Source organism: Sorex fumeus, unplaced genomic scaffold (assembly GCF_029834395.1).
Source record: "Sorex fumeus unplaced genomic scaffold, SorFum_2.1 ptg000061l, whole genome shotgun sequence".
In the NCBI taxonomy this organism is placed as follows: Eukaryota; Metazoa; Chordata; class Mammalia; order Eulipotyphla; family Soricidae; genus Sorex; species Sorex fumeus.
In genome coordinates this window covers 22,650,627-22,915,000 of record NW_026606118.1, presented here as the reverse complement: position 1 = coordinate 22,915,000, position 264,374 = coordinate 22,650,627, and the positions used below count along the sequence as shown (strand labels likewise).

Sequence of the window (264,374 nt, the reverse complement as noted above, 5' to 3'; positions counted from 1 at the left end):
GGGAATTGTGAAATAGTACAGTAGTTGGGGCACATGTTCCTGATTTAGATAAGATACCTGGCACCATATAGTCCTCCCAGCATCACTGATTGCTAACGTCCCAGAGTATCAACAGGTGACCAAAGTAACCTCAGTATCACAGGGCCTGAGTAGTGCTACATTCTCTGGCATTTGAGTTGACTAAAAGATCCTGTTGGCCAAGAATCACAGTGGGTCTCCAGGTCTCCTGTGTGTCATGTGGGAGGCCTATTCTCCCAAACTAAAATTTTCTTCTCTGCATAAAACTGTCACTGTATCAGTGTCAATCTGTTGTTCATCGATTTCCTAGAGCAGGTACCAGTAACATCTCCTTCATCCTAGCCCTGAGATTTTAGAAAGTGCCTCTATGGGTCAGGAGAATGAGACCCATCATTGTTACTGTTTTTTGGCATATTTAATACACCACGGGGAGTTTGTAGACTCTGCCGTGCGGACAGGATACTTTCAGTAGCTTGCCAGGTTCTCCAGATTAAGAACTAGATAATAAGATGTCGAGCAGCCGCAAATACGGCTGCACTCTTCCAGGAGCTGGGTTTTATAGTCTCTGGGTCTTGTCTGTTGATGGGATTACATGGTACCGGGGGCAGTTGGTGGGTGTAACGCCTACATACTGGAAGATGGGGAATCTGGGTGGAGGAGGCCCAGTCCTCATCCGAGCAGGCTTGAAGATCTCAGTCCCGGGTCCCGCACATTTGGGTTCCTCTGCCAGTTCCCTCATGCATGAGGCTCGTCTGAACATGTGGAAAGTAGTCTTAAGTATTAAGCTAGAACCGGAGGTCTTCAGCGGCTGGGGCTCTGCTCGGGGCGGGAAGGGAAACTCAACCCGCCTCCTCCAAGGGGCCCCAGTGAGGACAGCATCAAACATGTAAAGAAAACAGAAGACAAGCTACAGAAGAGAGAATTTTACAAAATATTTACAAAACATTTACAAAAGACAGATATGCTACATCTGTTAAAATACTTGTGCTCCAGAATATACAAAGAACTCTTAAAATTCAACAATACCTTCTAAAAAAATTTACCAGAGACCTTAAGAGTCACTTCATCATGGAAAATATAAAAAAAAAATCAAATAAACATATGAAAAGCTGTTCCTTACATTTAATCAAGGAAATGTACTTGAAAACAATAAGATACTATTGCATACCTTTTAGATGGCCAAAAGTAACACAGACTACCAAAAGCTGATGAGGCAGGGACAAACTCAGCTCTCATTTATGATATTGGGTATGCAAAGTGGTATAGTCACTTCTGAAGAGAATTTGGTGGTGGTTTCTTTCTTTCTTTCTTTCTTTCTTTCTTTCTTTCTTTCTTTGTTTTTTTTGCTTTTTGGGTCACACGCGGCAATGCACAGGGGTTACTCCTGACTCATGCATTCAGGAATTACTCCTGGCGGTGCTCAGGGGACCATATGGGATGCTGGGAATGAAACCCGGGTCAGCCACGTGCAAGGCAAACACCCTGCCCACTGTGCTATTGCTCCAGCTCCGTAGTGGTGGTTTCTTACAAAAGTAAGCATGCTCAACATATGATACAGCAATCAAGTCTTTAATATTTATCCAAACAAGTGGAAAATTCAAAAAATAAACAAACACACACACAATGATGTTTATTGTGGTTTTATCATTGCAAAATGTGGAAGCAACCAAGATGTTCTTCAGTTGGTGTGTAGACAAACTATGGTACTTCCAAACAATGGAATATTACTCAGTGCTAGATAGAATGAGCATTTAATTTCCAAAGTGGGGACTGTCCAGCCTTAAGGTCTTAAAGGGCCAGTGAAATTATTTGGTTTGGCAGGTGGGGTTCAGAACTCAAAACTCAATGAATTTAGGATCTCTTTTCATAGCAACACAAATTTAATGTTATATAAATCATAAGAGTAATGGAAATTTTGAGAGATATCTTACAGGATAGATAGGATTTTGCAAGAATATGTCACGACAGACACAGATGTTTTGTTCCCACTGCTTGCAGCCCATCTGCCTGTATTGTGCTGATTTAGTGGACAGAGGTGCCAGGCAAGCTGGAAATGCTAATATAGTGTAAAGCTATAGCTATCCCTGATGATGAGCTGACATGTGATGAGATAATTCTTCTTAAGATACATGACAATGTTGTCAACTTCTTTGTCAACACAGATAAAAACTCCAATTCAAGCTTCAATCACATGTCATGTTCAAAAATCCTTCCCAGAACTGAATTTCGAATGATGGTTAAAGGAAATTACAGTAGACCTCAAGATTCCATGGTATTAACATTGGTTATGTTACAAATCCAAGATGTTAGATCAAAGAATATAATCATGTCACTGATAACACTGGATAATTATGAAAACTTAAGTGGTATAAAAACCTATAAATGGAGAAAACAAAAATCAATGATGCAGAGTATCAATCTTTCCAAGAGAAATTGACAAAGCATTGTGTATTTTGTTGTTGTTGCTGTTGAAGTCAAAGTGAAGCCTGTGTGCTTAGTTTGTGGTGATACCTTAACAATCATGAAAAAAATGGCAATGTGGGGTATCATCACAGGTTCAAACATGCCAAACTCAATGAATTGGAAGGTCAAATGTCCACATAGAATCAAAGTTTATCAGCAAAGTTTAAAATCACAAAGCACTTTCACTACACCACTAGGCCTAGTTCTTCTATAAAAGTATAATATTATTCGGACAAATCAAGTAGTGTGCAAGCTAGTTACAAAGAATCTGAGTTCCCCATGCAGAGAAAGAGAGTTTATAAAAGAGTACATACATGGTGGTTAAAGCAGAGTTTGTTACCACGAGACAAATTAAAATTGTTTCAGAATATTTGTCTCAGAGAACTGTCTTTCATGGGGATATTGAAGTAACAAAACATATTTAAAAGTATTAAAGAATTCTTCACATTTCCAATTTTATCTCTGCTTTGTGATGAGACAGCAAACATAACACATATTGCCCAACTTGCCATTTTCATTCATGGGGTAACTGTAGGGTTTGACATGCAAGAAAAGCTGCTATCTCTGTGATAGGATGACCCTCCAAGAGGTGACGGCTGTTTGATTTACTTTATCAATAAAGAAATGGGTTAACATTAAAAAGTTAAGTGGCCTTAATATAAAGAGCTTTAGCCAAGGCTGGCTTGCAAAGGGAATTAATTGCATTTGTTAAGAAAGAACTGAATTGTCCATCTTGATTTCAAGTTTCCATGCACAGTCATTGTGGTTCAACAATGTCAAGTGAACAGTGGTGCCATGCATAAATTTTGTGAAAAGCAGAGAGTTTAACAGCTGCCAGTTTAAGGAATTAGTGCATGCTCTTGACTTTGAATATGATGCTCTTGTTTATTATTGCAAAGTGTGGTGGCTGAGTCACAGGAACAAAGTCCTGAGGTTTTAGGAGCATGAGTTTGAGGTTTACTGTGGGATAAAGCTAAGTAATTCTGGTAATGAAGGGAAAATCCATCAGGGAACTCAAAGAGAGCAAGTGACTGTGTGATCTAGTGTTTATGGTGGACATTACCAAGTACCTCTCAGAACTGAAGACCAATCTGCAGAGCTTCAATCAGCTTCTCAGGGTCTTGCTTTCAAATGTTACATCATTTGAAGTTAAGGCACTGGAAAAATGTCTTGCATTTTCTCTACCCAAGAAGGCCAGAAGCCATCTTTCACAACTTGAATATGCTGGTGAATATGTGAAATGAATTGAGGCATTTAATGAAAGATTTAAAATGTGTAAACTAAATTGAACATCTTTACTGCATGATTCAATGTGGAATCAGCTGATGGCATGATAACCTACAACACAGTCATTTAACCTCAACTGCTTTCATGCTAGGAATGTTCCATAAGTAATGAGGAATTTCCCACGTTGTGGAGACATGCATTGAAATATGCACCTGTGTGTTCTGGACAACTTCCTGTTGTGAGCAGTTCTTTTCAAAACTCACCTTTTCAGAGCCGCAACTGGACTGTAAACTGATCTACACAGATCTATAAAGGTAGTTTGCAAGTAGCAAGGTGATACTATGATACCAAGAAGATACCAACATGATACATCACCTGCTTCACCAATAGGGGTGAGTTAATTAAATGTTTGACCAAACATAGTAGGCTAATTCTTAAGTTGATAATTTTGGAAAAACTCACAAGTGATTTTTATATGTACTCAATGATTCTTGGCGGAAGAAAAGGTCCCTGATCCCTTGAACTAACCGAGAAAAAAGGCATGACAGATTCTTAATTCTTATTAGTAAGTGAAAGAAGTCATGAAGAGGAGGGCTATTATATGGTTCTAACTACCTGACACTATGGTAAAAGCAAAACTATGCAAACAATAAAAAAGATCAGTGATTGTCAGCGATTGTCGGAGGGGTGAGATGGTTAGCTGGAGAACAGTTTGTAGGACAGTGAAACACTCTGTATGGTAATGTACTTGGGATGCATCATCTCCTTATACAAACCCATGAAATGTACAGTGCCAAGGATGATCCCTAACATGAACTATAGACTTTGGATGATTATTATATGTCAGAGTAGGTTCATCAATTATAACAGATAAAGCATTTTGGTGGGGAGGGGGAGGCTGTGCATGTGTAGATGTTGATGATTTATGGGACATCTCTTTCTCTTAATTTTGTCTTGAGTATAAAACTTCTCTTTCCAAAACTCTACTTAAAAATGTAAGGGTGGGGGGCTGGAGCAATAGCACGTTGGATAGGGCGTTTGCCTTGCATGCAGCCAACATGACCAACACAGGTTCGATTCCCAGCATCCCATATGGTCCCCCGAGCACCGCCAGGAGCAATTCCTGAGTGCATGAGCCAGGAGTAACCCCTGAGCATCGCTGGGTGCGACCCAAAAAGCAAAAAAAATAAAAGTAAGGGTGGGGCAGATCACTTGGAGTGCATGCGTTTTATTCTGTTTAAGCCCCTGGAGTCCCTCCCCTCTCAGAAAAGACAATGTCTGAATTATGACTTTGGAAGTAAACAAAAAAAAGTAACAATACCGTACAAAGTTATGAGATTCTGGTACATGTTTCAGTGTAGCTGAAACATGAAGACATATATTAAGTGAAATAAGCCAGATACAAAATGAAAACTATGAGGTAAGTAGAATAGTCAAAATGAGAGAGAGAGAGAGGAGAGAGAGAGAGAGAGAGAGAGAGAGAGAGTAAAAACTAGCATAGACAGGGGAGGGTGGGTAGTTGTGCATTGTTGGGGAGAGAGTTATTTAATATACATAGAATTTCAGCTTGGAAAGACATAAAAGGCCTGAAGTTGAACAGTGATGTCAATAGACAACAATGTGAATGTACTTAAAGTTACACTGAAAACGCAGCTAAATCTGTAAATCCATGTATACATATTTTACTGTAATAAAAACTGATATAACAATATACTTTGACTATGATTTGAAAAGCCACATTAGAATTTTCAAAAATTATGAAGTTACAAAAATTATGTGTAACATAGCAGATACACAAATGCATAACTACACAGCCAGAGAAATTATGAGAAATAGTGTCCTAACTTCTTGACAATAAAAATTGGGATTGGCCTATAGAAAACTAAGAGAAGGTAGTTTCTTATGATGATATTTCACAAAATTAATGTGCTTAAATGGTGTCCAATTAAATGAATTGAACAGATTCAATTCAGATCAGTTTACCTGGTTTGTATATTTTTCTTATAAATATGCAAACGACAACTCTGGGGATCACATCACACCCTTAATATTCAAGATCAGTGCCTCTACCCCTCCTGCTGGATTGGTTAGACCATGAATATTTGAGATTGCATTATAATAAATCTGTTATAATGCAATCTAAAGAACTCTGGCTACAAACTCTAGGATAGGAACCAAATGGTATCACAGGATACAACTTGGTAGGAATTGACAACAGATTTTGGCTGTTTATTCTACTAGTGAATCATGTCTTTCTCATAGAAGGGAATTTTTTCCCATAGAAATTTATCATTTTATTTTGAAATTAGAACAATAATGAAAGTAGCTCCATTGACTTTTTTTAAGGTTCTTTTTGTGTGGGGAGAAACCTGCTCAGGGCTTACTCCTGGCTCTGTGCTCAGAGATCACTCCTGCCACAGATGGAGGATCATATAGGATACTGAGGATTGAACTAGCATCACCCACATGGTGATACAAAGGCCCTGCCTGCTGTACCATCTCTCCAAATGCTCCATTAAAAATATTTTGTACTGTTATTGTTGGAGAGCCCGGCAAGCTACCGAGAGTATTCGATATGCCAAACACAGTAACAACAAAGTCTCCAATGGAGACGTTACTGGGCCCGCTCGAGCAAATCGACGATCAACGGGAGGGCCTTTACCTTTACCTTTACCTTTATTGTTGGAAGTGTAATAATAATAATAGCAACAATAACAACAATAATACTGTTAATATTCCAAGTGATCCTTGGGAGTTTGGAATTCTCAGCTTGGCTTGCAGGCCACTCAATACAAGAGTCAGAGAATACGGTACTGCTCAGACCAAGCAGTAGTGTCAATTATCCAGGCCACCCTGGGGTTACTCTGGGGGTTCCAAGTCTGTATCCAGAGATCCTCTTGGAACCACTCGCTTGGGATCAAACTCATGTTTGTGCATGTGCCTTCACTGATGTTCTACCTTCCAGTTCTGCTCCCATTATCTTTATTTCCCAATCTGTCAGATATTTAGCAATGAGTCAGGATCATTGATTCCCACTACAGATGTGGAATCAGCTCAGAGATGGCAATCTTTACATCCGGCCTCTTTTCTAAGCAGTAAGTGATAGAGCTTGAATTTGCCTCTCTGTTTCTGTTATTTTCAACGGGCTCTGTTTTTCTACTGGATTCCCAAATTCTTGCTCATTCATCAACATCCAGAATCTAGAACCCTTTGATTTCTTGCTTCCTAAAGCTTCTGTCCCAAGGTTGATTTTCATGAGTAGTGAAGTCTCTGTACCTTGTCAGACTAATTAGATTCTGTATGTCTTTTTTCTAACAGCTACTACCTGTATTATAATAGGCATATTTTACTTCCGGTTCAAGTTATTTATCTTGAGATTGTGGTTTTCTTCATTTCCAAATCAGCTGATTTCGCCAGTCAATTCTAGAAACAAGAGTAGCTCTACAAGCCTAGCAAAGAGAAGATATGGTCTGGGAACTTTGAACTTCATACTTAAAATGATTATTTAAGAAAGAAGTTTAAACTCTGACATTTTATTCTCGTAAGCAGATCAAATATCAAATAATCAATGATCTAGTTGAAAATTGAATATGTATAAAATTGTAGTATACTTTACTACATATTTATAAAATATGTGTAAAATTTGTATATTTTATACAAAAGTTTAGAAAATTGTTAAATTGTTAAATTTATATATGTCAAAAGAAAAACAGATACAGATATAGTGAAAACAGCAAAAGTTGATTTTATTCAGAACTATTTATAATAGGTGCAAAGAGAATAGTATAGAAATAAGCTCAGTCATGAATACAATAAAATAAATTTGGGGACTTATTTCCAAGAAAAGTTGTTGGAGAGGAAGTGTGAAAAGTTACTAAGAGAAAATATTAGTAGGAAAAGATATTATTAAACTGACTTGATAGCACAGTTGCCTAAAGAAAGTCAGGATGATCTGAAAGGACTCATTTCAGTTAACCAAGAGTAGAAATTCTGACTAAACTTATTTGCAAGTGGACTTCTTGCTGAAACTAATCTAATGAGGGCATGCCCACAATTAGGCTGTAGTCAGACCCAGAGATTCATGTCCTGAGTTTCAGAAAGAAAGTTCTTGTCAGTTTTAATATATCTGAAATATAAAACTGGCTGTACATTTTCATAAATGTTTCTAAGCCACAGAGATTTCAATGAGGTGGAATTATATATTGTATTTATCGTTTTTAATTGATAAGTCTTTTAACCAATTTTTATCCAGTTATAGAAATATAACAGATATTATGAGATGTTAGACATTAGTATTGATGTCAGTATAATACCAATGAAAAATATTAGTATTGCTGTCACAAAGTGTTTATTTCACCAGCACTGACATTTACCAGGAGAAATCTGATCCTCAATTCCCTAATATAGAAACACTTGTATAAGAACAGTCAGGATCTGCTAGATTTACCCTAGAAACAAATAAATCTCAATCTAAATATGAATGTTTTAAACGAGCCAAAACATACCATTTATCAGTCACACTCAGCTCTGCAGGAAACTGGAATTGTTCCTCTGTGTCATCCTCACTCAGGAATCCAGACTGATGAAACCTTTAGCATGTAAAAAAAAACAATATTGCCAGTTGCTGTGTCATGAAGAAAGGACAATAATAATTGCACTCTGCTTTTTAAAAACATATATCTTAAAATGATACATATCTTTTATACTCACATCCTACTTGCCAAAACAAATTGTATTACCAAGTTTAACATCCAAAGAAAAGAGAGGAGAAGGCCTACCATATGCTTAAAAAAGAGACCCATCACCCTGGTGAATACCCTTTCTGACTCCCATACATTTATTATAAAAATATAATAGCAAAGAATTGTAAATTGTTGTATAAGTTAAGAGTCCAGACAATCATACTCTACATAGTATGAAGCATCAACAAATGTAGGTGTCTGTTCTATGGGCTTAGACCAGCTAAGTATTATTTCTCCATGACTTCCTAAGTCTTGAAATTATTGCTTCCTGACCATTTCCAATGTTTCCACACTATTTTTTTTCACCCAGGGCTACTTTTCCCCTCCTTGTTTTAATATTTTCTACCACCATCCATCTTAATTAATTTTCAACAAACATTGCTTTCATCATGGGGTTCTCCTGCCAAGAAGGCTAACCAAATCAGCAAGCAGTAATATTCAGTTAATTCCTTAGCCTGCTCTTGTAAGCCTCCCCTAATATACCATCAGTTAACTTTGTAGCCACATTAGCCTCTAGAATTTCCAAGTGCAGATTGCTTGTTCACTTACTTTAAGTATTAATCAACTTTGTTTCTAAGATGGTTTCACTGCTTCAAAATCCTCACCTTTTCTCTCCTTTCTCTCACATTATCAAGTCTATGCTTCACGATTTAATTTCTAATTTTTAATGAAAGGAGGTTCTATGAAAAAAAGAAAATTTGCCAAAAATTGTCATTGAACTTGAACCTTACAAGGTAATACTTAAGTAACATTTGCTTAGTACTTATATGGTCTAAAATAGTGTGGCAGATCATGCATTTTACTGTTTTGTGACTAAACCCCAACTCTTTTTATTGCCCATAAAGAAGAAGAGTTTGGCTTTTGTCACATCTAAAATCTTATTAGTTTTTCCCCTTAGGGATAGGTAAGGATTCACAGGAATCAGCAGTATTGTAACGGACAGTAATAATGGGTGAATACAGTGCCAGGTATCCAACTCAGGGCTTTGTCTATGCAAGTAGAACTTTGCCTATGCTAAAAGTATGCTAGGCTTGTGCTTTGCCACTTGAGATGTATCTTCACTGTGAAAACCTCTCTCCTTCAATATAGTATTGGAAGTACTTGCAGTAGCAATTAGGCAAGAAAAAGACATTAAAGGCATCCAGATAGGTAAGGAAGAAGCAAAGCTCTCACTGTTCGCAGATGATATGCTACTATATCTCGAGAATCCTAAATTCTCTACCAAGAAACTCCTAGAAACAATAGACTTGTACAGTAAAGTCGCAGGTATAAAATTAATGCCCAAAAATCCATGGCCTTCCTATATGCAAATAATGAGACAGAAGAAAGTGACATGAAAAATAAAATCCCTTTCACAATTATGCCCCAGAAAATCAAATACCTCGGAATCAGCCTAACTAAAGAGGTAAAGGACTTCTACAATGAAAACTACAAAACGCTAGTCCATGAAATAAAAGAGGACATGAGGAAATGGAAACATATCCCCTGCTCATGGATAGGAAGAATTAACATTGTCAAAATGGCTATACTCCCCAGAGCATTATACAGATTCAATACATTCCCTATAAGTATACCCATGAAATTCTACAAAGGAATAGATTAAGCACTCCTGAAATTCATATGGAACAACAAACGCCCATGAACAGCCAAAGCAATTCTTGGGAAAAAGACGTGGGGAGGCATTACCCTCCCCAACCTCAAACCCTACTACAAAGCGGTAATAATTAAAAGAGCATGGTACTGGAACAAAGGCAGGGCCGCAGACCAATGGAACAGGGTGGATTATCCCTACACACAGCCCCAAATGTATGAACATCTAATCTTTGATAAGGGAGCAAGAAATGTAAAGTGGAACAAGGAAAGCCTCTTCAACAAATGGTGCAGGCATGACCGGACAACTACATGCAAAAAAATGGGCTTAGACCTCGACCTAACACAATGCACAAAAGTCAGATCAAAATGGATTAAAGATCTCAACATCAGATCAAAATACATAAGGTACATTGAAGAAAAGGTTGGCAAAACCCTCCACGATATTGAGGTTAATGGTATCTTCAAAGATGACACTCCACTAACCAACCAAGTGGAAACAGAGATAAACACATGGTACTATATTAAAAGGGGGTTGATATCAAGGATATACAAAACACTGGTTGAACTCCACAAGAAGAAAACATCCAACCCCATCAAAAATGGAATGATGAAATGAACAGAAACTTTTTCAAAGAAGAAATCGAAAAGGCTAGATGGCACTTGAAAAAATGCTCTACATCATTAATCATCAGGAAGATGCAGATCAAAACAATGAGATATCATCTCACACCACAGAGGCTGGCTCACATCCAAAAGAACAAAAGCAAGCAGTGCTGGCACGGATGTGCGGATGTGGGGAGAAAGGGACTCTCCTTCACTGCTGGTAGTAATGCCGACTGATTCAGCCCTTTTGGAAAATAGTATAAATGATTCTCAAAAAATTATAAATTGAGCTCCCATTTGACCCAGCAATACCACTCCTGGGAATATATCCTGGAGAGACAAAAAAGTACAGTCAAAATGACATCTGGGTATTTGATCATTGTATAATTGAAACCCAAGCACAAAATTTGTAAGTCTACAACTGTACCTCATAGTGTCTCACGAATAAAAATAAATAAATAAATAAGTCTGAAAAAAAAATGACATCTGCATTTCTATGTTCATTGCTGCACTGTTCACAACAACTAAAATCTGGAAAAAAACCCTAGATCCCGAGAACAGATGACTGGTTAAAGAAACTTTGGTACATCTACACAATGGAGTACTATTCAGCTGTTAGAAAAGACAAAGTCATGAAATGTACATACAAATGGTACTACCTGGAAAGTATCTTACTAAGTGAAATGAGTCAGAAAGAGAGGGACAAACATAGAAAAATTGCATTCATCTACAGAATATCACAATCATGATCACGATCATCCTGTTGTTCATTGATTGTCTCGAGCAGGCCCCAGTAACATCTCCTTCATCCTAGCCCTGAGATTTTAAAGTGCCATATTCAAGGCTCTTTCAGGGTTAGGAAAATGAGACCCATCATTGTTACTGGTATTTGGCATATTGGGTACGCCACGGGGAGTTTGCCAGACTCTACCGTGTGGGCAAGTTACATTCAGTAGCCTGCCAGGTTTGTCCAAAGTAAGAATGAGATAATAAGATGTTGTGCGGCTGCAAATGCGGCCACATGCTGGGTTTTATAGTCTCTGGGTCTTACCGTTGATGGGATTACACGGCGCTGGGGGAGGGAGGGCAGTTGGTGGGTGTGACCCCTGCCTACTGGAAGGTGGAGGATCTGGGTGGAGGATGCTCAGCCCCGATCCGAGCAGGCTTGGAGATCTCAGCCCCGGGACCCACATGCCTTTGTTCCTCTGCTGGTACCTTCATGTGTGTGGAGAGAGGTCTCAGCATGGTTGTGGCTGGTTCTGGAGGTCTTTAGCTGCTGGAGCTCTGTTCAAGATGGGGAGGGAAACTCAACCCGCCCCCTCCAAGGGGCCCCGGCAAAAACAGCCAGGCACGGGGCCAGGAGACTCTGCACTGTTCTCTTCCAGGAGCTGGGTTTTATAGTCTCTGGGTCTTGGCCGTTGATGGGACTACACAGAGCCAGGGGGTCAGTTGGTGGGTGTGACCCCTGCCTAATGGAAAGTGGAGGATCTGGGTGGAGGATGCTCAGTCCCGATCTGAGCAGGCTTGGAGATCTCAGCCCAGGGACTCACATACCTTTGTTCCCCTGCGTGTACCTTCATGCGTGTGGAGAGTGGTCTCAGCATGGTTGTGGCTGGGTCTGGAGGTCTTCGGCTGCTGGAGCTCTGTTCGGGGTGGGGAGGGAAACTCAACCCGCCCCCCTCCAAGGGACCCTGGCGAGGACAGCCAGGCGCGGGGGCACAAGACTCTACGGAATATAAAGTAACAAAATAGGAGACTAATATCCAAGAATAGTCAAAATAAGTACCAGGAGGTTCATGCCATGGCTTGAAGGCCAGCCATACATGCTAGGGGAAATGTCAGCTCAGATAGAGGATGAAGCACAAGTAATGCGTGTCGGGAGGATCCTCCCAGGATGGGAGATCCATGCTGAAAGTAGACTATAGATCGAACATGATTGCCACCCAATGCCTCTTTTGCAAACCACAGCACCCAAAATGATAGGGAGAACAAAATGGAACACACTCTGCACAGAGGTAGGGTGGGATGAGGTAGATGGGGGAGTCGGATTGATACTGGGATCATTGGTGGTAGAGAATGAGCACTGGCGGAGGGATGCATACTGGATAATTGTATAACTGAAACCCAAGCACAAAAAGTTGTAAGTCTACAACTGTACCTCATGGTGTTTGACTGATAATAATTTAAAAAAATAAAATAAAATTTCTCTCTTGAGGACAGCCTTGGTATGAAGAACAAACCCATATGGATACAGAACATTGGACATTTAAAATTTGCTTGGCTTTTTTTTTATGGATGGGGCATTCTTTATACTCACTGGTTTTATTGCCCACTTAATTCCAAAAGGACCTTTTATCTGACAGGTTTTCCCTGACCACATTAGAAAACAATATCTATCATCTCTGTTTCTTTAATCTCTTTAATCTACTCTGCCTTTGTTTTATTACTTTTTACAGCCTATATATCTTCTCTTATTTCTTTACTATCTACCTCCTCTCTATCCCAAAAGAAATATGACCTTGATTACTAATAACAACAAAAATCAAATTACTGTTGTAATATTTCATTTTCTTAGAGAATTAAGGAGTGTTTGAAAGGGAAAGCGTTACAAAATCAATATATTTTAAAAACATTTTTAGGGAAGAGACTCATGATGAGGAAGAAACTAGGGTTGATCCCTTGCAAGGTATAGACCTTAGCTCTAATACTATCACTCCAGCCCTTCTCAAAAGCATTAACTAACAACCTCAGTAATGAAAACTAGTTTGAGGACACTTGAAAGCACTTAAAAGTCACATAGCTGAGAATTATTAAACTTTTGTTTCTTAGAGCTATATGTCTCTTTCTTTACATTTCTTCTGATTAGAATGAACACTAGATCTTCTGTATAAAATTTCCAGACAACTGTGTTATCTAGGCCCATGTTGGTTGTTCAAGAGTAGAGATGTTTATTGCTGTCAGAAAAGTTTTGGCTGAACAAGTTTCTGTGTTTGTAGAGTTAGTATGAAGATTAAAGGAGATACTTAATGAAGTTTCATGGACATATGTAACATGGAGGAAAAGGGTGATAGTTGTACACATAAATCATTATGCACAACAGATTAGAGGCTCCAGTATCTGAAAGAACTTCTAGTACATGAAGTTCACAAAAGCCTGCATTTATCACCAAACTAGAATCATAATGCAAGTCATGTCAGCTTTAAAGTAATGTGTAATATGTTCTGATTATCCACAGAATGTAGGGCCTAACAAATAATGCCTTTCTTCATGATATCAAAAATTGGTTATACAAAAGGTGAGTTTGGAGCGCTTCAAAGGTATGAAAAATTAGGTTGACTATCAAGAGTTCATCCAGACCAAGTAAGTCAGCTCTTCCAAATTCATCTGCGTTATAATTAGAATTTCTAAATTACCAAGTAGATCAGGAAACTAGAAAACCCACATGAATGTCCTGATATGTATTAATACCAACTGGGAGGTCCAGTGGGAGAAAGTGTGTGGCTTGAGAATAAGGCAAGACAGGCAAACAATTGTTTGAATATGTGTACCTCCCAATATTGATTATCAGCGATCAGTATCACCAGGAAGCAAGCATCTCATGGAGTTCCACAGGTGCTCAGTGTGGACAAATATTGGCATAGAGAAGAAATCATTCTTGTTTTTGCATATCAAAAACTTGGAAAATGCAGTTAATGAAATGAATTGGAGACTCAAATATCAAATGGAATTTACAAACTGATACACCAAATAGAATACAGAAAAACATAACAAACAAACAAAAAAAAAAACGCCTAAGTTCCCTGGTCATGGACTCAGATTGCTTCATTAGATCAAGACAGACTTACTGATGTGGGGACAGATGAAATGAAAAGATTTTAGAGCTAGAATGAGGAGAGACACCAAGAGACAAACACAGTTCTGGAAGATTTCAGACGTTGGTATGGGCATAGTTTTCTGCTGTGTGTTGCATGGTTGCATGTTATTGGGGAAGTTGCTTAATCATTTTGAACTTCAGTTTCCTATGTTGAAAATAGAAACAGTAAACATTTGAGGAAAAATTGAATTTGTGAAAGCATGACATTTTTGTGAGATTAATGTTTGTTTCCTTCTTGCCCTCTGTTTCATTGCCCTTGTTCTTCTCCCCAGTCAAGACTCTAGCCGGTGTATTTTTGTAGCTGCTTGAAATGATGGGGCAGAGGAAAGAAAAAAAATGAAAGCATTCAGGATATTTGAATTCACTTTTCATAACCCAATGCACCAAGAGAATGGGGCAAAAATGGAAGCACTGAGAACATGACGAGATGTAGCAGAGAGAGAGAGAGAGAGAGAGAGAGAGAGAGAAAGAGAGAGAGAGAAAGAGAGAGAGAGGCTGCTGCTTCTCTTCCCTAATCTAAGAGAGGGTAGTGCTTCACTGTGGCACTGTTGTCCCGTTGTTCATTGATTTGCTCAAGTGGGCACCAGTAACGTCTCCATTGTAAGACTTTTTACTGTTTTTGGCATATCGAATATGCCACGGGGAGTTTAATTTGAGAGGGTAGGTAGTATTTTGAGAATTTAAAACTTGATGCTGCACTCTGCTTCCTAGTCAGAGACCCAGAGAGAGACAAGGCACTTGAGAAAGGACAACTTGAAGAACAGAGAAACAGGGACTCATCAGAAGTTCAGAGTGTCATGAACTAGGATGAAACTCAGTGATAAGATGAAGAATTTGTCTGGACTAATGGCCCACACAGTTATATTCTGCTGCAGAAAGATCCTCTGTCTCTTTCTCCTTCTTCTCCTTCTCCTTCTTCTCCTCCTCCTTCTCCCTCTTTCTCTCCCTCTTCACCTCCCCTCCCCTTCCTTCCTCAGTCCTCCTTCCTCAGCCTTCCTTCCTTCCTTCCTTCCTTCCTTCCTTCCTTCCTTCCTTCCTTCCTTCCTTCCTTCCTTCCTTTCCTTTTTCCTTTTCTTTCCCTCCTCCCTCCTTCCCTCTCTCCTTTCCTTCCTTCTTACTTTTCTCCCCTCCCTCTTATTCCTCCCTTCCTCCCTCCCACCTTCCTTCCTTCTTTTCTTCCTTCATTTCTCTTTCCTTCCCTCCCTCAATCCTTCCTTATTTTCCTTCCTTCTCTCCATCCTTCCATCTCTCCCTCCTTCCTTCTCTTCTTTCCCTCCATCATTCCCTTCCTTGCTTTCTTCTCTTCCTTCCCTTCCGCCCTCTCTTCCTTTCCTTCCTCCCTTTCCTCCCTTTCCTCCCTTTCTTCCTCCCTCTCTTCCTTCCTTCCTTCCTTCCTTCCTTCCTTCCTTCCTTCCTTCCTTCCTTCTGACCCTTCCCTCCCTTCCTTCATCCTTCCTTCATAGGAACACAACTGCTGGCTCTCAGGAGTTATTTCTATCTCTGTGCTCAGGAGTGACTTCCCATGGTGCTCAGAGCACCTTATGAGGTGCAGGAGATCAAACCAAGGTCAGCTGCATGTCAGACAAATGAGTACCTTCACTACTGTACTATCTCTCTGGCCCAAATGCCATTTGCCATTTTCCTTTTCCCCTTCCTGAGGAAGAATGCCACAAGTCTGGTGACAAGGGAGGAATTGATTAAGGCAGAATAAGAGATAGGGAAATCCATTGAGTTGATTTACAAGTCAAATTATTTACAAGATATATGACTCGAAGCATTTGATTTAGAAAGTTTATATATGCCCTGGCACAAAGCAGAAGATCAATAGAATGAAAACTGTACTTAATCCTACTGAAAGTATTTTTTGAGGCCTTTTAAAAAGCAATATCAATTTTTATTTAAGAAGAATAACGTCCAGTTCAGGAGAGGATCCCACGGTTCTGAAGGGCAAGGTGGAGAGCGCTCTTTGAGTCCATTGTCAGAGGTCTGGCGGTGACTCAGAGGCAAATAGGCAAGGAGTGAGTCACATGTGCACTGGGACACCAGGCTCTGAAGGGTTAAAATAACCAGAGCTGTGAAAACTCCGAGAAGGCCAAACAGAGAGCTGGGAGCTGCCTTCAGACAGTTGAAAGACTTTTTTGTGGAAGATAGAATGTCCTTGTTCTGAATGGAAGTTGAGGGCATGACTATTGGAGTCAGTGGACAGAAAGCAGTGTTTTTTTTTTTTCCAGAGTTGAGTGTACACCAGTGTAAAGGATTCGAAGACATGTGCAATGTTCATTTTGTTTGGAATGTTGTCAGAAGATTCCTGTATGCAGAGGAATGTGGTCTTGGCACTTTCAGTTTTAGAATGATGTATGGGGCAGGTGGAGACAACCAATACTGCTAAATTCCGAGAAATGTGCTGAGTGTTTGCTCAGTATCATTCGTTCACCTATTCTGCCCAATATACCTTATCAGTTAAACATCATATGTACTTTTACAAATCAATTTATATGGCAAATTGCCAGCACTCATGTATTTGTGTAATGCAGGAACTAATTTAAAACCTACGTTTTAGGCATTTACATGCTGTCTTCTACACCCTTTATTTCCCTAATATATACGTGTGTGTATGTGTATTTTTTAATGGAACTTTTTTTTTCTTTTTGGGTCACACCCAGCGAAGCACAGGGGTCACTCCTGGCTCTGCACTCAGGAATCACTCCTGGCCGTGCTCAGGGGACCATATGGGATCCTGGGAATTGAACCCAGGTTGGCCGTGTGCAAGGCAGATGGCCTACACACTGTGCTATTGCTCCAGCCCCCTTTAATGGAACTTTTAAATAAAGATTTTTAAATATCCTTAGTTGGAGGACTGAAGCATCAGAAATATACAGAATTTACTAATATACTGACCTGGGATAGACACTATCCTCCTAAAATATTTTAGTTATGATTCATGTAATTGTATAGAAATCCCAGTAGATAAACTTTCAAGCATTTAAACAAACTATTCCTATAAATATCCCACGCCTATCTTTAAGGCTTATCAACATTTATTTAATTTCCCTCGACAGTTCATTTTGTGTATCCTTTCTATTACACCATAGCATGCAGGCATTTGGTTAAATATTATTCCGAATGTTTCAGCAAAGGTGTGCTAATTAATTTAGTTTATATTTTCAGATGAGACGAACATTGAAATTTTTGGCCTTTGCTTAGTGTTTTCTTGGTTTCCTGAGAAGTCCTCATCAATCAGTGGAAGACCTTCACAGAACAAAGACTTCCCCCAAGCCTAGCAGGAAGAAATCCTGTGAAGAGACTGCCTTTGGTTATTCACTGAACTCTTTAAGTCTCCTGCCTACTGGTTCACTCTAGATTTTGAACTTGCATTCTTATAATTATGTGAAACAATTCCTACAATCTTTCTCTTTTGCACCTCTTTCTCTTCGTTTTCTCTATTGGTTCTGTTTCTTTGACAAACTTTGGTCAAAAGTCATTTACATCAATATGTCTATCTGCCTATGTTTTCTTCTTTTTTTCCCCTTTTGAATTAGATTCCTAAGAGTTTTATGAGTTTGGAAGCAGATTATTTCCTAGTGAAGTCTTTGGATAAATCTACAGTTTTAGCCAATACCTTTACTGCAGTTGTTTTATTTTTTTACTTATTTATTTGTTCATGTCTTTTTTTTAAAAATTGAGTCACCATGAGATACAGCTACAGAACTTCCATGTTTAAGTTTCAGCCATCCCTCCACCAGTGCATATTCTCCACCATCAATGTCCCCAGTATACCCCCCCACCCCACCTTTCCACCCTTCCACCGCCTCTATGACAGACAATTTCCTCCATACTCTCTATTTTTGGGCATTATGGTTTTTTTTTTCCTTTTTGGGTCACACCCAGCAATGCACAGGGGTTATTCCTGGCTTTGCACTCAGGAATTACTCTCGGTAGTGCTCTGGGGACCATATGTGATGCTGGGAATTGAACCTGGGTTGGCCCTGTGCAAGGCAAATGCCCTAGCCGCTGTGCTATCGCTCCAGCCCCTGGGCATAATGGGGCTTTTCCAAAATATAGTTGCTTTAAGAGTCACTCGGCTTTTCTCCAGATTCTTCAACCTCAGAACTCTGAAGTAATATATGCTGTTGGTTTTTTTTAAAAAAGTTTTATTTTTACGAGTGAAACTTAAACTCCCTTGGGATGTTCTGGTGTAACGCAGACTGATTTAAATTATAAGACCTGAATCCTAGTCCTGGGCCTCTTGAATTCACAGACCTGGGTCCTTGCTCTTGACTACCTTTTGCTAACTGGTGCAGATCTACATCCCTGGGTCTCATAGAATTAATATCTGTAACACAAGAGGACTCGCCAGAGGACCTTTAGTTTCCCTTAAGTGCTACAATTCAATGTCTCTATTAATCATAGTGTTTATTCATCAAAATAAATACTGATAAGTTATAAGAACACACCCTGGATTTTCAGGCCTGTGGATTTACTGGCCGAGTGCCAGCTTTCTTTCTGGCTGAAACTATCTGTGCTTGAAGCCTTCTCTACCTCTTTTTTTTTTTTTCCACTCCAGCAGTTCTCTTTTGCTAACCAATCAATGTTAAATACATTTTTGGAGCACTTCTATGTGGGGCCTAAGCCTGCATACATACCCTGAGGTCCACACTGGCCTGATCTGGCTCTAGAAGTGTTTAGAGCTTTAGAATTTTAAGATTTGCCCCTAGAGTTTTGTGGACTGACTCTGGCAGTACACAAAGGAAAGGGAATTTCTTTCCAAATGTGAGTTCTTTTTCTCTCTTCTCATCTCCAAGGAGTTGTGTCTGATTTCCTTTGCCAGGCAGGACTTTATAGGAGCACTGGAGACCAGGAAGGGGACTTTTCTCCAATGAGTAACAGGATTTGCATTTGCAGATTAATCCTGCCAAATAAAATGTTAACATTTTCCCAGACCCTGTTAAAATCCTTTTTCCCTTTCCCATTTCTTTTCTTTTCTTCTCTCTCCCTTCCTTCCTTCCTTCCTTCCTTCCTTCCTTCCTTCCTTCCTTCCTTCCTTCCTTCCTTTCTTTCTTTCCTCTCTTTCTTTCCTCTCTTTCTTTCCTTCTTTCTCTTTCTGTTTCTTCCTCTTTCTCTCCCTTCCTTCCTTCCTTCCTTCCTTCCTTCCTTCCTTCCTTCCTTCCTTCCTTCCTTCCTTCCTTCCTTCCTCCTTTTCTTTCATTCTTTTTGTGGTACACATTTTAAAAGAAGTTACAATTTATCCAGTCCCATCTAAGTCTCAATGAAGCCTGTGGAGCTCAGTTTCTCCCAGGTCTCGGCAAGTTTTCTTCCATCAAATCTCTGAGATTGTCTCCATCCCATATCTAAGACCCACTCCCCTGACCCCTCCACCAACCATTCTTACCAGGAGGGATTTAAATTCAAATCAAGGACACTGACAAAGGTTTAAAGGCAGAGGTTTAAAGAGTAGCCATTCCCCAGAGCTATTTAGACATTTTTAAAGGGACACCCCGGGGAAGAATGTTTCCTTATTCGTGGGGCGGACTACAGACTCCGCAGAGGCTGGGCGCCGAGGATGTGTTTCTGGGATGGGTGGGTGCGGGCACAAAGCAACTGGCCTGCCTCAGCCACAGCTTGTTCTTCTTCTTCTTCTTCTTCTTTTTTTTTTCTTTTTGGGTCACACCTGGCGATGCACAGAGGTTACTCCTGGCGGTGCTCAGAGGACCATATGGGATGCTGGGAATGGAACCCGGGTCGACTAGCGTGCAAGGCAAACGCCCTGCCCTACTCGCTGTGCTATCTCTCCAGCCCCCACAGCCTCTTCTTAACCGGGGTCTTTCCTCTCTGTTGGTGGTGGAGAGTATGTTGGAGGAACTCGAGTCCCTTGAGTCGCACAGAGATGTGGCATGAAATGATTCTGTGTACTCCCAAAAATAGATGGTGCGCTCCCCTAACTGTATCAGAAGAAAAAAAAATGGGGAAGAGAGGGAAGAGAGAGATAGGGGGCGAAAGGCACTAGGAAGAAGAGAGAGAGAGGGAAGGGGAGACGGAGAAAGAGGGGGAAGGCTGGGAGGGAGTGAAGGTTAGAGAAAAAGAGCAAGAGAGGGAAGAGAGAGGAGAAGGAGAGAGGGAGAGAGAAGCAGAGAGAAGAGGAAAGAGTCCAGCAGTGGGGCTGCCGCGAGCTGGGCGGCGAGCGCCCGGGGTGCGCAGGGAGGGGTGCGCGCATCACCGCCCAGTTCCCCAGCTTCTCCTTTTTTTTTCTCTCTCTCTTTCTCGCTCTCTTTCAGCGTCCGGGGATCGGTGCTGAGATTTCCCAGCTTTTGGGGTGATCTTGGGCTCCACCCGCTCCGCGCCTCCGCCCGGGGGCGCCTTGCGGGGCCGCGCGGGGCTGCAGCCGCTCCCTCCCCATCGCCCACCCCCATCCCGCGCGGGCCCCCCGCAACTTGATCGGGGAGGGCGCTGCCCCGGGGCTGGTCATCGCGGGCGCGGCGGGACCCCTAGGATCTGCCAGACGACGCCGCGAGCCGGACTCGGCCTCACCTGAGCCCCAGACGCGTGCCAAGTCCAAGTCAGAGGGCCGGAAGAAACCGCTGGAGCCACGCGCCCCGCGAGCCGGGACGGGCCGGGAGGGAGCGGAGCCGCCCCGGGGGTGGGGGGGGGGGCGCGCCACGTGCCGCCCCACTCCACCGGGGGTGCCCCCCAGATGCACCCCGAGCGCCCCGCGCACCCAGCGCCCGCTCGCCGGCAGCGCCCCGACTTCTCCTAAACTTCTGGGCGAGCTGGAACTCTGCCGCGGGGCCGCCGCCGGGCACCGCCTGGACACCCCGCGCCCACCTTGCACCTGGCGCCGTCGGCGGGGATCAGTCGGGACCCTCGGAAGCTCGGCAGCGGGGGCGTGCAGAGGTGCAGAGGGGTTCGGGGGTCTCCTCCGGGAGCCGCAGAGCAGCGGAGGGAGCGACCCCTGGGACTGGAGGCGCAGTGATGCCAACATGTAAGTGTCACCTTGCAGCGCGTCCGCTTAGAGGTGCCCCCCGCCGCCCGCGACCCCTAGAGTAAGAAATTTGGGGAGAATTTGCCGATTGCGGGGACAGAATAAACCGGTTTGTCTCCACTTGGCCCCAGGGGGGCTCTGGAGGGCAGGGGGCTGGGATCTCTCTTCTCTCTCTCTCTCTCTCTCTCTCTCTCTCTCTCTCTCTCTCTCTCTCTCTCTCTCTCTCTCTCTCTCTCTCTCCCCCCCCCCCCCCAGTCCCCCTCCCCCAGAGAGAGGTAAACCTCACTTTGGGGCGGTGTAAAGCAGAATAAAAAGGGCCGGGCTTCTAGAAGGGGGTTGGGGGTGGTGGGGTGGAATGTGTTTTTGAGTCTAATTAAAGCAGGACTCAGCTCAGCCCTGGCTGCTCCATCCAGGGCCCCGGCCCTGCCAAGGACGATCCGCACCTGGGGCCTTGGAAGGTAACTGGTAGGCTGAGAAAATGTTGACTTTCTCATTGTCACCTTAGGCTATAGGAGTTGTTCTTGGATGTCTGGCTTATTTGGTTAAAAAAAAAAAAGTAGTTCAGGCCATGTGGCATTTTTCCGTGGTGGGGAATCTGCGCGCGGACTCCTGGAGGGTTGGGGTTTTTGTGTGTGTGGTTGGGGGAAGTTGGGGGGTTGCAGGCAGGTCGAGGGCTGGGAAACAGCTGGTTTGGGAGACCCTCCTAGGTCCTGCTACGGGGGGAAATTGCTCTCCAAGTGGTGGGTTTCTCAGAGCGACCCCGCGAGAAGGCCACCGCAGGGCACCCCCCTGGCCCTCCAAATTGGAAAAAGGAGAAGGCTGTCTGTCTTTCCAAGGGCCAAGCTTAATTTTGTGGCCAATTCAGAAGTTACTTTTTCTTGCAATATGTAATTTTCCCTCTGGCGTTTTATTTAGTCTTTGGACAGACACACGGGCAAACCTTTTAACTGCCTCCCACTAACTAATATACAAGAGTTTCTAGAAATTGACACCCTCCCTCAATGACTGGGTCCCTGGTCGTTTCCACTTAACTTGGCTCCGTCAGTTTAATATGGGGCCGGTGCCTTTGGAGAAACGGGGAGACGGACCTTCCTGAAACAAATCCCATTCTCTCCCTAACCCCAACCCCACAACCTACAACTCTTGCCCCTCTGCACACTTTTTTTTTTTTAAACAGGAAAAGTAGTGTCCAAGGCCTAGCTCTGCACTTGTGTTCCTGGTACTTAGAAGTTTAATTAGCATGGAGTCACTTATTTTTACTTTTTTACCAAACTGTGAAGTAATTCCACACCTGTGAATTTTAATATTTTGTTTCTGCCAGTGGACGCAGCAAGGTATAACTCCAAGGAATTTATTTTGGGATACAGCCAAAAGTCTCATTTAAGACTTAGTCTCAAACACAGAGGACATATTTTGAATGAATGTGAATTTGTTTTCAATTTTAATTTTTCCAAAAATATGGTAGGTTTTTAAACAACAGATACTTATGGAACTTCCTTTAGTCTTTGTAGGCAATTTAAATGTTATGGGAGAGAAACTATGATACATGTTAAAAGGAAATATGAGCATGAATATTTTTAAATAAAAGATATGAAGCTGATCAGTAAGAAATCTAAAAATTCCTAGTTAAATTGTTTTGTAGTCCAGTTAAATTCAAACATAATTAAAAAATCTCATCAGCATAAAATCTTAAATCATATAAAGTACAGATTTTAATAGCCTACACTTACTTCCTTAGTTGAACTATTTTGACTAAAAGTGTTCTCTATCTCTCCAGGTTACAATTGTTTCATTTTTCATTATGGTATTGTCAACTAATATGGGACGGTTTAAGATGGTCTGATTCTTTTTGGATATGAATGTGTTAGAATGTCTATACTAAGGAAATAATACCAACTCTTTTCATCATAAATTTTCCTTGTATCTTATTGAACAATGTTAAAATAGAGGACATAAACCATATTAGCTTTTAATATTTTAGATTTTCATAGATTTGGGTACAGAGAATAAATATATTTTCGGTCTTCTTCTGGAGAGAGAGTATTGATGTGTTAAAAAAAGATATTGATGTATTGAAAAATCTTGAGGTATTCAAATTTAAAAATTGCAGACTTCGTAAATATATTTTGTAGTAGCAGTGGCTGCATATTTTTTATCCCTTAATTTTTTTTTTACTAATTTAGCAAAACTTGCATTAATTAGTCAAGCATGAAGCTACTGTTCCATTTATGGCTTATATAAATTACATGACATTGTGCTTTTCCAGTGTGAATGGTGAATGAGACTATTGTCTTTGGCTTATTGGGAAATATTAGAAGCTTTTCAGTTTTACTGCCTAACTGGACATGTCACTCTGATTTCTGGAAATACAGATTTGAAAGAGAAGCAGTTTATATGTTAAAAAGTAAACTAATAATCGCTTCCTTAAACCTGACTAACCATTTTTTCAACTGCCCATCGCTTACTGAGTTTATGTTCTTACAGAGTGATTTAAAGTTTCTGGATACTATATAGACTCTAGACTAAATAGAAAACAACTTTGTTCCGTGTGTGTGGCATGCTTCAACAAAAGTGTATCTTTCTGCTTTATTTCTAATTGGCTGCTACTATTCTTTTATCTCTTTTGAATGACTTGAAGATGCACAGTGATCATATTTAAGGGCATATTTAAACTATAACTATTAATAAAAAATCATTGAACAGCTATCAGATTTGAGTTTAGGTCTCTGAGTATCATATTACTCTTTTTTGTAAGCATTACTCAGGGTCAAATTATTTGCAATATATTAAGGAAGAATTTAAGGTTATTGAATTTAAAATAGAGTAAAACATGACCAGTTCCTACTGTATTAATGTGAAATTTGGGGAGCACGTCAATCAGTAATAAATTTTACAGAAACTTTATGAATGACCAATTCAAGGAAAAGGAGTTCAAATGAAACACTGTATCAAAATGGGTACTATTAAAACAAAAGTCCCCAATAGTGATGCCATGAAATAAGCATTTGTTTGCTAGTGTAAGTAAACATATGTGAGTTTAACTTTATTAAGAATTAATTTTAAACCTACAAAATATGACAGTAGTAATGCAAAGTACACCTGTATGCTGTGTGTTGGAAGTATTTCTTATGAATATCCCATTTGTGTTTTCTTTTTCCTCTTCCCTCCACTCTATTACTTTTTTTTTTTTTGGCTTTTTGGTTAACACCTGGCGATGCGCAGGGGTTACTCCTGGCTCTGCAGTCAGGAATTACTTCTGGCGGTAGCTCAGGGGACCATATGGGATGCTGGGAATTGAACCCAGGTCGGCCGTGTGCAAGGCAAATGCCCTACCCGCTGAGCTATTACTCCAGCCCCAACACTCTATTACTTTTTACACACGCGCACACACACACACACACACACACACACACACACACGCACACCACCATCCCGACCACTACCACAGACACACATACTGTTTTAAAAATCCTGAACCATTTTAGTGTGTTACAAACATCAAAATTTAAGATTTTACTTATTGTTAATTTTATTGAGGTATATTTACTCTCATGCAGTTGTAAGAAATAAATCCTTTCATGGCACAGTATTGCAACCAGGACATTGATACAGTATACTTTTTATTTTTTCAGCATTCCTCAGTTTAGATGCTTGATTATGTATGTTTCTCGTGCTTCTAAATTTCATTTTCTTACAAGTCAATTATGCCTGTGATAGCTCAAACACTCCCCAAGGTTTGTGCAAATTTAAAGAATTACATTTCTGCCATTTGGAAGTAGGGGTGAATACAACTTAATAAAAGAACTTAAATAGGTTAATCCAGTAGCTCCTTTTCTTTTTATTCATTGTTTAGTCTTAGGAACGTGGTCTTCGTTTGTTTTTTATTTATTTATTGCCATTCTTTTTGCTCTGGACGAATATAGTATTCTTCATGTCATTCCCTCATGAGCATTTACGAAAAGATTTACCATAGAAATATAAATTGGAAGTAGGAAGGGTTTTAATTCTGACAAGTGTTAGTAGAATTGGAACCCTGGTAACTTCCCCACTAATTTCTCTTTAAATTGTGATTTCTTGTGGATCCAGTACAATGAAAGAAGTGGAAGATAGTATGTTATGTTTTTTAGATAACTTTAAGGCTGCATTTGGATAGAATCATATCTAAAGGGGATTTGGGGTCTTACCCAGTTTTAAAATAAATCCTTTAGCGGGGTTAAGTTCTCAATCTTCCTAAAACAGAATGCAAGAATATTGTATTTTGTAAACTATGCAGATTTAAAATGGGAACAACTTTGCAATAAAGGTTCACAAAAAGAACAGGTGAGTTTTTCAGCCAGGTGACACTGAAAGTCTTTTGGCTCTGCTGCTTCTGGTTATGAGGTCTTCAGAACAGAATTTTGTATCAGAGTTTTTTAAACTTTTTATATGACAAGTTTTATTGCAGATTTTTTAGATTCTTTTCATGTTAGACTATCACCCTCTTCTAATTAAGAATATCTTTCTTGAGGGCCAGAAAGATAGTATAATGTGTAGGGCATTTGCCTTATGCTGCCAATGTGGGTTCGATCCCCTTAAGGTCCTCAAGCACCTCCAGGAGTAATCCCTGAGCATCTTTGGGTGTGACCTAAAGCCAAAGAGAGAGAGAGAGAGAGAGAGAGAGAGAGAGAGAGAGAGAGAGAGAGAGAGAGAGAGAGAGAGATAAGAGAATACCTTTTTTGGGGCCAGAGAGGTAGTACAGGGGTTAAGGCTTTTACTTTGCATGCAGTTACATCCCCAGGAACAGCCTGAGGGAGCACAGAGCTGAGAGTTGCCCTTAAGTACCACTGGGTGTGTCCTGACCTGCTCCCTCCCAGCTAATATTCTTTTTTTCTTCAAATGAACTTTGAGGTCACAAGCCAAGTGACACAAGATTGTACTGTTTATTTATTTATTTATTTATTTATTTATTTTTGCAGTTCCTATTTAAAAATTAAGTATCTCTGTTCAGGATTTTCCATTCTAGTGACAAAGTTGTTTAAATCTCAGGGATGTGTCTCTGCTAAGTGATCCCCTGAGAAGACACACAGTACTTTCCTTCCTCTGTTCTATTCTTAATTTATTTGTTTCTGTTCTTCAGTAAACAGAAAAGTGGATGAAAGTTGGCATGTCATCTGGTTTGCGTTTGGTTGCAAATGCTTGCCCTTTTCTGTGTGAAGGGATGGAGTCTTAAGAATTGCAACTCATCAAGCCTATTGGTCTTCCTTTGCCATTATTGTCTGATAGGATTGCCTTGCAGGCTGCTTTGGTCAAGCAGCTTCAGTATAGAGTATGGAATTCCTAAAGTCAGAAACTTTTCTAGCAACACAATTGTTGTAGGAAATAAATAGTATTGAGTGTTGCCAAGCTAATGGACATGATTCCCTAAGGACCATTTAGAAAGTGTGTGAATTGCAGTGGGTCCTAGTCACAAGTTGACAAAGCAGAACTGTCAGTCCCATAAAGATGAAGAAACTGGATATTTCTGGGGATAGATATCCTCTTCTTTTAATATTTGTAATGTGGCAGCTAGCCTCATCTTCCCTCTTATTTCTCTGAGCATAAGTTTCTTCCTGTGTGAAATCAGAAGCGTAGAACCAAGTCCTCTTGGCTCTTAATTTTTAGGGTTATATTGTTCTTTTGTTTTAGGAGTCTGCTCATTCATCCTCCACTCAGTCAGCCAACAGCAATGGGAAACAGACTCATTCTTTCAAATGAGTGAACTTCCTAAATGACAGTCTATCATTATATCCTTTTAAGGACCTTAAGAAGTGCAAGGTAGTGTTCTTTTGTTGAACAGTATACTATTTTACACATGAAGAGCTAGACTTAAAGTTCAAATGATGTCCCTCTCTCCTCCACTAACCACATGGTGAGATACTAGGATATGATGGTGTTAGTTCAGATTTGACACCCACAATAGCATCATTATCATTGGACATTACTGTAATAGTGTATCCTATAAGCAGTAACATTTAATTTCAAATATTGTAGATGGATGTATTTGAAAACACACCTTCCATATGAAAATGCTTTTCGGATCCTAATCTTTTCCTCCACAATTTTCACTAAGAGCTAACTGATGCTAGAACTTCTAGTTTGGTGACTATGAAAATATGATATGGGTCTCAGATGCTAATGATCATTTCTGTATTCCTTAGGGACACGAGTAATAAATTTTGTTTTTGTTCCCAGGTAATCCCAGATGTTGCCACATAGTCACCTTGTGGGCATTGGCTTAAGACGAACCCTGATTCATTTTGTTAAGACATTTTTGTTTCATGGTAGACATATTAACCATGCTCTAATGGAATGTTCAGGAGGAAAGGAGAGCTGATGTCTGTTGAGGGTTTGCTGAGTATCAGGCACTGTTCTTAAAAAGACATCTTCTGCTATCATTGTCTAGCATTCTATGGATTAGGGTCTATTACTGTTCATTTATTTATATTTTAATTTGGGTGCTATACCCTATGATGCTCAGGACTTAGTCCTAGCTCTGTGCTCAAGAATAACTCTTGAGGGGGGGAGTTATGTCAGGGGACATATTGTGTGATGGAGCTCAAACTAGAGTCAGCTGCATACTAGGTTAACACCCTGCCTGGTGTCCTCTCTCTAGCCCCTTTTGTTCTTATTTAATAGATGAGAATGGAAGTGGTTAAGTCAGTTTCCTAAGAGTTGCATAGTTGCATGACTCTTGGGAAATTGAGATTTAGGATACTTTCTAAAATAGAGGGAAAATGTAGGCTTATGGCAAGTATGGTATTATTTTAATGTCTATTATTTTTGATTATTCAAGTATTTTTCTTCCCAATTTTGTATTTTGTATTTATACATCTTACTCCATAAAGCTTCAAAAAAAGTATTACCGTGACTTTGTACTACCTTATTAATTTCCTCACTTTTTAGAAATAAATTGAATCTCAATGACCTCTTCTAAAAATCAATGAACTTCTTGGGAAATGTTTTAGGAACACAGTGTGACCAGACAACTCCCATGACCAAAATGCCAATATCCCCTCTCTTTGTCTATCGGAGCTCATTCCCCCTTTGGCAAAGTTAACTCACTTTGAGGATTTTAAGATTTCTAGATTCCTTGCTCCCTTTTAACTATTCTGGACTCATGACTCTCCTACTCACAAGTCCCTTTACAGTACCTTTCTGCGATTGTCTTTTATCCTGACTGCTCCTGTCACTGACCTGCCCCTTCTGGTGAGATTCATTCCATGAGAGGCTCATTTTATTTAAGTCAGGGCAATATGGATGTGCTTGTCTAAACCATTATTAAGGTTAAAGATGAGATCATTGTACTAGAGTTTCCCAAACAGGACACCTTTGTATTGAATATTTCCATGTATTGAGTATTCCATGTCCTGACATTTCCATGTCTTATTTAACAGAGCTTAAATAAGACCCCTCTGTTAGACTCTGAATTTCAGAGAGATTACAGGGATGCCTGATAGAAACCTTCTCTCCCTACCCACTGTGGATAGTGAAGCTGAAATAAAAATATGTTCATTTTTAACATATTTTTGACTCCAAATACATCTCCATCTTCATGCAGAACTCACCTATTAATATATTCCTTGATCAGGAAGGTGCCATCAAGTGGCAAGTAAAATTCATGGATTGCTTGTTTTGTTTCCTCTGTTGCCTAATTTGCTTAAGGACCATGATTAATTTTTGCATCTTAAAAGTACTGTCCTTATTTGGAAGCAGGAGTGAAAAAGCTTGCTTCTTTGGCTGTTCCTCTTGCATACATTCACCTGGACTCTGATGGTCAGTTGAGGATGTTTTACTGAGCACTGAACTTCCTGATGGTGCTTTTCTTCCCTTGCAGGATGTTTCACTCAGGTCCAATGTGGAGCTGGCATTGGAAATGGAAGCCAAGTTCTCTTCTCTTCCTTCTGGCTTTACATGTTGTGTATGGTCCTCACTCAGGTCAGTAAGACTTTGTTCTTTCCACCCCCAATGTCATAATAACTGTTATATTGCCCTTAATATAAGTGTGCCAGTTGTTCAATGATATTATTATTATTATTATTATTATTATTATTATTATTATTATTATTTGGGTAGGTGGGAACAACCAGATGTGCTCAGAGCTTACTCCTGGCTCTACATGCAGGGATCACTCCTGGCTGTACTGGGGAACGCTCTAAGTTTCTGAGGATTGAACCCAGGTCAGGGCTTACAAGATAAGAACCCTACCTGCTATGCTGTCTCTGTCCCCATCAATGATTTTAACTTTGTTGTCACTTTATTTGTCCCGCGTCAGTCTTGCCAGTCTTTTTCTGTCCGTAGTCTAGTATTTTTCCCTGAAATTTCTATAAATATTCCTACTTTAAAGGTTGTATCTTCTTATGAGGATATTATTGAATCTTGACTGCATTTTTTTAGTTCATTTATTTCCCTAGGTTATATGGAATGATGAGAAAATTATATGTATGATATTGAAATTGTGCTGTTCTTTTAATTGCTGAGTAGATGTATGATGCTTAATTTTCTAAGTTTTCATATAGTTATTTGTGGAAAATAATATTTTTCTATTTTATTTCTATTGATTTTTATGATGACTTGCAGTTTGAGGTAAGAATTTTAAATTAAGCTTCCAAAACATGAAATTTATTTCATTGATTTAAAATTATATTAAATAATTGCTTTTTATTACAACATTTTTGGAAACAGAATCTTAGTTTCTGATTATATTGTTATATGCCTTGACAATTATTTTCAGCTGTTTTTGCAAAGTAATTTTCTCATGTGTTTTGGGGCAATATTCAGTGGTGCTGAGGGCTTACTCCTGGTTCTCAATTTGAGGATTACTTCTGATGGACTCTGGAGATCATATAGGGTGCCAGGAATTCAACCTGGGTCAGCAGCATGCAAGACAAACACCCTGTCCGTTGTATTATCTCTTTGGACCCCCATCAAGTATCTTAAGATTTTTTTTTATTTACTTCTTGGAAAATCCCTGGCACCTATTTAAGGATTCAAACAAAAGTGATCTCTTAAGTTCTTGTGTATTTGCTTTCATTTCATTTTAGAGTCATGCTTTCTATTACTTTAATGCCAGGAAAAGAAAGCATACCAGAAACAAGATCTGATAATAAGCGTATATTTAAGTGTCATATAGCATTGAAGCATATTTTTAACTTTGAAAAATGATCTTCAAAGAACCAATTACATGATGTAAGATAAATTAAGAGATTAAAATTAGTTGGAGTCTACTTAGTTTCATTCTTGTTAGGTCATAGATTTGTAAAGTTTGGAGACTTTTAACTTAATATGTCAACATTTTAATTGTTACATGTATGTGAACTATCTTAATTATTTGAATAAATAAAGTTAAACCCATATATTTGGGCTCATTAAAAGGAGTCAAATGCGTTGAGACCCAATGGCAAGCAATTCGGGTGCAAAGTTTAGAGGAGGTATTCTTTCTTCAGGTCATTGAGTCAAAATACCTAAATTTGTTTTAAGACTTTAAGTTATTGTCTCACACAAGAATTCCTTTTGAAAGATTTCTTTATTATCCAGTATTTCCTGGGCATCTCATAGACTTTGTGATGTATAGTTTTCATCTTTACTCATTAAACCATAATATTTGTATTTCTATATCTATAACCTTGATTTACTAAATATGCCACCACCTTTCCCATGAATATTTGAACCCCCAAATACTTTAGGGTTATTATTGGAATGTTAATATAACAAGTTATATTAATAAGATATTTATAAGATATTAACAAGATATTTATAAGATAATCCAGTGTAGAGTTCCTTAGATTTTTTTTAACATTTTAATCTTTAATAATAGTGCTATGCCATATATATTTTGGGGGGCATAAAGAGGTGCTTAGGGCTTTCTCCTGGCTTTGTACAGGAATAACTCCTGACGAGACCCAGTGGACCACATATAGTGTCGGGGATCCAACTTCGGGCATCTGAGTGCAAAAAAAAGAGCCCTAGACCCAGTATCCAGTACTATTGCTCTGGCCCCAATCCCACTATATTGTAAAAGAATATTTAGTGCTTAACTACAGTGGTAGGGTGCTTGCCTTGCACGCGGCCTACCCGAGCTCAATTCCTCCACCCCTCTCAGAGAGCCCAGCAAGCTACCGAGAGTATCTCGACTGCACAGCAAAGCCTGGCAAGCTACCTGTGACGTATTTGATATGCCGAACACAGTAACAACAAGACTCACAATGGAGACATTACTGGGCCCACTCGAGCAAATTGATGAACAACGGGAGGACAGTGACAGTGGCAGTAACTTTGACTGATATATATATACACACACACATATATATACCTACATATATGTGTATATATGCATATATGTGTGTGTATATATATGTATATATATAGTGAGAGAGAGATTATATCTCTCTCTATACTAAACTTTTTCATGTTTTTGAAAGACCTTAAGATACCTTAATGAGTCTAGGGGCATTAAATGGTTATGTTGATATTAGTGTTTCCCACATCTATATTATCATCATTGGACCCACCCTTAACCCTGAGGTCACATCCTGTGTTATTACCTTTCTCTATATTTATCTACAGAATAGCCTCATACTTCACATCTGCCAACAATATTCTTGACTTCTATCTTCAACTTCAAAACTGCTTTATTTTCAATCATTCTATTTCAACGGGCTATCATGCTAGATTTTCCTACTGTCACTGTTTTCTAGACACATGATCTTTTTCTGTTTCTTCACCATAACTTTCTAGTACCATAATTACACATGCTGGTTCTATTTTGACACTCAGATATTGGTTACTACACCTCAGAGGGGCATTCCTAATTCTAGGTCAATGTAGCCTCAGTCTCCCTATCATTTCCCCTTTAACGGTAATCTAGATTGATTTCACTTGCTCTCTTAATTGTTAATATTTTGTAAATTTGACTATGATATCTAGGGTTGGACTATTGGCAAAGCCTTTTTTGCATATTAGATGGAAATTGTACAGATGGTTAAAATTTTCTCTAGCTTAACTCAAGTAGTATCTGTAGTTAAATTCATATAATAAAATTACAGGATGAAGTCTTTTCATAGGTAAATTAACATTTTAACTTTCTCAATATGGTTTGCATTTACAACTCAAGTAGTATACACAGTTTTTCCCCTTTAGGATTTTGAAAGTAATGTACAAAAATAATCCACTATCTCTTAACAAATGATGAAGTTAACTTTTAGTAAATGCTACCATAAAATAATAGCTGAATGTTCAAACTATCCTAGAGAAGTGCCAATCAAAGCAACAGAATATTATTGTTTTTATATATGAGATTGACAATATTTTAAAAAGTTGTTACTGTCTAGTATTATTGAAGTTGTTGGAAAAAGGGAATATATTGACAATAGTTGTTGTGATCTTTGGGGAGAATAATTAGACAATTATTGATCAACATTGAAAAAAGTTTAAGTGTGAGTATGACATATCATTCCTACATGGAGACATAGAGCCTATAGGAGTGAAACATAATAAACATAGAGAAATCTGTTTACACTATTGCAATAGCAATTGGTAATTTTGCTAATTATTTCACAGGAGAATAGCTATATAAATTATTTACAATTCATGGGGCAGAGAGATAGTACAGAGGTTAAGGTGCATATTTTGCAGAAGCTCACCCTGTCACCTCATACTCCTTTGAGCTCTGCTGGGAGTGGCCCTAGAGCACAGAGGACTGCCAGGTGTTACCCCCACGTCTCCCCAAACTAGTGAATTATAAATAAAATGCATATCATGGAATACTGCACAGTCATTCAAAACAATGTAGTAAAATTGTGTGCATTGGTTTAGAAACATGCCCAGGATAATATTAGTAAGTACTAAATTACTGTTTATTTGAGGTTTATAATATGTTGAATTTCAAAACTAGAATGTATTATGTAGATGTTTATTTGTAAAAGAATGCATACATAAATTAACAAAATAGAGAATGATAAGCTCTTCACTTTAAAGTGAGTCATCTCAGGGCCATAAACTTGAGTGAGAAAGGGATGTAATGGTGAAAATTTGCTTATTGTTAAGCATTTTAAATTTATTTGGGTTTCGGGCCACATTGGAGGTGCTCAAGAATTACTTCTGGCTCTGCACTCAAATCTTTCCTGGTGGTTCTTGGGGTACCATATACATTACCAGGAATCAAGCTACAGTTGGGCGCATGCAAAACTAGTGCCTTACCCTGTGTACTCTCTATCCAGCCTCAACAGTAGAATTTTATATTAAGTTTGAATTACTTTTTTTTATTACAATTAGCAGGTGTTTGAAAAAAATAAATGTTTTTTTTCAAGATTACATTTTAGATATGGTCAGAGAGACTGTAAAAGTCTATAAATATTAATAATTTTATGACTCCCTCATAAGACTTTAGTTCATCTTATCACTTTGTATATATTATATATTTTACCCAGTGGCTGTTCAAATATATGAAAACTAATACTCTTATAAGTCTTCCAGGTTTGTAAAACCATGTTAGTAGTTTTTAGGGGGGAAGGGACCACACCTTGTGGTGCTCACGACTTATTCCTAGCTGTGCACTCAAGGATCACTCGTGGCTGGGTTCAGGAAACCATCCTGAATGCTGGGGATTAAATCTGTTAACTGTGTGCAAGGCAATTGCCCTGCCTACTGTACTATCTCTTTGATCCTGAGCCATGTTATTATTAGATCCTTAAAATTAGTAAATGTGCCTGAAAGTCAAAACTAAGATGTTATTCAAGCTATTCTTCTCAAGGGAATATAAAACCAGTATAATGATACAAGGCTATAAGAAAACCATAATCTTTATTTATTTATTTTTGATTTTGGGGTCACAATCAGCATTGCTCAGGGCCTCCTCCTGGCTCTGCACTCAGGAATTACTCCTGGCAGTGCTCAGGGAACCATATGAAATGCCGGTTGAACTCAGGTTAATCGTGTGCAACACAAATTCCTTACCTGCTATACTATTGCTCCAGCATATTGAAAGTGAAATAATTATATCCCTTTTCCCCAGCAAGGGTTAAGTATTCCAGATTATTGATGGACTTTATTTCTCCTCAGTACATCAGATTAATAGAATGGAAAGTTATCAAATAAACAAACTGTAGAAGGTTAGATGCAGGTGTTTCTCTGAGGCATCTTCCCAGATACTGTTCTTCCTCTACCTCTATGATTACTTGAAGTTGATGTTGCTAAGTAGGAAATGCAGCTTTGGCTAAGGATAGTTGATTACGTAAATGTGGAATGGTGGTGATGTTTCTCAACACAGATATTTCAGGTGACTAAGCAGTGTGATGGATTGCTAACCAAAGTGTCTCCTTTAGGGGAATTTAGGGGCAGAGGAGATCAGCTAAGAGACCTATGCTCTAGGGTCAGATCACATTTGTCTTCAAGCATGTAACTTGTTGTCCTTCCACAGAATTTCACACCAGACTAGCAACATGAAAGAGAGTCTTAAGTCATCTGAGGGATGTCTCTGAGCATCTCGAGTCTTCACTTTAAATATGAAACCTTGATTGGGGTAGGGGATAGCTGAGGTCTGTGTCCTTTGTTGCAGCTAAAACACTGTTACTTTTGTGTCATAAGTTATCTTTCTGAAGACTAAAAGTTCTGCTGATTGTAATTTAAAACATTAAGCAGTACACTGACTTTGCAGAAGCAGAGTGAATTGGAATAAGATAGAGGTCTTTGAATATTGAAAAAGTTGTTGTGCGGAAGTGATAACAGATTTTTAAGTGTTGCAGAGAATGTAATATATAATAGAGTTAATGCTCTAAGTAGTGAATGACTTTCTAGTAACTGGTTGCCAGAGAATGAATTAATTGTCCTTTAAATTCATCATCAGCACATTAAAAAGGAATCTTCATATTGAGACCACCAAGCTCAATGAGCCTAAACAATAACACAGAAGGCTGAGGTAGCACTAAACAGCACAGTAGATCCTCAGTAACTTTCGTAATGTAATTGTGAGGAATAACAGTGATCACAGCTTGACTCTTAGCGAGTCTAACTTTTGATGATTCCATTTTCCTCTGTGTTGTAACAAACAATAAGGTAAAGGTAAAGGACCTCCCGTTGATCGTCGATTTGCTCGAGCGGGCCCAGTAATGTCTCCATTGGAGACTTTGTTGTTACTGTGTTTGGCATATCGAATACGTCACGTCACGGGTAACTTGCCAGGCTTTGCCATGTGGGCGAGATACTCTCGATAGCTTGCCGGGCTCTCCGAGAGGGGCGGAGGAATTGAACTCGGGTCGGCCATGTTGACTGCGTGTAAGGCGAACGCCCTACCCGCTGTGTGGGCTGGAGCGATAGCACAGCGGGTAGGGCATTTGCCTTACAAGCGGCCAACATGGCTGACCCGAGTTCGATTCCTCTGCCCTTCTCGGAGAGCCCGGCAAGCTACCGAGAGTATTTGATATGCCAGACACAGTAACAAACAATAGGAAGTTAAATTTATTTGTGCTTTGCAGGGGAGACATGCTGTTGACATTGGTGAAGGGAAGGTTACACTGATGGTGTTGGAACATATGATACCTGAAATATGTGATTTATGAACATTTTGGTAAATCATTTTGTTATAATAATAAAAAGGACTCTATATTGAAAAGAAATTTTATATTAATTTTTGTCTCTTTAGCCTACACTTTAATAAGTGTGTATGTGTGTGAGATAAGGAAGAGAGAGAGAGGAGAGAAGGATAGAAAGAGAGAGGGGAGGGAGAGATGCAATTTTAATTTTTTTTGGTCCCCACCTGACAATGCTTAGGGTTTACTCTCAGGGGACCACCATATGGGGTACTGGAGATCAAACCATGTGCAAGAAAATACCCTACCTGTACTATTTCTCCAATTCCACAGCTTTTTAAAATGTACATATAGTTTTAATGGTCTTATTTTAAAAACCACTTCTCTGTTTATTTCCTTTTTAACTCTGGCAATAACTTTAGTCCTGAACTAGAAATTGGGCAGGTGACTTTCTCTAATAAAGTAAATCTGGGTGACTCCAGACTTTGGCAGGTCCCCCATTTTCTGCCATTTTAAAATGACTAATCCTTCAAGGAGTTTTCTTCTCTGAGCAAATAGAATTTGCAAGTTTTGGCACCATTCTTACTAAGATTGCAATAGCGTATTTAGTAAGTAAAGAATGTGGAAAAGAACACATTGGGAAAGAACCAAAGGGAGAGAGGAAAAATGTATTCAAGACCTAGTAAGTGAATAATATTTTACTGGGTGAAGCAGTAGAAAGAAAGTATGGAGGTGAGGTGAGAAAATAAATTAATCCTACAATGAGCATGAAGTCAATCTTATAAACATACTCTCCCCTTCACTGAACTAAGGTGATTAAACACCTGAAAAGAAACAACATCTCTTGCCAGCACATGAGTTGTGGCTATCACCAGTTCAGATTAACCTTTGAAACATTTTCTAAAATAACTCTCAGACAGGAGGAAAATGATCTAATGTTAGCTATGATATTTCTATGGCTAAAACAATGATCTCATTTTTTTTCCCCAAAAGCTTAATAAGAATATTTGTAAGCAAGTAGTCTTGTTAGATGATATCCTTTCTCAGGAAAATAGTTTGAATGATGATGCATTCTTTGTCACCATATCTTGGTTTATGGTCATTTCTAAGTCAGCTTCATTATAAACATGTGGTTTAAGAGGCTGGCCTTAAAAAACAGTGATAAAGGTATCTTCCAGAAGTAAGCTGTTAGCAGTGAAAAGCTACCTGTCTCTACTACAGTGTACTCCAAGCTTGATGCTTCTTGTTCAAATACTTAGAAAAAATACCTAGAAAACTTAGGTTGTAGTGTTTTAGTGATGTTTTGCTTTGTTGTGGAGTTTTAGACAAAAGGAGTTCCCAGTACTCAGGCGTTATAAACTTAGCTCCCACCTGTTCCTGAATTTTCTTAATCAGATGTGTACACAGTAATCTCACTGGATGCTAAACTAACTAAGCATATCTTTATTATTTTAAGCTGTTTCATAAACCAAACTTAGGCTGCTAATTTCGTCTTTTTTTAGAATGGTAACCTTATAATCTGTTATCAGACACTCATGACCACAAAATATCTGCTACATCGCTAAAGTACTAATTTCAATATGGTTTTGTGGTTATCTCAGAGCCTTTGAGAATCGGATATAGGGCATTTTCCTTCTGGTTTATCGGTCTGGATGCTTTGGTGTTTAGTTACAATGTTCATCGGTTCTCATCAGTTATCTCGTTCTCATCAACTGTCTCGTTTACACACCTTTCATCCTTAGTGGATTCTTCTTTTTTATTTCTCAGAATAAAGTTCTCTCTAAATTTTCAACCAATTCTTATATTTCAGATGGCTATCACAAATCTGTGATTACGGTGCCATAGAAAAGAGAATTTTAGTAAATATGTAGTGAATTTATCAAGTATTTCCCCCCAAGGTTCCCCTTTGCAATTTTGGATATCCATTGAAAATTGAGTCCAGCAGATCATTGAATTAGACATTTTGAGTTAATCTCTTTTAAAATATTACTATGAAGATGCTTAGAGGAGTTATAGAGAACATACAGCTAATATTGCTACTCCTAGACTTATTTAAGTGTTTAAGGGTATGTTTTATTAGTAATATTCAACAAGTCATGTCTGTCTGCTTACTATTTATCCATCCATTATCTAAATTTATATCTATCAGACTTCATTTAAAGTCTTGGTTATGCAGAAGGAAGCCATGCTACTTAATGTCATGGAGTTTTAGTGTTGAGGAGGAGACTAATGTGGAGTGAATTAGAAGCACTGCAATATGTGCTGTAATGGAATTGCAAATGTGACAACAAGCAAAAACCAGAAGATAGGTCAGAATTTTTTTCATGGTTGAGGTAATGTCAGAACTCTGTTTTCTAGCAGGGGTGATGAGTATTTACGAACTGTTATGGCTTTGTGTTTAACAATTTGATAAGATTTCCCTGCAGTAAGATTGGATAGCTGGCTGTAAGCACTGCTCTTTCAGGAGAATGTTTTAATTCCATTTGGCATCTGCCTTGAGGATAATAGAAAGTCAGATGGAGGTGGTATGAGAACAGAGAAGGGAGATCACAAAGAAAATGGAACAAGGGCAGAGTCAAATGCGTAAATTCATTGAAATGATTTTGTAGAAGGGTACGTGCTTCTTGTTAGAATAAAGGATCTCTATAGAAGAGAGTAAGAAATGAAATAAAGGGGAGGCCAGACCCAGGAAAATGTCACTTGAGATTATGCTGGCAAAATGGAATGAGACCGTCAGCATCAGCGTAGTAGGTGAGATAGCTACCTGCTGTCACTTACCACCTCTAGCTAAGTTGTGCTAAGGCGTGTGATCAGAAATGCATGTTGAAGGGAATAGAGGGCATGGATTTCCAAGGATCCTAGGCTACTCAGTGGCATGCTATTTTTTTGTCTACAGAGTCTATAATTTTTACTATTTCATTCTTGGAACTTTTCCTTCATAAATGGCAATCCTACTTTTCTCTTGGTGAGCACGAAGTGAACATTAGATGTGTTGAGCATTCAATAACCTTGATAACTTCTTGCTAATACTCATATGTAATAAGGACCCAGAATTGCTGTGTCTGTAGCAGGAATGTCTTTATTATTTTGCTACATTGATTTTTTTTATCAACATAAGATTTGTTCACAGCAGTATAGATATTTTACTCTTCAGGGGTATACCATACCCAGCAACAAGCTGTTAATCAATCTTTCCACCCAACTCCATTGGATTCCTTCTTCCCACTTCCCACTTGCCTTGATAATCTCAGTTTAGTGGTCAGTGTAAAGTTTTAGCTTCCTTGGACATTGATCCCTTGCTTTGTTTTGTGTTTTAGTATCACTTTTGAGTGAGATCATCTGCTAGTTTTTCTTCTTCCTTTGCTTAGCTTGAACATCCTTTAGTTATAATCGTCCTATCGTAAAAGTCAAGATGTGATGTTTTGTTTTGCTTTGTTTTTGTTTGGGGGCCACAACCCATGGTGCTCAGGATTTATTCTTGGCTCAGTGTTCAGGGATCTTTTCTGGTGAGGGATGGGGGACCATATGCAATATACCAGGAATCGAATCTATGTCTGCCCTGAGCAATAAAAATGGATTATTTTGACAGAAATGGGTTATCTTAGCACTGAGAAGGCTCAAGCCTACATGGACTGTATGACACAAATTTGTATGCTACATTTTTAGGATCTGAATTCTTTTTAAGTGTGAACTCGAACTCATGCTAAAGATCTGAGCATTAATTTTTTTCCTTTAAATTATTACTTTAGAGTTGATTTCATCCAATTTGGGATTTGATTGATTAAAAATGATAAAGCTCTTGCTTGGCATATAGGAGGTACTGGAATCTATTCCTGGTACCAAAAAAAAATTTTAAAGCGAGCTTTTATTATTCTGTTGTATGCTAAAGTGACTCCATGAATTGTTTTTTAAAGAAAGAGGAAATAAGTGGATGATTAGATAGGTGGGTGAGAGAATTTGTTGTATCTGCATAGAACAGCATCTTAATTTCCTCTAAGGAGTGGCAGTCTACCTGATGAAAGAAATTACTTCTCTAACAGGTAGGCCTATAACCGAGTCAAGAAAAAGGGAACATGACAGAGTGATGTTATCTCTTCATAGAGCTGAGTAATATTCTACTTTGTATTAAATCACATCATTACTCATTGATTGTGGGGCGCTTGGGTTTTTTTTTTCAGATCTTGGCTATTATAAAAGGGCTGGAGTCACTCATCGTTGCTGGATGTGTTTACGCATGAGTGCCTAAATCCTATACTTGTATCCAGTATTTCTGTAAACCCACAACTGGAATGATGCCATTGACAAAATTAAGTTCCTTTAAAAATTCTTACTGCCCATAGGATAGAATCCATAGTCTTTAATATATGTCATTTTATGGCTTGTTCGCTTTATAAAATCCTTCTTGGTGCCTGCTAATAGTTGGACATCAATGAAATATTGAATGAAAACAAAAGTGATGATTCATATATTTGGCTAAGAAAAATTTAATAGAAATATATGGCGATTTATATATTTATGTATTTGTCTAAGCAAAATGTAACAGATTCAGATAACAAATTATTTAAAATAAGAAATTTGTACTCAGCACAATTACAATGTTGAGTTTGAAAACGAGTATAACATTTTACCAGTTTTTGAGAAAGGAAATTTCATAAAACTGCCTAATCATTATCTGAGCCAAAGAAGAAAGTGGTCATTCTAAATGACTACAATAACCAGAAGAGTCTATTTGTTTTTTCTTGTTCCAAGGGCTGATCTTCTCCTGGAAACACATTTTTTCGTGCCAAACTAATCTCATCACTATACAGATATACACTTAAAAATACTTCTACTGGAAATAGAAAAAACTTATGACTTTCTTAAAATTATCTGTTATTCCCCATTCCATTTAGTGATGTTTCGAGTCACCACTATCTGACACTTTCACATGTCCAAGTTTTGTCTTCAAAAACCAATACAAATTCCCGCATTCTCTCAATCCTTTTGTTCTTTTTCGGCTATCTTTTTAATTTGCCATTTTCTTCATTTGTGAATGTCCTAAAAGAGTATACATGTTGACTTTATTGATTCTTCACTTTTAAAATATTGATTATTCTGCTTTAGAAAACCATTGACAAGTAATAGGGCCAAATATGTCTAAATGTTGTCAGAGATTTCTTATCATTATTTTTGATTAAGTGGATAGAATTTATTCGTTGCATTGTTATTAATAGAACAAGAAAAATTTTTTTTCATAGAAAGTCTATTTCAGGATGAAGTTGTATCTTTAATGAGATTATCAATGACCCAAAATTTACCCAGTTTATATTTAACCTTTAGAATATGGCTTCTGCATAATGTTTTATTGTACTTTTCCAGTTGTTCCTTTGGTCTTTCTGACTTCCCTAATACTTTATATCACTTCTTTTTATTTTCTTATTTACATATGATTTTCCTTCTTCCTTGTGTTTATCAGTCTTCTTTCTTCCCTTTCAAACACTTTTCAGTATTCTCATCACATCTTAAAGTGTCCTTGAGTCAGTTATTAAGAGATCATTGCTATGTGGTTGGTTCAAATGAAGCTTAAAAACTTGCCTTTATTTCCTGTGTACTATGTCTGCCTGGATATACTTGATAGCATTCTTGATCTTCACCAAAATTTTATCGAAAACATTTGAACCAAAAATTATTTACCAAATTAGGCATAAAACTCACATTTTGAGTGGTGATAGTTATGTGCATATAGCAGTATGAAGCTAATCCCTAAATTCTATAATATTGTAAACCAAGGATTAGTTTATGAAATAACAAAACTTAATAAAAAGACAATTTATAAAAAAATAAAATTTCCGGGGCTGGAGCAATAGCACAGCGGGTAAGGCGTTTGCCTTGCACGCAGCCAACATGGCAGACACAGGTTCGATTCCCAGCATTCCATATGGTCCCCCAAGCACCGACAGAAGTGATTCCTGAGTGCATGAGCCAGGAGTAATTCCTGAGCATCGCCGTGTGTAACCCAAAAAGCAAAAAAAAAAAAAAAAAATCATTGTGGGAAGCAGAGATAAAGGATACAAAGTTTAATGCTGTAAGTCACAATCATTTTGGTCAGGAAAGTAGCTCTTTAGGCTTTGTTAAAATAGATTTTACATTTTTAGGTTTGAGATCAGAATACACATACTAAACCAGGATAAAACAATTAAACCATATTGCTATGGATGCATAGCATTAGCTTAAAATCCAGTAAAATTTGGGCAGATGTAATTTAGTTTTCCTGATGTTAAAGAGATTTTTCTTCTTTGTCTTTATTCCTTTTTCTGTTTTGCTTTTGGGACTCCCTCTACCTTGCTAAGAGCTTACTGCTGGCCCTGACATTGAGGGTCTCCCCTTGCAATGTTTAGGAAACACAGGTTGTACAGGGGAATGAACCAGGCAGGGCCAACTGGGTACAAGGCAAGTGCTTTAATGCCTCTATTATCTCTCCATGCCTTAGTAAAGAAATTTTAATTTTTATAGACCAGAGTACTTTCAGAATGTTTAAAAATTTAATAATCCTTTTTAAATAATGAAAAACAAAATTATAAAATCTATTATGAAATATTTTGGTTAAAATGCAAATAAACATTGGATAAGAGATAATATGCCTTTGAGAACTTATTTTTAAAAATCTAAGGGACAAGTGTTAACTCACTAGGATGACTGGATGCTTTGCATGTAGTTCTGGGCTTGATCCTCAGCGCACTACTGCTGGAGCCTTGGAACACTCATGGTCCTCTGAGCACCACTGGGTGTGAACAAACATGGACTTCAGATACAGATTCTGAACACTGTGGGCATACCACGCCCCTACCCCTGAAGCCAAACTAAACCAAAAGTCCCCCAAATAAAATTAAAGATTAAGTCTATAAAATTCTATTTAAATTTGAACTGTACTTTCCAAGGTATCAAGATTTTTTTTGTTTGTTTGTTTGTTTGTTTGTTTTTGGATCAAACCCACTTGTGCTCAGAGTTTACTCCTGACTCTGAGCTCAGAGTTCAGGGGACCAGAAGGGAGCCAGGAATCGAACCTGGGTCAGGTATAAGCAAGGCAAGCGCCCTACAGACTGTATAATTATCTGGTCCCAGCATCAGGATTTTTTCAGGACATCAAGGTTATTGATGAAAGTGAAACAGTTTGATATCAGTGAGTGGCATTACTAATTCAACTCTCTGTACTTAACTTGAGATTAAATCTTGACTTTGATATAAAATTTTGTAACTACTTCCTTCGTTTTTACAGTCAGTGTGTGGGGGGGTGGGGTGGGGGAGGGGGATAGTTCCTTCTGGGTTTCGTGTCGGAGGTACATGTTGTGAAACCTGAGGTTTTACATTTGGTTTCTAGGAATTCAGACAGAGATTCAGTAGATGTTGCTATACTGGATTGTTGATTTCTGTTTTTCTGACCCTAATGTCACTTGATTAATAATTAGCTATTGCCTATCAGTAGATGAATAGGACACTTACCTACTTGAAATGTTTCAATCAGTTGAGAAAGGATCCTGTGAGAAAAGTTCTTCTCTTTTGTAAGTTTAATATGTATTAAAATAGTAGGATATTTTTTGAAAGATAGTGTTTTGTAGTATATTTTAAGTTTTTTAAAATTATTTGTCTAAAAGGATCCTGTGGTAAACAATAGACATGGATTTTCACATGTTGAAAATATACTAATAAAATAATAAAGAAAGTCAAAATATCCAATGATAGGGGATTTGGTAAACTATGGTGTATTTAAATAGTGAAATGATACATAGATCCCTAATTTTACATTTTCAAATTCTTAGTGCAGTGAAATAAAAGTTAAAATAGAATTGAATTGAAAAGAATAGGATATCAAATTATCTGTTGTGTGGTTTTAGAACATTGGTATAGGCTTGTGGAAGAAATGAATATAGATAGAAATCTCTGTATTATTAATATTATTTCCTTTGTACGCTATCTTTACGTTGCCAACAATGACCATAAATTTGATTTAATAATGGTTTCAAATTAATGACATAATCTACACATAGTATTATGTAAAGCAATTGTTGTAGAATCCCTTGATTATATATATGCATATAAGCGTATACAACACATACATATAGTACTCTTTGGTTATATGAGTTAAGTCACAGTCTTCAAATGTTAATTCTGAGGCTCTATTTTTATACAAGATGAATTCTTTTTTAAGATATAAGAAAAATTAAAATCTTGCCCTGAATACTGAAAATAGCACTGTAGCACTGTCCTGTTGTTCATCGATTTGCTCAAGCGGGCACCAGTAACGCCTCCATTGTGAGACTTGTTACTGTTTTTGGCATATCAAATACGCAACGAGGAGCTTGCCAGGCTCTGCCATGTGGTGGGATACTCTTGGTAGCTTGCCAGGCTCTCCAAGAGGGATGGAGGAATCGAACCTGGGTCAGCTGTGTGCTAGGCAGACACAATACCTGCTGTGCTATCGCTCCAGCCCGAATACTAAAAGTACCACTTCAATTTCACTAAGATTGACTGAAAAAGACAGTACTAGTAAAATATCAGAGTTAGTGATGTTGAACAGCTGGAAACTTCATACTTTGCTGCAGCAGGTATAGAATCATACGCCCTGTTTGAAAATAACTCTGTAGTTCAAAAAAGAGTTATATACACAATAGTTACAAAAATATATTTTAGTAACTTTTTTATAGCTATATCTACCCTCTGACTTAACTACGTTGCTGGATGTTTATCCCAATAAAATGTCGACAAAAAAACTAGAAGAATTTTGTATCATTATTCATAATAATCCCAAATGGAGAAGAACAAAATGTTTACCAACATGTAAGTATGTAAATATATTTTTATCTATTCATAAAATACAATTTAACTCTGCCTCCCCAAAAGAGGAATGGATTACTGGCACCTGCAACAATATGAATAGTGAATCTCAAAAACCTGTTGAACAAGGAAGGGACAGAGAGCATATACTCTGTGATTTTAATTTTATAGGAAAGTCTGGAATAGACATACCGAGCTACAGTGATAGAAACCATTAAAGTTATTGTCTCCAGGGAGCAAGTGTGAAGCTACACTTGGTTGATGAGAATGTTCCCCAATTCGTTTGGGATATAGTTTCATGACAAGACATCTCTCCGAATCCATCAAACAACACTCAAAATATGTGCAAATTGTTATGTCAGTTATTTCTCCTTTCTTAAGTTCCTAGCTAATTGGAAAAAAAATACTGGTAGTAGTTCTAGGATACAGATATAATAACACCAGGAACTATCAGGATTTTACTTAACTGTTTCAAGAATTAAATAATAGCTTTTGGAAGCACAACTTCTTTGTCATATTTTCAGAGCTTTTTGCATTATTTTGGTCATAAGCAAAGGAATATTTAGTTTTACTATGTATATGGATTATTCTTTTTATATGCACTCAGGAGTATTCTCTGTGTATAAAGACATTTTTAGAAGGGATATGTAAAAAATATTTTTAGAAGGGATATAAACTTCACTTAGTTCAAGCATAAGTTTTTAATAGAAATGAATGCGATCAGCAGTATATCATTTTTTCTTATTAGTTAATTTTTCATGCTTATATTAGACTTTACTTTCTAATTAGGACCTTACATGACACTTATTGATTTTTGAGGCTTGTTACCATTAATAAAATTGAAAGAAAAAAGGGAAGTATTAAAAAAATTCCATTTGTTATCCTTATGATAAGCATGCTTTTTTCCCCTTTTTACTTTTATCTTAACAGAGCTGTTTATCATTTAAAGCAAAGTGATTTGTATTTACTTCAAAACTCTTATTTGTGAAAAATTGCCCAGGTATTTGATTGCTCAGCAAATACAAAGCATGAAGCAGAAAGTAAATTTCAATTAAACAGTTGAAAATTCCTACCAAGAGTAGACCCAGCACCTGTGGAGTAGTTTCTGAGGGCCTATTTGTTCTGACCTCCTTACTGATTTGAAGCTTTACATGGGTAAATAGTGAGTTGAAAGCATCAGTCAAGATAGTCTCATTTCTGAAGAAGCACCTGCTACAGTTATCCCCCTGATAAAGGTTGCTGTTTGTCTAGGAAGGGTATAATGAGAATGTGGCCATTGATTGATACAAAATAATGGGATCCATAATCATCAACTGTTAATATCAAAGATCCTAAATTATGAGCAGATCATAGAAACAAAATCACATGGAAACAAGGCTATTTCCATATTGGGTGAATGATTTGGTGAAGCTGTATATAATTCAGTTACTTCAAAGTCTCTCAATTAAATATGATATAAATAAATATTACAGGATGAAGTTCAACTTTCACATTTTAAAGTTTAATCTCCTTTCTGAATTTCATAGATTTTGAAATTAAGCTGATTTATCAACTTTTGCTATTCAGCATGGGGTGTTTATAGTTATAGTACCATTGACTATAATAACCATTAAGGCGGTGAACACTTAATTTTCCTATAAATCCGGTATGTACAAATGGAGTAGGGGAAATTTTTATAAATCTTCTTCATTGTGAATCCACTGTTTTCTCTTTGGGTTACAGCTACCTGAGTAGTATCTAAGAAACTGCCTTCAGAAAAAAATATGGGGCTCACCTGATATGTTACTTTTTTTTCTAAGAATCAAAGTTATATTCTTTTATTTTTTCATGTTTGGAGAGAAGTGCTTTATGTATTTATTCAGATATACTGAAGTAAATTTCTAATATTTAATTGTTGTGGCTGAAGCCATGAGTTTCTACTTTGTTGTTGCTGTTTTTGGGGGGCTCAAACCAGCTGTACTCAGGGCTTGCCTCTGGCTCTGTGCTCAGGGATCATTACTGGCTTTGCTTTGAGAACCATGTCTTCAACTTCTAGTTGTCCATCTTCTCACCTTAATATCTAGTCCCCGCATTTAGTCTTCAGCATCTAGTCCTCAACATCCTCAACATCTCCTCAGCATCTCATCCTCAGTCTAGCCCCCAACGTCTTTAACATATGAGGTACCAGAGATTGAATCCGGATTTGCTGTGAGCAAGGCAAGCTTCCTACATGTTATTATACTGATATCTCAGACCTCATTTTGTTTGAGCTTAAAATATAAACCTTATCATTTTCACAAAGCAATCTTTTTCGAGCGGTGTTTTGTGCACACTTTTCTGTATTGTGGCCTCCTTTTGACCTTGTTTCCTTCCTGAGTGACCCTCCTTCTCAACCCACAGGTTGGTCCCTTTGTGTCATGAGACCCTGTTGATGTTTTTCACCTTTGGGTCCCTTAAACTATCCTGTACTCCAGATAGGGCCAAATATCCCCAATTGAGAAGTGATGAGAGAAGATCTGATTGGAACTCAGGGTTTCATCTTGTGTAAATGATGCCCATAATGTCTCATCAGAAAGTCTTATTTTGATTCCACTACAGAGGAGCAGGTTTGCTTGTAAAGTGATCTGAACTAAAACTCCTTGGTTTTAGGTTGAGCAAATGTCATTCAAAGTTGCCTTACCCATTTCTAACTAAATAGCTATTTTTATTTTCCTTTAGCTAGCAATGTAGCACTGTCCTCCCATTGTTCATCGATTTGATCAAGTGGGCACCGGTAACATCGGTAACATATCCATTGAGACTTGTTGTTACTGTTTTTTGGCATATCGAATATGCCATGGGGAGCTTGGCAGGCTCTGCAAAGTTTCTTTTATGTAAACTTTCCTAAATCATTTAACTAAGTTTTCTACATTTTCATAAACTTATATTATCCTTCTCCTTTCATGAATTAATTGGATCCTAAAATATGTAAGTTTTCTAATTTCACTATGAAATTAAATTAGAAAAAAAATAGGTTGAGAACAAACAAATAAGTATGACTCGGTCAGTGGGGAAAATGATAAGACTATTCATTTTGAATTTGTAGCTTGCTGTGAGCATCATTACATATTACAGAGAAAACCATGAGCGTCAGCTAGCCTGGGGCATTAGTTAAGTGCAGGTAGGGCAACATAACCTGTGCTGCGTGGTCTAAAGTCTTGATTTTCTGTCTTCAGTGTGTCATCAATAACATTTTTCACTACTCTCCCGAACCAAAATTTGCAAGGCATTGTTGACCTCTTCTTAGCAACCAGTTTCTGAGGTCTCTTAAATATTAAGTCTAGGACATATCCTTCTTTATAACTCTTTAGACTCTTCATTGAAGTCAGACCTTTATTGCCACTTGCCCCAACTTTTGTCTTCCTCTTTAATCAAGTAATAAGCCTTTTTTCCTGTAAACATTTCTTTTTTTAAAAAATTTATTTATTTATTTATTGAATCACTGTGGGAAAGGTTACAAAGCTTTCAGGTTTAGGTCTCAGTCATGCAAATATCAAACACATTTCCCTTTACCAATACTTATTTTTTACCATGAAAAACCCCAATAAAACCCCACCCCCCACCCCTCCCAGTCCCTGTGAGGCAGATGAATTCTAGTTAACACTCTATCTGCTTTGATTAGATTCATTGTTTCAATAAAAGATTCACCACTATTATTTAGAGTTTACCCCCCCCCCCCCCAAATCAGACATGCTGAAAAAGCATTGTGAAGTGATTTGTTTTCTACAGCTGGGTTCAAGAATTAAATGTTGGTTTTGGATTTCTGCTATTTTACTTATTGACCCTGGAAGTATTTCTACTGAAAGTCAGATAGTTAAGAAATTGGTTTCTGTGCTCTGGAGTCGTGGCTGTGCTGGAGAGCCGCTCATGGGGGGCAACTGGTGGCCTCAGTAGGGCGTACCGAAACGCCCCCTTCCCATGAGGTTTTAGTCGCCCCCACACCCCCGGCTCATACCTGCTATCCACAAGGCTCCCATGCGGCCATCATCTTTCTTTCCAGAAAGGAGAGGGTGAATGGGGCAACACCCTTTTCCCTCCGGACAGACATGATGGTCTGGATTAACGCATAGTCCGTTCACTTTTCTGCTCCAAGCTGCCGGGTTCTGCATTAAGTCCTTGTGCTTCTGGTGCCGTGGCTGTGCTGGAGAGCCGCTCATGGGGGGCAACTGGTGACCTCGGTAGGGCGTGAAGGACGGACCGGAACTCCCCCCTTCCCATGAGGTTTTAGTCGCCCCCACACCCCCGGCTCATACCTGCTGTCCACAAGGCTCCCATGTGGCCGCCATCCTTCTTTCCAGAGAAGAGAGGGCGAAACATTTCTTAATATGTAATTTTCTCTGGAATCCTGAAGAACGTTTCAGTGTTGAATCAAGTGATGTCTTTACAGATTGACATTCAAGAACCTTTATCGTTTATTCTCAAATAACATTTGCTAAGCTATTTTCTTATACATAATCTAAAAATAAACAAATTGAAAAACACTTTTCTCTGATTTTCCATGTACTTCCTTGCTTTCAAGTCTTTTACATACCATTTCCTTCCACCTAAAATTCTTTTCTGCATCTTAGCTATCCGATGTTAAGTGAACCTCCTGGTACTTACCTTGGCTATTCTTGGGGTTAGTCTCTTATTCTGTGACTTTATGTTCCCCAGATGAATGCAACCTTTCTATGTCTGTCCCTCTCTTTCTGACTCATTTTGCTTAGCATGATACTTTCTATGTAGTACCACTTTTATGTAAATTTCATGAGTACATCTTTTCTAACAGCTACATAGTACTCCACAGAATAATTACCTTTCACTAAGTATTTATTAAGAAGAATAGAACTTTTCCTAATTATATATTTGCTTATTGTACATAGAACTCATAGAGAAAAGGGTAGAGACAAAACTAAAAATTGCCCATTATTTTTTATCAGTAGTTAGATATATTTCCTTGCAATAGTTTTTCTGTATATTTATACACTGTACTAGTAATCATAGCACAGTGGGTAGGGTGTTTGACTTGTCCGTGGCTGACCCGGGTTCAATTCCTCAGCCCCTTTCGGAATGCCCAGCAAGCTACCAAGAGTATCTCTCCCACATGGCAAGCTACCCGTGATGTATTTTATATGCCAAACACAGTGATTGTTAGTCTCACAATGGAGATGTTACTGGGCCTGCTCGAGCAAATCTATGAAAAATGGGAGGACAGTGCTACAGTGCTACAGCTATCCGAAAGTTATAGAAGAAGGTTCTTCACAGTGTTAAAGCCCGTTATTTGCCTTGAAATAGAAAATATTAAAACGAGGTTGGCATAATCAGTAGTTTTCTCTTTTTGGTTTCAGATACATATGCATAAATTACCCACTGGATAGCATTCTAAAGGTATAAATGGGCAGGAAATTATTTTTGAAATCCCCAACATTTTCCGTATCTTTTTTTGAATATTATAAAATTTCATGCTGCTATAGGTTGCTACCATATTATATTTTATAGTTATCAATATATTATTATTTTTATTATTATTAGTCCATACATGTTGGAACTATGGATTTTATATTTTTGTATTCTTCACAAAATTGAGAAACTATAGATACTACAACAAATTGGTGTACATTTATTTAAATAATTTTGAAATTATTTAAAGGGGAAGCCATAGGGATAGGGTAAACCATCTCTTTTTTACAGGTTTGATGTGATGGGTGTAGAGCCTATTCTGTATAAAAGTAGGACAAGGCACAGTCTGCATCTTAGTCATACACTGGAACAAATCTACTGTTGTTATTCATAGTGCCATGAACACTACTGGCTCATTATTCACTCATTTTGGCATTGTTTTAGCTTCAGAAGTAGTAGCATAAAAACTCAACTTCACCCAAACTGTCTGAAGACTATGATATCATGAAATTTACCACTTCTGTTTTTTATTTTTGCTTGAATGCTTTCTTTGTGATAGGTTTCTGCTCATGCTTGTACTGTAACATGTCTTCTTACCTCTTTCCATAGAAGTGCCTTCCATCTTCATAGTCTTTATTACATCTCTCATGAGGCTATTAGTATAGCAAAATATTGGGTCAAAGCAATAGGGTAGTAAGCAGGTGTGAGACGTTAAAAAACTGATCATTCAAGCAATCATTTTAAATAATCTAGGAAAAAATCAGGGTAACTTAGATCAGTTTTAACTACTCCACAGATAGGTGCTAATCTGCAGGTATAAATTAGTAGAGAATTATTGCTTTTAAGAACAAACGTCATCTTAATGGATGATCTGGTTTAAGTAGCATAGAGTTGGGTATTATCCTGTCTGGAACTCCTGAATGTACTTAATTCACTGAGCTCTGAACACTTGTTTTCTCATCTGTAAAAGAGTGAGGGGGTTGAATTCAATGCCATCTGAAAAACTGCTCTTAATTTTTGTTGAAATTACATTATGAGTTGGCTTGGGATTTAATCTTAATTTTATACTAGTATTTCCATTGGAAAATTATTCTAATATTCAAATATAAATCTAGAATTAATTTTTTCTCAGTATAAAGAATTTAGTGGGTTTTAGATTTGGAGTTTTAGAATGTTTAAGATCAAAATTTCAAAATTGGTTATATCTATGTCCCATTCTTTTAAATCAAATTAAAATATACTTCTTATGACTTGAATAGAAATTTGATACAGGGTCTTTAGTGATAACATGACAGCACATAAGGTGCTCGCCTTATATGGGCAAGCACACGTAAGGTGTGCACACGTAAGGGGTGGACATGTAAGGTGCTCACCTTACATGTGGCAGACCCAGGTTCGATCTATAGCATCCCATATGTTTCCGAAGCACCCCTAGGAGGGATTCCTGAGTGCAGAGCCAGGAGTAACCACTGAGCATCGCTGAGTCAGTTCCAAACACCAACCCCCTCCAAAAATATATGCTACAATCAATGGAATATTTGTCAGTTTGTATGATAGATTTCTAACTTAAATGCATATTTACTGACTAAAAATGGGTTTATCTAATAATTAGTAGGTTTTTTTACACTGGAATTAAATGTAAATTTATTTAAAATGGCTCATGATTATTTTATCCAGAAAGATAATGATAATGGTATACCTTATGACTAATGACATATTTACCAAAGAAAATGATTTATTTATATGTCATGGTTTTAAACATTAAGCTGTTTATTTAATGCATTGATGATACTTGAACTGCAAAGTGCTAATATTCCAATAATACAAAATAGCTTTATGAATTATATAGAATTTTGAATAATAGACTACGTAAACTATATACAAACACATAAGGCTTAAAACAAAATATTTATACTGAATATTAATAATATTACTAGTAAAATTCACTACAAAATATTACTACTAAATATCGTACTAGCAAAACATAAACATAGATGAGAAGAAATTTGTACGTAAACATAAAAATAGGCATATAAGTTATGAATACCATCTTTTGAGAAACATGTCATCAAAATAGTTATCCTTGATTTTATTTTATTTTATTTTATTTTTTTTGGTACAAAACAGATTTTTATTTTTTTATTTTTTAAAATTAATTAATTTATTTTTTAATAGTGAGACACCATGAGGTACAGTTGTAGACTTACACATTTTTGTGCTTGGGTTTCGATTATACAATGATCAAACACCAATCCCTCCACCAGTGCGCATTTCCCACCACCACGGATCCCAGCATCCCCTCCCCCCCCACCCAGTATCCTTGATTTTAAACAAGCTGCATCTGCAATAATCATGCAATTTGATTTAAAGCAGTATACATTAAAAGAAAATTAAGAAGTATTTCTTTTGTTTTTCTTTACTCGTACCTAGCAAGAAAAGTTATTTTTAATAAATGGATTCCCAGTGTATTTCCCTTTCTTTACATTGCTGCAAAGTTGGTGACTTTTCAAAATTCTCATACAAAAATAAATGGCAATTAAAAATCGACAACATTTTAGAAATACAATTGGCAGACCTCAAAGCCCAGTTATTTATATTACTATATTATCATATTTGTTCAGATTCTCAGCCAAATTCTTTTCTCGGTTTGGTCTTAAATGTGGTTCAAATTGAGTATCACACTGAATGCTGACTCCTTGTCTAGAACAGAGTTGTTTTGTTCTTATGTACCCCTTGTTCACTGTTCTTTTAAATTAATGGTGCAGAGACAGACTCATTCTATGAGACTGAGATCATCTGTTATCAAAACTCTGTTATTAGGTGGAGACAGAGACCTCATGGCTAAAGCGATCCCAGAAGTGTCTGTGGAAAGACCCACAGGATGAAATGTGTGAGTGTGAAGGGAGTGTGCATTTGTGTGTGTGGGGAGTGAGCGATCAGCTGGCTATGAATGCTTTTTTTGTACACTTATGGAATTTATATCTGTATTTACTTGCTTTATATTTTAAAATTTTCTCAAAGAATTCTTTAAGATCAACACAGATCATTCTTTCAGCTATAAATTCCCAGAAAAAAATCTCAGCACAATTATTTAATGATTTAATGCCAGATTATGGGTATCCTAAAAGCATAATTTCTCATTTTGGTGTTATTAAGAAAGACTAGTAGCTGTATGTTTTAGTACTTTGAGTATACTTTATTAATTAAGTTGTTTTCAGTTGTAATGTAACTGTCATGAGGTACTATCACTTTTACAAGAATATTTTCATTTTTAAATCATCAGCAAATAATGTATGAGGCTAATGAGCCATAGAATCAACTAAAAGAATTATAAGCCATATGAGGAAAGAGGAATTCAGTTGTTTCTTTTTGAGAAGTGTCTGAGAATTTGGAGGAACTGGAAATACCATCAAGCAACTTTTCTGTATCAACTTAAAATCCCCTAAATCAAATTTAACAATTGAAGTTCACTTTTCTGTTAAGAAATACCATTTCTGAATATAGTATGAAAATTAATGCAAGTAAGAAACAAATTTGTAACTAGAAACTTCTAAAGCTAGACATCCTTACTCAGTTTGGTTTAAAAATAAATTTATAGCTGACAGATATTGATAGGAAAATTCCATAACACCAGATTTTTTTTTACCTGTTCCTGATGGTCCGTGGGAAGGACTATTTACCTACTAACCAGAAAGGATTTCTTACAGATCAACCACCCTCAATTTCTATTCTTTGCTAGAATAGAAACAAATTAGTATTTATTTATTATTCAGAAGTCACTTGTTTAAAGGGTCAATTCTTTATAAATCTTTCTGCTGAGTTCTCTTCCATCATGTTCTCTAACTCTTGAGGAAATTTTTGGGTTAGATAGCCACTAACCATGACTTATTATAATGATCAATCATCAAAATGTTATTTTTTTAATTAAAATAGCAGTCCTACATTGTAAAATTAAATCAAAGTTGAAATCAGTCACAGCAATGCAGCCTAATTTTGTTGTTTTTATTTTGTGTAAAAAAAATATTATCATTGTTTTGCTTGATAGTTTTGTGGGGCCCAGTGCTGGCACTGCTCAGGGCTTTCTCCTGATTCTGCACTCAGGGGTGACTCCTGATGGGGCTCAGAAAATCCTATGAGGTGCCAGGGATTGAACCTGGGTTGGCCACGTAAAAGGCAAGTGCCTTACTCATTGTACTATCCTTTGACCCTTAATTGGATTCATATAGTTAAGTCTTCTTTTTTAAGTGCCATTTCTGTGTTGCAGATGAGTAGAGTGTATTTAAGTATAGTGACCCACAGTCAGAACAAGAACCAGCTAAAAATTTATATTTTATTCAGTAGTAGTATCTAAGAATACTAGAAGGAACTCCTAACGAAATGAATTGAATGGACAACTCTGACAACTTTTTCCTGTTAGATGAACCCTTATTTCTAGAGGAGATTTCCATCACTGTGTTCTTACTCTAGTGATTTCACTATCCATAAGTGATAGATAGTTGTTTGTTACACTGTAGGCTTTCCACATAAACAGCGGTGCTCAGCATTTGGGTCGCTGACACATCCCCCATTCACTACTTGAGATTTCAGTTCCTTCCTGGAATATGTGAAGTCATGAGCCTTCCACTAATCTGCCACCTGTGTCAGGAACAGTGTGGAAGACAAAAGCCGGGGAAAGGGCAGCGTGTGTGTAAAGGTTGGGTGGTGATGCTCTTCACTCTTCACAGCAACCCAGAGCCAGCTGCTGGGGACTTCTCTGTCTTGTCCTGAATAGGTTCTGGAAAGCAATGAAAATGTTCTGCTGGAAGAGATTTATTATTATCATTTTTTAATTTGCCACTACTTGGTTTTTTAGAAGCACAAACACAGTGTCGGGAAGAGGTTATGAACTACATGGTGAAATATTTTTTTTCTTGATGATATTCTCAACCATCAGGGGCTTATGCAAGCCGGAAAGATGTGGGAGTAAATTTGGTAATAGCATTCATTAATCATGAAAATCATATTAAGTAAAGGGCTTCCCCTAACCCTCAGTGTCATATGTGAGGTCACCAGATTTATTGTTGAACTCAACAGTTTTCTATCTTGGTTCAGAATCAAAAAAATAGATGGTATATTAGAGTTTTGGTAAGTTGCCTTTCACATCAGTTCACTGAAAGAAAGTTCAGAAAGATGTGGGAGTAAATACGGCAATAGCATAGGAAATAAGCAGATTCAATTTACTATAGCTTTGTAATATTGAAAGCATTCAATGGACTAAACATTGGAATTAGTTTATATTCCTTTTTTCCTCCCTTATGTCCATTCATTTTGAGCAGGAGAATTCACAATTTACTATTTATTTCTGTGTTCTTTGCTGGAGCAGAAAAATGCCCTATCTTTAACAATCATTTAAAAATATTGTTGCAAGTAGCTATTACATGGTATTTTTATAGCATAGACTTTCTCATGTGAAACATTATAGCATCATTTTAACAGGGTTTTCTTAAAACCATTTAATTTAGATAACTGGGCTTGAGCAACAGTTTTGTGGGCGCTCCAGAAAGGAACTGGCTTTTGTCTGGAAATCATTGATGGAATTACTTTTAGGGAAAGACAGTGTATTTTGCAGTTGAGATGGCACATGGCTGTTAAGTGGAATGCATAGTCCATAGAATATAGCAGGGAAAGAATTAGGTGTGTCACAGAGGGGGACGCCTGAAACCTGACCTAGCAAATCTGTGTTTTCAATTGTCCAGATTTTTCTTTTGTGGGGTGGGGTTGGTTTTCTCCAACCTTTCCCATATGTACAGTGCTGTAACCTGGGCATCCTTGTACCTCTGTACCTCTTCTCCCCTCTGGTATTGCCCTTCCCTCTCCTTTCCCCCACGTATCTGTGAAGCTGTGGCTTCTTTTAAAGGGTGTAGTTCAAAGACAAGCCACAGTGAAAAGGGCTGTGTCTTTTTAGGCTCAGCAGAAACGAGTCCTGCAGCCCATGAGCTTTGTGTGAGGCTTTCTGTGATCTCATCTTGCATGGTCAGAAATAAAAAGGGATTCTTCTGTCCTGGGTCTGCCTGTACAATCATAACGCTGTATGACGAACACGCACTGGGGACCTCATAATGACCGGCCCTCTGACAAGGAGACTCAACACTTCTTAGAAGTATCATTAAGTGATATTTGTTTTATATCACCTGTGAAGCTTGTTTTATTTTATTTTAATTTTATTTATTCAGGACTAGTGAATGAACAGTAGTCCTAAAATGCACTGTTATTAACTGCTGAAAATTTATGTCAAATATATATATATATGAGATTACCATTTGCTGATTACTTTAAAATTTATACTTTAATATTTCAGATAGATATCCTAAAGTTCTTAATAGGAGGTATTAGTCTGATTTCAAAAGGTTAAATACAGTTAACTTTTCTGTAATGACAGTATTTTTTCACATCTCATTGAAAGACAGCCTAAGATTTTCGACCAAAAAATTTTTGTATAAATTTATGTGTAAATTTATGTATGTCTTCAAGGTGGGTATATTTAAATTTTTTTAAAGTAATGATCTTGTTCACTTTTGTCAGGATTAATGACACATAATTGTTGATGGAAATGATTGCCCTCTGTTGCTTTCAAACAGCTCCCCCCTTTTCTTAAAGAGTGTACTTATGACTAAGGAGAAAACTATGTCACTGGTTCCCTGCCCCCGCAACATTAACTAATCAACTTTATTCACAATTTGTGGAATTTGGCATGGTTTCATGTTACTTTCAATGAGTTGTGAAAAAACACTGTCATTACAGAAAAGTTAACTGTATTTAACCTTTTGGAAATACACTGATACCTCTGATTAAGAACTTTAGGATGGTACAATTAAATAGAGTTTTAGATCTTTAGAAGGAAATACTGTCATATCTGAAATATTACTATTTCAGAAAAAAGAGAAAGCATCTGTAAATCCAGTTATAATGCATGGTTGTTCTAAAGTTGACATGACAGCATTTAACATCAAAATAGGAGAAGGTTCTATTGATTACTTAAAATGACTCCGTTACTGTAGCTGATCATAGGTTTCCATCTTTGCCAAATAATTAATTAGGTATTAGATTCTTGTAGCAGACAGTACATTCTAGCATAGTGATAAATCAGTAAAATGTTCTGGAATATCAGTGATAATCTCTTCTAATTCAATCACAAAGAAATTAAAAGATATGTATGCATTGAGTGACATTTTATAGAAATGAAGCATTTTAAAATTTTTAATAAAAGTTTATTATGTAAATTATTGTCTTGATGACCTTTCTGTGTTCTCCACTAAACTAGAATGTTTTTATCAGGATGTTTTTTTTGCCTCATTTGTGAAGGAAGTCTGGGTTAAGCAGAGTTGACATTCTGCTGGCCCAGATAATGAGCCACCTCATTCCACAGCAGCTTCTCTAGGAAATGATTTCCTTTCCTTATGAATCTTGCTGTGAGGCTTGGATCTTGTCTGGACATAAAACATTATTATTTAGAAAGCAAGAAATAAATGATGGCTTTTGCAAGAGAGATAACAATACATTATATATGTTTTTATATACATCCATTTTGCTCATCTTTGAACTTTTATCCTTAACTTCCTCCTCTGTGAATTAGTCTATATAAATTAGTGAGAATCCCCTTCTCCTTCTCATTCCAGAGAAAGAGTCAGAATGTATATTGGAGGGTCACCTGCAGGAGGAATAGGACAATAGGTGTTCTGGAAGCTTCCAGAGAGGGCTTTTGTCCAGATGCCTGGAAAGTTAAGCATATGGTAGTGTCAGTGTGCTAGCTCATTATCTCCCTTAGTAGAGCGACCCTGAAAAATCCACCAAGCATAAAAATAACCTAGCACCTATGTAACTACTTGGAGGCCTTGAACTGTTTCAAAAGTCAGAGAGTTGTGATTGGTATAAACTTCACCACCCAATAGCCTAATGGTAATGATATTAAAAAAATATGGTACAGTTATACTTTTGCTTAAAATTCCACAGAAACACTGAAATACAGTTAGAAATTTAACTGAGACAATATTTACTTGTATGATTTTTACCCTTAAGCACTGTCTCCTGATCAGACCAATCCAGACTTTGGATAGAGTATGAGACCCACATAGTTAGTAAAAGAGTAAGACAGACTGAATCATTTGTTTTAATTATCTCTAACATATTTAATTTTTTTAGAGTTTATCCTCCAAACCAATTTATTCTTTTATAAAGTATTTGCACATGTCATTAGAATCATGACATGGTGACCTTGAGTATCAGTAAGTTCTTCCTCTTTTGAGTCGATAATACTGATGAATGAGCATTGGAGTGAGAACAATTTCAGTAATTAACTCACCGTTATCACCTTTAAAGTACTGGCTCCAGAATCTTGGAAACAGAAAGTAATTTTCTGACATTTTGAGGATGATTTTAAAAATAACCTGTGGCACATTTGGTTATGTCAAAACCATATATGATAGATTATCTGATGTGCTGTAGTTTATTACTATTTAGGAAGATGTAAATGGAGTGCAGAGATGTTAATTAATTGTCACATAATCACTTTAGGAATTAGTGGTATGGGAATAGATTCAGCTCTTTCATCTCAAGTCCTTTGTTCTTTCTATCTTATCATTCCACATAGTTCAAATGGATATTGGCGCAAAAGATCTTTTCCTAGAGACTGTATATCTAGTTAAGCTAATAGGTGTTTCCTGGAGAAGAGCTGATAAAAATTACTGCCCATAGTGGATATCTGACCTATATTGATTGGGGGAGAGAGATGGGTCTTTCAATAATTCTCAATGAAGTGGTCTTCCATAGTCTATAGTTTCATGATGTTTCAAATGTGAGTCACAGAATTTTAAGACTCAGCTTAAAAATTCATCAAAGGAAGTAAAAAATTCCTGGACAAAAGGTAGATGAAATCAGTCAGTGGGAAAGCTAGAAAAAAAATTAACTAAGAAGCAAGGAATGAAAACAGTGAGTTTGGCTAAGGGAAGAAAGGAAATCCAAGCACAAAAATTTGCAAGTCTACAACTGAACCTCATGGTGTTTCATTTATAAAAATGAAAAACAAAAAAAGAAAGATAAAGCTGCTGCCTAAGACTTGACAGAGCTGATGAGTGGCTACGGATCCAGCCTGTCCCATCCTCTGTCCTGTACAGTTAGGGTGAGTTCACAAACATGCTCAGAGTGCAGGATCCCATTACCTGCCTCCAGAAAGAAAAGAAGTTCCAGTATTTGTGGCACTAGAGGTGGGAGTGAAAACTACCAGGAAGTATTTCTTGGCCCAGAATAAGGAAGAACTTTCTAACAAAGAGAGCCACCAACAATAGAACATCCTATTCCCCTAAATAATGAGCTTCCTCTCACTGGCCAGTGAGGCAGCAGCCAGACGTTGTTTGACAGTGGTGCCATCAGGAGTTCCTGCACTGGGTCACAGTTGGAATCAGGTGAACCTAATGGTTCTTTGCCAAGATTTTGTGATTCTCTGACTGTTTGGGTTACACCTTATTTCTTTCATATTCAGTCTTTCATTGTTTTTCACAAATAGCGTCTATATATAGGGAGAGGCTTGGGTTTATGAAACAAGATTAGTTGTGATTATCCTTTAAAAAGAAGTAATTAAATGAAGTTCAAAATAATGCATGCTAGAGGAAAATAACAAGATTATGAGTCTTTGCAAACTCATATTTTATAAAGGCTCTAAGAGTGATTATAAATTTTAATAGAATGAATAAAGGTAATTTGCACTGGATACAAACACATCTGGGAAAGAAATTATTAGTGGCATTTGGTTTTGTGTGGCAGAAGAAAGAGGTTAAACAGAAAAAGCAAAAATCCTTTCTAAGGAGCTCAGATGAGCTTTTTCCAAAAGCATTACAGATGGATGGTCAGCATTGGGGGAAAATAGTGTGTGAGGCCTTTCAGGTACAAATGTTTGGCTTTTGGTGGACATCTGATTTCTACAGAAGGTCTTTGTTACTTGGGTAGATATGCAAATATTGTGAACTCTGTTTCACAAATACATATTTGGTAGTGGTGGAAAGGAGGTTTAGAGAAGAAAAGGATAGGAAGGGAAGGAACAAAAGTCTAGGTGAGATACATTGAAGATCAGAACAGCTCTTGGGAGGACAGAGTTACCTTCAGTGAAACGGGAAACCCATGGGAAAGAGGTTTCAGAGAGTATTAGTGTAAAAGGTCACTTTCTCCTGGCAGCCACTGTGCAGAACTGGTGGGTCCCAGCTCAGAAGCTGAGACACAAAGATAAAGAGAACTGAATCATGAAATCAGGTGAAATTCTAAAAGGAGAAACTCTCCAGGGAAAAGAGAAGAGACTCCTGAGCTCCTCTTTAGAAAATAGTTAAAGTAAGTGGAAGAGAAGGAATACTAATCAAAGAAAGCAGTAATCAAAGAATATATAGAGGATGAGAAGAAACACCAAATGAGTATTTTGGGGGAAACTGTGAAAGAAGAGTGTGCAGGAAAATATAGTCGAGAACCCCCTGAGAAACCACAAAGTTGGTGAGCAAGGGTAGTCCTGGTTGGGATGCTTCATGGAGGATTCAAATGGTGACCTGGTTGAACTGTCTAATTTTGTAAATGTGTAAGGGCTGCAATCAACCAGACTTTCAGCTCATCTAAGTTCTGTTAGTTGAGGCACCCTGATTTCTTTGACCCCCCTTTTACATGCTAGTGGTGCCTCTGTCTGCCCCAAGCATGGAGTGTTCTTCCGCCACACATGGCAGTATGGACTTCTCTTCTGGAGCCAGCCTGCTGGGAGACTTCCTCCATGTGTAACTTGGCATCAAACACTGTTGTAACTCCATGTTGTTTCTGTTTTTGCTTTTTTCATGGGGAGCTAGACAGTTGGGACCTATGTGTCATAACTATGCTTGTAGTTATTTCTGAAATAATGTTTTGGTAGCAATAATCTTATTGCAAGACTGACTCTAGTCTAAATATTAAGTTGAAAAGGCACATTTTATTAACTTACAGAGAGGATGACTGTTGGGAATACTTAAAAATATGTATCAAAATGACTGTTGACTGATATCATAAAATGAAAACTGTTTGAGTGAAACTAGTTCTTGAGGTGAATAGTTCATCTGTTACCTGGTGTCAACTATGCAGTTGATACTGAAATGCACAATCAATATAATAGCTATCAATTGCATATTGAGGTATATTTTAAAGTTCTGTGCTAGATATTTATAATTAGAAATCTCTCCCAAGACATACACATATATCACTATTACCTTCCTTGATGACAACCTTTTTAGAGGAGAGGTATTATTGTCATTCTCTAGTTATCTTCCTCATTTTGACTCTTGCTATATTTCCTGAATCTGGTGAGGTGCCTAAGAAATTCAACGGAACAAGCAAGTTAGGCACCAGTGGGCGGGTGTGTTGTGTCTGCCTTTTCCCGGAGAGTAACTATTCCTTCCCTCACAGGCTGAATATACCAGGGCTCCTTCTTCCTTCCTTTGTTCTTATTTTCAGGGTGCAGGGTGCTGTTCAATGCAGTGCTCAGGATCTCTGGGTCCCCACTGGAAATTCTCAGCCCGAGTGGCTGACAGGTCAATGTAAGGGCCTGAGGATGTAATGCTGTTTGAGTCCTATGGTGCCAGGGCTTATCAGGGTCACCCTGATGGTGCCGGGGATCTCTAGGGCAGTGTCTGGCAATGTTTATGGGACCATATTGTGCTGAGAATTAAACCTGTGTTGGGAGTTTGCAAGGCATGTACCCTAACCACTGGACTATCTCCTGGCACTTTTTTTTTCCTGTTCTGGATATTTTTCTGACTCCATTTAATAAATTTTTATTTTTGAAATTTCTCACCATCAGCATTTTTAACATAATTTTCTGGCATTCTTTTATAACGTTATGTGTCTTCAAGTACTTCTTGTGACCCCATATTTGGTGAGTTGTGAGCCTTGCAAAAATAGCAAAGTCAGTCGCTCTTTGGGTGAGCTTTTCAGGTAAGCACCCGTGGAATTGCAGTTTAGGAGGAATTTTGCATGTTGCCTTTTGATACTGTTTTAGTCTTGTATGGGCTGTTTGAATAACCCCGACAATATGACTCAAGTAATGAGATTCCAATAAGCCAGACAAACACGCCCAGGGTATGTTAAGGTTTAAAGAATTCCCTACCTATTTATCTGTCTTTTCTTCAGATGGTTCCTCCCTATGAAGGGAGTTCTTTTTCAGGGGGCTTCCATGATCAATTAATTTGTGTTATTCATAACTTCCATGCCCAGTCTGACTGACTCCTTTTTTCTGGGGCAGTTCCCTGGACTTTTAGATGCCTCCTCTGGAGCATGCCAGAGAAATCTAAGCCTTCCCAACATACATATAGTCAACATGAGCAAAAGGTTAATACCCGTTCATTTTATCTGCATGGCAGACACTGAATTTATATGTATGTATTGCATTGAAAATGGGTAAGCATTCTGACAATAAATTTGTATCTACATTTTATTTGCTATTGAGGAGCTAAATCTTTTGTTTAAGTGATGTTAAAGGTATTTGCATTTTGTTGTTGTTGTTGTTGTTGTTGTTGTTCACTTTTAGTTCCAACCTGATGGTGCTCAGGGATCATTTCTAGCTCTGTGCTCAGGAGTGACCCTTGGTGGTGCTTGGGGAGCTATAGTGGTGCTGGGGATTCGAACCTGTGTTGACTGCATGCTAGGCCAGTGCCTTACCCCTTACACTGTCTATTCAACCCTACTGTTGTTTCTTTCTTTCTTTCTTTCTTTCTTTCTTTCTTTCTTTCTTTCTTTCTTTCTTTCTTTCTTTCTTTCCTTCCTTCCTTCCTTCCTTCCTTCCTTCCTTCCTTCCTTCCTTCCTTCCCTCCCTCCCTCCCTCCCTCCCTCCCTCCCTCCCTCTTTCTTTCTTTCTTTCTTTCTTTCTTTCTTTCTTTCTTTCTTTCTTTCTTTCTTTCTTTCTCTCTCTCTCTTTCTCTCTTTCTCCCTCCCTCCCTCCCTTCCTTCCTTCCTTCCTTCCTTCCTTCCTTCCTTCGTGTGGGGGGGGCACACCTGGCTGTGCCCAAGACTAACTTCTGACTCTATGCTCAGAGATCATTCGTGGCAAGGCTCAGGGAGACAGTATTCTGTGCTGGGGATTGAACCTGGGTTGACTACGGTAAGGCAAGTGCCTTAACCCCTGTACAAGGTCTCCAGTTTCCCTGAAGGTGTTTCTTAAACAGTGTTGAGAATATCCTACTAACTTTGCTTATGGTTTGAGAATCCAATTGTTATCAAAGGCACTAAATTAAAAGTATTTGTTATATGTCATAAATTGAAACATTAAAAGTACTTGGCATATAAATAATGGTTAAAATTTACACTGATAAATGTATCACCAAATTCATCTTATCAGTGACATTCTCATATATCCAAATGTATTTTCTTTGACATCATCTTGTTTTAAGTTTTATTTTTATTTGTTTATTTAATGAATCATCAGGAGCTATAGTTACAAAGCTTTTGTGATTGAGTTTTAGTCATCCAATGATTGAACACCCACCCCTCCACCACTGTACATTTTCTACTACCAAGGTCCCCAGTATTCCTCCCATTACCTCTATCCCCTATCCTTCCCCACTCCCAGCCCCACCTCTATGGCAGACAATATCCTTCTTATTCTCTTTATACTTTTGGGGCTATCATGTTTGGCCATCTCCCATCTAGAGCAATCCCTCCAACCATCATTGACTTTGTGATCCTTTCTCTATCCCAGCTGCCTTCTCCCCCAGCCCGTGAGGCAGGCTTCCAACCATGGAGCAATCTCCCTAGCCCTTGTCTCCACTATCCTTGGGTGTTAGTCTCATATTATCTTATTTTATACTCCACAAATGAGTGCAGTCATTCTATGTCTTTGACATCATCTTAATACAAAGACTTCTCAGCAAAAAGACTCAGTAAGGTAAATAACTTACTTAAATAAATAGACCCATGTATCAAATTCTAGAAATAATCTAAAAGAAGCTTAGTGGAGCTCTTAATTTTTCTTATATGTAATTGAATTATTTTAATTGCTTTTTCTAATGCAGATACTTTTGTTTATCATCCACCAATCTATAAACCCACCCACCTACACTCACAAACTTAGAAGCTACTCTGTGACAAATATGCATTTAGTTAAATGGCTAACCAAATATTCCAGAAAATTTTCAGATTTGCTTCTCTGTCGTACCCTCAACACAAACACAGATTATATCCCATTGTCATTATTTTAACTCTCTTAACTTATTTAAGAATTCTATGACTCTATTCTTAGATCTGTATTTCCATGATAGTTATTCATTTGTAACATATTGTACAAATTTAAGATATTAATCAAAATATTATTTTAATTTTTAAAAAAATATCAAAACAGCTTCTTGCATTTTTTTCAAGTCGAGGATTCTGGTCAGAATATACTGCACAAGCTTTCATAATCACTTGCAGAAGAGCAATGTCCTATTTGCACTCATGCAAGGATCAGCCAAGCAGAGAACCCTTTCTTTTTCTACTGTCAACTGCCCATTGGCATTCTAGGCATAACAGCAATCTGAATGCCTCCAAAGAAACTGGAGACCAGCAAACAGTAAGAATTGGCAGGAGGCACTGAAACTAAGGACTTGAATTAGGATCTTGTAAGCATGGTTAGAAGAGTTCTGATCTCAGTGTTTTCTAGAAGCCACGCTAATTTTAGAACCCCTCCTTTCCCTTTGCAGTGCCAAGAATGAGTACTGATACAAGTTTTGCCTGTTTCTTTTTCTTCTCTTCTCCTTCGCTTATGTGTTCAGATTTGTCTCTGCTGTTACTGATATGGTGTTCTGTTGAAACATATTCCTTTGGTGATATCAAGGGCTAGTTTATGCAATTCTGGGTCATACTTGGCAATCTTGAGCAGGCCTTCCTCAAGACTGTCTTATGCTCCTGGGATATTCTTATTTTAAGGATTATTATGTGCTTTACTAGAAGCACAGAATAAAAGCCACTAAGAAATTGTCCACTTAATCATTTCATTGAAACTCTATGTTTAATACCAGATAATTGTTTCTGGATTGCCTTACATCACTGAAACCTTAAAAACCAGGGGATTTTTTGGGTACTTTTATTTTAGTGAATTACTCTTCCACATAAAAGAGTAAGTATTCCCTTCTGTGTCATATTGTTATTTTTGCATGTGTTTTGCAGGTGTGGTAGGCATTGAAAATTCTGGGTTCAAATTATCACAGAAACCCTCCAAATTATTTGAAAATAGGTAGTGTAAAGTCACTCTTCATTAATCAAACTCTCATCTTATCTTTTTTTCTTATTAAGGATGATTTTGCATATTGACAGTAATTTAAGTACATGGTGGGCTAGGCTGTCTGCCCTGTAAGTAATAACACATCTGTGCAATGTGGAACATTAGAAGTGGGAGTTAGGTTACCAAGTGTTATACTGACGTACCAACAACTGCTGCAAGTTATTTTGCAAAGAAGACAGCAGGGAATGCACACGTATTCATAATAATAAATGCCATTTGTACATTATTTACCAAATACACATTGATTATATCTATGATGTACAACTTTCCCTGTTCATGAATAAACCTGTATTTATTCATTTCCTAGTGTATGCATTAAACTTGCTATAGGAGTTATTGTGAAGTAAAATTTCTTTCAAGAATTTATAAGTGTATCTATAAGAATTTATAGATACAGGCTATTAAGTGTTATAATCTAAGTGTGGGGTGATAGTATGCCAGGCTGTTTACTTTCCACATTGCTGACCCAGGTTTGATCTCTAGAATCCCATATTGTCCCCTGAGCACTTCCGGGAGTCATTCTTGAGAGATAGCCAAGAGTAACTTTTGAGAAGCACCAGGCGTGGCTAAGAAACAAACAAACAAACAAAACAAAACAAAAACAAAAACAAAAAGCAACCAAGCAAAAATGTGTAGTCCTCAATAAGTGTTGATATACCTATCTATGTAAATTGAAAATTAGAATTTACAAAGAAAAAATTTAAAGGAATATATCTCTATCCTTAAGAATAAAGTAAAAGTGTAGAGTTTACTTTATGGTTCAACTCTCAGGCTCTGAATCAGGCAGTCCCAGGGAGAGAAATGCCTTTTTCCTTCCATCATTCCCAATAGCCGGAGAGACCTTCACCTTTCAATCAATCCAGTTGCTGAACTGCAACAAGTAGGTAATATTTTAAAATCTTAGAGTTTTTACTTAAAGTATAGATAGTGTGTTTCTTTTACTATCAGGTTTCTGGTATACTTTCATTGTTTTTCTTGTTAAAGTAAGATATTTAAGTGAGTATTTCCTTGGCCGTCATTTTCTCTGGTCATCATAATCTTTGATGCACATATAAGAATAGGCTTTATTATTTATTCTATGAGAGTGTTAATAGCATCTGCCTATCTTATATTATAAAAATGTAAAAGTGTTTTAAAAGAGAAACCAAAATACTTACTGCTTGAGTAGAAATAAAGAGGGAAGGCCAGGTGAAGGCTGCGTTCCAATTACAGTACTGCCAGGGGTTAATTCTATGGTCTTGGACCAGTTGCACGTTCTTATTCCTTTTTTTTCTCTTCCTCCTTGTAATTTATAAAATTATTTTCTTGTCTAATTCTGTTCTGATTAGAATTATATAACTGCAATGGATTTTCAAGAAGAGGGAAAGACAGAGAATGATCACACTCATTTGCAAAATACACAGAAACATCATAGAAAATTCAAATCCAAAGACAATTGAAATGAAGGCCAGGAGAACAGATCCTTAGTGGGTAGCTTGCCACAGTGAGGGTGGGGAAGTGAGGACAGGGAAGGGACCACTAAGACAATGACAGGGGTAAGTGATGACTCTAGACAAGAACTGGGTCTGAAAGGAGGTAAAGTGATATGCATGATACCCTTTCAGTAATCGCATTGCTAACCATAGTGCTAAAAAGGGAAAAAGAAATAAGGAAAAGAGTCTGCTATAGAGTGCCAGAGATTAGCAATACAGATTGCTATAGCAGACTCTGCTATAGTCCGCTATAGATTCTCTCCAGGTTGAAAGAGAACCTGGGGACATTGGTGGGGGGTAATGGACACTGGTGAAAGGATTGATACTCAACATTGTACAACTCAAATTCAATCATGAGTTATTTTGTGTCTTTGCATTTCACAATGATTCCGTATAGCAAAAACCAAGCAAGCAAACGAAAAAGTCTCACTCACTGGAACTTGAGTAAGTGTGGTCTGCCAGTAGCTCCAGATTGTTTTGTGAACGTCAAAAGTAGAATCTAGAGTGACATCTGGGAACTAGAGGTTTGCCATCAAGGTTTAATCTAGAGAACATTTGTTTTAAGAGAGGTGGGTGCAGTTCAGTTTTTAAGAAGCCCCTCGTTCCACAGCTTGGTGACTCAACTGGCTATCAATGCCTGCTGTTCTAAGAACTTGTATACAGAGGGAATTAAACAAGTGCAAAGCATGGAGTGGGAGTTTTGGAGAGATGTAGCAAGAGGTAAAGTGGCAAAGTATAACTGAGTGGAAAAACAATTCCCCACAGGCTAGAGAAAATTGCTGAAAGGAAAAACGTTTAGGGAACTAAGTTTATCTCAGAGATTTATTCCAAAAATAAAACTCCAGAAGAGTTCCACTTCCCCACAGTGCTTTCCCAATTCACATTTACGACGGACAGGCATGTTTATTATTCAAAATGAGAAATGCTGATGTCTCACATAATCAAGAAAATGAGGAATGCTTTACATTATTGTATGGCATGCTGTATATTTAAAAACAAAAATGTGAAAATATTTGCTATGATCTCCCCTAATTTTTGAATTATTATTTTTTATTTCTGGTGCTGAAGCCACTCCTAGCTGTGAGCAGGGCTTTCTCCTGGCTCTGCACTCGGACGTCACTCCTGATAGTGCTCAGGGAGCCATATGGGGTGCTTGGAATCAGACATGGGTCATCCATGTGAAAAATAAGAGCTTTACTCACTGCACTAGATTTCCAGCCCTTTTTCTAAGCTTTTTATTTTCTTTTTGGGTCACACCTGGCGATGCACAGGGGGTTACTCCTGGCTCTGCACTCAGGAGTTACTCCTGGCGGTGCTCAGGGGACCATATGGGATACTGGGAATCGAACCAGGGTCGGCAGCGTGCAAGGCAAACACCCTATCTGCTTTGCTATCTCTCCAGCCCCTTCTCTAAGCATTTTAAATAATATTTATACCTAACAAAAGAACATAGATGTTTTCATAATCAATTGTTCATTTCAGTTATTTGATCAAGGCTAAAATTAATAAGTGCTTACGCAAAGTAGATGCTCTGTTTTTGTTTTCTGAGTTGGAGAGAGGTTGGGGCTATACCTGGTGATGCTCAGGGTATACTCCTGGCTCTGTGCTCAGGGACCACTTCTGCTAGTAATGGGGAGAACAATATGTGGTACCAGGGAGTCATCCAGGGTCAGCTGCACCCACGATGTGCCTTAACCTGTGCACTACTATTTTTTAAAATTTTTTTTACCACCTAGATGTTGTGTGGTTTTACATTTTTATCTTCTGGGGTTTTAAATGTTTACAATCTTATAACCTTTTTTTTAAAAAAAAAATTGTTGATCTTCCAGGGCTGGAGAGATAACACAATAGATAAGGCACTTGGCTTGCATGGAGCTGACTTCGGTTTGATTCTCGGCATCCCATATGGTCCCCCAAACCCTTCCAGGGATGATCACTGAGTGCAGACCCAGGATTAAGCCCAGAGCACCACAGGATATGACCCCCAAACCAAGTGTAAATCTTCCTCAAAAAGTCTACCGCATAATAGAAAAATGAAAGAAATTTTTTTTATTTTTACTGATCTGACATGTTTTTATCTCCTCATTGAAATATACATTACATTATTGTATGGCATTTTGTAACAAAAGAGAAAGTACCCGGGTCAAGGCACTTGGCTTGCATTGGCTAACCCCAGTTGGATGGATCCCTGGTGTGAGATAGTCTCTGAAGCATTGCCAGAGGCCCCTAACCACAGGGCTATAGCCCCTGCAGTCATTGAATGGGGCTCCGAAGCCCTCCAAATTAAAACAAACTACACACTTAGCTATCAAAAAGAAGAAACATCAGGAAAAATGTATTTATTAATTTTAACTTACTCTGAGTGAACTAACTTTTCTGACAAGAATATAAAGTTCTGACTTATTTGCATGTACTTTTTTTTTTTTTTGGCTTTTTGGGTCACACCTGGCAATGCACAGGGGTTACTCCTGGCTTTGCACTCAGGAATTAGTCCTGGTGGTAGCTCAGGGGACCATATGGGATGCTGGGAATCGAACCCGGGTCGGTCACGTGCAAGGCAAATGCCCTACCCGCTGTACTATCACACTCCAGGCCCTATTTGCACGTACTTTTTTTATGTTCCCCAAACATGGTTTCTAGATATGTATGAATTAGTTTTTTATACCAAACTGAGATATAAATATTCATAAATATTCTCTGTGAAATGAGATTTAATTTGACAGTTTTACCCAATTCATTGCTTTTTCTCTTTCTAATTAATAATTTTGATATCTCAGTAAATAATGTGCATTGTGAAGAACTTAACCAAAATTATCCTTGTTATTTGGAGTAAAATTAATATTTACAAATGAGAAGAGAAATATTGCTTTAGAAATTCAGTGATCAGAGATAGCATATCATCTTTTTTGTTTCTTTTATTTTGTTTTGGGGGGGCCCAAACCTGTCAGTGCTCAGGGCTTACTCCTGACTCTGATCAGGGATTATACATGACAGTGCTCAGGAGACCACCTGGGTGCTGGATATCAAATGTGGATCAACCACGGGCAAGGCAATATCTAACCCACTGTACTATCTGTCTGTAGTGAGCCATCCTTAAGTAAGTGAACGATAAATTATTCTTTTAATAATAAATTCAAGAAAAATTATGCTGTTTACTTTTTCAAAATGAGAAGAGGAATCCAAGTCCATATTCTTGACTCAAACATTTTTATTTACTCTTTATTTCATTTACGACATTTTCTTTCCATCTCATTTGCTGATTTTTTTTTTTAAATGGGAACAGGGACTGTGCTCAGGGATCACTTCATGTGAGACCCTGGGGAGCATATATGCTGCCAGGGATCAAACCTGGGTTCACTGTATGCAAATCAAGTGCCCTGTGTGCTAAACTATTTCTCTGAACCCATTCATTGAAATCTTTTATGAAAAAACCTTCAGGAACACATAGGATTTTTATATACAAATTCAGGTTTTCTTAAAACTCTAAAATTATAAATTTTAAGGAATTGATTTTTTAATTCAAACAAGGAACTTTAATATTTTCATTATCATTAAAGTGCTAGAATCAGAAATTTTGGAAAATTTTTTTTGTTTGCAATGATGAAAATATTTAATCCTGGAGCTGGAGCGATAGCACAGCAGGTAGGGCATTTGCCTTGCACGCAGCCAACATGGCCGACCCTGGTTTGATTCCCAGCATCCCATATGGTCCCCTGAGCGCCAGCAGTAATTCCTGAGTGCATGAGCCAGGAGTAACCCCTGAGCATCGCCGGGTGTGACCCAAAAAGCCAAAAAAAAAAAAATTAATCCTATAACTTTTATATTGACAAATTTAAAATAAAAAAAAATTTGTAGTTCACTTTTCCATTTTAGTGTTGTGCAAAATTTGTAGTTCACTTTTCCATTTTAATGTTGTGCATGGACTTTCCCTTACAAATTATTTGTAATAGAAAATAATTCAATAAGAAAAGAGTTGTCAGTTTATAGTCTTCTGTTTGAAACATTAAGATTTATAATATCTGATAGTATTTTATCTGATATATTTAACAATTGCATAATACTTATAGCACTGAATTCCTGTTCCTAAAGTTTATCTAAATGCTAAAAAATGTCTGAAAGTGATCTTTGTTGAACAATAGCTACAATTTCTACTGGATTTTTTTTCTTTTTTGTTGGAAGACTTAAAGGGTTTTTATAGAAAAGTCAGAAGGATGGAACTTACATGCTAGTATGTTATTTATTGTTCTGAATTTACGACTCTGTGAAATGCGAAAGCAAAGCCTTCTCTAGATAGTGTCACTGATTGTTTTGTTTCCAAAGTATTAGTGATAAGAAAAACATTACATAAGCTCAAAACAGTAAAAGAAATACATACTGAGGAAAATCTAGTGATGTAATACTTAGTATAAACAAGATTTTTTTGCATCGCATACCTTAGTTATAGAGTGTTTGAAATAATTTATTAACACAGGACACTGAGATTTTGCATAACAAGCCATACTCTTTAGTTGTCTGTAGTACATGTAAAATTTGGAATATTTTTTTAAAGTGTGACTTGATTTGTTCTTTAGTTAAGCTTAAAATTAATTTGGCAGGGTTGGAGCGATAGCACAGCGGGTAGGGCGTTTACCTTGCATGCAGCCGACCCGGGTTTAATTCCCAGCACCCCATATGGTCCCCCGAGCACTGCCAGGAGTGATTACTGAGTGCAGAGCCAGGAGTAACCCCCGTGCATCGCCAGATGTGACCCAAAAAACAAAAACAAAAATTAATTTGGCATTTAGTTGCAACCGGGTTAAAAAGAAAAGAGTATGGACACTATTTTGAAGGAACTTCACTTATGGAAAGGGAATTTTGTGACTACATAGATTTATAATTAACTATTCACATTGTATTTTATTTAGCTTTTTGATGCTGTGTGGTATATAAAAGTTCTTCCAACTCAAAAAATTGGTGTTGAAGTAGGTAGGTACTGTAAAATTATAAATAAGCTTATTTCCATTTAATGTTTGGTAATAGTTGACTGGCAAGATTTAAGGGAAAAGATACACAGAGAATATGGACATACTAGCTTTAACTTCTCTAATATCATATTATGTAAATGAATCTAGGATTATAGATATTAAATTACCTTTGTGATGAAATAGGATGCTAACTATAGAGTGCAGAGCCCATTAAAAACTCCCATTAGGTATTGGGGATATTAGGAAATGAGCTGATTTTACTATTTTAGGTGACTCAAGGCTAGCCTAGTGAAAGAGTAAGGGTGGGGGATCAGGAGAATGAGAGTCAGACTGACCCAAATAAAGGTCAGAATTATGGGTCATTTAATAACGGGACTTGAAACATTGAGTATGAAGTCAGAAAAGAGTTGAGAAATATTATTTTACATTTTTAAAGCTTTGCATCACCGAAAGCTTCCTACAGAGGGACAAAGAGTATGAAAAAAAAAGTGCTACTTGTGATGAGTTTAAGAATATTTTGGAATTAAATTGACTGATAATTCAGTTGGTTATCGACCTAGGGGAAAACTTACTTAAATTGAAGAAAAATATTAGTGGTTCCAGAGAGATAGAATAAAGATCAAGGTGCTTGTCCTGAGCATACAATCAGGTGTGACCCCCGAGTGCAGAGCCAGGCATGACCCCTGAGCACTGAGCCAAGTGTGACCCCTGAGCACTGCCAGTTATGCACCTCCTCCTCCTCCTCCTCCTCCTCCTCCTCCTCCTCCTCCTTCTCATCCTCCCCGATTTGGCTGTCAGTGAAAGCTATTCCCCTAATAGGTACAAACATTATGAACATTGTATATGCGATGAAAACATTCAACAAAAGTTTGTAAATATAAAGGTAATAGTATACTTTTATGGACTGGAGCGATAGCACAGTGGGTAAGGTGTTTGCCTTGCACGCGGTCTACCCGGGTTCTATTCCTCCGCCCCTCTCAGAGAGCCCTGCAAGCTACAGAGAGTATCTCGCCCACACGGCAAAACCTGACAAGCTTTCTGTGATGTATTCGATATGTCAAACACAGTAACAACAAGTCTCACAATTTGTTGTGAGACGTTACTGGTGCCCGCTAGAGTAAATCAATGAACAAGGGGACAGTGCTATGCAATATTTTTATATCTTTTCTGATTAGAAACCTTTTCACAACATGAGCTGCTTTGAATTCACAATAACCTTTCTGGTTTACATGTTTAATTTATGAATTTTCAGTGGGTATCTCTGACATGCAGAAAGGAAACAAAATGTCATAATTTAGATATTCCTCAATCCCAGTACATTCTGCTTAAACCCTCTGCAATGCTTTATTTTGTTTCATGTAAATTAATAATCAAATACTTTTCTAATGTCAACATCACTATTAGCCTGAGCTAAAGTATAACAAAGTGGAAAGGGAAGTTTTATTATTATATTGTTAAAATTACTGTTTCAGTAATCAAATCTTAACTACTAGCAGACTGTAATTTGCAGCAAAATTGACTTTTTACATTAATCAAATTAGTTTTTGTTATGTATTAGATATGCATAAGAAGACTAAAAAAAATCCCTAAAGGTTAATTTTAGGAAAAGACTCTAGAAGAACTTTTGTTTTGAAGAGTTGGATTCTTAGGGATTACTTTAAGCTTATTCCTTATGTTGGTTTCATTGCAAGTTCTGTGGAGTCGAATTCCCATGATGTCTTGTCAAGATTGTCGGCAAACTGCAGAAAGATTGACAAAACTTTCTGAGACCTGTCACTGAGGGCTATTCATTACCTTGATGCAGTGACCTTCCATTCAGTATTGGAGATTCATCAGTGTGATTTTGAATCACTCTAAGAGAGGATCTATCTCTTAAAGGTGTAGTCATTGAAATGAATACAAATGATTTACTTACTTGTTTATTCAGTCATCATTTATTTTCTTCTCAGGACTAAGATCAGGGCCAGAAATGATTGTAGGCTTTGGAGATAGGGTGCTAAATAAGGTCTGTGTGTTCATGTGTCTCACAATGTAAGAGGAAGAGAAAAATGTTAAATAATGAAATGAAAAGTTTACAGTCAAGGAAAGGGACGTACAAATGTAAGAGATCTTACAGCCAGAATGGATGTTCCACTGACTTTAATGACTCACCTTTCCTGGAAAGCATCTACTCCTATTGGTCAGGGCCCAAGTCTTAATTGCTCTGGGCTCTTAAAACAGCTTTAATATTACCTTCGTTTACGTTGCTCTCATGGAGATCTTTCTCTATTTGAGAAACCAGATTTTAATGAGTCAGCTAGCTGATACTGTCAATAATGATAGTATCAGTGAGTAAATGAGTAATTGCAGAGGAGCTAATTGATGGTCTACCTGTGTAGATTAATGAATGATCTAAACATTAAGGAGAAGATGGTGTGGTTACAATTTCCAAGTTTATCTATCCAAATTAATTTTGTGTATTTCATGAAAGGAATGATCTGTCAATGGCATGATAGCTCTGGGTCATTTCCTAAGATTTTCTTGCTGGCTCTGAATAATACTTAGTTACTGCCATTGAGGTCTGATTAGATTTTCCTTTTAGCACACTCCTTGTCTCTACATTCATTTTGACAAGTCTGCTTACTCTCTTCAGGAAAATTATCTTTTCTAAGATGACTATTGTTATCAATGAAAAGAGAGTAAATTTATAATCACTTAAAGATATTCTGATCTTCAATTTCATGAAAAACTTTTTTTTTATAAATCCCCCAAACTGACAAAATTTATATTTGAGTAAAGTAGTTAAATATTCTTCTGTACTTCTGTGTTAGTTTTTTTAAAAAAAATATTTTGGACCAAACTACCATGTTTTTTCTGGCCAACAGATTTAAAATCTAAACATAAAGGTTTATTTTTCATAAATATATTTTGAATTTGACCTTCACAGGGAACATTTTAAGTGTCGTAATCAATGAGGTTTCAGGTACCACTTTACAGAGAACTACTGTGATTATGTTTTTTGTGGTTGGATTTTTCTGAGCCCATCAGCTACATGGTAATGGAGTGGTGGAATTAAGGTTTTGAGAATCATCCCACCACCCATTTACCAGAAATTCAATAAAAAACAAACATGAGTGATAGGTTAATGTTCTAGTACAGTATATTTTTAAAATGGTGTTTGTTAAGCCCTCTAGAGGATACTTCAAAGGAAATATGAAAATCCAGCTTTGATCAGCTAAGTCTTCTTAAAATTGGACTCTGTACGAAATGTTAAGAGATCAAATGGAAGAAACAAATTTAGATATAAACATGAGATAGATCATTTTCCCCAGGAGGAACAATGTGTATCTTGGGTTTGGTAAAAAAAAAAAAGGATAATAGGAAAAAGTCATTTTTTAACTCTCCACAGTTATTTCAAATGAACCCTTCCTCCGTTCATTCCTAAGATCACTTGAAAGCATTTGCTACTCTCTGTGAATACAAAATACACTTCAGTCTGTGACAAATAACTTCCTGTCTGCTTCAAAACAATTCATGGGACATGAGCAAAGCAATATCCACATTCAAATCTTTATGTTTAGATATTTAGTCTTCACAGAAAAAATAACCAGTTTCTGAAAATTACTATAGACCTTGATAGAAATATCAGAAATTTCATTTAGCAACAATAACTTTTTGTTCCACAATAAATTAACGAATTTTATGTGATTCAATTCAAAAATTCAATCATTGTTATTTTATTTCTGTAAAATGATCAGGATTTAATGAAAACATGATTACTGATCATTTTTCCCCAATACAGATTTTCACCTAGTTAAAATGCAAGGGTCTAAACTGAATAAAGATCTTAGAATCTAATATTTGAGTACAAGTTGTAAGGTTGTCACATTTTAACACTTACAAAAAGATATAAAAAGAATGGTTTGGCATTTTCTGGTAATCACGGGAACCTGATTGCATTCTTATTTAATCAGTTAATTAATTAATTATTTTTTTTGCTTTTGGGGTCACACCCGGCGATACTCAGGGGTTACTTCTGGCTTTGCATTCAGGAATCACTCCTGGCGGTGCTCGGGGGACCATATGGGATGCTGGGAATCGAACTTGGGTCGGCCATGTGCAAGGCAAACGCCCTACCCACTGTGCTATTGCTCCAGCCCCTGATTGCATTTTTAATTTAACCTTCAATTTAGTTTCTGATGTCACTGCAGTGTGAATGGAATTTTTTTTATTGAGCATTTTTATTGAGCATTTTCAGTCTCTGTTTTCATCCTTCTCCTTTTATTATTTGGTGGGATATTTGGACCACACCTCTGTTCTCAGTGCTTTTTTCGATTCCTGTCTCTGCTCAGGAGTGATGCTGGCAGTGCTCAGAGGAACTAGTTATTGAAATAACCACATGTTGCAGGTCAAGTTCTTGGCACTCTAAAATGGAGAGTAGCGGCTTGGAAATTTTATAGTTGTCCACACTTGTGGAGGAAGTGAAGGGAGAATGACAAAGAAGAATGTGGATAGCAAGATAGTTGTAACAAAAGTCTCAGCAAACACTGCAGGCAGCTTTGGAACCAATCTGTCCTTTGCAGTTGTATATTGGGTTGAATCACCTCGGTCTTGTAGTGTTATTTTAACAGAGAATGGGGGCTAGCCTATAAATGGGGCATAACTTTGAGTGAGGTGTCTGTATTCAATTGACTGTTCTATGGCCATCATGGCATAGGATATTTTATAATTTTACTTATTATATAATCCTGTGCTATCTCTCGGGCACCTTACATTGCTACCTAATAGATAGCATTTCGCTAACCCAATAGCATTCCATAGGACACCTTAGTAGCAACACAAAAGTGGTCATGTCCTTCATTTATGAAAAGAGACAAAATAAAGAAGTTGAGTTACTTTCTTTGGGACCACACACAAATGACAGATATAACTGATCCTAAAATGTAGTCTTTTTGTATTTCATTTTAGGGTAAGAGAGAGGGTCACACAGATTATCTAAATTCTAAAGTCATTTACCCTTTGATTCTAAAGTAAAATTGAAGATCAAATAATCACCATTAATACTATGAGCAACAATGCTACCACCATAAGAGATAGAATGTGAAGTCTGGGTAGAGCTTCTATTTTCAGAAATGTTAAGACACAAGAAAAGTAATGAACTAAAACTGAATATGGAACTAATCAATTTTTCATCAATGAAAGGATGAAAACCCTAGCTACTATGGAAGCATGTTGTAAGAATTAAATTTATGGGTCCAGAGAGATAGTATAAGAAGGGAACTTGCCTTGCACATGGGTGTCCCAGGTTCATTCAATTTCTAATATGTCATATCATCCCCAAGTCCATCAGGAGTGATGCCTGAGTGCGGAGCCATGAGTTAACAGTGAATACAATAGGTGTGTCCCAAAAACAAACAAAAAATTCAGTTTTAGAATTTGTTCAAATAAAGATAATAAAAAGTATATAGCTTGAGATATCTAAGGCACACTAAAATTTATTTCTGTGCTTAAATTTGGTATTAGCATGTACATAATAGATAATATTTTTATTGATCATTGGGAGGCAGACATGATTTATTATACTTTTATTACCTTTTATTGTATTTTATAAGGAATTAAAATTATTTAGAACTATGATAAAATTTCTGTAATTGTACTTCTATATGTGTATGTTTTATATGTTCAGTGCTATCCTAACATCAAAAGGCCTCATTTCTCTATCCCCCTTTCTCTCTGGTACCCAATTTTCACCAAGTCTAGGAGTTAATTTTCTTCATTCTCCTTTTATTTTTGGTTCCAGTTTGTTTGCTTTAGTGATTCATGTCCTATTTGTGAGTGTCACCATTCACAGCTTAGATATACTCTACTGTTAGTATATGTATCTTATCTATCTATATGAGTTTTTTCAATCCAGTCATTTGTAAATGAATATTTTGTCAATTGTGAATAATGCTTGTATGACCATAGGAGTGTAGGAGTATAAATATCTTTTCAAAATAGTATTTTTACATGCTTAAGATAAATTCCAAGTAGTATGGAGCATCTGGTATTTCCATTTTACTTTGTGAGGGTATCTTTAAACTGATTTTTCGCTGAAGCTGCACTAAATATTCTTGCCACCAACAGTGTACAAGAGTTCCTTTTATCCATATACTCACCAACACATTGTCACTAATCATTTTTATATAATTTCCCCAAAAATAAATGGTAGTTGAGCACTTTTTGTACCTCTGGATCATATACCTGTATTCTTTGGAGAAAATCTATTCAGGTCTTTTGCCCATTTTTGGGGGGATAATATTTCTTTATGGAGTTGGCATGATTTCTTTATATATTTTGGATATTAATCCATTGTCATGGGCTGGAGCAATAGCACAGCGGGTAGGACATTTGCCTTGCACACGGCCGACCGGACCTACCTGAGTTCGATTCCTCCTCCTTCGATTCCTCCTCCCCTCTCGGAGAGCCCGGCAAGCTACCGAGAGTATCGCACCTGCACTGCAAAGCCTGGCAAGCTACCTGTGACGTATTCGATATGCCAAACACAGTAAAAACAAGTCTCACAATGGAGATGTTACTGGGCCTGCTTGGGCAAATTGATGAACAAAGAGAGGACAGTGACAGTGACAGTGACAATCCATTGTCATATGTATGAGGTAGATTCTTTCAAGAAATCAGTTTTTTCGTAAGTTTTCTCAGTAAGACTTCTAAAACTATGTCATAGTGTGCAAGTTGTTATCTTTGTCTTGTTCCAGATTTTAGGGAGAATGCTTTTAGTTTTTCACTTTTGACTATTGTGAACTGTTTTTCATATTTCACCTCTTTTATATTGAGAGATTTTTATTCCATTTCTGATTTATTATTTATATTATGAAAATATGTGAAATGTTTTTTCTGAATCTTTTTAATCTGTACATGTGATTATGATTTTGTTGATATGATGTGTTATAATAATTAGATTAAATATGTTAAATTAGATTAAATATGTTAAACTACCTTAAATTTCTTGACTGAATCCTACTAACCCATTATTAATGATTTTTTTCAGTCATATATTGCTATGTTTGATTTGCCAAGATTTTATTGAAAAGCTTTTCATCTATATCCATTAATGATATTGGTCTGTAGTTTCGGTTTTTTGTGCTTTCCTTTTCTGATCTGGAATCAGAGTGATACTGATTTTGTAAACGTGTTTGGGAGTGTTCTGCTTCTCTCAATTTTTTTAGAGTTTGAGCCAGATGAATATTATTTCTTCTTGGAAAGTTTTGCAGAATTCACTAGTGAAGGATTGAAGACAGTATAAGCGTTTAAGTGCTTTCTGTGCACGTATCTATTCCCAGTTCCGTCCTTGATAACACATAGTTCCAGAGCACTTCTGGTTGTGGTTCCCAAGCACAGAGTGAGGGGTAAGCATTGAGCATGTGACTGTCACGTGCATGTCCCCAAACAAAAACAGTCAAACAAGATTCACTACTGAAGTTATCTATCCCTGGTATCAGGAAATTTGCTACTGAGGCTAGCAGACTCATGAGCTACAAAATTCACTAGTGATGGTTTTGATTCATAAGGAGACTTCTGATTACTTTTTAAAAATTTCAGCATTTGTGATTTGTCTAGTCAAGCTATTTTGTCCTTCTCAGTCTTGGAAGTTGTAGAATTTTAAAACTTTACTTTTGACTATCCTGTTTGTTTAGATATAGGTGCTTTTAGTCATCTCTTCTAATTATTGTAATTTAAGTTTTAACAATAATCACTTCATATCTTTAATTTTTCATTTTTTAATCAAGAGTTTGTTTCTTTGGGGTCAGGGAAATAGTGTAGAGGTCGGCCTTGCATGCAGCTGAGCCAGTTCGATCCCCGACATGCCATATGGTTCCTGAGTGCTGCCAGGAGTAACTCCTGAGCATTGCCTGGTGTGTCCCCAAAATAAGAACAACAACAACAACAAAATAATTTGTTTCTTTGTTTCTCAGTAAACCTTGATAAGCGTTTATCAATTTCATCAGTCCTTTTAAAGAAACAGCTCTCTCTGTGTCTTTTGTTGGGTGAAATAAGACTGTTTACACTTAGGTCACTTTTGATATATGAAGTTGATTTACTACCATTCTTTCTTTTGGTTTTGCTTGATTATGCTTTCTCATTTGCTCCAGCCTTTTCATTTGAATGGGTTTCCCTCGTGATTCTCTAATTTTTTTTCATTTTGCTCTTTTAAGTTACTTTGCTCCAGATTTTGTCTTGCAGTTACCATAAGAATTATGCCAGACTTCCTTTATTTAAATAAATCTTTTGTTTCACCCTGGCTTTCACTTATTGTCATTCAACATATAAACTCTGTCCAGTTCTTCCTTTTTTTCTATTTTGATATTTTCTCGTAAAATTGTTGCTTATTTTTGTGCCACTATAGTAATACTTATAAATTTTTCCTAGATTTTATGTACTTTTTGTTTTTTCTCTTTATGTTCCTTTTCAAGAACTCAGTATATGTATGTGTTGGTGTGTGTGTGTTTGTGTGTGTGTGTGTGTGTGTGTGTGTGTGTGTGTGTGTGCTCGCGCTTGCGTGCACACAAGCTGGTGTGGTGGTAGTAAACCCTATTAGTATATTATTCTCTGAGTCCCTTTATTTCTTTATCATATTTAAGTTTTACAAGTTTCTTTTGGCTGGTCATTTTTAGTCTTTAAGTATGTATATACATCATTCTATTTTCTCAAACACTGCTGGCCGTCTGCTGAGAATTTTGTTGAAAGACTGAGACATGCTTTTAATGTGTTATTCCCCGTTCCCAGCCTCTTCAGTTTTTTCCCCTATATCATGGACTTATGGTAATTTGACAATTATATGTCTTGAATTCAGAATTCTGGACGTCCCAACCTCTCAACATCTTAGACTCCTATAATTAGTTATTTTCTTCTACTAAAAATTTCTCAGCCCTTTTTTTTTCACTATGGTCTCTGCTCCCATATTTTTGCTTTCAACTTCTGGAATGTCCATTATTCTGATATTTACTTGTCTAATGGAACCTGCCATTTCTCATGAACGCTATTACTTTTTCTTAAGACTTATTTATTTATTTGTTTGTTTTGCTTTTTGAGTCGCACCTGGTGATACACAGGGGTGTATCCTGGCTCTGCACTCGGAAATTACTCCTGGCAGTGCTCGGGGGACTATATGAGATGCTGTGAATCAAACCCAGGTCGGCTGCATGCAAGGCAAATGCCCTACCTGCTGTGCTACTGCTCCAGCCACGTACATCTTATTTTTAATCTCCATTTTCATTTGAGTCTTTATTTTGTCTTCAAATTCTGATGTTCTTTCATCTGCTAAATTGAGCCCACTGGTTAGAGTTTTCATGTTATAATGGAACTTTATTCAGTGTATTCTTTATCTACTGCATATCTGTTTGTAATTTTAAAAATTCTATTTTCATTATTTATGTGATATAGTTTTTGTGTTCTTTTTGTTCCTTTTTTATCTTGGGCCTAGTTTTCTGTGTTTGAGATTCTCTAATATTGTTTTGTTATGACTCTTCTAAATTCTTGCTGTTATATTTTTCCAACCTGTGTTGCTATGTTTGCTCCCAGAGTTTTGTCATTTTCTTAAAAAACTTGACCCTATTTTCACAGTGATTGCTTGTTGAATTTGTATGGTCATGTAGTTTTTCATTTGTTTTCCTCAGGTGGTATTGGGTGGACTTTAATTTGTCTCTAGGACTTTGATGAGGAAGGGGATTGCAATCAGAATATAAAAAGGAAAATTGATTAGTGTTGATAGTAGTGGGCAGAAGGAAAACAACTCAGAGAATAAGTTATGCCTTGCTCCTCCACCTCCGTGGCTATTACTGCTTTCTGCCTGTGCCAAAACTGTGTGCTATAGTTTTCCAAGTCTGTACTACAGCCAGATCTCTGAGTGAGTCAATTTCCTAAAGTTGGGGGCAGAAACTCGGATCATCCAGTTGCTGCTGATCTGAAACACTATTTTTTTTGGTCCAAAAGCTTAGTTTTTTCCATCAGTATAGTTTTTCCCCCTTGTTTTCTGATATTTTGGTCTTTAACTTCAACACTTTCTGTCTTCCCCAGTGGGGTTTGGTCTTCGAAACACATGGGTGGAAGACTTGTACCACATCACAATGCCTATCTTGATCACTTCCTTCCCTCCTGATTCCATGACTTCAGTCACTAAAGTAGGTGTGTGTGTGTGTGTGTGTGTGTAATGTGTCTCTGAAGAACCAGACTGGGAGCCAGTGAGGTTTTCCTGTGATTTGTGTGATTTCTTTATGCATTAGAGAGGAGTTTGCTGCTTGCCTTTGTTTCACATTTGTTTCATCTTGAACCACCTGGATTGGTCACGGTCACTGTCCTCCCATTGTTCATCGATTTGCTTGAGTGGGCCCAGTAACGTCTCCATTGTGACACTTGTTACTGTGTTTGGCATATTGAATATGTCACGGGTAGCTTGCCAGGCTTTGCCATGCGGGAAAGATATTCTCAGATAGCTTTCCGGGCTCTCTGAGGGGGCGGAGGAATCGAACGTGGATCCGCCGGGTCCGCCGTGTGCAAGGCAAATGTCCTGCTCACTGTACTATCACTCTAGCCCGCCTGGATTGATACTATAAATTACATTTTGTAGAAAATCTAGCTTGCCTTCATTATTCTAATTTTATGGATCGGGAAAGTGAGACCCAGAAATAACAAGAGACTTTCCTTAACAGAAATTAAATTGAAGAAAAATGTAAATGAGACTTGCATAGAAATGAAATTCACATCCCTGCCCCTAGATCAAACATTCTTTTTTTTTTTCTTTATTTTTCAGTCACACCCGGCGATGCACAGGGGTTACTCCTGGCTCTGCACTAAGGAGTTACTCCTGGCGGTGGTCAGGGGACCATTTGGGATGCTGGGAATCGAATCTGGGTCGGCCACGTGCAAGGCAAATGCCCTACCCGCTGTGCTATTGCTCCATCCCAAATCAAACATTCTTATGTGAATTATTCCCACTCATCTTTTCCCTAAAGTTCTTAATCAGATAAGCCTATCATTGTCATTATATTTTTATTTATTTTTTTAATCATGTTTTTTGGGAGTTCTTCATTTGGTGGGTGGTGGGTGGAGGCACTCTCAGCTCTATGCTTGGAGGTTGCTCACAATTCTGTTGTGTGGACCACATGCAGTGGCAGGGCACACACCAGGACCTACTGCTTACATGTCAAAAATCCTAATCCCTGTTCTCTCTCTCTCTCTGGTCTTGTCATCAGAAATCTTGATTTCCTTTTTATTAGTCTACCAAAGACAGCAAAAGGACCACCGTATTGCTACTTGAGGGTTAGACAAAGTGGAATACAACTTGATTTTTTTTCCGTAAAAAATTTTTGGCATTTGAAATTTGCCTTGTTAGTGACTTTGCTGAAAAATTTGTTTTAAATCAAGAAATCTTGTAGCAAAAGCCATTGTTGTTAAAGATTATGATAAAACTGTGCCCCAGGAGTACATTGTTTTACATGGCTTCTACATCATTGCAAATCATGTAAAAAAAATCAAACTGTGAATTGAAAGTCTGTACCTAAAAGTGATGTCATGGGGCACTGATGGAGCTAGACAGGATATAGTGCTGTCTTTGTCTTGTGCTCTGCAGGCCAAATCTGATTGTTGAATAATGTGCTTCAGAGGACAGTAGTGCCTTTCACTGGGATACTGTGTAAAAAGTTCCAACCAGGCAATGTGCTATTTCCAGTCAAGTATATGGAGGGTTTACATACTGAGAGCAACTGGAAAGATGTTGGCATTGGAGCAACTCTAAAGCCAGTTCAAATAGAAAGTTAGATTTGTGTCCAAAAGAACTTCTGTGAACTATAGGTGTTCGATGTTCAGCTCCCCTGGTGAGAAGATGATTAAACCGGATAAACAGAAATGACAGAATATCAGTCTCCTTTAAGGCTTGGCTCATATTTTCTGTGAAGATTGGCTTTGCTGTGTCAGAGTTAATAATAACCATAGATGATTCTGAGCGGTTTGCAATACTAATCTTACATCATAATCATCAACTAGAGCATTTGCTTTTATGTCTTGGTTAAGAATATTGATTTGCAATTTTCCTTCTTTGCTTTTTGGGTCACACCCAGTGCTGCATAGGGGTTACTCCTGGTTCATGCACTCAGGAATTATTCCTGGTGGTGCTCAGGGGACCATATGGGATGCTGGAAATTGAACCTGGGCCGGCAACGTGCAAGGCAAATGCCCTACCCGCTGTGCTGTTGCTCCAGCCCCTTGATTTGCTTTTTAATTTCAACAATATATTCATTTATTATTGCTTATGTTAGTTATAAGACCAATACTGATCAAAGAACTTCAGCTAAATTGCTCATTTTGAATCATGACCTAGATACATAGAAAAGACTATAAGACACTATAGAAAAATTTTAATAATGAGTTATATTAAGAAGCTATTTTTGATAACTCAAAAATATTTTCAACAAGAATAACATATATAAACAAGTAACATCACTTTAAAAACTAATACTAAATTTTATTAACATTCTAGTTAACTTTATTTTTTGACCCCTTTTGTATACTGAACTAGATGTCCTTCTACTAACAACACCATGTTAGCTATTGATCCTTTAGTAAAATACCTAATGTCTTAGTCATCTTAAAATCAGGACGTCAACTGATTATATTGGAGAGATAAAATAGCTTTGATTTCCTTAAGCAGTGACTCAACACAAATTCAGTAAACATTTATGAATAGCTGTTATCTATATATCTCCTGTTTATTATAATTTATTATTAAGTCATACAAAAAGCTAAACTTCTCATCTTTGGGGATGTTGAGATTTGATGCCAAAATGACACATAATATTCCATTGTATACCTTAACCTCTGACAACAATATGTACCCACAGTTTTGTATTTAAGGTGGGATTTTAAATTGCTATTGTTTGAAATTCCCTCTTCAGTTTTTCTGTAACACAGACTTTCCTGTGTAATTTCAGCCATCATGGGAATTCAGTCTGCCCAGAGATGAATGTAATTTTGATGAAGAGTGGGATGACTAAATCTTACAGCCTGTGCTGAGGCAGTGTGGATCCATTCCTCTTTATTATTTCAAATGACTTCCTTAGATCATACACTATACAACTTCAGTTCTCAGTGGGCTCATGAGAGGAATCTGCATATTAAAATAATATTTCTCTTACTCTCAATACTGCAAAGCTGAATGGCAAGCAAAGCACAGAAATCACTTTATAGAAACTTGGGTGACCCTTTCTCCCCTACTAATGAAACAGATGTGAGTCCTCCAGCATCCGCACCTCTGGCAGAGACAGTGAGCTTTGCCCCTGTCCTGGACTCTCCACACTGACAAGCTTCAGTTCTTAGGCCTGTGCCTGCAATTGGAAACATGTGGCCCTGTTTGCTGGGTAGACCACCTTCCCCACCCACTTTCAGTGGTTTGGCCTTCTCTGTGGCTTGCCTGCAGGTGTGACCTTACTCACCCACATATAACAAGTCCCTCTTCCATTTTCTGAAGTTTAAAAATACAACTGGCCGAGGGAAGACAGCAAGCTGACTTTTTTTATTCTCCTAGAAACCTGTAATTATAAAGTTTGGTGAACTTCGTGAACTCCAGACCTGTGTTTGCTGCAGATTGTGACTGATGGTGGAAGTCCCTGGGGCAGAGGTGCCACCGTTTACATGTTGGGGAGTTGAGTGAGTTGCCTGGATGACCACAACCTGCCAAAGCCTCTCCGAGGTTAACACCTACCTCACCTCATCCCCAGCCAGGCGCATTTTGAAATTAGATAAACATTTTGGCAATGGTGTGTCAAACCAAAATTCGGCCTTGATTCTCAATAGGTATATTAACTTTGTAAAAGCAATGTTTGCGTAGTACAGTAAGCCGATGGGCATCCAGAGCACAAGAAAGCAGCTATATTAAGTAGAAAGAAGGTGATTTTTTTTTCTGATGTAACCACACTCTAAATCTTCACAATCTGTCATAGCTTGCTCTATAATTCTAAGCCAGCAGTATTCAAAATAGCACAATAAATACTGTTAGAAAGATGTGGAAATTTTCTTGAGCACTGGGAATATATCCCAGAAGCCAGGATGTTTGCTGACCATTAGCTATACTTGCATTCAACCTGCACTGGCCGACTTATGGTTCCAAAGTAGACCAATGAACACAAATAGACTGAGACTCATGCATAAACATATTCTCTTGCTTCATAATCTTATAAATTATACTATACTCATTAGTATATAGTAATATTCTTTTTCTTAGGGAAACATGAAACAGTTTCATGACTCTTCTGGAAATTTCTTCCTAGGAAGGGAAACAATTGAAGTTCTATTGAATGTGAGACCTGAATGACACATAATGGTTTTAAAACCAGAGGAAAGAATGTGGAAACCTAGACCTCAATGTTTAGTGACCAGTTCAAGGTCTCATGGTAGATTAATGTACCAGAACGCAATATGGTCCAAATTGTAATATGGCCAGATCGTGCTTGTACAATAGATTATTGCAAGAGAAACATGATTTAGTCTTTCTTTTCTCTCTGGTGCAAAGTATTATCTTACTGAATGCTAGATGTTATGATCATTATTATTATTACTGTTATTATTGTCATCATCATTATTATTGTTTTGGGAATCACACCTGATGGTGCTCAGGACTTACTTATGGCTCTCGTTCAGGGCTTACTCCTGGTTCTGAACTCGGGGATCACTCCTGGTGGGGTTGGGGGACCATATGGGATTCTGGGGATCAAATCTGGGTCACCTTCTTGCAAGGCTAGTGCCCCATCTGTTGTGCTACCACTCTGGCTCCTAGTTATTATTTTTATTTCTCTTCCTTTCCACACAATGTTGTAAAACCACACTATGTTTTGTGAGTATGTCTTACATCTAAATCTTAACAAAAATAACATGAAAAGTGTACTTTTAGATTTATTAAGAATCTTGAGCTTCTAGCTTAACTTATAATTATATTGTCCTTCCCATAATTATTTTTTCACAATAGCAGGAACTTTTTAGTAACTAGAGCTGTGCCTTGACTAATAGTTAAATATTGTTAAAGTTCAATTTTAGTTTGCTCAAAACTAAAATAACCCCACAAAAGTAACTATTTCTCTTTCTCTCAAAGTCCTCTATTATAATTGAGATCTTTGTACAAAGTTTATATTATGTACATATTTTGAAAAGTAGTTAATTCTAGTGATGGATTAACTTAAAAGACTCTGTGTATTTATATAAGCTATTTATCAATAAATTTGAAAGTTTTCCTTAAAGTTTATTTTAAAATATCGGTAGTAAGAAATTTTTACATCAGCAATTTCTTTTTTAAAATTTAATTTTATTTTTATAAAGTAGTTAACAGCATTTTATTACATTTAATGTTCAAACACCAATCCCACCACCATTACACCTTCCCACCACTATATTTCAAATGTTTCCAGTTTCCATCCTAAACCCCAACCTCTGCCTTAAAGCAGAACTGAAATACTTTATTTTATATTTTGTCTTATGATCAGTCCACTGAAAATGAGACAAAAAAGGTTTCTTAGAGAAAAATGTGTGAGGATTGTTTTATTTCACCCAGGAGCCATTAAACTCTTCTATAAGAGATTAGTAATATGTTGTTAGAGGTTTAGCCTTGTATGTGTGTATATATATACATTATATAAATATATGTGTGTGCATATATGTGTGTATATATATAGATAGGGCTGGAGTGATAGCACAGCGGGTAGGGCGTTCGCCTTACAAGCGGCCAACATGGCCGACCCGAGTTCGATTCCTCCGCCCCTCTCGGAGAGCCCGGCAAGCTACCGAGAGTATTCGATATGCCAGACACAGTAACAACAAAGTCTCCAATGGAGACGTTACTGGGCCCGCTCGAGCAAATCGACGATCAACGGGAGGGCCTTTACCTTTACCTTTTTTATATATAGATATATATATACCTAAAAATATATTTCCTCCTTAGATTGGTTTCTTCTACTTTAAACCCCATCAAATGTGGTGTTACACTTGATATATATGTTGGTATAGTAAAGTATGAGATGTTCAGGTATAGATTCACTCATGGGTGAGGCCCATTGGAGCTTGTGGAGAACAGCCATGATTGTGGTGGTGGTTGAGTTCTGGAGATTTTTGGCTCCGAGGCTGGGTCCCTTGGAGTATGGAGGGGAACTCACCCACCCCCTCCAGGTCTCTTCGAATGAGACAGCCTGGCGCAGGTTCTGGAGGCATGGCTATGGCATCTCTGACATCAGCAATTTCTTATTTGTAACATGTTTACATTAAAGGTGTTTCACTTTTCCCAGTTATTTATATTTCAGATAGTTGAAGGAAGAAAGTTGCTCTTTTATTATTCTTAATATTTGGTCAATACATGTATTAAAAATCATTGGAGTTAGTTTTCTCATCATTTATTGCATAGTTCTCTCTTTTTTTAATTTTTCAATTTTTATTTAAGGACTGTGATTTATAGTACTGTTAATAACTGTCCTCCCATTGTTCATCGATTTGCTCAAGCGGGCCCAGTAAAGTCTCCATCGTGAGACTTATTGCTGTGTTTGGCATATTGAATACGTCACCGGTAGCTTGCCAGGCTTTGCTGTGCAGGCGAGATACTCTCAGTAGCTTGCTGGGCTCTCCAAGAGGGGCAGAGGAATTGAACCCGGCTCAGCTGGGCCAGCTGCGTGCAAGGCAAACGTCCTACTGCTGTGCTATCGCTCCAGCCCATAGTACTGTTAATAATAGAGTTTAATGTATATATATCCCCCCTCCCCCAGTGAAGTTTCAGTATCCTCGACCTGTGTCTCAAGGTCCTTGGTAAACTTAGTTTTGTAGGTTGCTTCTCAGGATCTACTGAGATTGCCATTGATATTCCCTACTGTGTTTCTGTATATTACACTTACAAGGGAGAAAATTCTGTATATGCCTTTTTTTCTGATTGACTCAAGTTATCAGAATGGCTTCTAGTTCTATCCATATAGTGGCAAATTGCATGATTTCATTTTATTAAGGGTGAATAGCACTCCATTTTGTGTGTGTGTGGAAGTGTGTATATCTTTGTGTATATGCTAGTTTCTTTATTTATTCATCTGTTCTTGAGTACTTAGATTGATTACAAATCTTGGTTATCGTGCGAATATAAAAATGCAAACATCTTTTCAAAATACCATTTTTAGATTCATGGGGTACTTTTCAAAAAGTGAAATTTTTGGATCATATGGAGGCATAATTTTTTTTGAGAAGTCTCCATACTGTTTTCCATAGAGAATGAACCAGCAGACATGCCCATTAATAGTGAATAATCATTTCTCTTTTCCCACATCCCTGCCAGACTGTTCACTTTTACTTTCTTTCTCAAATTTTTTTAAATGCTAAACTTAAGCAAAGTGTTGTTTGTAAAGGGACAAAAGTATTTCTCTTGCATCTATAATTTGCTTTGCTCCAAACCTTGACTATTTAAAGCACTTCAGTTTTTGTGTGCAAGCCTGAGTGATTTTTATATGTTTCAAATTCAAAGTTCATTTGGAAAATTTTGAGATAAGATGGACCCTTCACCTACTCCTGCTATCTCTTCCCAGTATATTCTCCTAATGTACAGGAAGGTCAGTTTTATAAAACCAGAACTTGTGCTAGCTATTAATTCCAAGTTCAGTTACCTGAACCACCTAACATGGAATAATTGGGTTCCATAATCAACATAAAATTTTGTTTTTTTTTTTACCTCTGTATTCCCCCTCTGATAGCCATATGCAGAAACATATAAAAGAAAACTGAAAAAGGATACACATCCACGCCTTTGTTTAAGGGAAGCTGAATACAGAATGAATGAGTGAACTGAGATACGATTAATATATGCTGCTATTAAATAACAATAAAATCCTGAAATATAACACTGAAAAAGATTATTATTTAAGCATCTTACTATGAGTCAAGTGAAGTCCTCATTCTTTATATGGATATTTCATTAGCTGCATTTAGGTGCTCAAGATGTTAGTAATGCACTATTTAGCCAGTAATGACATCATTGCCTGGATGGGTATTAGAAGTATAATTAGCTTTTATTAGGTTAAGAATTCTCCATTTATGTTGGTAATGTTTAGTGATATTTTTCTGGTTAATGCCAACATAAACGAGATTTGCTCCACAAAGCTGCCTAAATAATCCATATGGAAAGATTTTTCTGTGACATGCTCAAGTAAAATGAACACTAGGTGAGTGTTTGTTTTCTGTAGCTCCCTTGGGTTTTGTTTTTTAATAGGAGTAGTAAAACATGTAAGATCAAAGTAAGACAGATATTTTCTGAACACTAGATTGGTGACTTTTCTGGCAATCGTGAGGCTCTGCTTGAGCAAGCCCTTGTAAAGTTCATGTCCCCTACCCCTTTAACTGTTACTCTCGTTCCACAAACAAGCTGTCAGGGTAGCTTGCTGTCTTTTGTCTTTGTTCTTGTCATCTGTCAAATGTGTTGGGTTCGGCGAAATGAAGTGTCTCACTCGTTGTTATTTTTGACTTTTTGTTTTATTTTGTTTTGTGGGGACCACATCTGACTGTGATTGAAGACCACTTGCAGCTTGGTGCTTTGGGGTTGCCACCAGTGGTGCTTGGGGGACTATGTGTTGTGGGGATCAAACCTTGTCCTCCTTCATTCAAGGCCTGTGTGCCAGCACATTGTATCATCTCCGCAGCCTCTGCCAACAATTCTTATAAGCATCTTTGTTCTCTATTAGTTTTGTGTTTCTTGTGTTTAAAAGGGTATGGCTTTTTTTGTTTTGTTTTGTTTTGTTTTTTGCTATTTGGTTCACACCCGGCGATGCTCAGGGGTTACTCCTGGCTCATGCACTCAGGAATTACTCCTGGTGGTGCTCGGGGGACCATATGGGATGCTGGGAATCGAACTCGTTTTAGCCATGTTGGCTGCGTGCAAGGCAAACGTCCTATCCGCTGTGCTATCACTACAGCCCCCAAACGGGTATGGTTTAAAGACTTTTTCTTCTTTTTAGTTTTAAAATTTTTAAATTTTATTCAGTCACCGTGAGATAGGGTATTACAAAGTTGTTCATGATTGGGTTTCAGCCATACCATGTTCCAACACCCATCTCTCCACCAATGTAATTTCCCAGCACTAATGTCTCCAGTTTCCCTCCTGCCCTCCAGACTACCCCTAACTCCCGCCTGCCTCTATGGAAGGCACCATTTTTCTCTCTTTCTCTTTTTCTCTCTCATTTTAGGCATTATTACTTGCAATTCAGATGTTGAAAGGTTAACATGTATATCCCTTTACTTACTTTCAACACTCAGTTCTTGTCCAGAGTGATCATTTCCAACTCATGTTGTCATAATGGACTGTCCCTCTATCTTATACCCCCCATATCCTTGTGATAATTTCCAAACATTGTCCTGCCCTAGATATTAGTTTCATACTTTTTTGTATCCTGAAAATGAATAAAGTCATTCTATATCTGCCCCTCTCCTTCTGACTCATTTCACTTAGCATGATACTCTCTAACTCCATCTATTTATAGGCAAATTTTATGACCTATCAAATTTATAACAGCTGTGTAGTATTTTATTGTGTAGGTGTACCATAGTTTCTTTATCTGGTTGTCTGTTCTCGGGCACTCAGGTGAATAGTGCTACAATAAACATAGAAGTGCAGATGGTGTTTCTGCTGTGTGTTTTTGGACCCCCAAAGTATATTCCCAGAAGTGGTATTGCTGCATCAAATGGGAACTCAATTCTAGTTTTTTGAGGAATGTTTATATTGTTTCCCAAAATGGCTGCACCAGTTGGCATTACTACCAGCAATAGTGGTAGTTTTCTACCCTCATCCATGCCAGAACTGGTTGCTCTTGTTCATTTGGATGTATACCCGTCTCTGTGGTGTGAGATGATCTCGTTCTTATCTTGACTTGCATCTCCCTGATGATCAGTGGTGTAGAGCATTTATTCCTGTGCCTTTTGACCACTCACATTTCTTTTTTGAGAAAGTTTCTGTTCACTTCTTAGTTTTTGATGGGGGTTGGATATTTTTTTCTTGTAAAATTCTACCAATGCCTTATATATTTTTGATATTAGCTCCTTATCAGGAGGGTATTTGGCGAATAGTGTTTTCCATTCCATGGGCTATCTTTGTACCTTGGTCACTGTTTCTTTTGAGATTCAGGAGCTTCTTAGTTTAATGTAGTCCCAATTGTTAATCTTTTCTTCCACTTGCTTGGTCAGTGGTGTTTCATCTTTGAAGATGCCTTTAGCTTCAATGTCATGGAGAGTTTTGCCTGCATTTTCTTTCATGTAACTTGTGGATTCATGTTGAAGTTGTTGAAGATGTTGAAGTCTATAATTTTGATCTGACTTTTGTGTATTGTGTTACAGAGAGATCAGAGTTCATATTTTTACATGTCGTTGTCTGGTTTTCCCAGCACCACTTGCTAAGGAGACTTTCCTTGCTCCACTTCATATTTCTTTCTCCCTTATCAAATATTAGGTAATCATATATTTGAAGATCTGTGTTACAATATTTAACTCTATTCCATTGGTCTGTGTGTCTTACTTTATTCCAAATAGTGAGTGCTTGACTTCTTACTTTCCTACCTGGATTCCCTAAATCTTTTTCTTCCCTAACTGTTATGGCAAGTACTTTCAGTACTATATTGAATAGAAGTGGTGAGAGTAAGCAACCTTGTCTTGTACCTGATCTTAGAGGGAAGGCTTTTAGTTTTTCCCCATTGAGAATAATAATTACCATGGGCTTGTGGGAGATGGCTTTGACTATATTCAGAAAGTTCCTTCAATTCCTATTTTGTTAAAAGTTTTCATCACGAATGATGTTGCATCTTGTCATATGCTTTCTCTGCATCTACTGATATGATCTTATGGTTTTTATATTTTCTTTTATTGATATAGTGTATTATGTAGATTCACTTGCGAATGTTAAACCATTCTTGCATCCTTGGGATGAATCCTACTTGGTCAAGGTGTATGATCTTTTTGATGAGTCATTAGATTCTATTTGCTAGTATTTTGTTAAGGATTTTTGTGTCTGTGTTCAGCAGGTAAATCAGTGTGTAATTTTCTTTCTCTGTGGTTTCTCTGTCTTTTGCCTCATAGAAACTGTTTGGGAGTGTTTATCTTCAATTTCCTGGAAAAACTTGAAAAGGATTGGCAGTAGGTCCTCTTTAAAGACTTGAAAGAATTCACTAGTGAATCCATCTGGGCCTGGGCTTTTGTAAAAAATATATTTTCACAAAACAAATTTGATTAATTTACCTTTTTATAATGTAAGCCTTTTTGTGTGTTCTGCTGCTCTTATTATAATGCTCCATTTGCTTTAGGATGGTTTGTAGGCCCTGCAGAATTGAATCTTTACCATTTCCAGCTTTTTTCCCTCCTCATTGCTCACATTGCACTTCAGCTAAGTGTGTCAGTGACTTAAATAATCCACGCTCTCTCACTTTCCTCTTTTTCCACTTGCTGTGCCTGATCCCCAGACACTTTCTTTCTTGCATTCTGTCATCCGTCTTTACTTCCCTCACTTTTGTGCTATATATATAGGGTTTAGTTTTTTCCTCACCTATTAGACATGCTAGTATTTCTGCAACATCTACACTTAAATTGATTAGTGCTCTATCAGAAGTATTTTGACATTATAACTGTTCATGGACTTTATCTGCATGATCAGTATTCTGAGAACACCATTAAATTTTATCTTATATTTGTCCATGACTGTATTCCCAGCATTCAGTACAAGTCAGGCATGTCATTACTTAAGTATTTCTCAAGTCCATAGATGTGGGAATGAAGTAAGGGATCAGTTAAAAAATGAGAATGGATGATTTCTATCTCCTTCAAAGAATGTTATTGAATCTCAGATTTGCAACAAATATATGATTTTATGCTTATATTTTCATTTAAGTTGCATCAAATTTGAGTTTAAGTTCAAATTTTAAAGTCCGAGTTGCATCAAATGTGATTTTATGCTTGCATTTACATTTTTATAGATATTTGTCATAGTGACATGGAGCATAAGTGGGAGGTAACAAGACTTGGTAAGATCTGACAGTATACTAAACAAGGTAAAAGAGAAAAAGATAAGAATCTTTATTCACAGTGTTACAGGAATTGAACCTCAGCCTCACACATGGGAAGCATTTCATTCTCTTTTGGGGTTTAGATGTGGCTCTGTAACACACTCTTAAAAGCAGTATCAAAAGATAATCTGAAACTACATGTCCATGTACTTGACATGGGAACTGCATGTCCATGTATTTGAAATGGAGCAGACAAATGAAGAGAGAAGGGATATTCAGTCCTTCTTGGATGATTCTCTTACTTCTTACTATGATAAATTAAATAATAAATATTATTTGAGTAATGGTATTTGGATTGAATAATTTATGAGATATATGGAGCTATAGCACAGCGGTAGGGCGTTTGCCTTGCACGCAGCCAACATGGCCAACCCGAGTTCGATTCCTCCGCCCCTCTCAGAGAGCCCGGCAAGCTACCGAGAGTATCGAGCCCACATGGCAGAGCCTGGCAAGCTACCCGTGATGTATTCCATATGCCAAAACACAGTAACAACAAAGTTTCCAATGGAAACGTTACTGGGCCCGCTTGAGCAAATCGATGAACAACGGGAGGACACACAGGACACACAGGATGTCAACTACACATTTGCAAGGGGATATTGCACTTAACAGAACACCTGTGTTCTTAGAGAATTTGAATGTAATGAAGGCATGTGTGCAGATGAGAACACCCAGTGAGAATGAATAGAGAGATGGGCCAGAGAGAGGAAACCGTGTGTAAAACACCGACTCTAGGCACATTTGGTTAGGAAAAATAAAAATCCTCTAAAGCTGGGTCAGATGAAGGATGATTATCATAAGAACCAAAAGCACACACAGAGAACATCTCCCACTGATTAATGAACATAGGATGTCTAAAATTAAAACACCCTGGATTCCTTTAATGTTGCTCTCCTTTACATTTTCTCTCTTTCTCTTTTCTCTGCCTGCCGCTCAGCATTCTTTGAAAGTGGTTAACCTAGGTTCAATCCCTGGCACTCTATATGGTCCTCTGAACCCACCCAGAGTGATTCTTGAGCACAGGGCTATGATTAAGTGCTGAGCACTTCCAGGTGTTCCCCCAAGACCAAAATAAATAAGAGTGGATATGGCAGCTGCTGACATCAAGTTTTAATGATTACTTCATTCTGTTGGTCATAACAGTTTTAATAAAGTGTATGTAGTTTTAGCTTCATATTCTGAGAGAAAACAAATCTAAGTAGCCAAGTCCATCATTTGCTTTCCTTCAGGTAACCCCCCAGGAAATAGGGGTTCTGGACAAATATAACAACGAGATTGGAGAACGACAGATGCTCTTGGGAGTAGCTACCCACAGGGTGATTGTGATTAACCCCTGGATTAGATTTTAATCTTAGAACCCCTTCTAAGATTTTAATAGTGAATTTTATCTCTAGAGAATTTTATTTATTTATTTAAAAAATCACTATTCTTATATCCCAGAGAGGCAAAAAAGTATAGTTGAAGTGACATCTGCACTTGTTTGTTCATTGCAGCACTCTTTACAATAGCTAGAATCTGGAAAAAAAAAAACTGAGTGCCAGAGAACAGATGACTAAATGATCTACAGATTTTCAGATGATTTCTGACAATGTTCAAAAGCCAATATTTATTGTTTATTGGAATAGGAAGTTTCAGATCTGGTAGTTTTCAGTTAAGAATATGGAAGAAGATAAGAAACTTAAATGTATTGATCAGAGGCAGGTTAAGTGATAAACCACATAAGTTGTTTCAAACAATGCTTTGCATTTAATTTATGTTTTTCAGCAGCTAAAGAAAGATTCAACCAGTACTTCAGATAGAACAAAAAATGTATGTAGGTGAGTGTGCATATGCAGACATGGCACTTTTGCATCTAATTTTCTTGCAAAGGACATATATCTATATAATAAACTGACTATATATCTATATAATAAACTAAAAGGATATACAACAGTTTAGTTCAGTGTCTGAATTTTTATAAAGTACTACAGCCAGCACGGCAAGCTGGGTTCGATTTCTCTGTCCCTCTCGGACAGCCCGTTAAGCTATTGAGAGTATCTCGCCTGCATGGCAAAGCCTAGCAAGCTATCTGTGATGTATTCAATATGCCAAACACAGTAACAACAAGTCTCAAAATGGAGACGTTACTGGGCCCGCTCAAGCTAATCGATGAACAATGGGAGGACAGTGCCAGTGATTACTATTTGTAGTTAGTGTTTGCCTGTCCAAGTGATTATAGAAGAGTTACACTTATAGTTTAAATATTAACAATACTAAAAAAAGACAGGAATGTATAGGAAGGTTTGATGCACAGTGTGATTTCTATGAAGGTTCCCAAATTGTCAAGATCAGTGGTGCTGTGTTAGCTTTGTCAAACTAAATGGAACTGATTCAACTGGAGTGGTACTTTGTTGTACTTCTTTTTAAGTCATTGTGTTAGTATCATCATAGACATTGTACCAAAGAATATGTCAAAAGGATTAGTATGTAACCTTAGGAGGAATTTGGAAGCAAACTAAAACCCTTGCTTGATCTCTGATATTTTATTAGGAGATTGGAATTAGGAGATAGGTTTAAGGGCAATTCTTTTTTTTTTTTAATTTTATTGAATCACCTTGAGATAGTTACAAGCTTTCATATTTGGGTTGCAATCATACAATGATCAAATACCCATCCGTCTACCAGTGCAAATTCCCTACCACCAATCTTCCCTCAGTGTACTCCTGAAGGGCAATTCTTTTTTTCTTTTTTTTTTTAAATAGTGAAACACCATGAGGTAAAGTTGTAGACTTACAAATGTTTGTTCTTGGGTTTCAGTTATACAGTGATCAAGTACTCATCCCTCCACCAGTGCCCATTTTCCACCACCATGGGTCCCAGTATCCCTCCCACCCCCCATCCCCCCATCCCACCCCGCCTCTGTGGCAGGGCATTCCCTTTTGTTCTCTCTCTCCTTTTGGGTGTGGTGGTTTGTAAGAGAGGCATTGAGTGGCAATCATGTTTGGTCTATAGTCTACTTTCAGCATGCTTCTCCCATCCTGGGAGGATCCTCCCAACACCCTTTACTTGGTGCTCCCTTCTCTATCTGAGCTCTGAAGGGCAATTCTTAACCTACATAGAAATGCTGATTTTGAGTATTGAACTTTAAAAAGTAGTAGTGAGGAAGCAGGGGAAGCTCGCCAGGGCTGTCATATTGGCTCAGTCACAGATGTTACAGCCAAATTGTCTTCAGATTCCTTGCCATCCTAAGAATCTTCCTAGAGCTCTGAGATAACTTAAGTAAAATGCTTACTTTGACCGAACCTGTATGTTCTGTCATTAAGTACATATCAGCATCCACTGTCTGTAGCACTGTCCTCCCATTGTTCATCCATTTGCTCGAACAGGCCCAGTAACGTCTCCATTGTGAGACTTGTTGTTACTGTGTTTGGCATGTTGAATATGTCATGGAGCGCTTGCCAGGCTTTGCTGTGTGGGCAGAATACTCTCAATAGCTTGCTGGGCTTTCCGAGAGGGGAGGAGGAATCGAACCTGGGTCGACTGATCGGCCGCGTGAAAGGCAAACGCCTTACCTGTTTTGCTATCGCTCCAGCATCCAAAGTATTATTTATATTTTACATACCAGTGATGTATATTTGGCAGCATTTTACCTGATCAGAAGAAATAGCATTTGGTTGTCATGGTTTTGTAATGCTTTAGACTCTAGAACTGGCCCTAGAACTCTCAGTTGCTAGCATTTAAATGTAATCTTCAGAAATTATCTAGTTGGCTCAATATTTTAAACCCTTTAAAGCAACAAATAAACTTCTCTTTCATTAGAATTCAGCATATTAGCACAAGGAAGTAAAACAATGACTTTGAGAAGAGGCAGGCTGAGCAGGTAACTGAAGATAGCTATTCTAAAGATGACTTTCACCTTCTTGATTTCACAACAGATTTATTAGTAACATTTTTACAAATAAAAAACAAGATTTTAATGAATTTTGTTTATGACTCTACACAATGCATAATAAAAGAGTCATGCCCAGGGCAATTATCTTTCAAAAGTAACCAAGTTGATCTTATTCATTTACTTATTAAGACTGGTAAAACCCCCTTTTTGAGAGTTTTTTTTTTTTAAAGAACATAGTACTTATCAACAGAGAAGTAAGTATAGATTTAAGGTAAGAACTCCTGGTACCTCAATAGGGAACTCAGTGACTAGAAGTACCTTCCTCCCTATAGAAGTATCTTCCTTCCTTCCAGCACTTAGTTTGATCTTTGGTGCTGCCTGAGTAGAATTACTGGAAGCCCTGGGACCACAATGGAGTATGTGATCTTCACTACATGGGTGTGTGGGGGGCGGGGGAGGGAACATGTATGGCACTTAAAGGTGTGATTTCCAGCAGGTACCCTGACTAAGGAGACAGCCAGGTATTTGTCTTAGTGAAGTGCCACAACTGAATGCTACACCGCAACCACAACCAAGTGTGTGAGGTCTCCTGGTCATCACGACAATAATAGCACAAAGTGAAGTGAAAGGAAAATGCATTTTCTCTGAAAAGAAAAATTTACTTAGGTCAAATTTACATACGTTGCATTTTTTGCAGTTTTTGTGTTATGAATTACTATTAACTACAACAAGGGGAAGGAAATTGGTGTGTGTGTGTGTGTGTGTGTGCAAAATAATTCAAGTCTCTGAAATGACAAACCAATAAAATAACATTTATTTAATCTATACCTGAGGGTTGTGTCTAAATTGAGACATACTTTTATATATAATGGTAAGGTTTTCCATTTCATATTTAGGAAGTTTTCCAAACTAAGATTTTACAAATCTGATTTCCTTCAGAGTAAATATTTTTATGAACATAAACAGGAGTCATTTACTGCTAGGCATTTATAAGACTAAGCAAGAGCAGAGCAGGCGGTGGAATTTGGTTTATCAGATGTTTAGGATACCAGAATATTTTACTGTTACTGTTACTGTCCTCCCGTTGTTCATCGATTTGCTCCAGCAGGCCCAGTAACATATCCATTATGACACTTGCTGTTACAAATAATAGATATGAGTATGTTACTATGTTTGTTTTTGAGACCATTTCCGGACAGATAGCTGAAGTTGGATAGCCTTTAGAAGATCTGTCACTCTGATTTTACTGAAGTTCCAATTAGTGGCTACATTAGTAAACATCTTTTAAAAGTTGTCTTTTCTTTATGAGAGACCATATTAATTTTTTTAGTGACCTTTCGCATCCTGTAAAATTAGCCATTAGTTTTCATTGCCTCAAGTGGGCAGATCCAGCACATGAAATTTTATCCTTTATTTCTTTACTGAAATATTTAAAAACCGGTTTCTCAGAGTATATTCATTTTAGGGTGAGTGAAATATATTTAAAACTCTCTCATGGTATTGGAGAGTAGAGCAGGGAAGGAGCTTACCTTGCATAGGACTGACCCTGATTTGATTCATGAAAGCACATAGGGTCCCCTGAATGCTTCCAGGAGTGATCCCTGAAAACAGAGTAAGGATTAGGCCCAGAGCACTGCCAGGCTTGGCCCCTGAAATCAAATAAATATAAATGAACTGTCACCGTCACTGTCACTGTTCTCCCATTGTTCATCGATTTGCTTGAGCGGGCCCAGTAACGTCTTTGTTGTGACACTTGTTACTGTGTTTGGCATATCGAATACGTCATAGGTAGCTTGCCAGGCTTTGCCTTGTGGGCGAGATTCTCTTGGTAGCTTGCTGGGCTCTCTGAGAGTGGGGGAGGAATCGAACCCAGGTCGGCCAGGTCAGCCACGTGCAAGGCAAACGCCCTACCTGCTGTGCTATTGCTCCAGCCCAAATAAATAAACAAATAACTAAATTAAAGTTTCCCATTATAATATTGCACATTTGTTTATTTTTTGGTTTGGGGACCATAAGAAATTGTGCGCAAAGCCTAGTATGCTAGGGAATTCTCCATGGTACTGGCAATCGAACCAGGATCTGCTGCATGCAGGGCAAGCATCATACCTCCTTACCACCTTATGGACCCCCAACATGGTATTTTTTTTTATTTCTTTCTAAAACATTGGGACTTGTGCTTCCCAAGAGGGTGTAGGATTGTTGGCCAACCGGACTGGATGTTCAGGGTAAGTGTGTGTATGGGGGGTGCTCTGGTTTTGCACTGCCCGACACACTGTGTGGAGGTGCTCAGGTACCTCCAGGGCTGCACCCGGCCATGCCGGTGACTGGTGCTGTGCCTGGAATCAAATGTGCTTGTGTACAGACTTGGCTGTATGACTCTAACCACAGTATAACTCCCCTAGAGCCTACAAGAGTACATCACTTTGCTCTTTTAATTCTAGTGACTTATTTCACTCGAAACATACTTAAATTCAGAGAACCTAGTTTAAATCTAGTTCTGCTTTTATGTATACTATAATATATACATAATAATATTATAACTGTGGATGGGCTGGAGTGATAGCACAGTGGTAGGGCGTTTGCCTTGTGAGCAGTCAGCCTGGCCGAGCTGGGTTCTTTTCCTTTGTCCCTTTCAGAGAGCCCAGCAAGCTACTGAGAATATCTTGCCTGCAGGGCAAAGCCTGGCAAGCTACCTGTGACATATTCAGTATGCCAAACACAGTAACAAGTCTCACAATGGAGACGTTACTGGACCCGCTTGAGCAAATCGATGAACAACGGGAGGACCGTGACTGTGGGCAAGTTATATAATTTTGTTAATTTTATTTGTTTCACCTGAAGATGAAGGTAGTATATCTTTCCGTGGATATTTTGAAGTCAAATGAGATAAGTAAAAGGCCCTTTACTGTGAAGTGATCTACAACTATAAAGAACAAGATGACATTGTGTCCAGTTTAATTGACATTCATTCAGTTTACTCCTAGTCATGTTTCTGTCTAAATACTAGCTACTATAGATGGGAATCATGTCTTCACTATTGAAAATTATTATGTTTGTCCTTTGTTTTCTCTTTTATATTCTAATGAGTGCCTAGATTCTCTTAAGGTGGGAATGTTCTTCTTTTGAATAGCAGATTTTGTGTTCTAATAATAATTACTAAGGGTCCACACTAAAATAGTGCTTTTGTGTCTGGTAGATCGCCAAAGACTTGTCAATGGTTAGCCCTTCACAGAACCCTGGGAGGCAGCGCTGTTATTATCACCAGTGTAAGAACACAAACCCGAGGCTCAGAGAAAAAACGGGCATGCTCTAGATTACAGTAGTCAGTGTTTTCAGTCAGACTAAATTCCCCTGTTTCTCTCATTCTGTTCTTAGTAAGACTATTTGGCACAGGATAAAGGAAGTCATGAACATTATTTGGATCTTGGATACAGTGAATAGCACTCCCAAAGGGTGCTGCATGCATATGTATCTGGATGACGCATAGATTGTGTCTTGTTTTCTTTTCTTTGCTTGTCTTTTAATCGTTAGCGCCCATGTCTGAACATGTTATTGTTAATTTAAGGGGTTTGTGTCTCTCTCTTAAGCCCAAGGTGCAGTGACCAGAAGCAAAATTTGTCAGAGAAGCTTAGTCATCTCTGATCTATGAAATGAGGAAAATCATTGAAAAAAGAGTTCCAAAGACCCATCCAAAGAAATCATTCACAGCACACGCATTCTTTCCCAAGTTTTGGACACACTCTTCTTGACTCATTTCTATTTGTTGTACTTAGTCATTCTTCGATTTAGACGTGTTTCCATTATCAGAGACTCCGGAAGAACAGTGTGGAGAATGAATTAGAAAGGATGGAAGAACAGTTAGAAAGGATTGAAGTCAGATCAATACAAATTAGCGCATAACACAAGGTGGCTAGAGAGGAAAGGAAAAAACATATTTGGGAAGCTTCACATAATGAATAAGTTCTTAACTGTATAGGAGAGCAAACATTATTTGTAATAACTACTATATGAGCCGGGGGTCTGGGGGCGACGAAAACCTCATGGGAAGGGGGGCGTTCCGGCCCATCCTTCACGCCCTACCGAGGTCACCAGTTGCCCCCCACGAGCGGCTCTCCAGCACGGCCACGACTCCAGAGCACAGAAACCAATCTCTTAATCATCTGACTTTTAGTAGAAATACTTCCAGGGTTAATAAGTAAAATAGCAGAAATCCAAAACATTTAATTCTTGAACCCAGCTGTAGAAAGCAAATCATTTCACAACGCTTTTTCAGCATGTCTGATGGGGGGGTGGTAAACTCTAAATAATAATGGTGCATCTTTTATCGAAACAATGAATCTAGTCAAAGTAGATAGAATGTTAACTAGAACTCATATGCCTCACAGGCATTGGGAGGGTTGGGAGGTGGGGTTTTATTGGGGTTCGTGGTAAAAAGTAAGTATTGGTAAAGGGAAATGTGTTTGATATTTGCATGACTGAGTCCTAAACCTGAAAGCTTTGTTTGTAAATTTTCCCACAGTGATTCAATAAATAAATAAATTATAAAAAAAAGAAAAGGTATTACATATAACATACTGACTTTGCTTAGTTCAATGAGAGGAAGGAGCATAATATATTTAAAATGCTTTCCATAAATATAGCTCAGTATTAGTATATGAGATTTCTGCCAACATTTATACCAGTCTATTCCAAAGTGAGTGATACCCCAAGGTGCTAGAAAGATCCAGATGGACAATAATAGCCTTGGGTAAAATTGGGGAGATACTTCCTTTGTTCTCTGGAACAATATTTCCAAAGGGGGTACTGAGTGATATTTTTCTTTTGGAAACGGGGAGGGGGCGCTAGACCAAATAAGACTGGAAGTCTCTGATTTGCATGGATCTTTAAAAGCAAACTAATATTAATTGTAAAAACATCACAAGATAGGAAGACAATGTTCCTTGTTTCTGGATCTACCTGTGAGCAGGCCCTGGATAAATTATTGGGATGTAATGGATTGATTTACTTTGATTACTTTTATTTACTTTTTCTCACTATCTCTTTTATTCTCACCTGTCATTATTGTTTATTTAACTTTGGGTATAAATGTCGGAGTCACAAAAGGAGAGAGATAACAAAAGGGAATGCCCTGCCACAGAGGCAGGGTGGGATGGGAGGGATGGGTGTGGGAGGGATACTGGGATCCATGGTGGTGGAAAATGGGCACTGGTGGAGGGATGGGTATTTGATCATTGTATAATCGAAACCCAAGCACAAAAATTTGTAAATCTACAACTGTACCTCATGGTGTTTTACTAATAAAAATTTAAAAAAAAAGAAACGATGAGCAGAATAAAGACATATCACACCAAAAAAAAATGTAGGAGTCACAGTGGTGTGTGTGTGTGTGTGTGTGTGTGTGTGTGTGTGTGTGTGTGTGTGTGTGTGTGTTTTGCAAGGGTGTATGTTGAGGGGTGCCAATCCCAGGGCCTCACCAGGCAAAACAAGGGCTCTGCTGGTTCAGAGCTTTATCCTTGTTTCCTCAGGCAAATATTTTTGTCTTCTCTGTTCACTGGAATATGATATTTACATGAGTGCCTCGCTTATAAGAGGTACTCATTACATATTTTCTATGTTCCCACATAAATAAGAATTTTGTCAGTACAAAATTACCAACTATGATAAATAAATGGGATAAAAAAATTACCTTCAAAGCCATAAATATTCCATGACTATAAGGTAATGCTATTTACTTGGATTTTTTTTCCCCAATTGGGGGTCACAGTTGTGTTTATGGCTTACTTCAATTTACACAGTTAGGACTCACTCCTCATGATCCTCAAGGGGATCATATAGGGTGAATGGTCAGTTGCATACAAGTGCCAGGTCAGTTGAATAAGAGTGCTTTACTCCCCCACCAAACCCACTATCTTTTTAGCCCCTAAACTATTTCTTTGAATTTATAAAAAAAATTACCACCTGTCATTTTTATATTAGCAACTTTTAGTTAAAATACTTATTTCCTAAGATTTTTCTTTCTTTATATCCATGGTTTGTAACATTAAGTTCTACCATCATAGTTCTGTAACCTTGCCACACCATTTACGTAACCCATTACACACATGTCTACTGTAGAGATTCTTTCTTGTGGTCAGTATTGCTTTGTGAAGTCCATCATTGCCTCCTGAGGCCTCATGTATTCCACGAAATTGAATGCCACTTCAGTGGTTTTTGTGCATTTTACTGCAGAAAGTCCCTGTTAATTTCTTTAGTATCTCAGAGTGTCTGACTGCCCCCAAGATTGTGGTCTATAACCCTTTTTCTTCCTTATGTTTTTATTGATTTGTCTCTGTTTCCTTTAGGTATTTTTTTATTCCACTTTTCATGATCCAGTAGATATTTGTAAATGTTGACTGTTTAATTGTTCACAGTAAGTGGTATTGGTTTGCTGGATGCATCTGATCCGAGCCCTTCTCTGTCTCTCTTTTACCTGGCCAACAGTGTTGGGATGCGCCAACTGCAGGGTTGTCCTATCCAACCCTTCTGGGACCTTTACTTCTCCGTGCTACCCTAACGACTATCCTAACAGCCAGGCCTGCATGTGGACCCTCCGAGCGCCCACCGGCTATATCATTCAGATAACCTTCAATGACTTCGACATCGAGGAAGCTCCCAATTGCATTTATGACTCATTATCCCTTGATAATGGAGAAAGCCAGACCAAATTCTGTGGAGCAACTGCCAAAGGCCTGTCCTTCAACTCAAGTGCAAATGAGATGCATGTGTCCTTTTCAAGTGACTTTAGCATCCCGAAGAAAGGTTTCAATGCCAGCTATATCAGAGGTATGTAAACTAAAGGCAGGCGCCAACCTTCTGCTTTCATTTAACATGTTCTCCAGTAAACACAGGGACCAGAAGACAGAGCTATGCTCTTTCATGTGAATGTGAATGATTAGGATTCGAATTTAAGAACAGGAATCTGTTAATATTCTGTGAGCATTCTCATTAGTGGTATATAGTTACCAGATCCAAAATCTGGTTACAGTAGAGCTTGAGTTCTTTCATATTGTTTATATGCAGAACCTTTAAAGGCTGGTTGGAAGACATTAGATAGTTCACACATAATAATTAAAATCTGTAATTCTAATATCTCTCCACTGAACCTTTTAAAGTATTTAGAGATCATTTTATTTTAGGCCCTTAAAATACTGCCCTTTTAAGGAATTGTGCTAGGGAAAATGTGGAAATATGGGATATATGGAAAGTTAGCATATCAATTAAAATACAAAAATCTATTTATATCTAAGCCAGTAGACAAGTTAGTCTTATAAAAATCCCTTGGATAATGTTAGTTGAAGGAGATGAAAATGCTCTTATCAACTAAGTCACAGATTGTAGTATTCATACATTTTAATAATCTCAATATCTTTAATTGTTATCTACTTGAGGAAAAGTGAAGTTTCAAAGTTTTGAGTTTCAGTTATATATTTTATCTGCTGAGTTCTTGTAGTAGATAAGAAATAAGAAACAAAAAAGGAAAGATATAATTATGATCTAATAAGAAACAAAAAAGGAAAGATATAAATATGAAAATGACTGTCAGTGTTATAACTCTTGTATCATTATTTACTATTTACTATTTGTGATTGATTATAGTATTTGTGTGCTTAATTTAAATGTACATGCCTTTTTAAGTATGAGAATTACAAGATATATAGAAATATGAAAATATGAAAGCAAATTGGGATTGCCTACATGTCTCTTCTAGCCATAACAATTATTAATAAGTTACCAGTACACATATTTCCTCTTCGTTTTTTTATTTTAACAAATCATATGGGTTCCTAGTGCATGAATATCTCTTGGTAGCAATATCTATAGATTCTATTTTAAAAGTAGGTTAATGCTTACAATTCAATTAAATTCCATCATGATTTTAACATGGCATACTTACATTAAAATCATATTTTTATCCCAGACCTATTCTTTGCATATTAAAATATATGTTAGAAGCATTCATATGAAACTAGTATTAAATTGTGCTTTTAAAGAGAGCTGCATTTTTCTTCAATCGGTATATGCTCCACAATACCTATTTTATTAAAATAGAATTAAATTAATTATATTCTTTAGTAATTTCGTATGTTCACAAAATTCATAGATTGAAGCATTCATTCTTATTAAATATGCTTAATAATAGTAATTTCTATTAATGATCAGTAATAGCTGTGTATTGACTATGCTCGAGGCACTGTTCTGGTATTCTGTAGATATTCACTTCTTTAAGTCTTATTTGCCACATATGTGAGTCATACCATTGTTCTCTTGTCACAGATGAAGAGATAAGGCAGGGAAAGGAGGACACTCTGCCCAGGTCACGCCACACTGGGTGGAAGAGCAGGGATAGGAAGTTACACCCTCTCCCCTTTCAAAAGCCAATATTTACTATTTCTCAAAAGTTAGCTCAAATGCCCACACATAAAGGAAATATAGTTTAAATGTCCAATTTTTTTGTGCATGTGCATTTTTTAGTGAATTTTTCCTTGCAACTTAATTTTCTTGGTTCTTAAAATAATCCACTGATGGGAAAAACTTGAGGATATGAGTGTCAGCAGGAATAAGGGGCGCACATGAACATCTAGGTGGTGTGGAAGGCAGTTCTTAATGGAAACAGGAACTGTTAGCTATTATATTTAACAACTATTTGAAAAATAATATGATATTGAAAAGTCTTAATGGAGAAACAGAGCTTTCTTTAAATTGGTAGTTTCCTCAATTACCTTTTTTTTGGTGCAGGGATTTAAAATATATTTGCATCAGCTTTCCTCAAGTATCTAAAAGATTTTTTTTTAAATTTTTATTTTTATTAGTGAGACACCATGAGGTACAGTTGTAGACTTACAAATTTTTGTGCTTGGGTTTCAATTATACAATGATCAAATACCCATCCCTCCACCGGTGCCCATTTCCCACCACCATGGATCCCAGTATCCCTCCCACCCCCCATCTCCCCATCCCACCCTGCCTCTGTGGCAGGGCACTCCCTTTTGTTCTCTCTCTCCTATTAGGTGTCAAATCCAGCCATGATGAGTTCAGATGAGTGGTGTTACTTACTTTTTTTATTATTCATAAAAGGTTATTAATTCGTGATAGAGAGTGAGTGCTCAGAGAAAGGAGAACTCATGTGGAAAAGGGCGGGTAAAATCTGATTAATGGTGGAGGGGATGGGAGTATCCTGTTTTGCATCTCGTTAGTCAATGTCTGAAACTAACCGACTTTTCCTATGTTTTCTCCTAGTTGCTGTGTCCTTAAGAAATCAGAAAGTCATTTTACCCCAGACACTAGATGCTTACCAGGTATCTGTTGCAAAAAGTGTCTCTATTCCAGAACTCAGTGCTTTCACACTCTGCTTCGAAGCAACCAAAGTTGGCAAAGATGACAGTGAATGGACAGCTTTCTCCTACTCCAATGCATCCCTCACACCGTTACTCAGTTTTGGAAAGGACAAGAGTGGCTACTTTCTATTTATTTCTGGCTCCAAGTGCTTACTAAACAGTGTTTTACCTGTAAAGGATAAAGAAGACATTTTTACAGAAAGCTTTGAGCAGCTCTGCATGGTTTGGAATAATTCTTTGGGTTCTGTTGGTGTAAATTTCAAAAGAACCTATGAAGCATTTCCATGTGATTCTACCATTAGTAAAGTTATTCCTGGGAATGGGAAATTGTTGTTGGGCTCCAATCAAAATGAAATTGCCTCTCTAAAAGGGGACATTTATAACTTTAGACTTTGGAATTTCACCATGAATTCCAAAATCCTCTCCAACCTCAGCTGTAATGTGAAAGGGAATGTGGTCGACTGGCAAAATGAATTTTGGAATATACCAACTCTAGCTCTCAAAGCTGAAAGCAACTTAAGCTGTGGTAAGTCTATGGCAGAGTTTTTATTTCCATATTTTTAAGGCTGGGTCTATGAGCATGTCCATCAAACAATAAATTACACTCATATATGCATGCATACATGGGTGATTATAAGTCAAATATATTTAATGAAAGCTTTTGGTTCTATCATTTAAATTTTTTCCTAGTATCACAAAATACCACACAATTCCTCCATCATAAACACATTTTATAATTAATATTTCTCAAATAGAAATTGAGGAATTTTTATTTGAGAAATATTAATACCATAACTGAAACAGAAGAAATAAAAAATTTTAAAAATTGTTTTAGAGGTACTACATAATAAAAAATAATATTGAGAATTAGTTCTAAATAACATAATATGACTTAATCTTGGAATGAAATTTTCTTTATGTTACAAAAGCAATTAGATCTTAAAAGTACTATATTTACCTAACTAGTATTAAATATCAGAAGTGTCCTTTTTTTGATAATATTGGTGATCAGAATTATCAATAAGTCATGTTCTCTGTTTATTAGAAAATGATCATTCAACTTCATTTCCAGTAATCTTTTCTTTTTGCTTTTCCGTTAAGAGACTGTGATTTGTCAGAATGGCTAAATTTAAAATATTTAGAAAAATTATTCTATGTGGGGCTGGAGCGATAGCACAGCAGTAGGGCATTTGCCTTGCATGCAGCCAACATGGCCGACCTGAGTTCAATTCCTCCGCCCCTCTCGGAGAGCCCGGCAAGCTACCGAGAGTATCTCGCCCGCATGGCAGAGCCTGGCAAGCTCCCCGTGACGTATTCAATATGCCAAACACAGTAACAACAAAGTCTCCAATGTAGACATTACTGGGCCCGCTCGAGCAAATCGATGATCAACGGGAGGGCCTTTACCTTTATTCTATGTATCAAAGAACTATGAAAATCACTTATATTCTCTATGTACCAACAGTAGTTCTGAAAGTCCTTAATTTTATCTAGAAAAAATTCAGTTACAGAATAGTCATCAGATTTAAATGTCATATAAATCTAAGATAATGTATAATTTTAAGTCATGGGATAGCTCTTATTAAAGTAGGGAAGATTGCTCAATATGCAAAACTCATATCTTTGTGTCTTTGGAGAACATTTATTCAGAAATTCATTGCCAGCACATTGAGCAAAGGAGGAGTTATTGACTGGATGCCGTGTACCCACTTTCCCTCCCATGCATTTCACTTATGGCTTAGCAACTCTCACCTACTGCTCTGAGAAGCATATGTTTTGGGTTATTGGAAAAAGAGAGTAAACCACAACCCTGTTCCAAAAGGAGACTCCAGAACTTTAATGAGCTATGGAACACCTTCTGGGACTTCCTGAGAGTATCACTCTGCAGATGGAAAGTGAAGAAAAAGTGTGTGTTTGGTGTGAGATAGTGGACTGAGGAACGGGCTGTGGCACACTTCATCCATACAGGCCATTATCTTTAATCTAGGGGCCTATTCTACTCCATATTCTTGGCCATTATTAAAAAGGCATAATGTAGACCATTTGCCATTTGCCTTTCTGTGGGGTAATATTTGAAGATCAACAACTGCCCCCCCAAAATATTTGATTAGGTATATTAATAATAGCTATGCTTCTATATACTTAAACTTTATATAAATTATGACTATTATTTTATCAATTACATATATTAACTTAATCCTTTTTTGTTTGGGAGCCATACCTAACTATACTCTGGACTTATTCCTGACTCTACACTCAGGGCTCACTGCTGGCCCGTCGAGGCTGGTGCTTGGGATTGAACCCTGGTTGGCCGCATGCAAGGCAAGCACCCTACCTTCTCTACTATGTCTCCAGTTCCATATTAACTTCTTTTCTATAAGAGAAATCCAATAATGAACGCTTTATTATTAACCCTGTTTTGTATATGAAAAATCTCTGATACAAAGAGATTAAATGATTAATCAAGACCACGCAGTTAATAACTGGCCAAGAATTGTGCCCAGGAAGTTCGTCTTTGGAGCTGTGTTTTCTTAACTGGTAGAAAGTAAACTGCTTTCAAAATATACATATTTGGACTATGGGATGAGATTTAGTACTAGAGTATGTCGCCCAGGCAAGAATACAAAGGTCCTGGAATATCCTCTTGGCCAGCAATGCTTTCTCTAAGAAGGCAATTCCTCTCATGATATTAATGCTAATTGTTTCAAGAAAAATGAATGAAATGTCCTGCAATGCATTTTGAATACAATAATATAATAAATATGGCAAGCTACTATATAATACTAATAAACTTCTCTCAGACATCACATAGACCAGAGGTTGACACACCAGGAACATCTGTGGCAATTTTTAAATAAAGTTTTCCTGGAATACAACTCAGATCATAAAATTTTGTATTTTATATGTTACCTCTGGGCTCCAGTGGTATGAGGGATTCTGAGAAAGAAAATGACTCACCATCCTTAGGCCCTTTAAGAGAAACCCTGCCAACCCTTAAAACTAGTCTGGAGAATTAGAAAGATCTGGGTGTCTAAAGCTTATGCTTTCAACGACCTGGAAAAGACCTGCAGTGTCTTCTGAGTCAGAAGCAAGAAATGAACTATTCATTCAAAGATACTTTGCATGGGTGGGGAGTACATTTATTTGTTTCTATTTATCTAAATTTTGTTCGTGTAATAACTTTAGAATACTCAATTATTTATAATATTTTTTCTTCAAATGAAGTAACTTGTTTATAATACTTCACATTTCAAGTATAAAAGTTTATACATTGTCATCTATATATACTAAATTGATATAATTATAAAGTTATTCACTATCTTTATAAATGTTGAAAAATGTAAAGGCAAAATTTTTTAAAATTTCAGTTTTTTAGTCTTCAATTTGAACATGTTTGCCAGTAATTCAGGTATCCCTGGAAGTTCTGTTTAAATATTTTTTGCGTGTGGGAGAAAAGAAAAGATAACAAACATGCATGTGACCAAAATATTAAGGGAGCCCAATACTAGGGGCCACAGTGTGAAGAGTGATTTTCTTGCCCATGGATGACCCCAGCTTGATCCCCAACACCACCTATGGTCCTCTGAGCACCACCAGAAGAGATCCCTGCATACAGAGCCAGGAGTAAACCCCGAGCACTGCTGGGTGTGGCTCCCAGCAACACATTTTTAAAGAAATATTTAGGAAGCGTCCAGTTAAGATAAAGTGAATGACATCAGAATCTAATTCCAAATTAAACAGAATAATCTTAGAGTCAGTATATGTATTGATTCCAGTATTGGATTACTACTTAGTCCAAGAATTTGGGTCAATTTCATAGAAAATTGTGAAATTCATTTTTGTCTTTTGCAATCCAGATGAGCTATTATTCATCCCTTCACATGGTCCTTTCCCTTTGGTTATAGTTTATTTGCCTAAATTCGTTATTGCCTTTATTTTTTATTATTGATCTCATATTTCACAAAAACGTTATTGAGACTATCTTAATGATGCTGAAGAGTGATTATAGACCATGGGTTCCTGAAAAAACTGGAGTTGTGACTTTTGTCTTGTACTGTAGCCACAAATATTTATTACTGTCTTTCTTACTCTTATCTCACAGATTTTCACTTGCACACAGTTTAGATGATCAAACTGTCAAACACTGTCCTCCCATTGTTCATCGATTTGCTCAAGTGGGCCCAGTAACGTCTCCATTGTGATACTTCTTGTTATTGTGTTTGGCATATTGAATATATCTCCGTAGCTTGCCAGGCTCTCCGAGAGAGGCGGAGGAATCAAACCCGGTTCGGCCGGGCTGGCTGCACGCAAGGCAAACGCCCTACCACTGTGCTATCACTCCAGCGCAGTTTAGATGATAAACTATTTTAAACATTTTTTTGATACCATTTTCTTTGAGGTACTGTGATTTGCAATGCGTTTAACGACACTTTCGGGAATTGATTGTCCCAACACCACACTAACCACTAGAGTGCTTGCTCCTCTCCACCAATTTCCCATGGATCTCTTCTATCTACCCAACCCTCCCACACAATGGCTTTAAGCGGTTATTTATCGCTAAAATCAAGTTTCACATGCATACTAATTTTTGAATATTCTAGCTCACCTTGTAGGGGACAAGAGGGATATGTTTCATCAGGACACACCTCGTGAAGGGACATTATACATCTCCTCATTCATACCCACTTCATACTCTTTCCACCCTAGATTCCTTTGTCATTAGATTGCTGCTTTCTGCCTCAGCAGGCATTTATATTAAGGAATCTCTATGTAGGTCTCTCCCTTCACTTTACACAGGAAATTGATGCTTTGAAGAAATAAGTGACCAAGGTATTGGTGAAGTAAAATGCACCTGTCTTTATATGAAATCTGGGTACCTTTAGGACTCTCTTTAAGATTCCTTACCTTGGTCTTATGATTACCCTTCATCCATCAAGTACAAACTTATGGGATTTCATATCTATAATATCTTTTCAAACAAATTTCGACCAAAGGTGTAGTATAAGCTGGAAAGTGTTCATGTATTTGAATTCCTTTAACTTTTGCAATGGTCTTCTTGACATTCCACTGTGACGTTACACCCACATTCTGTAGATTCAGATATCCTGGACTGTTCTTCTAGAGTCATAATGGGAAAGGGAGTTTCCTGCAGCTTAATCATCAGCTCTGGAAGTTGAGGAACCCAAGTCACTTATTAATGGACAGGAAATACCTGTAACTGAGATTATATCTAAGCTTGTTAGCTAAGCAGAACTTCAACAAATGAAAAAAAAGTATGCTCTATTAAGATTCTAACCTTTCATTTTTTTTCCTGGAATGTTGTGGCTTACTGTTTATGGTAATAGCAATTTCCCAAAACTAATGACTGGTACAGTAACCAATGGGAAGCACACTTTCATTCCCAACATTCCAGCGACCTGACAATAGATATTAAATAGGAGCATTCATTGTAAAATCAACTTATGATAGAATATGTGCAGAACTTCAAGAGTCTATTGCTAAATTAATTTAACATAAATTAGACATTATGTTAGACATTAAAACATTAGACATTAAAACAGTCATATATATAACATAAATTATGTACTGTCACTTATTTCAAATATTAGATATCTTTGCCTAATAAATCACTTAAATAATTTTAGACTGTATTTTTTCAGTGGTATACTAATGTTAGTTAAGGTACATAATTGAGAAATTTTCAGAAGGTGTTTTTAAAATATACTAATCTTTTACTTAATAAAATTAGATATATGTAAAAAATTAGTAATCATAATAATGTGTTTTGTAATTCAAAAGTTTTATATCTATTGATTTATTATAGTTTTCAATTATATTAAGATCATTATTTGGTAATTGCCAAGCACAACACCAAGCTCTCCACCAGTATTTCAAGATCTCACTACCAGTATCTCATAGTCTCTTCCCTCTTCACCCTCCAAGACATGATTCATCTTATTAGGCATTAACAGAAGTGCTACTTTATTTAGCAACAGTTATTTCTTCATATGATAGCATCATTCATTTTGGTGTTGGGGAACCCACCTGGCATGCTCAGGGACTCTTAGGGGACCATAAGGTTCTGGGAATCAAACCTGTGCCACCCACATTCAAAGCATGTGCTCTGCCCATTGAGATAACTCTTCTATACTGTAATCATTATGCTTCATTGAACACTGTGTGTAAAGGGGGGGGTGGTGATTGGAAGGAGAGAGGGGGAGGGGAAGAGAGAGAGAGAGAAGAGAAGAGAAGAGAAAGAGAAAAGGTAGATTTTATTAACACTTACTTAGAAAGATGTGATAGGAGAGCAAGGGAGAAGTGTATGTTCTAGAAACAACACAGACTTCCATAATGTGGAAATAATCCAGGAAAGAAATCAAGTGAGGTACACATTGAAGAGAGAACAGGGGCTTGAAGAGCATGCGTTGTTGATTTTTTGTTTTTTTGTTTTGTTTTGTTTTGTTTTTGTTTTTGTTTTTATCCCACACTTGATGATGCTCCAGGTTTACTCCTGGCTCTGCACTCAGAAATTATTCCTGACGGTGTTTAGTGGATCATATAGGATGTCTGGGATAGAACTGGGTTGGTCACATGTAAGGCAAGCACCTTATCTGCTAGACAGTCACTCTCCCTCCAAGCATATTGGATTTTTAAGAATTAAGATTAAAGGTACAGATGTCACTGTCACTGTCCTCCCGTTGTTCATCAATTTGCTCAAGCGAGCACCAGTAACGTCTCCATTGTGAGACTTGTTACTGTGTTTGGCATATTGAATATGTCACAGGGAGCTTTCCAGGCTTTGCTGTGCAGGCAGGATACTCTCGATAGCTTGCCAGGCTCTCTGAGAGGAGTAGAGGAATCGAACCCTCGTGGATCGAACCCTCCTCAGCTGTGTCATCGCGTGCAAGGCAAACATCCTACCTGCTGTGCTATCACTCCAGTGCAAGATACAGATGATAACACTTTTATTTATTTATTTATTTATCTATTTTTGCTTTTGGGGTCACACCTGGCAATGCACAGGGGTTATTCCTGGCTCTGCACTCAGGACTTACTCTTGGCGGTGTTCAGGGGACCATATGGGATGCTGGGAATCGAACCCGGGTCGGCCGCGTGCAAGGCAAACGCCCTACCCGCTGTGCTATCTCTCCAGCCCAATGATAGCACTTTTAAATATACCCAGTTCTGTGATTGCCAGGGATAATTTCCATAACACTGTCTGTAACACTGCACTCCCGTTGTTCATTGATTTGCTTGAGCAGGCACCAGTAACATCTCCATTATGAGACTTATTACTGTTTTTTTGGCATATTGAATATGCCACGGGGAGCTTCCCAGGCTCTGCCATGTGGGCAGAATACTCTTGGTAGCTTGCCGGGCTCTCCGAGAGGGAGGAAGGAATCGAACCCGGGTTGGTTGCATGCAAAGCAAACACCCTACCCGCTGTGCTGTCGCTCCAGCCCAATTTCCATAGAAAAATTTAAAATATAGGTGCGAGCAGTTTCCTGTGTTATGATTCCAGCTTAAATACTGACCAATGCTCATTAGTTTTCACAAAGAACAGACAGCGCCTTATATACCTGTTTATTTATTTTACTGATGACTGATGACTGTACTGTACCACTGATCCCAAAGGAGTGGTACAGTACAACTCGATGAATAGGCTATGTTCAAACAAATTGCATCTGCTTAACAAGCTCTTAGTAAACACTAATATTTATTAGCCACTGTGGATATAGAGATAAGATGCAGTTTATATGTACACAACTTTGTTGCTATTTTTTTTTTAGAAATTTATGGATTTGTACTGATTTTTATTCCCAGTGACAGAACTTTCCATTATTATAGCCTTCTCTGCAGAGCCATAAAACTCAAACTCAATATGGACTCCTTTTCTTGATCTTTAATAAATGAATTAATACAGTATTTTTAAGATTATTAATTATTGTGTCTAATAAGGTAAATGATTTTTTCTCTGTAAACTAATTCATTCTTTCAAGATGCCAAAACTCTTTATAAATACAAACGTTTCCTGGAAGAGTTCTGCTGGAGCGATAGCACAGCGGATAGGGCATTTGCCTTGCATTCAGCCAACCCAGGTTCGATTTGTCCATCCCTCTCGGAGAGCCCGGCAAGCTACCAAGAGTATCCCGCCCACACGGCAGAGCCTAGCAAGCTCCCTGTGGCATATTTGATATACCAAAAACAGTAACAACAAATCTCACAATGGAGATGTTACTGGTGCCCGTTGGAGCAAATTGATGAACAGCGGGAGGACAGTGCTACAGTGCTGTGAAAAAAATTATAATTTAATTTAGTAACAACTACAAAGAGAATTGGAAAAAAATTCCCAGTTATTACAATTCACAATAGGTATTTAATGCTAACTGCTATAATTTCTGTATTTCACAATGAGGTTATAGTGCTGCCTGTTTTATTTGCATTATTGTGTGGATTACTAAGTAGGGTGTGAGAAGAGTTACTGGCTCTAATCGACCCTGTTTTTTTTTCCTGGTCTTTGGGCTTTTTCTGTTGGTGCTCAGGTCCTACTCCTGGCTCTGTACATAGGGATTGCTCTTGGCAGTGCTCAGGGGACCGTACAGTATGCTGGAGATTGAACTGGGTTAGCTGAATGCAAGACAAACTGTACTATTTCTGTGATCCACCCCTAATCTTTTTTTAACTATAATTTACCTAAGGAACAGTGTCTTCTTTTAGTAGCAAGATTTTGGAAAAATAATACACTGAAAAGAAAGGTTAATGGTGTTAGAATTTTTCGTCAACTGCACAGTTTCAGTGATTGATTACACTTTTTAGAGGAAATTGGTTCTAAACTTTATAATTAACATTAAATAAATACCTTTGTTGTAACTGATTCTTTTGAAGGAAGCCTCCATTGCCTTGTCGGGAACACCCAGAACTTTATCCAGCTGTCCTGAAGAGTCAGACATTGTTGGAGATGGAATGTGGGGGCCTGTGCTCTAGTTAGTTTTGCTACCTTCCCATCTTACAAAAGTATCTTTAAACATCTGAGCAGTATCTCTCACTCCCCCCACCGCCCCTGTATCAGTGAATACACACATAGGTTACATTTGCAAAACAATTCCTTGGTGATAAGTATATCGCTATCAAGGAAATACTGGTTTGGAAATCCATATGGGAAAAGTGATAGAGGATGTCGCTGTTTCATGATGATGGGTTGAAACCGGAACTGGGTAGAAATAAGAAGTTTCTGTATGCTTTTTATCATTTCTGTAATTTTGTGTAATTTTAATATCAGATTTATCAATGTAACTTCTAATTAAATGTCACTTGGATTTACACTATTTTCACTAAAAGAATCTTCTAAGTTAATTGTTCTTGCTTTATGGAACCATTAGAATTAGACTTTATTGAATATTTGTAAGCAATTTCAATTGGCTAAGCTGTAAATGTCCCCCTGAAAAAGCCACTGATAAGTTCTATATTGAGAGATAATAGTTTCCCTTGTCACACATTAAAACAAGTCGTTGTTCTGACAATGAAACTCATGAAATGTTACAGTATTAACCTTTCTCTAGAGCATCATTCTTCCGGATTTTCTCCCTTAGCTCCTATGTTCTTTATTAAACTGCAGTGGAAATGTAGTCGCCTGTAAACACTTTCCCACAGTGTGGTCTTATCTCCCTTTGTCTTCCAGAGATACCCTATTGGTGCCAGAGAGCCAGCACTGAGTGTAACTTGAGCAGCGCAGGAACTCCAACCTGGGTCTCCTGCCTGGCTTCCTTCAGTGGCTGCCTGAGATTTCCTCAGTCATTTTGAGTTTCACAAGCTTTTAGGTTCTCAGAAGTCCCTCACTGTAATAAAAAAAAAAAAAAGCCTGCAGGGGAAGTCAGGTCTTGTGAGAAAGGGCTATACATTGGGAATGGTGAGAAAAAAGAATGGGCAGAACATATTGAAGATGAAATTCTCAAATACCTTTTTTCCTTAGTACTCTTGTCTAAATTTTCAACCTTCCCCTCCTGAATCCCGTCTCTACTTCCTTTCCTAACCAAACTTCCTCTGTTTGCATTCACTGCTCTAAGGACAGGCAATCTGCAGTACATCATTCCCACGCTACTGACACTCATTTCCATGGATCTACTACAAAACTCCAGTGCAAGTAAAAAAGCTCAGCTTTTGTTCTTTTTTAAACTTTTTTTTTTTGGTTTATTTGACATAGCTTCAACCTCCATGAAACTGTCTACAGTTAACTTCTGTAAAAAAATAAGCCTCTATAGAAACTTATATTATCCTTTTAAATATCTATCTCTTTTTAAAAAAATCTGACTTTTAAGAAAATAATGAGCACCTCAGGCAGGTAAGACTTCTCCTGCGGGGGGGGGGGGGGGGGGGGGGCGGGAGGTGTCATGCAGTACTGCACCTGGCACATGCTAAACATGTGTGTTCTACCATTTAAGTGATAGTTCTCATCCAAAAATCTGATTTTTAAATATAGGGCTATCTACAAGTTCATCAAGTCTTCACCCTACCTGGCATGATCCCACAGTCATACAGATTCTGTTTAGGTCTCTTATAGAACCAGGTACACCGGTGCAAGGAAACTGATGTCACACAGGTTATCTCAGTTCCCATCACCGACTTTCACTGTTTATCTGACCAAACTTTAATTTGCCCTTCCTGCAGTATAGTGTATCTCCTTTTGTGAGACCCTTGTGTATCAGTTTTAAAGGTTGCAAACCGGAAACATGTTCTTGATTATTCTCTTTTTTTCCCCTGCTCTTCATGAAATTAAATTCCATGCATTCCATCTTCACAGGTCTTACATCTTTCTCGTACTGTTTGTCATCACTGGACTCCTGATATCAAACCTGAATTATTAGATTGTACATACTTCTTATATCTCCGTGTTTAGTTATTAACAAACCTCAAGTGTGTTTTCAAATTTCAGTCATTATTTTAACCTGAATTCCTTCAATTCTTTTGTTTTAATAAAGAGTTAAAAACAGAATCTGAATGATAGTACAATAAGTAGGGTACTTGTCTTGCAGGTGACCAACCCTGGTTTGAACCCTGACATCACATATAGACCCCCAAGCACTTCTAGGAGTAATCTATGAGCACAGAGCCAGGAGTAAGCCTCAAGACTGCTGGATATAACCCTCAAACAAAAGCAAAACCAAAAAACATTTAAAATGTTAGTATTCATTTCTGGAAGCATATGATAATTTATTCAGTAAAGCACCTTTCTACTATAGTTGTGGGTTTACCACTGCAAGAGAGACATAGCATCCCAGCACTCAGGGTACTAATGTGCACAGAGCTTTACACCTCTTACCTTTATATCTGTACACTTATCACCAAACTCCCAGTTAACTCCTCTGGTCTGCTAATCACGTATATCATTCAGAGAACTAGGACTTTCTCCCAGGGAAGATAGAAAATGTTGAAACATTAGAATTGAATCACTATTTCAGAAGTGTCCTTTTAAAATTAAGTGTACACTGAATTAAATATTACTTTAAATAGATTGAATTGATTAAATATAAGTAGGCTCATACATTTGTAAATAAATGTAAATTGGCACAAATATTTGCCTATATACATAATATCTATCTGTGAATTTTTCTGTTGATTTTAAAAGTATTCATGTTTGGCTTATCTTCATCTACCTCAGATTGTTGACAAATGTCTGTTGATTGGCAAAAAGAGATTATCCATGGCTAGAAAATCAGCTCAAAATCTGTTTCTTGATGAGGGTGAGTCAGTAAAAACTTGAAAAGACGTGACACAGACACTGATTTGAAATTAAAAAAACACAAATACTGTATTGAAAATAACGTAGACAAGTGTCCATAAAGAAGAAATATGCATTTTGTGTGGATTAACAACATCTTTGATGTTCGTATTTCAGTGATAAGAATTCTGCCAAAGTCTTGTCATTGAATATATGAATAAAGTCCTGGTGTTTCTCCCAAAACTTAAGGAGCAAAGGCACATTGTTTTCTTTCATGTACAGATAACCTATAAATTTGAGTTTGAGATGTTGAGAGAAGTTTCATGAACTTGATGTACTTTTGCAGCAACTAATAAGACACAAAGTTTTTAGGAGGCTTTCTTGTCAGGAGTATTCCAGGTGAACTTATGTCCTACTCCTGTTACATCAATCACATGCTTTAGATTTTCTTCTCCAGATAATCATTAAGTCAAACTTTCATATTTCTTTGCTTGTATCAAGGTTCCTACCTGATTCCACTCCCAGCAGCAGAACTTGCCAGCTGTGCAGATTTGGGGACCCTTTGTCAAGGTAAGGGACTGGTCATCTTCTAGATTCTCTCTCTCTCTCTCTCTCTCTCTCTCTCTCTCTCTCTCTCTCTGTTTTCTGCTTGCTGTTCTAATCAGTGTCACTGTTACTGTTTTTCTTTTCATCTTATTTTTTTTTACTTGAAAAACAGAAAGCAGCAAAAACCAGAAGGATTTCTGGTATATTTTAGCTGTGTGGATGCACAGTGCAGATTGTGTGGGGGTAGGAATGCATTCTCAGGCAGGATGACTACATTACCATCAAGCAATGAGTTTTCAAATGTGAATCATTATTTACTATGAGAACAGAGTTGGTTTCATTTTCTCCTCTTATTTCTTCTCAAGTATATTTCAAAAGACCAATATTGTTATGCAATATTTGTAAGCATATTTATTTCTCAAACTTGATGGGAAAAACTAAGTTGAATATTCAGCTTAGTGAGACCAAAAGCTCTGAGACAACGTATAATACACAATATGATTTGAATATTAAAATTTAAAAATTATCATGCAAAACTAATATTAATGTGATTTTATTAATGACTATAATGCAGAATGGTTATATTATGGTCAAGATTTCAGTTATGTACTAAATAACTGCATGTCAAATAACATATTAGTCACGGTCTTAATATAACCTATTTTGGTTTATTTTTATTATTTCTCCAATTACCATAAGCTTTTTTGCCCATGAATCTATTAGATGTTTCTGTGCATTTTAGTATATTCTGTATACCACATTAAGAATCATGAAGTGCCTTTTGTTAAAGCTCTTTCTAAAAGGATCATAGCATGAAAGTGACAAGAGTTAGAATCAGATCAAATAGAAACCTAAGTTTATCCGTGGCTTCAGTTTGAGAGTAAAGAAGGCAAGGAGAAGCTGTGTAAGTTATTGTTATCTATATTTCTCTTCTGAGACACTATTATCATTGAAAATAAAATTATTATTTTCTTTCCATTAACTCAATGTGATGTTCACATAGCTATATGAAATTGGGAAGCAAATCTTAAGTTTTTATTTAGTTCAAATACTGAGGATTATTTATCTAGAGTTTATATTTTCTTTTAATTTGATATAACTATGTACTGGTTCTTTAGGCCAAAGGGCTAGATCTGTCTTTCCCTTGCTCTTTCCCTAAATAGCCTCAAAGCACTTTCATGTTCATTGATTGGTATACATACATAAAGGTTACATAGGGGTACTGAAGAGGAGTATATTTTTGTATCAGGAAATTTAATACTAAAAAGATTCTAGGGTGTTAACATGCTTCTAACCTGGGTTCGACCTGTGGTAGCCCATATGGTCCCCTGAATCCCACCAGGAGTAAGCCCTGAGCACCACTGGTGTGACCCCAAAGCAAAAAAAAAAAAAAAAACCTTTAGAAGGCAATTTTTTCTGCCTGGTCACTTAAATGTTTCAAACTTAAAAAAAAGGAAGTAGTAAGTATGTCAAGTATAAAACAAATTGTTATTGTGCACATGAATATATATTTAATGCAAATGTACTGCAAAGATAGCACTATAACATTTTCCTCCCGTTGTTCATCGATTTACTTGAGTGGGCACCAGTAATGTCTCACAACAAATTGTGAGACTTCTTGTTACTGTTTTTGGCATATCGAATATGTCACGGGTAGCTTGCTAGGCTTTGCTGTGCGGGCGAGATACTCTTGGTAACTTGCCGAGCTCTCCAAGAGGGGCAGAGGAGTCGAAGCCAGGTCAGCCGCATGCAAGGCAAATGTCCTACCCGCTGTGCTATCACTCCAGCCTGCAAACATAAAGTGAAAATTTTGTGTGTATTTTTTATGCATATAGTTTTTCTAGAATGTCTTTAGAAAGATAATATCAGAGCGTTACATAAGGATTTAATCTTTGAGAGTTTTAATAATATCAGAAGCATAACTATGACATAATCCTTTGAAAATGTCTCCCCTGTAATACTTGCCCTTTTAAAATCCACTTTATTCATCAATGTTTAGCAAACTTATTGGGTACATCATTTTTTTCTATTTATCCTGTCAAAGAAAAAATTATTTTCTTCAGAGATTTTATTTCTCTAGTCTCCATGTATTAGGAAGAAGCCTAAAGAATTTACAAGTTCATAGGTGGTGCTGTTCAGACTGCCTTGACTAACCTTTAGAAAGAAAACAACTTAGGAAATGAAGATCTAGTAAAATCTAGTAATGTTCTGTGAGGTGATCAGCCTGTTAATGATGGACATAGGTCTAGGATAAAAATATTCTATCTCTTGTCCCTTTATGCTGTTTTCGTAGTCTTGTGCACTATAACCCCAAAGGCCACGTGAATTCATTCTTAATGTGCTATAGAAGGCAAAGCTTCATTATACGCATTAATCACCTTATTATCTTTAGTGACAAGAAATGATTTCTATTTCTCCTCCCTATATTTCATGCATTAATTATAGGTTGCTCATCCATATTAACTGTCATATGCTCCTTGCAAAATTACATCTTTGTCATCTTTATTACCAGCTACTGTAAACTCTCCTAGTACTACACCACGCACTGTCACCACTAACATCCCTGTAACTAATAGAACCGATAGACAAAGGAATGGTAAGAAATCATTACCTTTTATGATTGTAGTATGTGTGAAATGATGAATATTTGTTTATATCTTGTAGGCACAAATGTTCAACATTTAATTATGCCTATATCATTATGTTGATTTCAGGTGTACAGCATCATTATTCAATATTTGTATATGTTCTGAAATGAACACTACATTAAAGCTATTATCTATAATAAGGAAACATCGTAGAGACGTAACAAACACCCAAAGGCAATAGAAGCAAAGGCCAGGAGAACTAGTCCATAGAGGAAACTTGCCACGGCTTGGTGGGATAGGGTAGGAAAGGGACCCGAGCAAAAAAGATGGAGGGAAACAGTTGCTCTGGACCAGGATGAGGTACTGAAAGGTGAGAAAATGACATGTCAGTAACAGGATTTTAAACTACAGTGTCTAAAGTGTGTCACACTGTGTCACACTGTCTAAAGAGGTGGAGATGGGTATTTAAAAAAAAGCAAAGAAAATAGTGCCTGACACAGAGGCAGGCCAGAGTGGGCAAGGAGTGGAACGAGGGAAACTGAGGCCATTTTTGAAGGGAAGTGGCCATTGGTGAAGGGATTGGTACTGGAACACTGTATGCCTGAAACTCAATCATGAATAAATATTATTTTTAAATTCACCTAGAGTCAATAAAAATTTTAATGAAAAGACTAACATCTATCAACATAGAGTTAAAATTTTTTTGTGATAAGAACTTTTAGAGGTATTTGAAATGTGCAATATAGGACTATCCCTTGCTGACTAATTGAATATTTATTTGGTGTTATTAACTATAGTCACCATGCTGTAGCTTTGTTTGACATTTTTTTTATAACTGGAAGGTTGAAAATTTATATTCTAAGTATATGAATGAATATTTAATATTTCAATGTAGTTTATATTATCGAAATCAATGCAACACTAGTAAAATACATAAATGTAAGTTTCTTTGCTTTCATTTCCACTCTAAAATCAGTAAGACTAATACATTCCTGGAACTATTCCTTTTTATTTTTAGTTAAAGTTCATTTAAAGGAAAAATTTAAGATCAAACATTAATTAAAAGAATTAATTTGCTTCATCCTAGAGATATTTAAAAAATTACTCATGATATTTGTCAGGTTATTACCTTTAGCAAGATAGGCTTTTAAAGAATTTTACAATAATATCTGGGAAGAATCACGCAGGACAAGAGCTGGGTGTTAAAAGTAGATAAAGGAATATTCTTGATAATGTTTCAGTTGTCAATATTGCAAACCACAATACCCAAAAGGAGGAGAGAGAGACAGAGACAGAGACAGAAAGACAGAGACACAGAGAGAAGAAAAGCCCCTCCCTTTGAGGCAGACTGGGGGTGGAGAGTGATGGAAGGGAGCCTGGGAACACTGGTGCTGGGAAATGTACATTTGGTGAAGGGATGGGTATTGAACTACTTTATGACTGAAATCTAATCATGAACAGATTTGTAAAGGTCTATCTCACAGTGATTCAATGAAAAGTTTTAAAAAAGAATTTTGCATTTGTAAAGCTTACATATTCATTTTTTTTACTGGAGCTAGCATTACATTGAAATGTTTGTTATATTTATATCAACTTGTATGTTAATATTTTTGCTCTAATTTTATTTGTAGAAGAATAATGATTAAAATGGAAATGTATAGCAACTAAATTATGGATCATATAAAAACTTTTTCCTGAATTTTTTATTTTGTTTATAATTTGCAAATATGCCAGATATTAAAATAAGAAAAATCCAAGATATGTTAGTGAATTGGTTTCTTATTTAATTTGCTACTATATGGGCCAAATATATATTCGTTTTTTGTAATTTAAAATAAGTGATTTCAGTTTCTCAAAATAAAAAGAAGTTCCAAATAGGTTACTTCACCATGCCTGGAACATAGTAATATTCTCCGATATAGAGAAGCAAGGGAATTTTCTCCATGCCTTTCATTTAGCTCCTGAGACCATGACCCCAAGCCCAGAGAAAAGACCCCCTTGTAGCTCATTTTTTTTCTCTTTGGTTTCAAGATTTGCATCAATTCCTCTATATGGCCATTTAAACTGGAAGTATGAAATATTTTATGTGCAGCATAGGTATAAATTTTACTAGAGTTATAAAGATCTGATTCAAGGAAGTGTTTATGGCTGTTCTGGTTGTTACACCATGGAGATTTATGAAGGAGCAAAAATTCCAGCGACCCCCAAGAAATCAACCGCAGTTAATGCTTCCAGTGCATATTTCTCATGGATTCCAGCCAGTAGATGGGAATATTATAATTCTAACGAAGTACTTTGCCCTTTGTATGTTCAGACAAAGAGCCTCTGTGACATTCTCCCTCTGGGACTGGCACATCCTCTACTGCCCAAGAACATTTATATGATGTTGCAGAGAGCGGGTTTGATGGAGTGGAGCTGTATTCACTCCATCATGTCATTTCGGACATTCTTGAAAAGAGCCTTGTTTCGTCCTTCCCTCTCTGCGTCATAACCTTCATTGGCATCCTAACAAAGCAAGTGAATGTTAGAGTTGGTTAAAATGGTTGACCACATGGGCCCAGGGTGGTGATAGATAGCACAGCGGGTAGGGCATTTGCCTTGCACACGGCCAACCTGGGTTCGATCCCCAGCATCCCATAAGGTCCCCCAAGTACTGCCAGGAACAATTCCTAAGTGCAGAGTCAGGAGTAACTCCAGAGCATCTCCGGCTGTGACACAAAAAGCAAAATAAATAAATAAATAAATAAATAAATAAAATAAAATGGTTGGTCATAGGAAAGAAAAAAATAATTCCAGATGATTCTTAATAAACATAATTTCAGATTTTAAAAATAAATATACTGAACAGTCATCACATGGTAGAAATATTCTTAACATTGCCTGCTTAAATTTTTATACCATGTGAACAATTTTACCATATCCTTGAACCACCTATACTAACTCCTTCATAATTTAATTTTTTAATTGATCCTCACTTGAATTCAAATCTTTGTTCTTTTATTATGGTAAAACTGATATGTTTATTTCAAAATGGAACCAAAAGTACTGCTTATTTTAAAAAGAAGTGAAACAGTGACACTGAGTTGGCCTGATGTCCTATTGCTATCTCACGTTGAGTTGTCTGAAGTCATTATCTTTTTAGAAAGGGAAGTATTAACAAAGCATGATCAACTAAGTGAGGTCTTTTTTTCCCCCTTGATGCAATTAAGTTTTAAATCACCAAAAAGAGCATCACACGTTTACCTTGGGACTAAGTGGGACTTTGTACACTCCAAGTACGACTACTTAAAACCCTTTATGTGCTGTCAACATTTTCAGATGCTATAAGTGATATTTTTATATTTCCTGGGAAAGTGATAGAATGAGCATTCTCAGACTTGTGAGTTGATATATTGGAGAATCTCATTTTATTCATTTTAGGAAAGATCGCCAATACTGTCACATCTGTTACTTACCTTACTTGGCTCTTTAAAATCTGACTATCAAATATTTATGTTGGGGCTGGAGCGATAGCACAGTGGGTAGGGCATTTGCCTTGCAAGTGGCCGACCCGGGTTCGATCCCCAGCATTCCATATGGTCCTCCGAGCACCACCAGGAGTAATTCCTGAGTGCATGAGCCAGAAGTAACCCCCGTGCAATGCCGGGTGTGACCCCAAAAAGTAAAAAAAAAAAGATTTATGCTGAATTTTTTGTCTCGATAGACCTATGTAAGAAAATGGGGTGGGATAAGACAATTTGGCAACAAGAAATTTTGGTTGAATATATATATATAGATATATATATATCTCTCAATAAAGCACCTTCCCACACTTTTATGAAAGATTCCCATATTTTGGTGTAATCACCATATTAAGGTGATTTTTGTTATTTTTCCCTGGCTACCTCAGGTCATAGATTGACAAAAATTGTCTTTTAAAATGCTTTTATTTAGAAACCTCACAAATTGTGCTAAGAAGTTTCTGGAATTCCCTCCCAGTGATTCTCCTTTAACCAGGTTGACAGGGCAATATGAGGACCAAAGATTTAATAGTGCTGCTTGGACATTGCAATGTTGGGGTTATCCTGGACACCATGGTGATACTTGTGGGCCTCTGGGCCATACCCTGTAGTGTTGTAGGAGCCTCTAGTTCTGCACTTCAGTGAAGAAACCATGTGGTACCAGGCAAGTACCACAACCGTGGCAAGTATCTTAACCCCTGCATTGTCTCTCAGCTCCAGAGCAATTTATCTTGTGATTTATGTTTTTAATAGGCATTTCAAAATATAATTAATTTAATGAACTGCACCCCAATTAAATTTGTGCTATTTACATCCCCCTGAAAAGGTCTTGGATTAGTTACTATTTACACTCCAAACTGCATCATTACTCTAGTACTGCAGAATACTGTACTTTGGTGAGTACAGTACAAGCAACTAAGTAGCACTGTAGCACTGTTACTAAGTAAGGAACTAAAATTGCACTAGTCCTTATTTTTATTCTAAAAACCTAACTTATAAGTAGAAATTATGGCACCAGTAATTTCCATTTTTTCACATAGGTTTAGTTTTTCAACTAAAAGAAGCCAATATAAAGGTATATGTATGGTCTGTATGGTCTGATTGTCTATATAAGTTTAAGCCAGGTGTCTTAAAAACATTGTGTAAGATAAACAGGGTTCTGGTCCTATTCCAAATGTCACTGTTGTGATAAAAATTCTGCAGCAGACCACAACACCCCAAAAGAGAGAGAGAATCAAAGGGAATGCCCTGCCACAGATGCAGGGTGGGACGGGCGCGGGATGGGGGTGGGAGGAATACTGGGATCCATGGTGGTGGAAAATGGGCACTGGTGGAGGGATGGGTATTTGATCATTGTATAATCAAAACCCAAGCACAAAAATTTGTAAGTCTACAACTATACCTCATGGTGTTTCACTAATAAAAATTATTAACAAAAATTCTGCAGTAGTAGGTTAAAGAAATAAGCTTGAATCTAAAATAACACTAGTTTTTATTTTGACATCAAGCTTTTCTAATATGTATTTTTAAATCTATCTTTTCACACCTTTATTCTTTGTACCTTTGAATATAGTTAATTAGTTTCATTCTTATAACTCCAAGAAACTTTTTTGTCCTGTTTATTTATTTTCACTTGTTTATGAGATGTGTTAAAGACTCCTATAATTGTCATCTTCTTGATGACAGATTTTGCCCTATGTTTTCTCTAAAGGTTATTTGGTGCATAAAGATTCACTACTCCTGACTCAATTGTGGATGGTGTATTTTATTCTCTGAAACAATCCCTTCCATCTCTTTAATTTTTTTTTATCCTATTTATTTTCACTTGTCTATGAGATGTGTTAAAGACTCCTATAGTTGTCATCTTCTTGATGACCGATTTTGCCCTATGTTTTCTCTAAAGGTTATTTGGTGCATAAAGATTCACTACTCCTGACACAATTGTGAATGGTGCATTTTATTCTCTGAAACAATCCTCTCCATCTCTTTAAATTTTTTTATTTAGATTTTTATTAGTGAAACACCATGAGGTACAGTTGTAGATTTACAAATTTTTGTGCTTGGGTTTCAGTTATACAATGATCGAATACCCAATCCCTCCACCAGTTTCCATTCTCCACCACCACTGATCCCAGTTTCCCACCCTGCCTCTGTGGCAGGGCATTCCCCCTTGTTCTCTCTCTCCTTTTGGGTGCTATGGTTTGCAAAAGAGGCATTGAGAGGTAATCATGTTTGTTCTATTGTCTACTTTCAGCACACATCTCCCATCCTGGGAGGATGCTCCCAACACCCTTTATTGGGTCCTCCCTTCTCTATCTGAGCTGCCTTTTCCCCAGCATGTGCGGTTGGCCTCCAAGCCATGGAGTAAACATCCTGGTACTTAAAACCTGGTACTCTGCTATTCTTGGGTGTTAGTCTCCTATTTTGGTACTTTATGTTCCCCAGATGAATCCAATCTTTCTATGTCTGTCCCTCTCTTTCTGACTCATTTTGCTTAGCATGATACTTTCCCTGTAATACCACTTGTATATAAATTTCATGACTTCATCTTTTCTAACAGCTACATATCCAAGAAACTTTTTAAAGGTATATCAAGACAAGAAAGATAGCAAAGATTAATTTGGGAAAAGCCTCTAGGTAATTAGAGTGTTCCCCACCCTATTTTTGTTTAAGCACTGTGATTTACAATACTGTTTATAGTGAGTTTTCAGGCATACAGTGTTCCAACACTACACCTACAACCAGAGTGTCAGTGTCCTTTTACCAGTGTCTCAAAGTCCCTTCCCTTACCCTCTTGGAAACTGTGGTATGTACATACAATGGGCTACTCAGCTATAAGAAAAGATGAAAGCATGTAATTTGCCACTACGTGGATAGAACTGTAGGGCGTGTATCATGAGAGGAACAAATACATAATTATTTCTCTCATATGTGCTATATAAGGAAACATAGTAAGGGGATAACACATGACCAATGGTCACAGAACCTGAGAGCCACCTACAGACTGATACCCCATTTATAATGGCAAACAATTATACAGCTATAACTTTTTAGCCTTCTTCCCTCCTCCCCCCTCCCACACCTGTAGTGCTGGGGATAGAAAGAACCCATAGAAGTATGTGGTCTTACCACTGAGCCACTGAGTCATGTACTCCATCCCTTAAGTATATTTTACAAAGAAATATCTATCATGAATTCTTCAGGCCTAAATACTATCATTAGGAAAATAAATAGGCTTTTGAAGTCTCTGAGAAGATCTGTGAAGGCTTTTCTACTAAGACATCATGGGAGTTTTAATTTTTCGGGGAGTGTGGAGAGGGGTTGGGTCACGCCCAGTGATGCTTGGGTAACCATAGGCCATGTAGGAGATCAAACCTGGATTGGCCACATGCAAGACAAGTTGCTACCTCCTGTAACTATCTCTTGACTCAACAAGAGTTTTGAATCTTTAGATGATCACTTAACTGCCAAAATGATGTGGAAAAGCCTATATCAGAATGTCCTAAGTGGCATTCTCTGCAATGACAATGCTTAAACTGTTTCCTTGGCTGAAGTCCCATGCCTTCAGTAGAAGTTTTATTTTGCTTTGAAAAGTCACTCCTGGATATTTTTTTATGATTTATTATCAACTGCATTTTCAAAGTTTTTAATATGCTCATAAATAGTTTTTGCTCAATAGTTTGGGGCTTAGTATGTAAATACCTCATTCTGAGGTTTTCAAAGAAAGATTGTTTGAAAATGATTCAGAAGACAAGAGAATCTGTAATACAAGGCACAAAGTGGTTGGTTATATTTCAACATTTTATTGAATATAGGCAAATTAACTTTAAGAATAACAAATAAGAATAAAATAACTATATATAAGTTGATTTAGGCTGTTTTCAATGTTCAATAACTTTATCGCTTAAGAAAGAAGTAAATGAAATGAAGCGAGGAAGAAAAATTTTAAAACTTAGTGAAAAATATTGTAAATGTTGGGAGGTTCTCATATATTTAAAAAGCACCAGTGATTAAAATTCTTATTTTTAATACTTTCCTATAATTTCCCTACACTCTTAAACAAACATGTGCTTCAGGTCTCCATCTAGTGGTGATTTTTTCATTTACTCTCCTAACACCTGTGAACATTCACAGAAGGTCCCTAGGATCCTAAAATAAATATAGAATTTTGGATCTCTATATATATCTCAGTTTGAGTTCCCTCTCAGTTATTCAGAATGTCCATTATTTGACATGACAAACTCTTTAGTATTAAAAGAATTTTGTGTGAGTTATTATCATTTGAAACACATCTCTCTAAACATTTTTTCATCATGGTTATGTGTTAAGGAAATACAAAAATAAAAAATCATTAAAAATCTAAAAACTTTAGGAACTGAAATAACCTAGCCTGCATAAATTAAACTCTTTTGTCTTTTGACATAACAATTTTATATTTTTTCATTACATTCAGGAATGGTAGTATTTAGCATGAAATTCTCACTGCTTCGATGGAAACATATTTTCTTTACGAGGATAGATTTCGACCTTACTAGAGTCCTAACTTTGTAATTTTTCTATTACCTCTCCATTAAATGATTTTGAAATTCCTTTGCATTGTTTCAATTATCAATTTTATTATTGATGTGTATTTAACTTCAGACTTTCCAAAACATAAGTGTGAAGAAAAATCATTGGCAGTAGTGGAGATGCAAAATTTTTGTCTCTTTTCAATCCTACTGTATTTGAAAAAGGTAATTTTCCTATTATTCAACTTTAGTAAGGTTTCCTATTGAACACATCTGGAAATATTTACTAAACCTTAGCTGGTAAACTTGATTTTCATTTAAGAGGAAGTCAGACTTCTAAAGATTGCTCTCAACTGAAAAAAAAAATCTCAAGACCTTCTTTCCTTTTTCTTCCTTTGTTTTTGGGCCACGCCTAACAGTGCTTAGGGTTTACTCTCACTCTGTGTTTAGTAATCACTCTTGGTAGTGCTCCAGAGACTATAAAAGTTGCTGGGGGTTGAACCAGAGTTGACTATGTGCAAGGCACTCTCCTTACCCCGTACTGTCTCTCTTGACTGAGAACCACCTCCCTTTTACATTGATTTTCTTTTATTTCTTTTTTGTTTTTCTTTTTGGGTCACACCCACTGATGCACAGGGTTTACTCCTGACTCATGCACTCAGGAACTACTCCTGGCAGTGCTCAGGGGACCATGTGGGATGCTGGGAATTAAACACAGTTCGGCTGCCTGCAAGGCAAATGCCCCACCCTCTGTGCTATCACTCCAGCCCACATTGGTTTTCTTTTTAATCCAAGTTAGTCCAAATAATTCTGTCCCCAAACACTCTCTGACCTCTCATTGATACAAATGACTGTTACAGGATTTTTATGAAAAATCTGGTTCATACCGACCCCATAACTGAAATGAAGTAAATGCTCCACCAGAGAGGGAGAGGGAAGAGAGGCATCCTGAGCCCAGAGGCAGTTAAATACATGTATGCCCGTTCTTCTTCCAGTGAAATCCCACACTTAGTCTTCCTCAAAGTTTCACATCCAGTAAAGACGTCTTATAAAAAATGAAATAAAAATTTGTATAAGCTGGTTACCACTTTACCAGCAAATTACCACTTTATAGAATTAAAAAAAAATTCAAACTGAGGGAATAGGCAGTATAGAACAATATCAAACCTTTGTCCCTCGACTTTAAGACTGATTTTCTATGAGAGCAATGACAATCAGACCAGAGGTGACATAAAAACAACAACAGAAAAAAAAAAAGGCAGAAGGGTCATGGGAGTTTTTGTGTGTGGCACTGTTAGTTGCATTAACTTTACATATTAATACCATAGACATTAACATGAGAGTAGCCATATCATATAACCTATAAGTTAAAAAATACTTATTAAAGAATAAGCAATGTCAGAAGCACAAAGATTCATGAACTTTACATACTTCATACAGATGTTGATTTATAATGCTGTGTACCTGAAACATGCGATTTTATATGCAATATTCTGTAGAAAATTTTACAAGATGCCTAGCAGACAATTTATTCAGATGATAATTTAGAAACAATGAAAGCAGACAATTGATTCATATGATAATTTAGGAGCAATAAATTATCTATAGTAGTAAACTGATTACGATTTCTATGAAATTACTTAAGCCAATCATCAGAACCGAAATATCTTAGAAACTGTAATTGTGTGGAAGGTGTTTCTTTTAAATTGTGTGAAATTGTGATAATCACTTAAATGGATATTTCTGTGGCTGTGAAATATATTTAATGGGTGAAATCCTATTTCCAATGGGCAGATGGAATTTTATACAGAATTTCTGTAGTGATTCAAAACCTGCTTCGTCACCCTGAAGTAAAAGTACAGAGCAAAGTGGCAGAATGGGTAAGTGAACTTGTAAAATTTTCTTTCTAAGTTTTAAACCTTTAACCTCTTGAAATATAACAAAGGTTCTGTTGTGTGGGTAATTGGAGCCACAGACCATAATGGAATGTAAGTGCTCAACATGAATGTATAGACAGATCCATAGAAGTGCTTATGCAGAGAGAGAGAGAGAGAGAGAGAGAGAGAGAGAGAGAGAGAGAAAGAGAAAGAGAAAGAGAAAGAGAGAGAGAGAGAATATTTGAATAAAGAACAACCAAAAAAAAATAAGGCTAATAGATTATTGACATGTGAAAAGAAAACCACCACACAATGGAATTGTGCTTTGATTGGAATCTTTATTTTGTACCCATATAATTTTTTAGCACAGTTTGAAAAATTGCATTTCTTCTTTGTGTAATTATTTGAAGGTTTGATTCAAAACCCAAAATGCATCAAATTATATGTTATGAAAATCTTTTACCCATCCTAGTAGCCTTGTAGCTTATCTGCTTGAGAATCAACCCTTCTACTTGGAAAACACTTTTTTTAGTTTTATTCTCAAATTTCTCTGTGTGTTTTGTATTCGTGTGTGTGTATGTGTAAAAATAATATATACATTTAAAGGCCACAGACATTATTTTCTTCTTTTTTGTTAATGAACATAATTTATAGTCTACGCAGTATTGAATTTTGTCATTGTCACCCTTGAAAATATATTTAATATCTGTTGCACATTCAAGAATATAGGGGGCAATGTCTTAACTTTAAAGCAACAACTTTTAAAATAAGTTGACCTCAAATATAAGAATTGTAAAAGATGGGGACAAAAGAGTGAGATAACATGACAGAATTGAAAGAAAATTCTGTTTCTTTTTGGATAGATAAATTAACCTTAATAACTGTTTCAAATGCTTAAAAAATTGTTTCATTTCTAAATGAAGAGAGGATATTACAACAAAGAGCACATTCGTGAATCCTATTTATTCCAGAAGTGTTCATTTTTCTTTTAATCTAGTATGATTTCAAAAAGTAAGCTTTACTTTTATTCTCAGATAAAAACACCTGATGTTATTAATTGTGAAATTTAGTATATGCTGCAGAGTATTGCTTTCGACAATGTATAATTTTCCGTTTACATTTATTTCATGAATGGTTTTTTAGTATAGCATAATTCTAATCTGAAGCTAAACTTTACTAGAAACTCAGTTTAAGATGCAAGACACTGACTATATGTGTGTGTGTGTGTGTGTGTGTGTGTGTGTGTCACAGAGAACATACAGTGGTATCCTTTATTCATATCATATCACTACTATTTATGATTTCAAATAATTTTTTTCTACAAAAATTCTTAGAATTTACATTGTTTAGAAATGCTTCTAAAGAAGTCTAAATGCGTTTGGAACATCCCCCAAAAGTCCTTTGGAGATGGTGATTGTAAGATATCATATCAATAGAGAAATTCTGTTTCTGATAGTGCTGAATAATGCATTTTGATCGTTGTTTATACTAAAAGCACTTTACTGCTTCATTAGATGCCTGGTGCTCAGGCCTGTAAAGACTTTTCATAACCATCCTTCACATTAATGTTGAGCTTAGTATTTTGTTACTGTGTTTACATTGTTGACTTAGACAGTTTTATTTCTAATATTTGTATGAGATGATGATTACTACTAAAACGGTTTTTCTTCTCAGGGTTTCTTGAATGAAATTGTGAAAAGGTGTTTATTGTGTTCCTCTTCCCTCTTAACACTGCTCAGTGTTTTAGCTAATTTGAAGGGCCATTATAAAAGGCCTAGAGGCCTCGAGAGGAAAATAAAGTGTTTCTTAACAGACATATTGGATTTCCAGTTTGGAATTTGCTGCTTCTTATTTTGGTAACTTGGGACAAGTTATTTACTCTCCCTGAAACTCAGTTACTTTCTCAGTAATGTGGTGGGGCAGATAATACCTATCTCGTTAGTTGTTGTAAGGTTGAAAAATAACATTTGTAAAATTCTTGGCATATGATAATCCAGTAACTGTTATCTTACCTTTTGTTCACTCATTTAGCCCTCCAGAATTTTCCCAGGGACTTACATAATTAACAACTTATCTTTGGGGCAAAGGGTGATTTGATTCAGTTAAAAAACTGTATGACCAAAACTCATCGTTTTTCATTGTATTTTTTAGCTCAATTCAACGTTTCAAAATTGGAACTACACTGTGTATGTGGTTAATATCAGGTAATTATAAGAATGAACTATTTCAGAACTAAAAAGTGGTCTCTGATTTAGCACCACTCTCTGCCTTATTGATTATACCTAAGTACACATCGACAAAAGTACACTTACACACAGATGTACTATATTCTGGAGAAAGCAACTCCATAAAATGTTACATTTTGCACAAAACCTTCAGAGCTGTAACATTTTTATTGTCATTACCAAGATTATTTTTAATACAGTATTTAAAATTTTAGCACGCATAAAGCATACTTTCTCTTTCATGTAAGTCGCATGTATATAAATCTATGTATTATTTCAATGCATGTTATAAAATGTCCTCAACTTTAAGTAAAAGTAAATTAAAGGCCCTCCCGTTGATCATCGATTTGCTCGAGCGGGCCCAGTAACGTCTCCATTGGAGACTTTGTTGTTACTGTGTCTGGCATATCGAATACGTCACGGGGAGCTTGCCAGGCCCTGCCGTGTGGGCGAGATACTCTCGGAAGCTTGCCGGGCTCTCCGAGAGGGGTGGAGGAATCGAACCCAGGTCGGCCATGTTGGCTGCGTGCAAGGCAAATGCCCTACCGCTGTGCTATCGCTCTAGCCCTCAACTTTAAAAGGATGGTTAAATATAAATGAAAGTTCTTTTAGTGTCTTTCCATATTTTATTGAATTATCTAAAGCACTCACTAAGTGCCGTACTCTCCAATTTAGAGACTATTTTTCTATAGAATTTCTAGCTTCTCAAAATTATCTTTTACTGTTCTTTTATTTAAGTATTCCACTTAGTGCTTGGCAAATAATATCACCTCTCTATTCACTTCTGTACTTTGTCATCACGGTCCTTTCCCTTCTTCCCTCCCTCCCTTCCTCCTTCCTTCCTTCCTTCCTTCCTTCCTTCCTTCCTTCCTTCCTTCCTTCCTTCCTTCCTTCCTTCCCCCTTCCTTCCTTCCCCCTTCCTTCCTTCCCCCTTCCTTCCTTCCTTCCTTCCTTCCTTCCTTCCTTCCTTCCTTCCTTCCTTCCTTCCTTCCTTCCTTCCTCCTCCCTCCTTCCCTCCCTCCCTCCCTCCCTCCCTTCCTTCCTTCCTTCCTTCCTTCCTTCCTTCCTGTCTTCCTTTTCATGGTTTTATTAAAGTATAATAGTTTATTGAAAGAAATTTACTTCAAGAAATGTGAGGGGGCTGGAGCACAGTGGGTAGGGTGTTTGCCTTGCAAGCGGCCTACCCAGGTTCGATTCCCAGCATCCCATATGGTCCCCTGAGCACTGCCAGGAGTAATTCCTGAGTGCAGAGCCAGGAGTAACCCCTGTGCATTGCCAGGTGTGACCCAAAAAAAAAAAAAAAGATGTGAGGGGAGAGATATGTGTTCAGAGAGAACATGATTTTTCTACGAGGTAGAAAAAGCTCTGTATTTCTTTCTTTTCTTTCTTCCTTTCCCTCCCTGCCTCCTTTGCTCCTTTCCTTCTTCCCTTCTTCCTTACCTCCTTTTTTTCTTCACACCCACTGATAATCAGGGCCTACTCACAATTTGATTCTCAGCGATCACTCTTCCAATACACAAAGTACATTCTCCAAATCCTTTTAACTATCTCTTCAGTCCCTCACAGTTTATTCTTAATTTGGCTTTCTAGCATCTATTTTATGAATTCTAAATACATTTATTTAGATATATAGTTAGAAGTATATTTTATGAAGTCAAGATTTAGAACCACATAGAAAAAGGAATGAAATGTTCAGAATAGTGCATTCAGCATCGTTACACAAGCTGAAGTCAGTTTCTACCTATCCAGACGTCTCATGTTTTTGAGTATCTCTTTATGCATTGTGAGCATGAAAGCAAATGCGAAGAGCTGTCGAGTTTTATTTGATTATGGAATCATTATGTCAGAAGCGAGTGAAAGAACCTCAGTATACACATTTGGAACAACTTGCTTCTTTCTGTGTGCTTTCTGCCTCTCCATCTCACCCCCTCAAATTCGATTCTTTATGATGTAGCAGATGGATTCATAGCTAATATATTTGTTTGTGTTACAGCTTTCACCTCAGCTCTGGAGAGGACAAAATTAAAGTCAAAAGAAGCATTGTGGATGATCAAAGGTATCACTGACAAAGTCTTCCAGAACGTCTTTCTTGTTCCTCTCTGTCTTGATTATCTAGTAGATAATTGAAAAGAATGTAGTGTGAGAGAAACATTTTAATTAAATAGCTTAAATTAATTCTTCAGTGCTAATGCATGTTTTTTTTTTCTTGTAGTTAAAACTACAAGTTTCAAACTGGGTAGATTGTATATCTGATTAAGATGATTCAGAATCAGGACACTTAAAATTGATTAATTTTTTTTAATGTTTTCAGTTATTGTCATCATAACTCAATAACTTATTTCAAATGTAAAACAGAGCTTCAAAAATTAATTACAGCTTTATTTAAAGAACTTATCATAGTCTTAATAGAAAGAAAAAATAAAGTACTTGGTCTAAGTACCAGTACAGGGTAAGGTGCTTGCCTTGCACACAGTTGGCCCAAGTTCCATCACTGGCATAGCCTGTGGTTCTTGGAGTCCCTTCAAGAGAGATACCGGAGCACAGAGCTAGGATGAAGGCTTGAGCACCACTGGCTATACCCCCAAAGTCAAAGAAATAAAAACTGAGTATCTAATGTGAGGAGTACTAAGATTTCTTTGATGGAGGGTGGAGGGTGTCACTTCCAGCAGTACTTGGGGGTGTTTTGCAACCACTCATGGCAGCACATTGGTGGGGAAACCCTGTAATTCGGTGGCTCATACTTAGGGCTCCTGCATATTTTCTTATTCAAAAACAAGATAATTTTCTATATCCTACATTTAAAAATTGATATCAGAAATATGACTACACCAAGTAATTTATTCTATCTGGCCACCACATATGTAATCAGTTGACTTTTACTCCTACTTGACAATGGTAAAATCAGCCCTTATGGGTATGTGTCATACCTGAGAAACTGTTTTGAGAGACATTTAAATTCATGGAATCACAGTTTTCTGTCTCTCAAGTCTATGTGTAACTTAACAGATTTTAGGAAATCATGGGCAAAAAAAAACAAAGACAATGTACTTAGGAAGATACACACTAGTTTTCCTATGGTGTTAACTCCTTGGCATTGCTTTAAAATTTATTTGAGTCTTTCCCTCTCCTTTTTGCTTTTCTTTACTGCTGTTAGCATCATTGATAAAACTTTGCAGGTCTTCATAATTTTTCTCCCAACAGCTACCTACTAGTTTTCAGTTTCTTTGTCCCCCAGACTGCTGTGTTCAATTCAATTGTGACACTTAACACATGCTGTCACTGCAAATAGTGCTATGTCATCTAGACCGAAAGCCAAAGCCAGAGATGGGTTTATTCAAGTTCAGAGTAATTGATGGTAATTCCAGATAGATATTGACTTAATCAAGGGATACTTTTGCATAGACCATATTAAATATTATTAAAATATCATTGTCTGTAGCACTGTAGTACAGTTCTCTCATCGTTCATTGATTTGCTCCAGCGGGCACCAGTAATGTCTCCATTGTGAGACTTGTTACTATTTTTGGCATATTGACTATGTCAAGGGTAGCTTGCCAGGCTTTGCCGTGATGGTGGGATACTCTCAGTAGCTTGCCAGGCTCTCCAAGAGGGGCAGAGGAATCAAACTTGGGTCAGCCACGTGCAAGGCAAACACCCTACTCGCTGTGACAGTTCACCATTATATTTCCATTTGTTTATTCATTCTGAAATGTTTCTTATATATGGCTATTAAAGAATTAGATTGTTTTAGAATGAAATGGCTTTTCAGAATAAATTATGCGAACTCTAGAACTCTTTATCATTGAAGTTAGTAAGATATTTAAGAAAGTAGAACTATTCTTTAATTTCATCTACCCATAAATAGCAAATATTTTGTTCTTTTTGTTTTTGTCTCAGAAATGTTAATTTTATTTCATTTTAATTTATGCCTATAGAACTTTATAAATAATGTAATTTCCGTTCTACTTTATAGTCATAGAACTCCATATTACTGTTAAAAACAATGCTATATATATGAACCATAACTAATATCAATAATACATGCTTTATCTAATCCACTAATACACATTTCTCCTCAGAATAAGGAGAATAGGAAATTTTTGTTGCACAATAGCAGCGTTCTCATATAATGGAAAAGTTTTCTTTTATAAATAGTCATATAATTTTGCTTCAGTGTGAATCATAATTTTGATTTCTTCTACTGACCATAGTTGTGATTACAGTTGAATTGAAAGTTGTATTGCCTCAAAATATAGAACCAAAATCTTTGATGGTACTTCTAGGATTCATTTGTCTTTCTTATAGATATTTTCTTTTTTAAAATTTTTTGGTGTGGGCCACACCTAGCAATACTCAGGACTTACTCCTATGACTCTGCACTTGGGTATCACTCTTGGAGGGCTCAGGGGACCATATAGGATGCCAGGCATTGAACCCAAGACCGCCACTTGTAAGGCAAGCGCCCTACCCAGTGTACTATCTTTCTGGCTCTCATATATTTTCTATTTAAAAATATTTTCTTTTTAAAGATTAGTCTATATCCTAACCAATCATTACATTTTGAGGTTGTATTATATAATGAACTTGCAATGTCTTATAAAATAGAAAGTTGTTTAGCGAAGTTCTGGAGAAATTCTAACACATTTCTCAATAATAATAACTAAAAATTTAAAAAATGAGTCATCAAATTAGATTAATTGAAATGTAATTTTTCTATGATCATTAATTCTGTGTTAAAAGAAAAATGTAAAAGTAACCAAAGTGAGTTCTTCTGCTTATGTTACAAAGTATTACTTAAAACATTTATCAAAAAATGGTATTATACAATGAGTTTGTGCTGTGGTAGCATTGTATGGTGCTATCATATAAAATCTATTCCTAGTGAAAAAATTTTACTTTGGTTTTTGGGCCACACCCAGCAATGCACACAGGGCTTACTTCTGGTTCTGCACTAGGAGTCACTTTAGGTAAAGCTTGGGGGACTTTATAGGATGCTGGGGATTAAATCCAGCAAGTGCAAAACAAGGCCACTACCTGCTAAATTATCTCTTTATCCCTCCACCCATTGAAGGTTTTTTTTTTTTTTTTTTTTTTTTTTTTTTTTTTTTTTTTTTTTTTTGCTTTTAGGGTCACACCCAGCAATGCTCAGGGATTACTCCTGGGCCCCATTGAAATTTTTTAACATTAATAATTATTCCTTGGAATATTTCTTTGATCTCAATATTGTATAGTCATTCATCTTACTAGTATATCTGAATGCTCTGTTTTTAAAGTGTTTTTTTGAACAACAGTCAACCAGTGATAATCCCAGTAATACTTTTATCCTAATTGTTTTCCTAGGTTGATGATTTGGGCTCTCCTAGTATACAATGCTACCAGCAATCCCACTTTAGAAGGGAATATCATTCAGCAAAGGCTCTTAAAAAGTAATGAGTCCCTGGATGAGGGTCTGAGGCTATATACAGTGAATGTGAGGCCACTGGCAGGTAAGTACCTATAAATTTTTATTTGTCCTTTTGTAGCCATGTAATAGTTTAATTCAAATAAAAACACAATGTTTTTTTCATTATATGTTTTCACTTGTGCTATTTAATGCTTTTTCCCTCTGATGTGTAAGCCATCATAATATGATATTCAATACATGGCTAGCATAAAAGATTCCAACTTGATATCCATGAATCCAAGGACATGAAAAAGACAGATGAGAGCTCATACTCGTTCTTAGGGATTTGTTGTGAAAATACCAATAACAGGATCAAAAATGTAAAAAAAAAACCCTATACCAAAATAGCCTTCAACTTTAGAAATAAAGAGTATCTTTAAAGAAATAAAAACTTTTCATACATATATATGGGAACTCCAATATGGAACTATCATGCAAGGTAATTCCATATTATAAAAGTCCTCTTCACTCTTCTGTCTCTGCTAATGATAACGTTCTCTTTCCTCGAATAGATTGGAAATCTGGAGCTTTTCCCAAGCCTATACTCAGTCCTCCCCTTACACCAACTAGCTTCATCCATCACATGGAGTTGATGACATTTCTCCAAATATTTCAGCTCTTTTATGTAAACTTTCTGTTCTTTGCCCAGACAGAAATGGTCACCTATATAGTTTTGAAGTCAGCTCCAAATCTTCTCTTCTATCAAGGGAAGACTTTGAACCCTTTCTGTCATCATAATGTATCAAGAGGTATCACTGCCTTTCATCTCCAACTAATGCAGTCCAGTTACTCAGGAACCTTGCATATGAGATCATAGTGTTTAGCTCACTTTATTTATGCTCTTTATGTCTATGTACACATATACACATTCGGATTCATTTCTTTTAACTTGAGAATACACTTTATTTTCATCTGTCATCATAATCTTGTCAACACACTAGCACTTTTTTGGGCTGGAGTGATAGCACAGCAGGTAGGGTGTTTGCCTTACACGCGGCAGACCCGAATGACCCAAGTTCGATTCCTCCACTCCTCTCGGAGAGCCCAGCAAGCTGTCGCACAGCGAAGACTGACAAGCTCCTCATAACGGATTAGATATGTTACACACAGTAACAACAAGTCTCACAATGGAGACGTTTCTGGGCCCGCATGAGCAAATCAATAAACAACAGGAGGACAGTGCTACAGTGAGGTTTTATTGATTTGTTTTAAGATTCACATGATCAAATTTATGAGCAAGAAGAAATAAAGTTCTTGTTCTAATGTCTTATGTTCTTTATTAGGTACATTAGTAGAGATTAGGACAAAATAATACTGACAAATTCTTTTTTTGCTCTTTCTGTTCATCTTTTCTTATGGGGAGCCACCTAAGCATTGCTCAGGGGTCCCGGCAGCTGGTTGCAGTGAAATTTGAGCCCATAATGGTTCAGTTATTAGGCCCCTTATTGCAGGCCTCTTGGGCTTACTGGTGTTGGGTGTCATGAGAACTGCATCTAGCTGGGGAGGGAACCTCGATCCCTGCCTATATGACACATGCCCTCTGATACTTTAGCCGTTTCCCTGGCTCAGGAACATTTCTTTATTCAAACTTGGCTGGTCAAAGTGAGTAAAATAGGTACTTAGTTTTTAGGCAGTTATTACTGCCTGAGGTCAGCATTATAGTAGAGGGGCTGGAGAGATGTACAGGGGGAGGCATACTCACCCTACACATGCTGACCCATATGTCAATTCTGGCACTACATGTGAGCCCCCAAGAATGATCCCTGAGCACAGAGGCCTGAGCATCACCAGATATGGACCAAACCCTCCCCCCCCCAGAGCCCCCTGCCCTCCATCAAAAGAAGAATTTTGGTGTAAAAAAGATACTGACATCTCACTTCTCAAAAAACTCAACCTTCTCTAATGTGTCCACATACACAATTACAGAGAATTTATACAGGAGGGAGAACATGAATCATTATTGTTACCAGTATCATCATTAATGATAGCTTCTGAGTCTCTGAAAAAAAATGTGTGTTAATGAACAGGGCTTTAGGGAGTGGAAAGTGGACAGAAATGGCCATTTTAGATTTAGGAATCGACCAAGAAGCAGCAGAGTTGCTGGTTAGTTTTGAATATGACCCTGTATCCACCAGCTCCATCTCTATCCTCAAAAGCTGAAGAATTCTAGAATAACAATTTCATACTTAGATAATAGTTATCACCAACTTAAATTCTTCATGCTGGTGTTTGCTGTAATTGGATCCATAAAGAAAAATTTATACCAACTGGGATAAAAGGGTCCAATCCTGACCATTTAATGGCTCAAACGATAGAGTAGAAAGCTATTGAAATGTTCATTTGAGGGCCACAATGCTGCTCCCTAGTCATCTGGAATGATTTGCTGGTTTTTTCCACTTTGAAACACAAGATTTTCATTTTCTTCACCTATTACTTTTGATTTTCTTGTGAAGTTGAGTCATATCATGATACTTATCCAAACAGTTTGGAAACCACAGGTGGAAGAATTTGAGAGAAAAGTGTCTGTGTGAAATGTGCAGTACCAGTTCAGTTATCTCCACACACTTACTCAGCTAACCTCCAGACAGGAGGTGTTTTCAGAGGAGGGAAAGTTTTTACGTAAAGCATACTTGGAACTCAATTATGACATGGCGCCATTGATGCACAATCATTTAGGCTTTAGTCTTTGAACAGAAAACAAAAATAAGGAACAAATTACCCTTTGAATTTTTGAGGAATATTTCCCTGTTAAGTTGTATTTTATCTTTAAAAATAAATCTTTTACTAATTTTATCTGGTCATGATGATTTAAAATGACAGGGTTTACTGTGTATGTATACATACATATGTGTGTTTTACCTTTATTTTATAATATGTAATATTTTTTCTCTAAAATGTACTATTGATTTATCAGAATTTCTAAACGTTTAACAGATTCTGAACTTGGAACTTGTAGGTTAGTATTGTTTGAAATAAATACCAGTTACCAACATTGTTCTTTTGCTCTCATTTTGTTTATTTTTTTAAATTTTTTTTGTTAGTGAAACACGATAAGGTACAGTTGTAGACTCACAGATTTTTGTGCTTGGGTTTTGGTTATACAATGATCAAGTACCCATCCCTCCACCAGTGCCCATTTTCCACCACCATGGATCTCAGTATCCCTCGCACACCTATCCCCCCATCCTACCCTGCCTCTGTGGCAGGGCATTCCCTTTTGTTCTCTCTCCTTTTGGGTGTTGTGGTCCGCAAGAGAGGCAGTGAGTGGCAATCATGTTCAGTCCATAGTCTACTTTCAACATGTATCTCCCCTCCTGGGAGGATCCTCCAAACACCCTTTGTTTGGTGCTCCCTTCTCTATCTGCTGCTCTCATTTTAAACCTCTGATTTCAAGATAGAGATGAAAATGTCTCATGTGGCTCTTATTTTCACACAGCTTTCTGTCCTGAAGAGGAAACCCCCCCTGGCTATCTCTGGCCAATGATCCCACCTTCTACATACCTACAAGAGTGCAAGCAGAAGAATGGCTTTTTCGCTTCACGGATATGGTAATCAGTCTCTGAGTCTTGTGGTTCACATTATCTACCATTCAAGGGTAGCATAGAAGCCCCCTTGCAGTGCATGTTGATTTAGAAGGAAAGCAGGCTTGGTTTTCTGTGTATTTTCAAAGTAAACAGTCCCTGGAGAGGAAGGAGGCAGAAAGAGTAAAGGGGGCAGAGTTTCTCAAGAAAAAGCCTTTTTACTTTGAGAAACATTATAATTTAGCTTTCTTCCAAGATGGCTCGAACAGTTTGGAAACTCTAGAGCAATGTCCTTTGAATCTGGATGAATCAAGACATTTTATAGCCTCGTGACACACCAAAAATGCCAAGTTTTTTTTTTTTTTTTAAGAATTTGGAGCCTTTACTATTGGAGGGGAAAGAAGCAGCAAAAAGAAAATAAAATAAAGAAAAATAAAGAAATTAAGCCCTAAATAAAGAAAAATAAGCTTTAAATAAAGAAAATAAAGAAAAATAAAATAAGCTCTAAATGAGGCAGTTGGCCAATGGAGACTCTTGACAGTATTTCTAAACCAGGTCTCAGGTGACAGTCTTGTGAATGAGGAGCCCTGGCATGAGATGGGCTGAACCAGTAGAACAAGGGAGTACAGGAAGGAAACAAGGTCAGGTGGGAGCCACAGACAAATAAAGGTGGATGGAGAAACACTGCTCTTGGGTATATAGATTTTTTGCTAAGTACTGAACAAAACTCAAGAGTCCTGTTGAATGCAGGGCATTCACATTACAGGGGATTCACAATGAATAAGAAAAGTTAAACCTGGTTCTTCATCCTCCGTCCCAATATCCCATTAGTTTTCCTGTGAGAGTTCTGAAACTTTAAACTGCTCAAGTAGAAATTTTATATACAAACGACTGTGTTTGACATGTTAGGGAAGAAATATATGTAGAGATTTATTTACTTGAATTTAAATCATGTCTGTATCTTTCTGGCTGTCAAGACCTGGAAAATTTCTGAATTAGCCTTATATCCTCATCTACAAATGTCACAATCTGATTTTAAGAGTTCTTTAACCATAGAAATCTGATATATATGAATTTAGGAGGAAGGCCTATTGCTCATAATTTGTTTTCTTGATGTATGGTCCTGATTTTTTCCAATGAGTATTTTTAATCAGAGTTTCATTCAAGTTATTATTGTTTTCTTGTCAAATAGGATATATCCTGCAAATTAGAAAACTTATTATTAACTAATTTTGTCAACTACATTGTTATGTATGCCAAAATTTGATATACCATTTTGTTGTTGTTTCATAGTCATCTAAATTCTGCCAATGCATCTGTAGCCTTCTGGGACCCTCCTGATCTCTCCAATTGTTCAAGTGAGCTGCTTTTTTTTATTTCTGTAAGAGGAAATGAAATGGCCTTATGTTTCATGCTTTCTATTCTCTTAAGTCATATTCTTTGGCAGTTTGATATTATTGCAGTAGTAAAGCTAAGCAAAGAATTGTTTCACTTAAGGTAAAGAATTCTGTTTTTTTCCCTCATTCTACTTTCACGGTGAAGATTTAAAATAGTAATGTTCATTGTGAAGGAGATTTAAGATAGTTAGAAAATGTTGAAAAAATTTAAAAATAATAATGTAATATTTGTTCTAATGTTTTGTAATTTTGAAATAGCAAATATGCACACTTATTTAGTGATTTTAGGGCATTTCTCTCAGAGCCACTTGTGAATGTTAGTCCCTCCAAATTATTTCCCTACGTTTTTCAATTTTTATTGTATAAAAAAAAAGTTAGACTCTAGATAAAGAAATACTATTGCCATGTGAAATTTGTGGTGAAGGGGTAAAAACAAGAAACCATATTTGCTGTTTCAACTATGAATTGCTCTGCTTTAGATTTATGCCAATGCTCAAAAATATACATGTAAAACTTTATAATGTGTTGTTTCTCCAACTTTTCTTTTAGGGGAGGCAAATGAAGTTGCCAATGAGATTTTAAACTTAACCAGTGATGGGCAGACCTTAAACTCAGCCAATATTAGCAGTATTGTAGAACAGGTCAAAAGAATTGTGAATAAAGAAGAAAATATTGATATAACACTTGGCTCAACTTTAATGACTATATTTTCTAATATATTAACCAGTTCAGACAGTGACTTACTTGAGTCCTCTTCTGAGTAAGTTTTTTCCTTTCTTTAGAAAATGTATTGCTTAAGTATGTTACAGCAAATAATTCTCACATAGCTGAAAGCTTAGAGCCCAGATTTTATAATTAAGTCTATTGAAAATTCATTTCTAAATTTGAAATAATGGTGGTGGGAAGGTGTAGTTATTGTGGGATTGGTGTTGAAATATTGAATGTAATCAATTATTTTGAACAACTTTATGAAAAATAAATTTTTTTGAAAAAGATCATTTCTAAATATCATTTTCACAAAGTGAGCTTCAAGTACTCTCTACTTTCTGCATGAGGAAATGAAATTTATAGTTATTTCATAAGATATATAAAGTTTTAGAAAGGCATCATGAGTATTTTATTCAATCTAAAAATGTTAATTGAATTACTTCAGAGAAGAAAGCTTATTGCAAATATTAGTGTATGTCTTTTAGCTTGCTAAGAATATAACAAGTATCTGCTCACATCTTGGGTCTTTATTAGTCTCAATTCTATAGACAAGTTTTCTAAAAAGGAATTGTTTAAGTCAGGGTGAAAATCACACAATTCTGGTTGTAAACATTTATTTTTTAAAAAAAATATTGATACTAGAATAATTAGTTTTTTATTTATGCTTTATTCCTCTTGACTAGTGGTTTTTGATTAAAATTATAGTTTCTGAATTAATTTATCAACATAATAATTAAAATTATTTATAGTGCCTTAAAATTCAAAAATTAGTTTTGATATATTATATTATTTGATTTTTGCTTACTAAGCAGAGGTTTTATATCATATGATGACAGAAAGGTTAATATTGTTGGAGCACAGACCATTACCAAAAATATTAAATTGTTTATTTTTCTTAAAGTGCACATTCATCTTGAGATACATCTATCACTATGATTGTATAGTTTAGTTGACATTATTATTGCTTGGGATAATTGTGTGGTATTGATTATTGGAGCAGAAAATTTCAAGATCATTTCATTTGGGTTGTATTTTGCCTAAAGCAAAATATACAACAGAGGCATGTATATGCAAGGACTTGATATATGGTATAAATGTGTCATTGTTATCTCTTTAGGGCTTTGAAAACAATTGATGAATTGGCCTTCAAGATAGACCTAAACAGTACATCGCATGTGAACATCACAACTCGAAATCTGGCTCTTGGAGTGTCATCCCTGTCCCCAAAGACACATGAAATTTTAAATTTTAGCATTGGTCTTCCAAGCAACAATGACTCATATTTTCAGGTAATGGGTTTCTATACTTGTAATTTAATTGACAAATAAAAACTTTCTGATCACCTACCAGTTGCTACTTTATGGAGATCTTGGTTGAAGGGTGGCTTGCATATCTGAAAGTTGGCTAAGATTAACAATGGCAGTACCCATAGAATGAAGTAAATACAGTTTCAGAACCTGGGGAATGGGAGTAGTCACATTACCTCCTAGACGAGCTGATATTGAAATCAAGTATTATCGCCTGAATAGAGGACATCAATTGAAAGTGGGAGTAAGGATCAGTTTGGTCAGGAAAACAAACAAACAAACAAACAAGCAAACAAACTTGCTTAAGATTTTGAGGCAGGGTGCGGTATCCTAAGCTACTGATCTTCAAACCTTGTGTTATAGTCACCTTTGAGGCTTAACAAAAACAGATTCCGTCCACAGAGATGGTCCTGGGTGGTTCCTTAAAATTTTCATTTTTAATAAGTCCCTATTCTTGCTAAGTTGGCTGCTCTAAGGACTGAACTTTTGAAAACAAATGATGAAGAAAGTGAGAATCAGGGTCCAAGAGATAGCACAGTGGGTAGGGCATCTGCCTTGCATGCGGCTGACCAAGTTTCAATCCCAGGCATCCCATATGGTCCCCCAGCACTGCCAGGAGTAATTCCCGAGTGAAGAGCCGGGAGTATCCCCTGAGCATCTCTGGCTCTGGCCCCAAAAAGCAGAAAAAAAAAGTAAAAAGTGAGAATCAAAAGGTGTTGGGGAGACTGGATGAGAAGCTGGAGCCAGATTTATAGAGGGCTCCTCTGATCTGTTCATACATGCTTGTGAAGTTCTTCCTGTGTGCTTCACAGTGGCTGCCACTGGGGACAAATGAAGTCTTGAACATCATCTTTAGCCCAAGGGAGTGCACATATGTTATACATAATGCATCTTAACTATGGCGATGGCCACGTAATGTTGTTAAAATCTGGATATAAGAAACCTTTTTTGAGTTTGTTTTTTGTTTTGTTTTGTTTTGTTTTGTTTTAAACAAGGTTCTTTAAGTTTCACAATTTAAGTGTTAAAAACTCAGTCAGCTTCAGTCTTTGTCCCAGTTATATTTGCAGGAAAACACATCTTGGCTTGTTCTGAGGATTCAGGAAAAATGATATCCAGAAGAATTCTTGAAATACGAATGAATATCTCTATGGGGAGAAAAGGTGTTTCATCCCTCATAGAGATACTCATTTTCTGGAGTCAAACACATTAACTTTTATCTCTTGTTAATGTTGATTTTTTACTTAAGTGCTGTTGAGAAAACCCCAGGATCTGATATGGGTAAATTGAACTATTTTACTTAAAAAATATTTACTGATTTGTAGATTTATCCATTTGCCTTGGTAAATATCAGTGAATTTCCTCATGTATTGCACTTGCAAAACTCCAGTGATTCTGTGGAGGGTGTTTACCCCAAAAAAGAACAGTGTAGCAGAAGATAAATTGATACTGTCAGTGGTTATTCTGCTGACCTTATTTGCATGTGCAGGAAAATTGTCAGGGCAATTAAGTTGCAATCAGCATCCCAAGTATATCTCTATGTTTGACAGATGGATTTTGAAAATGGACAAATGGATTCCCTGGCTTCTGTAATTTTGCCTCCAAACTTACTTGATCATTTAAGTCAAGAAGATTCTGAATTAGTTAAAAGAGCACAGTTTACTTTCTTCAATAAAACTGGACTTTTCCAGGTACGTGTTTGTTAAATTACTATTTTCAATTTTAAATAAAGCCACTTTACAAAAATTTGAAACCAAAGCTTCCTTGAAAATCTACTAAGAAGTAGAGAAAAGTTAACCTATGCAATTTTCCAAAAACAAAAATTTTAGCATCATTTGAAAACTATTTCACTTCATACAATTATGCTCATTGACAGGAAACATTCACTTTTAAAAATAAATCAAACATATTAAGATGTGCATAATACAATTAAGAAATGGAATTAATAGTTCATTTGTCTATCATTCCTTATGTTAAATATTTTACACACTGGTAATTTTGACCATGAGAGTTAAAAAAATTATATACTAAAGGAAAAGGTTTTTATTTATTTATTTTTCATTTCAGCAGGAAACACTGTTTACATAGTGAGCAACATTCTTGGCTTTAATCATTTTTCTCATTAGTATTTCAAAGGACCTTTGGCCTTTGCACATCCCCAGTATAGAGTGGCATTGTGCTGAGCTCGTATTATCATTTTTATTGGCATCATTTGTAGATACTAGAAAGTTCACTGCCAGCAAACACTGATGACCTCTGGTTTCCTTTGAAAGTACAGCCCATCTAGAAAAGTTTCACTGACCCCATTTTTAAAACATCAAAGTTCTGTGTTAAATTGAAGATGCTTTTCTGTATCAAACAGTTTGACCTGTGATTGTTACAAGAAAAGAGCAATGGTTAAAACCATTTGAAATATTTCTAAAATATTTTCCTACTATACCATTTGTAAAGAGAGGGACTAACTAGAATACATGAAAGGAAATGAATCAGAGTCCTAAATTGTCATTCATTCCAAAGATTGTCAGCACATGTTTTAGATTAAGCTGGAACAACTGAGATGTAAGAATCTATCACTGTCTCATTTCTAGTCTTATCTTCTCTACACCATCTTTCCCTTCTCTTTGGCATCTCTCAGTCAAAGTTATTATAAGGAAATATGTGTTTGGTTTTTAGAGTAGATTTTTAGCAGAGTGAAATTTTTAGCTGTACAGATCCCATTGTCCTACCTTCAGATAATGAGTGATATATGAGAAAAGGCTAGGAATACCCTTGTCAAATTTATTGGGAGTGACCATATGAAAGTAATTTGTTGAAAGTGTTTTCTGGATGATGAGGATTATTCGGCTTTCAAGCAACGCTGTAGTTACTTGGAACAACTGAATTATGAGCTACAGTAGAGTAATTCAGTAGATCCAACACTTAACAGTAAGGAAAGAATGTGATGATTTTGCTGGAGCATGATCTCACTGTATGGATTTCTGTCACTTGCTGACCACCTTATTTTTGATGTGGAAGCCCTAGCTACCAGTAATTGTACAGCAGAGGCCAGTACCTTGATTCCTGTAGAATTTAATGAACATCTAGTGTGACTTTGTGAATACATCAGACTGTTGTCAGGAATGTGAAAGATGAATTTTTTTGACAGTGTATTTCCTGTAAAGGAAACAACTTCATCTACTTTATAGGGTCGGGAAATGATTTAATTGTTTCATAGATTTTTATGTGTTTGTTTTCTTTATGAGGTTGCATTGTTTTCGGTATTAACTGGCTGGTGTCAAGAATGGAGTTTTCTGAAGCTGCCTGAAACATTTTCACTTAATGTTCCCTCGGCCTATTTGTTATAAGGGAGAGAGCGAAGCTCTTTCAGGAAAGCCAGCAATTCGATCTTATAAACAGGATGTTCTATAATTAAAGATCTTAAGTGTAAAATGTGCTGACAATTTGCTTACTTTGGAGCTCCAAAGTGAAATAAAAGTGTGTACTTTTTAATAACACTGTTTCTTTTCTTTAAAAGGATGTAGGGACCAAGCAAGGCTCTTTAGTGAGCTACGTGATGGCATGCAGTATTGGAAATATTACCATCCAAGATCTGAAGGATCCCGTTCAGATTAAAATAAAACACATGAGAACTCAGGTAAGAAAATACCACAAATGGGAATGGAAGAAGAAAGGCAGATTATTACAGAAAATTGTTGATATCGGGCCTTCCTTATTTTTATTTTTAGGGTTTGGGGGGGCACACCCAATTGTGCTCTCAGGGGCTATTCTTGACTCTGTGCTCAGGAGTGACCCTTAGCTATGACGGGAGAGCTTTGGTGGTATTGGGGATCAAACTGGGCTTGGCTGCATGCAAGGAAAGTGCTTTAAACCCACCTCCAGTCTAACCATTCCATTTTTTAATATGACAGGAAATAATCGGCACTTACTTCTGAGGGGTAATTTTCAAAAAGGGAAAGATATAGCTCATCAAGTACTTCTTTCGTGACATGGTGGCAGTTGTGTGGTGGTGGTGATGGGTGGTTAGTTTTATTTAGGACTCAATAGAAGTGAAGATAAGAGGGCCAGCCCAATTGTTTTAAGGAATGACATATAATACTCGAAAAAATTGGATATAGATACATCTTAACTGTCTAATTATGGAAACTTTTGGTTATATTCTAAAGCCAAAAGTCATTGCAACAAGCAATAGAAACCAGACAGGGATAATTTTATTTATTTTTATTTTCTGAGAGGCTGAAGTGGTCTAAAATCTTGGCAAATATGATCACTTTTATTTCTCTTTTTGCGTATTATTAATTTAATTTAGTTGGCTTCATTAGAATATTATAAAATTATTTGGGTTATTTTTTTTTTGTTATATTAGACCCAACCACATATCCCCCACCTTTTCTATACAGAAGGTCTCAGCCAGGATTCTACACTTAGGCAGGCAGGCAGGAGATGGGCTGGCTAATAAGGTTGCAGGCTGGGAAGTCAACCCATATAAGCCCCAGCTCTGCTTTGTCACTAAAACCCTTTGAGAGCCCCTTAGTCTATCCTTTGGATTCTTTTGTTTCAGCAACTTAATGCATAGAGAATATTTTTGTTTGTTTTTTGGTCCATACCTAGAGGTAGTCAGAGCTTACTCCTGGTTCTGTGCTGAAAGATCAGTCCTGATGGGTTTGAGGGCCGTATGGGGTGATGGGATTGCATCTGGGTTGGCTATGCACAAAGTGAGAACCCTACCCACAGTACTATCTTTCTGATCCCACAGGGATTTTTATTGTGATAAAATGTATATAACATGACATTTACTTTCATAACCATTTGAAGCATACAATTCTGTGGCATTGTTAGTAAGCACCACCATATCTATCACCAGGACTGTCTCGTGTTCATTGTTTATGTCCCCAATAAACACTTGCCTATTTCTCCTCCAGCCCCTAACCACAACAATTAAGCTCTGTTCCATGCATTTACTCCAGAACCTACTGTAAGTGGAATCACATAGAATTTGCCATTTGGTAACAGCCCTTACTTCATGATATTTCTAACCTTCACCCTTATTATAGTTTGTGTCAGAATTTCCTTCCTCTTTAAGTTTGGATAGTATTCAATTCATATGCAGACTGCCAACAAAAATAAAATCCACAGACCAATTTTGTTTATCCATTTATTCACTGATGGACACAGGCACCTTGATTGCTTCCACCTTTTTGATTATTGTGAATAATGCAGCTGTGGACATCGATAGACCTTATTTGTTTGCTATGGAGGTGTATTTCTAAACATAGAATTTTGAGATGAATTTATAAGGAACTTGGTTCTTTACAAAGAATGATATTTATGCTGAAATATCTCTAGTGATCCACAGATAAGTGGTTAGCAGGATTTCTTATGAAGCTATAGTTGATTTCCACATGAATTCTAGTGAAAGGAGATTGTTCTAAAGTGCCTGCCATTCCTAGGTCATATTGGTATGGCTAAAACCGATAAAGTTATTTTTCCTTCTTTTTTCAAGGAGTGCTCTCCAGCAGTGCTTAGGTCACGTAGGGTCATTCCCAGATATATTCAGTTCACTCTGTGGGCCTGATAGTTCCATGCTGCGGCTCAGTGATGAAGTACTGCTCAGGTGTCGGAGACCACTAGGACCACAGGTGGGGCTGAGCAAGAAGCTACCTAGAGTCAGTGAGGCTGTGGACCAAGAGGATCACATCTCCGGGTCCATGAAATGCCAGGTGTCAAAACTTGGAGCCCCCTTGAGCTCTCTCCCCGATAATAATGATTCACTTCTTTGTGAAACCCTTAGCTTTTGTTCTCTTCGTGAATGCTAATCACTTGATGTTTCGTTTATTTTAAACACAATTTCACATGTTTATTCTTATGTTAATGTAGCCAGTGCCTCATTCCATCTGTGCCTTCTGGGATCTGAACAAAAACGGTAAGATTTAAAATATTGGCTGTTTTAATAACAACTGCATTTGAAGCATTGTTAAACACCCTGATTTCCTTTCATCTCGCCCCAAACCAGAATGACTCACAATGTAAGTGTGATGCTAAGGGAGCTGCCAAATTTCCTTTAAAAGTCTTCAAAAGTGACTTCTACTTTCTTTTCATTTGTAACAAGAAGCAACGTGACAATTTGAAAGTTTTAATCCACCTCTGATTTAAGTTACTTATTAAAATATAATTTGCATGTTATTGCAACTTTTAGATGAATGTGCATATACACTTGAGTTTTCCACACTTGTGAATTTATCTGATATACTCAAGACAGGCATTTAAAAGGCTGCTTCTTGACCCCCAATTGCTAGGGGAAAGCTAGAGGTTTCTAAACGCAGAAATAGTTGAAAAGGTGGTACGGCAAGTGCTTGAGTAAAAGCGTTTCACTGCAAAGTCCATGAGAGAGAATAGTTTAGCCAATATGGAACCTCCTTTGATTACGTTTCAAGGGGCCACTTCCAAGAACCCCTGGACAGCTTTATGAGTTGCCTCCCCATGACATTTGATGAGCAAGAGCATTGTCAAAGCACTGTCCTCCCATTGTTCATCAATTTGCTCCAGCGGGCCCAGTAACATCTCCATTTTGAAACTTGTTGTTACTGTGTTTGGCATATCGAATACGTCATGGGGAGCTTGCCAGGCTTTAACGTGCGGGCGAGATACTCTTGGTAGCTTAACAGGCTCTCCGAGAGGGGTGGGGGAATCGAACCCGGCTCAGCCAGGCTGGCTGCACACAAAGCAAACGCCCTACCTCTGTGCTATGAGGAGGGCAAAACTAAGAGACTCAGTGTTGGTTTGGAGAGCACTTGGTAGGGAAGGACATGCAGGTGACCTACCACCTCTGCTCTTCATGGCTCACCTTCCCTGGGGGTCCCAGAGGGACAGGAGTCGCCCTGACACATCAGTGCCAGCGTAGATTACTCAGTAGCAATGTAGTTGGAAGGTATCCTATAGCCCTAGCTTGATGGTCCTCTGATAGCTGGAGATTTTGTTGTTGTTTGGCTTCTAGTTGCACTGTTTTTATGAAGATTCTGATTTATTAGACACAGTTAAAAATGATACTGCTTTGTAGTCTTAAACTAGTCTGTGAAATTATAAATTTCTCTTATCTTATATCTCATCATAATAAATTGTCACCCAGTACAACCTCTATGCCCCTAATAGCATGTTCCAAGGTCAGTAAAACTATCTTTACATCTTCATAAAAACAAAGATTGACCTAAAGTGAGGAAGAAGGACACTCTCCAGACACTCCATTGTAGCACTGTAGCACTGTCCTCCCATTGTTCATCGATTTGCTCGAGTGGGCCCAGTAACGTCTCCATTGTGAGACTTGTTGTTACTGTGTTTGGCATATTGAATACATCATGGGTAGGCTTTGCCGTGCAGGCGAGATACTCTCAGTAGCTTGCCGAGCTCTCCAAGAGGAGGGACACTTCATTAATACTTAATATATTAGAAAAAAGACACTTCTTCTATGGACACTGGCTTTAAAATATATTGGAATAAACTTGAACCGAACATTCTCCAGCACCCCGGAGGCATCTCAGTAGAAGGCGGCTGAAGACTCCTGTCGGGCTCAGATTGAACAGCTTTCCAAGTAGTATCTCTATGACAAATAAACTGTAAGGCAGAAGAGACAGGCATATTTCTATAAAGATGATGCTATCCATTGTAAAAAAAGCATGGACCTGCTATTCTATTCACCCTCTTTATTGACTTACTCCCACAGAAGGTTCTGGATTTTGGAATACTTCTGGATGTGTTGCACAGAGAGACTTGGAAGCACCTGAAACCATTTGCTTGTGTAACCACCTCACACACTTTGGAGTTCTGATGGTATGCAAGGAATTTCTTCCACTCATTTTAAAACTAATTACTTGTTTGCTGGTCTTTATATTTCATATGTAGGTTATAGTTTAGGTAACATGGCGCAATTTTATCAATACTTATTGTTTTATTGATATAACATGTCCTTTATGTCACTTCTAGTGCAATCTACATCATCTCCCCCTTAACCCTTCTTTTAAATCTGAGTTTTATAGTATAAGGCAAAGGATATGTCACTAATCGATACTGTCTCTCCCCTTGTTTTATTTCTTTGCATATAACAGATGAATGAATCACCCAGTCTTTGCTCTTCTTGCTCCGATTTATTGAAATGAAATAATTTTGGAAGGCAAATACTTATTTTTGTGTTAGCCTTTTTCAGTTGTATATTTAGGGAAATATTTTCCAAAAGTTCTCATTTATACCCTGAATCTTAGTTATTAAGAATCTAAGAGATTCTGGGGCTGGAGAGATAGCACAGCGGGTAGGGCATTTGCCTTGCACGCGGCCGACCAGGTTTGACTCCCAGCATCCCATATGGTCCCCTGAGCACCGCCAGGAGTAACTCCTGATTGCAGAGCCAGGAGTAACCCCTGTTCATTGCCAGGTGTGACCCAAAAAGCAAAAAACAAAAAAACAAAAAACAAAAAGAATCTAAGAGATTCTGTGCTTGGAGCCTGAGCAGTAACAGCAGGTAGGATGCTTGCCTTGCACATGGCCGACCCGGGTTTGATCCCCAGCATCCCATATGACCACCGGAGCCCCACCAAGCAGAGTGATTCCAGAGTGCAGAGCCAGAAGTTACCCCTGCACACACCGAGTGTCGTCCCAAAACCAGAAAAAGAAAAAGAAGATCTGCTGAGATCAGATCTTCCAGTATGCAAAATTAATCACTGGAAAGACTCTTAACCAAAAAAATCTGTTATTAAATAATCCCAGAAATCAGAAAACCATCAAGAGGCCCTAAAATTCTAGAGAAACAGAGTGAGGGAACCAGGGAAAGAAGAAGGAAGAGGCAGGAAACTTAAAGAATGGAATGTAAGTTTTGCCAGGGAACTGGGAAAAGTTTCCTCCAAAGTTGACTTCCTATGGTTACCACTCAGCATCTGGAATGTTACTCTGTGTCGAGTGCTGTACTAGGGATCCTTTCATGTCATCAAACTACTACAGCAAATCCTTCTCCTGGAGAAAGGATTGTGGGAGAAGAGCAGTAGTAAAGTTAGGCATCTCTGGGCCTGAGAAAAGATGGGAGTAATGTTTCTCTCACTCTTAGGCCTTCCAGACTTCTTCTACTCCTTCTTTCTCCTGGTCCTGTTATTATCTTGTCCTATTATTATCTTTTTAACAAACCTACCAGTTTTAGACTGTTAATTAGATTGCATCTACATGTTTTTCATCGCTCATGCTTTTAAGCATTACACGACGTGAAGTGACTTGTTAGAATTCACCCACAGACCTAGAACTTTACCCTCTGTCTGACATGCTTGTGTTTCTGGTGTCCCAAGCACCCCCAGTTTGTGAGTCATTGCTTTTGCACAGTTTCCGTAAAAGAATCAAACCCTATTTGCGTTTTAATTGGAGGTGCCTGTGAATTATGATGAAGTCACGAAGGTTTCCAGACTCAAATCAGAGACATCAGGATATGCCTGTTCCCTCCTCTAAATCTTGCACTTACTTCCTGTAGGATAGGGAGAAAGCAATGAGGACCTGGAGGTTGTGGTGTTTAACTTGTGAACCTCCGTAAAGTAAAGTAAAGTAAAGTAAAGTAAAGTAAAGTAAAGTAAAGTAAAGTAAAGTAAAGTAAATGCCCTCCCGTTGATCATCTATTTGCTTGAGCGGGCCCAGTAACGTCTCCATTGGAGACTTTGTTGTTACTGTGTCTGGCATATCGAATACGTCACGGGGAGCTTGCCAGGCTCTGCCGTGCAGGTGAGATATTCTCGGTAGCTTGCCAGGCTCTCCAAGAGGGGCGGAGGAATCGAACTCGGGTCGGCCATGTTGGCTGCGTGCAAAGCAAATGCCCTACCGCTGTGCTATCGCTCCAGCCCTCCTCCGTGGTCTATGTAAATACCTTTTGTCATGTGGCAACCCAGTAAGTTGTCATTTTCCTGAAAGTTCAATGCATAAATGCTTGAGGGATAAAAATAAATTATTTATAGTTGGAAATCATCACTCTGGACAAGAAATGAGTGCTGAAATTAAATCAAGGGATATACATGATAACCTTTCAGTATCTGTACTGCAAACAAGAATGCCCAGAAGGTGTGTGTGTGTGTGTGTGTGTGAGAGAGAGAGAGAGAGAGACAGAGACAGAGACAGAGACAGAGACAGAGACAGACAGAGACCGAGACAGAGAGAGACAGAGAGAGATGGAGAGAGGAGAGAGAGATGGAGAGAGAGAGAGGAGAGAGGGAGAGAGAGAGAATAGAGAGAGGGGAGAGACAAAGAAGAGAGAGAGAGAGAGAATCAAGTCCTTACTATACAGGCAGGCTGGTTGTGGGTGGGGCTGGCTGGAGGGAAACTGGGGACACTGGTGGTGGGAAATGTACACTGATGAAAGGACAGGGAGTTGGAACATTGTAGGACTGAAACCCAATCATGAATAACTTTGTAATTGTGTACTTACCAGTGATTCAGTTTTTAAAAGTCTTTCGAAAGGGGAAGGGTCACAGAAAATCAGAAAATAACTTTAACTTTTTCAAAATAAGATTCCCCCACCCACAAGACAGTTATTTTGCATGATTGCTCATTCAAATACAGAAGCAGTAGTCTAAAATTTATTTAAATATTTAAGCAGTGTGTGTTTGGGCATGATTGTGTATTGAAATGTAATACTAGATAACTTGGTAGCCCAGATCAGTTCACTAGTGAGAATGATTTATGCACAACCAGAATTTGACTTCCCATAACTTTCAGTGATCAGTTTCTGCATGTTCTGTTTATATGTTACTATGAATTTGTAATTACATCCTACCTTTCCTGTTGCCTTCTGATTAAATGACTAGTTTGCATGTATGTGGAAATAAGTTTCATTACTCTCTTTCCACTTTCCACCTTGGCAAAATCTTAAACTGCTGGAAGAAAAATTTCCAGAATTTATCCTTTTTGACTCTGTGCCCATATCTTTCAGCTTTTCCAGACCACCAAGACTTTAAGAGTTTCTCTGGGCTTACACATTATTTATTCACTTACATGAGATAGATATTCTCAGTCTGCTTTGACCCCGTGATCCATCCCCAAATGAGAAATCAAGCAGTCATATTCCAGATTTTTCTCTTTATCTTCTGCCTGCAGATGTATGAAGAATTTAATACCCTCTGCTGCCTTGCCTTGTAGTAAAACTGGTTTTTATATTTTTTAAAACTGCATTTCTTTCTGCCTAGTTCACAGGAATACATATTTTGTGATTTTCGCTAAGAGGGTCTTTGGTCCTTTTGTGGTAGTGAGGAACAATAACTTTGTACATTTTAACTGTAAACATTAATATTATTGTAATAGTGCTACCTGTACTAAAAGAAAAAATAATTATGAAGAAATAAGAAGATAAAATAAAAAAAGTAGAACAGCAGGATTGTGTGTGAATGTATATCAATAAGTAGTGTCAATTTGTTTTATTTTTCATTTTATATAGTGGTTTTTATTGTGATTTACAAATTGACTATCTCATCATCATAGAAACCATTTATTTTTTTTTAAGACCCAGAAGCTTTTCACAAAGGACTGGGGAGTTCCTCAAGACCATTTCTCTTGTCTCATGAAGTCCTTGAGGGAACAGAACATTGGTTGACCTGACCAATCTCTGACCAGCAGCTCTGACTCCAATCCCAAGAGCCCCAGGGTCCCTTGGAAAAAGCCCCGCCCCATCCTAGATTTCCTGTGTTCTCTGAATTCAACCATTATGTGCATTTCTCCATGCTAAGAGATCCTGCTGCCTGCTACTGCACCAGCAGACCTGGAATAAGTCCCATTTCCTCTTTTTTTCATACATTATACACACAGTCATTACTTAGTAAAGGCCTTGGTGTGAGGAGCAGATTTTCATGACATTTTTCCATGTCAAACATGCCCTCCTCTGCCCAGTAACTGAAGACTAAAAAGTTTCAGTGAAATATTCCTTTTAGAGTGTTCTTTTGAAGATTGGACTCTCAAATATCTGTCTAATGGAGGTGACTTACTCCTCCCAACAGGGTCGAATAGTTGGCCTTAACTCAAGATGTATCTTAATTCTAGTTCCCATCTAGTAAAGCAAAGGATTCTCAAACAGAAGATCACCACACCGTACCCCATCCACACTGAGCTTTGAAATAGTTGGGGAGGCTCACCAAGCTCAGAGCTAGCATCCACAGCACCAGAATGTTCTCAAAGGTCTAGCCCATGCGCACCACAGTGAACTTCCATAGCTTCATTTGTATTTGTGCCCCAGGCTTGCAAATACAGGATTGGGCTTGATCTTTCATTATGCAGTCAGTTTCTTGTCACTTTTCTCAAATATGAAGGCATGCTCACTGATTTTTCCCTTCAGCTCAAACAAGCCTGCATAGACCTTGGGTACCAAGGCACAATGATAGAACAATGTGTAATCCCCTGAGTCTTGCTGAAGTTTGGGTTTATGAGTGATCCACAAGAGTCAAAATTGTAATACTGATTACCCTGTTTTTTAACCCCTAGACTGAGCTGTTCTCAGGGTAGCAATGAATTTTCTCCTAAAACAAAACACATTCTCATCAAATGAGAGATTCTCACAGCAGCTTCTCATGTTTTGCGTAGGATCTTCAAGGAACTGCCTCACAGATAGATGCAAGAAACACTAAAGTTCTCACCTTCATCACTTATATCGGGTGTGGAATATCTGCTATTTTTTCAGCAGCAACTCTACTGACATATGTTGCTTTTGAGTAAGTATTTTTCTATCTGCCAAACCCAGTGCTAACTGTTCCAAAATGTGAATAAGAAAATTGCCTCAGCTTTCAAAAACATTTTATATGCTTTGTGAATCATTCATGCAGGGTGGTTCAGTTTTCATGTTCAGGTTTCTGAATTTTCCAGCTATAAAGTTGTAATTTATAATTTCTGCATTTTTACTTATAAAATACACTTAATCTTGTTAAAGACTATTGGCTTCTAAGTAAATAAAATTTTTCAAAAGGCTTTTTAGATTGTAAATGCTAAGAGCAAATATTTACTTTATAAATCTTATAAAATTAGTCCTAAAATAAAACAAGTTAAAAGCATTTAGGAAATTTGCTTCTTTTAAAATTTTTTTTGAGTTTTGGGGCCACATCTGCCTGTGCTCAGGGCTTACTCCTGACTCTGTGCTCAGGGATCTCTTCTCACGGGGATCTGAGTATGCCCTGGTATTCAGTGGTGCCAAGGATCAAACCTAGGTCCATCGAGTTCTCTCCAGGCCTAGAATTCTTTTTTTAATAAAAACAAACTTCATAACACTAGAATCTTTCCTGGATTAGAAAAGAAACATTTTCTTGAAATCAGCTGAAAACAAGTAGAAATAATTTTGCAATAAAATTGCACTGCACTGTCCTCTCATTGTTCATCGATTTGCTCGAGCGGCCACCAGTAACATCTTCATTGTGAGACTTATTGTTACTGTTTTTGGCATATCGAATACATCACGAGGAGCTTGCCAGGCTCTGCTGTGCGGGCGGGATACTCTTGGTAGCTTGCCACTCCGGGGGGGGGGGAGCAATAAAATTGATATTTAAAAAATCTATATAAAATGTTTCCCAACTCCCACTCCTAATGGAGCCATGTCATAGAGATGGTATGACCTAACCAAATGCAGAGCTGGGAAAAACATGGGAATTTGCTGCCTGAGTACGAACGATTGACTTGCGACTACTAGTTCTAGAATATCTCTTTCTTGTTTGTTTCTGTCTTTCAGAAAATTGCGAAGGGACTATCCCTCCAAAATCCTGATGAACCTCTGTACAGCCTTGCTTTTCTTGAATCTCATCTTCCTCTTGGATGGCTGGATCACCTCATTTGAGGTGGTGGGCCTTTGCACCGCCGTCGCGGCCCTTCTCCACTTCTTCCTGCTCGCCACCTTCACCTGGATGGGGCTAGAAGCTATTCACATGTACATCGCTCTGGTTAAAGTATTTAACACTTACATTCGCAGATACATACTAAAGTTCTGCCTCATTGGCTGGGGTAAGCCTCCTAAAGTCTTTTGTTAATTTTTTTTTCTTTTTACTATCATGGAAATTGTCACATGTTCTTAAAACTAAGATTTACTTAGAAAGAGCCGCATGCCAAGAAGCACTTTCAAAAAACCTGTTAGGTCTGTGGGTGTGATATCTGCATCCAAGGAAGGATTTTTTCCAGAATGTTATTGTTAAAACCTGTTCAACAGTCTCCAGTTCAATTCAGGACTAAAAGGGGAAAATTCAGCCTCCTGAAACATGGTAGATAGTTTTCTCTGTGCAGAGCCAGCCCACCCAGGTTTGAAGAGGCAGCTGGCAGACAGCTACATTCTATTCCATCTCTGATACAAAGGCCAGCACAGATTCTTAGTTATGCTCATTCCCACGCCCAGGTACATGTCTTGGAAATACGAGAAACAGAATAGTTTGTATGTGTATGAACTAAAACAGTATTCCTTAGTCTTTTGCTCTCTTTGACCCCATCTTAACCTAGTTTCCTTCCAGTGGTATCTGTCTAACCAATGACTTCTCCAGTTTCATGTTTGTGATTGTCATATGAATGCCTCTTGGAATATCCTGGCCCCCAATCTAGAACATGGACAGAAATTTGATATTGGACTACTTAACGTGATTCCTTCATTGGACATGAATGGTTGTACTTCCCCATTTGAAATCTTACGATGGATGAATTTATGTTGGTTTAGACATTTTAGATATGCTCACAGATCTCTTTTTCAGATGGCATTATAACAAAATGAGACATTTCCAAGGTGTTGGGTTATCGTTAATAAAAGCAGTGTTCAGAGGCTGGAGATAGTACAGCAGGTAGGGTGCTTGCCATGCACACGGCTGATCTGGGTTCGATTCCCAGCATCCCATGTGGTGCCCTAAGCACCACCAGGAATAATTCTTGAGTGAACCATGAGTAACCCTTAAACAACAACAGGCTCAAAACAAACAAACTAACAAAAAGCAGTTTTCAGGGGATTTAGGGTGCTATGGAAATATATTTATTTGCTTTATAAAAAATACTTTTAAGAGGTTATACCCTAATTTTTTTTAACCTCAACTTTTACTATGGGGAGGGGTAGTTGGGAGCATAGTGGAATAGGGCAGAATAAGTTGTACTGACGTAACTGACAATCCTGAACTCTGACAATCTAACATGCATCCTTAATGAGACCACATTACTTGAAAACAAGAGGAATCTTTATATATTTGTTATTTCATGATAGGTCTTAGTTGTCAATCAGAGAGAGCTGTCGTGTATCAGAAAAGGGATTTTACTACTGTTTTCAAACAAGGCTTAAGAAATTTAATTTTGTGATATGGAATGTATGTGTGTGTGTTTTTTTCCTTGTCATTATCAGCCTTACAAAGCAGCTGCAGATGCTTCATAGATTGTTTATAGCAGGTTTTTTTTTTTTCTGTCAGGTTTGCCTGCTTTGGTCGTGTCAGTTGTTCTTGCCAGTAGAAATCAAAATGAAGTCTATGGAAGAAAAAGTTATGGAAAAGAGCAAAGCGATGAATTGTAAGTAATAAAAAATTTGCTGGAAATTTGTTTGTGAGAATAATACATCTTCTTTTTCCTAAAATTTCATTTCCATTTCCATGTCAGTAGTGATCCCCTTATTTCAGAAGATTGAAATAAACATTCTGGTCTTCACCAAGATCTCTGCTGTATCACCAGTGAAGACTCCTAAATACACTGAATTTTGGAGATGCTTCCCATATTAACACTTTTCTCTGGCATCTTGTGGGATTCGGAAGTCTGAGGTACTGTGTTTCGGCCTCAGAAGACCTGTTCTATTTGTAGCAATTCATTCTACTCCCACCTCTTAAACCCACACACATCCTCAACAGTTAAATAAAGGCATCAGTGAATGACTCAGTGTTGAACTGAGTGGAGAAATTGGGAGTTCTTGGATAAGCTTGAAAAATTGCCTTTTGGTCTGTGAGGTCAAAAATATAAAATGCTTATATTTTTCAGTTTGGGAAGTTCTCTCATATTTTACCTAGCACTAATTTATTTTAATAAATGATCATTGAATTGAATGAATTACTAGATAAATAAAGAGCCTGCTAGCAAGAGATCTCTGAAGTACATTCTGTGCACATTTTATGGAAAATGGACACTTGCCTATCTAGGCCGTACTCAGTCTGTGACCACTCCTTAATGGCATTTTCTTGTTCTTTATTTCTAAACTGGCATTCCAAAGACTGTAGAAAGCAATGGGAAATTGAATATGCTAGTCAGGAATTTCAGAATATTAAGGAAATTTCCATATAGAAATAAATACTGGCTTCTGGATCTAGCAGTATACTTTGGGGGGACCTTTATAATAATAGGTATTAAAAGTCGATGTCAGAGTGGAGAAGATAGCTAAAATAGAAAACATTAGACCAACTATCCCCAGGAGTGGCTGAGGGCTCTCACACCCTGCTGGGACAGCTCTTAGAAAAATAGAAATTAAATAACAGTAGAAGTCAGTGCATAGTTTTAACTACCAGGATTTAAAAAATATCTTTATTCACTGTTACAAAACTTTAAGGTACATTTAGTAAATTTCTGTGTTGTCAGTAGCTCTCATTTATTGAGCACTGAATGCAGGAAGTCAGATTACACAATTCAAATCTTTCAATTCATCCAGTTTTCAAGATGCCAAAGAACTTTCTTGATAGGAAATAAGTGCTGAGGCCTGGCAGAATATTAACTCTATTTACTCACTTTGCACATAGTATGGTTTTAAAATGACATTACATTTATGCATACAATTTGCATTATGTATAATTTACATAATGTATATCATTCTGAGTATCAAATATTCTCATTGTAAGAAGATGCTATAGTTTAATTCCACATTAAAATGCAGTTTCTGTATGAAAATATTACAATGCTGCAATCAAATCTTGCCACAACCAAACCAATTCAATCTATAGGAATTTTCTGCAGTAATAAAATTCAGTTCCATGTATCTTAGTACAAACAGACTCTTCTCTCATGACAAGAAACATGAAAGCATGTGGTAACTGGTGTTGATTTTATGCTGAAGATGTCAAGGCCAGCAACTCTACTCACACTTGGTCTTTCTCTAAGATGAATGCAGCAGATCCGGTATTCAATTTTATGTTTGAAATGGATAGTGGAGAAGCCCCTTGCCATTTGAGTCTATCACTATTAGTTTTTCCCCAAGTTCCCTAGTGAACTCTGGCCTCCAGCACAGTTGCCCACATGCCTACCTTTTAAATTCAAAGAATAATAAGAATAATAAAGAACTTAAATTCTCTGTATTTGTCTTGGTGCTGCATGTTAGAAAAAAAAAAGGACGAGGTACAAATTGGGGCTGAGCCAACTGAAAGTATCTTTATGCCGAACTAGAACTCAAAAAGCTTCCTCGATTTCTTGATTATTTATTCAATAACTACATGTGAGTAAATTGGCTATCCAGGAAAAAATGAAAAACACTGAAAACAGAAATGAAGAAACTGAGCCCCGAGAACACAGAGCATTTTTCCTTATTTTTTTCTTTATTAAGACACTGTAGTGATAGCACTGCGGGTAGGGCATTTGCCTTGCACGCAGCTGACCCGGGTTCGATTCCTCCATTCCTCTTGGAGAGCCCGGCAAGCTACCGAGAGTATCTCGCCTGCATGGCAGAGCCTGACAAGCTCCCTTTGGTGTATTCGATATGCCAAAAACAGTTACAACAAGTCTCACGATGGAGACGTTATTGGTGCCCACTCAAGCAAATCGATGGGCAGCAGGATGACAATGATACAGTGATATAGTGATTAAGACACCATGACTTACAAATGTATTAATCATTGGGTTTTAGGCACAATGTGTTTCAGCACCAGTTCCAACCTCTTTCCACCAGTGTCCAACCACCCCCATCTCCATATCTCACCCCTACCCAAGCTGCCTTCTTGATGAGCAAATTTTAAAATTTGGTTGTTAAGGTTTGGATTTTCTAAAGCATTTGACTATGTCCACCCATAAAATGTGCAGAAACCCAAACCAGACCAGAAGAAGTCTTAGGTAAATAGGAAAATTGTATTCAACTTCTACCCATTCCACCCCCGTCCTCTTTTCTTCTTCTTTAAGCTGTTGGATTCAGGACCCTGTTGTATTTTATGTGACCTGTGCTGGATATTTCGGAGTCATGTTTTTCCTCAACGTGGCCATGTTCATTGTGGTGATGGTGCAGATCTGCGGGAGGAACGGCAAGAGGAGCAACAGGACCCTGCGGGAAGAGGTTTTAAGGAACCTGCGCAGTGTGGTCAGCCTGACGTTTCTTTTGGGCATGACATGGGGCTTTGCTTTTTTTGCCTGGGGACCCTTAAATATCCCCTTTATATATCTTTTTGCCATCTTCAACTCATTACAAGGTAAGAGGAATGATTCCTGAGCAGTTTCCACCACTCTTTTTTTTAAATCTCATTTGCAAACAGCTTCATGTGGAACAGACATGGTTCCCAGGGCTGAGCATAATTTCTCGGAGAAAAGGTCTGGAATGGAAAGAGGAAGTAGAATGCCAGTTTGTGTTTTGGTGATGTATCTCAAACACCTAGAATTATACCTGGCAAATAGAAGGGTCTCAGTAAACATAGAGTTGAATGAGTGAATATGAGTCAGGGAGGAGCCCAACAGGAAGTTTAAAATAATACACCAGGCCACTTTTACTATCTTCACTGGAAATATTGATCAGTGCTTTTCATGTGCGTGTTTAGCAATTCTGGCCACAGGAATTTTTAGAATTTACAAAGAAAGAGCAATTCTTTGGCTCTTTGGATTTTAAAATAAATACTTACACTCTAGCTGAGAAGCGCTTCTCTTTTATGAGATGTAACCATCAGTTCAACAATTTAGCAAATATTTGTCAGTAACCTGCTTTGTGCAGCAATACAAGAGTTCTTTTATGGAGCTGTCTTGCTTCGGACTCCATAATACATGCCCTAGGGCATTCTATGATGAATGTAAATTTTAGATTTAAGTGAATATAATTTTTGTAAAACTCAGTGGCACTCTTTATCTTAGTTGGATGTCGGGTTGTGAAAAGAATATTTAGAATTTTGCTGAACTGGGCAATATTTCTGCTTATCTGGAGCTACTGGCAAGACACTTGTAGCACTTGTGGGTGTATGGGGGAAGCATGAACTAAATAACGCTGCACAGTTGAGCTAGGGAGTCTGGTAGAAAGCAGATGAGCTGCTCAGCAAATGAGCTTCCTGCAGGTATGTTCAAATACAAGAGATTATTTACTATATTATATTTTACAATTTTTTTCCTTATCATCATATGAGCTTTTGCATTCCTAAAAATACATCTTTCATGTTGTATTAGGTTCTCAACAATGGTTTGTGAGATAAATAAATTGTTAAATAGTAAAAGCTTGGGGCTTTAAGGTGGCCTAATTCAATCTAAGTCTCTTCTGTAATAAATGAAAATGAATGCGTTAAGTAATTTTTATTCAAGTTCAATCTCATAAAAGCGAAAATATGTAGGCTCATTATCTTTAATAAATAGAATAATGGATCTCAAGTATCCCGCCCAAAGTTAGAAACTGAATAGGTAGCATATGAATCTATCTTTACGGGTTGTAGCATTGTAAAGTGAGTATTCTTCTATTTAATCTCCCCAATAATATGTAACATAAAACTGCCTACGTAAATATTGACAAAAATGTCCATTAGCATTAGAAATTCCATGCTTTTTCATTTCAGGATTGTACATGAAAGGCACATTATTCTGCCAGCCCAAGCTTGTTTTTGCTTTTAGAATTTCCTGGCAGTTTCTGTAACCTTCAACAGCTACAGTTGTCTGTTCAGCTCTATTTCCATTAATGAGAATTGGGATGTTTTAGTTTTCCCAGAGTTGGTCTCCGGTCAGGAGGGAAAAATGTTGTAAACTATCATCCAGTTGGCATTCTTCATAAGTCACTGATGCTTAAGTCTGATTTTAAATTATATAAATTCAGAAAAGATTTCTACACATCCAATGTTGTTTGAAAAGACACCTCCTAAAAAAATTTAAATTAAAGTGCAGTGAAACAGCTCATGCATCTTATCAACCCCTGATTTCTGGCCAGATTCTGCAAAAGCTCTCAGAATGCTAATGGAAAGTCACTCACTGGCTTTTATTTGAGTCAAGTTTTAAAACCTCCCAGTGATGCTTGGTTGTTAAAACTATAAGCTTTTTAAAAATAAACATGTAGAATGTTACTAGTTTAAAGCAGTTGCTTCTCAACTTTTTGCTGATCCTAGACCCTTTAAAACTATATCTTTTCCTATTGTTCCCTCCCCTGGTCTCCCTAGTCTTGTGATCTACCCAATTCCCCCTACCCATATAATTAACTGTATATTATGGGAATTTTCATCTGTGACTCCCTTGGAATTTTCTGGGTGCTCACTTGGGGCATTATGGGACCATGAAACTGAAAAATGCTAGTATAAAGAAATAGTTCAGTGAATGCAAAATTGATTCAGACAATACTAAAAGTACCAACGTCTCTTTTCTACTAATATTTTTCTTCCTTATCGTGTGGACTTTTGTCTCACTGAAATTATTTTCTAATGGCAGACAATGATATTAATCATGTATTTTTACCATATAAAAGTGCCAGACACATATTGAGACAGAGTGTGATCAAAGACAGGATGTTTAAGCTGAATCAGTAGAAACTAGGTAAAAGATGAACATCAATCAGAATGGTAAAATGATGATTTTCAGGAGAGGGAACTTCATGACAAGCAATTTACTGTAGTTGGAGAAGATAATATATACTCCCACAATTCAAAGGATGCTCCTAGAATCTGAGAACAGAGAAAGAACAAGAGAATAACACAGTGGTGGCTCTGGCACCAAGGGTTCTAGACCTGTGGAATGAAAATGACAAGATAGATGAACATTTTACACAAAGTCCTTATTTATGGACCTATCACTCTAAAATTTGATTCCTCCAAATTATTTTTAATGAATATTGGAAAATTACTGTAATCATGAAGCTGTAACTAAAATCATATGTACTTGAATAAACTCATATAAATTAAGTAATAAATTTAAATTAAGCTTAAACCAAGTTTAGTATTTTCTAATTTTCTACAGTATATTGCTTTGGGATTTTAAAATTTTTTCCTGATGAACTTAAACCATATTGATATTTCATTGGCCTTTTTATTCTATAACAGAAAAATATATCTCTTAACATGATGGAAATACATACGTATCAAAAAAGCTTTGTGGGCCAGGAGACAGTACAGCAGTTAGGCTTAATGCCCAACATGTGTCGGACTCAGGTTTGATTCCTGCCACAATTTGGTCCTTTCTGCATCTCCTGGTACAGTACTGGTGGACTCTGAACACCCGCAGGTGTGGTCCAGGAGGCCTCCAGTAGCCATAATAATCTTGGCATCGAAGTGCGTGGGTCACATTGCATCCTCGCGTCCTTGCACTGGTCCAGTTGACCAGTAATTGCTTGTGTGTACTCTGGACCTTCTGAGTACTTTTGGGAAACCCCTAGACACCCCAAAACATATTTTCAATTTCTGATGCTTTCCCAAGATGAACAATGCAAGGGATGGTATCAGAAATGGAATGTTTTCTAAAAAACAAAACTTGAAAAAAAATTCCTGTATACACATTTCAATTTAAAAGATATATAATTAAAAATTATGATTCTTCTGTCTGACAATGCTAACTTTATTCCATTAGACATGATGTCATTTATCACAAAGAAATGAAACACAATTCTCTACTTGCTGAGATATCTTGGCCCATGTCCTCTGGGGTAATATTGATACACTTGTGGGGTTGAATTATGGCCTTGAGAGGCAACTCATAAAGACACATCACTGCTATGCAGTGATGTACAGTGTCTCAGACTGAATTTTGTTTCCATGAACGTGAAACTGTAGTTGACACTATAAATGACACTATTAATTAGATTAGGGTTCTCCAGCAGAGTTGAACTCTCCTGACAAGTTTATCACGATTAAAAATTCTAGCCCCAGTGGAGCTTGGTCTTCAGTTTTTCCTCTCCAGTTGTGTAGTACATTATTGATTGGGCATAATCAAGCCATTTTATGTAGATACAGATGACAGCATGAAAAAATACATGCATTTAACAAAAAAAATACTCTATGGTAAACACTGAAAGATATTACTATTCAGAGATAGTTTTCATTTATTAATTTGATGACCTTGAGATACTGAGCAACAGTTTGGTATAATTATTTATAATTACATATGCATTGTGGTTGGCAAAACACTTTCATGCAACAGCTGAGATTTTTTGTGTAATTTTTGCAACAAGTTTGGGAAGTTGGTAACCCAAGAAGAGAGAATTTGCTCCTTTTTACATCTGAGGAAAAGTACTCGGAAGAGTTCTTGACTTTTACAAGATAAAATTGAATATGAGAATACAACATTTATAATATAGACTACTGGAAGAGTAAAAAAGCATATCATCATGGGACAGAGGGTAATCAGAAAATTTAAAGAAATTACTGCTTATTCATATTTTGACTTCGGTGTTTCTAGAAAGTGAAAACCAACTTTAACTTAAAAATCTGTTTTTAACTATATTTTAAGCAATAAAAGGAAAAAGTAATATCTTACCCTTACTAAGTAAAATTCACGTAGTAGTATATATTTGTTATTATTAAAAATTTTAATGCTGTTGTTAAACTAAGAAAATAAAATGGTGATTTATCAGGTAAGCTGAGCCATTCTCACATGCGGCATAGATGGTGGATTGCTGCCAAGCTGTGAGATGAGCCAGCTTCAGTCCACCTCTGAAGTTAATATCTCAGTCTCTTGGCTGAGATATTAACTCTGCAAGGACTTGAGTTACTTGCCTTTTGGCAGGGTATATTGTTTCACAGAGAAATGAATTTCTGAAAGGTGCCTTGAGCTATGAAATATGGGGGTTTTAAGAAGTACCCAAAGATTCCCAGTCCAGCAGCCAGCTGCCTGCATTTATAACAGCAGACTATGAGTGATTTGAAAAGTTGGACTCATTTATCTAGTGCATGTGGCCTCTTTGGTCACATGCACTTGATGGATACACACAGTTTCATTAATTCTTGATTAATTTTACTATCAAGACTATAGACCTCTATGCCCAGGAATCTGATTAGGACATCAATCACTGTCTATAGTATCCACTCTGATTCCATCCCACATCCCAGAAATTCTATCTGAAGTTTTCCCATGACATGATCTTCCTTGATGATTCTGGACCTTTATTTGGGGGGGTAAGGAAAAAATTAGCTTAGGCCATTTGTCAGAATTTATTGATGACAACCTTGCTGAAAATGTCAGTGGTCTTGAGATGGTAACTTAGGAGATGAGAACCTGAAGTTTGTTTATATTTTTATCTACTGCTTTTCTCAAAAATGACCTTTTAAAGTAATAAAAGCAAGACAATATATGCTTCCTTGAATTTTACTCTGTAGCATTCATTTTTCATATCCAAGAGAAACTGTTCCTTGGCATTTTTTGAAAAAATTTGATATCAAGCTAAATATCTGAGGACACTCCTTTGGTTGCTCATTGTACATCTGCCCTGAAAGTTGTATATTTTTGCCAGACTCAACCACAAGGAATGGATTTTATAGCCAAAATGTTGAGGCTAAGCACTTCTCTTTTTTTTTCTAATCGTTAAATGACTCTTCTAAAAACCAAGACTGACTACAGGTTTATAAACCTTAAAGTGAATATTACATGTCTACTTTGATCCAAATAAGACTAATTTTTTTGTATCCACATGAATATTTTATAAAATTGGTGTAAGTGTTGGATTTTTTCGAATTTACTTCTGAATTGAACAGGGGGCGGGGGGAGGGGTAGTGGTGGTATTTCTTTTTCCTCCCTAATTCATAGACAGACCCACTTCCTGCATACATGCAAAGCCTTCTTCATCACAGTTGACATGGCGGGGCTGGAGAGATGGTCCTGTGGGCATGAATCCTGCCTTGCATGTGGATGAGCCAGGTGTAATCCCTGACACCCCAGAGAGTTCCCTGAGCCTGACCAGGAGTGATCCCAGAGCAAAACTCCAGGAGTAGGCCCTGAGCACCACTGGGTATGGCTCCAAATCCAAGAAATAAAGCAAGCAAACAAAACCCCCAAACAATTGAAATGGCAGTTATTTTTAATAAGGAATTTGTAAAATACACTGAGAAGTGATTTTAAATCCAAATATTGGTCTAAGTATTTTTTAAATAAGCAAGCACATACCTTTGGTGACTGAACTGTAATGATAAATGGGGTGACAATGTGACAGTGAGATAAGAGAATACAGGACTGGTTAAGATTTTCTTTTGGTTACTAACATGGACTCTGAGTTCCAATGAGAAAATATTCATTAATTTTTAAGTTATTAGTGAAGGAACTATTGCTGAGAAACTTTGACTCGGATTCATCTGAATGTTCATTTTTTTTTTTGGCTAAGAGTCTCAACAAAGAACCTTCTAAAGCTCTGAATTATGAGATATAAAGGTTTATGAAATTCACAGTGGCCTGTCAAGATGAAGTACAAGCTTTCATTTTGAATTCAATCTTTGGAGTCACTTTTAGCTCTCAGCTTTTATAGGCACTGTTCCCTGCTCCCTGGTTAGTTAAATAAAGCTGCATGGTACTATGTAGAGTAAAGGCCAGTTACATGGTCCCAGCTCACAGTGTAAAGCCCTTTCCAGAAAGCCCGGAAAACATATTTTTCGAAGTAATATGAAGATCCCTTTTGAGGAGCAGTGTGGTTCATCAGAAGATTCTCAAAGGGAAAGCGTTTGGTCGAAAGCAGAATTGACAGGGATGAGAAATATCAAATGTTAATGTAGAACTCTAAAATTTTATGACTAGTTCTGCTTCTGGCAGCAAAATCTGTAAGCGGATGGGGGGAATAAACTTGGCATTTGGAGGGAATAGCCCTCTGTGCTCTGACTTTGGCCTGTAGATGCCCTTGGCTGTCTTGCTATATTTCTGTTTCTCTTTCCTGAAGTGTTTAGATTTTCTTTCCACACTGGATATGTGTATTCTTCCAGATGTGGATACCTATCACATTTCCCGTGGATGAAATCTAAAAGGGATGTTTTGTTCTGAATGGCTTTTGGTATAGCTCTGATTGTTAAACCAACTTAGATTCACATAAAAAGGGCTAATTACTGCAACAACCTCTTTTTGAGAATCCCATTATGGTTTAAGGTGGAAAATGTATTTCATGGCTAAGGAATGTACATTCATAACTTGGAATTTTAAATATTTGTTTCTAAGCATTACAGTGCCTCATGCCTGTTTTCTACTTTTATTAAGAAGTATACTAATAGACATATCTATATAATATAGAATAATGTAATTTTAAGAGATGAATAAGATTTTGAATTCAGTGTATTCTATACCATTATTTTATTAATATAGAATTATTCTTTAAATAGATTGGATGTCTTTGTAATTATAAGTAAGTGTGATTGCTTAAAATAGGCAATTCCATCTAATTCTATATAATTATGATTTTAGAAAAGCACTATGTAGTCTAAACCACGGTTTTCTTCTGTTTTTCCCCACTTTATCTAAACACCATGGTTCACAAAGTTAGTCATGATGATTTGTTATAGGCATTCAATATACCAACACCAATCCCAACACCATTGCCATCTTTCCTCCACCATCGTCTCCATTTTCCCAACCACCCCTCAAGCCTACCCCAATAGCAGGCCCATAATAATTTGTTCTATATTGCTTGTTATAAAGTAAATTATTTTATATAAATAATTTATATTATACTGCTTGTTATCACTAAATAGGAAAAAATTTGTGAAAATTGTTGTATCTCACCATGGGACATTGAGCCCTTGTCTGAGGATTTCTTCAACTGTTGTTGCAAATTAAGCTTTCTGTGCTAATGTTCTTGTTAGTCAAGATGCTTTGTTACATCCCATCCAATCTGGTGTGCTACTGCTCAGATAGCAGTATTGTAGAACATGGAGATGCTGTGAGGCATGGCCTTGAATGAGGCCATGTACTGTGAAAAGCCAGAAGATTGAACCGGTGATTTCTCTGGTGGCAGCCTTGAGTGCAGCTGCCAGAGTTTGGCTAGGGTGGGATTTGGCTGCTTCCTCCTCAGATAGTCCTGCAGGTCTCAGCCGGCAACAAGAACCTGAGAAATTTTTGTAGCTAGTTGATCTCTTTTGAGATTTACTTGTGAGTTTCTGAAATAAGGCTGGTAGGTGAGCTTACATGGGAGCAGGGGTGGAATGTGGAGGTGTCTGCAAGGGCATCTGGACAGGGAGGTGGGGGAGGGCACCCATCCTGATTCCGAGAAAGCCTGGAGCAAAAGATGGTTTTCATGAGTCAGTTTTGTCTACCTTTACCTGCCTTCTGGCTTTGGTTAGCATCAGATTCCCGCCACGATTCACACCTTAGCATCTAAGCAGGGCTCAAAAGTAAATCTATGGACTAGTCCCCCTTCCATACTTCCAAACACCAGATGTAACTCTGAAGTTTCTTTTTTTACTAAATTTTTTAAAGTACTGAGTACTAAAGGGCAACCACATCTAGGGTATTTTACCTGCTCTCAACTAAAAAAAAAAAAAATTAATTGACTTCATGAGGTAGGCCTGGATGAATGCCTGGAAGAAAAGTCCTTAATTGGCGTTTACAAATTTTTCCACTTCTAATAAGTTATTTTGTTAAACATGATAGCACGGACTGGAGTGATAGCACAGCAGTAGGGCGTTTGCCTTGCGCACAGCCAGCCTGGCCGAGCCAGGTTCGATTCCTCCACCCCTCTCGGACAGCCTGGCATGCTACCGAGAGTATTCAATATGCCAAACACAGTAACAAGAAGTCTCACAATGGAGACGTTACTGGGCCTGCTCGAGCAAATCGATGAACAACAGGAGGACAGTTAAACAATTGTTTAGCTACGTTACAGAAATACCCAAAAAACAGATTCTACCAGTACAGCCCCTGTCACTGTCATTGTCACTGTCCTCCCGTTGTTCATCGATTTTCTCGAGCGGACCCAGTAACATCTCCATTGGAGACTTTGTTGTTACTGTGTTTTGGCATATCGAATACATCCCGGGTAGCTTGCCAGGCTCTGCCGTGCGGGCAAGATACTCTCAGTAGCTTGCCGGGCTCTCCGAGAGGGGCAGAGGAATCAAACTCGGGTCGGCCATGTTGGCTGCGTGCAAGGCAAACGCCCTACCGCTGTGCTATCGCTCCAGCCCAGTACAGCCCCAGTTACTAAAAAAAAAAAAAAAATGAATCTGAATCTGAGGCAAAGGAAGTCTCACATGGACTCTCTGCTGACCTTACCATAGACTTCCAGATCTTTCTCTCTCAACACTGTAATGGCCACCACCTTGTGAAAATATTAAAGCATCTCTTAAACAATTAAATTATCTGTATACTCCTGATTATTTGGACCATTGGTGACACAAAGTATGTTTTCCATTTTAAAATTTTTTTATTATTGAATCACCATGCAATACAGTTACAAGCTTTCATGTTTGAGTTTCAATCATACAATGATCAAACACCCATCCTTTCACTAGTGCACACTCTCCACCACCAATGCCCCCAGTATAACCCCCTTTTCCAACCCTCCTCCTGCCTCCATGGCAGACAACTTCCCCCCATACTCTCTCTCTACTTTTGGGCATTATGTTCTGCAATACAGATACTGAAAGGTTATCATGTTTAGTCCTTTATCTACTTTCAGCACACATCTCCCATCCCGACCGATCCTTCCAACCATCATCAACTTAGTGATTCCTTCTCTATTCCAGCTGCCTTCTCCCCCAGCTCATGAGGCAGGCTTCCAACTACAGGGCAATATTGCTGATCCTTGTGTCTACTTTCCATTAGATGTCTGTCTCATATTATGTTATTTTATATTCCACAAATGAGTGCAGTCCTTCTATGTCCCTCTCTTTTGGACTCATTTCACTCAGCATGATACTCTCCCTGTCCATCCACTTATAAGCAAATTTCATGAATATGTTTACGTTTTTATAGTAAGGAATTGGATGCTATAAATGTGGAAAGCAGTGCAAAGTAATCAGATGTCAATGAGACCATAAAGATGTGATCCAAAACCAATAATTGCTTCTCCTTATTCTCTGAGAAGGTGGATCTTCATACAGTCTCTGGTCCACTCCTGGCTGCCTGGCATATTTCTATGAATGGCAAGCATGACACTGTACAGAGAGACAATCTTTTGGGAAGAGCTAATCTAGCAAACTAATAAATGAGTAATGCAAGAATATAAAATATTGATCAGTACCATGATAAAAATATGTATGGAAAGGATTGACTCGAGGCTAAAGCAGTTTTAAATTCAAATTAGTAGTTGATGATGGACTCCTTGAAGGGTTAAGTGCTAACATGAGACCTGAATAAGCAGTAGGAGAATGGTCTGGAACTGAAGGAAGATGTTGAGGTGGCACTCAACAAGAATTAGTATGATTCGTAGTTTGAAGGTAGTAATGAATAAGACTTTTATTTACAAATTGAAGATTTGAGATGCTACTAAGTGAATACTGAGCCAAATAAAATTATTTTGTAAGCACTATGTATTGGTTGTGCTGTGGTGCTGCGAAAGTAAGGAATTGTGTGTGTGTTGTATGTGTGTGGTGGGGGGTGATGGTATTTGTACAACCTGAATGGATGGTAGTGTAGCCATAGAAAAAATAGAAATCTAGAGTTCAGCCATGAACTTTGCAATATTTAAAAATAAAGTGGAAGAATATACTAAGATCAGGAAGAAAAATTGACAGAAAACTGGAATTAAAAAGTATCAAAAACCTATTTCCAGGATGCTGTGATGATTACTTTTATTGGATGCTCTTAAGAGGTCTAGCAATTTGGAAATGGAAAAACAAGTTAGCAATACAGAAGTCACCAGGATTTTTCCAGTGACAGTCAAGAAGTCATTGCACATGTGGATGTAGCCTATTTGGAGTGTCTGAGGAAAAAAAAATCATAGAAAGTGGAGACAGCAAAAATGTTGACCATTTCAAGGTTTATTAGGAAAGAAATAGGGAAAATTGACTCAGGACAAAGATTGATGATTAAGGACAGAATTTTTTACTTGTTTCCTAAAAGAAGGTTACTAGAATATGCTTATAAATATTGAAAATAACCAAGTATATAGGGAGAAAATGAAGAGAAAAAGAGTAGGTTAAAATTCAGAATCTGGGGCTGGAATGATAGTACAGCAGGTAGGGCTTTTGCCTTGCCTCGGCTGACCTGGGTTCGATTCCCAGCATCCCATATGGTCCCCCAAGCACAACCAGGAGTAATTTATGAGTGAGAATTCAAGAGTAACCCCTGTGCATTGTCGGGTGTGACCCAAAAAGCAAAAAAAATTTAAAAAAATAATAAAAAATAAATAAAATTTGGAATCAAGTTTTTTTAAGTTAAAAGAAAATATTGACTTTCCAAGGACTATTTACACTCTGAGTTTTTTAAGTAGGTAATGGTATAACTATAAATATGAATACTGTTATAAATGCAAAATTATTCCTGCATTCATATGTTGAGAAATTAAAGCAACCAGGTGGAGCCAAGTAAGTTGCTTATTTAGGGATTTTTTTAAGACTTAAAAATGGTACTTTTCTATTACTCAATCTTACATTCATAAACAAAAGACTCAGAATGCACACATTTAAGTTAGTTATGTTTATGGATATATTTAACGTTCTCTTTTAACTAAATTGTGTCAATGTTTACATATAAATTTCAGACAACTGTAAAGAAGTACTAAATACCCCTTCAATATTGTATTCTCTATTTCACTTGGTCTTCAGGTTAAACTGTAATGAATGCTGAACATAAAGAGAATGAAATGCATATAATTTAGTTTTATTTGAGTCTCTGTTCTTTTTGTTTTGTTTTATTTTTGTTAGGGAGCCACACGCGGCGATGCTAAGGGTTTACTCCTGAGCACTCCTGCTCTGTGCTCAGGGCTCCCTCCTGGCAGTGGTGCTGAGGATTGAACCCAGGTCAGCCACATGCAAGGCAAGTGCCCTGCTGGCTGTATTATCTCTTCAGCACCATGAAGTCTCTGTTCTAGGTAAAAAATAAATCTAGGAATCTCAAGCTTCTTTAGAATAATCCATTTTTAGTTATTGATAATAAAACATTGAGTCTATGCATTTTAAAAGATTTATTTAAAAACAGATCTGCTGGCCTAACTACCTGTTATCTTTGGTTGCAGGCTTGTTTATATTTGTCTTCCACTGTGCTATGAAGGAGAATGTACAGAAACAGTGGCGACGGCATCTCTGTTGTGGTCGGTTTCGGTTAGCAGACAACTCAGGTAAAGGGGCATGTTGGTAGTTGCTTTTTTCCATCTGGGAGTTGCTGATATGTGTTATTTGGTCTTCCAATGTCAGAGCAACCCAGATCCATTGGTAAGAAGTTATCAAGATGGAGTACGTGAAGGGGCTTAGTTAGAGTCTTGGGATTATTAAGACAATGAGAGGAATTGGGGACTTCAAAGAGATGAAATGAGTTGCCTAAATCTTAATGTCTAATTTAAAAACTCAGACATCATACCCTCTTTTCATCTTTTTGAGTTTTTTAATGGTATTACTACAAAAAGAGATTTTTCAAAATTAAAAAAAGGTTGGAGGGATGTTTTTTTCTCATTAAAATATTTTAACCAGTGTAATTAGTGGTTAGTTATAGTTATCAGAAAAATATTAAAACAAGATTTTATGTAGTATATGCTCAAGTCAACATGTCTCTGGTTTATTATTTGAGCACCAAATGCTCTGGATAAATGATATAACTGATTCAGTGATAATTTATGCAGCAGAGTCAAAGTTTCTAATGCAGATCCATGGAGCAATGTCATTTCTTTCAGATTGGAGTAAGACTGCTACCAATATCATCAAGAAAAGTTCTGATAATCTAGGAAAATCTTTGTCCTCAAGCTCCATTGGTTCCAACTCAACCTACCTTACATCTAAATCAAAATCTAGCTCTACTACCTACTTCAAAAGGAATAGCCATACTGGTGAGTCATTCTGTCCACGGTAAAGATGGTTTCTGACATATTTCTCATCACGTTTTTATTGAGAAAATCAACAAGGTTTTATAAAGATTGAAGGGCCACATAAGATGTTTATTTTAGATTTATGAAAATGAAAATGTATTTGATGACTTTAATAGCTTTTTGATTAAAAAATTATCTGTATAATATAACCCACACAAAATATGTTTGGACGCAGTCATGATATCATTAACTCTGAGCATTATTGGAACTTGATTCAAAACTTAGTTTTCTTTAAAATATAGTCTTCTATTAAGTTACATTATTATAGTGATAAAACTGTGTAAATAAAGAAGTTAAGTTTTCAGTTATTTTCTGAGTATTGTGAAATTTGCTCCATGAATTGGCATGTAGACAAGAGAAAGGAACATCTAGGATGGATATTATACTTTAAACTATTAACACTTTAACCATTAAGGTATTATAGTGGCTTCTCTTTAAGAATAAGAATAAGAATGGATAGAACTAAGAATGACTAAAATTAAAAATGTCTAGAAACTAAATAAGAATGAAGAAAAACATAATTTTTAGAAGTAGGATAGTGAGAAATTTGTGTTTTTAATATTTTCTGTATTTGAAAGGTGTAGCTATAAATGCTTTCAAGGGAAAAGAGAATAATTTCTATTTTAAAATACTAGTTTAATTTAAACAGAATAGTTTTCAATACTTAGCACCCAGCACTTTCTAAATTAAAGGATACTGGGGAAAATTTAAATTCTAGAATGTTTTAGCTACTAAACATAAGCAGCGGTGAACAGCACAGAAAAGATTTATAATTGTTTTTTCACAAATTGGTGGTATGTTATATGATATTCCTATAAACGTTTACATTACAAGCAGCTGAATTACAAATGGCTCAAAATGAACTTTTGGTTCACTTAAATCTCTCTGTGCCTTGCCATTAGATTGGCCTTGGAATGCATGATAGAACTGTGGGGGAAAGCTGAACTCTTCAGAGAATTTAATCACTTGAAAATTACTTTTAAAAAATCTGAAAACTTATAGCAGCTTAGATCAACTGTTCTTAAAGTTCTTAAAAGTTTCCTGGAGTCAAGAACATGTTGGGAATTGGTTGATAACGGTGGAATCTTTTCCACTATAAGTTGCAACCTTGAGACCACTACACAAACTTTGGAAATCTGTGACTCCATTGTCTCTGAAAGAAAACTAAGGACAAGCATAGACTCTGAGATTATTCTACCTGTTTGGTTGTTTCCTGACACAAAATATTTTTTGCTCATGATGAATGATGTTTTCATGTTAATCAACATAAAATTAGATCATCTTGACTGAGAATTCACTCAGTTGTAGACCACACACTGCAAATACATGATTACCTGGGCTTGAACCCTGGAACAGAATAAAAATACCAGAACTTATTTTGCCTCCACTTTTAAAATACAGTTAGTTAATGCATTGCAGGTCAGTTATTTAGGAGAGACCTTAGATCAATTGATTTGTTTTCCTTTCTACGCAACTAAGAAGAGTCAACCTGAAAAAAAATGCCATTATTAAAGGGTAATGCTAGATAACAAAGTAAATAAACTAGAAAGAGAAGCACTTGGGGAATACAAATGAAGCATTGGAAGAATTAGTATAATTAAAGGCTGGAGCAATAGCACAGCAGGAAGGATGTTTGCCTGGCACGTGGCCAACCTGGGTTCGATTCCTTCACCCCTCTTGGAGAGCCTGGCACGCTATCTAGAGTATCCTGTCTGCACGGCAGAGCCTGGCAAACTCCTTGTGATATATTCAGTATGCCAAAAACAGTAACAACAAGTCTCACAATGGAGACATTACTGGTGCCCTCTCGAGCAAATCGATGAACAATCAGAGGGCAGTGCTACAGTATAATTAAGCTGTAAAATCAAAGGGAAAGTGAGAAAAAGACAAGTGGATGTATATAAATGAGGTCAAAAAGGAAACTTTACTATTTCAAAATGGTCTGTATGTGTGTGTGTGTGTGTGCAAGTGTGCATATGTGTGTGTGTTTTAAAAGAATGTGTTAATCTTTGTTTACCTTTGAGGTCAAATGGGTTCTTGTCAACTAGAATAAGGATAGAATCAGATATGTGGAAGGTATTCCTATTTTGTTTTCTAATTAAGCAACACACCTATGGGTCTTCTGCTATCTAGCCAGTTCTCAGTGGAATGGCTAGAATGATTGGGTCACTTAGAGAATGCAAAAAGTTGCTGCTTATCATCATAGTTATCTAGTTGGTTTATTTCTTGGAATTGATCTAGAAATTCATATGTTTATGGCATAGATAATGTCTTCTAAGAGCATTCCTTCAGCAAAGTGGATCCTTCAGGTAAATTTTTATTACTTTTATGAATGCATGATTTTTTTTCTGCAAGGTTATGAAAGAATATTTGCATGAATAAAACTAAGATTCCTGCTGCTCCAGCAAAATTGCTTTTTTTTCTTTACAATACTTCCCAGCTAGCAAAATGACATTCCTGCATTAAGCTGGAATTTCTGAAATTTCAAATAGTCATCAGCTCTGCTGGCTCTGCTCTGCATGGGGGTGTCTGCAAGCCACTTGTCCTAGTCATTGTTCAATACTCTGCAGTTAGTGGATCACTTATCAGGTACAATAAAAAAGCAGCACTTGAGCGGCTTGTTCTAGAAGGAAATAAAGTTCTTTACTTTTTCATAATTCATATCTATAGCTCTAGCTATTTATCTCAGCTGTAATGTACCATGGCATAGCCAAGGAGGACTGGCTATATCATTGCACATTAATGGAAGTTGTAAGAAAAAAATATCATGAATTCCAAGCCTGCTTTCTGAAAAATCTATTTGCTTGAAATTTCAGCTAAGGTTAAATAATAGTTCATTTCCCTAGCCCCTGGTTTTGCAGTGTGCAGATAAAGTAAAAATATGTTTTTCTCACAATATGCAATCCAACTGAAGGACTGGGCATAGCATGAGAAAAGCACATATATGTGTGTGTGTGTGTGTGTGTGTGTGTGTGTGTGTATGTGTGGTGTGTGTGTCTATGTATGTATACACATATATATGCAGCATTTGTTCAAACTTTTATATGATTAGATCTGAAGACACTACCAATGAAGTAATATATTCGGAATGAAGCTTATCAAAATTTCTAGAAAGTATATGTGCCTGGAATTTGTCAGTGAAACAGAGTAAATATTTCCTTGAAGTTTACATAAAGCTCTTTTTGAAAATAAACTGAAAACTTTTTTATTGAGATTAAAGGCAATAGAAAAATCTGTAACAGAAAACCAGTGGCTAGTGAATCTATGAACTGAATAAAAGCATGGAATCAATCAGCTTGCTGAGAATCAAATGGAGAGGGCCATTATATTCTTTATTTCTGAGACTTTTCTCATCAAACCTGTCTTTCAGTTTCCCATGCTTCAGTCTACCCATCTTCCCATAAGCCAGTTATTTTCTATTTCTTTCATTAGTGTGAAATAAGCACAGCATTTCCTATTGGGCCTTTATTTCATTTGTTGTCTGTTCAAATACAGTTGTTGAATAATTTGAGTTATTTCCAAAGATAGAAGATATAGTGATGATGACTTTGACCAATAATTGATAGATTTTTACTTTATACAATTTATGGTATCCAGCTTACCCAAAACATAGAAAAATGATATGAACATTTCAATTTTGGAGCCAAAGATTCTCAACAATAGGTGTTTCAGGATAATGTTGTGAGTCTTACTTGGTGAATGGTTAAACTACACCTGTGGGTTGTGGATTGTATTTCATAGAAATTCCTATTTGCCCTTTAACTGGTGTAAAATCTCTATGGGTAGTGTTTCTTTGATATATGTTGAGAAGGAGAAGGGGAGGTACAGTATATCAATGGGTTACGTGAAGACAACTACATATGTATTTGTAGATTATAATAAAGTTTAAGTGAGTTTGAGAGCATTATTTGAGCCAGCTTTAGAAAGATTTTTTTTTTTTTGGTATATGGAAGTAGCATTTAAATATTTGATGCTGAGAAATTTAAAAGAGAAATTGATTGATGTTTATTCCTATTGGTCACTCTGATGTTATTACAAACAGTAATGACATAATTACTATAGTATGACTATAGTATGATTAATAAAATATTTTTTTAATTTTTTTTTTTTTTTTTTTTTTTTGCTTTTTGAGTCACACCCGGCAATACACAGGAGTTATTACTCCTGGCTCATGCACTCAGGAATTACTCCTGGCGGTGCTCAGGGGACCATATGGGATGCTGGGAATCGAACCTAGGTTGGCTGTGTGCAAGGCAAACGCCCTACCTGCTGTGCTATTGCTCCAGCCCTTTTTAAAATATTTTTAAAAAATTTTTGGAAAATACATTTTTCTACAATTTATGAATAATTAGTAAAAAATGTTTTTTTCCTACATTACAAACCTTTTGCTTACAGAGATTTATGGGGAATGTGTGTTCAAAGTATCCTTTCTTATTTGCTTTAATTTCATACACCAAAGTCTCTTAAATTTTGTTTTATAACATTTTTACTAGTGCATATTTAACATATTTACATATAAGACTATGTAGAGAAGATGGTATACCAAGTCTCCTGTCAACTGATTCGTCAACTGATAGTCACCCATCTATACCTACATTATTTGAAAAACTATATAAGATTAACATTTCTTTTATAAAAACTTTAGGAAACTTTGTTCATTAAATAGTTTGTTAATAATAAATAATTTGTTAAATAATCTATCATTTTATCTTTAGATCCATTTGTCATATATGGTTTTTGTGGCAATTTTCTAACATGTAAGAGAATATTTTGACTCTTTGATGAATGATAAATGGCTCTTTAAAAACTATAATGAGAAGAACATTTCTTAAAACAAATATCAACAGATAACACAAGAAGGCAAGATAATATTCACTCATACTTAGGAATACACTTTTAAAATGAAAACCACAATATTTTAGTGTACCCTATTACCTTGCTAAGAAAGAACCAGAGCTCTGTGTTGATTTTTTTTATGTATCTCTTTAAAATGCAGAAGAGAATGCAGTGTGGTAGCCCTTGGTTTTATCACCAGTTTGTCTTTCTTACAGCCCAATTTCTTGTGTCCTTTCTTGCAGACAGTGCTTCCATGGACAAGTCTTCAAAACTGACCCGTGCTGATGGAGAACAAACATCAATCATTCCGGTTCATCAGGTCATTGATAAGGTTAAGGGTTATTGCAGTGCTCATTCAGATAACTTCTATAAAAATATTATCATGTCAGACACCTTCAGCCACAGCACAAAGTTTTAATGACTTTAATACAAGAGAGAAAAATTAGAAATGTGAAGATCCTCAAGAAGTGAAAACCATAAAAAGTAGATGCTGTAAACCTAGAAAACTTTATATATGCTTTTTTTTTTCTTTAGGAGACTTTGTAAAATTCAAAAATCTGTTTTCAGTGTATTTCCTCCATGAAAGTTTCCACCTTCAGTAAAGCTTCGGTGATGAGAGCATCTTGACTTAGTAGCCACAGGGTAGACCTATTTTTAAAGATATGTAATTGAATCAGAGTAATCACAATGTGGGGAGACATTAAAATTAGGGGACAATGGAACATCAGAGCTAAGGATATACCCTTGTTTAGAGCTCAATTATCTCCTACCTAGTAGGTATAGATGTGGCCACTTGCTACATAATTTTTCTCAACACTCAAAAGCATACTAAATATGCATAGCTATTTTATAGACCCATCTATTTTTATTTTATTGCTATTTTATATGAATACATCAATTTTTTCAGTGAAATCTCATCTACATATACAAAATTTTAATGTTCAGTCTTTTATCCAAAGAGTGGAAAGGGTTTTTTTTTATTATTATACTAAATGTTTGGCCTTCAAAACCAGGTGACTTTCTGGTATTTAACTTATCTTATTTAAGACACAAAACTTAGTTAAGCATCATAATTAATTAAAAGTTATTCCCATATATTATTTATTATTATAGATTCAGGTTTAGAGCTTCAATCTAGTGGGAACCTTCTGGTATTTGTTTATGAATGTGCATCTCTTGGCGGGCCAGATATATGGTTTTGAGTAGACCATATACTTCGCATATGTAAGGCCCTATGTTCAACCTCTTGCATGGCCTCCCACAGGAAAAGAATCACTTCCACTTCCACTTCCTCTTCTCTGCTACATACAGAACTCATGGGCTCATGGAGGAGTGAGGATTTCCAGGAGGTATGCTTGCATACCGTAGTTGCTCCAGTTTAGCAAATACAGCCGTTGAGACTCGGTGGTCCTATCCGTGCTCCAAAGAATCTGACAATTCCAGCTTCACAAATGAAAATGCCTCTTACTCTCCCTTAAAGTTTTGATCCAGGGAATATAAACTGAGACATATGGAGAGTTTATCACAATCACAGTAATCTGCAATCACAGAAATCTACAATCGCCAGTCTAAAAACAATTTGTATATAAATCCTCTGATTATAAGAGCCAGAGGAGTTCAGGCAAGATAGATTATGTGTTTCTGAAGAATGACATTTTTGCATAGACGACATACACAGCATTCAGCAGCCCACCTAACTTCCAAACTCTCTAGAGTCAGATGCTTGCTCGTGAAAGTTGGCAGACCACATTTTAATCATTCTTAAATGATGGAGTCATGTTCAATTTAGTCTCGGTTTATGCTGTACCTTGACATTTGCTCTGAATTATGTGGGAAGAATCAAGTTCTGGGAGGTAGCAAAAGTGATGAGAAAATGAGACATTCTGGGAGAGAATGTCTATTAAAGGCAGAAGCCAGAATTGAGACCCGGGAGTATTTTCTTTGCCTCAAAAGGCAGAGATCTATTCTAGGCTCTCTCCTGAGAGAGAGGAGAGATTTTCGTCTCTAGATAAATCAAAAGTTTCTCACTTGCGGGCTGATCTTCAATTGTCAACTCTACCTGACCCAAAGGATGGTGTGATAGAGTGTGAGTGGGATTTTCTATCATTCCATTTGGCAGCAGCCTTGAATCCCATCATGGAGACATGAGCATTGCTCAGTTTAACCTTCATAGGAATGGGGTATGGAAAAGTAGGGTAGCAAATTTTAGGTTCACTACGGTTATTATAGTAGAGCCAAATTCTTTGCTATAGGCACATTATTAACTGGGTGCTGTTCTGCTAGGGGTTACATATGAGTGAAAATTAATCCTACGTATTTAGTGGATCTTTATATACTTTTCCCTAAACTGTAGAGATTCATGATGGGATTTAATTAGCTTGATACTGTGAGATTTTTTTGCACCGTGTTTACTTATTTAATAGCAATTAAAATGTAGCTTTCAAGTGAGTTTTGATTTCTACTCATGTTAATACAGATCTGGGAAAACATTTTTTATTTTAATAGTTGAAAACAGAGTCACCTACACTTTCAAAATTTAAGTAATTGGGTAAACATAAGTAATCATTGCATGGAAACATTTTCAAATGGATTTCAAAGACTAAACCATATTCTACATCATTTCTAAGCATGTAGTTCTCACCCTCATTTTGGCCCTCAGTACAAAGCTGTGGGAATTTAGCTGGGGAGCCAGAGGCTAATTTAGCTAAATTAATAATACTTTCAATTTAGATTTTATGCTCCCCTTTTCTTAAAGATGGCATTGTGTTAGTATTGGGATATTTTCCATTCTTGTCATCATTAAATTTATTAGGTTTTCCCATTGTTGCCATAAAATCTTTTGTACATATTTATTTATTTTTGTTTATACTTGTAAGCTTGTTGCATATCTTAAACTTTATATTGCCTGACTTTATTTTTAGTTAACTTTCTATTGGAGAGGTTGTATATATATTTTGGGAATACTTTGTGAAAATGTTTTCTGTAGCAAGTTCTTTGACTATGTTGAACACAAGTGACTGTGAGTGCAAATTAGGAGCTGTAGTAAGAAACTATGAGAGCTGATTTGCCATTTTACTCAAATGGAAAGTGTTTTTCAAATAAATACTTATATTGTTTGTGTTCCAAATTATTCAGTTCCTTTATGAGTGAATGTTTTCATTTCAGACTCAAATAAGGAAAATATTATTTGACAACTGGAAAATAACCCGCCACCTATTTAACTAATTAAGCTAGTGACAGGGGTCACTTTGCCAAAACACTACGAATAAATATGTTCCAGAGATCCACTTCACTGGGGATGAATCCATTTGGAAGTTTCTAGGTTTCTTAGACAATCAAGACAAAGTCAAGCCCAGCTATAGATGGAAAGGAATATACGGTTTGCAGAAGGGGAATGGAATCAGTAATCTTCCATAGGTGTTGGAACCTGGGTACTTTTCTCTCTTACATAGATGCTACTTGCATTGTGTATTTTTAACCTAGAAAATGACACCGTTGATCAACTTCACTTGCAGGATCAAAGCAGAACCTCCACACTTCCTTTTGCTGTACTTATTTGGAATAACTCTTTTCAGCAGACAGCCAAGGACTAGTTTGGCTCAAGGCCCCACTTGGTGCTAAATTGTGAGGTGTGTTGCCTGGTCACTGCTCATTCAGTCTTGTTGGCCAAGGTTTGCATCTCTCAGCCAAGCCATGTTAAGAAAACAGGCAAACAGCTGCCGAATGTTTCAACCGCAGTCATCAAGAACTGGGTTGCTTCAGAAAAACCTTTGGGAGTCACTATAGGAGCAGATGGGAAATAGTTATTTGACTTGCAGGCTGACCCATGTTTGTAGAATTTTAAAATCTGAAGAAGGAGGCTTTTATGATTACAAGAATTTTGAAGAATTTCTGGTCTTCCACAGAATAATCTTCCACTTCTCTTATATAGTATTAAATATTAAATAGTATTAAATCTCTTAGATTAAATAGTATTAAATCTCTCCCCTTCTCACTGCTCCTTTCCTTTTTGAATTCTCCAGCAACCCAAGTTTTCCTCGTTTCTTCTCTTCCTTCATCTTTCCCTCTCTTCTTTTTAAGATAAAAGTAATTAATTTGTTTTCTTTTTTTCTGTTTCTTCAGAGGGGGAAAATGTTTGCTTTATGTTCTGTGACCTGTGTTATCTTAAGAAAAGAATGAACAAGTGATTTGACCTCTTTGTGGGAAAAAACACAAATCTATAAATATGTTTAGATGTTAGGTGTTTATTTGCTATCTCTTGTCATTTTTATCATGATTCTGTGAAGGGTGTGGTTAGTCCAATCTTTCATGTAAGGAAACTAGTCATTGGAACAAGTGATCTGCCAGTACTCATGGGGAAATTAAGAACAGAATTCAAAACTTCTGGTATTGTACTTATTCTTCTATATCCAAGGACTTCGTAATCTCTTCCAAAACCTTGCCTCCTTGTGAAGGAAGAATCAAGCCCTCAGAGCTGTGTCACATAAAAGAGACTTGGACTAGTGAACCGGTGATGACTTGGTCTTTAAGTCCTGACAGATTCTCATCATCCTCTCTTGTGAGTAAGAAAAGTCATTCTAGGTATGGATACTGGAAAATTCAGGCCATCAGTGGGGACTCCTTGAGGTGAGCTGGCTGGCAGATGTGTGAGAGAGTTTGTGAAAGGACGATGAGGTCACTGTGTCACTTTTTAGCAAAGTGTCTTGGTGGGGATGGGGAGGGGGTGTGTGCAGGCATGAGGAACGCACCAAATCTTCTGGACAGAGAAGGAGTCAAATCCTAGTTTGACTTTAGGAATATGACAGAGAGGGGTGTTAATAAGCAGAGAGAGAAGAATGAGGATAGAATAAGGCACTTTGAAAGAGGGATCTGGAGATGGCAGGTCTCCAAGAAGGGACACCTGTCAGACTTCAAAACCACAGCAGCCACCCTTTGAGAAGCGCTCACTCACCTTCATCAGGACAGCACTGAATCCTAAGCACGGAGCTTTCCAGAAGCCTTGGGATTTAGAAGAGATGAGAAACAAAGAAAGCTTTTCAAGAGGTCAGAAAAAAGTTGTTTATGTCAAGAAATGTGGTGAAAGAGGAAAGGAGGGAGGTTGGCTGAGTGATTGATGGAGTATAAACAGGAAAGATGTCTTAGGGAGTTTGTTTTTCATTTCTCCCTGAGTGGGCTGTAGTCCTGAGGGTGACCAGGAAGATCAGGAGAGTGTGAACACTGGGAGAGTTCAGGCGAGTGTGGATGAGCCTAAATGTTGTCTCCCAGATTCTGCCTGTGAGCATGAGAATGTGGGACTCCTGGAGATGGGTTGAGTGAAAAAGAAAAGGCATTGCATTCTGAAGTGGAGCAGCTCTTGTAAAGCAAATGGAAGAAGGGCTGGAGCGATAGTACAGTGGGTAGGGCGTTTGCCTTGCACGCATTGACATCCCATATGATCTCCTGAGCATTGCCAGGAGTAACCCCTGAGCATCACTGGATGTGACAGAAAAAGAAAAAAAAAGGCAAGCGGAGGTAGAGGGATATAGAGGAATGCTTATTTTATTTCTTACCTTTTGTGTTTTTTTAGGAGTCTTGCAGCAAAATAGGGATCTGAGTAACATTTTAAAGATTTGAAACTGGGGCTGGAGAGATAGCACAGAGGGTAGGGCGTTTGCCTTTCACGTGGCCGACCCAGGTTCGATTCCCAGCACCCCATATGGTCCCCTGAGCACCGCCAGGAGTGACTCCTGAGTGCAGAGCCAGGAGTAACCCCTGTGCATTGTCGGGTGTGACCCAAAAAGCAAAAAAAAAAAAAAAAATTGAAACCACTATCTAGCCAGTGTCCAAAGATCTCTCAGACCTAGAGGGTCTATTTTCACAATCAGGTGTGGGACCCAACCCCCTCCAGTCAATGAAACATCAACAACAACAAAAACTCAAAGAACATAAAAGGAATTTTAATTTAAAAAATGAAGTAACCTCGTAAGTAAGTAAAGTAAAGTAAAGGCCCTCCCGTTGATCATCAATTTGCTCGCCCGGGCCCAGTAACGTCTCCATTGGAGACTTTGTTGTTACTGTGTCTGGCATATCAAATACATCGCGGGGAGCTTCCCAGGCACTGCCGTGTGAGCGAGATACTCTCGGTAGCTTGACGGGCTCTCCGAGAGGGGCAGAGGAATTGAACTTGGGTCGGCCATGTTGGCCGCGTGCAAGGCAAACGCCCTACTGCTGTGCTAATCGCTCCAGCCCTCGCTCCCCGAAGTAACCTCGTAGGGATCACAAATTCTTGACTAAATTTGGGCTGGCACAATATAATACAGTGGGTGTGGCAATTGTCTTGCATGCAGCCAACCCAGTTTTGGTCCTTGGGATCTCAGATGGTTCATTTTCTTGCGTTATATTTCAGTGTGCAGAGCCAGGAGTAATTCGTGAGCACAGCTAGGGGTGGCCAAAAAACAAACAAAAAAAAATTCTTTTTTTTTCTTTTTTGGATCGTACCCAGCGATGCACAGGGGTTACTCCTGGTTCATGCACTCAGGAATTACTCCTGGCCATGCTCGGGAGGTCATATGGAATTCTGGGAATCGAGCCCGGGTCAGGCCGCGTGCAGGACAAACGCCCTACCCGCTGTGCTATCACTCCAGTCCCAAGAAAAAAAAATTCTTGACTAAATTAAATTATATGACAGTGTGTACTGGTGCAATAACTTTCACAATATTCCTCTAAATCTCATTAAAATATAGAATGTTTTGAAAAGCGTTATTTACTTCAAGATAAAAAAAACCTTACTATTTGACTTATTCATTAGAAATTTATTTTCAAAACTTGTGACTAATTAGATGCTGAATTATTTCAGAAACCGTCACTGTCACTGTCACTTCCTCCCGTTGTTCATCGATTTGCTCCAGCAGGCCCAGTAACGTCTCCATTATGAGACTTCTTGTTACTGTGTTTGGCATATCGAATACGTCATGGGTATCTTGCCAGGCTTTGCTGTGCAGGCGAGATACTCTCGGTAGCTTGCCTGTTTCTCTGAGAAGGGTGGAAGAATTGAACCCAGGTCAGTTGGGTCAGCCATGTGCAAGGCAAACACCCTACTACTATGCTATCGCTCCAGCCAGAAACACTCCAAAATATTTGAATTCTTTCAATTGTGCATTCTGGGAAAGGTAGTACAGCAGGCAGGGTACTTACCTTTCATACAACTGGCTCTGATTCAATCTCTGACGTTTTATATGGTTTATCACCAGGAGTTATCACAGGAGTAAGCTCTGAGTGCTAACAGGTATGGCCCGCAAACAAAACAAAACAAAAAGACAAAAAAAAAATGCATAGTATATGGTTTTTTTCTACCCAACAAGTTAATATTAGTGCATTTTATGATTTTATTTTTTAATTATTATTCTCATAGGTGATGGCACTTTGATAGCCTTAGTAACATATGCTTAGTCAGTGTTTACTAAATTAAATTGAAGTTTGTATATAGTTAACTACTTGTATTTTATATTTTAGAAAAGTATTTATTAACTTTAATTCTGGTGGGCTTACAAGAACATGGGATAGAAATTTAAAGCAAAAAATTGTCATTATGGCATTCAAACATGTCATTATATTTTACCCATTACAATATGTCACTTTTATGAGATGCAGGCAAGGCAAGTTGTCACATTCGGAATGAGTAAGTAAATAAACCTGTTTGGGGACAGTTGTCTTGGGAACTGTCCAATGGTTCAAACTGGTTTAAAAAGTAGGGAACTAGGACCCGGAGAGGTAGTACAATGGGTAGGGCATTTGCCTTGCACTTGGCTGACCTGGGTATGGTCCCCAGCATCCCATATGTTCCCCCAAGCACTGCCAGGAGTAATCTTGAGTGCAGAGTCAAGATAACCCCTTATCATCACTGAGTGACCCAAAAAGAAAAAAATATATATAGGGAACTAATGTGAGAATACAAAGGGTCTTCATGGAACCTGGAAACTAAGAACACGGTAAAACTTTGAGGAATCTTAGACCAAGGAAAAAAGATCCAAGAAAAGTGGTCACTTTCTAGACTAGAACTTAGTGCTGCTGTTAAGGAGGTAACCCTGCATGCACCAGACCGATTCTATCCCCATACCACATTACCTCCGGGTACTGCTGGTTACAGACCTGGTGGCCCTTGTGGTCCCCAGCACTCAGGGCTGTTGAAGCACCACATCACTGATTCTAAAGAGCCCCCTCAGTAGAATAACTGTTTCCAGGAGTGGCCCTGGTCCCCCTGATTACCTTGGGAGAACCCCCAAATTAATTATTTAAGTAATTTTCTGGACCCGAGCAATAGTATAGTGGGCTAAATGTTTGTCTTACATGTAGTCAACCCAGGTTCAGTCCCAGGAACTGCATCTGGTTTCCAGGGACCACCAGAAGTGATCCCTGAGTACAGAACTAGGAGAAAGCCCTGAGCACAGCTGGGTTGTACTCCCCGCCCCCCCCCCCCCCCCAAGTAATTTTCTTCGGATGCTATGGTTTGTTGTTTTCTTCAGTACTTGATTTCTTAGAGTAGTTTAGTTTCACAGAAAAAAATGGTATGGTGCAAAGATTTCCCATTTATTTACCCAAAGTCTCTCCCCACCCCACACATGCATAACCTCCTCAGCCCAAAATATCCTTCAGAATTTTTCAGAATTGTATAGAATTGGAATTGTATAGAACTTTGTTCAGAATTGTATAGAATTGGAATCGTATAGTATTCAGCCTTTTCAGAATGGCTTCTTTGTCATATATATTTAGGGTTCCCCCATATTTATTTTATGAATATAGTTCATTAAGTGCTTGATAGTTCCACTAAGTGCTGAATAATATTCCACTGGCTGTTTACTTAGTCTGACTGATTGACTGAAGACCATCTTGGTTCCTTCCAAGAACATCTTGTTTATTTAGGAAATCATGAATAAATATCTGGGTGCATGTGTCTGTGTATACATGTCTTTAATTTCCCTAGGTAAATACTAAAGAGTATGATGACTGAGTAAGTGTGATTCTATAAAAATGCCAGACTATCTTCCAAAGAGATGCTACTGTGTTTTGTCATTTCCTATAACTGCAGCAGACTCCATTCCTCCCTGAGACTTTTCCTTTTCCTTTCAATATAGCTGTTTTACAAGAGATTTTAAGTTACAAAAGTAAAAATACTGGCCTCAACTAAAAGCTAACTTAATCAATACCCTATAACTTGGTTTAAGTAAGACTTTGTTTACACTCCAGAGCAAGTGTTTCTGATTATTTATCTTTGTTCAAATGTCTAGTAATGATCCAATTAATCTATATCTATTGTTATAACAATAATTGTATATTGAGCTATATATAATTATATAGCTCACTCCTCTACAGAAACCATGGACCATAGATGAGGCAGGGAGCAGGTTCTGGACCACAGACAAGGCAAGGAGCAGGTTATAGACCACGGATGGGGCTGGGAGCAGGTTACACATTTCTATTTCAGACAGGATTCTTAAGAGTATGTTCTATTGGGGCTGGAGTAATAGCACAGCAGATAGGGCATTTGCCTTGCACATGGCCAACCCAGGTTCGATTCCCAGCATCCCATATGTTCCCCCGAGTACCACCAGGAGTAATTCCAGAGTACAGAACCAGGAGTAATCTCTGAGCATTGCTGGGTGTGACCCAAAAAGAAAAGCAAAAAAAAAGAGTATGTTCTATTCAAAATGTATGATGCCAATTTTTTAAAGTAATATTTATCAAAGTGTGTGAAATAGTTTATCAAAGTTCTGATTTCTTCGTGTTAATTCCCATCATCACAGAAGCAAAATCTATTTCTAAATTCAAGAAATTTATTTAGAAAATCACTTGGAAAGACAGTAAAGAGAAAGCAAGATGGTGAGATGTTAGACCTATGGAAAGAGAGCCAGAAGAAGCAGAAGCAAGAGCCTTGGAGCACAGAGACATCAAGAACAGATATCTCAGTCAGGCTGCCAAGAGTCTGGCACAGAGGTCTTCCAGCAAGGAGAAAGGTTATGCACAACCAGGCCCTGTACTCCCACCCTGCTGGGGTTTTAATTTCATTGCTCAGAGAGAAACTGTTCTCAGCTCTGAGCAGCAGATCTCAAAAGCACTGTGTCTGAGGGTTAGCCGAATCCATGCATTGAAGTAAGTTTTCTTGGAAGATCACAGTGGAGGATTATCTGAACAATTTGCAGATACACATTTACAGATACACAGTGTGACTTAAAGGTCTGCTTTGAAGGATGTATAAACCATGGTCAAATCCGGTTACCTTGGTGGGTGGCTACTAGGCACTGGCAAAAAAAGCCACTATTGGGTAGGGACCCTCTAACTTCATCTTCCAATAAGAAGAGATATCAATGAGAGAAAATGGAGTTTAAAGAGAACCGTGGGTATATTGGATAACCACATGTGTGTGGTATATAAAGACACAGGGAGAATAGACAGTGTCAAATGATTACAAACCCTGGAACTTGTTCTCAGAATTGAATTACCAGGCATTGAAGAAAGGAAACTGGGAGTGGTAGGGAACGAAGAGGTATACTAAAAGTGGCCTAAGAAAGGTAATTTGGGGGGAACGTCTTCTGCATTTTGGTACTGATGGAGGTGCAATAACTTCTTACACCAAAAGCATAGCATTAACACTACATTTAATTTTTGAACCTGAAACTAATAATTCACTGAAAGTGTTTTTTCAGGTAGCAATACTTACATGTATGGGTGTGCTACATACATATAGACCACTTCAAATGAACTCAGAATTGTGAAAAGGAGATTTTATTCTCAGGAACAATCCCAAGCAAGCACTCCAAATATAAGTTAAATAAATAATGTCTTACTAGATAAACTTTTAGTTTTCTTTCTGACCTTCAAGTGAGTCTTCTTATATACAAGTTAATCTAAAATCTTTAGAGATCATTTTTTTTTACTATTATAAATTCAACAAAGACTGAGTTTTGAGTAATGACACTGTGCTAAATCATAAGTACAGAACATAAATAGAATCTGTCTTTTAGAATGCATTTAAAAACATTTTACTGGCTCTTTGCCATTTATAGATGTAAAAATTTGCAGTTACATAGTATTGCTTTTTATTTAATTATCCAGAAAAAAACTATAAGGAGTTGCTAACATATAGCTTTCACTTTTCCAAGTAATTTCCAATTCACTTAGAATAATTTTCTTCAAAGAATACTTTTTTCCTAGCATAAGTTAGGCTGTTTAAAAATCAGTATTTCCTCAACAAATGCACTTGATACTTAAGGATTCTTTCTCCCATCTTTGAGTTAATTTTCATCTGTAGCTCACCTAGCATTTATTTGAGGGGAAAGGAGCCATGATGAATCGAAGACAGTGGAAATAAGGTGTCCCAGTGTGCAGACAGTGAAGATCAGAGGATATGAAGATCAGATTCTCTCTTTGTGTCCAGTTATCTGTTTTCCCTGCAGTGATCTAACTAGAGTTAATGACTCTCTGTATTTAAGTGCATTCTGAAAGAATTGTGATATAGAAACCTTGTTTGTTTCATATTCACTTTCATATTCAAAGCCACAGGACACTTCCACTGTATCCTGGCCCTACCCTCAGTTTTTAAGTTCAAAAAATAGCATAAGCCTAAGAAAACTAAGTCTTGAAAAAGTGAAGGTAATTTTTCATAAGTGATTGTAGAGAATTCCAAAATATATTTTATGAAAGTAAACCCTCCTTGGTGTTGAAATATTATATGCTTAAAACTCAACTATCAGGCTGGAGCGGTATCACAGTAGGTAGGGCGTTTGCCTTGCATGCGGCCGACCCGGGTTCGAGTCCCAGCATCCTATATGGTCCCCCGAGCACTACCAGGAGTAATTCCTGACTGCATGAGCCAGGAGTAACTCCTGTGTGTCGCCAGGTGTGACCCAAAAAGCAAAAAAAAGAAAAAAAGAAAAACCCGGCTATCAATAACTTTGCAAATCCCAGTTCTTTAATACAATAAATGAAAAAAATTAAATTGAAATTAAATGGCAAAAAAAAAAAGTCTTTGTTTCCACTGCTTCATAATACCTTAGTCTCATTAAGAAAGTCATGGGGGATATAGAAGAAATCATTTGTATTAATATTTTTTATTTTTTCTTTAGAAATTATGATTTTTTAGAAAAATATTAAAAAAATAAATTTTAAACAAAACATTTAAAATATTAATGATTTCTTAATGATCACCAGGAGTGCAGAGCCAGCAATAATCTCTTGAGCACAGCCAGGTATAGCCCAAAAACCAAAAATAAAAAAGATAGATTAGACCAAATGTACTGGCAAATGTTAAAAAAAAAAATTAAAAAGGTATACACATTCTACTTAAGTAAAAATGTAATAGTCCTAAGCATAGAAGATAGACCATATGCTAAGATACAAATCAAGTATCAAACTAAAAAAAAGCTTAATCGAGTTTCTTTGCTGACCACATCATATAAAATTAGAAATCAATTACAAAAATAAAATTTAAAAATTGCAAGTATACAAAACATGGCACTGAAAACCTATTGAGACCGTGAGGAAAATAAAAGAAAAAATTAAAATTTGGAGAAAAAGCACTTATTTATTTATACATACTTATTTTTATTTTGTGGCCACTTGGGGGCTATTCCTGCCATAGTGTTTAGGGGACACTCACGGCAGTACTTGGGGAGTACAATGACAGGAATAGAAACCAGGTTTCTCTTGCTCCAGCACTTTGTGTCATCTCCCTCAACCCTGCTGATAAATTTAAATGAAGACATTAGCTACCCAACCCCCCTAGCATTCAGTCAAAGTGACACTAAGAGAAGTGCATAACAAGAAGTCTCACAATGAAGAGGTTACTGGGCCCCCTCGAACAAATCAATTAACAACGGGAAGATAGTGTGATAGTGTGTGATTTTAGAAATATGGGTTTGCATCAAGAAACGTCAACATTATGGGTAGGGAGTTGCTGAGCAATAGTATAGTGGGTTGGGCATTTGCCTTGCATGTGGCCAACCCGGGTTTAATACCTGGCACTCGGCATAGTTCCCCAGGTCTACCACGAATAATCCCTGATCACAGAGCCAGCAGTAAGCCCTGGTAACCACCAGGTGTGGGCCAGACCCCAAAATAAATAAACAGTACAACCAGGGGGGAAGAAAACCTCAAATAAATAATTTAGTGTTACACCTAAATGGAATAGAAAAACAAGCAGGACCAAAAACCAGTGAAAAGAGATGGTTTTAAAAAGTAGAGAAGGAAAAATAAATATAAAATCAAGAAGGCAATATGAAAATTTAATGGTCAAGAACTTTCCTTTAAAAAGGCAAGCAAAATTGACAAATCTTTAGCTAAACAAATCTTAACTCTCTACAAGAAGACTGACAAATCATATATATTTGAAAGGAAGTTATAAACAGATACAACAGAAATATAAAGGATCGTAATACTACTATGAACATGAAAACATAAAAACACTACTGTGCCAAATAAATCTTACAATTTAAATGAAAGAGACAAATTCTTAGAATCATCAGCCTTCCAAAACTGAATCAGAACATCAAAAAGAAAAATAATCTGAACAGACCAATCATGATTTATAAAATTGAAACAGTAACCAAATGTCTATAAAAATCAAAATCTGTGGACCAGTTGACTCTTAAATTCTATAAAATGTTCAAAAAGTATCTGGCACTTGCCCTTCTCAAACTCTTCTAAAAACAAAGGTAATGCTTAGAAACACATTTTATGGGACCAACATTATGCAGATACCAAAAGCACAGAATGACATAAAAAACACTATTCAGTAGTACCTCTGATGATACAAAGTAAAAATCCTCACCAAATTCTTAGAAAATTGATTCCACTACATATTCAAAGATCATAAATCATGACCTAGTGGGATTCATTTTAGGTATGCAATGATAATTCAACATATTTAAATCAATGTGATTCAACACATCAACAAAAATCATTTCATCATTGAAACCGAGACATAAAAACATTTGACATTCAACCTTCAACAGAAAAACATTCAACATTCTTCATTATCCTTCTCTGTCCTCATAAGGATTAAGATGTTAATTATTAATTATTCTATACCACAAGAATCATAATACTGTTTGTTTCACAAATCACAAATCATCCTGTTATTCGTTGACTGCCTCGAGCAAGCCCCAGTAACGTCTCCTTCATCCTGGCCCTGAGGTTATATTCAAGGCTTTTAGGAGAATGAGACCCATCATTGTTACTGGTATTTGGCATATTGGGTACTCCACGTAAAGGTAAAGGCCCTCCCGTTGATCGTCGATTTGCTCGAGCGGGCCCAGTAACGTCTCCATTGGAGACTTTGTTGTTACTGTGTCTGGCATATCGAATACTCTCGGTAGCTTGCCGGGCTCTCCAAGAGGGGCGGAGGAATCGAACTCGGGTCGGCCGTGTTGGCCGCTTGTAAGGCGAATGCCCTACCGCTGTGCTATCGCTCCAGCCCACGGGGAGTTTGCCAGACTCTGCATATGGGCAGGCTACATTCGTAGCCTGCCAGTTTGTCAAAGTAGGAATGAGATGTGATAATAAGATGTCGCGCGGCCGGGAACGCAGCCGTGTGGTTCCGGGAGCTGGTTTTTATAGTCTCAGAGTCTTGGCTGCTGATGGGATTACAAGGCGCCAGGGGGCCAGTTGGTGGGTGTGACCCCCGCCTACTGGAATTTGGAGGATCTGGGTGGAGGATGCTCGACTCCAATCCGAGTAGGCTTGGAGATCTCGGCCCCGGAACCCACGTGGCTTTGTCCCTCTGCCAGTACCTTCAGGTGTGTGGAGAGTGGTCTCAGCATGGTGGTGGCTGGTCCTGGAGGTCTTCGGCTGCCGGAGCCCTGGTCAGGGCGGGGAGGAAAGCTCAACCCGCTCCCCTCCAAGGGGCCCCGGGGAGGAATAGCCAGCCGAAGACCTCCAGAACCAGCCACCACCATGCTGAGACCACTCTCCACACACCTGAAGGTACCGGCAGAGGGACAAAGCCACGTGGGTTCCGGGGCCGAGATCTCCAAGCCTACTTGGATTGGAATCGAGCATCCTCCACCCAGATCCTCCAAATTCCAGTAGGCGGGGGTCACACCCACCAACTGGCCCCCTGGCGCCGTGTAATCCCATCAGCGGCCAAGACTCTGAGACTATAAAAACCAGCTCCCGGAGGAGAAGAGCGCAGTCTCCTGCCCCGGCGCCTGGCTATTCCTCGCCAGGGCCCCTTGGAGGGGACCGGTTTGAGCTTTCTTCCCCACCCTGACCGGGGCCCCGGCAGCCGAAGACTGTTTGTTTATTCTTCATTATTTTATGATCCTGTTAATTTTTAAATTCAGCACAAATCTTTTATTAACTCCCACAGCAAGACTGTGTATGCCATACAATATAAAATATACAAATAATTTGTGAAATTTAATGTTACCGTTGATCAACTTTTATGTAAAACTATTTGGTTTTTCTTTTTTATTTCAGAATTTTTAAAGTGATATTTGTAGTAATTATTTCAACCAACTTTTATAAAGTATGCCATTTAATATATGCACAAGCATCATACACACTGCTACTGATTAAGTTTCCTAAATCCAAACTCTGGGTATATCATACTTCTGCCCATTTGGTAATGAATCTTAAAATATGACTCTTAGTATTGATTTTGTCAAGTATATAGAAATTAATGAGAAATGGTATAAAATTATTAAAGCTTGGTTTAAAGAGAACTTTGGTAAATCTAGTATGACTTATTAAGAGTTTATGAAAGATGACTAAAATGTTCGGGTTTGTTTCGTTTCTGAACATCATTGCTATTTGACTCCTTAAGCATGCTAAGTGTTAAATAAATTCATATTTAATGACTTCATTAATTTTATCAGTCTACAACTTCTAGAACGATACTTCTGTTTCAGGTTTTTTTTAATCATCTACAGAAATTTTTCTCTATGCTTTGCTTAATAAGCTCATATAATTTTGTCTATGTAATTGAAATAAACAGAAAACAAACATTGAAATACCTGTACAATCATATTCCAGTGATTCCACAGCAGAGCAGAAAGCTATGCTTTATTTGACTTTATATCTTCTTCCTGAGCAATATGAATGCTAGCTTAAAAGGAATATGGACATTTACATCAGAGATCTTTCAGCATCAGAATTTTCTTTAAAATTTCTTGGACTCAAGGGCATGTGTTTGAGGCAAAGACTTCGTCTTGTTTAAATTCTTATTCTCTCTACTTAAAAATAGTTAATATAGTGATGAATGCTTTGTCTTCCTCATTTATGGACATTTTTGAAAACAACTTAGCCATTTCTAAGGTATGAAAATTATTGCAAGAGTTCTTCAGTGACCTGATTTAGGCCAATCCCTCCCACTCAGTATATTTGAAACTTAATATATGCGTGCATTTTCTTCCTAAGTGTGTGGTCCAGTTTTCCTTCTTATCTATTTCATATGCAGTTTCTTTAATGGTGTTTTATTCTGAGAGACCATATCATTCCATATGATATAAATCAATAACTTTCGTTCCAACTGTTCCAAAAGATACTTCATTTTTCATATTTCATTGTGGTTCTTGGCCACTTTTCTCTCATAGTAAATAATAAAAGCAAAGTTATATTTATACTGAGTTGCTTATTCTCCTGATTTCAAGTATGACAGCACATCCTTACCAAATTTGGTGAACAGCATTAAAAAACAAACAAAACTACTTTTCTGAGGAGAAACAAAGACATTAAAATTATGAATTTTAGAAATCGAACAATTTGGGGACTTACATGTTTTTGTGTGTGCCAGACTACATTAACAAATACATTAACGATGAATATATTAACAAAGTAGAAGGAAACTATGGATGTTAGAGAGGCAGGGTCAGATACTTTACATTGAACCTATTTAATGTAAAGAAAATCCACGCTTAGATATTTCTTGCACTTCTTTCAGTCAGCCTCCCAAACATATTTCCTTCAGTCTGGGTCACACATGTCTTGATTTATATCTTGCCATTAATTTTAGTGTAGCTTTTATTTCCACCCTGATAACATGCACATTGTTCCTAAAATTGGCTGAAGGTGATCACTACCTAATATTCTACAGATCCTCAAGGAGTAGTAAGTCTCAGGAGAATTTCCTGCCCAACTGATCAATTCAAATAGAAATGAATTCTTCTCAGAATTAGAAGAGGATACATGCTGAGTGTCCATGTGTGAATTCTGTAATTTATTTTTTCCCTCATATTCTCTTGACTATAAATTCCTCATCTTGACAAGTGTGTATGCTTAGTACCTGTTACAGTGTTTGGCTGTCAGCCGGTAACAACCAAATGCATTTTTCTTTTGTTGTGCTTTTACTCACAAGGAAAATATCAAGAGATGAGTGGCAGTGTTGGAAAAAATAAAGTCTAGTAATAACGTGAGTAATGCCACCAGTAACCTTACGTGTAGTTGGGTATAGAAAAGTTCATAAATTTATCTGGATAGAAACATTAATTCTAGCCCTGCCTTATCTGACATGGTAGGATCAATGGAAAGTATTGCAGGGAAAATGTGTATAATATTATAGAGGTAAAAATGCTGTAGCCCTGTAGCACTGTACTGTTGCCCTTTGATTTGCTCAAGTGGGCACCAGTAATGTCTCCATTGTGAGACTTGTCACTGTTTTTGGCATATCGAAAATGTCATGGGTAGCTTGCCAGGCTTTGTGTGTGGGTGGAATACTCTCAGTAGCTTAAAAAAATACTTGTGACTGGTTAAAGAAACTTTGGTACATCTACACAATGGAGTACTATGCAACTCTTAGAAAAGATGAAGTCATGAAATTCATATACAAGTCGTACTACATGGAAAGTATCATGCTAAGCGAAATGAATCAGAAAGAGAGGGACAGACATAGAAAGATTGCATTCATCTGGGGAACATAAAGTAATAAAATAAGAGACTAACACCCAAGAATAGCTGAGATATAAGTACCAGGAGGATTACTCCATGGCTTTGAGGCCAGCCACACATGCTAGGGGGAAAAGCAGCTCAGATAGAGAAGGGAGCACCAAATAAAAGGTGTTGGGAGGTTCCTCTCAGGATGGGAGATGTGTGATGAGAGTAGACTATAGACCGAACATGATTGCCACTCAATGTCTCTTTTGCAAACCACAGAACTCAAAAGGAGAAAGATAACAAAAGGGAATGCCCTGCCACAGAAGTAGGGTGGAATGGGAGGGATGGGGGGTGGGAGGGACACTGGGATACGTGATAGTGGAGAATGGGCACTGACTGGTGGAGGGATGGGTATTCGATCATTGTATAACTGACACCCAAGCACAAAACTTTGTAATTCTACAACTGTACCTCATGGTGTTTCACTAATAAAAATTTAACAAAAAAAAAAAAAAGAAGAGAAACCTCAGATTCATCATCAGCCACTTCCCATTCTTCCCTCCCCATAACTAACTCCCTGGAAACCACTACATTGCAAATAGGAAAACACACGTGGACTCAGTGTGGATATTCCCCACAAACACAATAATACACTGTTTGGCCTTTTGTATCTGGCTCCCATCAGCACACGGGGTGGTACCAAAGTGGGCCCAGGAGCCTTGTTCTTTTCTGTGCACAGACCACACTTTCTTCATCTCATGTCAGTTCATGCCACTCGGTTTCTCCATTTTAGGATTGTTAACAGTGTGGCTGTGAGCATCTATACAAGTTTTTGCTTGAACACTGTTTTTAGTTGTGTTGGGTACATACCCAGGAGTGGAATTGCTGGCTTTTGTGCTAATCACTGAGAATCCTATAGTGATTTAAATGCATGTATTAGGTGATAAAAATGTTTTACTGTAATAAAAAATAAGGGAAGACAAAAAAATACTATACTCAAAAAATTTTATTAAAGTAAACAACTCAGCGTTATAAAAGTCATGTTTATAATAAAGGAGACAAAATTCTACAATACAATATTACCAGTATTGGTATGAATGTGATTCAGGGGCCTGAGAAACAACACAGTAGATAGGGTGCTAGCCTGGCTGGTGAACAGAGGTTTGATCCCCAGCATCCCATGTGGATCCCGGAACAACGTCACGAGAAACACTGAGCATCACCAAGTGTGGCTGCAAAACCAAAAATAAAATAAAATAAAGTGATCCATTGTAGGATAACACTGTTCTGTGTTCTGTCCTTCCTGCATAACCTCAGGAATAGTTGATAGTTTTATTGGACTGAGGAAAAGAGAAAACCACTTTAAGAGGTATTTTGCCCTTGGGCAGTCAGGAAGGGCTTTCTTATGTTGATTTGGCTACCTGACTGGGTGGAGTGTCAGCCCAGACTAGAAGGGAGCTGGAGATGGAGAGAGCAGGGCTGAAAGATGGACCACGGGATGACTAGCAAGGAGAACATGTGCTTGAGAGAACCTAGGCCCTCCACAACATAAGTTCTTCTATGGGATAAACTTCCTTGTAATAAACTGCCACTAAGATCAACCGGCCTGGCCCTCGTCTCTTCCTTCGTCTGCCCTTGGCCAACAGCCGTCCAGATCCAGGCCACACACAGCAGCTCTAGGGCACCCGAAAGTGGGTGGTGAGATAGAGCCATCCAGAGAGGCCGTGAACACACAACCTTCAGCGTGCTGTTTTTTACAATCCATAACTTAATGTAATATAAAATTTCATATATTAATAAACTTATATAAAATATCATATGTTAAGTTTATATGCACATATATAGTATTCATCCTTTGGAAACTGTTGTACCATGAATGAGCATTTTCCATCAAAAGGTAAGTAATGTGTTAGGATTATCAGAGAACTAAGCATATGGAAGTTAAAATATTTGAAAAAAAGAAGCTTGGAGCAATAGCACTGCGGGTAGGGCCTTGCATGCGACCAACCCAGGTTTGATTCCCAGCATTCTATATGGTCCCTTGAGCACTGCCAGGTGTAATTCCTGAGTGCAGAGTCAGGAGTAACCCCTGTGCATTGCCAGGTGTGACCCAAAAAGCAAAAAAAAAATTGGAAAAAAAGATGAATAATTTTTTATCTCCTTTTTCTCATTATGAACTGCTTGTTTATAAGAGTCAGTAATTTACATGAAAGGTTGGAAAATCTTGAAAGCAGAGGAAGCAGCCCATTAACTGAGTCACTGATTTCAGATCTCTTGAACCCTGAGAATTTCTTAAATCATTTACATAATTTTCGGGGGTGATTATTTCTTTGGGGGCATGGGGGGGCCAATTTACATATCTCTTCTTATTTTGACATCATTAGACTATTTCCCCCAAATGGAAAAGAGCACAGGTGTCTCCAACCAACCCTTTCACTTAACATTCATACCCCTTATAGCCTAATGCCTTGTACTGAGAATCTTGTCCTGCAGTATTGCAGAAGAGAATTTGAAAGCAATGGGAGTTATTCTCATTATTATCCAATGTGCCTTAGGAAATGCAATTATTTCTTTTTGTATCTTATTGTTATGTGAGTTGATACCCCATTTATGGACGCAAGACAAACCAAGAGAAAACAACATATATGTATATATTTATACAACTATGTATATGTGTGTATATATATATATACACACACATGTACACACAGATGTAAAGATATTGTGAAAATAGAGTCACTATTATAGAGAATGAGAAGATCCATAAAACCATCTGTTTACAAACTACAGGAAGTCAGTCATTTAGTTTAGTTCCTCATAGACACACACTGAAATAATGTTTAATTTGGGGACTCATGATCACTCAAGCTAATACCTAAAACAGAAGTTAGTGACTGATGGATCTAAAATCTAAAATCCTGTTCTACGACTTCATGACAATCAGCCATCATCATGTAAAAGCTGTAGTGAATACGATCGTTCCTTAGTCCTACCTCTTTATTTTACTGGTATATCTATATGCCCTTTCTTGGTCTAGTTTATTGTTTTGTCCTGGATCACCTTTCTTGATTGCATTCATTTTTGATGAACATTTCAGTGAGGTCTGATAGATGTATAAGGCAACATACCATCACAATCAAGATGCAGAAATTTTTGTTCATCCTAAAAAGTCACAAACATTCTGAGCATTCAGAAACTCTCAATTTGCCATAAGAAGCCACAGTGCTGTCACTATAGATCAGTATGCTCTATTCTAAAGTTCATATAATGTAGAAATATAATAGTTATTACACATTTATTATATATTTCTCAACATGCATTTGACATTCACCTACATGGTGTGTGTATTCATAATATCCTGCAGTTTATTGAGAGCCTTAATTCTCTATTTTTTTTCTTACTTTGCGAAGTTGTATTGGTTATTCAAAATCTTTTTCACTTTGTATAAACTTTAGCATGAATTGGCAAACTTTTTCTAAAAGCCAGATAAATATTTTAGGACTTAAGAATCACCAGAAAGAGGTCATTGTTGCAACTATTCAACTCTGTCATTTAACTCTACATGAAATAGTCATGTCTGTATGACTGTATTCTAATGAAATTTTATTTATGAAAATGCTTGGCTGATCATATTTGGTTGGCAAGCACATATACAGACATATGAACATATTCATGCAATTTATTGTATGTTGGGATTTTGATTGGAGTTCGACTCTATAGAATAATTTTGGGTTAATTTACATTTTAAAAGTATTGCATTTTCTAGCCTAGGAACAGCATATGTTTCCCATTTATTTCAACTTTTTTAATTGCTTGTAGTAATGTCTCATTTTAGTATACAAGTCTTCTTTAACTTTTCTCAGATTTATTGTTAAGTATTTCATATTGTTGATGTTTTTATAGCTATGCTAGTAAAATTTAAACTTTTTGTGGCTAATTGCCAGCATGGAGGAACATAATTATCCTGCAATCTCTCTCAAAATGAAGTATAAATTTCATTTTATTTTCCATATATTCCATGATACTGTAGAAATAAACATTTAAAATAATTTCTTTTAATTTGGATCTTACATTTCTTCTTTTCTTGTTATAATGGCTGAAGTTATCAGTTCATTGTTGAATGGGACTGGTACTAAATGGGTATCACATTAGATAATCACCTACTGTGATACACAGAAATATAGAAAACTCATGATCATCCCAATAGATACATAAAAGTTTTTTGAATCATGAAAATCAATTAGAAAAATATCAATAATGAAAACTTCTGTGACATGATCAATTTACAAATGTAATAGTGATAAATATTATTTGCTAATTAAAGACATGTCCTTGTTTTTGGAATTAAGACAAAAGTTCATATTGACATGACCTTGGTTCACTAGAGCTTGGCAGGACAGTAAGGCAAGATAAAGACAGAAAGTTTAAGTATTACAAAAATTATAACCATCCATAGATCATAAAATCCTACACAAAAAAATTCAAAGAACCATAAGTGAATTATTAGCATTAGCTAATAAATTTAGCAAGATTATTTACATATTTCTCTATTTTTATATTTCAACTTTCTGTATTTTATGTATTTCTCTAAGCAATGTAGCATAAAAATAAAAATATAAATATTTGCATGGGATAATATAATAAAAATTGCCTTTTGCAATAGCATAAACATTATAAACATAGATAAAAATATGCATGAGCTTTACCCTGAAAAAGATTAAGCATTACTGGTAAAAACTGAGTTATCCTGAATTGAGAACTGTAGTATGCTCATATTTTCAAACAACATAAAAATACCAGTGATCTAAACAATCAGTTGTATTAAAAATCTCAGCAGGCTTTCTTACTCTCTGTAGATATCAGAAAAGAAATAATAAATTTTTATAGAAAGATGAAGGTCAGTAGTAACTAAATGTAGCATAAAGCTAGAGTAGTTATGTCAATCTCATATTGAAAAAACATAAAATAGCAAATGATCTACGTTAAAATTATGTCTTAATTTATGAGAAAAATACAGAGTTAACCGAATACCTTAGGGTGAAAACTATTTTTTAATTCTTTTTGAACACACTTGAGCGGGCCCAATAACATCTCCATTGTGAGACTTGTTACTGGGCCTGCTTGAGCAAATCGATGAACAACGGGAGGACAGTGACAGTGATCTACATAATCAGTTGTATTAAAAATTTCAACAGGCTTTCTTACTCTGTATAGATATCAGAAAAGAAATAATAAATTTTTATAGAAAGATGAAGGTCAGTAGTAACTAAATGTAGCATAAAGCTAGAGTAGTTATGTCAATCTCGTATTGAAAAAACATAAAATAGCAAATGATCTACGTTAAAATTACGTCTATTTATGACAAAAATACAGAGTTAACCAGATACCTTAGGGTGAAAACTATTTTTTAATTCTTTTTGAACACACTTGAGCAGGCCCAGTAACGTCTCCATTGTGAGACTTGTTACTGGGCCCACTTGAGCAAATTGATGAACAATGGGAGGACAGTGCTACAGTGCTACCATGCTATTGAACACACAAGCTAACCTACGTGCCAAAGCGGATTTTAAAAGTTAAAACAGTATGGAGTTTGAAAACTGGTCTTTCCTAGGAAGCTTATCACTGTAAGGGGGTCGGTGGCATAGGGCAAGGATCTGGGGACACTGGAATATGGTGGAGGGTGTGGCCTTACTGGTGCAAGGTGTGGGGTTAGGATGTATTTTGCATGAGATCCTGCTAGAATGAATATTACAAGGCAGGAGACCCTGCTAGAAATCATATTATAAGAGCCTGGTGCCTAAAAATAAAATATTTTAAAATACAGCTGCATCTTGTTATTTTTGCTGTAGTTTCTGTTATATTTGCTCACAACAACAACGTTGACCTTTACAGTTTTGCTGTAGGAAGTTAATACATCTTCACCACTACCAAAGTGTCATGAGGCTCCACCACTGTTTTTTATTTTTTTTACATACTTATGGTGGTGCCATACCACGCCCAGCACCAGCGTGCCAGGGTCCCTCCGCTCTCCTCCCAGGGACCCTTCCTCCCCAGACCCCAGCTTTCTGTATGCAGTAACGTTACCTGATCATCTTTTAGACATCTTCTACTCACAATATTCAAGTCACAAAGTTATTCTTAAGCAGAAAAATCAACAGTTGTTAGCTGTTTGTTCTTCTGCTCTAAATCAGAAACTTCCGTTATCAAAAACACTGCATAAATTGAAATGCGATACATAAAGACCAAAATGTACATATCTATGCAAAAGATTCATAGCTAGAACCTTTCCCATTCCTACCTTATAAAATGACTGGCAGCCTAATTAGAGGTAGCCAAAAAGCTTGAATAAGAACCTCATAAAATGAGAATTAAAATCCCAGCAAAATGCATCATCACGATCATGATCATTCTGTTATTCGTCAATTTCCTCGAGCAGGCACCAGTAACGTCTCCTTCTTCCTATCCCTGAGATTTTAAAAGAGCCATTTCAATGCTCTTTCAGGATTAGGAGAATGAGACCCATCATTGTTACTGGTATTTGGCATATTGGGAACACCACGGGGAGTTTGCCAGACTCTGCCGTGCAGGCAGGATACTTTTGGCAGCCTGCCAGGTTCTCCAAAGGAAAAATAAGATAATAAGATGTCTTCCAGGAGCTGGGTTTTATAGTCTCTGCGTCTTGGCCGTTGATGGGACCAACCTGGTGCTGGCGGCAGCTGATGGGTGTGATGCCTACCTACTGGAAGATGGGGGGTCTGGGTGGAGAAGGCCCAGTCCCAATCCGAGTAGGCTTGGAGACCTCAGCCCCGGAACTCACATGCCTGGGTTCCCCTGCCAGTTCTTTCATGCATGAGGCCCGTCCGGACGTGTGGAGAGTGGTCCCAGCATGGCCGTGGCTAGCTCCGGAGGTCCTTAGCTGCTGGAATTCTGCTCGGGTTGGGGCAGGGGGAGAGAAACTCAACCCTCCCCCCTCCAAGGGGCCCCGGTGAGGACAGCCAGGCGCGGGGGCAGGAGACTCTGAATCATAATAAAATGCATCATAAACTCTCATAATGGCTAAAATCAAAAAGTGTCAATACGGAAAAAAAAATCAACCCAGGGATCAAGGATAAAGCTCAGAGGGGTGGAGCATAAGCTTCACATCTAGAAGCCCTGGGTTCAATTTTTAGCACCTTGAGGTCGCCCAAGCATTGAAGGTTGTGACCTCCAAGCACTGAAGAGTGTGACTCCAAAACAAAACCAGCAAAAACAAGAACCTAGAACTCTTGTGCATAATTGGGGTGGGGGTGGCGTAAAATCAACAGAAGAGTCCAGAAATATATTTAGTAATAGTTGTTAATGCTGAACACATGTACACATACCTAATAACCCTAGCTAGCCCACTGTTAGATATGTAACAAACAGGAATACAAATGTGTGTTGGCCCAAAAATAAAAATGGTGAAGGCAATAATGTGTGTCTAACCCTAGATTGAAAGAGTGTAAATGTCCATAAGTAGTACCATCAATAATCTATGCTATAAGGAGATAATACAAGCCTATTCAACCAGGAATATGAAAAAAGTTGCAAGTGCAAAACTCAGGCATCTGAGCAGTGGGTAGGGTGCTTGCCTTGCATGCAGCTGATCCTGTTTCATCCCCAGCAACCCAGATGGTCGCCTGAGCCCTGTCAAGAATGATGTCTGAGCACAGAGCCTGAAGTAAGCCCTGAGTACCACTGGGGGTGGCCCCCACACAAAATGAGCGCAGCTGCAAAGCTGAAAAGGAAATCTTAAGGAAAGAAGTTAGACACAAGAGTCTATGCTAGTGATTCTATTTATATGAGATTTAAAATAGGTTAAGGTCAAGAAAGGAGTAATTCGGCAGGAGACTGGTAGCAACTCAAAAGGGGTATCGTGGGGGATTTCAGGGGCACTGAGAACTCGGTAGTGCTAACATCAGAACATTCACTTTTCCAGAATCCATCCAATGGCCATTATGATTGGTGAGCTTCTCTCTGTGAACGCATTTCAAAAAGAAAGCAGAGAGCAAAGGAAATATCTATGACAGTGATTTCTGAATTTCTAGAAAACAGCTTCTGCCCTTTCGCAATGGGAAGCAGCAGGAGATACTATTTAAGTCCCATCCATACTTGTTAGGAGAGATTTCTGAAGCACAGCTCCCGTTGCGAGTCTATCCGTTCCCTTGGACGCTGTAACAAATCACCACCATCCCAGAGACTTACATACACCAAGACACGTTTTAGACGGGAGGGGCAGTACAAGTGGGGAGGACACTGCCCTTGAATGCCACCAATCTCGTTTCAATCCTGGCCCCGCATATGGTCCCTTGAGCCCCACCAGGATTGATCTCTTAGCCAGAGCTCCATCGTCTGTCTCCCTCTCATAAGCACATTTGTAATTCCACTCCTGGGAATATACCCCGGAGAGGCAAAAAAGTATAGTCGAAGTGACATCTGCAGTTGTCTGTTAATTGCAGCACTGTTTACAATAGCTAGAGTCTGGAAAAAACCTGAGTGCCCGAGAACAGATGACTGGTTAAAAAAACTTTGCATCTAGTCGAAGTGACATCTGCACTTGTTTGTTCATTGCAGCACTCTTTACAATAGCCAGAAACTGGAAGAAACCTGAATGCCCAAGAACAGATGACTGGTTAAAGAAACTTTGGTACATCTACACAATGGAGTACTATGTAGCTGTTAGAAAAGATGAAGTCATGAAATTTACATACAAGTGGTACAATATGGAAAGTATCATGCTAAGCGAAATGAGTCAGAAAGAGAGGGATAGACATAGAAAGATTGCATTCATCTGGGGGATATAAAGTAACAAAGTATGAGATTAATACCCAAGAATAGCTGAGATCAGCACCAGGAGGATTACTCCATAACTTAGAGGCCAGCCGGGTATCCTAGAGGAAAGGGCAGTTCAGATAGAGAAGGGAGCACCAAATAAAGGATGTTTGGAGGATCCTCCCAGGAGGGGAGATGCATGTCGAAAGTAGACTATGGACTGAACATGTTTGCCACTCAATGCCTCTTTTGCAGACCACAACACCCAAAAGGAGAGAGAGAACACAGGGGATTGTCCTGCCACAGAGACAGGGGGGATGGGGGGATGGGGGTGGGAGGGATATTATCCATGGTGGTGGAAAATGGGCACTGGTGGAGGGATGGGTATCTGATCATTGTATAATTGAAACCAAAGCACAAAAAATTGTAAATGTACAACTTTAAAAAAAATAAAATAAAATAAAGGGAAAAAAATGTAAAAAAAAAAAACTTTGCATCTACACAATGGAATACTATGTAGCTGTCAGAAAGGATGAAGTCATAAAATTTACATACAAGTGGTACTACATGGAAAGTATCATGCTAAGCGAAATGAGTCAGAGAGAGAGGGACAGACATAGAAAGATTGCATTCATCTGAGGAACATGAAGTAACAAAATAGGAGACTAACACCCAAGAATAGCCAAGATAAGTACCAGGAGGTTTACTCCATGGCTTGGAGGCCAGCCATACATGCTAGGGGGAAAGACAGCTCAGATAGAGAAGGTAGCACCAAATAAATGGTGTTGGGAGGATCCTCCCAGGATGGGAGAAGCATGCTAAAAGTAGACTATATACAGAACATGATTGCCACTCAATGACTCTTTTGCAAACCACAGCACCCAAAAGGAGAGAGAGAACAAAAGGGAATGCCTTGCCACAGAGGCAGGGTGGGATGGCGGGGATGGGGGGTGGGAGGGATACTGGGATCCGTGGTGGTGGAAAATGGTCACTGTTGGAGGGATGGGTACTTGATCATTGTACAATGGAAACCCAAACACAAAAATTTGTAAGTCTACAACTGTCCTTCAAGATGTTTCACTAATAAAAATTTTTTTAAAAAATAAGCGTATTTGTGATGATGTTTTGGACCAACTCACCCGGGATGACCTGCATGTTTCATGCCCTTCATTTAGATAGCAGAAAGATAGTAAGGAGTTAAGGCAGATACTTTCTCATGTGGCCGATCCGAGTTTGATCCTGGGACCACATGCTCCTTGAGCATGGATGGATAGCCCTGAAGGTCCTTGAGCATCGGGTAACCCCCAGGACCCCAAACAGCACCTCATTTTTAGACCCTCAAAATGACTCACTGTGCCAGTTGGATGAGAATCTCTGGAGGTTTTCTGTGTCCCATTGGGGAGACCCCATCCCCCCTCCAAAAAAAAAACTCAACAGAAATAAGACCTCCCAAACCATTAATTCGATCCCACCTGCCAAGTCCAATTTTGCATCCGAGACAGCATGCATGAGTTCCAAGGATTAGGACCTGAACGAGCCAATCACTCTTTAGGAACTGTGACACACTAGAGCTTTTGAAGGGCTTCATCTGTCTTTTACTACAGCTGATTGGTGGGTAGAAGGCTGGGCTGGCCTTCATTCTTGCTAAGCTGCATCTCAAGATGTAAGTGGCATTGTATATTAAAGTTAATCAACACATTCTAGTTTTTCAGATTTGAGGGACTTTCACCACCAGTTGGTTACTCTCACTACCTGCCCTCTGCCACTGGAATGATAACCAGGAATCTTAACTAAATGTTTAGAGTTTTCCCTAGTCTGTTTGTAGAGCATACTCACTCTCTAAGAAACATTTTTCCATGAGTAAGGATGAATCACAGCAAACGGTTCTATGGCTAGAAAGTTGTCTCTGCCAAATTACCTGTTAAATGACATTTATCAAGTTACTGGCATCTACATTTCAGTTTGGCTAGCAATGGAAGATAATGCTCCCAATTTCACAGAACTGTGATAGCTGTTAAGAGGTCAAAGATATACAAAGCAAAAATGGTCACAGACTGACCACTCAACATAGAGGATCTTTGTCATTAGAGTGTCTTAGTTTTCTGGCTTGTACATTCAAAGTTGCATTTTCAGTAATTTCAGACATCGAACTACAACTCTGCCACTTAAGAAACATGAAATTGTGATTTGGGGGGAAAAATGCAAAGAACTTGAACTGTTTGTAGCAAGTAAAAAATAAATCATAAAGTGAAAGATTATTCTATAATTTCACTCATATGTGGCATAATGAAAGCAAAGGAACTGGTGGGGGAAAAAAACCCTCATATTCTAGGTATGACTCTGGTTACTAGAGGGAAAGAGGGAGGGCTGGAGCAATAGCACAGCGGGTAGGGTGCTTGCCTTGCAAGCAGCCTACATGGCCGACCCGAGTTCGATTCCTCTGCCCCCTCGGAGAACCGGGCAAGCTGCCGAGAGTATCTCGCCTGCACGGCAAAGCTTGGCAAGCTACCCGTGACGTATTTGATATGCCAAACACAGTAACAACAAAGTCTCATGATGGAGATGTTACTGGGCCCGCTCGATAAATCGATGAACAGTTGGGAGGACAGTGACAGTGACAGTAGTAGTTAGTAGAGGTAAGGCAATTTACTACATTAAAACCAATCAGACTGGCACCTTCTTTAGTCATAAAGAAGGAGAGACACTCTAGCTTAACCTCAACAGCCCTGTACAAAGGGTCCGGCTGACAGTTTATTGACTTTTCTGCTCCCCACCCTGGGTTCTTATCTCCTGACATGTGAGCCATTGTCTACATCAATGGTACACCAAGGATTGTGAGCAGGTGCATTCAGAGCAAACAGGTATGCCAAGGATGAATGAATACAGGGCTGGAGAGACGCACAGCAAGTAGGATGCTTGCTTTGCCGATTCAGGTTTGATCCTTGACATCCCAGAAGATCCACTAAGCCCATCAGGAGTGATTCCAGAGCTCATAGCCAGGAATAAGCCCTGAGCACCACTAGGTGCAACTGCCCTCTAAGAAAAGAATTAACAAGTATGTTAAATGTAAAGGCCTGAATATTTACATATCTGTGGATAAAGGGTGATGGACAATCAGCATGCACCTTAAACGTATCACATTAAAATCAGGGGAAGATCCTATCAGAACCTATCTTGTCTGGGAGCACATTTTTAGTCTTCATTGTCTAAATGAAACTAAATTTGTCCTGTCCACGAGACTAGCTTTACCTTCATATTTTTTTTTAATTAAGGGGACAATTTCTGCCATGAGTACAAGGATCTCTTTGCTGACGGGATGACTTTGAATCTTTAGAAGCAAGAGAGGTGACAATTACATGCACAGAAAAGTGTGATACTAATCCCTCCAAAAATACCATAGCACTGTAGCACTGTCCTCCCATTGTTCATCGATTTTCTTGAGAGGGCACCAGTAACGTCTCCATCGTGAGACTTCTTGTTACTGTGTTTGGCATATCGAATACGTCACGGGGAGCTTGCCAGACTCTGCCATACAGCCAGGATACTCTTGGTAGCTTGCTGGGCTCTCCGAGAGGGTTGAAGGAATCAAACCCGGGTCGGCCGCGTGCAAGGCAAACGCCCTACCCGTTGTGCTATCGTCCCAGCCCAAAATACCATGATATTGTAAAACCAATGGTAAATCAGTGAAAAATATGTGTGACTTAAATCGTAAAAAAATTTAAAGCATTTTGAATCATTTTCTTTCTTCCCAACCAGTGCTTAATTTTCACTTAATCTACAGTTTTTATTAAATACCTACTATCTGCAACATTGTGGGCAACAGTAGGAAGTTCACTGATAAGTAGAAATAGGGACTCTCCTGCTCAAGTTTGAGTGGGTCAACAAGAAACGTGCTAAACAACTAATAACACTATAGAGTAATTAAAGCTATAAAACAAGGAGATATTAATATGCCAGGGAATTAACTTATTATTCACTTAGTGAAGTGTGAGAATAGCATGATTATGCTTTTTTAAAAAAAAATTCATTCAATTTACATACAAGTGGTACAATATGAAAAGTATCATGCTAAGCGAAATGAGTCAGAAAGAGAGGGATAGACATAGAAAGATTGCATTCATCTGGGGGATATAAAGTAACAAAGTATGAGATTAATACCCAAGAATAGCTGAGATCAGCACCAGGAGGATTACTCCATAACTTAGAGGCCAGCCGGGTATCCTAGAGGAAAGGGCAGTTCAGATAGAGAAGGGAGCACCAAATAAAGGATGTTTGGAGGATCCTCCCAGAAGGGGAGATGCATGTCGAAAGTAGACTATGGACTGAACATGTTTGCCACTCAATGCCTCTTTTGCAGACCACAACACCCAAAAGGAGAGAGAGAACACAGGGGATTGCCCTGCCACAGAGACAGGGGGGATGGGGGGATGGGGGTGGGAGGGATATTATCCATGGTGGTGGAAAATGGGCACTGGTGGAGGGATGGGTATCTGATCATTGTATAATTGAAACCAAAGCACAAAAAATTGTAAATCTACAACTGTAAAAAAAAATAAAATAAAATAAAATAAAGGGAAAAAAATTCATTCCCCTAATTACCACAAAACATGACCACAAATTTATTGACAAATACTAATCTGTTCTCATATATTTCTGCAGATCAGAAGTCATAAAATCGAGGGGTCAGTGGCTACATCCCTCTGGAAACCCATTGTTTGCCACTGCCAGCTCTTGAAGTTGTTGTTAGTATTCCTTTGTTGGTGGCGTAATCAATCTCTGTCTCTGTGGGACAATATCTTCTCTGACATTGGTTCTTCCTCCTCCTTGGGAAAACCCTTGTAGTTATACTGGGTTGACCTGGGTCATTTAGGATATCTACCCTTCCCATCTTAAGATGACTTTGGAGTTAACTATGAATCCATAGTTCATAGGAGTAAAATGAGTCCAGAGACATCCTACCTATGCTGGCTTCTAACACGAAACACGTTTTGCTCTTGAGTTCATTTGAAAGAAGGGAAAAACTAAGATATGCAATAGAAAATTTGATTTTAATGGGTCTGGTTTCCAGAATAAATAATATTAACTGTATCTTCAGAGATTCAGGAATCTCACATTAATTGATGAATTCCTTAAGAAAGAATCTACACCTCACCAATAAAAGCATCACCAGCCTTTCAGTCTGGGTAATGCTCTGAATATCCACAGGGGGGCGCCTCTCACCGCTGTTTCTTCATCCTCCCTCAGAGCTGGCCTGGATTTCTCAGTACCTTTAGACATTTTTGTCCTGCATAATTTATGTTTTGATATTATTATAAAAGATATTTAATTTTTCTCAAATTATTTCCTCTATCTTCTGTTAGGTTAATGTAAAAAAAGAAAAAGAGAAAATAAAAAGGAAAAAATGTCCCTAAAGATGTGGTTTCCACGGATTCATCTGCAATAACTCAATATGCCAGCAGGTGGCAGCGCACCATAACTAATGGTTTAGCCCTCCATCACAACAAGGTGAGTTACTCAATTCTTATAGAGATTTTTTTAGAGCTTATCTTTTAATTTTTTTAATCTCCCATGTATTAAATATTGTCATATTCTAGATTGTAATCATAAATAGAAGATAAAAGTGCTCTGATGGAGCACACAGTTGGTGAATCAACATTTTTAGGCAAAAACGGGAAATTGTCTGTTCAAGCTTTCTTCAAACATTGCCTCGGCTTACTGGAACGCATCTGAGCACACCTCTGAAAATAAAAAAAAGGAAAATAAAAGTCAACTGAAGCCTTAGCTGACTTAGGAGACTTTCACATATCACTGGACATAGTTTCACATTGGTTACACCAACATTGTACCATTTCACTATATTCATTCTCGAGGTGACAAATTCAGGAATTATGAAGTTTAATCCTTGCCCTGTTACCTGCCCTCTGTGGCTTAATGAGTGATTTATCTTGCTGGCCTTTATTTAATTAATTAGTTTTTATTAATTTAGCTTTTTTATTGAATCACCATGAGATGCAGTTACAAGTTTTCTTGTTTGAGTTACAATCATACAGTGATCAAATACCCATTCCTCCACCAGTGCACATTCCCCACCACCAATCTCTACAGTATATCCCCCTTTTCCCACCCTCCCCTGCCTCCATGGCAGACGGTTTCCCTCATATTCTCTGTATTTCAGGAAATTATGGTTTGCAATAGATACTGAGATGTTATCATGTTTGGTCCTTATCTACTTTCAGCACACATCTCCCATTCCGACCAATTCCTCAATCATCATTGACTCAGTGATCCCTTTGCTATTCCAGCTGCATTCTTCCCCAGGTCATGAGGCAGGCTTGCAACTAAGGAGCAATCTTCCTGGCCCTTGTGTCTACTATCCTTGAGTGTTAGTCTCATGTTATGTTATTTTATACCCACAAATGAGTGCAGTCATTCTATGTCTGTACCTCTCTTTCTGACTCATTTCACTTATCATGATACTCTCCATGTCTATCCACTTATAAGCAAATTTTATGACTTCATCTCTCTTACAGGTGCATAGTATTCCATTGTGTGGATGTACAAAGTTTCTTTAACCAGTCATAAAGTTTCTTTAACCAGTGTTCTCGGGCACTCGGGTTGTTTCCAGATTTTGGCTATTATAAACAGTGCTACAATGAACAGATAGGTAACAGATGTCATTTCTACTGTGGTTTTTAGCACCCAAAGGATATATTCCCAGAAGTGGTATTGCGGGGTCATATGGAAGTTCAATTTCTAGTTTTTGAAGGAATGCCCATATCGTTTTCCAAAAAGGCTGGACTAGTGGGCATTCTTACCAACAATGAAAGAGTGTCCCTTTCTCCCCACATCCAAGCCAGCACTCGTTGCTTTTGTTCTTTTGAATGTGTGCCAGTCTCTGTGGTGTGAGATGATATCTCATTGTTGTTTTGATTTGCATCTCCCTGATAATTAGCCACATGCTGAGCCACAAAACTTACTTCCATAAAATTAAGAAGATAGAGATTGTATCAACAATCTTCTCAGACCATGATGCACTGAAAATAGAAGTAAACACACACACAAACAGAAAATAAAATCAAACACCTGGAAATTAAACAGCTCACTACCGAAAAACAAGTGGCTTAGAAAGGAAATCAAAAAGGAAAACAAAAGATTCCTGGAAATGAATGAAAATGAGGACATGAGCTACCAAAACTTATGGGACACTGCAAAAGCTGTGTTAAGAGGAAAGTTTATAGCTCTACAAGCATTCCTCAGGAAGAATGAGTGAGCCCATATAAGTAACCTAACCTCACAGCTTAAGCTTGGAGAATGACCAACAAAAGGAGCCAAGCAGGGCAGAAGGAAGGAAGTAATAAAAATCAGAGTAGAAATTAATGATATGAAAACCTAAAAAACAATCCAAAAGATCAATGAAACTAAGAGCTGGTTCTTTGAGAAAATAAACTAGATCGATACACCTCCTGTAAGTCTCACAAAGAAAGGGAGAGAGAAAACCCTAATAAACCAAATCAGAAATGTAAAGAGGGACATCACAACAGAAACTACAGAAATTCAAAGGATCCTCAGAGATTACTTTGAGAAGCTTTATGCCACGAAACAAGAAAACCTCAAGGAAATGGATAAATTCCTCAATTCCTATAGCCTCCTGAGGCTGAACCAAGAAGACTTGGAGTACCTGAACAGACCTATCACCATCAAGGAAATTGAAATGGTAATAAAAAATCTTCCCAAACACAAAAGAACCCAGATGGCTTCATAAGTGAATTCTTCCAAATCTTTAAAGAGTACTTGCTCCCAATCCTCTTTAAGCTTTTCCAGGAAATTGAAGCATCAGAAACATTTCCAGTTTCTATGAAGTAAATATCACCCTGATACCAAAAGCAGTCAGAGATACTACAAAGAAAGAGAACTACAGGCCGATATCCCTGATGAACACAGACACAAAGATTCTCAACAAAATCCTACCAAACAGAATCTGACTCATCAAAAAGATCATGCACTATAACAATATAGGATTTAGCTTCACTGTATTACTGTCATCCCACTGATTGTTGAATTACTTGAGTGGGCGCCAGTAACGTTTCTATTCCTCCCAGCCCTGAGATTTTATCAGCCTCTTCTTACTCTCTTTTCCTAATGATTGGAGGCTATTAAAGGGTCAGGGGAATGAGACTTATTGTCGTTACTGTATTTGGCATCTCAAATATGCCACAGGGAGCTTGCCAGGCTCTGCCCGTGCAGGCGGGATACTCTCGGTAGCTTGCCGGGCTCTCCGAGAGGATTCAGCTTATTTTTCAATAAAATTATAATGCCTGAAATGGAAACTTTAGGGGCCAGAGAGACAATGTAGGGGTCTAGATGAACACCAGAAACTCTGGTTCCATCCCCAGAACCATGAATAGTCCCCATCAGGATATGAGCACAGTCGGGTGTGGCCCAAACAAAATGGTTAGGTGCATTAAAAAAAAGTGTTTGAGGTTTCGAGTTGAAGGCGATTTCTCTCTCTCTCTCTCTCTCTCTCTCTCTCTCTCTCTCTCTCTCTCTTTCTTTCTTCTTCTTGTCCTTCCTCCTCCTCCTCCTCCTTCTCTCCTCCTCCTCCTCCTCCTTCTCTCCTCCTCCTCCTCCTCCTCCTCCTCCTCCTCCTCCTCCTCCTCCTCCTCCTCCTCCTCCTCCTCCTCCTCCTCCTCCTCCTTCTTCTTCTTCTTCTTCTTCTTCTTCTTCTTCTTCTTCTTCTTCTTCTTCTTCTTCTTCTCCTTCTCCTTCTCCTCCTTTCTCCTCCTTCTCCTTCTCCTTCTCCCTCTCTTCTCCTTCTTTATTTTCCTCCTCCTCTTCCTCCCTTCCTTCTCCCTCTCTTTTTCCTCCTCCTCCTCCTCCTTCTCCTCTTCTCCTCATTCTCCTTCTCCTCCTTTTCTTTCTCCTCCTCCTCCTCTTCTTCCGTCTCCTCTCCTCCTCCTCCTCCTCCTCCTCCTCCTCCTCCTCCCTCTTTCCTTTTACTTTTTTTGGTCACATCTAGCAGGGCAAAGGAGAACCTCAAGGGGTGCTGGGATTGACTAGGGTCAGCTGCATGCAAGGCACGTTCCCTACCTGCTGTATTATTGCTCAGGCCCACAGAGATGTTTTGAGTACTCATCTTTATTCCCTTAAATATTTTCATCCTTAGAGTACAAATAACCATCCTGAGTGATCTTAGAAATAGCTTCCAGCTTAATATTCTTTATTCTTTACATATATAGAATTACAGGTAGGATAGTAATGATCTCAAAAAAGTGCTTTCTGCTTGGATAAAGACAAAACTCACAAAGATTATAAAAAGCTGGTAGAGTCAGTTAAGGCAATCTCCTCTAAATAGTCAGATTATCTTCCTATTTGCCGTGGTCTCATACAATCATCCAAGTTTCATCTGGGAGTGCCCAGTACATGCTCTGAGGAGTGAGAAGTTTGCTTACAGAGAATACTGGCTTCCCAGGCTTTGTTTACCCAACATAGGTGTTTGACTTTATTAAGTGCCAAGAACCAAAGATGGCGTGGCTTTCTGCTGATTCATGGCAGTTTGAGCCAGTGAATTCAAGAACAGCCCAAAGTTCTTAAGAGCAGTGAGAAAGGGAATTTAAGGCCAAAGGAGGGGTCAGAGAGATAGGACAGTATGTGGCGCTTGCCTTGCAAGAAGCCTGGGTTCCATCCCTGGCATCTCTTGTGGTACCCTGATCCCACTAGGAATAATTTCTTAGCATAGAGCCAGGAGTAAGCCTTGAGAAAAGAGCCAGGAGTAACCCTGAACATTGCTGGGTGTAGCTCGAAAAACAAAAGAACGTTTTTTTAAAAGGACAAAGGACTCTGGAAGAGAGGCTGAAAGCGACTTGAGGATTAATCTTCCTGAGTTGACACATCAACTCCACCAGTGTGGACATGTGACTTTGGTTCTTCAAATACTGTTTTGGAAGATGACCGTATCTACTTTCCAGAAAGGATAAGAACTTGTAGAGCAGACAACAGTATCCAAATAAAAGTTATACACGAATGCAAGAAAATTTCCAATTGTCCCTCACAGGGTTCCTGTGACTGCTGAAACTGAGATTCCTAACCCTGCCCTTGTCTTCTTCGTTTCCATTTTCCACACAACAGACAAATCAATTATTAACTATTACTAATATTTAGCTTAATATTTTAAATCTTATTTAAATCTTATATATTTATGATATTTATTTATACCAAGTTATAGATGTAATATTTTAACAGCCTTTAAAATATTACAAATAAACTTTAGGGGGGGCTGGAGCCATAGCACAGCGGGTGGAGCGGTTGCCTTGCACGTGGCTGACCTGGGTTCAATTCCCAACATCTCATATAGTTCCCAAGCACCGCCAGGAATAATTCCTGAGTGCATGAGCAAAGAGTAACTCCAGCACATCGCGAGATGTGACCCAAAATGCAATAAATAAATAAATAAATAAATAAACTTTGGGTTTTGCTCAAGTATGAATTTTACATATTTTTATTAGCTTATGTTTGATACTCAATTTTAATTGACTTAGTATTAATTTTACCAAATAATTGTTAAATAACAATTTTATAGTTATTCATAGTGTATTGCTCTTACCAATATTTACTACATTTCATACTTATAAATTTCATATTTTCATATATATTCGGGGCTGGAGCGATAGCACAGCGGTAAGGTGTTTGCCTTGCGCACAGACAGCCCAGCTGAACTGGGTTCGAATCCTCCGCCCCTCTTGGAGAGCCCGGCAAGCTACCGAGAGTATCTCGTCTGCACAGCAAAACCTGGCAAGCTACCCGTGACGTATTCAATATGCCAAACACAGTAACAACAAGTCTCATAATGGAGACGTTACTGGGCCCGCTCAAGCAAATTGATGAACAACGGGAGTACCGTGACCATGACCGTGACCATTCAGTTATCAGATACATTATTAATTCATGAAAATGGGATGTATTAAAGGTCAGAGAGCCAAAGTTTAAGTATTAGCTATAGCTTGTTTAAATTATCTGCCAAGATAATGCAAAAGAAATATGTTACTAAAAATCACTTCATATGTTTCAGGCCAGTTTTAACATCAAGTCTACAATTAAATAGGCCTACTTTTGGTTTTAAAAGAACTGCAACCATGTCCATTTTTAATTTGTTTTTCTTACTTTGGTTAAATAGGCAATTAAGCATTATTTCACAATAAAGAAATGGGAAAATAAATTATTTCAAGTAATCAGTTTAAGTTTTTTTCAACATTTTAATACCTGTGACAAGCCTTCCCAGAAATAAAATTATAAGAAAATACTAACATTTTAATTTATTATAAGAAAAAGAATGTACGGTAAGTTTTAAGATCGCCCAAAAGCATCCCATGGTATTTGTTCTTTCCCAACTTAGAAAGAAAAATGAACAGGAATTAGGCCTGTTTGGCAAGCTAAATCTCCATTTAAAGCGCTTGTGGGGGACTTGATCATTGACCCTTTTAACACATATGTGGTAGACAATGGATAGTTTGCCATCATATGTCTCCAGAAAAGGCCATGACAAATATTCAAGATCAGGTTGGTCAGGGAATTGAGCATGAAAGTTGCAGAGCTTAGAGTAAAACTGAACTCTTAAAATCGTAGGAGATTTCTGAGTCAGGCAGTAACCTGTAAATCACATCTTGTCGTGAATACAGCTGAAAATTTTAATTTTCTCTCTTCCTGACACAGAGTCTTAAGTAAACACTTTTTTATATTGCATGTCAGTATATTTGTTTGCATAAAGCTGAAAGAAACATTCTCTCTTTATAATGGATATTTTGGAAACTGGTATTTATTATTCAAATAGATAACAGAAAATTTGGAAACATCTGAAAAGATATTGATAATTGGGAAAAAAGATTACAGGAATATTCAGTAGTTTTTTTCTTTTTTGCTTTTTGGGTCACACTGGCGATGCTTAGGGGTTACTCCTGTTTTTGCACTCAGGAATTACTCCTGGTGGTACTCAGGGGACCATATGGGATGCTGGGAATCGAACCCGGGTCGGCCACGTGCAAGGCAAATGCCCTACCCACTGTGCTATCACTCCAGCCCCTCAGTAGTATTTAAAAATCTTGTATATAAGTTAAAACTAAAAATATAATTCCAAAAATAAAGATAACATTGCCCTTGGGGTGGATAACAGAAAATATTATATTCCATACACTGTACTTCAACATTATATTATGGCAAAATGCATTTTTCACTGAATTTCCCCTTGCAGGATGAAACATAATAAAGTTTCCCAAAGCCCAATATTTTCTTTATTTTATTTTATTTTTTTTAAAGTTGTAGATTTACAATTTTTTGTGCTTTGGTTTCAATTATACAATGATCAGATACCCATCCCTCCACCAGTGCCCATTTTCCACCACCATGGATAATATCTCTCCCACCCCCATCCCCCCATCCCCCCGTCTCTGTGGCAGGGCAATCCCCTGTGTTCTCTCTCTCCTTTTGGGTGTTGTGGTCTGCAAAAGAGGCATTGAGTGGCAAACATGTTCAGTCCATAGTCTACTTTCGACATGCATCTCCCCTCCTGGGAGGATCCTCCAAACATCCTTTATTTGGTGCTCCCTTCTCTATCTGAATAGCCATTTCCTCTAGGATACCCGGCTGGCCTCTAAGTTATGGAGTAATCCTCCTGGTGCTGATCTCAGCTATTCTTGGGTATTAATCTCATACTTTGTTACTTTATATCCCCCAGATGAATGCAATCTTTCTATGTCTATCCCTCTCTTTCTGACTCATTTCGCTTAGCATGATACTTTCCATATTGTACCACTTGTATGTAAATTTCATGACTTCATCTTTTCTAAGAGCTACATAGTACTCCATTGTGTAGATGTACCAAAGTTTCTTTAACCAGTCATCTGTTCTTGGGCATTCAGGTTTCTTCCAGTTTCTGGCTATTGTAAAGAGGGCTGCAATGAACAAACAAGCGCAGATGTCACTTCGACTATACATTTTTGCCTCTCTGGGATATATTCCCAGGAGTGGTATTGCTGGGTCAAATGGGAGCTCAATTTCTAATTTTTTGAGAATCGTCCATACTGTTTTCCAGAAGGGCTGAACCAGTGGACATTCCCACCAACAGTGAAGGAGTGTCCCTTTCTCGCCACATCCACGCCAGCATCGGTTGCTTTTGTTCTTTTTGATGTGGGCCAGTCTCTGAGGTGTGAGATGGTATCTCATTGTGGTTTTGATCTGCATCTCCCTGATGATTAATGATGTAGAGCATTTTCTCATGTGCTTTTTTGCCATTCGGATTTCTTCTTTGAGAAAGTTTCTGTTCATTTCATTGCCCCATTTTTGGATGGGGTTGGATGTTTTCTTCTTGTGGAGTTTAACCAGTATTTTGTATATCCTGGATATCAACCCCTTGTCAGATGTGTATTCGGTGAATATCCTTTCCCATTCTGTAGACTGTCTTTGTATTTTGGTCACTGTTTCTTTGGAGGTGCAGAAGCTTCTTAGTTTAAGATAGTCCCATTTATCTATCTCTGTTTTCACTTGCTCGGCCAGTGGCGTGGCATCTTTGAAGATACCATTAGCTTCAATGTCATGGAGGGTTTTGCCAACTTTATCTTCAATGTACCTTATGGTTTCTGGTCTGATGTTGAGGTCTTTAATCCATTTTGATCTTACTTTTGTACATGGTGTTAGGCAGAGTTCTGAGCCTATTTTTTTGCATGTAGCCGTCCAGTGATGCCAACACAATTTATTAAAGAGGCTTTCCTTACTCCACTTCACATTACTTGCACCTTTATCAAAGATTAGATGAGCATATGATTGAGGAGAGATGTCAGTGTATTCAACCCTGTTCCATTGGTCTGCAGTTCTGCCTTTGTTCCAGTACCATGCTGTTTTAATTATTACTGCTTTGTAGTACAGTTTGAAGTTCGGGAGGTTGATTCCTCCCATTTTCTTTTTCCCAAGAATTGCTTTAGCTATTCGTGGGGGCTTATTGTTCCATATAAATTTCAAGAGTGTTTGCTCCATTTCTTTGAAGAATGTCATGGGTATCCTTATAGGGATTGCATTGAATTTATACAATGCTTTCGGTAGTATTGCCATTTTGACAATGTTAAGTCTCCCGACCCATGAGCAGGGGATATCTTTCCATTTCCTCATGTCCTCTTTTATTTCCTGAAGTAGCGTTTTGTAGTTTTCTTTGTACAGGTCCTTTACTTCCTTAGTTAAGCTGATTCCTAGGTACTTGATTTTCTGGGGCACAATTGTGAATGGGATTGTTTTTTTCATGTTGCTTTCTTCTCTCTCACTGTTTGCGTATAGGAAAGCCATGGACTTTTGGGTATTGATTTTATAACCTGCAACTTTACTATACGAGTCTATTGTTTCTAAGAGTTTTTTGGTGGAAGTTATTGGGTTCTCTAAGTAGAGTATCATATCATCTGCGAATAGTGAGAGCTTGATTTCTTCCTTTCCTACCTGAATGCCCTTAATATCTTTTTCCTGCCTAATCGCTATTGCAAGTACTTCCAGTACTATATTGAACAGCAGTGGAGAGAGTGCAAAGCCCAATATTTTCATAGCTTCCTTCCTCCTCCCACAAATAGAAATAAATTGGAAAATCCTGTTAATTTTCTTCTTTCAACTTTTCTATAACGAGAATTTACTACTCTTATTATTGAATCCTTGAATTTATTCATACTTTCCACAGACCCAGAAAAAAACAGGAAAATAAATTAAAGGAGTATGGGGAGAGGGAGGAGAAGGCTGTGGAGGGAAATAGAGAGAGAACAGGAGAGTGGGATAGAGGGTGAGTGAGAGGGACTCTGAAGGCCCCAATCTGTCCTTTCTGATGAGGAGCAATTGAATAGCTAAACGTAATGTAACTGGATAGAAAAGCCCCTAAGGTTTTGTAGTCCGAAGAACTATCAGAATTTATCTGTTTTTGGAGGAAATGCAGTTGTTCAGGTCTTCAGGCGTGACATAGCTTGGGGATCCCTGTGAACCTGGTGGCTGACCTCTATTCCATTCCTCTTGTCTGCGTCCAAGCCTAAAGGTCAGGCATGAACAGTAAGATCAGTACACAGAGACAGAACAACACTAATGGGTCAGAGGGAGATGCAACCAAGTACATGCCAAGAACGAATACTGGTACAGTGCTGGACAAGAGTCAAATACATCCCTCCAGAGCCTGGCAAGCTCCCCATGACGTATTCGATATGCCAGACACAGTAACAACAAAGTTTCCAATGGAGACGTTACTGGGCCCGCTCGAGCAAATCGACGATCAACGGGAGGGCCTTTGCTTTTTACTTTTACCCCCATCCCCCCCATCTCACCCTGCACTGGTGGAGGGATGGTACTTGATCATTGTATAACTGAAACCCAAGCACAAAAATTTGTAAGTCTACAACTGTACCTCATGGTGTTTCACTAATAAATTTTTTTTTAAATACTATAGAAATACTATACAAAATAAATCTAGATGGCAGTATATGAATTAAATATATATATTTGAACAAATTTCCAGAATGATTTATATGTTTAGTAAATATCTTATTACTCAACGTTGCTTCCCTGAGTAGATCTAAGTATTCAAACAGTACAATTAACTTTTCTGGATGCATTTTTTTCCCTATTAAAAAGCACCAATGACAAGCTGAAATTAAGTCTTTTTCCCCAGTAGCAGTTTACTCTTCCTGAAAGAGTTACTCAAAGGCACATAAAGAGTTTTCTTGCTCTATACTTGTCTCTAACTCCAGTCAATAGATTTACACCCCCCACCTGGCATGGTTAAACACATTACAGAGATTTGAGACCCCATTAACAAAGCCACGTGAGAGGATGGGAGTAAGGGATGTCACCGTTTAATTATTTGGTAAGGGGAGGATGAGTCCAAGAATCTAGTCTAAAGGGATCTTCATGATGTATGGTCAAGAAATGCCTAGAGGCATTAAGCACTGAGGTCTCTGAGTATCTCCATTCTAGAAGACACCTGTTCTAAAGATGTTTTATGACTTGGGGGAGAGGCATTACATCATTTCTGAAAGGACACTCTGCTTTCTGTTTCCACTTTCCTTCAACATTTCATGCATTTATTCTCTTGACACTTGGAGACTTGGTTTCAGGGGCACACATATCATCCAAATTACTTTTCTTATCATGACTCACAGAGAGACAAAGAAGCCTGCATGCAGACCTCTTTAAGAGATTCAGGTAAGCAAAATTCTTCAGGGAAATAGCTCTTGGTCTTAAGTTCGTTCACTTATGGATAACTATAAACTTCCATTTTATTTTATTTAAATTAATATTTTATTAGGATAGCATTGGCTTGCAAGAGTATAAATGTTCATGTGTTTTACGGGTGCAATATTATACCACATCCAACACAAAAGTCCAATATTCTTTCTCCACACTTTACTGCACACTTTAGCCCATTTCTGCCTCTTGGTACTCTCAAATCTACTCTTAGTTTCGGCATTTGATTTCAGTGAATATTGTTTTTTCTATTGCTTTGTCTTTATTTCTCACATGAGTGAAATTATTCAGTATTTATCTTTCTCCTACTCCATTAGCATTGCTTCATCCAATTCCATTCATGTTATAAGACAAAAGTTCATCTTTTCTAATAGCTAAGTAGTATTCCATGATGTGTGCATACACACATATGTATATATACATATATACGGTAGGGCATTTGCCTTGCATGCAGCCAACATGGCCGACCCGAGTTCGATTCCTCCGCCCCTCTCGGAGAGCCCGGCAAGCTACCGAGAGTATCTCACCCGCACGGCAGGGCCTGGCAAGCTCCCCGTGACGTATCCGATATGCCAAACACAGTAACAGTAACATACACACAATAGGGATCTTTTCTCACTTTTATTTCTAAATCTTATCTATTGTGAAGAGTGCTGCAGTGAACATTAGTGTTACTCAATTCAATTCAGGTCATCAAGCCTGACCATCTTCTATGTTTTAAGGACTGGCTTCATGAAGAAACTTGAGTTTGCCCACCATGTATTTATAACTTTCCATACCAGCTGAAACAGTCACTGTGGAATCCTAAGTGATTTCTTTAGTTCTGAGAACCTCCCTTAGTCTAGTCAACAAGACCCTGTTACAGTATTTTTATTAAGACTTAAAGCCATGTATGTATATAAAGTATCTTATAAACAATAGATGCTTCACAAAGATAGCACCTATTGCAATTATTATTATTATTAAATATGAAAATTTGTCTCACCTTTGAATAATTTTCAATAGAATGAACTTTTATAATTCTATAATGCAAGTGACAATAATAATTGAGAGAACATAAGGAAGCAGGAAGGAAGGAAGGAAGGAAGGAAGGAAGGAAGGAAGGAAGGAAGGAAGGAAGGAAAGGAGGAGGTAGGGAGGGAGGGAGGGAAGGGGGATGTAGGGAGCAAGGGAGGGAGGGAGGATGGAAGTAGGAGGAAGTAAAGTTTCATTTAATAAGAACAATTTTGGGGAACAGCAAAATGATTTTTTTGAAACGTAAGAGAATCTCTGGCAGAAAATAGTCTAAGCAACCCAAAATGGTTTAGTTAGAATAGTGGGGTAATCAAGTTTTCACTTTTGCCTACTTTTTTTAAAAATTCCCTTAATAAAATATTACTTTTACGTATGTTTTCTTTTCAAAGCATGAGTAATAAGTAGGAGGTAGGAGAGACAGCACATGTGTAGAGCACATTTCTGCCATGCAAGGGGCCCTGAGTTTTATTCCTGTTACTGCATTTGTCCCATACTTCTGGTGCAGTCCACTTCTGCCAGGAATGGCCCCTCTTAAAAAATTACAAATAATTGGTTAGGGGTATTTTCTTCCCTGTTTAGACCAAATTTGAGAAGACCAATTCTTTTTGAGGCGGGTGTGGTGGGGGCTTCAAACCTGGACCTTATGGCACTGGAGTTGAGTCCAGGAATGCTGCATGCAGAGCGTATGTTCCAGCCCTATTATAAGGCTTCACCTCAGTCCCCAAATTAAAAGTTTCTTCAGGAAAGATATTTAAAGACTTTTTTTATGTAGGAGTACTGCTATTTTTCAACCACTGATTAGCTGATTGAATTGGTCATGAACTCCACCTTACTTCTTTTTCCATTTTTTTTAAATAATTTTATTTATTGAATCTCCGTGAGAGCAGTCATAAAACTTTCGGGTCTAAGTCTCAGTCATACAATGAAACACCCGTACCTTCACCAGTGCCCATTTTCCACCCCTCCAAAACCCCAGTATACCCCATCCCACACCCACCCCTATGTGTGGGGTAGATGATTTCCACATTACTCTCTCTCTACTTTGATCACATTTAATATTTTGACACCAGACCCACCATTATTATTTGGGATTTTACCCCGACACTCAGATCTGCTGAAAAGGCAACAGTAGACAATTTGTTTTCTATTGCTGGTTGTGAATAACATATGATGTCACATGGCTGCAGCAGTGGCCACGCAATTTTGAAATTCTGAAATTTTAACAATTAAATCTGGAGGGATTTCTGCCAAAACCTGCTGGATTCCGAGATTTGTTTCTGAGTTTCTGGGATCATGGCCATTAAACAGCTTGATCAGGAGCCAGAGAGGCTGTTCATTGGCGGCGCCTCGGGGTCTCATTGGGGTGGGAGGGAAATGGCCAGTTCCACACCCATCCCATGAGGCCCTGCATGTCTTGTTACTGCGGACCCAAACTTGACTGTCCAATGGCCTCTGGTGGATGGCAGCCAACGAGCCGTCAAGGGGTAGCAGGCAGAGGGACAGCTCCATTTCCTCCTTGGGGTGGCCCAGCAACAGTAACTTACTGTGCGGTCCGGACGCATTTCTGCCAAAAGCCACTAGGTTTTGAGATTTTTTTCTGAGTCTCTGAGATCATAGCCGTTAAGCAGCTTGATCAGGAGCCAGAGAGGCCATTCGTGGGAGATGACTTGGGGTCTCATTGGGACAGGAAGGAAAGGGCTGGCTCCACCCCCACTCCGTGAGGCCCCACGTGTCTCATCACTGTGGGCCCAAACCTGATTGTCCAGTGGCCTCTGGAGGATGGCAGCCACTGGGCCACTAGGGGGAACAGGCCAAGGCACGAAACCTGTTTCCACCTGGGGTGGCCCAGCGCCTGTAACCTACTTCAGGAACTAGACGCATTTCTGCCAAAACCTGGTGGGTTTCGAGATTTGTTTCTGAGTCTCCAGGATCATGGCCATTAAGCAGTTCAATCAGGAACCAGAGAGGCCCTGCTTCCAATTATATAGCTGAGCTGAAGGTGTTTTGTGGGTGTGTCTCCCACATACCTAACTTTTGGCCGTTTACTTTCTTGGTAAAAAACGTTGCCCCAAGTTTTTGGGGTCTGGCCAAAGGCACAGGAACAATTTTGGGGTATCTTGAAGTCTGAAGGTGCCATCATGCTGGTGATGCACTCGCCTCACAGGTACAGATTGACCTGCTGGCAGCACCATACTCCCGTTAAAGACATTTTATTCCTTACCCCCAATCATGAGAAATCAGAAGTCTGGCTATGACTGGAAGTAATACTACTACTACTAAAAGTAATAATAATAAATAATGCCTAGCTTATAGGTATGTCTTTTTTCCAAGTCAAAAAATCTGTAGTTTTCTTTTCTGTTCAAAGTTGGGAGGAATTGCTGAGTTCCTCAAGATCAAGGAAAAAGCTTTAATTCCAAACAGATCAAAATCTCCTCCCCCCCCCCCCCCCCCCCCCCCACCGCAAGCAATCTGAGAGCACTCACAGGCCACAGATGAGGTCAATGACTTTGGTTTTCAGTAATATGCCTGACAGACAGGACATAGATCTTATATGGTTAGGGAATATGAACTTTTAGCTGATCAGACTCTCCTTACCTTTCTGGTACCTGGGAACCTTCCACCCTATGTGTCTTGGTGGATGCAACGCTTCCCATTTAAAAAGTGACTCTTTATGCTTGTTCTATAGAATCCTTTGACGACTCACACTGGTCGAGCCTGAACTCTGAATTTGGGTAGTCATGCAACAGAGTGGGCAGAAAGATTGCTCATGCCTTCTTAGAGCAACAGCAGCTTGAATTGTGTAGATTGACCAAAATGGGAGACCCCAGCTGGGTTTGGCACTAGCCCCTAGTTGTCTTACTCATCCACCTTTCTGTTTTTCTTTTTGGGTCACACCTGGCAATGCTCAGGGTTACTCCTGGTTCTGCACTCAGGAATTATTCCTGGCAGTTCTCGGGGGATCATATGCTGGGAATCGAACCCGGGTCGGCCTCATGCAAGGCAAATGCCTTACTCGCTGTACTATCGTTTCAGCTTCTCATCTACCTTTTCTAATTCCTATTTTGACCAGTTACTTCCTCACCCCTTCCAATGGTGATACTGACCTCATTTATGCCTCATCCAATATTCTGTACCCTGTTCCAATAATATGAGACAAATTATGACAATTTACAGTTGGACAATTCCTTCCATCCACAGAGATCAATTTAGAAATTGTTTTAATTCTTCTTAGTGATAAAAATACTAGACAATATTTATTAGAAAAATGTACTTTTTGTTTGATACTTTCAAATATTATATAAAGACATTAAGGAAAAATAAAAATAGGTTACTTTCTATCTTACCATTTTACTAAGTAGGAAATATGCCCAGAAAGATTGCATAACTGGACCGCATATGTGAGTCAGTGTGTGGCAGAGATGGGAACTGCATCCAAGTGTGTCCAACCCCTGTGTCTGAATTCAAATGACTTCACTCTCACCTCTCTGGGGAACCTGGCAAACCGTGTTCTACTTTAGCCCTGAGAAACTGGGTCAGGTTACAGATCAATCACTGAAAACATTTCATCTAAATTTCAAAAGGCAAGTAAGTAAAAGTTACCAGAATTCTAGAGATTTTCTGAAGCCAGCCAATGACTATTGAATCATTTTAATCTATCATGATTAAATGGGTTTTGTTTCCCTGAGAAAGGATGGAAAGACTGGAGTGATTAACTTTACTTTATAATTCCTAGATTCAGGAAAATAAGGAATTTAAAAGAGAAAAATATTAGTTTCTTGTTCTAGATGTCAAATTCGTTTTTAATATTTCCACTGGGCAATGTGATATTGCCAGAACACAGGGTCATCTGCATACAATGTCAGTCAATTCAAATTTAAAGCAGTTGCAAGCAGCAGACTGAATTCTTAAAGCAGTCATTAGGGGCCAGGCAGCAAGACCATTTCTGATCTAAAGCAGTTGAGTCATAAATAGAAATTTCTGGGGTTCAGAGAGAAAGTACTTTGGTCAGAGGTTTGATCTGTAATCAGTTTCCTTGAGTTCTATTCCTGTAACCTCTCAGAACCATCAGGAGTGACCCCTAAGCACAGAGCAGGGAGTAAGTCTTAACCAGAAATGGTGTGATTCAGGGCTGGAGTGATAGCACAGCGGTAGGGTGTTTGCCTTGCATGCAGCCAACATGGCGGACCCGAGTTCAATTCCTCCGCCCCTCTCAGAGAGCCCAGCAAGCTACCGAGAGTATCTCGCCCACACGGCAGAGCCTGGCAAGCTCCCCGTGCTGTATTCGATATGACAAACACAGTAACAAGTGTCACAATGGAGACGTTACTGGGCCCGCTTGAGCAAATCGATGAACAACGGGAGGACCGTGGACCGTGGTGTGATTCATCCCAGTCTTTTCCCCTCATTTTGCAGTGAGACCCTGAAAATACAGACATGTAATCCTCAATGTAAAAGTTTTTTTTTTCTTTGATGCCCCTGCTCAGGTAAGAGAGTTTCCTTCCACTTACTATGCCAGGAGTAACTTTCCACTGCAGCTGCCAACCCATGCAGCCAGAGACTTAAATTGAGTTCCCTGTTTCTAAGTTTCTACTGGGGACTCTCAGGATGGGGACGGGAGAGATACTTCTGAGAAAGGAGCAGCCAGGCCTGCAAACTGCAGGCTGCATAGGTAGATCATAGGGGTTTGCACCTTTCTCCAAACCAGCAATGGAGCCAAACTCCACTAACTTATGAGAGAAATGCTGGAGTTGTGAGATCTGGAGACCCACCCCATAGACAACTGAATGACAAGGGTAACACACACACACACACATACACACACACACACACACAGAGCAATTCATCTACATTTAAAGATGGTGACAAAAGAAGGCTTTCAGACAACAACCCAGTTGAGAGTTAATGATATGAAAAAAATGAACAGAGAATCAATAAGCTTGAAAAAAAACTAATGGTTAAAGGAAAACAACTGAAAGTATTCATTCAAGTAGAATCAAAGGAACAAAAACATTCATCAGCAAACTCAGCAGCAATAATAATGAATGAAGCTGAAAATCAAGTTAGTGACCACAGATATGGCATATAATTCCATCACTAAAGAAGAAGTAGTAAAAAAGTGATTGAAGAACAAACTAAAGAGATTATAAAAGATACTGTTGACAATATCAGGAAAATTTAACTTAAGAATCATCAGGGGGCTGGAGGGATAGCACAGCGGGTATGGCATTTGCCTTGCACATGGCCTACCCAGGTTCTATTACCAGCATCACATATGGTCCCCTGAGCACAGCCAGGAGTGATTCCTGACTGCAAAGCAAGGAGTAATCCCTGAGTATCGCTGGGTGTGACCCCCCTAAAAAAAGAATCATGGGAATTGAGGAAAGAAAAGAGAGAGAAGGATAGCTGTTTGATAAAATGACATCTGAGGACTTCCTCAGTTTGAAACAGAGATTGGTGATTTTATCCAGTGGCCCCACAATGTATCAATTAAAGTAATACCACCAAGACTATAGCACTATAGCACTGTCCTCCCGTTGTTCATTGATTTGCTCGAGCAGACCCAGTGACGTCTCCGTTTTGAGACTTGTTGTTACTGTGTTTGGCATATTGAATTCGTCACAAATAGCTTGCCAGGCTTTGCTGTGAGGGCGAGATACTCTCAGTAGCTTGCCAGGCTCTCTGAGAGGGGCGAAGGAACCAAACCTGGCTCAGCCGGGCCAGCTGCACGCAAGGCAAATGCCCTACTGCTGTGCTCCAGCCCCAAGACATTGTAATCAAAATAGCAAGTATCAAAGGCATGAGCCTCCATAAAGCATCAAGAATAAAAATATTATATACAAAGAAATAAAATAAGGTTCACATTAAATTTCTCAACTGAAACTCTACAAGCAAAAGAAAATGAGATTATGTAAAGTATTGAATGAATATGACCCCCAAGCAAGAATCCTCTACCATATTAGGTTGTCACTCAGAGCTGGAGGGATGATAAAAAACATTCTCGGTTAGAGATACTGAGTATCTTCAAATAAATAGCAAAATTCAAATTGCAAAAGCAACCAAGTTCTTCATAGATAAATGACAACAAATTCATTTATAGTAATAATTTCTCCAAATGTCAGTGGACTGAACTCTCCCATTAGGAGGTAGAGTGGCCATAAGGATTGGAAAACAAAATTTAGCTTTTTATTGCCTATAAGAGACACACTGAACTATCACAAGAAACACAGACTAAGAGTGAAGTTTAGAAAACAAACATAAAGACTAGAGGTATACTAAAAAAAATCATGATGGCCATACATGTATCAGACCAAATAGTGTTCAAACTAAAGAAAGCAACAAGAAACAGGGAAGGATAGTACATACTGTTTAAGGGATCAATAAATAAAGAGGATTTATCATATACCATCAAATAAATATATGATGGGCAGCAAACTTTATAAAATACCTACCAATAGAAAGGAGATGATGTGCTGATATCAACAAAATAGCATTGGGGAGACTTTAACGTCCACTCTCACTATTGGACATATCAACTAGACCAAGCATCAACCTAGAAGCAAAATCCTTAATTGAGGCATTGGAAGAACGGTGACTAATAGATCTGAATGGGATCTTTCACACTCCAAATTCAAATGTACCATCTTCTAAAGTACATCTGGAACATTCTACATGATAGACCTCCTGTGGGAGCACAATTTTTGTGTCCAAATTGTTACAAAAATAGAAATCCTATCAAACAAATCAAGCAGTAGATGAGAGAGAGAGAAAGAGAGTGAGGGAGAGAGAGACAGAGAAAGAGAGAGAGAGCTGCTTGCCATAGATGAAGGATGGGAGTTGGGTGGGGTTGATGGGAGAAAAACTGGGCACACTGGTGCTGGGAAATTTATACTGGTGGAAGGATGGGTTTTGGAACACTGAATGACTGAAACCTAATCATGTACCATGGCCAAATGGGATTCATTCCAGAGATGCAAGTATTGTTCAATATATGTTAAACAATGCAGCACACTATTTTAATAAAAGAAATAGAAAAACAATAGATTAGATCAATAGATGCAGAAAAAGCTTCTTAAGAGCTTCAAAACCTATTCTTGATAACAAATGCTCAACAAAATGGGAATAGGAAGAGCATAACTCTAGATAGCCATGACCATAAATAACAAACTCACAGCCAACATCATACTTAATTGTGAAAAAAATGAAAAAATTTCTTCTGAAGTCAGGCAAAAGACAAGGATACACACTTTTCACCAGTATTATTTAGTATAGTTCTCAAAGTCATTGCCACAAAAATCAGGCAATATTTGAAATAAACAAGTCATTAAAATTGTAAAAAAAGATATTCACTGTCACTGTCCTCCCGTTGTTCATCGATTTGCTCAAGCGGGCCCAGTAACGTCTCCATTGTGACACTTGTTACTGTGTTTAGAATATCCAATATGTCACAGATAGCTTGCCAGGATTTGTCGTGCGAGCAGGATACTCTCGGTAGCTAGCCAGGCTCTTCGAGAGGGGCAGAGGAATCAAACCTGAGTCGGCCAGGTCAACCTCATGCAAGGTAAATGCCCGAGAAGCATGCTAAAAGTAGTCTATAGACCAAACATGATTGCCACTCAATGCCTCTCTTGCAAAACACAGTACCCAAAAGAAGAGAGAGAGAACAAGGGGGAATACCCTGCCACAGAGGCAGGATGGGACGGGGGGGGGGGCTGGGGGGTGGTGGGGAGGATGCTGGGACCCGTGGTGATGGATGATGGGCACTGGTGGAGGGATGGGCACTTGATCATTGTATAACTGAAACCCAAGCACAAAGTTTGTAAGCCTATAACTGTACCTCATGGTGTTTCACTAATAAAAAAAGAAAAAAATAAATTAAAAAAACAGTAAAAAAAAAAGATAACATGAAAAAGTATATATATGTAGAGAGAGAAGACCCTAAGGATTTCACCAAAAGTCTCTTAAAAACAGTAAACCAACACAACAAAATCAATACACAAAGTCTGTGGCAGTTCTATATGCAAACAATGAACTAAAAAAGCTGTCCAACAAACACTGTCCTCCCGTTGTTCATCGATTTTGCTCGAGCAGGCCCAGTAACGTCTCCATTTTGAAACTTGTTGTTACTGTGTTTGGCGTATAGAACACGTCTCGGTAGCTTGCCAGGCTTTGCCGTGCGGGCGAGATGCTTGCCAGGCTCTCTGAGAGAGGCAGAGGAATCGAACCTGGCTCGGCTGGGCTGGCTGCATGGAAGGCAAATGCCTTACCACTCTGCTGTCACTCCAGTCCTAAGAAAGTTTTAAAAAATACAAATTCATTTAAAATGTGTCCTAGGACTAAAGACATAGTACAGCAAATAGGGCACTTGCTTTGCACATGGCAGACCTGGTTTGATCCCCCTGGCTTCCCACATGGCCCCTTAAGTTCCAAATATAATCCCTGAGTTACAAACTTGTGGCTCAAAACTCAAATAAATAATAAAATTGAATCCAAAATACATAGCACATAGATATCAACTTAACAAAGGTGATAAAGGGCTTATAACTGTATGTTACATTGAAAGAAATAGAAGAGGACACACACAAAATAGCAAGAATATTCCATGTTCATGGATCTGAAGAAATTACATAGTCAAAACAGCCATCCTATCCTGTGGATAATATAGATTTAGTGCAATTTCCATCAAAATGACATTCTACAAGAATTTAGGAAAAAAGTACTAAAATTTGTTTGACATCATAAAATGCCATGAATAGCCAAATCAATTCTGCAAAGAAGGAAAGTATTACGTTTCCTGATTTTAATTTGCATTATAAAATTATAGTAATAAAATTGATGTAAACTGAAGTAAGAATGGACTGTCAGATCAATGTAATAGAATTGAGAGCCCAGATGAACCCTCAGATACATGAACAGTTAACATAGGACATAGGATCCGGGTGCATGAACTGGTACAAGGAAAGGTTAAAGAAAAATATGTTGTGAAATCTGAATGCCCACCTGTAAAAATTGAAACTGGATCTGTATCACACACCATCAAAAAAGTTAATTTAAAGTGGATTAAAACCTTGAGATTAGACTCCAACCTACAAAATCCATCGAGGAAAGTGTAGGTGAAAGTTCTTATGATATAAAACCAGAGACTTTATATCCTTTTCAATGACTCAACTGCATTTGCTGAGACAACAGACACACAAAAAATAAGCAAGTGAGAGCATATCAAATTAAAATGATATTTCATGGCAACGGAGATACAGGCCAAAATGACACTCTACTGTGGGAGGAAATATTTTCATACCATACATCACAAAAGGAACTAATGTCTAAGATATATAAAGAAAAAGCTTATAAAGCTCAACAGCAAAGAAAAAAAGACCAAAAACTCATCCAAAACTTGAGAAAGACACATTTGGATGGCTAGAGAAATATGAAAAAGTGTTCATCCTTAGGGAAATGCAAGTCAAAATGTCAACCAGGTATCATCTCATGTCAGTGAAAAATAGCATAAATCATAAAAACTGGAAACAACCAGTGTTGGTGGAAATTGAAAAAGAACCCTAATTCACTGTTGAGAAAAATCTTGTATGCTTCAGTCTTTATTGAAAATAGTGGAAATTTCCTTAAAAACTAAGAATACATTTCCTCACCCTGTATTCTATATACCACAGATACGAGAGATCATCCTGTGTTTGTCTTTCTTCTTCTGGTTTACTTCACTTAACATGATATCTTCCAGTTTTAACCAGGTTGCAGCAAATTGCATGATCTCATCATTCTTTGAAGCTGTATAATGTTCCACTGTGTACTCATAATACATCTTCATCATCCATTCATCTGTCATTGGACACCTGGGTTGATTCCATATCTTAGTTATTGTATTGAGTGCAGCAGTGAATAATGATGTGCATATGTTCTTTTGAGAGAGTGTTTTTCTGTTCTGGGGTAGATGCCCAAAAGTGAAATTCCCAAGTCATATGGCCCCTGACTCCATTGTTTTATAGAGAGAAGGAAAGAAATCAAGGGTGTGTGAGGGGAGGGGAAGAGAACAGGAAGTAATGGGTGAACAGGAATCAAGGCATCATTTATACTGGTGAAATGGATGAGTGGTATAGCCATACATGAAGAACACAGACTCAACAAAACTGAAAACAAGAGCTCTAAGCTGCAACCTCTGAAACTGTTTAGTGTTGATGGGCAGAAATGGGCAGGGACTGGGGTGGACAAGGAATAATGGAACTTTGGTGGAGGGAAGTTGACACTGGTAATGGAATTGGTGTTGAAATATTATATACCTAAAACTCAACTATCAAAAACTTGGTAATCACAATTCTTTAATAAAAATTTCTGAAAAAAAAAACTAAGAACAGAGATTCCATATGACCCAGAAATCTACTTCTTGGCATCTATCTTAAGAATACAAAAATAGTCATTTGAAGAAATGTATATAGGCCTGTATTCATTGAAGAACTAAGTATAGTAGCCAAGATATGGAAGCAAATCAAATGCCTAATGACAGATGATTGGATCAAGAAATTGTAATATATGAGCTCAACAGAATACTGCACAGTTGTAAGAAAAGATGAAATATAGCAGTTTGCTCCAACTTGGATATAACTAGAGAAACTCATGTTAAGTAAAACAAATCAGTAATTATACTGTATTATTTCCCTCACCTGTAGTATATAGATGAAATAAATGTATACATAGGGAAACAAAACAAAGGAATACACAATATTGAATGAGGATAAACCTTTGGACTTTGATATCAAAATTGAGATTATCAAGTAATGGGGGAAGGTAGAACTGGAGGAATGAAGAGGTGACATAAGGACAGTTGGAGGATGTGGGATACTTTTTTGGTAGTAAGAAATACAGTAACTTTGCTCATCGAAACTATAAATGTTAATGCTATAATTATAATCATCTTATCAAAGTGATAAAAATTTTTGAATATTTATTGAGACACCATGATTAACAAAGCTGTTCATAATAGAATTGTTTCAGGCATACAATGTTCCAACATCAATCCAACCACCAATTTCCCCTCCCCTCCATCAACATCCTCAGGTTCTCTCCCACCACCCAGCCTGCCCCCCTGGCAGGCATATATTGGATTTCTTTTATAATTTATATAATGCAATAAAAATGAAAGAAATGGAAAATAGAATTATCAAAAAATAAAACAAGCAAAGTCAATTTGTGATAGTTTCTTAATCTAGCAGAAGACAACAGTAGGCATCACTAGTCAGTGCCATATTCAATGTCACACGATGGAAACTTTCTTCTATACTTTATTGGAGCTCTTTAAACACTTCTTGCAAAACTGGTTTCAGGGCTATAAATTCCCCAAGCTGTTGGCTGTCCATGAAATTCTGTATAGTTCCTTGAAATTGGTATAATATTCTATCTGGATAGAGTATTCTTGGTGAGGGTTTCTTTTCATTGACTTTTCATACTATATCCTTCCAAATTCTTCTGGCTTGTAGTCTCATTTGAGAGATCTGCTATACAACTTATGGGCTTCCCTTTGCATATAAATTTCTCTTTTTCTCTTGTTGTATTCAATATTCTGTATCTTTGAATTTCATCATTTTGAGTATAATGTATCTTGGAGTTTTCCTAATTGGATCTATTTTCACTGTAACCCTTCATTCAGGCCTCTTGGATCTCAGTGCCCATAATCCTCAAATCTTGGAAATTCTTATCCACGACTCTTGTAACTATTGTTTTTTCATCTTATTTGCCTTCCTATTCGCCAGGGACTCTGGTGATTCTTATATCATTCCTCTTGAACACATTGCATAATCCTCTGGTGTGATGTTTTACTTCTTTCAGGAATATTCTCCACCTTCTGCTGTTTCTGAGTGGTTTCCTCCTTCTCATCTTGGAGTTCCTTGATCTTGGAGCTCAGCTTCTGTTATTCTGCTCTTCAAAGCTTCTATTGACTTTTTTATATCACCACCACATTCTTCAGTTCTGTCATTTCTGTTTGCTGAGTAGCTGTGTTAGTGTTTCTTTGAACATATTGAACAACCTCATCATCTTGTCACTTAAGACAAGTCTGAGGATTTGCTGGTGTTTCTTATATCTTCTGTGATATTCTTTTGATCCCTGAGTTTTTTGGGCTTCTGTGAGTTTTCCCTGTTGGTTTTCTAGTGTTGCTGTGCTGGAGTGAGTCTTTCTAATTCATCACACTGGAAGATGCTGAGAAATTAAGTGGGAGATGTCTTCTTTGCCTGTCCTCCCAGAATCACAGGAGGAATAACTGTGAGCAGCGTGCAATTTGCTAAGTAGACCTGACCTGTACATTTCAGGAGCTGTGCTGCCCACATATGTGCTGCCCTACTATGGCACAGGTTGCGTATGGACGCTGTTGGAACCCACATGGGAGGGAGGTTTCTACCTCCCTTTCTGGAATAGGTTCAATGATATCATCCATATGCAAGCCTCACTGGGATGATAGAGCAGCAAGCAGGTCAGTACAATAAAAAATAAGTGAAAAATACCATTTTCTAGCAGTAAAATATGACTGGTGGACCCTTAGTTCAGACTTCAGAGTGAATATTAGATATTCAGAGAAACCTATAGTTGACATGATAATTAATATCATGATAAGAAGTGCTGCAACAGGAGTCTCATCTATGCCTATTTCTTGAAGACAGTGATCTTTTATATTTTAAAGATAATTTTATTATTTTCTTTTTAATATATCACAGTTTCTTTCGGTATAAGGACAACAATTCAAAACCAAAAAAAAAAAAAAGAGAGAGGCGAATCCAAAGCCATAGTATAGCAGATAGAGCATTTGCAGTGCATATAGCGAACCCAAGTTCGATTTCTCTCACCCCATCCAGCCGTCCAAGCCCACTAAGAGAGGTTCCTGAGTACAGAACCAGGAGTGGGTCCTGAGAAATGCCAGGTGTGCTTTAAGGACAAAAGCAAAACCAAAAATGACATTGACTCCAGAACAGTCAAGCATTGGTTGGAAACCATAGTTAACAGATTAGCATTTTCTGGCAGAAAAGATACATACTAAGTCTAAGGGGAAGTGTCATAACATGGGGTTTGGATATCTGAATTTCTGGTATTAACGTCAGATTTTTCTTAAATAACTTGACTGTATTGTCTAAATTTCCCCCTCCCATTCAATAACTGAGAGCACTGCCTTTGTGTCCTATAATGCAAAAATATGGTTAAAATTGGTTGAACATAAGATATGTTGAGAACAAATCTTATAAAAGACAAGATTAATAAGCTTGCCTATAATTTTGCCTTACGTTGTTTTTATCAATTTTTATTCCAGAAGCTTACTCTGTGAAATAAAAATCTACTATTCCGCTTAAGCTTGCTTGCTATAAAATGATGATCTATCAGCTATGGCAGGAGAACAAGGTTTATAATGTGTTTATAATGTATTCTGCAAGAGAACATTACCTCTGACTTACGCTGTAATCATCTTTCACAGAGCAAACTAATCCATATTCCATTAGAAGCCCAGAGGAGCTAATGAAACATGTCACTGACCTCTAATCCTTATGCTTTCTCTGTGTTGTTTTTTCCTTTTACCATACCATTTTTTTTTTTGCAAAGCCTCTCTTTATACTAATGTATCTTCCTCCTTTTTCACTCTGTGTCTTTACAGAGATCCATGGAGGTTTCAGTGTGGCCCCATGAGACATGCATGCCCAGGGAAGTGGAGGCAGACCCAGGCAAGACACTGCACATGGGTGTGACCCAATGGGGGACTAAGAGAGTTGCATCAGCCTTTTGAAAACTGTCTTCAATCCCTCTTATCTTTAAGGAGAATTGAAAGATTCAAGATAGGGAGAGTATTTACGGCCATTGGAAAGCAGTTGCTTTCCTTGGATAGAATTCTTTTAAACCCCTGACATTGTCTGATAGAATATTAAAGTACAGACATTAGGTCTCAAATTATGGAGGTTCTGCTATGTGATGATATCTTTAACTTCACCAAGCCTCCACTTTACTATTTCTCTTAGGGATGGGGATACAGTGTAAAAGTCTCTTATATACAGTAGAACTCATGGTGCATTGATTTGTACCCTCAAAATATTTCCCGAGAATTGGAACTTTTAGGGAAGCCATCTACCCAGTATTATTCAAGAGGTTTTGTTGGTGGGGAGATAACTCTGGTGATTCTTGGTCAACTTTGTTGGTGGTTTACTGTGACAGCCTAAATATTAGGCGTTGTTGGGCCCTACAATAATGGGAACCTCCAGAACTACACTTGAGGGTGGTACTTGGGGAACCTTTAGGACCATGCCAGTGGTGCTCATGGAAGCATATGGTTCCAAGAATGAATTGGAATGGGCCACATGCAAGACAAGTTCCTTAACCTCTATACTATTTCTCTGGTCCCAGAAGTATTTTTTAAAAATATTAAACCTAATCAACTAAAGAACATGTCTAGGGGCTGGAGCAATAACACAGAGGGTAGGGCATTTGCCTTGCATGCAGCAGACCCAGGTTCAATTCCCAGCATCCAATATGGTCCCCCGAGCACCACCAGGAGAGATTCCTGAGTGCATAAACCAGGAGTAACTCCTGTGCATCACTGGGTGTGACCCAAAAAAGCAAAAAAAAAAGGACATGTCTATATCAATTATAAATTATGCACACACATATAATTAATATTTATCATTCATGAAGCTATTCTATAGATTGCAAGAAAGTTGTCTTATGATCCACCTCATTTTAAGATTTCTCTATGATGGACTAAGATAGAGAATGCAATGCAAATGGGAAAAAAGATTTTATTACAAAATATTTTAGAGCAGCTTTAGCTTTGTAAATGAGGTAATGGAACTATGTATTTTCAACTTCGAATGTTTTTGAGGGAAAAATGTAAGCACATACTGCTCTTTTATAGAATAAGGTCTTGAGGCCAAACTATATCATTAACAGCTTTTCTCTGCCCCAGTAGAATTAGCATTGTTTGGCTCCTGAAGTAATAAATATTGTGTATTCCAACTGACCAATTAATAGCATGTAGAATACAACTACTGAACAAATATAGATCTAATAAAGAGCATCTGGCTTTTTGGCAATGGGAGAAGACGTAGCAAATGAAATGGGAAATTACTCAGCTACTTACTGAGTTACTCAGAGACACTGAACTGCACTGGTCCTTAAGGAAGCAGCATGCAAGGTCATGGTATCATGGAAAAGAAAAGTATTGGAATGAATTTATCCCTTAATGAAAGCTTCAACTGTTTTTAATTCCATAAATATTTTCTGAGCACCTATTATGAGAACCTGCTCAAACTTTGGTGTTATGCCGAAGTTTAAATCTTAGATCTATAGCTCTCTTGTTTTATTTGTTTTGACTGTAGAAGTTTAATGGTCTTTATCTCACTTTCTCGCTCTCTCTCCTTTTTCTATCTCCATTTTTTTACTTTAATTTTTTAAACCTTAAGTGAAAACTTGATGAATGTTTGCACATTCTTCCAGATTAATATGTGGAACATTTGTATCATCTGTTTATCTCATTCCTGTATACACCATAGAAGAATGACACAAAATGTACTTTTGGTATTTGGTATCTGGTTTCTATCACAGCATAATTTTTCAATGATTGCCCTGTGTTGTCAAATACTGCATTTAAATATTGCTTTGTAGTTTTTCATTATATAAATACAACCACAAGATGCCCATAGAACATCTGTTGTCTGATAACATGGATTATTTTCAGCTTGAAATATTATGCCTTGAAAAGATTCTCTGAATATAGACACTTATTTTTCTAAATACTATACCCAGAAATGCAACAACTGGATCATAATGTCTTAATATGTATTGTAAAGCTCTATACATAGTGACGGAGGTTTATCACTATGTGATAAACTTTCATATGTGTGTGTTAACAATAAAACCTAATACCTACAAATATTTACATTGTTATACTCTAATGTTATCACCATTAATAACTTTTAAAGTGTGGTTAAATTTAAGGAATACTGGCACATAGCTTTCCAAATGGATGTTTTAGCAGTACACGAGAAATCCAGCTTCTCACAGGCCATTTGACTGTAGTCATTCTGGTGTGGATGTACTAGAAGCTAATAGTGATCACTACTTCCTTCTACCATGGTGTTCCACTTAAGTTGGCTTTCTTCGAGGAAATGGCTGTTGACATTTTTTGTTGGTCAGGTTGTTTTTTTTATGAGCCTCAGTTCCTTGTCTGCAAAGTAGGGTCAATACTAATATCTCATACTATGATTGTTGTGGGAATTAAATGAGGCCGTACATATAAATGTTTCAAACAATGCCAGGAACATATGCTCAACAATTATTTATCATTATATTTGTCAATACTGTATTACATTACTGAGTAAAAAAAAATAAAGTGATGTTAGGTAAATGTAGAACTGGACTCCTAGAGCTTTAGATTGGCAAGAATTGTAGTGTTAATATCACCCAGACATTGAACGGGGCGGGGGGGCGCTAATACTTATGGAAAGACAATTTTAAACAGCTATTGAGATAGATGATGATAAAAATTACTATTTGTGATATGCTTTTGTATGTAATATTTTATTTTGGTATAAATCTGAGGCTAATGAGATATGAGGCTTTTACTTAAAAAAACACATTATGAATGATTAAAATGATCCAACAATGAAAAACTTTCTATAGAGGCAAATGCTTTCCTTCCTATGAAGCTAAATAGAATGAAAAGGGAGCATAGAAGAACTATGTTTATTTTTAAAAGATTCTACCATTTTTAATGCCTACATTGAAGAAGATGACACTCTTTCATATCCTTGTCAGTGCCTAGGATAGTCTAGTTTTTAAGCCATTCTTTAAATATCTGGAAGAATGAGATTATGGTTTTTAATTTGTGTTCACCTAAACAGAGTCTCTAGCCCCCGCGCCTGGCTTTCCTCGCCGGGGCCCCTTGAAGGGGAGCAGGTTGAGTTTCCCTCCCTGCCCTGACCAGGGCTCCGGCAGCCGAAGACTTCCAGAACCAGCCACCACTATGCTGAGACCACTCTCCACACGCATGAAGAGGAACAAAGGCCTGCGGGTCCTGGGGCTGAGATCTCCAAGCCTGCTAGGATCGGGGCTGAGTATCCTCCACCCAGATCCTCCGTATACCAGTAGGCAGGGGTCACACCCACCAACTGGCCCCCTGGCACCGTGTAATCCCATCAACGTCCAAGACCCAGAGACTATAAAACCCAGCTCCTGGAAGTGCTAACATCTTATTATCTCATTCTTACTTTGGACAAAATGTCAGACTACCAAATGTAACCTGCCCACACGGCAGAGTCTGGCAAACTCCCCGTGGTGTATCCAATATGCCAAATACCAGTAACAATGATGGGCCTCATTTTCCTAGCCCTGAAAGAGCCTTGAATATGGCACTTTTTAAAAAATCTCAGGTATAGTACGAAGGAGATGTTACTGGGGCCTGCTCGAGGCAATCAACAAACAACAGAATGGTCGTGATTGTGATCGTTCACCTAAACACTAAAGACACTGAACATCTCTTCATATGTTTAGTTGTTTGAAAAATTGTATAATCAACAATATTGCAAAACCACAATGCCCAAAACGGGGGGTGGGAGAGAGAGGCAGAGAGAGAGAGAGAGAGAGAGAGAGAGAGAGAGAGAGAGAGAGAGAGAGAGATAAAAGCACCTGCCATAGAGGCAGGCTGGGGTGGAGGGTGGGGGTCGATGGGAGAGAACCTGGGGAACTGATGCTGGGAAGTGTACAGTGATGGAGGGATAGGTGTTGGAATACTGTATGACTAAAATCCAATCATAAACAGCTTTGTAAGGGTCTATTTAACAAGATTCAAAGAAAAAGTTTTTAAAAAAGTATGATCAAATATTTTGAACATTTAAAAATATTTATTATTGAGATTTGAAACTAATGTACATGTATACATGCATACAGTATCAGATTTATTTATTAGAAACATTCAAAATATTTTCCCTAGTTTTTTGTCTCAACGTGTTTTCAAAAATTAAAGCTAATTTTTTTGGTCGGGAGCAGTGCTCATGGGCTTCTTCTGGCTCTGTGCTTAGGGGTTATTTCTGTCATTCATTGCTCAGGGATTGCTGCCTTTGTAACAACTTTAAAGTATTGCAGTTTTGGTTTGTTTTCATTTGACTGTTGGGTTTTTGTTTGTTTTTTTTTTTGACTGATTCTTCTATTCACAGCTGTGAAATATTCCTTTAAGGTGATTAGATGATGATATCTACTACTCTAATATGGAATAGATATCATTATATACATAAAATTGAAAATGTTACTTTAAATCATTTTCATTATCATTTAACTCCAGGGAGAAAGTGGCTGACTTGCCCATTTAAATAAGAGCAAACAAGGAATGGGTGGACGATAGGCAGTTAGGTTTGTAATCTAATTTTAAGTTGCAAGTGGAAAGCAACTTTCAAATCTTTCTATTTCTTACACTATTTCCTACAACAGAAACGTATTTCCTTCCAAATATGTTTTCTGCTATCTTCAATGTAAATTTCTGTCTTTGAAGGGGAAATAAAGCACCATATCTAACATTTCTTATGCACAAGGTAACATAATTCTCCTGGCCTTTGCTTTTTTAATTATTTATGTTCAAGAACTCTACTATTTTTTTCTTTTGCTATTTCTGAGGTTGTCTTATGGTATCCCATACTCAGGGCAAGAAAGTGCTCCCACTTGATGATGAACCACCACAAATCTTTGGTTTGTTCTTCTCTTTTGGCTCCGACTGATAATTTCTGATTACCTAAGAATTCAACATCTCTGCAATCAAATAATCTATTCCTTTTTCTTTGACACCTATTCTCCATATATTTATAATCTTCCATATCTCACATGAATGTACAGATCCTTCCCATTCTCTTGTTCTATTTTTAAAGACTTTTCTTTCTGCTGAGATTTTCCCTATTGCATTTTTTTGTTCCACACACAACGACATTCTCCTCGGCAGCAGTGCCAATGAAAACGAGGCATGAGACCAACTGACAGCCTGTTTCCCATCGCCCCGCCTGTAGAGAAGTCCACACAGTTCCTTAATTAAAATTCATTTTAGGGCTAAAATAAACATTTACCATAGAAAAATATGAACAGTCCTCAACTAGTTATATCTGAGTGAGTCGTATGTTCTGAATATACCCAAATTTGTTTAATATGCTTCTCACAGGGAAGAATTTTACTGAATTCTCTTTTCTCTGATTGTGACCAAAAAGAAATAGAAAGAGGGGGAGAGAAGCTTGCTATTTTAGTACTGATGGTAGCTATATTTGGAGAGGAAACTTGTGTTCTATTGGAGGCTAATTTGGGAGAAGATTACAGTGCAAATTAAGGATAACTAAGATGGAGGGCATGAAGTACATGAAACTGAAAATGCCACTTTTACCTATAACCAGCCAAACTGAGTCATAGTAACTTTTGGTACTTAATACATCCTCAATGCCCCTTTGAGGATAGTCTAGATTTTCTAATGTGTCCACCAGGTTAAAACTTTCCTTCTCTCAGTTGAAAAACCAAAGCTTGCATTTAAAAAGTCTTAGATGCATTGGCATAAAGGAAATATTCTGCGATGATAAATGAACAATAATTTACCACCTGAAGAAGCAGTCACACTGCCACCAAGCATTTTTTCAGGAGAGGCAGGAAGGACATTGATCATAAACATTTGCTTCTGACATACTGAGGCCACCTGTGATTTTCCTGGCTTAAAATTGAAAATAAAAAATATTTGCCTCATCATTATACTCCTCCCAAATGATGTTCACACTGTGTAAACAGTACTTGATTTCAAATAATGTAGAAAACTGGAGGTAAAAACTCTTTACCTGTGGAAACTGGAGGGAACATTTTTCTTTAAAGATAATGTAATGATTCATTGTTTAGACAAAAGATGCACCATTATTATTATATAGAGCATCTTTTGTCGAAACAATGAATCTAATCAAAGTAGAGTGTTAACTAGAATTCATCTGCCTCACAGGCATTGGGAGGGTTGGGATGGGGGGTATATTGGGGTTCTTGGTGGTGAAAAATAAGTAGTGGTGAAGGGAAATGTATTTGATGATTGCATGACCGAGACTTAAACCTGAAAGCTTTGTAACTTTTCCCACAGTGTTTCAATAAAAAAAAATATTCAGGATACCTAAAAATAAATAAATAAATAAATAAATAAGATAATGTAATGAGGAACTGTGGGTCATGCAGGATGGTGTTGATTATAGAGAAGATGAGATTAGACCACAATTTGTTTTTAATTAGAAATATAATTTTAGATACTAAAGGCAAAAATAAATAAATAGAACTACTTCAAACTAAAAATTTCTCCAGAGCAAAGTAAAAAAAAAGAAAATCTATCAAAGAAGAGAAAGAGAAAGAGAGGAGCTGCAAAACATATATATGTGATATACATATCATATATATTACATGGTTATCATATATATTATATGTTTGTAACAATAGTTAACATTTTATTACATATTTGAAAATTGCGAAGGATAATCAGTAAAAGCTCTCATAATAAGGATAACATTCTTGAGTATGCATGATAAAAGATGTTAAGTAGCTATATTTTGGTAAATATTTTGCATTATGTGTTTATGTCAGATCACAATGTCTCATATCTAAAACTTACACTTATGTCAGTTGTAATTCAATATAATTAATAGTTATGAAATTCAAGAAGTTGAGGTAATATAGTTTCATTACAGAACTCTAGAAAATATATATGCAATTAAAAAAGAATAAAGCATAAACAACAATGTAACATATAGAGATGTTTGGTATTTTATCAATTTTTAATACATTAATCTACACATTTTCAAAAGTAAATATTAAAACAGTAATATATATTTTAATTAAATATATCAGAGACAGATTTCTGTTTCATTAAATATGCATGCTTTTATACTTCTTGGCTTTAATTTATAAAATTGGATAAATATTTTAATCTCACATCTTTCTATAGTATACTATACTTCTAGTTCAAAAATTATTAATAGGACTACAGAAGCACAGAAAGTAGGAATGTTACCTTGCATGTGACCAGCCCATATTCAATTCCTAGAACCTTGAGACCTACCAGGTTTGATCTCTGGGCACAAAACCAAGAGAAAGCCCTGAACACAGTGGGTGTGGCTTAAAAAACAAATAAAAAATTTTAACAGTACTATGATAAACATCTACATAAGTTAATCTTGACCCTGTAAGAAGCACATTTTTTTAATTAAAAAATCTTTTAATAGTGAGACATCATGAGGTACAGTTGCAGACTTATACATTTTTGTGCTTGGGTTTCAGTTATATAATGATCAAATACCCATCCCTCCACCGGTGCCCATTTCCCGCCACCACGGATCCCAGTATCCCTCCCACCCCCCATCCCCCCCATCCCACCCTGCCTCCGTGGCAGGCCATTCCCCTCTGTTCTCTCTCTCCTTTTGGGTGTTGTGGTTTGCAAAAGAGGCAATGGGTGACAATCATGTTTGGTCTTTAGTCTACTTTCCGCATGCTTCTCCCATCCTGGGAGGATACTCCCAACACCTTTATTTGGTGTTCCCTTCTTTATCTGAGCTCCCTCTTCCCCTAGTATATGTGGTTAGCCTCCAAGTCATGGAGTAAAATTCCTGGTACTAATCTCGGCCATTCTTGGGTGTTAGTTTCCTATTTTGTTACTTTATGTTCCCCAGATGAATGCAATCTTTCTATGTCTATCCCTTTCTTTCTGAGTCATTTCGCTTAACATGATACTTTCCATGTAGTACCACTTATATGTAAATTTCATGACTTTGTCTTTTCTAACAGCTACATAGTACTCCATTGTGTAAATGTACCAAAGTTTCTTTAACCAGGCATCTGTTCTCAGGCACTCAGTTTTTTTTTCCAGATTCTGGCTATTGTAAAGAGTGCTGCAATAAACAGACAATTGCAGATGTCACTTTGATTATACTTTTTTTTGCCTCTCTGGGATTATTCCCAGGAGTGGTATTGCTGGATCAAATGGGAGCTCAATTTCTAAATTTTTGAGAATCATCCATACTGTTTTCCAAAAGGGCTGAACCAGTAGGCATTCCCACCAACAGTGAAGGAGTGTCCCTTTCTCACCACATCCGCGCCAGCACCGGTTGCTTTTGTTCTTGTGGATATGGGCCAGTCTCTGTGGTGAGAAGCACATTCTTTAGTTCTGTTGATCTTAGCAAGTATTCAAAGGATAAAAATTTGAGAGCTTCTCTATATAACATAACATTATTTATTTGAAGTGGACAGTTCTATTAACACAATTTGCAATCCTTATACTTAATGTTGCAGAAGCATTTAAAATCAACTTAAACTCATTTGCTTGCAATAAAGAAATTAAATGTATATTTTCAACTTATGAACAAATGTCTTGCAAGGAATTTGTAATTCAATTACTCTTTCTTAGAACAGCATGTTATCCAGGCTAATATAATCTTAAGTCATTCATTATTCATTCACAGATATGTTCTAGAGAGCTTTCTGCCTATGTTGCATGGTAAAATGTATGTATTGGCTAGGGAAATAAAAATAACGGATGCTAGGTTGATGAAAATGATTATAGCAGAGTGAAACATCTACTGTAGATGAGTCCTCTGAGTCCCTACCCATGCACCAATCTGCCTTAGTCTGTCTCTTGTGTAGATCCTTGAGTCTCTTGTATATTTGAAGACAGCATATATTTTTTTTTGCTTTTTGGGTCACACCTGGTGATGCACAAAGGTTACTCCTGGCTCTGCACTCAGGAATTACTCCTGGCGGTTCTCAGGGGACCATATGGGATGCTGGGAATCGAACCCAGGTCAGCTGTGTGCAAGGCAAATGCCCTAACCGCGGTGCTATCTCTCCAGCCCTGAAGACAGCATATAATTAACTTTCTTCTTCCTGTTGGCTCTTAATTCTTCCCTATAAGTTTGATTAGAGAATTTATACTATACCTATAACAAATGACCTATAAATTAGGTAATTTGCAGAAAACCATGGTTTGATTCCTTGCACCACAAATGAGTTCCCTCAGCAATACTACACAGCTGTTAGGAAAAATGAAGTCATAAAATTTACCTATAAATGGATGGACATGAAGAGTATCATGCTGAGTGAAATGAATCAGAAGGAGAAGGACAGATATAGAATGACTGCATTCATTTGTGGTATATAGGAGTGATAGAACCGTGGTAGGGTATTTGCCTTGCACGCAGCCGGCCGGCTGAGCAGGGTTCAATTCCTCCACTCCTCTCGGAGAGCCTGGGAAGCTACTGAGAGTATCTCGCCCACATGGCAAAGCCTGGCAAGCTACCCATGACGCATTCCATATGCAAGACACAGTAACAACAAGTCTAATGATGGAGACCTTACTGGGTCTGCTCGAGCAAAGCAATGAACAATGGGAGGACATTGCTACTGTGCTACACATATATATACATATATATATATATATATATATATATATATATATAGTAAAAGGCTAATAATTACTGCCAGGGAAAATAGGAGCTAGGAGGATTGGTCAATGGTTGGAATAAACCAAAATTGTGTGTGAGGCAAAGGGTAGGTAAGATGGAGAAGAGAACAGAATGAAAATAATAGTTGGAAATGACTACTTTGGACAAGAACTGAATATTAAAAGAAGGTAAAGGGATATTCCTCATAAAATTTCAGTTTCAGTATTGAAAACCAAAATGCCAGAGAGAGAGAGAGAAAGAGAGAGAGAGAGAGAGAGAGAGAGAGAGAGAGAGAGAGAGAGAAGAAAATTGTCTGACATAGAGGCAGGCTGAGGGGAGGGGGTGATGGGAGGAAACCTGGGGACACTGGTGCTAGGAAACATACACTGGTGTAGAAATGGGTGTTGGAACAGTGTATGACTGAAACCTAATTATGAACAACTTTGTAAGGGTCTATCTCGCAGTGATTAATTCAATAAAAAAATTAAAAAACAACAACAAAAACAAATGAGTTCCCCAGATATGCCAGGAATATTCCCTGAGCACAGAGCCAGAAGTAAGTCTTTGGAACAGCTGGGTCTGGCTCAATTTCCCCATCCCAGCCATGTTATTAATAAAATTACTCTAAGAACCTATACCTTTACGACTTTAGTATTTTTATTTATTTATTTATTTATTTATTTGCTTTTTGGGTCACACCCGGCGATGCACAGGGGTTACTCCTGGCTCTGCACTGAGGAATTACCCCTGGCGGTGCTCAGGGGACCATATGGGATGCTGGGAATCGAACCCGGGTTGGCCGCATGCAAGGCAAATGCCCTACCCACTGTGCTATCACTCCAGCCCCCACTTTAGTATTTTAAATACTAAAATTTCCCCAAGCCTTGACTCTACTCCCTAATTCCTCTCCATCTTGTGTTTTATAACTCAGCACTGGATCTCCCTGACCTGGAAATCTCATATGACAGTTTTCTGAGTTTGAATCGGACAATCTTCCTCTGTTTTCTCTTGTGAACTCTGTCTTTTGTGACTCTACTGCTTGATATTGTAATAACCTGTTTAATGGTTACTTCTCTCATTAAACTGTAAGGATCTCATGAAGAGAAAGTGTCTCATAAAATACTGAATTATGATTATCTAAAGCAGAGTCTGGAAAATTATATGATCCATACATACTATTGAATGAATTTGAATCTTGGAAAGTGACCAGGAGTCCACAAGAGGTTTAGAGAATATTTTAGGCATAAAAAATGTCCAGAACGTTCAAGGTCATAGAAGTAGTAAAACCTTAACAGATCTACTCATTACAAACTATTCAGTGCAATAGGAATACAAGGTGTGAGGGAGGAAGAAAAGAAAGTTAAAGTTATTCTATTTGGAGTCATTAGGATTCTATTGCTTGCCCAAGAGATTGGACTCATTAGTCACAAAATAAACATAAGACAGTTACTTGAAAAATGCCTTTTAGTGTAATAATTTAAAATAGCAATTTCTGTGTTTCATAATCAAAAGACATTAATCCACTTTGATTTTGAAGCTAAACAAAGTGCCTAAAATGTGTAACTAAAATCAGTAGAATGGTCATTCAAAAACAAAGTCAAGTACAAAATTCTAAATTTAAGAGTGACTAGAGAAGTCACTGGAAATCATGTGGTACATGTGGCAGATTAGAGAGATGCCAGCATTAGGATGTTACTGCAATAGAATGGATTAGACAAGAAGGCATGAAACTAACTCATCTCTGAACACAGAGACAACATATTATTTGTCATTGTCTGGCATGATATTCTTAACATGTTTAGGTGTTGAGTGGATATTCTGAACTCATAAATTGTAGCCTCCCCAATCAACTTGAGTTGATTAAAGATAAAAGGTGATGGCATGAAGATGGACTTAAAGAAAACTGTTTCCCACTTAGAGCTATATGGTGAATCATATTTCCGGTAACTGAAATAAGAACTTCCAGAGAGGAACATATTTGGTGGTATAAGGATTCTATTTTGAATTTTAAATGCCCATGTAATTCCTAGATGGAAATTTCTAGTAGGTGACTAGAAATACACAATAGGAGGTCAGAAGAGAGGTCCAATATAGAGACAGCCATCAATATAGATTAAATTGCCACACATCAATATAGATTAAAAATGAATGGATATGGATATAAATTGGCAGGCAAATGTGTAATGAGATGGTCAGGATCAAACTGAAGTATATCAACATTTTTCAAGATGTAAAAAGGTACTGAACCTGGATTGGGCACTAGGAATGAGTAAGAATACTCAGAAAAGAGAGTCCCATAAACCGAAGGGGAGAGGTTCAAGAAGGAAGCGATTCACTATGTCAGATTCTACAGGAATTCTTCAACTAAAGAAAACAGAAACTACTTCAGGTACTTAAAACAAGAAGAGATTGATTTCTCAAATTCAGCTGCTTCAAAGTCAGCTCAGGGCTGGAGCGATAATACAGCAGGTAGTGCATTTGCCTTGCATGCAGTCAACCTGAGTTCAATCCCCAGCATCCCATATGGTCCCCCGAGCACCACCAGAAGTAATTCCTGAGTGCAGAGCCAGGAGTAATCCCTGAGCATCACCAGGTGTGACACAAAAAGAAAAATAAACCTCAAAAACAAAGCCAACTCAAAGTTCAAAGGGCTGAAACCATAGATTCTTAGGAAGGCTTTTAAGTCAATAAAAACTGGGTCATGCCTCTTTACTCTGGAACCCAGAATAATGGCAACTCTGCTAGCTGGGATAACTCTGGTTTGGCATGACAAGGAGAAGGGACAATGAGACAGAAAGTATTGTTTCCTAAACTCTTTCCAGAAATGACATTTCATTTTCTACTCATATTTTAGGGCTGGAGAGTTAGCACAGAGTGTAGGGTGTTTGCCTTGCGCACGGCCAACCAGGGTTCAATTATTTCGTCCCTCATGGAGAGCCTGGCAAGCTACTGAGAGTATCCTGCCAGCTCAGCAAAGCCTGGCAAGCTGCCCATAAAGTATTTGATATGCCCAAAACAGTAACAACAAGTCTCAAAATGAAGACGTTACTGGTGCCTGCTTGAGCAAATCAATGAACAACGGTAGGGTAGTGCTAGTGTTACTCATATTTTATTAGATAAAGCAAGGCAAATGACACTTTTTCTACTTAGACCTGAGGTCTAGATCCTCCCATTAGATCACATGAAGATTATTGCAGTGATGAGCAGAGCTAATGATTTTTTTCTGAGACTACTTATTTCTCTATACTCCATTTTGATCACTTGATCACTTGACTTCCTGTTAATCGTCGATTTGTTCGAGCAGGCGCCAGTAACGTCTCCATTTGTCCCTGTCGCGTGCTAGTGTAGGCCAATGGTGTCTGTTCGCTCTAGGAACACGAAGAGCCTCAAACCAATCATTCATGATCTTTTTTTTTTATTTATTTATTGAATCACTGTGGGAAAGTTACAAAGCTTTCAGGTTTAGGTCTCAGTCATGCAAATATCAAACACATTTCCCTTTACCAATACTTATTTTTTACCATGAAGAACCCCAATAAAACCCCATCTCCCACCCCTCCCAGTCCCTGTGAGGCAGATGAATTCTAGTTAACACTCTATCTGCTTTGATTAGATTCATTGTTTCAATAAAAGATTCACCACTATTATTTAGAGTTTACCCCCCGCCCCAAATCAGACATGCTGAAACAGCATTGTGAAGTGATTTGCTTTCTACAGCTGGGTTCAAGAATTAAATGTTGGTTTTGGATTTCTGCTATTTTACTTATTGACCCTGAAAGTATTTCTACTGAAAGTCAGATAGTTAAGAAATTGTTTTCTGTGCTCTGGAGTCGTGGCCGTGCTGGAGAGCCGCTCGTGGGGGGCAACTGGTGGCCTCGGTAGGCCGTGAAGGGCGGACCGAAACGCCCCCCTTCCCATGAGGTTTTAATCGCCCCCACACCCCCGGCTCATACCTGCTGTCCACAAGGCTCCCATGTGGCCGCCATCTTTCTTTCTAGAGAGGAGAGGGCCAATGGGGCAACACCCTTTCCCCTCCGGACAGACATGATGGCCTGGATTAACGCATAGTCCTTTCACTTTTCTGCTCCAAGCTGCCGGGTTCTGCATTAAGTCCTTGTGCTTCTGGGGCTGTGGCCGTGCTGGAGAGCCGCTCGCGGGGGGCAACTGGTGACCTCGGTAGGGCGTGAAGGACGGACCGGAACGCCCCCCTTCCCATGAGGTTTTAGTCGCCCCCACACCCCCAGCTCATACCTGCTGTCCACAAGGCTCCCATGCGGCTGCCATCTTTCTTTCCAGAGAAGAGAGGGTGAATGGGGCAACACCCTTTCCCCTCTGGGCAGACATGATGGCCTGGATTAACGCATAGTCCATTCACTTTTCTGCTCCAAGCTGCTGGGTTCTGCATTAAGTCCTTGTGCTTCTGGGGCTGTGGCCGTGCTGGAGAGCCGCTCGTGGGGGGCAACTGGTGACCATTCATGATCTTGATGAAGAAGTCTGACCATCTGGTAGGTGGGCGGCCACGTGGTCTTTTGACATCCCATGGAATCCAGTCGGTAACAGCTCTAGTCCAGCAGTAGTCTCTAAATTTCATTACGTGACCAGCCCATCAGATTTTTTGACACCTTGACAAACGAGACAGTGTCCCTGATTCTTGATCGTCCATGGAGGTCGGAACTCCGGATTCTTTCTCTCATTTGAGTGAAATGTGATATTCCAAGCAGAGCTCTTTCAATTCCTCTTTGGGAGACCCAAATAGCGTTCTCATCCTGTTTTCATAGGGCCCGGGTCTCTGAGGCATATGTTAACACAGGAAGAACAGTAGAATCAAAGAGATGTGCCCGGAGCCAGAGGTTCTGCATCCTTTTAGCTTAATCTTAATCTTAATCTTTAATAACACTAGTGAATTGTACTTACTACCTCTTTAGGGCTGTTAGAAGGTTAAATAAATTACTGCATACAACATGCTATAAGCAATCATTGGTCTATTGCAAACTCCATGTGATTTTTAGGTATTGTTTTGTTTCTTTTTTTACTTAACAGTTTTCCTCCTTATAATTCTACCTTTTCAATTTTGGTCTTCCTCTCTCAGCCGCATTTACATTCTGCTTTTACATTCACTCTCCAAATGAGAAGACCCCCTCTCTCCACTCCTAGGGAAGGAATAGACACATTTTTCCTTCCTTGTCAAAATAAGTCATACTTCTCTCTCAAAAGATGACAACTCTGAGAGATTATAAAATTAGAGTAAGTAAATTGCTTCTACCCCCTACCTCCCTTAATGGGTAACAATGGCTTGACTGCCACCAATACTAAAAAGTAATTTGGATCCAGTCAATTATTTAGCAAGGTAATAGACCTTGATAGGAGCTTGCATTTTGAATCAACTTCAAATGCTTTCAACCTCCTATTCTCCAAGGTGGCATCTTGAAACAGGGATAAGTGGTTGAGAGCAATCTTTCCACTTCTGCCAACACTTTCTCTCTGAACCAGGAAACCGGATGCCACCAAGAACCTACTTCTGTCCTCTGTCTGAGAGAAACAGAATCCAATGCAGCTGCAGTTTACGAGGGCAAGTGCCTGAGAACAAACAGCTGCCTCTGCTCTTTGCATCAGAGAAATGCAAAGGAATTCACAGAGCCACACAGGGTCAGAACAGTGACTGAGCCATTCCTATGAGGCAGATACTATACGCCTCTTTGTCAGTACCGCCTCTCACCCCAGACTTTTCTCTGAATCTTTGGCTGACTAGCAATCTTAAGGCACACTAGGTGGTCCCCTTTCTCTGACCTAGGATTTTCCTCCTTTCCCCAGTCTCTTGGGATCAAGATATTCTCCTGGGAATTCCTGACAATGATGAGAAACATCCGGCAAGCAAACATTCCGTTCTGACTCTGACCTCACATTCTTAAAGAAGGAAAGATGGTGATATTTTTCTCCACACTGTCATCAAGTCTGGAATATACTGTCTGGCTGTCAGGAACTCTGCTCTTGCTTCCCTAAAGAGTGTTTGAGAATGAATATTGCCACTGGCTATTAAGCTGTCACTACCAACCTTGCCTGCCCACTCCTGCACATCTGAGCACTCTACCAGATTATTTCATGCATGAGTTCTGGTTCCACTATGCTCTCTGGAGGCATTAAATATCACAAAAATCCACTGGAGGGGAAACCAATAAATTAAACACCTACACTGTCACAAACATGCTGGAGATACTGAGAATCTGAAACATATGTATGTTACTTTTACTTTTAAATGACTCAAATAGTCAAAAAAGTGTAGCAACTAACACTAAGGTAAAGGTAAAGGTAAAGGCCCTCCCGTTGATCGTCGATTTGCTCAAGCGGGGCCCAGTAACGTCTCCATTGGAGAGTTTGTTGTTACTGTGTCTGGCATATCGAATACTAAGTAGATAAAAATATCAACATTTGTGTTTGTTTGCTTTTGGACCACACTCTGCTGCGCTCAGGGCTTGCTTCCAGCTCTGCATTTAGGGATCATTCCTAGTAGGCTCAGTGATATTTGGTACCAGGGATCAAACCTGGGTGAGATATGTGCAGGGCAAGTGCCCTTCCCATTGTACAATCACTCTGATTCCCCAAATATCAACATTTTGTCAAAATTTAAAAAACCCAAGAAAATGTTAAAAGTGGAATCCAAGGTCCCTGCCAACAATTTAATTTTCCTTTCTCTCACATTCTTTCCTTTGCTCTACCCTTTACCCAAGGTAACTACTAGCTTCAGGTGGCATATTCGATATGCCAAGAACAGTTACAACAATTCTTGCAATGGAGATGTTACTGGTGCCCGCTCAAGCAAATCGATGAATAATAGGAGGACTGTACTACTACTGTACTACTTGTTCTCTTACTTTGTGTATTTTATTATATGAAATTTTAAAATCTTAGAGTGGACAAATCAGTACAATGTTCTATATGATTCATTTGATTATTTGATTCATTTGATTATTTATGATTCATAATTTGATTCATTTGATTATTCATTTGATTATTTGATTCATTTGATTATTTATGCTTTAAGACAATAAATATTTCCACTGGGTGATGTACAAAATATTTCTATTTCTTTCCTAAAATTTCTGCACATCATTTTCTAAAGTTAGATATTTATCCACTTGTGGCTTATATCTTTCTATACTGTGTCATTGAGGTGAATGGCATAACAAATTATTCAGAAATACGATACTTTCACTGTAGGTTTTTTAATACAATTTTTGTCATATGACAAGTACCACAAATAATGAATTTGTTTCTTAGAATTCTATTTTTCATTGTACTTATTTGTTTATTTCTGCACCAAAACTACATAACTATTTTACTAAAGCTTTATAAATATTATCTTTTCAAAATAGTTTTCTTGCAGTTCTTTTAGCATCAACTTATCTAATGGGGGAGAAGCATAACAAATATTTCATTGAAATTACATTAAACTTACAGGTGTGTTTAAGGAAACTGTCATATTTTAACTTTCAATTTTTGAGCCCATAAATGTGCTTCAGGAAAATTGTATAAATGACATATACCCATCATTATAGTATTACACACAGTAATTCCACTACCCTAAAAACCTCTTACAACTTAGTTATCTGCTCCATTCCTCCCTTCACTGATGAGTTTCTTTCATTTCCCTTCTACTTTCCAATAATCCTGTCTATTTAAAACAACACAAAACAAAACCCTCTTTGCTCTGCCTTTTTATCTCTCCCCACAGCATCCCACTATTTTTAAGGTTCACTCCTGGTTTGGTGTGCTAATGTTCTATTTGTTGTTCTTATATCTAGTTAATTGAGAATTAACTATTTCATTTTCATAATTTCTATTGAGTTGTGTCATACTCTTTTGCATGATTTCATTGTACATTTGAAATTAGGACTTTTATATATTAGTGACTCTATCTCTTATCCTTTTTATAGTTCAGCTTCCTTTCATTCTCCTTGAATGATAAATCACCAGGTATAGAATTCTGGTTGACTGTTCTTTTCTCTGGCACTCGAAGATATTATTCTATTGTCTTTTGTGCTTTACTCTTTTGATAAGAAATTTTGCTGCCAATCTAATTGCTATTCTTATACAGATAATCTTTTCTTTTCATCACTTTGTTATTTCTAATTAGTTCTTCTTTTTATATGATAATATCCTTACAATTCATCAGAGATGATCAGATATTTCCTAAAGACTACATATTATAGTCTATTCTAGTCTATAAATGAATGAGTCTCACTCATGAATGGGTTTTGTTGCATATTTTGTTTGAGGAATAGTAGTTTCTTCTGTGATTATGAGCATGCATAGTAAAATTCATTTTATAATTCCTTAGTTAGATCTGTTAATTTTTTAACCTCCTTTGTTTCTTGATATGCTAACTTAGGGAAAGGACTTTGCTCATTCTATGTACCACTGAGGGCTTACCATAGTTTTGACCGTCTTAACAAAATATCAACAATACCATCACAAGGAATTATTATGTAAGATGAAAGTAAACAAAAGGACAAGTTGGCAAGCATCAAATGGATACACCCTCTTCTCCCTCAAAGTCATGGTTATGGAAGGTATTAATTTTCTTCAAATAGTTAACTCTTTCATTTCTGCATACTAACATAGTTGAGCAGATGGCAATAGTCAAGTTTTCCAAAAAGTTGATCAGGCATTCAAATCATGTTTTTAACACAGTAACTCTCCTAACAAAGCAACATCCCAGAAAGCAACATTTATTCTTTTCAAGTCTCCAAGGTCAGCATTACACATATTGGTAAATATAGTGTGTGCACAAAGAGCTCTTTTACCATCTTTTGCAATAATGAAGGAACTCCACTATGGGAATTCTTTGGAGTCCAAGGAATTCATCTCCTCATTTCTGTCAATAGCAAAGTAGGAGAAATAGAAAATAAAGATTTAAAAGCAAGGGCCATCTACCAAACACCTTGTTTCCATCAACAGTTCTGACTGAATCAGCTATTTTCTGATTCTAATTAAGTCTCTCCAAAAAAAAAAATTGTATGTCAGCAGAAGTGAGAGAAATAAAGGGAGTATTTTTTTTTCTTGGCAAAAGTGAAACTTTTGTTGGCTAAAAACTACTCGAATGAAGTCAGCTTTTAAGAGCTTATGGCTTCTTCAATATAAACCTAATAAATTAAATTGCAAAGTTTTTCTGCCATTTCTACAAGAACTCATCAATCACTTATTTGTTTCATCTTTCTCACTCCTACCTTAAATCCAAAAAAGGAAGGTCTTTTGCAAGTCCTACAGGTTTAGTTAAAGCAACTATATGGCTATGAGTAAAGAAACAGGGTTTTTGCTAAAGAAAGTTTAAAGAGAGAGTTTTAATTTATTTTTTAATGTTCAAAAGGAAGAATCATGGCTTTGAGAGAGTGGGAGGAAAGTGAAAACCTTTGGACACTTCAAAGTTGGTGTTTGTTGACATCATAGCTCTTTGCTAGCAAGAAAGTCTTAAAGTCATGCAAAAGATAGGAAAGAATTAGAAAGCAGCTTCCCATATACAACCTTCAGTTGTATGAAGTATCAAAACCATTTTGTTAGGTAAAATTTGCACTCAAACAAAATCACAGTCACAGAATTACTCCTCTTATATCCTTAAGTTATGATAACATTACTCGATTTGAGCATAGTGCAAATATAATATACATGGTTCAACATAAGCTGTTGACTGTCTTCTGTTTTACAAGAAGGGAAAAGAAAATGGAAACCATTTGTATTTGGGTCATTTGAATAATAAGCTAAATCAAAAAACTCAAAAAAATCACAAAACGTCTTTAAAGACCTAGATTTAGAGTCATAAGCTGAAATAACTACAGATCTTATGTAAATATTGTAGATTCAATGACAGTATTAGGGAGTAGTAAAGACTATGGCGAAGTGTGGAGCTCATTTTCTCTCTCAAGGACATGATAATTTAAAGTTGTCTAAGAGGCAAGTTACTTTAGAAAGCACATTAAGGATTAATACTCATCTGCAAAGCCTCTCTATCTTTCCATTTGAAACATCCCATCTGGACACAAGAGTTACAGAATTCCTGAACATTTATAGATTTCCAAATAAAAGTACCATTCTCTTAGAAGATGGTTTGAAATATTTGGATTGCAACCTGGCTTTTGAAGTGACATCTGCTTGTCTTTACAGCTCAAATGTATTCTGATGCTGACACACTTAACCAAAACAAACAATTTTTCTTTAGTTTTTTTGCTAGAAGAAATTTTCTATGAGGTAAGTCCTTCTGAGGCATCAAGAAATATATGAGACATCAGTTTTCTATACTGAAAAGCAAATCACAATGCCACAGAGCCCAGAACTCTTGAATTACCATTTGATCTCTCCATACAACATTGAATATAACCACGCCTTCTCTGTGGTACATATAGGTTAACTGACGGTGCAATATCAAAGTTAATGATATGAAGGAAAGCATTATGGCTTGGGGTGGGAGAGATGAGGTCAAACTTTACATTGATGGCTCTCTGATGATCAAGTTACCTAGATTATCTTAACTTTATTTTCCTGTGTCTAAGATGAAGACACTCTTAAGTATTTATTTCCAAGGGCTCTCAACAACAAATAACCACAGACTAGGTAGTTTTAAAAACAGAAATAACTTATCTCACACTAATGGGAGCTAGAAATCTAAGAACACAATGTTGGCAAGGCTGATTTCTTCCACTGACCTTAATGGAGAATTCATTGCCTGCCCCTCTCCCAGCTCTGGGTAGTTTTCTGCAGATTGTTAAACTTCCTTGTTACTGCTTCAGTATTCTGATCCCTATATTATCTTCACATGGATTTCTCTTTCTGAGTACCTTTGTCCAAATGTCCTCATTTTCTGAGAATCCTGTCATATTTAACTGGGGACTATTTCAGTGGGACCTCATCTTAACATTTGCCATGACCTTATTTTCAAATAAGACCATAATTTTATGTACTAGAGATTAAGATTTTAACTTATGATGGAATGGGGGTCACTTTAACCATCACAATAATGGTTCCTGGTTTACAGTATTGTTAGAATTATATATATATAATTAAATTATATTTAATTTAAATATAACATGGGAAGATGCCATTGTTGACAACATTGACGAGGAATACGATTGACTGGTTCAGCACCTCCATGAATGTGCGAGGAACGCCAAGAGAGAGATAGCCACAAAAAATCACCTATCTTCGAAAACTCTTGAGCTAATTCGCCAGCGTGGTTTGGCGCATGCCTCAGGCAACCGCAAGCTAACGTCCGAGCTCGCAAAGCAGTGCAGAGATGCGATCAAGGAAGACTTCAAAGAGAGAAGAGCAGAAGTACTGGTAGATGCGGCAGAAGGCGGGAAAAGTATTCGTAACGACCGCCTGTCCTTCGCCAACTATAAGACCAAGATGACTGCCCTCCGACGTCCTGATGGATCCATCACATCCTCCAGAATGGCAATGGAGAAGATTATCCATGACTTCTACTCAAATCTCTTCGATAGCCATGTCCACTTGCCGACATACCAAATTCCACAGGATGGATATGTCGTTCCCAACATTCTCCCTTCCGAAATCCGACACGCCATTTCGTCAGTAAAGAAACAAACAGCACCTGGCCCAGACAAGGTCAGACCTGAACACCTGAAGAACCTGCCGTCAGTACTCATCAATAAACTGGCTCGGCTCTTCACTCGCTACCTGTCTGAATGCAAGGTTCAGTCCCAATGGAAAACCAGCAGGACCGTACTACTGTTCAAGAAGGGAGACATCCATGACATTGGCAACTATCGCCCGATCTGCCTATTGTCTGTCATCTACAAGTTGTTCACTCGAGTCATCCTAAATAGGATTGGCAGAACACTAGATGAAGGACAACCATGTGAGCAAGCCGGGTTCTGCAAAGGATTCAGCACCATCGACCATATCCACACGATAACCAAGCTCATTGAGGTTTCTCGGGAGTTCAAGATGCAGCTCTGTTTAACGTTCATTGATTTAAAGAAGGCCTTTGATTCTGTTGAGACAGAAGCGGTCATTGAAGCCCTAGCCAATCAGGGCATTCAAGCCCAATATATCAGGATCCTCCGTGAGCTGTATTGCGGATTCACTACCAGGATCTCACCATTCTACAAAGAAGTGATCGTTGATGTCAAGAGAGGGGTGCGGCAGGGTGATACCATTTCACCGAAACTCTTCAGTGCCACCCTCGAGAACATCATGCGACGACTGGAATGGGAAGGAATGGGAGTGAAGATATATGGTCGGGAACTACACCACCTCCGCTTTGCTGATGACATTGTTTTAATAACACTAAACATCAGCCAAGCGGCACAAATACTGGCCGACTTTGACCGTGAGTGTGGAAAGGTAGGACTACAGCTGAATCTTACGAAGACAATGTTTATGAGAAACAGCCTTGTTCCTGACGCCCCATTCGCTCTCAATGGAACGACCATCTCCGAATGCAACAGCTATGTGTACCTAGGTCGAGAGGTCAACATGACAAATGACCTGGCACCCGAGCTGCGCAGGAGGAAGAGAGCGGCTTGGAACGTCTTCAAGAACGTCAAAGAAATAGCTAAGAGGACCAAGAACCTCCGGCTCCGGGTACATCTCTTTGATTCCACTGTTCTTCCTGCATTAACATATGCCTCAGAGACCTGGGCCCTATGCAAACAAGATGAGAACACTATTCAGGTCTCCCAAAGAAGAATAGAAAGAGCTATGCTTGGAATATCACGTTTCACTCAAATGAGAGAAAGAATCCAGAGTTCTGACATCCGTCGACGATCAAGAATCAGGGATGCTGTCTCATTTGCCAAGGTGTCGAAAATCAGATGGGCTGGTCACGTAATGAGATTTAAAGACGACCGCTGGACTAGAGCTGTTACCGACTGGATTCCACGGGATGTCAAAAGACCGCGTGGCCGCCCACCTTCCAGATGGTCAGACTTCTTTGTCAAGATCATGAACGATTGGTTTGAGGCCCTTCATGTTCCTGGAGCGAACAGATGCCATTGGGCTACACTAGCACGCGACAGGGACAAATGGAGACGTTACTGGTGCCCACTCGAGCAAATCGACGACTAAGGGAAGTTAAGTGATTAAGTGAAGTGATATTCAATTTTAAATTAAATTTAAATTATCCAAACAAAACCAGGCATAGTTAGTTCTTTGAGTGAAATAAGGTATATGATTAGTCCATCAAAGAGAAGTCTATTTTATAGGCTTATATTAGGAATAATACTCCTGATTTAATAAAATACATGATTTAATTTCTAATGTCTGTAATTTTTCCTCTTTTCTTTATTCATTTATTTTATTTTTTATTACTCATTTTTATTATGAAATTTCAGAGATATAACTTCATACCTCTACCTGCATTTAAGACTCACCATGTTCCCCACCAAATTTCCAGTGCTTTTCCACAGTCTAAAAGACCTATCTTCCCATTTCTCCTACCTCTGTGATTGTGATTAAAAATTGGATTGTAATAATCAATGGACATTTTTACCTTTGTATAATCACCAATCTGCAAATGGCTGCCAAAATAATCCTTAAGACTGATATAGTTTATAGTTTTATAGGTACTAGCCTCTCAATCTATTTCATATGTGCCTTCGGAGTTTCTAAACTTTAAGTGCAATTGTTTATTTTTCCTAATTAAAGCACCCTAGTGATTTCTTCTTTACCGAGGGAAGGTCAATTTCTTTTTGGATAACATACAACGTCCTGCCTCTATTGCTGTTCTCTTTCCTTACTCCCCAGTTTCAGACCCTGTCCCATCACAGAATCTCCACTCTAGTCAGGTTGAGACACTTGCTAGTTATTCTTTTCTCTTTCACATTTTGGTGGCTTGTATGGTTTGGGATGCATATATTCACCATCCACTTTTAATGGTCATTCATCTTTTATGACTCACTCAAAGATATCTTTTTTTATTTTGGTGAGGTTATGAAGCTAAAAACAATTTTAGTGCAAATTTGGTAGAATGTCAATAGTGAAATCTCTTGGAAAAAGCTGAGGATATTTCTTTTATAGATAAAATAATAAGTATATAAATGCATGAATATAATTCATTTATCCAAATGATATCAAAACATCATTTAAAAAGGCATTTTCATCCTCTCCCCTGTGTTCATAGCAATACTATTAAATGCATAGCTGGAACATGGAATCAACCTAAATTTCTACTGACAGATGACTGAACAAAGAAGGAGTAGTACATATACTCAATATAATGCAATTTTTTGCTAAAAAAAATAGAAGTGTGCAGTTTAGAACAAAATGGGATGATCCTGAGGTGATTGTGTAAGTGAAACAAGAATGCTAAGAAGTTAAAGAAAACTACTGAGTGGTATCATTCTTAGGTGGAATTTTAACAACCAAACCAAACACTGGCCAAAAAAAAAAAAAAAAAAGAACAACTAACAATGGAGTCAATGAAGACTGATGGTTTTGGAGAGAAAGAAGAAGTAGGAGAAATGAAAGTTAGGTCTTTCAGACTGTGGAAAAGCACTGGAAATTTGGTGGGGAGCATGGT

General features: G+C 37.7%; 1 protein-coding gene across 1 annotated transcript; it reads left to right on the top strand.

Moving 5' to 3' along the window:
- The first annotated feature begins 21,416 nt into the window (after window positions 1-21,416).
- Window positions 21,417-183,410, top strand: ADGRG6 (adhesion G protein-coupled receptor G6). The gene is made up of 24 exons (XM_056125999.1): window positions 21,417-21,496; window positions 29,349-29,449; window positions 104,397-104,738; window positions 107,193-107,816; window positions 119,508-119,576; window positions 131,943-132,028; window positions 134,177-134,229; window positions 136,244-136,306; window positions 139,591-139,736; window positions 143,130-143,241; window positions 144,508-144,572; window positions 145,161-145,371; window positions 146,437-146,608; window positions 148,174-148,314; window positions 150,138-150,257; window positions 152,498-152,543; window positions 154,338-154,444; window positions 159,203-159,330; window positions 160,335-160,603; window positions 162,031-162,127; window positions 164,702-164,985; window positions 176,820-176,921; window positions 177,471-177,623; window positions 182,741-183,410. Coding segments are annotated over exons 1-24 (3,669 nt in total). The 5' UTR covers window positions 21,417-21,494; the 3' UTR covers window positions 182,917-183,410.
- Window positions 183,411-264,374: the final 80,964 nt, after the last annotated feature.

Bases quoted from the DNA above. Each gene is read 5' to 3' on its own strand.
- ADGRG6 (XM_056125999.1), top strand. The intron at 104,739-107,192 runs GTATGTAAACTA...GTTTTCTCCTAG, and splicing joins CAATGCCAGCTATATCAGAG to TTGCTGTGTCCTTAAGAAAT. The intron at 144,573-145,160 runs GTGAGCTGCTTT...CTTTTCTTTTAG, and splicing joins TGATCTCTCCAATTGTTCAA to GGGAGGCAAATGAAGTTGCC.